The sequence below is a fragment of the Phyllobates terribilis genome, unplaced genomic scaffold, assembly GCF_046119375.1.
Source record: "Phyllobates terribilis strain yellow unplaced genomic scaffold, ASM4611937v1 Scaffold_5__5_contigs__length_657084704, whole genome shotgun sequence".
NCBI lineage: Eukaryota > Metazoa > Chordata > Amphibia > Anura > Dendrobatidae > Phyllobates > Phyllobates terribilis.
The window spans coordinates 554917208-555205565 of NW_027362765.1; the positions used below are offsets into that span (position 1 = coordinate 554917208).

Below are 288358 nucleotides of genomic sequence, written 5' to 3' on the forward strand. Positions count from 1 at the left end.
AGAAAGGCCTCCTCTGCTTCGGGCGACCACTCTTTGGGATTAGTACCCTTACGGGTGAGCGCGGAAATTGGGGCAGTCCGGGAAGAGAAGTGTGGTATGAAGAGGCGGTAGTAGTTGGCGAAGCCCAGGAATCGCTGAATGGCCTTCAACCCCTCCGGTCGAGGCCATTTCTCGATGGCAGACAGTTTCTCTGGATCCATTCGTAGGCCGGTCTGAGAAATAATGTAGCCCAAAAACGGAAGCGAGGTCTGCTCAAAGAGGCACTTCTCGTATTTAGCGAAGAGGTGATTCTGCCTGAGCCTGAGCAGGACCTGACGAACGTCCCTCCGGTGAGTCTGGAGATCCGGAGAGAAGACCAAGATGCCGTCCAGGTACACCACTACGCAGGAGTAGAGAAGGTCCCGGAAGATGTCATTGACCAACTCTTGAAAGACGGCAGGAGCGTTACAGAGACCAAAGGGCATTACCAGATATTCATAGTGGCCGTCCCGGGTGTTGAATGCCGTCTTCCATTCATCCCCCTGACGGATACGAACCAGGTTGTACGCCCCACGGAGGTCCAGTTTGGTGAAGATTCTAGCCCCCCTCAGGCGATCAAATAACTCCGGAATGAGCGGAAGGGGGTACTTATTCTTCACCGTGATCTGGTTAAGGCCTCTATAGTCTATACAGGGACGGAGAGAGCCGTCCTTCTTTTTGACGAAAAAGAAGCCTGCTCCCGCCGGAGAGGTAGATTTCCGGATGAATCCCCTGGCCAGATTCTCCTCAATATATTCGGACATCGACCGGGTCTCAGCAGTGGATAAAGAATAAATACGCCCACGGGGAGGAGTAGTACCAGGTAACAGGTCGATAGGGCAGTCGTATGGTCTATGAGGAGGTAGTGTCTCTGCTTCCTTTTTATTAAAGACATCAGCATAAGACCAATAAGGAATCGGAAGTCCAGGTAGATTAGCTGGGGTAGGAGAAGGACGGACGGGATGGACGGGAACCAGACAGGTCTTATGGCAGTCCTGTCCCCAGCGAAGGACTCCTCCGGTCTGCCAGTCAAGCACGGGTGCATGTCTCTGGAGCCAAGGTAGGCCTAGCAAGAGGGCGTGAGAGAGTCCAGGCAGAACATGAAAGGAGATGCTCTCAGAATGCAGCATTCCCACTTGCAGAGTTACGGATTCGGTGATGAGTTGGATGGGACGTGGTAAGAGGCCCCCATCCACAGCAGCGACAGATATTGGTACAGCCAGAGGTTTGGTGGGAATGCGGTATTTTTCTACCAGGGACTGTGAGATAAGATTCCCGGCCGCTCCAGAGTCAAGTTGGGCTAGTTCGAAATAACGATTCTCCCCGCAGATAATTGAGACTGACAGTAGCAGAGATGGAGAGGATTTATTCTTGTCTAGGTTGACCTCTCTGAGCGAACCTAGACACAGGCGTTTCCCGACCTCTCCGGGCAGGTACGGATCCGTTGCTCCTTACTGCCACAGTAGAAGCAGCTCCCTTCGGCACGGCGTAAGTCCTGACGGGTTTTGACCATCTTGGTCTGGTCGACCTGCATAGGCTCAGGAGAGTGTACCTGAGGAGAGACGGATGGAGTGACGGGTTTCTGAAAAGTAGGAGCTAGACGTGGAAACCTCCTCTCACGGGTGACCTCTTTGGCACGCTCCTGGAACCGTAGGTCAATCCGGGTGGCAAGAGTTATTAGGTCATCGAGAGTGGTAGGAATGTCCCGACCGGCAAGTTCATCTTTAATACGGCCGGACAGACCCTCCCAGAAGACGGATACCAGAGCGTCGTTATCCCAGGCCAGCTCCGAGGCAAGGGTACGGAACCGTATGGCATATTGGCCCACGGTGAGACTTCCCTGACGGAGGCGTAGCAGAGATGATGCGGATGAGGTCTTCCGTCCGGGTTCGTCGAAGACTTTCCGGAAAGCCGTGAGAAAGGCAGGCAAGTCGGACACCAGGGGGTCTCCTCTCTCCCATAGAGGATTTAGCCAGGCCAGGGCCTCCCCGGTGAGATGGGACATGATGAATGCAATTTTGGCCCTGTCGGAGTTAAACTGGTGGGACAATAGTTCAAAGTGCAGGGTGCACTGATTTATGAAGCCCCGAGCCTGGGCGGAGTCGCCTCCGAAGCGAGGAGGTGCAGAAAGCCGGGGTCCGGGGTAGGATACCATGGTATTAGTGGGCAGCGGGGCTGCCGGATTGCGAGATATGGCACTGGCGGAGGTTGCTGGTGGAGCAGTCAGAGTGTCCAGGCGAGTATTGACATTCCGCAGGTGACCCAGGATGGACTCCTGTTGGGACCTTTGACGGGACAGTTCATGACACAGGTCCGAGAGCGAGGGAGCTTGGGTGCCACCGGGTTCCATGGCCCGAGCAAAACTGTAACGGGTCTGGGAGGCGGAACCTCTGAGCTACTATACAAGGGGGCAGTCCTTGTAAGGGAGCGGGTGGCGACCAGGGAAGACGGACACGAGGTCACAGCAGGTGACCGGGACAGTCTCTGAGTGATCGGGCTGGAGGTCACGGCAAGTGACCGGGGCAGTCTCTGGATGAACGGGCTGATGGTCACGGCAAGTGACCGGGGCAGTCTCTGAATGAACGGGCAGATGGTCACGGCAAGTGACCGGGGCAGTCTCTAGATAAAGGGTTGGTACGACCTGTGGCGGCTGATGATAGACGTGAGCTCCCAGGTGAGCAGGCGAGAGTCTCTGGATGAACGGGTGGTCACAGCATGTGACGGTGGAGCCTCCAGGAAGACCAACAGACAGGCGGCAGATGAGCGCTCCCAGGTGAGCGGGCAGAAGTCTCTGGACAGGCGGGTGGTCACAGCACGTGACGGCAGAGCCTCCAGGTAGGCTAGCAGACAGGCAGCAGATGAGCGCTCCCAGGTGAGCGAGCAGGAGTCACTGGACAGGCAGGTGGTCACAGCACGTGACGGCGGAGTCTCCAGGTAGACTAGCAGGCAGGTAGCAGGTGTGTGCTCCCAGGTGAGCGGGCAAGCTGGTCCATAGACAGACTGACAGGAGTTGGAAGGCAGACCGTCGGACCTCGGGCAAGCAGGCAGGTGGCTGATGTGCGCTCCCAGGTGAGCGGGCAGGCTGGTCCTTAGACAGACTGACAGGAGTAGTAAGGCAGACCGTCGGACCTCAGACTAGCAGGCAGGTAGCAGATAATCAGGCAGGAAACTGGCAGGTAACTGGCAGGTAACTGGCAACGGGACCTGAGGGCTGAAGCAGAGTAGTGAACAGTGCAACAACATTGCTCGGGCACCTCCATTTTGGAGGAGGTGCCTTTTAAATGGGAGGTCCTCCGGCAATTGGCCGGGGACACCTTAGGACGGCGCGCGCGGCCCCTTTAAGAGGGAGGGAGAGCGCGCGCGCCCTAAGCACAGTGGCCGGGAAGGAGCGCGCGCTGCCAGCAGAGCGGGAGGAGGACGCCGGGCACGGAGCAGAGAGGTGAGGGGAACAGCGTCCCTGCCTAGCAGAGGGCAGGGACGCCGGCGCTACACAAGCTATTTTACTTCCTTTACAATGGGCAAGGCGCGTGGCAAGGGACGTGGAACTGGACGTTCTGGAGATGGTGCGTGCAGAGGACGGGGCTGTGGCCAAGGTGAAAATGTGCCACAACCAACAGCCACATCCTCTCGCTCCCACTTCTTGACCGAATTACTAGGGAAGCACAGAACAACACCAGTATTGCGAACTGATCAGTGTGAACAGGTTATTAATTGGATAGCAGATAATACTTCCAGTTACCTGGGCACCACCACCTCCGGTCTGTCTTCCACACGGTCAACTCGTAGTAGCCGTGAGTCTCGACCGCATACTCCTCCTCACCCTGATGCTCCTTCCTCCCACCATGCCGAGTGTCGTCAGACAGCAGTTGATCCCACACTTGGACAATCTGAAGAGCTGTTCCCTGGTCCATTTCCATATTTGTGCCCCTCGCCTGCTACGCTTGAAGGGGTGGAAGAGGAGATCCCATGTAGCGATGCCCAAATATTTGAACAGCCACGGCCACAGGAAGTCGACGCTGGCAATTTGTCACAAGAGGTGGACGATGACGAGACACAATTGCCAGGAAGTGAGGAGGAGCATCGTGGTGCGCAAGTGGAAGAGGAGGAGGTGGTGGATGATCTAGTAACTGACCCAACGTGGCAGGAGGACATGCAGAGTGAGGCCAGCAGCACACAAGGGGAGGGAGACAGAGTACCCCAACAGGCAGGAAGAAGCAGTGTGGTGGCCGCAGACAGAAGGCGGGCAACAGTTCCCTGTAACACCAACACGAGGGACGTTGCCAGTACAACCGGTAGGTCTTCCAGAGTCTGGAATTTTTTTAATGACTCTGCTGATAACCCCAAAAAGGCCATTTGTACCACCGGCCATGCCAGCATCAGCAGGGGTGACAAAACTACCAGCCTGACCACCACCAGCATGATCAGGCACATGGCAGCAAAGCACCCGACTTTGTGGGGCGAAACCCAGGGTCGACGACCAGTGTCAGCGGGTGTCACCACTGCTTCTTCCGCTGTTGTGCGTGCAATAGAACCCCCTGTTGTGTGTGCAAGGCAATCCCCTGTCCATACTGCATGTGAAGATGCCCCCTCCTCTCAGTCTTCACTTGTTATGGCAGTTTCTCAAGAAACAGCATCAACGTCCACGTCCCACCGCAGCGTTCAATTGTCCATATCCCAGACCTATGAACGAAAGCGGAAATTCACAGCTAACGCCCCACAGGCCACAGTCCTAAATTCACACATTTCACGACTGCTTGCATTGAAATGCTGCCTTTTAGGCTGGTGGAGACGGAATCCTTCTGCAACTTTATGGCGGTGGCCGTCCCTCGGTACTCGGTCCCCAGCCGACACTATTTTGCCAAGTGTGCCATCTCCGCACTACACAAGCACGTGTCTCAAAACATCTGCAGTGTCCTCAGCAACGCAGTTACTGGGAGAGTCCACCTGACAACGGACACGTGGACAAGTGCTTGTGGCCAGGGACGGTACATCTCCCTGACGGCACACTGGGTAAACATAGTGGAAGCCGGGACCCAGTCGGACATTGGGACATAGTTACATAGTTACATAGTTTATAAGGCCGAAAAAAGACAAGCGTCCATCCAGTTCAGCCTATTTCTTGTGCACTGCAGCTATTCCGCAGCGTTGATCCAGGGGAAGGCAAAAAAAACCCATGCGGTATAGGCCAATTTACATCATTGAGGAAAAATTCACTTCCCGACTCCAATCTGGCAGTCAGATTAAATCCCTGGATTAATTAACTATCACTAAGCATAAGATGTAATTTTATTGTTCTCAAGAAAGGCATCCAGGCCTCTCTTGAACTCATTAAGTGAGTTGGACATCACCACTTCCTCTGCCAGAGAGTTCCAGAGTCTAACGGCTCTGACCATAAAGAATCCCCTTCTATGCTGGTGCAGGAACCTCCATTCCTCCAGACGCATACACACATCCTCCCCACACCGAGGATTGCGGGCCCTATGTTAGTCAGAGTTGCCCCCACAGTGTACAGCTCCTGTGCATCATCATCCTCCTCCTCCTCCTCATGTTCAGCCTCCATCTCAGATATCACCACATCAGTTACAAGCTGGAAGCACTGCAGTACTGCCTCAGCCAAGCGGCAACAGGCTGTGCTGAAACTCATAAGCTTAGGTGATAAACCTCTCACTGCTTGCGAGTTGTGGACAGCTGTGAAAGAGCAGACAGATCTGTGGCTGAGACCGCTGAACCTACATCCAGGCATGGTCGTGTGTGACAATGGCCGTAACCTGGTGGCGGCTCTGAGGCAAGGCGAGATCACACACGTACCATGCCTGGCTCATGTGCTTAACCTCTTGGTTCAGCGGTTTCTTAAATCGTACCCCGAGTTGCCAGATCTGCTCCTGAAAGTACGCCATCTGTCAGCTCATTTTCGCAAGTCGGCTACCGCTTCCGCCGCCCTTGCTGTGTTGCAGCAGCGTTTGCAGCTTCCAGCACACCGACTGGTGTGTGATGTCCCCACATGTTGGAACTCTACCCTCCACATGTTGCAAAGGATTTGTGAGCAGAAGAGAGCAGTTGTGGAGTACCAGCTGCAACAAGGCCGTCGATATTCAGGTTAGACTCCACACATAAGACCTCATGAGTGGACCTGGATGTCTGACATATGTACCATCCTGACAAACTTTGAGGAGGCCACCAAGATGGTGAGTGGCGATGACGCCATCATTAGTGTCAGCATCCCACTTGTCAGTCTTTTGCAATGCTCTCTGCAGAGAATTAAAGAGGAGGCATTGCAGCCAGAGTATGATGAGATGGATCAAGAAGCCGTAGTGGGCGATTACACACAGCCCAGCCTCATCTCATCCCAACGTGCATTGGGGGACAATGAGGGAGAGGAGGAGGAGGAGGAAGAACAGGAGCTGGTATCATGCGCTGTAGACGGTAGTACCTGTACAAGTGTCATACCGTCGGTTCAGCGTGGGTGGCCTGATGACAGGGGGGAGGAGGAGGAGAGCATGGTCAGTCATCATCTTGGTGAGGACACGGAAATCTTGCTCGTTACCAGTCTGGCACGCATGGCTGACTTTATGTTACGCGGCCTTAACCGTGACCCTCGCGTTGTCAAAATGTTGGGTGACAGTCATTACTGGTTGGTGACACTTTAGACCCCCGCTACAAGTAGAACTTTCACTCTCTTATTCCTGAGGTGGAGAGGTCTACAAAAATGGGCCAGTACCAGAAGGCACTTGCTGCAGAACTGTTAAAAAAATTCCTATCTGAACACGCTAGCGGCAGAGGTCACAGTTCGTTGACCAACCAAAGCGTACAAGCGAGAGAGAGGCAACTCCAATCCAGCAGAGGCAGGGGAACACTGTCAACATTCTGGGACAGTCTTCTCAGACCCTCCCTTCGGACAGACCCTGAGGCGCGGGGTACTCTCACAAGGAGTGGAAAGTTTCAAAAGATGGTGAGGGAGTACCTTGCCGACCGTACCAGCGTCCTCCGTGATTCCTCTGTGCCTTTTAATTATTGGGTATCCAAGCTGGACACTTGGAATGAACTCGCTCTGTACGCCTTGGAGAACCTGGCCTGCCCTGCCGCTAGCGTGTTATCGGAGCGTGTTTTTAGTGCCGCTGGGGGAATTATAACTGATAAGCGCACTCGCCTGTCAACTGACAAAGCTGACAAGCTGACCCTTATCAAAATGAACAAGGGCTGGATTGGGCCAGACTTCTCATCACCACCAAATGACAGCAGAGTGACAAAGTCAAATCCACTGTGTTATTTCGGGAGGTGTATTCCCATGCACCGCTTCACACCCACACATGGGTATACGCTTCCTCATTTCGGCTGTTTTATGTTCTTCTCCTTATCCTCAGCCTCCACCACCACTACACCACCAGGGTGACTGTGGTCCGTGTTGCCATTATTGAAAGTACCTCCGTCCTTATTTTTGTCAGCTTTTGCTTGGAAGGCATAAGCAAATACTATGGGAGACCCACTCCCCAATAATGGGAATAATGTTTGTAATATGCTGTACTGCATGGCTCTTGTAAGGGGCATTGCAAGTTCCTCCGTCCTAATTTTTGGCAGCTTTTACTTTGAAGGCATAAGCAAATACTATGGTAGACCCACTCCCCAATAATGGTAATAATATTTTTAAGATGCTGTACTGTATGGCTCTTGTAAGGGGCATTAAAAGCGTCTTGTTATACCACTCTGACCTCCACGTCTCTTGTAAGGGGCATTAAAACCATCTTGTTATACCACTCGGACCTCCACGTCTCTTGTAAGGGGCATTAAAACCATCTTGTTATACCACTCTGACCTCCACGTCTCTTGTAAAGGGCATTAAAACCATCTTGTTAAGCTACTGGGACCTCCACGTCTCTTCTGAGGGGCATTAACACCGTTTTGTTATACCACTCTGACCTCCACGTCTCTTATAAGGGGCATTAAAACCGTCTTGTTATACCACTCTGACCTCCACGTCTCTTGTAAGGGGCATTAAAACCGTCTTATTAAACCACTCTGACCTCCACATCTCTTGTAAGGGGCATTAAAACCGTCTTGTTATACCACTCTGACCTCCACGTCTCTTCTCAGGGGCATTAAAACCATCTTGTTATACCACTCTGACCTCCAAGTCTCTTGTAAGGGGCATTAAAAGCGTCTAGTTATACCACTCTGACCTCCACGTCTCTTCTGATGGGCATTAAAACCGTCTTGTTATACCACTCTGACCTCCACGACTCTTGTAAGGGGCATTAAAATCATCTTATTATACCACTCTGACCTCCCCGTCTCTTCTGAGGGGCATTAAAACCATCTTGTTATACCACTCTGACCTCCATGTCTCTTGTAAGGGGCATTAAAACCTTCTTGTTAAGCTACTGGGACCTCCACGAGTCTTCGAACGGGCATTGCATTTCCTCCTAATTTTTTGAAGCTTTTGCTTGGAAGGCATAAGCAAATACTATGGGAGACCCACTCCCCAATAATGGGACTTATGTTTGTAATATGCTGTACTGCATGGCTCTTGTAAGGGGCATTGCAAGTTCCTCCGTCCTAATTTTTGGCAGCTTTTGCTTGGATGGCATAAGCAAATACTATGAGAGACCCACTCCCCAATAATGGGAATAATATTTTTAAGATGCTGTACTGTATGGCTCTTGTAAGGGGCATTAAAAGCATCTTGTGAAGCTACTGTGACCTCCACGTCTCTTCCAAGGGGCATTCAAACCGTCTTGTTAAGCTACTGGGACCTCCACGTCTTTTTCGAGGGGCATTAAAACCGTCTTGTTAAGCTACTGTGACCTCCACGTCTCTTCAAAGGGGCATTAAAAGCGTCTTCTTAAGCCACTCTGAACTCCACAGCTCTTCCAAGGGGCATTGAAATGTTGTTTTTAATTACCTCTAACCTCCACGACTCTTCCAACGGGCATTGCATTTCCTCCTAATTTTAGTCAGCTTTTGCTTTTCAATGCAAAGGCGAAAACTAAGGGAGACACACTCCCCAATAATGGGTAGAAGGTTTTTAGTACGCTGTAATCCATGTCTGTTTCAAGGGGCATTGCAGTTCCTCATAATTTTTGGAAAGCCTTACATTCACTGCTTAGGCCAACAGTGTACAGGAGACCCAGTTGCTATAAATGGAAAAAAAGGTTTAGTTAAGGCCCTCTGACCTCCATGTCATTTCTAAGGGGCATTGGAGTGCCTCAAAATTTTTGGTAGGCATTGCACTCACTGTATGCCCTATAACTGTGTAGCCGAACCGCTCCTTTTGTTACAGAAACATATCCTACAAGACATATGTGGTTGACTGGCCTGATATTGATGTGAATGGTCCCTGTTCCTCCTGCTCTTTCTCCTTTGCCACTACCTCATCCATCATTTATCACCTGAAGCTTTGTTTTAACGGGAGTAATAGAACTGGAATAGTAGCAGGAAAACATTCAGCAATCCTCGGAGGAGGTAGGATATGCGCCAAAACGCTGACCACCTCAGGCCTAGCCGCTACTACATACATGCGCTTGCATTCCAAGAAAACAAAGCAGATGCTAACTTATATCATCATCATCATGGTCCTCACCTTGGCACTCTCAACTCCCCTGATGGAGAAGCCAGGGCCCACCGGAGGAGTCTGGTTCTCTGGTGGGCTCGTCCAATGCGGGGGATGTTCCAATAGGGCCGCTGGGGATCGTGTGTGGACACCCGGCCGTGGGGCGGCTGGGGACCGAGTATGGACACCCGGCCGCCCCCTGGCGGCTGGAGACCGAGTGTGGACACCCGGCCGCGTGGCGGCTGGGGACCGAGTGTGGACACCCGGCCGCCGGGCGGCTGGGGACTGAGTATGGATTCCAGGCTGCCAACACAGCCATGACATGGTGGCCAGATTCCGCCTCCACATGCCTAAAAGGCCCAATTTCAAGTGCAGGCAAGCAAGCAGTATGGTATTGCAGCCTGGGGGTGGGTGGCACCCTGCACACTTACGCTTGCATTCCAAGAAAACAAAGCAGATGCTAACTTGTATTATCATCATCATGGTCCTCACCTTGGCACTCTCAACTCCCCTGATGGAGAAGCCAGGGCCCACCGGAGGAGTCTGGTTCTCTGGTGGGCTCGTCCAATGCTGCCCTAAAGCAGGCCGGGCAAAGAAAAGTGTGTGGGGGGATGTTTCAAGGAGAAATAGGGGCAGCTGGGGACCAAGTATGGACACCCGGCCGCCCCCTGGTGGTTGGGGACCGAGTGTGGACACTCGGCCGCCGGACGGCTGGGGACTGAGTATGGATTCCAGGCCGCCAACGCAGCCATGACATGGGGCCAGATTCCGCCTCCACATGCCTAAAAGGCCCAATTTCAAGTGCAAGCAAGTTGTATGGTATTGCAGCCTGGGGGTGGGTGGGTGGTTGGATGCATATTTGCACTTGCATTGCAAGGAATGGGGGAGGTACAATTGAACAGTGCCCTGGGACAAGAACTTGCACGTGGATAGTTGCAAGTCTGCATCTACTGATGCGGCAAGGATGACTTCTGATGGGCACACTTTTAGGCAGTGACCTGGGTGTCAGAGATGCTTCCAGGGGTCTTCCCCATGCTGTTCCCATGTCTTTTCAGCACTGTATGCATGTGTCACACAGCACATGGCCAGATAAGGTTGGAAAATGTTAAAATGACATTTCCCGATGAATGCATTTGTCACGGTTGAAAGCAATACAAAAGTGCAAAAACGCATAAAAAATGATACTTGTGAACATAGCCAAAGGTGTGGAGGAGTATTTTTTTTGTGGTTATTTATTTTACCTTATACACAAGTCTTTAACCTGGAAAGGAAGTTCCTTAACATATTTCACAGGAATGCAGTTTCAGTTTCGTTTTTGAACGTTTTATTGTGAGGCCTTAAAAGTGGCTTAATACCTCTGACCACGTTGTTGACAGCACTGACCTGGGCATCAGAAATGCTTCCTGGGGCGATCCCCATGCTGTTACCATGCTGTCCCCATGTCATTTGAGAACTGTCACTATCGTTTTGGGCACTTGTTAGTGACGCACCCCCTGGGCCATATTCTTTAGGGGAATACCCGGAGCCGGATCAGATGGGGGTTGTAGTCTCCGAGTGGCTGTGACCCGGTCCGTGCCCAGGGTGTCAAGCTCAGAGTATGTGGCAGTCCTACAGATGTTATAAAGTTCGTTATGTCGACTACGCCACCCGTTGGATTGCGGTCACTACGGCCGCCGCTGCAGCAGGGTCCGCTGAGGCTGATGGTGTTGGTGCAGCATTAGATAGTATAACCCGCAACGGGAGGGGTATGGCCTCAGGGGGTCAGGTGCAGAGGATGGGGGTTGTGGTGGTGCAGCATAGATGATTAAAGACAGAGTCGGGTTGTGCAGTTCAGGGTGTTTACTTACTGCAGATATTCCGGTCACTCCGGCCTTGAGTGACCACCTGAGCCGTGCTGCGTCCACCAGGTCCTGGATTCAGCCAACCCCCAAGCAAGTCCGGAGCGTGTCCCTGAGCCCTCCTTCTTGTCCTTTCTTCTGGCCGTCCCCACCAGGGATCCACCTAGGTCCAGCTCCCTCGGGCCTTCTGTTGGGAGACCCTTGGCCTTGGGTTCCCTGACCCTACACGTGGTTTGCCTTCAGGGTGGATTTAGTGGGTGGCCGTGGCAGATCCTGCCCACGGCCTCCGGTCTCTGGCTGAGGTGTGCTTTAGCCCCCACCAGTTTGGGATCCGGTACCCTATTGCCAACTCTTCACCCTATGTTTGTATGTGGGTTCTCAAAGTTCCTTCTGTCTCCCTCTCTGGGTCTTTCTTGCTCCACTCTCACTCTCTCTGGGGCTGCTCTGCTCTCTTCCTCTGGCTTCTCACAGACTGACTGACTGTGGCAGACTGACCCTGATCTTAGATGGTGCCCACCTTAAATACTCCCTCTATGTGTGAGCTCAGGTGACCAGCACCCAATGAGCTCCTATCTTTACCCAGGCTGCTCCCCCTATCTGCCCCTACACTACTGGGATGTACCACCCCCCTCCCACTCCAGCCAGGAACAGACTCGGTCGTACCTGCACATTTCTAAGTGGGAGTACCGTTGGTCTGTTCCTCGGAAATGGGATGTGTGTAGTGCATGCAGCTTTCTGAGCTCAGATCCACACTCCATCCTTACCCGGGAGTGGAATATCACACCTCTGGGTTGAGGTGCAATACCCCTGTAGCAGCCGAATCCTCAGGGTGCTACATTCCCCCCTGGTAAATCACAGCACGTCCTCGGGCTGTAAGATATAAAACATCATCCAAACATACAATTTTTTTTCATAAACAACATAATAAAACATATAAAACATATATATTAGCAGCATCATAAAACTTTTCATATTAACATTCTTGTTTCTGGTTCCTCCTCCGGACACTGTGCAACGTGTGCCCGGGAAAAGTGCAACAGTTTCTCTAGAAAAATGGTTTTCCTATAAAACCGGTAGGGGGCGCTTTAGGAAGCGCAACTATATACAAGGGGATATGGCCGCTCTCAGTCCTCGGCCAGGTAATGGGAATAGGGATGACCGCTCTCAGTCCTCGGTCAGTGGGATTAAGGGAAATACGGGTAACAGTTCAATTCTCTGGTCCCAACGGGGACTATATTAGCAACAGTTCACTGTGCCCCGACGGGCAACTATATACAGCTTGTACTCTGCTGTACTTAACGACGGCGTCCTCCTGCTCTTTCTTTGTGGTTACCTTTAGCTTCAGACCCGTCCGGGTCCTCTTGCTCTTCCTCACACCGCAGCTCCTCCTCCGTCAGGCGATGCACATGGAGGGCGTAGGGTCCTTTGGCACACTTGTGCCGGGTGAAGGTGACCTCGTCCCCTATATACAGGTCACGTCCTCTGTGTCCCTCCGGTAGGTGGGACTCAACGTCTCTTCTTGTCACGAAGACGTCGCCTGGGGTGCGGTGATCTCGGATGAAGCCCCACCCGTGCTGCATATTAAACTTGATCACAGTCCCGGTGGAAGGGGGACCATGAGCTGCACGGGGATTCCTCCTGGCCCGGCTCTTCTGCTCCGCGCTCTTTATTTGGGCTTGTTGTTCCCGGACCCGCCTCTCTCTCCGCTCCCTCTCAAAGACCTCGAGCTGCTGGCGGCAGCACTCTGCACGCTCCGCTGCGGCTGCCCGAGTCTCCTGAGTGAACCCCATGAGGTCTTCTCCGGTGGGGTCCCACTCAAACTGCGCTTCTGCTAGCGGGGGCGAGATCCTCTTTACGGGCTTTGGAACTGGAATCAGGGATTCGTCTAGGGGTCTCTCTTTCCGGAGTCGGGGATGGTGAAACTCCGGTGGCCATATAAAGGGCTGCCCATCCGGGCACGTATGTTGGGCGAACAGATCTTCTCCCAGATGCGGCACTCTTGGTTTCATGGGCGCGGTGGTGGTGGCGCCCGGGTTGCCCAGGCCTTGCGGCCAGGCCTGGGGCACCTGGAAAGTGAAGGGCACCGTAAGGACGGCGGCGCCCTGGGCTACTTGGCCCTGCGACCAGGCCGGTGGCTCCGCGGAGGTAGGGGGCGCTGTTGGTATTGCGGCGCCCGGGGGTACTAGGCCTTGCGACCAGGCTGGTGGTACTTCCTGCTTGGTCACGCTCGGGGTCGAGGCGTGTGACGTCACAGGGGTCGCGGCTCCCGTTTGAGGCCTAGTCTGCGGCGGTGACGTTGCAGCGACGGGCACGGCAGGGGATACTTCGGGCTCTGCGACGGGGAGCTGGGGCAGGTACGCGGTTTCCCGGTTTGGGGTAGAGACGTCCCCTTTACCTGCCTCCTTTCGTTCGGCTCCCTTTTCGGCGCCGTCTCCGGCCTTCAGTCCTCCTGCGCCATCCTCAGAGGCGGTCTGTCTCCTCGTCTCGGGTGGCGTGCTCCGCTGACGGGTTCTTGTCTGCTGGGCCATCTCACGGCTCCACTCCGCCAACGTCTCCCGCTGTACCCGGGCCATCCTCCGTGCGAGGCCCTCCAGCGCAGTCTGTGCACACTCCCGATCTCGGGGGAGCTGTGCCAAGACCTCCACTAAGCCTAGTGGGGTCGTTGCTTCTAGCAGGCTCCTGACCAACGGGTCGGTGCTGCTCTGCTCTCCTCTCGTTGTCTCCAGCAGGCTCCTGGCCAGCGGGCCGGTGCTGCTCTGCTCTTCTTCCATCTCCGGGTAAGCTTCTTCTGGACTCAGCTCTAGGCTTCTTGTCTCCGGGTGCGCTCTCTCCAGACTGCTCCAGGCGACACCCATCTTTGCTCTCTTCTTCTCAGTCCTCCCACTTCGAGGGCGGTCCCGGGGCCACTTGGTGATTGTCAGCTCCAGGGGCAGTTCTTTCACGCTGACAGACACCTCTAGCATCACAGTCTCTGTTGGTGGGGGCGGTTTCCACTTTTGGCGCCATTTTCGGTCCTGGCCCACGATGGGAGGTGGCCTCTTGCCACCCTCTGGCACGCCGATAATGGCGTCCGCTCTTCCAAGGCGGGAAACCTTTGGAAATGGCGGGAATCGTCTCCCAGTGGCGGGAAACTCTGCAGATGGCGGGAAAAAGCTGTTAATGGCGGACAACCGGCGGGAAACGACCTGTGATGGGGTCCGATGGCGGGGACCCTCCGGAACCGGCAGGAGACTTCTTTTTGAGGTAAACTTGTTCTTTTCTTCAGGCACGCAGTACCCGGGTGTTGCGGGCACGTAATCCTGCCGACTACGCCAAAGTTGACGCACCCCCTGGGCCATATTCTTTAGGGGAATACCCGGAGCCGGATCAGATGGGGGTTGTAGTCTCCGAGTGGCTGTGACCCGGTCCGTGCCCAGGGTGTCAAGCTCAGAGTATGTGGCAGTCCTACAGATGTTATAAAGTTCGTTATGTCGACTACGCCACCCGTTGGATTGCGGTCACTACGGCCGCCGCTGCAGCAGGGTCCGCTGAGGCTGATGGTGTTGGTGCAGCTTTAGATAGTATAACCCGCAACGGGAGGGGTATGGCCTCAGGGGGTCAGGTGCAGAGGATGGGGGTTGTGGTGGTGCAGCATAGATGATTAAAGACAGAGTCGGGTTGTGCAGTTCAGGGTGTTTACTTACTGCAGATATTCCGGTCACTCCGGCCTTGAGTGACCACCTGAGCCGTGCTGCGTCCACCAGGTCCTGGATTCAGCCAACCCCCAAGCAAGTCCGGAGCGTGTCCCTGAGCCCTCCTTCTTGTCCTTTCTTCTGGCCGTCCCCACCAGGGATCCACCTAGGTCCAGCTCCCTCGGGCCTTCTGTTGGGAGACCCTTGGCCTTGGGTTCCCTGACCCTACACGTGGTTTGCCTTCAGGGTGGATTTAGTGGGTGGCCGTGGCAGATCCTGCCCACGGCCTCCGGTCTCTGGCTGAGGTGTGCTTTAGCCCCCACCAGTTTGGGATCCGGTACCCTATTGCCAACTCTTCACCCTATGTTTGTATGTGGGTTCTCAAAGTTCCTTCTGTCTCCCTCTCTGGGTCTTTCTTGCTCCACTCTCACTCTCTCTGGGGCTGCTCTGCTCTCTTCCTCTGGCTTCTCACAGACTGACTGACTGTGGCAGACTGACCCTGATCTTAGATGGTGCCCACCTTAAATACTCCCTCTATGTGTGAGCTCAGGTGACCAGCACCCAATGAGCTCCTATCTTTACCCAGGCTGCTCCCCCTATCTGCCCCTACACTACTGGGATGTACCACCCCCCTCCCACTCCAGCCAGGAACAGACTCGGTCGTACCTGCACATTTCTAAGTGGGAGTACCGTTGGTCTGTTCCTCGGAAATGGGATGTGTGTAGTGCATGCAGCTTTCTGAGCTCAGATCCACACTCCATCCTTACCCGGGAGTGGAATATCACACCTCTGGGTTGAGGTGCAATACCCCTGTAGCAGCCGAATCCTCAGGGTGCTACATTAGGCTTTTAAAAGACTGCCGGGGGTGCCGCGTCAAAAATGCTCGGGTCTTCCATAGACTAACATTGGGCTCGTTGCTCGGGTCGAGCACCCGAGTATCACGGCGAGCTCGGCCAGAGCTTCGAGCAACCGAACATTTTAGTGCTCGCTCAACACTACCCATCACTACCGATTATACAAACTCAGAGTTTGAGCTAAGTGTCAGTGCACTATGCTCTGATTCTCTCGCATGAGAATCGCAGCACAGGTGCGGAGGAGATGGAGAAAGTAATTTCTTTATCTCTTCCGCTGCCAGCGTCCGCAGTAATCGGACTGCACTCGCATGATATCTGAGTACAGTCCGATGTTTCACATGCATCCATAGACTTATATGGGTGCGTGCGATCCGATTCTCGGATGCACTCGCAGTATGTTGCAATTGTTTTCTCATGACAAATCGCTGATCTGCACTGCCCCATAATATAACATTGGGCCAAGTGCTATCCGATAAAACATCAGGTAGCACTCGGCCGTGTTATACGGCAGTGTCAGAAACTTGCGAATTCTCTCAGCGCACACACTGTGTGCTGCGAGAATTCGCCAGTGTCTGCACTAGGAACAACGGTCAAGTATGTGATATGCAAAATCCCGGACAGAATCCGCCTAGCGGGCGCAGCTTGGTTCAATACACTTGTATTGAGCCAGGCTGCGCCCACTAGATGGACTCTGGCAGGGAGTATACATATCACATACTTGACAGCTGTTCCTAGTGCAAACACTGGCAAATTTCTGCAGCTCACAGTGTGTGTGCTGGGAGAATTCACAAGTCTGCAGTCACACAGAGTGACTGCAGACTTGTCATTCTAGACCGGACAACCCCTTTAACCAGGGGTGGACAATTAATTTTCCTGAGGGGCCACATGAGAGACCGTGACTGTTGTGGAGGGCCGAACCAATAGGCTGAAATTAATTCTACTAAATATTATTACAACATATTAATTATAATTATTTTATATTAATTGTATCACTTAATATTGAGCAAATTAAGTATGTTAATGTCCCTCTATGTACCATATGAGCCCACATACAGCCCCCTTCTATAACGTATGAGCCTACACACAGCCCTCTCTATACAATGAGCCCGCACATCGCCTCCTATACAGTATGAGCCCCCACATAGCCTCCCTATATACAGTAGGAGCCTTACATAGCCTCCCTATATACAGTATGAGCCCCAAATTGCCCCCATATACAGCATAAGACCCACATAGCCTCCCATATACAACATGAGCCCCATATAGCCTCCTATTTACAGCATGACCTCCACATAGCCTCTGTATATACAGTATGATCCCCACCTAGCCTCCTATATACAGTGTGATCCCCCACATAGCCTTCCTATATACAGTATGAGCCTTACATAGCCTCCCTATATACAGTATGAGCCCCACATAGCCTCCTATATACAGTGTGAGCCCCACATAGCCCCCCTTATACAGCATAAGACCCACATAGCCTCCCATATACAACATGATCCCCATATAGCATCCTATTTACATCATGACCTCTAAATAGCCTCTGCACATACAGTATGAGCCCCACCTAGCCTCCTATATACAGTGTGAGCCCCCACATAGCCTCTTATATACAGCATGAGCCCCCACCATAGCCTCCTATGTATATACGAATATCCCAAAAAAAACAACACATACTCACCTCACTCCCACTCTTCCGATGCTCCCTGCTTCCTGTCACCGCAGTACACAGCTGACGCGATGAAATGACATCATTGCTTCAGCTGTCTGACACGATGATTGGTGGAAGAAAGGTCCGGCGGCCCCTTCTCTACCAATGCATTTGTGACACCCCAGGGGTCTGGTTGCCACAGTGATAGAGATATTACGTCTGAGAGCAGGTGGGAGGTCTCTTGGTCAGGAATCCTATGCATGCCACACCTCCTGCCCAGTCCTGGGAGGGGAAGAACTTCCCCTATATAAACCTAGGGCTGAGGCAGGGTTAGTGTGTAGAGAAGAAGTAGAGACAGAGAAAAGAAGCAAATATAGGAACAGAACATCAGGAGCTCTGTGGGAGCAGTGTTACAAGGAGTCAGGGGCTGGCAGCTGCAGAGCTCGCCCTGACTGAGAAGATTTCTTACCAGACCCGGAGTCCGAGGCTGTGGGGACTAACTCCTACCCAGCAGCAGAATCCGTCAGGCAGGGGATTCCAGGTCCTCTGGCCAAGAAACCCGAAGGCCCCGAGTCACCGGCCATACGGGTGAGAACCACACGGTACACTGAGGGACGTGGGCTACTTATACCCGCCTCTAGCAAGGTAGCCAGAAGAGTACAGTTAGTTTGGGAGGCCTACAACTCCGCCTGGCCAGGGGAGATCCCATCTGCTCAAGGACTGACCAGGCCCCAATCGCTAGCCAGTACTCCGAGAGGGTCTATCTTTGTCACCAGTAAAGACCCTGAACTACACCGTACCGTCTCCGAGTGGTTCCTGCTACCCCCATCATCCACGTCGGCTGCCCTGAGGCCATACCCCTCCCGTTGGGGGTTGTACTATCACGCTGCACAATCCTACCACCGGCCTCAGCGGTCTGCCCTGCAGCAGCAGCTCCTTAGCTGTACTCAACGGGTGGCGTAGTCGTCCAACATCTACCGCTGATACATCGCCGCTCAGTTTGACTCCCTGGGCACGGACCGGGTCACCGCCACGAGACTACAACCCTCAACAGATCCGGCTCCGGGTAAGCTCCCGCGTGCGCAACGCAGCGCGACACAGGCCCAGGGGCGCGTCAACTTTTGGCGTAGTCGGCAGGATTTCGTGCCCGCAACCACCGGGTACTGCGTGCCTGAAAAAGACTGTTCAAACTTACCTGTGGTGAAGATTCCCGCCATCCGGCGCCATCTTCAGCCTTCTTCCCGCCATCAGTGAAGATTCCCGCCATCCGGCGCCATTTTCAGCCTTCTTCCCGCCTTCCGTGGAGTTTTCCCGCCGTTGGACGCCATCTTGAAGACGTCGCGCGGGAAGAAGAGGGGCGTGGACTCCGAAAGCGCGCGAGAACTGAAGCCCCGCCTCACGTCCGGACGTTGCGTAAGGTCCTGGAAGGAGCCCAGCAGACGCCGACGTCACAGGAGCGCGACGGAAGGTCCTCAACCCTGACGATCTACTGCGGAGCCGCGGCCTACGGAAGAGGATCATCGCAAGGTAGGCCACGGTCCACTAGGGGGGAGGAGGATGTCGGATACGGAGGAGAGCTTCACTGCCTCAACCCCCGCCAGCGCCACCGCTGCTGCAGTCATGCCTTTCACCATGCCCTATATCCCGGGAGCGGCCTGGCTACCCCAGTACTCAGGGGAGTCACATACCCTGCATGACTTTAGAGAAAAGCTGGATAGCCTCTTCCAGGTGTACCCCCTCACAGAAGAGCAAAAAGTGAGCATCCTGGTGGCCCAATTAACCGGGGCAGCCCAAAGGGAGGTAAAGTCCTGGCCACCTGGGGGGAGGACTGTTGCAGGGATACTAACCCGGCTGAGGGACACCTTTGATACCCGCACCTCAGCCGAGATCAAGCTTAGATTCTACGGGTGCAAGCAGCGAGCACACGAGAGTATAAGGGACTATGCCCTGAACCTACAAGAGGCCCTGAGAGCCATTAAGCAGACCGACCCTGACGGCGTGGGAGACGAGGACAGGCTGTTGACTGAACAATTTATAGAGGGTTTATATTGCAATGCCCACCGAACCCAGTTGCGGGCAATGGCCTTACAGGACCCTCATCTGGGATTTGCACAGTTCAAGGACAGAGCCATCCGGGTGCTCCGAGAACCGGCACCAGGTGGCGTTGTGACCCACAGACGCCCCACTACCACTTACCACCAGGAGGCGGCACCCTTGTCGGCAGGGCCTGTGGGAGCTGATGCGCAGGCTTTGAACAATGACCCGGCTCCAGACCTGCACCATCAGGTCCAAGAGCTAGCTAAAAGCGTTGCTGCGCTAACCCGAACTGTGCAGTCTTTACAGGTTTCTACTCCAGGGAAGATCCAGCTGGCATCCGGACCGGAGGACATCCCGTGGCGTCGACCAAGGAGGACCCCACCGGCCAGAGGGAGACCCAGCGACCGATACAACGAGGACGGACGACCCATCTGCCGCCGCTGCAATCAACCCGGACATATGGCAAGGTACTGTCCTTTAAACTGGCACAACCTAGGGTAGAGGGCCAACCCCTAGGAAAAAGATCATCAGGCCCATCGAACTGGCGCGACAAATATGTGGGAGGACGTCCAGTCTTGCCTGTGGTACTGGATGGCATTCCTATGAGTGCCCTACTGGACACCGTGTCACAGGTCACCACCATCCCGTACGTGCTCTTCAAGCAGTACTGGAATGACTCGGATATTACCCGCTACCCTGACGACGACTTGAGTATCATCGCCAGCAATGGTCAGCCCGTGCCACAGATCGGATTTAAAGAGGTGACCATTAAAATTGGTAGAGTTGAACTGGCAGCACAGGGACTGATCATTGTAGACATTGACAAACACGAGAGTCACCCAAAGATAACTCTAGGAACTAATGTAATTGAAAATTGTCTTGCAGAGGTGATTTTCCTTTTACAGCAGGTTGCCAAGAACGCCAGCTCCGGCGAGCAGCGAGTGCTCCAAAAAGAGATCCGGGCACTGATGCGACGGCAACAGGTGGAACTCTCCGGCGGTGAGATTGGTAGCGTGAGAATGTGTGACCCTTTCCCTATTGCTATGCCCCCAAAAAGTGAAATGATGATTTGGTGCCGGGCAGCTATTGGTCTGAGAGGTAGAGACTACCAGGCAATGGTAGAACCAGTTTACTCAGACAGTAGGCCCACCATCTTGACAGCACGGGGGGTGGTTAATGTACGCCATGGGAGGGTGCCCGTTCGCATAATCAATATCGGGAAGAGGGAAGTGTACCTGCCCCGGTATGCCACGCTAGCCAAATTATATACCATTAACCAAAATGCTATACAATCTGTGGAACCCTTGCTTCCATCTCACCCGGAGGAAGGTAACGGCTCTAAGAAAACAATGGAGGACTGGTGTCAGCAACTACATTTGGGTACTGACTCCACTCCCTCACACCAGAAACAGGGAGTCTATCGGGTGGTTCAAGAGTACGAGAGAGTGTTTAGTAAACACCCGTTAGACTTCGGGCGAGTCAAGGGGGTAGAACACCACATCCCCACGGGAGACCATCCTCCCATAAAAGAGAGGTATCGACCCGTACCCCCTGCACACTACCAACACGCCAAGGGGATGCTTAGAGACATGAAGGAGGCTGGGGTGATCAGGGATAGCTGTAGCCCCTGGGCAGCTCCACTAGTCTTAGTCAAAAAGAAAGACAACACCATGAGGATGTGTGTAGATTACCGGAAAATCAACCGTATCACACACAAGGATGCGTACCCCTTACCAAGGATAGAGGAGTCTTTGGCTGCTTTAAGATCTGCTAACTTCTTCTCTACCTTGGATCTCACTAGTGGGTACTGGCAGGTTCCTGTAGCAGAGGCGGACCGGGAGAAGACCGCATTCACCACCCCGATGGGACTTAGCGAGTTTACCTGTATGCCGTTCGGACTCTGCAACGCACCAGGAACCTTCCAACGATTAATGGAGTGCTGTCTGGGCCACAGAAACTTCGAGACGGTCCTGTTGTACCTGGATGATGTCATCGTATATTCTAAGACTTATGAGGACCACCTGAAACACCTGGCGGAAGTGTTCGAAGCTCTGGCAAGCTACGGCCTAAAGGTGAAACCCTCCAAGTGTCACCTCCTGAAACCAAAGGTGCAGTACCTGGGACACGTGGTGAGCGCTGACGGAGTGGCTCCCGACCCTGATAAGATCACCGCAATTAAGGAATGGCCAAGTCCCTCCAGTGTAAAGGAAGTGCGGCAGTTCCTCGGGTTGGTAGGCTACTACCGCAGGTTCATCCCCGGTTACACCAAAAAGGCAGCTCCTATGCAGGACCTCCTGATAGGCCAGTCCCGGAAGGCCAAGAACCAGAAGCCGCCCTTCAGATGGGAGAAGTTGGAAGAAGAGTCCTTCCGCCAGCTGAAGATGGCCCTCACGGGGGATGAAATCCTGGCGTACCCGGATTACAGCCAGCCCTTTATCCTCTACACCGACGCAAGTAACATCGGGCTAGGAGCCGTGCTGTCCCAGATCCAGCAGGGGAAAGAGCGAGTAATCGCTTACGCCAGCCGAAAACTGCGACCCACCGAAAGAAACCCTGAGAATTACAGCTCATTTAAGCTAGAGTTCCTGGCAGTGGTGTGGGCAGTCACCGAACGCTTTAAGCACTACCTCGCTTCTTCCCGGTTCGTCGTGTACACGGATAACAACCCGTTGACACACCTGGACACGGCAAGACTCGGTGCCCTAGAGCAGAGATGGATGGCCCGCCTGTCCAACTACGAGTTCACCATCAAATACCGGGCAGGACGCTCCAATACCAACGCGGACGCCCTGTCCAGGATGCCAAACCTACCGGACGTAGGAGAAGATCCAGAGGGACTGGAAGAAGTCGAACTCCCCGCGTTTCACCGTCATGGGACTATCCAGTATTCCCATCGGGTAAGGAGTAAGCAAGGCGCTACGCTTAACCCCTTACCTCACTACAACTGGGCGGAAACGCAAGACAGTGACCCTGCCGTCCGGCTGGTGAAGGAGATGCTGACTCGGCCAGATGCTCGCCTTGACCCAGACGCTCCGGAGGAAGCCAAGCAACTGTGGGCTGAGAAGAGTCGACTGTTCCTTTACAAGGGGAAGTTGTGCCGCAGAAAGGTTAACTCCCGGACGCATGAACTAATCTGGCAAGTAGTGGTGCCACGGAGAGACGCAGCCATGGTGATGGAAGCATACCACGACGGGGCTGGACACTTCGGATGGAAGAAGCTGGAGTTCCTGCTGCGTGGGCGGTTCCACTGGGTAGGCATGAGGGGAACCATCGAGAGGTGGTGCAGAGACTGTGGCCCGTGCAACCTAAGAAGGAAGGACCGTGCCAGCCAGAAGACTCCCCTGCAGTCCATCGTCACCCGGCAGCCGTTGGAACTGGTAGCCTTGGATCATGTAAAACTGACCCCAAGCAGAAGTGGCTACGTCTACGCGTTAACTATTGTGGATCATTACTCCCGGTTCTTGGTTGTCATCCCCGTTAAGGACTTAACGGCTCAAACAGCAGCTAGAGCCTTCCAGCAGCACTTCTGCCGTCCACACGGGTACCCGGACCAAGTGCTGACGGACCAGGGACCTGCCTTTGAAGCGGAGGTCTTCCAGGAATTCTGCAATCTGTATGGCTGCCGGAAGATAAGGACGACACCCTATCATCCGCAAACTAATGGACTTTGTGAGAAAATGAACCAGGTGGTAATGGATCTCCTGAAAACGTTGCCCCTGGAAGAACGCAGTCTGTGGCCTGAGAAGCTGCCCGATCTGGTGGACCTATACAACCACATCCCGGTAGGTTCCACCAACTGTACCCCGGCTTACCTAATGAGGGCGAGACCTGGTAAGTTACCTGTTGACCTGGAAATGGGATTCCTGACACCCGAGGACACTTCACCAGAAGCAGACTGGGACACAGAGAGGCAGCAGCAGTACCGGAAAGTACAGGAGAGCGTGGAGCGAAGTCTCTGTCAGGCTAGGGAGAGACAAGAGAAAACTTACAACCAGTATGCTCCCGCTGTTCCCCTGGTGCCCGGAGAGCAGGTCTTGAAGAGGAAAAGACGGCTCCACAAGTTGGACGACCAGTGGGAGAAGGACCCGTACACCGTACTGCCCTCAAGCCACGAGAACCCGAAGGTCTGTACCATCAGTAAAGACGGAGGGGAGACCACAGCCATTGTATCCCGGGATCACCTGAAGAAGTGTCCTGAACAGCTACGGAACCCTGAAGAGGAACAAGAAGACCATCGACCCGTAGAGGAAAGGGAAGATATGGTTAGTACTGTGCTCGGAGACTTCCCTCGGTCTTGGACTCAAGTCAATGGTGCAGTTGTGGTACCCGTACTCACCTTCCTCCAACCAGCATCCCAAGCACCTACGGAGCAACAGGTAGAGCTGGAAGAACAGCCGGTCCAGGAGGCAGAAGACCCCACACCAGCAGATCAGGAGGATCAACCCTCTGCTTGCAGTGAGCCTGCCATATCCCTAGTGAGCCAAAGGGCCCGTAGACAGCTGCCCAATTTACCCTTGACAGCTCCTACACCCTGTAGTTCAGGGCCAGACAGTCAGCTCCGTAGGTCCACTAGGGCCACTAGAGGCCAGTTACCCGCACGTTGGAGGATTTGAAGTGTATAAATTGTTTTATTTGTGGTTACCTGTTTTTCTTGTTGCTTGTGTATAATTATGTGTTTCTAGTTGTTTATAGGAGTCTTTGGTGGATTTACCGGGAATCCTGTGTACATAGTTGGAGCATAACCCAGGACGGACTAAAGACTGTTAAGGACTCGGGGCAGGACAGACCCCTACCTGGTTACGTCTCCCTGTTTTGGTGAAATGGACACCTTGCTTTCTTCAAAGACTGCACCCGGTTACGGACATGCCGTGACCACCTTTATGTGTTTCTTTATTGTATTGTTATTGTTATATCTTGTTATGTTTTTCTAAAATATGTTTAGTCCCGGAGTACTAAATTTCACTAGGGGGGAATGTGACACCCCAGGGGTCTGGTTGCCACAGTGATAGAGATATTACGTCTGAGAGCAGGTGGGAGGTCTCTTGGTCAGGAATCCTATGCATGCCACACCTCCTGCCCAGTCCTGGGAGGGGAAGAACTTCCCCTATATAAACCTAGGGCTGAGGCAGGGTTAGTGTGTAGAGAAGAAGTAGAGACAGAGAAAAGAAGCAAATATAGGAACAGAACATCAGGAGCTCTGTGGGAGCAGTGTTACAAGGAGTCAGGGGCTGGCAGCTGCAGAGCTCGCCCTGACTGAGAAGATTTCTTACCGGACCCGGAGTCCGAGGCTGTGGGGACTAACTCCTACCCAGCAGCAGAATCCGTCAGGCAGGGGATTCCAGGTCCTCTGGCCAAGAAACCCGAAGGCCCCGAGTCACCGGCCATACGGGTGAGCACCACACGGTACACTGAGGGACGTGGGCTACTTATACCCGCCTCTAGCAAGGTAGCCAGAAGAGTACAGTTAGTTTGGGAGGCCTACAACTCCGCCTGGCCAGGGGAGATCCCATCTGCTCAAGGACTGACCAGGCCCCAATCGCTAGCCAGTACTCCGGGAGGGTCTATCTTTGTCACCAGTAAAGACCCTGAACTACACCGTACCGTCTCCGAGTGGTTCCTGCTACCCCCATCATCCACGTCGGCTGCCCTGAGGCCATACCCCTCCCGTTGGGGGTTATACTATCACGCTGCACAATCCTACCACCGGCCTCAGCGGTCTGCCCTGCAGCAGCAGCTCCTTAGCTGTACTCAACGGGTGGCGTAGTCGTCCAACATCTACCGCTGATACATCGCCGCTCAGTTTGACTCCCTGGGCACGGACCGGGTCACCGCCACGAGACTACAACCCTCAACAGATCCGGCTCCGGGTAAGCTCCCGCGTGCGCAACGCAGCGCGACACAGGCCCAGGGGCGCGTCACATTCACCGCTGTCTGCATCCTGAGGATGTGAAGAGCAGTGACAGCGGGCGGTGGAGGGCATGGTGCGGCTTGTGGGCCACTGTTTCAGCCCTTCGGCAGTCTCAGTCTGCAGGCCGGACTAGAATGGCCTGTGGGCCTCACTTTGCTCAGGTCTGCCTTTAACACTGGCAGTATCAACTAAATAGCCCTTTCTTTACACATTGTAAAACACTACCCTCAATGCACCACTACAGCATTTTTTTTTTATTTCACCACTGAAGTTGTATCGCTAATGTAAGTCCCCTGCCCCTAGTATTATATTTACCAGCTGCCCAGGGGTGGACATATCTTTGATGCAACCGCACAGGGGCCCAAGAGTTAAGGGGGCCCATTTCCACCTGTGCATTATAATAAGCTTTTGGACGGCAAAAGGCCCATATTCTGTTCTTGCACAGGGGCCCTATTCTGTCTGTGTCCGCCGATGCAGCTGCCTCCTTGTTCTGTTCTTTGTGCCGCCCTGGTCAGTCTCCATTAGTTAGTGCCCTGCCGGATCTCCAGTATTTGCTGGGTGAGCCGGAGGTCACTTCTCAATGCAAGGGCTCGTGTAGACAACCGTATTTTTGGTACAAGTTCGATCAGACAAAGCATTGTATAGCATTCAAACCAATGTTATTTTATGGGGCCATGCACAATATTTTCCTATGACAGAGTCTGTCCAAGGAAAAAAATCTCAGCATGAACAATTTGCATCCAATATTTAAATCACACTCGGCCAAGCAAGTCAATGACTCTGTGGGAAACATTAGACTGCACTTGGATGACATCTGAGTGTGTTGGGATTTTCACGGACCAATAAAATGGACAATATGATGAAATATTTTTTTCCATCTTCTCCACATCCAAGAAAGTTTGATCACACTGTAAGCAAACTTTGATTCTCTCAGAAGACAATACATTAATGTGACCCTAGCCTACATCTAGGAGAGCCAGGACGAGGCTCTCATTGACTTACATTGAGAGTTTGTGACTGCTAGCTCTGAATTCCATCAATTAGAAGTTATGGTCACAAGATTGATGCATTTATTTTACTTGCTTAGTGCCATTAATTCCACAGCGCTTTACAGACATCATCATCATCACTGTCCCCATTGGGGCTTGCACTTTAAATTCCCTATCACTATGTAATTGGAGTGTGGAAGGAAACCCACGCAAACACGGGGAGAACATACAAACTCCTTGCAGATGTTTTTGGTGGGATTTAAACCCAGGACCCGCCTAGATGGCAGAGTGGGACTGGAGTGGGGAAAGCTAATGACGGCGGCTGGGGAGTATAATACTAGGGGCAGGGAACATGGATTAGTGATACCACTCCAAATAAAATAAAACGCGGGAGTGTTGCTTTAATAAAACAGAAGTACTCACCCTAGCTTAATGTTTGGTAAATGCTAAACCCTGAGAACCGCAGCTTTAGTATCTACTGTGCGGTATACACTGGGACGGCGCGGTATTTATTCAAGAAGAAATGCAAACGAAAAGCCGTGGATTGAACATCTGAGCACTGAAAAGCAGCAGGGAGAAGCCATGGAAATTAGGGAATGAAGTAAAAGGAAGTTGGAGTTTTCTCTGCCTCTTCCTCCCCCAGCTGATGAATGGAGGAGGGGGATGTCAGCAGTCTGGGGAGGAGGCTGGTCACTCATCAGTAAACACTGGTCACAAAGTTTCCAAAGTCTAATTACATCTGAATCCTGTACTGAGATGAAGGAATATTAACATTCACTGCACAGGGGTCGGTGTGTGAACCGCAGGCTGCATCTCCTCATCCTCCCCGGTGTGAGAGCCCATTGGACAGGATGGCTGGGATTTCTGAGAGCCCCCTCCTCCTCATTATAGCCTGCTGCTGCCTTCCACTGGGTAAGCTGGGTACATTGCTTTCAGATATTGTGGACGTAGTTATGACCAGCAATATTCAGCGCTGACACTTTATAATGTGCATTACATGTGTCAGTGCAGCCTATGTCGGGACACGATGTATGTGGTATTCTCATGTGGCTTCTGTGCTGCATCACTTATTATTCATTGATTTCAGGTTCTTTCATTCAGTCCCATTACAAGTATATAACATCCAGCCCCCGGCTATGCCGGCAGCCTTTAGGCCAGGTTCACATGATCAGTTTTGGAAGTCAAAACCAGGAGTGGGGCAATCAGAGGAAAAGTATAATAGAAACAGGTCACCACTTCTGTATTTATCACCCACTCCTGGTTTTGGCTTATAAATACTGATGTAAAATACTGACCAAATACTGAACGTGTGAACATGGCCTTACTACATTTGTGAAAGATTTGCTCGTTGTAAAAAGCTCACTGTGGTTCTATGATAGGAAACATCAGCTCCTGAAATAGCTTTCCTCCTGTATATTCCATGATCACCTGTGAGGGGTGTTATTGTGGAAGCATTTAGGAACAACAGCAAACTATGTAAAGTTACCGAGCGGGGTCACTGAGTGCTAAGGAGGTGCAGTTACAGAGCGGGGTCACCGAGTGCTAAAGAGGAGCAGTTACAGAGCGAGGTCACCGAGTGCTAAAGAGGAGCAGTTACAGAGCGGGGTCACCGAGTGCTAAGGAGGAGCAGTTACAGAGCTGGGTCATCGAGTGCTGAGGAGGAACAGTTACAGAGAGGGCTCACCGAGTGCTAAGGAGTAACAAGTTACAGAGCGGGGTCACCGAGTGCTGAGGAGGAACAGTTACAGAGCGGGGTCACCGAGTGCTGAGGAGTAACAGTTACAGAGCGGGGTCAACGAGTGCTAAGGAGGAGCAGTTACAGAGTGGGGTCACCGAGTGCTAAGGAGGAGCAAGTTAGAGAGCGAGATCCCCGAGTGCTAAGGGGGAGCATTTACAGAGCGGGGTCACCAAGTGCTAAGGAGGATCAATTACAGAGCGGGATCCCTGAGTGCTAAGGAGGAGCAAGTTACAGAGCGGGATCCCTGAGTGCTAAGGAGGAGCAAGTTACAGAGCGAGATCCCCGAGTGCTAAGGAGGAGCAATTACAGAGCGGGGTCACCGAGTGCTAAGGAGGAGCAAGTTACAGAGCGAGATCCCCGAGTGCTAAGGAGGAGCAATTACAGAGCGGGGTCACCGAGTGCTAAGGAGGAGCAAGTTACAGAGCGAGATCCCCGAGTGCTAAGGATGAGCAGTTACAGAGCGCGGTCACCAAGTGCTAAGGAGGAACAGTTACAGAGCTGGGTCACCGAGTGCTAAGGGGGAACAGTTACAGAGCGGGGTCACCGAGTTCTAAGGATGAGCAGTTACAGAGCTGGGTCACCGAGTGCTAAGGATGAGCAGTAACAGAGCGGGGTCACCGAGTGCTAAGGAGGAGCAGTAACAGAGCGGGGTCACCGAGTGCTAAGGAGGAGCAGTTACAGAGCTGGGTGTAACGGGTCTGGGAGGCGGAACCTCTGAGCTACTATACAAGGGGGCGGTCCTTGTAAGGGAGCGGGTGGCGACCAGGCAGGCAGTCACAGCAGGTGACCGGGACAGTCTCTGGAAGAACGGGCAGGAGGTCACGGCAAGTGACCGGGGCAGTCTCTGGATGAACGGGCAGATGGTCACGGCAAGTGACCGGGGCAGTCTCTGGGTAAAGGGTTGGTACGACCTGTGGCGGCTGATGGTAGACGTGAGCTCCCAGGTGAGCAGGCGAGAGTCTCTGGATAAACGGGTGGTCACAGCATGTGACGGCGGAGCCTCCAGGAAGACCAACAGACAGGCGGCAGATGAGTGCTCCCAGGTGAGCGGGCAGAAGTCTCTGGACAGGCGGGTGGTCACAGCACGTGACGGCAGAGCCTCCAGGTAGGCTAGCAGACAGGCAGCAGATGAGCGCTCCCAGGTGAGCGGGCAGGAGTCACTGGACAGGCAGGTGGTCATAGCACGTGACGGCGGAGCCTCCAGGTAGGCTAGCAGGCAGGTAGCAGATGTGCGCTCCCAGGTGAGCGGGCAAGCTGGTCCATAGACAGACTGACAGGAGTTGGAAGGCAGACCGTCGGACCTCAGGCAAGCAGGCAGGTAGCTGATGTGCGCTCCCAGGTGAGCGGGCAAGCTGGTCCTTAGACAGACTGACAGGAGTTGTAAGGCAGACCGTCGGACCTCAGGCTAGCAGGCAGGTAGCAGAATATCGGGCAGGAATAAGACAGCAAGCTGGCAGGAATCTGGCAGGTAACTGGCACCGGGACCTGAGGGCTGAAGCAGAGTAGTGAACAGTGCAACAACATTGCTCGGGCACCTCCATTTTGGAGGAGGTGCCTTATATATGGTGAAGTCCTCCGGCCATTGGCCGGGGACTCCTTAGGACGGTGCGCGCGGCCCCTTTAAGAGGGAGGGAGAGCGCGCCCTAAGCACAGTGGCCGGGAAGGAGCGCGCGCTGCCAGCAGAGCGGGAGGAGGACGCCGGGCACGGAGCAGAGAGGTGAGGGGAACAGCGTCCCTGCCTAGCAGAGGGCAGGGACGCCGGCACTACACTGGGTCACCGAGTGCTAAGGAAGAACAGTTAAAGAGCGGGGTCAGAGAGTGTCAAGGAGGGGCAGTTACAGAGCAGGGTCACCGAGTGTCAAGGAGGAGCAGTTACAGAGCGGGGTCACCGAGTGCTAAGGAAGAACAGTTACAGAGCTGGGTCACCGAGTGCTAAGGAAGAACAGTTACAGAGCGGGGTCACCGAGTGCTAAGGAGGATCAATTACAGAGCGGGGTCACCGAGTGCTAAGGAGGAGCAGTTACAGAGCGGGGTCACCGAGTGCTAAGGAGGAACAGTTACAGAGCGGGAACACTGAGTGCTGAGGAGGAACAGTTACAGAGCGGGATCACCGAGTGCTAAGGAGGAGCAGTTACAGAGCGGGGTCAACGAGTGCTAAGGAGGAGCAGTTACAGAGCGGGATCACCGAGTGCTAAGGAGGAGCAGTTACAGAGCTGGGTCACCTAGTGCTAAGGAAGAACAGTTACAGAGCAGGGTCACCGAGTGTCAAGGAGGAGCAGTTACAGAGTGGGGTCACCGAGTGCTAAGGAAGAACAGTTACAGAGCGGGGTCACCGAGTGCTAAGGAAGAACAGTTACAGAGCGGGGTCACCGAGTGCTAAGGAAGAACAGTTACAGAATGAGATCCCCGAGTGCTAACGGGGGATCAATGACAGAGCGAGATCCCCGAGTGCTAAGGAGGAGCAATTACAGAGCGGGGTCACCGAGTGCTAAGGAGGAACAGTTACAAAGCGAGGTCACCGAGTGCTAAGGAGGAGCAGTTACTGAGCGGGAGCACTGAGTGCTGAGGAGGAGCAGTTACAGAGCGGGATCACCGAGTGCTAAGGGGGAACAGTTACAGAGCGAGGTCACCGTGTGCTAAGGAGGAGCAGTTACAGAGCGAGGTCACCGAGTGCTTAGGAGGAGCAGTTACAGAGCGGGATCACCGAGTGCTAAGGAGGAGCAGTTACAGTGTGGGGTCACCGAGTGCTAAGGAGGAGCAGTTACAGTGTGGGGTCACCGAGTGCTAAGGAGGATCAATTACAGAGCGGGGTCACCGAGTGCTAAGGAGAAGCAGTTACAGAGCGGGGTCACCGAGTGCTAAGGAGGAACAGTTACAGAGCAGGATCACCGAGTGCTAAGGAGGAGCAGTTACAGAGCGGGATCACCGAGTGCTAAGGAGGAACAGTTACAGAGCTGGGTCACCGAGTGCTAAGGAAGAACAGTTACAGAGCAGGGTCACCGAGTGCTAAGGAAAAACTGTTACAGAGAGAGTTCACCAAGCGCTGAGGAGCAGAAGGCAGGAAAGCCGCCAACGCTCTACTGACTCCATAACTGAAGAGTCCAATTCTCCTGTGGTACTAGCATAAGAACAAAAACTGTGTGCCAGCAGCTTCATGGCATGAGTTTCTAAGGAAAAGAAGCTGCATGTAAACCTAACATCACTGAGCACAATGCCAAGCATCAGATTGAGTGGTGTAAAGCCGCCATCACAGGATTCTGGAATAGTTGGAGCGTGTTCTGTGCAGTGACTGATCACACTTCACTATCTGGAAGACAGATGCCAGATGGGTTTAATGAGTGCCAGGAGAGCGTTACCTGACTGCCTTGTGCCAACTGTAAAGTTTTGCAGAGGAGAGATAATGTTGTAGGCTTGTTTTTCAGTGTCTAAGGCTCTAAGTTCCAGTTAAAGGAAATCTTAGCTTATGTTCACACACTGCTTTTTTGCAGCATTTTTTCTGCAACCAAAACCTGCTCTCTTGGAAGTAAAAATGCTGTGTTCAAAACGCAGGTTTTTTGCTTGCGGATTACATTTTCATGTCAGATATTGAGAAAAACATGGATATGTGTCTTTATATATAGTGTATGTAAACTTCTGGTTTCAAACGTGTGTGTATATACTCTATATACACACACACTAACACGCACTCAGTGTGCATCTATGGAAAAAAAATCCACTTTACTACAGAATGTGATGGAACAACATGGCAAATTCCTGATAAGTTAAAATTTGGATAGGACAAAAGCCTCTACCATTGCTCACAGAGAATTTGGCTCTAGTGATGAGCCCAACTGCTCGTTACTCAAGTTTGCCTAGGGTGCTCGAGTGACAAAACATGCGGGGATTGCCTGACAAACATGCTGAACATGTGGCAGCGGGGATTCGAACATGTCACTCGAGCACCGACGATACTCGGTGCATACCGGAGCAGCCTAGGCAAACTTGAGTAACGAGCACTTGCGCTCATCACTAAATAGATCCAAACTACCCATATGATCCTATGGAAGATGACACATCTTTTTCATATAGAATACGTGTGCAAAAACTTCTGTATGCCTCTAAATGAAATGAGATCTATGGAGGTACAGTATAGGCCCATGAAATTCCATGTTTCCATATTTGGGTCTATTCACAGGTGGTGGATTTGTTGGAAAAATGGGGTTTATTTTCTTTTGTGTTTTTGTGAATGACAGGAGCAGATTTTTTGCAATATATCTGATTTGTGTCAATAATGTGGTCTACGAATTCTATTGAATCCGTACTCTGGGCTATTGCATGCTAAGCCAACTGCTGTGTGCTCCTGTCTGCCGAGCTGCGCACTTCTCGGTGGAAGTTTTGAAAGATTGGTGGAGGGTCTCAGGACTCAGACCATCACCAATCCGCTTGTAATTATAAGCACAATTTAATGTGTAAATACATTACAAAAGTTTAGTTACTCATTAAAGGGAACCTCTCACCATGAACATGCAGTCCAATCTGCCGGCACCATGTCATAGAGCAGGTGGAGCTGAGCAGGTTGAGATATACCGTGGGGAAAATACCATATTTTTCGGACTATAAGATGAACCGGACCATGAGATGCACCTAGGTTTTAGAGGAGGAAAATAGAAAACAATTTGAAGCAAAAAATGTGGTCATGATGCACCGTTATAGGGGTAATGTCCCCCAATTCTGTTAATATCCCCCATCCTGGTATGGCCCCCCCCTTCCTGTTATACATGGCACCCCTCATCCCTCATCCTGGCAGGCATGGCACCCCTCATCCCTCATCCTGGCAGGCATGGCACCCCTCATCCTGGTAGGCATGGCTCCCCCCATCCTGGTAGGCATGGCACCCCTCATTCCCTATCCTGGTAGGCATGGCGCCCCTCATCCCCGATCCTGGTATGCATGGCACCCCTCCATTCTCGTATGCATGGCACCCCCATCCCCATCACACTGCACACAAAAAAAATAAAGGATTCTACTCCCCTCCCCTCTGCTCCAGCGCTGCTTCCTGGTCTGCTGCCAGCATCTGGTCTCACCTTCTGAGCCGCGTATGACGTCACTGCCATGTGTCCTCACATGCTGAGATGAGCTGCCAGAACAGTCACTGCTCTCCACACCGGGACTATGGGCGTGTAGATCTATGAATATTCATTCTCCTTAATAGCGGGCGCATGCTGTAGCTGCAGACATCGGCTCCTGCAGCGTCTTGGCGATCGCGTGTACCCGCTATTAAAGAACATGAATATTCACTACTCCCCATGCCCATGAGAGTGGGGAGTAGAGAATATTCATTTTCTTTAGCAGCGGGCACAGTGTTGGCTGCAGAAGGCGGCTGCCGCCTCCTGTGCTACACTCCTCTGCCACTGCTTCCCCCCCCCCACCATCCACAGCAACAGGACAATATAGTACATTCCGACTATAAGACCATACCACACCACATGTGACCGCCGAGCTGCTGCAGGAGCCAGCGGCTGATGCTGACACTATGCGCCCGCTATTAAGGAGAATGAATATTCAGTGCTCCACACGCCCATAGGCATATGATTTTTGGTTCATTGGGTGGTCCTATCAGTGATTGACAGTTATCACTTCATGCACTCTTAGTCTGTTACTAAATATATAGCTGCTGCAGGTGACAACATTTTTTTGGGGGTGAAAAAATTGACTATATTGTCATCCATACAGTTTAACGTGCATTGTGTTCAATTATGGTGGTTTTAAACTAAAAAAAAACACAACGCTTTGCTTTGTCTGCTGCAGGTGGCCAAATTTTTTTTATTATTAAAAAAAAACAAAACTTGGTTTCTAGAGATCTAGCAATTAGAAAATCAGAAAGGTGTGCGGTAAGGAACAGGGAAATGGAAGTGCTGATGATGGTGCACATAGACACTGAGGACGTGGGCAGGTGTGACTGCGCCTGTTGCTGGAGCGCAAAAATAAACAATGGAGGGCACCATCTATTAAAGGGGGTCCTCCTGTGGCATGTCAAAAAGAGAAAGCTAAATAGAAGAAGAAAAGAAACATGCCATGAATTGCAGGGATCACACAAATATATCAATTTTATTAAGACCCAAAACAATTAAAAACCATTTAAAAAGTCATACAATGACATACAAATCCAACAATCCACAATAGAGTTGTGTAAGCCACAGCTAATGTATACAACAATAATATATATTAAGAATCATAAATAAATATATACATATACAGTACAGACCAAAAGTTTGGACACACCTTCTCATTTAAAGATTTTTCTGTATTTTCTTGACTATGAAAATTGTACATTCACACTGAAGGCATCAAAACTATGAATTAACACATGTGGAATTATATACTTAACAAAAAAGTGTGAAACAACTGAAAATATGTCTTATATTTTAGGTTCTTCAAAGTAGCCACCTTTTGCTTTGATGACTGCTTTGCACACTCTTGGCATTCTCTTGATGAGCTTCAAGAGGTAGTCACCGGAAATGGTCTTCCAACAATCTTGAAGGAGTTCCCAGAGATGCTTAGCACTTGTTGACCCTTTTGTCTTCACTCTGCGGTCCAGCTCACACCAAACCATCTCGATTGTGTTCAGGTCTGGTGACTGTGGAGGCCAAGTCATCTGGCATAGCACCCCATCACTCTCCTTCTTGGTCAAATAGCCCTTACACAGGTCCAACTAGACGCAAACCGGATGGAATAGCATGCCGCTGCGAGATGCTGTGGTAGACATGCTGGTTCAGTATGCCTTTAATTTTGAATAAATCCCCAACAGTGTCACCAGCAAAGCACCCCCACACCATCACACCTCCTCCTCCATGCTTCACGGTGGGAACCAGGCATGTAGAGTCCATCCATTCACCTTTCCTGCGTCGCACAAATTTGGAACCAAAGATCTCAAATTTGGACTCATCAGACCAAAGCACAGATTTCCACTGGTCTAATGTCCATTCCTTGTGTTCTTTAGCCCAAACAAGTCTCTTCTGCTTGTTGCCTGTCCTTAGCAGTGGTTTCCTAGCAGCTATTTTACCATGAATGCCTGCTGCACAAAGTCTCCTCTTAACAGTTGTTGAAGAGATGTGTCTGCTGCTAGAACTCTGTGTGGCATTGACCTGGTCTCTAATCTGAGCTGATGTTAACCTGCGATTTCTGAGGCTGGTGACTCGGATAAACTTATCCTCAGAAGCAGAGGTGACTCTTGGTCTTCCTTTCCTGGGGCGGTCCTCATGTGAGCCAGTTCCTTTGTAGCGCTTGATGGTTTTTGCAACTGCACTTGGGGACACTTTCAAAGTTTTCCCAATTTTTCGCACTGACTGACCTTCATTTCTTAAAGTAATGATGGCCACTCGCTTTTCTTTACTTAGCTGCTTTTTTCTTGCCATAATACAAATTCTAACAGTCTATTCAGTAGGACTATCAGCTGTGTATCCACCAGACTTCTGCACAACACAACTGATGGTCCCAACCCCATTTATAAGGCAAGAAATCCCACTTATTAAACCTGACAGGGCACACCTGTGAAGTGAAAACCATTTCCGGTGACTACCTCTTGAAGCTCATCAAGAGAATGCCAAGAGTGTGCAAAGCAGTCATCAAAGCAAAAGGTGGCTACTTTGAAGAACCTAGAATATAAGACATATTTTCAGTTGTTTCACACTTTTTTGTTAAGTATATAATTCCACATGTGTTGATTCATAGTTTTGATGCCTTCAGTGTGAATGTACAATTCTCATAGTCAAGAAAGTACAGAAAAATCTTTAAATGAGAAGGTGTGTCCAAACTTTTGGTCTGTACTATAAATGCAATATCAATGTATAAGTAAAACCTGGGACCTAATAGTACAGCTGAAATATTTATGGTCAGCACCAAAAAACACAATAAATAGATGAATCAGACTGAATACATTCATAGAATATACAGGTATGTGTCAGGACCATAATATCATGAAACCCAGTAAACAGGGAAACAAGAGGTATCATACTACACGAATGACAGGGCAAATAAGCCCATAGCAATATTTAAGAGGGCTCCTATTCCCTAGGTCTCCAAAAGAGAGATAAAGTTGGATCCTTATTGCAAGGTGATGAACTGTGAGCTGGGCTCCATGGTTGCAAGGTAACACCATGTAAAGCCACAGGGTGCAAAGTGCACCACAGGACTCGTAATACTCACAAATACAAATGTCAAAATAATACACCACCTAAAAAGTAGAAAGGAAGGTGCTAAAAGAAGCTAGGTCCAAGGTTCACAAAATAAGTCAAGGGGAGCTTTGGCGCAAAACTGCATGCCGCGTGCCGCCTTTAAACCGTAGCTTCCTCAGGGGCCTATGGCTTGACTGAATATGTCCAAGTATATCTAGTAATGTAATTGGTACTTGTATGAGGCAGGTAACCAAGAGGGACTCCTGCATTCATGATCCATGAAGTAATGCATGCGTACTGAGACACAAAGAATCTGACATTCAGCGAATATTGCACATGTGCAATGAAAGTCTGTACAACGCGCAAGCGTCTCCAGTTGATACAAGTAAAGGCGCATGCGCAATGGAATCTCCATCGGCACGCGTCATACCAAATCTAACACGCTTGTGTTGGAGCTTATTTGAAAGCCATACTACGTACACATGATGTAAGCACAAAAATGAAACAAATGAAAATGCATAAGTTTAACGGCGCATGGGTGCATAACTAAATGTTGATGAGAGTTGTGATATCAAACGGAGACATACAAGTATAGTATAGTACACAGGCGCAACAGTGCTTTCATAGTATAAATAAAGGCTAACGATCAGCATATTGAGATCAAATCACACATGAACTTTATCACAAGGAAGCTATTCCTAAAAAAGAATTACGTAAAGAAGGTTCTTGTATATACTTCTCATTAATGTTACAGGTAAGAACTGGAAAGCGAAAAAAAATCCCTACACGTATAGCACAAATAGTGCAGTGCACACACACAAGCCCAAGTGTTTGCAAAAGATGCGTTTTGTCGTGAGGTGCGTAAATGGAAGTACAAAAGACAGAAGTAAAAAGTATGAGGGTGTAAACAAACAGCCATTGATAAGGAGGTAAGCTGGCAGTCAGACACTGACAACACATATATCCACGATGGTGGGATGAGCCCTATAAAAATGCAGGAGATATAGTGTAGTCTGCACTGATAAACATAGAAAAATTACATAAAACAATAAGTGTAAAAATCATTTATAGTCGTCAATCATATCACAAAATGGTGAAAAAAAAAAGAAGGTGCTTACCACATATACCCAAAATACACGCACGAGTAAGAGAACAATGTCCATAATAGGGAATCCATAAGATTCAAGTGAGAGTGAAGACTGGAAGAAATAAAATCCAGAGAAGTATCCACCGAACCTGTGAATAAAAAGAAAGAAGCAAAAAGTGAGTGCAAACAAACACAAAAATATACACAAAAATTATATAAATAATTACAGCTGCTTGTAGAACCCTGTGAATAGAAGCTCTTCATTTAGCCCATGAGGGGCCAAGCTCCGCACGTTGTGAATTCACATCGCAGAAGACAATTAGTGATGTGTTGCCACCCCCAACATTCAACTGAATGGATTCAAGACCAAGAATCCTTAAACCACTAGTGCAAAACTGGTGCCTGTTGAGAAAATATGAGGCTACAGAAGATGTAGTCTTGATCTTTTGCAGCAGTAGAAATATTAGAGATATGATGCTGAATCCTTCTCCTAAATTCTTTGGTTGTCTGGCCCACATATATCAATTGACACTCACAGATGATGGTGTACCAAATTGCGAGATCTGCAATTAAAATAGCTTTTGGGCTTAATCTTGTGAGGAAAAATGCGGAGGAATCCACCATCCTGACGTATGGTGTATGGACAAATAGTACATCCACCACAAGGATAAGTATCGGACATTTTGGACCCCCTGTTTAACTTCTGTGTTGGCTGTCTAAAATAAATATGGCTTAAATGGTCCTTCAAATTCCTTGCACGTCTAGCAACAATAATAGGTTGCGAGGAAATGTGGGGGGGTCAGTTTGGGTTCACTAAGAAGTATACCCCATTTTTTTGTCATAATATTGCGTATGTCTTTCCACTGATTATTATAAGTGGCGATGAGCTTTACAGATTTTCTGTTGAACCGAGGGCAAGTTTGAAGTAACTTTGCAAGATCATTTTCTTTGGCAAATTGGAAAGCTCTGGAGATGAATTTGTGTAGCTAGTCTTGATTCTTAAACTGGGTGGTTAAATCCTAAAGACATGCTGTTTAGTGATGCACAAAACTTAGAGAAGCCATGGTCACAAGAAGATGACAGTGGGGTATGGCAAATTTTGTTTAAGGATGTAGATGATGATGAGACACAGTGGTTAATAAGTCATGTTATGGTTAAGTCACCAAGTCAGGAGGACCAAGATGCGGCTGTTGAAGGTGAGGTGGTGGATGATGAAGTCACTGACCCAACCTGGGAAATTACCATGCAGAGCAAGGACAGCAGCACTGAGGGGGAGGGATCGGCAGCTCCGAAACAGGCAGGAAGAGGCAGTGGGGTGACCAGAGGAAGAAGGCGGGCAACTGTTCCGCACAGCATCAAAACACCAGGTACAGCAGAGTCAGGGATACACTATCAAAGGCCTGGGCCAATTTCATGACTCCCTCCCAACGTCCAAGCCCTGGTGACCGGGTATTTTTGACAAAAAGGGAAACGTTTTTTAAATATGGTTAATCAAAACCTGGCTGACCAAACCAGCATACTCCCTTATTCCTTGCGACCTTCAACTATCGGGTCTCAAAGCTGGACACCTGGCATGAGCTGTCTCTATGCCTTGGAGGTGTTGTGCTGCCCTACCACTAGCATTTTGTCTGAGTGGGTTTTTAGTGCCGCTGTGGGGGTCATAACAGACAGGCGCTTTCGCCCGTGTCAACAGAAAATGCTGACAGGCTCACTTTGATAAAAATGAACAAAGCCTGGATTAGCCCTGACTTTTCCACACCATCAGATTTGAATGAGGCTCTCCAGTTATTGCCTTCAGCGGTCTATGGATGACCCCGTTTATAATCATTTTCTGGCTTTGCACTGTGTGCAGAGCCTTTATGAGTGTAGAAGTACAACAACTACACTTTCTTAATATTTGAATGAGGCCCTCCTGTTGGTGCCTTCAAGGGTATATGGATGACCCTGCTTGTAATTTTGGGCAGGATTTGCATAGCCTTTATGAGTCTAGGAGTACCACTACATGACAATTGGAACAGAATGTGTATGAGGCCCTCCTTTATGTCTAATACACAGGTCCGCCATCAGGGCATTACTGCCCTTACTGCTGTATGGGGCCCGTTGAGCAGCAGTACAGAGGAGGCGGCCCTCCCTCTTGTGCTTCTGCTCATCGGGCACCATGGTGTAACTAAGTGCCGAAAGCCGGGGTGCCGCCTTTGGTGGCGCACACCTCGGCACTGGGTGCATTCCCGGAGCTCCACAGCCGTGCAGCTCCCTCATACTTCTGGTCATGTGATGGCGCATACGGAGAAGTCCGGAGAAGTATGAGGGAGCAGGAGCTGCATGGCTGAGGAACTCCGGGAAAGCACCCGCATCAGGACACCTGAAGCCGAGCTGTGCCTGCAGGTGATGGTAAGTGTTATGGGTCCGGGTGGTGGAACCTCTGTGCTTCGGTGCAATGAGGGACCAGAGGGGCGTGACTAAGTGCCTACTTGGCCTGACCAAGGTCACACGGTGGCTCATTCGACTCCGTGAACCAGGGAGGGACCTGGCAGGTGGACCAGGTGCCACTCTGGGACCGATCTTGTGTGAAAGCAGGTGACTCCCATGGGTCAGATGGCAGGAACTGACCGGTACAGCGGATGAGCATGGCAGGAAGGCTGACGGGTGGTCTGGGTAGTTAAGCAGGCTGGTTCAGCAGATAGTCAGACGGGTGCTCCGGGTAAGCAGGTTGGTGGGCACGGCAGGTAACAGGCAGGTGCTCCAGGTAGAATGGCTGGTGGGCACAACAGGTAACAGACTGGTGCTTCCAGGTAAGCAGGCTGGTGGGCACAGCAGGTAGCTGGCAGGTGCTTCCAGATAAGCAGGCTGGCGGGCAGAACTAAAGACAGACTGGCGGGCTGGGCTGTAGGCAGACTGGCGGGCAGGACTGACAGGCAGCGGGACCTGAGGGCTGAAGCAAGTGTTAGCACATGGAACAACAACCCTGCTCAGGCACCTCCATTGGAGGAGGTGCCTTATATAGGGGAAGTCCTCCGGCCATTGGCCGGGGACTCCGTAGGACGGCGTGCGCGGCCCCTTTAAGAGGGAGGAAGCGCGCGCGCGCTCTAAACACAGAGCCCGGGAAGCTGCGCATGGTGCGAGCCACAGCAGCAGGGGAGCGGGAGGACGCTGGACCTGGACCGCGGCTGTGATGGGAACGGCATCTCTGCCCGGCAGGAGGCAGAGACGCTGACGCTACAGTACCCCCCCCCTTTACTCCCCCTCTTTAGGCCCGCAAGAAATTTTTTAAGATGAGGGGCATGAATGTTCTTCCTGGGTTCCCAAGATCTCTCCTCAGGACCAAACCCCTTCCAATCCACAAGAAAGAAAGTCTTTCCTCTTACCCTCTTGGTGGTCAAAATGTTTTCTACCTCAAAGACGTCCTCAGCAGAGACTTGGAGCTGGAGCGGTACCTGGATCATCAGAGAAAGAATTAAGGACAACAGGTTTGAGGAGGGATACATGAAAGGAGTTGGGAAAACGTAAGGTGACCAGGAGTTTCGGCTTGTAAGCCACGGGATTGATTTGGTTCGGAACCTCAAACGGACCAATGAACCGCGGACCCAACTTATAGGAAGGTATCTTGAGACGAACATACAGTTATATGAAAAAGTTTGGGCACCCCTATTAATCTTAAGCTTAATGTTTTATAAAAATTGTTGTTTTTGCAACAGCTATTTCAGTTTGATATATGTAATAACTGTTGGACACAGTAATGTTTCTGCCTTGAAATGAGGTTTATTGTACTAACAGAAAATGTGCAATCTGCATTCAAATAAAATTTGACAGGTGCATAAGTATGGGCACCCTTATCATTTTCTTGTTTTAAATACTCCTACCTACTTTTTACTGACTTACTAAAGCACTTTTTTTGGTTTTGTAACCTCATTGAGCTTTGAACTTCATAGCCAGGTGTATGCAATCATGAGAAAAGCTACTTAAAGTGGCCACTTGCAAGTTGTTCTCCTGTTTGAATCTCCTCTGAAGAGTGGCATCATGGGCTCCTCAAAACAACTGTCAAATGATCTGAAAACAAAGATTATTCAACATAGTTGTTCAGAGGAAGGATACAAAAAGCTGTCTCAGAGATTTAACCTGTCAGTTTCCACTGTGAGGAACATAGTAAGGAAATGGAAGAACACAGGGACAGTTCTTGTTAAGGCCAGAAGTGGCAGGCCAAGAAAAACATCAGAAAGGCAGAGAAGAAGAATGGTGAGATCAGTCAAGGACAATCCTCAGACCACCTCCAGAGAGCTGCAGCATCAACTTGCTGCAGATGGTGTCACTGTGCATCGGTCAACTATACAGCGCACTTTGCACAAGGAGAAGCTGTATGGGAGAGTGATGCGAAAGAAGCCGTTTCTGCAAGCACGCCACAAACAGAGTCGGCTGAGGTATGCAAAAGCACATTTGGAGAAGCCAATTTCTTTTTGGAAGAAGGTCCTGTGGACTGATGAAACCAAGATTGAGTTGTTTGGTCATACAAAAAGGCATTATGCATGGCGGCAAAAAAACACAGCATTCCAAGAAAAACACTTGCTACCCACAGTAAAATTTGGTGGAGGCTCCATCATGCTTTGGGGCTGTGTGGCCAATGCCGGCACCGGGAATCTTGTTAAAGTTGAGGGACGCATGGATTCCACTCAGTATCAGCAGATTCTTGACAATAATATTCAAGAATCAGTGACAAAGTTGAAGTTACGCAGGGGATGGATCTTTCAGCAAGACAATGATCCAAAACACCGCTCCAAATCTACTCAGGCATTCATGCAGAGGAACAATTACAATGTTCTGGAATGTCCCCAGACCTGAATATCCTTGAACATCTGTGGGATCATTTGAAGAGGGCTGTCCATGCTTGGCGACCATCAAACTTTACTGAACTGGAATTGTTTTGTAAAGAGGAATGGTCAAAAATACCTTCATCCAGGATCCAGGAAATCATTAACCGCTTCCCGACCGCCCACTGTAGATAAACGTCCGCGCTGCCTGGGCTCTGTGCAGCGCCGACGTTTAAAAACGTTGGGTGGTCTCGCAGTGCTCAGGACCCCCAGGGTCCTGCAAGCGCTGTGAGAGCGGTGCAGAGCGTTAGCTCTGACAGGGAACATCATCGGGACCTGATTAGATCAGGTCCCAGTGATGTTAACCCTTTGCTGTCTTCTATATGCCGCGATCTATAGTGATCGCGGCATATAGAAGACAGCAGGAGGAGAGGGGGTCGTCCACTTACCTCTCCGACGACCCCTTGATTGCTTTCAGGACCTGGCGTTGCTATGGCAGCTGGAGGTCACATGACCGCCTCCAGCTCTGCCATATATGGTGTCCTTCCTGCCTGGCTTCAGCCTGTAGCTGATGCCAGACAGGAGACTGAAACAGTCAGTGAAGATCTCATGTAATGTAATACATGTCTATTACATTACATAAGATCAGGGATCAGAAAAATAAAAATTAATGTCCCATACAGGGACTAAGTAAAAATGTAAAAAAAGTAAAAAAAAATGTTTTGAAACTGTTAAAAAAAAAAAAAAAAATACAAAATAAATAAAAATAAATAAATAAAATATTAAACCGATAAATCCATATATTTATGCAAAAATAAAAAAAGTACACATATTTGGTATTGCCGCGTCCGAAACAACCCGAGCTATAAAACTGTCACACTAATTAACTCCTTATGTGCACACCGTAATAAAAATAAATAAAAAACGGAGCAAAAAACTATGCTTTTTCCTCATATCGCCAAACAAAAAGTGGAAAAAAATGCGATCAAAAAGCAAAATGGAAATAAAAATGGTACCGCTGAAAACGTCATCTTGTTCCGCAAAAATCAAGCTGCTATACAGCTCCATCAGCCAAAAAATAAAAAAGTTATACCTCTCAGAATAAAGCAATGCAAAAAAAATATTTTTTCTATAAAATTGTTTTATTGTGTAAAAGCGCCAAAACATAAAAAAATATACAGTATGTGTAGTATCGCTGTAAACGTACTGACCCGAAGAATAACGCTGCCTGATCACTTTTACCACACGCAGACCGGCATAAAAAAAAACGACAAAAAACAATTTCTGAATTGTTGGTTTTTGTTAATTTTGCCTCCCAAAAAACGGAATAGAAAGCGATCAAAAAATGTCACGTACCCACAAATGGTACCAATAAAAATGTCAACTCGTCCCGCAAAAAACAAGCCATCACATGACTCTGTCGGCCGAAATTGTCAAATGGCAATTGTCAAATAGCACTCCGTCCCCCCCAGATCTCGCCATATGGCTGAGCGGTACGATACAGCCACATATGGGGTATTGCCACTTTTAGAAGAAATTGTGTGACACATTTCGACACCATTTTTACCCATTGCCCTGTGTGAAAATGTAAAATCTGAGGGTAAAACATTTTTTTGTGGTAAAAATATAATTTTGCTTTTTTCACTGCCCAATGGTATAAATTTAAAAATTAAAAAATACTCACTACTTCCCTAGATGAATTCCTTGAGAGGTGTAGTTTACAAAATGGGGTCACTTGTGGGGGTTTCTGCTGTTTCGGCATGTTAGCGACTCTTCAAATGTGACATGGTGTCTGCTGCCTATCCCAGAAAACATAGCGCTCCTTTCTCTTCCGAACCCTGCCGTACACCAAAACAGTGGTTTTCCCCCACATATGGGGTATCGGCGTGTTCAAGAGAAAAAATTGAACAACAAATTTCATGGTGCAATTTATCCTGTTACCCTTATGATAATACAAAATTAGGGAAAGGAAAACATTTTTTGTGGGAAAAATGTGAAAATTTTATTTTTATGGCTCAATATTATAAACTTCTGTGAAGCAGCTGGGGGTGCAAGGTGCTCACCACACATCTAGATAAGTTCCCTAAGGGGTCTAGTTTCCAAAATGGTGTCACTTGTGGGGGGTTTCCACTGTTTAGGAACATCAGGGGCTCTCCAAACGCAACATGGCGTCTGCTAATTATTCAGACAAATTTTACATTCAAAAAGTCAAATGGCGCTCCTTCCCTTCCAAACCCTGCCGTGCGCCCAAACAGTGGTTTTCCCCCACATATGGGGTATCGGCGTGTTCAGGAGAAATTGCACAACAAATTTCATGGTGCAATTTATCCTATTACCATTATGATAATGGAAAATTAAGGGATGAAAAACGTTTTTGTGGGAAAAATGTGAAAATTTTATTTTTACAGCTCAATATTATAAACTTCTGTGAAGCACCTTGGGGTTCAAGGTGCTCACCACACATCTAGATATGTTCCCTAAGGGGTCTAGTTTCCAAAATGGTGTCACTTGTGGGGGGTTTCCACTGTTTAGGCACATCAGGAGCTCTCCAAACGCAACATGGTGTCTGCTAATTATTCAGACAAATTTTACATTCAAAAAGTCTAATGGCGCTCCTTCCCTTCCGAGCCCTGCCGTGCGCCCAAACAGTGGTTTTCCCTCACATATGGGGTATCAGCACCCTCAAGAGAAATTGCACAAAAAATTTTGGGGTCCATTTTTTCCTGTTACCCCTGTGAAAATAAAAAAAATTGGGTCTAAAGTAACATTTTTGTGAAAAAAGTTAAATGTTCATTTTTTTTTTCCACATTCCAAAAATTCCTGTGAAGCACCTGAAGGGTTAATAAAGTTCTTCAATGTGGTTTTGAGCACCTTGAGGGGTGCAGTTTTTAGAACGGTGTCACTTTTGGGTATTTTCTGTCATAAAAACCCCTCAAAGTGACTTCAAATATGATGTGGTCCCTAAAAAAATGTTTTTGTAAATTTTGTTGGAAAAATGAGAAATCGCTGGTCAACTTTTAACCCTTATAGCTCCCTAACAAAAAAAATTTTGGTTCCAAAATTGTGCTGATGTAAAGTAGACATGTGGGAAATGTTATTTATTAACTATTTTGTGTGACATATCTCTCTGATTTAAGGGCATGAAAATTCAAAGTTTGAAAATTGCTAAATTTTCGCCAAATTTCCGATTTTTTCACAAATAAACGCATGTGATATCAAAGAAATTTTACCACTATCATGAAGTACAATATGTCACGAAAAAACTATCTCAGAATCAGGGGGATCCATTGAAGCGTTCGAGAGTAATTGCTTCATAAAGTGACAGTGGTCAGAATTGAAAAAATTGGCCCGGTCACGAAGGCAAAAACAGGCTCTGGTGCAAAGTGGTTAAAAGCTTCAGGAAGCGACTAGAGGCTGTTATTTTTGCAAAAGGAGGATCTACTAAATATTAATGTCACTTTTCTGGTGAGGTGCCCATACTTATGCACCTGTCAAATTTTGTTTGAATGCAGATTGCACATTTTCTGTTAGTACAATAAACCTCATTTCAAGGCAGAAACATTACTGTGTCCAATAGTTATTACATGTATCAAACTGAAATAGCTGTTGCAAAAACACCAATTTTTATAAAACATTAAGCTTAAGATTAATAGGGGTGCCCAAACTTTTTCATATAACTGTATTTGGAGGAAAGCCAGACTTTGTCTCCTGGACAGAATTGAGGCGGATCCAGACGTCTCTTATCAGCATGTTTCTTCATCCACTCAGAGGACTGAAGAAGTGCAGATCTAGTGTCTTCCCAAATAGCTGAAAATTCGCTGACCAGAGACTCCGCGGCAGGATTGTCCACTGAAGACGAGATGGGAAACGGAATCTGGGGGTGTTGATCATAGACCACAAAGAACGGGGATTTGGAAGAAGACTCCCTCTCATGGTTATTACAGGAGAACTCGGCCCAGGGCAGGAGCTCAACCCAATCGTTATGGTGAGCATTGACAAAGTGCCGAAGAAAGCTGGTGAGGACCTGGTTGATACGTTCCACTTGACCATTGGGCTGAGGATGATAAGCAGATGAGAAATCCAAGGAGACATCCAGCAGCTTGCACGTAGCTCTCCAGAAGCGTGAAGTGAACTGAACCCCGCGATCAGACACAATGTGGAGGGGTAGGCCGTGGAGACGAAAAATGTGATGGATGAAGTCCTTAGCCAGCACAGATGCTGACTGAAGACCAGGCAGAGGGATGAAGTGGGCCATTTTAGAAAAGCGGTCAGCGACCACCCAAATGCCAGTACAACCGTCAGAAACAGGGAGATCAGTAATGAAGTCCATTGCAATGTGTTGCCACTGAGCGGAAGGCAAGGGAAGAGGAAGAAGACGGCCGGATGGAAGGTGCCTGGGAACCTTGTTACGGGCACAAGAGGAACAAGCCGCGACAAAGTCCGCAACATCCTTGCGCAGGGAAGGCCACCAGTAATGTCGGGCGAAGAGCTGAAAGGTCTTCCTCTGGCCAGCATGACCGGCTAGTTTGGATGAATGGCCCCAGAGTAGAACCCTCTTATGATCCGGAACTGCTACAAAGGTCTTACCGGGTGGAAGATGAGACAGGTCAAACGGAGCCACAGTCATTACCTTGGAGGGGTCGATGATATGTAGAGGCTCCTCCTCTTGGTCGGAAGACAAGAATGAGTGGGATAGCGCGTCAGCTTTAATGTTCTTCTCCGCTGGGCGGTAATGCAGAGTGAAGCAGAATCGGGCAAAGAATAGAGACCACCTGGCCTGACGCGGATTTAATCTTTGGGCGTTCTGCAAATAAGTGAGGTTTTTGTGGTCAGTGTAGATGACAACCGGGTGCAGAGCCCCTTCCAGCAAGTAGCGCCACTCCTCCAGCACTGATTTGATGGCCAGCAGCTCACGATCTCCTGTGGAGTAGTTGCGCTCGGACGAGGAGAAGAGCTTGGAGAAGAAGCCGCAGGTTACCATTCTCGCGGACAGGAATTTCTGGGTGAGTACCGCTCCGGCTCCAGAGGAGGATGCATCAACCTCCAGGAAGAACTGCTTCTTGCAATCCGGATGGTGTCGCACAGGAGCGGAGGAGAAGGCTTGTTTCAGGGAGACAAAGGCCTCCTCTGCTTCGGAAGTCCATTCTCTGGGATTTGCTCCTTTACGGGTGAGCGCGGAGATAGGAGCAGTTCGGGAAGAGAAATGAGGAATGAAGAAGCGGTAATAATTTGTGAAGACCAGGAATCACAGAATCGCCTTCAACCCCTCCGGTCGGGGCCACTTTAAGACGGTGGAGACCTTCTCGTGATCCATCGGCAGACCAGTCTTGGAGATAATATAGCCCAGGAATGGTAGAGAGGTCTGCTCAAAGAGGCATTTCTCGAATTTAGCGTATAGGCAATTCTGCCGGAGCCTTAGCAAAACCTGACGAACATCCCTCCGGTGTGAGGGTAGATCCGGAGAGAAGACCAAGATATCGTCCAGGTACATCACCACGCAAGAATACAGGAGATCACGGAAGATGTCGTTAACCAGCTCCTGGAAGACGGCTGGAGCATTACAGAGACCAAAGGGCATAACGCGGTATTCGTAGTGACCGTCCCGGGTGTTGAATGCCGTCTTCCACTCGTCTCCCTGGCGGATCCGGACCAAATTGTACGCCCCACGAAGATCGAGCTTGGTGAAGATCTTCGCGCCTTTAAGGCGGTCGAACAGCTCCGAGATGAGAGGCAGGGGGTACTTATTTTTTATGGTAATCTGGTTAAAACCCCTGTAATCGATACAGGGCCATAGAGAGCTGTCTTTCTTCTTGACGAAGAAGATTCCTGCTCCAGCCGGAGAGGTGGACTTCTGGATATATCCCCTAGCAAGATTGTCCTCAATGTACTCAGACATGGCCCGGGTCTCAGCCAGCGACAAGGGGTAGATGCGCCTGCAGAGAGGAGAAGCACCAGTTACCAGGTCGATGGGGCAATCATACAGCCTATGAGGTGGTAGTGTCTCTGCCTCCTTCTTGTCGAAGATGTCCGCATAGGAACAGTAGGGTGCCGGCAGACCAGCTTTGGTTATTATTTGGTGATAGTATGTGATCTGGTCATGGTGTGACGCTATTTCTCACTTGTATGTGATATTATTGGTCATTTTAAGAAATGTACGTGACACATTCCCTCAAAGAAAAATAAATAAAAATATACCTAAAAAGAGCCAGAAAAGTCTCCTTGTCATGGTGGCGGCTTAAAAAATCTTTTGGCCAAAACAAAAGCTGCTGGCTATGTATGATCTGGTGTTCGATGGGAACTGTTAATGTGTGATTGGTGAGGACGGGGTGCAGATTAGCCAGAGTAGATGGAGGTCGAGCTGGACGAACCGGAACCAGGCAGGACTCATGGCATTCCTGACCCCAACGGAGCACTTCACCAGATCTCCAATTCAGAATGGGCTCATGTCTTTGTAACCAGGGTAGACCAAGCAAGAGGGAGTGAGAGAGACCGGACAGCACATCTTCTCTGAGTGCAGCATTCCCACCTGAAGGGTTACAGGCTCTGTGATGAGCAAGATGGTCTCCGGAAGAAGCCTCCCATCCATAGAGGCAACTGCCAACGGTTCAGCCAGACGTACAGTAGGAATCTGATACCGCTCCACAACAGCCTGTTGAATGAGATTCCCAGCGGCTCCGGAATCCAGATGGGCAATGTCGAAGAAGTGGGTCTCTCCACTGGAAATAGAAACAGACAGATTCTGATGGAGTGAGGGGGGACTGCAAATGAGGGAGTGAGTTACTGGGGGCTGTAATTATGGAGTGAGGGGGGCTGTAACTTATGGAGTTGGGGTGCTGCAAGTGATGAAGTGAGGGGGACTGCAAGTGATGGAGTAAGGGGGGACTGCAAATGAGGGAGTGAGGTAAGGAGAGCTGTAATTATGGAGTGAGGGGTCTGCAAGTGATGGAGTGAGGGGGGGCTGTAAATGGAGTGGGGGGCTGACTGAATTGGCGGAAAGGAGTGTGACTGACTGAATTGACTGCAGGAGTGTGACTGACTGAATTGGCGGAAAGAATATGGGTGCTAACTAATTTATATATTAGGTGGGGAAAGTGGCTATTTATAGTTAGTGGGGGCACAGTGGTGGATTACAATTTATATTTGGATTGGTGGGTTACATAATAACTAATGATATAATAATGGTGGGTGCGTGTCTGTATTCAGCTGAGTAGAAGGAGAAAAAGTGGGGAATGGGCTCTGTTAGCTGCTATAGATAACTGTGTTATTTTATGCAGAGACGAGTCCTGGTTGGAAGAAGTGATGGCGGTCTGCGCCGGATAAAAAAGAAAAGCAAAGATAAAGGACTTCAACTAGAGACGTCACTGGTGAGTCAGTGTGTTACATGTACACTTACACTATACACTATATATAGAGTTCCGTATATAATGTCACTGGTGTTCACTGTATTACCTGTACAGTATACACTATATACTATATACAGAGCTCCTGTGTATGATATCACTGGTGTTCACTGGTGTGGCGGTATTTGTTCCTTGTACGTGGTATTATTTAGTTGCTATGTGGTTGTAATATGTGATCTGGTTATGGTGTGGCGGTATTTGTCCCTTGTATGTAGTAGTATTCAGTCACTATGTGGTGGTAATATATGGTCTAGTCATGGTGTGATTGTATTTGTCCCTGTATGTGGTATTATTTGGTTACTATATGGTGGTAGTATGTGATCTGGTCATGGTGTGACGCTATTTCTCACTTGTATGTGATATTATTGGTCATTTTAAGAAATGTACGTGACACATTCCCTTAAAGAAAAATAAATAAAAATATACCTAAAAAGAGCCAGAAAAGTCTCCTTGTCATGGTGGCGGCTTAAAAAATCTTTTGGCCAAAACAAAAGCTGCTGGCTATGTATGATCTGGTGTTCGATGGGAACTGTTAATGTGTGATTGGTGAGGACGGGGTGCAGAAGTGGCGTTTTTCCAAGAGTGAGGGGTGGGACTGTGCAAATTTCTAAGTGTGGAGGCGGAGCTGAGGTGGAGTTGGGGTGGAGCCTGGGTAGAGTCTCAAGGGGGCCTGAAAATTTTGCCAGCATGGGGCCCTGAAATTCCTGGTGGCAGTCCCGCTAATACAGGGTGTATATGAATCCCTCTTCCATCCAATTTTTGGAAGTTCTTGCTTCCTTCATAAATTACACTGAAATTTCCATTTTTTTTTATATAAATGTAAATTTTAGTTTACTTAAATTATTTTTTTTTTAAATCATTTTTAAATTTTGCCTTATATACAAGTCATTATACTGGAAAGAATGTTACTTAACATTTTTTTTCCTGTAAACTCCAATTTATCTTCGATTTTGAATGTTTTATTGTCAGTCCTTAAAGTGGACTAAAAGTGTGTCACTATTGTTCTCAGCAGCGATCTGGGAGTCAGAGATGCTTCCAGGGGTCTTCCCTGTGCTGTTCTCCTTCCATTCAGCACTTTTTTCATCCATTTCAACATTTTCACTGGCCCCCTGACCTCCTTGTAAGGTCTGCCAGAAAAATGCTCAGATTTCCCATTGACTCCCATTATACTTGTTACTTGAAGTGAACATCCAAGCATTAGGATTTGCTCGGTTTGAGTTACAAGCATCCGAGCATTTTAGAATTCGCTCATCACTAACAGTCATGTATAACATATGAATTTTGAAAAATATAATTATACAATATAATAGAGGCTGTACTTTAGTAGTTCAATGACACAACAATAAAAAGTGGCCGTGTCCAAATAAGCCTTTCTCAAGTTATGGGTGAATAAAGTAGTGTATGGGTGAGTAAAGATTAGTATTCACTGTTGTAATGAAGGTTGAGAATGGGTAAATATGACAAACATGCAAAAAGCTAGTTGAAATTCAAAAAATCAAACTTTCTGAATGAACTACTACAGTATATGGAGCACCTAATGTGTTCTTGATAATTTGAGGCAAAATCTAAAAAAGAGATAGATACATAATATATATTGTAAAATGGCCGCTGGACAGGTCCTTGAGGGGAGATATGTGTCATCGAGGTTAGTAGCTTCGGTGATGTAAAACCGGGCAGCATGCTCCAGCACACATGGTGCTGAGAGGGTTAATAGGGCATATCAGGGCTGGTTTTACGAGCAGTCATAAGAGTTGGGAGGGATTGGCTGCTCAGATATTCCTACTGCAGGGCCTGAAAATAAAATGGAGACTGAGTGTCTCATTCAATGTCTGTGGCTGGAGGTCATAACAGTGGGGTGGGATTGGCTGCTCACATATCCCTACCCCAGGGCCTGTAAATAAAATGGAGACTGAGTGTCTCATTCAGTGACTGTGGCTGGAGGTGTGGCGACCTCCAGCGTGTCTGTGCTAAATGACACTGAATGTGAGCGGGCGAACCCGCAGTACTATAATGGACTGTTTATTTTCCTGTTTTGTTACTTTGTGCCAGACAAGGCTGTGTTTTGTTTACTTTGAAAGTGCGGTTTATGAAGCCTGAAAAAACCTGCCTTGGACATTTTAAAGAGACATTATCCTGTGCCTACCTGTAACGCAGCTGAGTGAGTACAAAACCCTACAATTGGTGCTAGAAGGACACGCACGAATTCCAAGGGGCAGTGTGACTGCTACAAGAGGGACTGTATATCCTGGGTGTAGTCTGCCACAAGCCAGCAAATGACGCCAGACAAAATGGAGGACCTGCTGAAACATTCAGTGCAGGCGCAGCAGGCACAACACCAGCAGCACCAGCAATTATTGCAACAGCAACAAATGGCGCAACAAGAGACCACTAAGCTGCTAATGCAGAAGATCCAGCTCCAGAAGCCGCATCGTCAACAGCAGCAGATCGAGTTACTTGCAGAGGCGATCCGTGGCACGGCAACGACTCCGACAAGTCCAGTTGTCATAGACAGGTTCATATACTCCCTCCCGAGGTCGGTGCAATCCTGGGTTGCCCAGGGAGATCCCCGTAATGCCGATGACTTGGTGGGGTTGGTGGAAAGATACCAGGCGGTTGAGCGTTCCTTGGGGAAACAAGGGGTTGTAGCGTCTCCATACTGGGGTTCCCAAAAGGGGGTGGATACCCAAAAGAATGGAACTAGAGCCACATCTGGGGGGCATCCTAGAGCCCAGGAGGGGTCTGAGTTTCTGCCAAAGGTCCCGCCCAATAACATAGTATGTTGGCGATGTCACACCCCAGGTCACATAGCCGCCCGTTGCCCCATGACAAATGAGCCAATGGACTGCTGCACAGGATGGAGCTGTTCGTGCTTTGCATATCCTGCCTGCAGTGCTGTCCCTCAGCCAGTCGAGGGACCACAGGCATGCCTCGTGTCAGTGAATGGAGTGCACATGACTGCTCTATTAGTCTTGGGGAGTTTGGTAACCCTAGTGAGGGCCACAATTCCTCATCGGCTGGTTCCGGGGAAAAAGGTCGGCGTCCGTTGTATCCATGGGACGCTAAGGACTACCCTGTGGCCCGAGTGGTCATAGACATAAACTGTGGCGCCGAGTCCCATGAGGTGGGCGTAATCAAGGACCTGTTGCATCCTGTTATAATAGGGCGGGACTTTGCCTTGTTGGAGAAAGGGAGGAAGCCAGGTTGTCCGGACAACAACTAGGTCTCTCCTGAAGAAACCTCATCGCAGGCCGCCGTGGCTGGGTTTCCTTTTTGGGGATGAGGATGAGGCAGCATCCCCGGAAGCCAACATCCCTGAACTGGAGGTGTCCTGAGTAAACTTTGGAACCGCCCAGCTCAGGGACTTAACTCTAAAAGGGGCGTTTGATAATGTAACTGTTCTTAATGGTGTTTCTCAAGAGCCGGGGGTTGACACCCGATATCCTCACTTTGTCGTAAATGGGGAGTTATTATATCGGGTCACCAAACTCAGAGGTGAGGTAATCGAGCAGTTACTAGTACCAGGGCTGTACAGACCCAGGGTGTTAGATATGGCCCATGCACATGTCTTAGATGGTCATCTGGGGGTAGAAAATACCCAAGAGAGGATCCTCCAGAGGTTCTACTGGCCCGGGTGTCACCGAGAGATAGTGAATTATTGTAGATCCTGTCCCACCTGTTAGCTGCTTTCCCCGGTAGCTCACTTCCGTAACCCTTTTAGTGCCTCTGCCTATCATTGAGGTTCCGTTCAATAGCATCTCCATGGATCTAGTGAGACCGGGAGTTGGTCCATATCTTTTCCAGGACGGGGTTGCCTAAAGAGATCCTAACAGACCAAGGGACTCCATTTATGTCAAAGGTAATGAGGAAGATGTGCAGGATCCTGCAGATCAAACAAATCAGGACCTCAGTCTACCACCCACAGACAGTTGGCTTGCTGGAGAGGTTTAATAAAACCCTGAAGGCCATGTTGAAGAAGGTTGTAGAGAAAGACGACCAGGACTGGGACTGTCTACTGCCATACCTTCTATTCTCCATCAGAGATGTCCCACAGGCCTCTACTGGATTCTCCCCTTTTGAGCTGTTGTATGGTCGACACCCCTGTGGACTCCTGAACGTGGCAAAGGAGACCTGAGAGGCGGAATCTACACCCTACAGGAGTGTAATCAAAATGTGGCCCAGATGCAAGAGAGGATTGCAGAGATTATGCCAACTGTGAAAGAACTCCTCAAAGCACAAGAGGCACAGTCGAGGGTGTACAGTAGGTCAGCGAGGGTGAGACACTTCAGCCCTGGGGATCGAGTACTAGTGCTGGTATCTACGGTGGAGAGCAAATTCCTGGCTAAGTGGCAGGGCCCCTATGAAGTAGTGGAAAAGATTGGCAATGTCATCTATAAAAGCCACAAACTAGGGAAAAGGAAGCCCTTCCAGGTGTACCATGTCAACCTGATAAAGCCATGGCGAGATAGGGAGCCCGTGAAAGCTCTGTGTTTGGTGGCGAAGTCAGAAGCCGTCGTGGGAGAGATCAAGGTGGCAGAATCGCTGTCACATGCCCAGAAGCAACAATGCCTTGAGTTGCAGCAGTGGAACAAGGACCTGTTCTCTGATCTACTGGGGTGTACTCAGATCATAGAACATGAGGTGCTTACGGAGCCTCATGTCCGTGTGAACATGAAGCCATATCAGATCCCTGAAGCCCGCCAAGAGGTAATCTCGAAGCAGGTGAAGCGCACGCGGAGTCTAGGGGTCATTGAAGAGTCCAAGAGTTGCTGGTCCAGTCCCACAGTCTTGGTGCTGAAACTAGATGGAGGTCTCTAGGTTTGATTCGTACCCAATGCCCAGGGTAGATGAACTAATTGAAAGGCTAGGGCTGGCCAGGTACATTACCACCCTTGACCTTACAAAAGGGTATTGGCAAATTCCTATGTCCCAAGAGGCCAAGGAGAAGACGGCCTTTGAAACTCCTGATGGGTGTTTCCAATACACCAGGATGCCGTTTGGGTTGCAAGGAGCTCCAGTTACCTTCCAGAGAGCCATAGACCGGATCCTAGCTCCCCACAAGAAGTATGCAGCGGCCTACCTGGATGATATTGTAATCTACAGCCGGGACTGGGCAAGCCATCTGAGCAAAGTCCAGGTGATATTCGATGCCCTACAGAAGGCGGCGTTTTCCATCAACCCGAAGAAATGTGCCATGGGCATGGAGGAAGCCAGATATTTGAGCTATGTCATAGACAGAGGCGTGATAAAGCCTCAAATAAATAAAATTTATGCGATCCAGGGTTGGCCACAACCTCTCTTAAAAAATCAGGTCAGAGCGTTCCTGGGCATCGTGGGCTACTACCGTTGGTTCATCCCTAACTTCGCCATGATAGCCGCCCCTTTGACAGAACCCTTAAAGGGACAAAGTCGGCTATGGCTAAGTGGTCTCCAGAAGCTGAGACCGCTTTCCAGGAACTAAAGCAGGCTCTGGATAAACATACAGTGCTGATGGCACCAGATTTCTCAAAGGAGTTTGTGGTCCAGATGGATGCTTAAGATGTCGAACAGGGTGCTGTACTATCACAAGAGGCGAACGGGGAAGAGCACCCCATAATGTATTTAAGCCGGAACCTGACATCTGTGAGAAAAATTACTCCATAGTGGAGAAGGAATGTTTGGCCATCAAGTGGGCGTTGGACACTCTAACATACTACCTCTTAGGCAGCAAGTTCAGGCTGGTATCAGACCATGCCCCACTAAGGTGGATGAGCGAGAAGAAGGGAAACAATGCTCGAGTGACCAGGTGGTTCCTAGCCCTTCAGGATTTTAGCTTCCATATAGAGCATAGGCCTGGGAAACTGCATGGCAATGCTGACACATTGTCGAGGGTCCATTGTTTGTTAGCGGAAGGTGCCAAGCCCCCCGGAATTGGGCAGGGGGGGTATGTAAGATGGCCGCCGGACTGGTCCTTGAGGGGAGATATGTGTCATCGAGGTTAGTAGCTTCGGTGATGTAAAACCGAGCAGCATGCTCCAGCACACATGGTGCTGAGAGGGTTAATAGGGCATATCAGGGCTGGTTTTAAGAGCAGTCATAAGAGTTGGGAGGGATTGGCTGCTCAGATATCCCTACTGCAGGGCCTGAAAATAAAATGGAGACTGAGTGTCTCATTCAATGTCTGTGGCTGGAGGTGTGGCGACCTCAAGCGTGTCTGTGCTAAAAGACACTGACTGTGAGTGGGTGAACCCACAGTACTATATGGACTGTTTATTTTCCTGTTTTGTTACTTTGTGCCAGACAAGGCTGTGTTTTTTGTTTACTTTGTAAGTGCGGTTTACGAAGCCTGAATAAACCTGCCTTGGACATTTTAAAGAGACAGTATCCTGTGCCTACCTGTAACGCGGCTGAGTGAGTACAAAACCTTACGATATATACATATTGTAGGGATTTTACTAACTTGGGTGTGACGGGGTTGCAAACAGGAGGCGTGTTCCTTTAATTCTTCATGTCGGTTTATTACCTCTTAAACCCCAAAAAAGCAAAAAGGAATACAAACATTCTTTAGTTCAGGCAAAACAAAGCTAAGTTTCCTTTAAGCAAGACTCTGCTTAGCCAGTCCTGTGGGCACACAGCCTGGGTAGTGTTCAGCTCACTCGCTCAGTCCAGAGACCTTCTCCCTCCAAACACAGACCACATGCCAAACAAACGGCCTCCATTTTAAAGGCTGGTCACCACACCCTGAGGTGGGTAGTATGTGGGTATCTGGACCCGCCCAACTCTCCAAACTACCCGTAACCCGGTCCCAGGTGCACCAATCAGTCCTCTTAGTGTTTACATGCACTAGAACAACACCTCGAGTTACATCACAGAGGACAGCCATCTCTGTGATACATACCTCCCATCAACAATGTGACCATTAGCCACCTTACATACCTCCCCCCTCTGCCTAAAGCCGTGGGGATTGGCACCTTCTACTACCAGACAGGGGATTCTCGAGAGGGCATCAGCATTACCATGTAGCTTCCCTGCTCTATGTTCTACATGGTAGTTGAAATCCTGTAGGGCTAAGAACCAGAGGGTGACCCTAGCATTTTTCCCCTTTGTTTCCCTCATCCACCTGAGTGGGGCATGGTGGGATACTAATCTAAACTTCTGTATTAACAGATAGTACCGTAACGTGTCCACCGCCCACTTTATGGCCAAGCACTCCTTCTCTATGACCGAATAATTCTTCTCGCATGAGAACAGCTTCCTACTCGGGTAGAGAACAGGGTGCTCCTCCCCGTGTATCTCCTGGGAAAGGACTGCTCCAAACCGACATCTGAGGCATCCATTTGAAGTATAAATTCTTGCTTAAAGTCGGGGACAACTAGAATCGGTTGCCTACACAGAGCCACTTTCATTTCTTGAAAGGCCATCTCCACCTCTGCAGTCCACTTGGCCATCACTGATTTTGTCCCCTTAAGGAGGTCAGTCAGGGGTGCGGTCATCATGGCAAAGTTTGGGATGAACCTCCTGTAGTATACCACGATCCCTAGGAAGGATCTAACTTGCTTCTTGGACAGCGGTCTTGGCCAGGTTTGGATTGCCTCCACTTTACTTATTTGGGTTTTGATCTCTCCTCTACCCACTCCAGGTATTTGGCTTCTTCTTTCCCCATTTCACATTTCTTTGGGTTTATTGAAAACCCCGCCTTCCTTAGAGCATCAAACACTTACTAGACCTTTTCCAGATTACTTTCCCAGTCTGAAGATAACAATATTGCCCAGGTATGCTGCGGCGTATTTCTTATGGGGTGCAAGGATTCAATCCATGGCTCTCTGGAAGGTGGCAGGAACCCCCTGCAGTCCAAAAGGCATCCAGACATACTGGAAGCATCCGTCTGGCGTAGAAAACGCGGTCTTCTCCTTGGCTCCCTGTGCCATGGGGATCTGCCAATATCCCTTCATCAAATCCAAGGTGGTTATGTACCTTGCTGGTCCAAGTCTCTCGTTCAGCTCATCGACATGTGGCATGGGATATGCGTCGAATTTGGAGACCTCATTCAACTTCCAATAGTCATTACAGAATCTCCATTCACCATAGGGCTTTGGGACCACGACAATTGGACTCGACCAACCGCTCTTTGATTCTTCAATGACCCAGAGTTTCAGCATATGAGCCACCTCTTTGGAGATCAACTCTCGACGGGTCTCAGGTATCCGATAGGGCTTCAAGTTCACCCCCACATGTGGCTCCATCAGAACCTCGTGTTCTATGATCCTTGTGCAGCATGCAATTCCGAGAACAGATCCCTGTTGTTCTGAAGCAACTCCCGACACTGCTGTTTTTGGGCCTTCGTTAGCGTTTCTGCTATTGCGACTCCTCCAATGTCACCTTCTGGTTTGACCAGAAGCATTGAGCTTCAACAGCCTCTCTGTCTTGCCACGGCTTGATGAGGTTAACGTGGTATATCTGGTATGGCTTACGTCGTCCTGGTTGATGACTCTTGTAATTCACCACACCAACCTTTTCCACCACTTCATATGGCCCTTGCCACTTGGCCAAGAACTTACTTTCCACTGTAGGAATCAACACAAGGACTCTGTCACTAGGATTGAACTGCCTCACTCTGGCTGACCGGTTGTAGACCCTGGCCTGTGTCTCCTGTGCCTGGAGGAGATGTTCTTTTACTATGGGCATCACCTTTACAATCCTCTCCTGCATCAAGGCGACGTGCTTGATGATGCTCCTGTGAGGCGTGACCTCGGCTTCCCAGATTTCCTTTGCTACGTCCAGGAGACCTCGTGGATGTCTGCCATACAGGAATTCAAATGGCAAGAGCCCAGTAGAGGTCTGTGGAACCTCTCGGATAGAGAACAACAGATACAGCAGGAGACAGTCCCAGTCTCTCCCATCCATTTCTATGGCCTTCCTCAGCATACTCTTCAGAGTTTTGTTGAACCTCTCCATGAGGCCATCTGTCAGAGGATTGTATACTGATGTTCTCAGTTGGGAGATTTGCAGGACCTTGCACAATTCCCTCATCACCTTAATCATAAAGGGTGCTCCCTGGTCGGTCAGGACCTCTTTTGGCAACCCTGTCCAGGAGAAAATATGGACCAAACCAAGGACCAGCTTTCAAACACCATCAGGAAGGCCTCAACGTCATCCCCGGGGTCATTTTCTGCAAGGCCAGTCTTACCGCCTTCCGGACATGGGCGTTATCAGCCGGAGTTGGGGTTGAGACGCTCGTCCTACCCTGGATAGCGGTTACCAGAAGCTGCATCTGCTGCCTCTGTTCCTGATGGTGCTGTTGGATATGCTGTAATAACAGCCTGTTGGTCTCCTGCTGGTGCTGCTGCGACTGGACAAGGTGTTTTCAGCAGGTCCTCCATTTTTTCTGGCGATGCTTGCTGCCTTTCGGCAGACAATACCCGGGACATGCAGTCCTTCTTGTATCAGTCACACGTATCTGCTGAGAACGCTGCCCGCATTCTTCACCAATTGTAGGGATTTTACTCACTTGGGTGTTACAGGAGGCATGTTCCTTTAAATCTTCGTGTCGGTTTATGATTGATATTGTTAGGCCTCAACAGCATTATGAGTAGTGTTGCAAATGGTATTGGGTTTTGACTTCATTAGTGTGAGGGGGTATTAGAACTGTCATAACCCCTCCCCTGAAAACATCAATGAGTTTAATGTAAATGAGTGAAATATGTTTTTTTTGTGGCAACAAGTGTTAATTTCCCTGTGGGCTGCAGTATTTACCAACGTTCACAAGATGTCACTGTCTTCCTTTTGCTTTTCTACAGAACTGGATAAAAGGTTAAGTCTGCCCAGCAATAAAGAGCAGGGACAGTGTAAGAGTTAACTGCAAGGTCGGCCTATACTGGGGAGGAGGAATGGAAATCTCTGGGTAGTGAGAGATTGAGGAAGTTAGTGTTGAAAGAGAGGAGAGTGTGGAGAGATCTGGATAGGACGAGTACTAGTGTGGAGCTGGAAGGCACTAGGCTGCAAAAATCCTGAAGGAACTTTAGAGGCGACTGAGATCCAGTTCAGCGCTCAAGTGGGTGAAATCTATTGGTGCGAGAAATTAAAGGAAGAAATGAGTTCAGTGTAAGCCAGATGTGGGAGGCCCTGTAGAGAAGGGTCTTGCCTAGCTGAGGACACGGCAGATGGATCGGCTCCATGAGAGGCCCTCATTAATGGATCACAGACTGCTGTTTGGGTGCAGGGTTAACAGTGTAACATGTTGACCCATGTGTCCCTGCGTCGGGAAGATAGGTTTATCTGATCTGCTCTGCTTGTTTACTGTCCACATGGAAAGTGCCGTCACCCGAAACCGATAAGCATGCATGTCTGCATGAGACAGAAGAAGTTGTAAAGTATACTGCCTGCAACCTTGTGTACTTAAGTGTGTTGCCAAGTAAAGAGTAGCCTTGTTTTAAAGAACATGCCTGGTGTCCTTATCTTGAAGTCTAATTGACATGGTGAGGAGTGGAACGGGATTGGCCTGGAGGTGAAAGTACCAATAGCATCATTGCCAGCATACACACACACAGAACTCTAGTTTTTTCTGTAACGTACCGGGGTGTCGGACTCATAACACTCGCCCATGGCTACCACCCCGGCACTGTTACAAGTGTAACGTACCACTCGTGGTCACATTGGGCACAACCAGTTAATTAACATCAATGGTTTTGTGGTCACATGGGTCACAACGCATGGAGATGGATGATGTGAGTCTCGCCCCACATGATTGTGTAGGGCGTAGTGAAGAATCGGAGCACTGGTGGCCTAGAAGATAGAAAACTAGAGATACAGGAGAGGTATGGAAAAGGCAGGGAAAGGCAAGTAGAAGTTGTGTGTTTTTTTTTTTTTGTTGTTTTTTAAATCCATCCTGGTTCTTGGAATTCCAGCTACCATTTTGATAGAATCTGTACAAAACATGAGAAAATCAGATTCTTGCAAATCTCAATTTTTGGAGAAATGTGTAATGAATTTGACTAACCATGAATTGATTGGCTCTTCTCCAGTAGCCAAGTAGCCATAAACAGGTGATAATGGCCCTTTCTAACAGGCCTGAACCCTTGTCCATTAAGGCCTCAAAACTGAATTCAGGAATAGGTGTAGTGGTCAGTCCCCATCTCCTTGGTCAAAGTGAACGATGAGTTGGGTAGCAGAGGTTCTTGGGTTCTAGGCCGCAAGTTTTTGTGTTTTTTATTCTTAAAAACTTGTTTTGCATGCAAAAACAAGTGCTTTACCCAAAGTTAATACCAGCTTTTCTATGGCTATCAATATAATTACTCTATTTGTTTCCTTCCAAAACCAAACCCTTTTCATGGTTGGCTATATTTATAGTGGATAATCAGGTTTTAGCATGTTGTTGGTGGTTACAGCCCCTTCGCTGTCAGCGTTCTATTCAGACACATGAATCACAATGTAATAAAAGAATCCTATAGCCTATGTAGCATATTTGAATAACAATAAATTGCTTGCTTTTTTTAATAGGTTTCTCGGAAGTACCATGTTTTCAACCAGAAATCTCCTATCAATACCACTACACAGTAGATCTCTTTGTAGCACATTCTGCCCAATCAGCAATGCCAGCCACCAGGTTACAGATTCAAGCCACCATAGACGCCTCCCTTCTGTGGAGAAACAAGGCCCAATCACACGAGCAGCTTGTCAATGTGCAGGTATGTGCTGTTTATTAAATAGTTTTGCAGGCGGCGGAACTATATTAGCAATTGCCTTTATAAATCATTATTTTTGTTACTGTGTTATTGCGCCAATACTGCTTAATTGATTAAAACCTTCTTGGTATGTCACAATTATACACCATACGTATACATATTCCATTTTTTTCTGTATAATCATATATAAACTATGATAGATATGTAGGGTCTGCACTCAGACCTCATATTATTTCCTAAAAAATCTCTATTTCTCTTCTAGCTACTTTGATTCCTGAACATGAAGGTAAATTATTGATCCATGGAATAAAATGAAAAATAGAGATTTCCCTTTATTTCAATTCATGTATATCTAGAAGGTCTATATATTAGGGAGTTGGTGTTTGAAGGAGGGTTGCTGTATTGATCCTTTTTTTGCTCACTCTCTTCCATTTATAGACTCTATCCTTAAACTTGGTCTCCATACTTCAGAGTAGACTTCAAGTTTTATATGTTCTTTTACATTTATACAGAGATGGTCTCTCAGCTATGTTCCTAGCAATAATCATTCTAGCTCAGAGACTTGCCTCTTTTTATGGGTGCCATTTTTTGTTTTTTACTTTATAACATTAAAAGTTATGTTTTAGATTCTCCCACAAATTTGGGGTTAGCACAACTTTTTAGTGGAAGAAACATAATTTTGTTTTCACGGCCCTGTGTTTATGAAATTCTTTGAAGCCGCTGTGTGTTCAGAATTTTCACCACAATCCTAGATGAATTCCTTGAGTTATCAAGGTGTTCAGAATAAATTGCGCAACAGATTGTGTGGTCCATTTTCTCCTATTACTTCTTGTAAAAATGAATTTTTTGGCTAAAATAATATTTTTGCTGGAAAAAAATATTTTGTTTTCATTGACCAATTTTATAAAATTCTTCAAAATGCTCACAACACCCAAAGAAGAATTCTTTAGGGGTTTAGTTTTTAAATTGGGGTCACTTTTGGGGGAATTTCTGCTGTATTTGCATCTCAGGATCTTAGTTAGCAAGTTAGTTAGATCATGTGCAGTGCATGATCTAACTTGTGTCTGCAGGGTTGACAGGTTATAAAGCATAGCAATGCTCGTGCATTGCAATGTTTTAGAACTGCGATCAGACTGCAACAAGTAAAAGTCCCATAGTGGGACTAATTAGTAAAAGCTGTAAAAATATTTTTTTAAAAAGTCACACAATAATAATAAAAGAAAAATACAGTGTATGGTACCTATAAATAAATATATTATTTTTACAAAGTGCACGTTTGGTATCACCGTGTCTGGAAAGAACCAGCCTATAAAACTGTCCCACTAGTTAACCCCTTCAGTGACTACCGTTTAAAAAAAAAAAAAGAAAAAATGTGGCAAAAAACAATGCTTTAATCATCATACCCCCGAACAAAAAGTGGAATAAAACGCGATCAAAAAGACAAATGTAAATAACAATGGTATCTCCGAAAACGTTATCTTGTCTTGCAAAAAACAAGCCGCCATACAGCTCCATCAGCTGAAAAATAAGTTACATCTCTCAGAATAAAGTGATGCAAAAAATAATTGTTTTCTATAAAAAAGCCAAGTGCCAAAACATAAAAAATTATATAAATATGGTATCTCTGTAATTGTACTGACCCGAAGAATAAGGTTGTCTTATCAATTTTACCACAACCAAAACGGCATAAAAAAAAAAAAAAAAAACCTTCCTGAATTGCCGGTTTTTGTTCATTCTGGCTCCCAAAAATCACAATAGAAAGCGATCAAAAAATGTCATGTGCTCGAAAATGGTACCAATAAAAAATGAAGCTGTCACATGACTGTCAGTCGAAATATGGAAAAATTATAGCTATCAAAACTATGACAATACAAAAGCATTTTTTTAGTGTGTGACAGCAGCCAAACATCAAAAAACGCAATAAATCTGGTAGCACTGTAATCGCACCCATCTCTTTAAAACCCAGCAATTCATCAGCCGCGTACAGTATAAACATAGCGGTACCTAACAAGTTAGAATCGAAAGAATAGATCTACACACGTACGGGTCAAGCTCTTGGCGCGACCCTCCAGCCTGCCATCCTGCAGAGACACTGAGGAGCGCATGCTTGCGCTCGTCAGTTACTCGCTGTGATGGCATCAAGATGAGCTGAGTTCATCCCATTGACCTCAACGCAAGCGTGGGAAAATTCTCACGCTCGCGGTGCCGACAAATGATGTCAGCGCATACGCGGTGAGAATTTTCCCACGCTTGCGCAGACGTCAATGAGGTGAACTGATGAGCATTCCAAAATGTTCCAAAATGTCACCCCTTCCGTTCTGAGCCTAGCCGTGCACCCAAACAGTAGTTTTCACCCATATATGGGGTATCAGCATACTCAGGAGAAATTGCACAACAAATTTTAGGTTCCATTTTCTCCTCTTACCCTTGTGAAAATAAAAAAAATGGGGCTGCAAAAAAACATTTTTGTGGGAAAAATTTGATTTTTTTTTTTTTTTTAATTTAATTTTTTTTATTTTCACGGCTCTTTCTAATAAACTTCTGTGAAGCACCTGGGGCTTCAAGGTACTCAGCACACATCTAGATAAATTCCTTGAGGGGTCAGATTTCCAAAATGGGGTCACTTGTTTAGGCACATCAGGGGCTCTCCAGACTAATGTCTGTCCACTAATGATTCCAGACAATTTTGTGCTCCAAAAGTCAAATGGCACTTGTAGAGATCTGAGATTGTCGGTTGTAAGTAATCACCTAGGCAGGTTAATGATGCAACTATATTTTATTGATCACAGCCATGGTAATAAAGCAATTCCAGGTAAATGGTCAAAATACAGTTCTCTCGGTCCTCAAATTCCCAATCTGGGTTCAGTAGTTCCACTGGCTTTGTATAAGGCCATACTCACTGTCTCCTAACTTTTGGTTGGTCCACAGATTTCGTATCTCCAGCCAGTATAGTCTGTAGCCACAGTCCATGATCCTCTAGACTACAGATAAAACAATGAAAGCACAGGTATCCAGTAGCAGCAGTCCTTTTAAGAAAGTGTAAATCCAAACGACATAATCCATAATGGTAACATGTTTATCCATTCATCCTTCCAAGTCCACGGTCTCCATCCTCTTCCTTCAATCCTTCCACACCACCCTCTAAAACATGTCTCCACTTTATTCCACTGGGATCAATCCCCTCCCAGCTCAGAAGTGATCACACCCTCCCCCTTAAACATTCACTGTTCCCTAAAACAATGAAGAATATTCTAGAAGCCTTCATCTGAGACTGCATGTAAACGGCTCCACTGTGTCCATAATCCACACACACACAATGAGACCATTGGCTGTTGGAACAATGGACTCCTGAGATAAAGATGAGATTAGTGGAATGCTGGACATTCTACAAGTGAATCTTACATACTGACAAGTAAGCAGAACTATATAAAACATAACAAGTAAATCACTAATAAAACACAATAATAATATTGACAAAAATGGTGGTCTGTTGCTGGAAAAGTATCATAGTCTTTAGTGGGCAGCTCCTCACAGCACTCCTTCCCTTCCGAGCCCTGCCGTGCACCCAAACAGTAGTTCTCCCCCACACGTGGGGTATCGGCGTACTTGGGAGAAATTGCACAATAAATTTTATGGTGCATTTTCCCTTAGTACGTTTGTAAAAATGCAAAATTTGTGGCTAAAAAAAAAACATTTTTGCGGGGAAAAATGTGTTTTATTTTGTTTTGTTTTTTTAATTTTTTACGACTCTACGTTATAAACTTCTGTGAAGCACCTGGGGGTTCAAGCTGCTCTCACCATACCTCTAGGTAAATTCCTTGAGGGGTGTAGTTTTCAAAATGGGGTGACTTGTCGAGGAGTTTCCACTGTTTAGGCACATTAAGGTGCCTGGTAATGATTCTAGACAATTTTGGGTTCAAAAAGCTTCTTCCATTCTGAGCACTGCTGTGTGCCCAAACAGTAGTTTTCCTCCACATATGGAGTCCATTTTCTCCTGTTACCCTTGTGAAAATAAAAATTTGGGTCTAAAGTACAATTTTTGTAAAAAAGAGTTAAATGTTAATTTATTCCTTCCACTTTCCATTTAATTTCCTGTGAAGCACATGAAGGGTTAATAAACTTCTTGAATATGGTTTTGAGCACCTTGAGGGGTGCAGTTTAGAATGGTGTCACTTTTCGGTATTTTCTGTCATATAGGCCCCTCAAAGTCACTTCAAATGTGATGTGGTCCCTAAAGAAAGAAATGGTTTTGTGAATTTTGTTGAAAAAATGAGAAATTGCTGGTTAACTTTTAACCATTATAATTTACCTACAAAAAAAAGTTTCAAAAATTGTGCTGTGATGGCATCAAGATGAGCTGAGTTCATCCCATTGACCTCAACGCGAGTGTGGGAAAATTATCATGCTCGCGGTACCGACAAATGACATCAGCGCATATGCGGTGAGAATTTTCCCACGCTCGCGCAGACGTTAATGAGGTGAACTGATGAGCATTCCAAAATGTTCCAAAACGTCACTCCTTCCTTTCTGAGCCTAGCCGTGCAGTAGTTTTCACCCATATATGGGGAATCACCATACTCGGACTCAAAGTCACTTCAAATGTGATGTGGTCCCTAAAGAAAGAAATGGTTTTGTAAATTTTGTTGAAAAAATGAGAAATCGCTGGTCAACTTTTAACCATTATAATTTACTAACAAAAAAAATGTTTCAAAAATTGTGCTGATGTAAAGTAGACATGTGGGAAATGTTATTTATTAACTATTTTGTGTGACATAACTCTCTGGTTTAAAGGCATAACAATGAAAAGTTTGAAAACTGCCAAATTTTGAAAATTTTAGCCAAATCTCCGATTTTTTCACAAACGCAGTTATCACCACATAAGTGACACTGGTCAGAATTATAGAATTTGGCCTGGTCATGAAGGTGAAAACAGGCTTGGGGGGTGAAGGGGTTAAAACTGTATCACTCTTAGTGCTTTTCCAATATATGGGCCCCTCAAAGTTGCTTCAAAATGGAATGTGTCCCTAAAAGAAATAGATTTTGTAAATTTCTATGAAAAAAAAAGAAAAAAATTGCTGCCAACCTTTTAGGCTAAGTTACCACGATGAGTATTTGATGCTGGGTATTTTTGCAGCTGAAAATCTGTATTAAAATCCTCTGCATGCAATCTTATACAAAGAAAGCTGTTATTCACTGATAAGACCACCCACTGAACTAAAATACCAGAAAGAGCAGAGGTTTGAAGGATGAAAACACTGATAGGCTATGTGCCCACAATGCAGAAATGCTCAGGAGTTTTTCCTGAGCGTTTCTGCATCTCCCTGGCAGATTGTACATGCGGATTGTACATGCGGATTGTACATGCGTTTTCCTGCCAGGGACATGCGGAAATGGAGCGTTATTCACTGACATTTCCGCATGTGGATTGACCAGCGCTTTCCAAGCGATTAGCATCACTAGGAAAGTGCTTGTGACAACTAGGTCACACTATATAAATCCATTTTAACTGCATGGATTTATATAGTGTGACCTGAGAGAGTGGTAAAAATAAAAAAAATAAATATATGCTTGTTTCGTTCGGTCCCGACTGCCGGCAGCAGTGAATTGAAAGACCTGCCGACGTCAGCGTCGCGTGACCCGTCACATGACTCTGATGTCAGCGCAGGTCCTTCAATTCACTGCAAAGTGCCGGGAAGCAAGCAGGAGTGCAGCGTGGGCCGACAGAAGGTAAGTATACATTTATTTTTTATTTTATTATTTTTTTACAGATTTTTAAATGGTACCTGGGTGTGGATGAAACTCTCCTCTCCTCCACACCCAGGTACCATCCGCACATTAGAACGCTTGGATTACGCATCTACATATACAGTGATACGTAATCCATGCGGTCTAATGCAAGTCAATGGCGACGAAGACGCAGCACTGCCGCAAAATAATTGGTAGTGCTGCGTTTTTTTCTGCAATGATAATTTCCGCAGCATGTGCACAGCACATGCGTATTATCATTGGGGAACATTGCTGCCCTTCTATCATGCGTTTTTAATGCATTTTTAATGCGTTTCCACAGCTGCAAAACGCTGCGGAAACGCATTAAAAATGCATCGTGGGCACACAGCCGTACTGAATCTTTTCTCACAAAGCTCCAGTGAAGGAAATAATTATTTGATTCCTTTCTGTTTTTGTAAGTTTGCCCACTGACAAAGACATGAACAGTCTATAATTTTAAGGGTAGGTTAATTTTAACATTGAGAGATAGGATATCCCCCCCAAAAAATCCAGGAAATCACATTGTGTAGATCAGATACATTTATTTGCATTTTGCAGTGAGAAATAAGTATTTGATCCCTCTAGCAAACAACACTTAATACTTGGTGGCAAAACACTTGTTGGCAAGCACAGCAGTCAGATGTTTTTTGTAGTTGATGATGAGGGTTGCGCACATGTCAGGAGGAATTTTGGTCCACTCCTCTTTGCAGATCATCTCTAAATCATTTCGATTTTGAGGCTGTCGCTTGGCAACTCAGAGCTTCAACTCCCTCCATAAGTTTTCTATGGGATTAAGGTCTGGAGACTAGCTAGGCCATTCCATGACCTTACTGTGCTTCTTTTTGAGCCACTCCTTTGTTGTCTTGGCTGTATGTTTTAGTTTATTGTCTTGCTGGAAAACGCAGCCAAGACCCATTTTTAATGTCCTGGCGGAGGGAAGGAGGTTGTCACTCAGGATTTTACGGTACATGGCTCCATCCATTCTCCCATTGATGCGGTGAAGTAGTCCTGTGCCCTTAGCAGAGAAACTCCTCCAAAACATAATGTTTCCACCACCATGTTTGACAGTGGGGATGGTGTTCTTTGGGTCATAGGCAGCGTCTCTCTTTCTCCAAACACGGCGAGTTGAGTTAATGCCAAAGAGCTCAATTTTTGTCTCATCTGACTACGGCACCTTCTCCCAATAACTCACAGAATCATCCAGGTGTTCACTGGCAAACTTTAGATGGGCCTGCACATATGCCTTCTTGAGCAGGGGGACCTTGCGGGCACTGCAGGATTTTAAACCTTTTTAGACATAATGTGTTACCAATGTTTTTTTTGGTGACTGTAGTCCCAGCTGCCTTGAGATCATTAACAAGTTCCCCCCATGTAGTTTTAGGATGATCTCTCACCTTTCTCATGATCAAGGATACCCCACGAGGTGAGATTTTGCATGGTGCCAAAGATCGATGTCGATTGACAGTCATTTTGTATTTTTTCCATTTTCTTACTATTGCACCCACAGTTGTCTCCTTCTCACCCAGCGTCTTACTTATGGTCTTGTAGCCCATTCCAGCTTTGTGCAGGTCTATGATCTTATCCCTGACAGCCTTAGAAAGCTCTTTGGTCTTGCCCATGTTGTAGAGGTTAGAGTCTGACTGATTAATTGAGTCTGTGGACAGGAGTCTTTTATACAGGTGACTATATAACACATCTGTCTTTGATGCAGGTAACGAGTTGATTAGGAGCATCTAACTGGTGTGTAGGAGCCAGAACTCATAATGGTTTGTAGGTGATCAAATACTTATTTCTCACTGTAAAATGCAAATAAATGTATCTATTTTATACAATGTGATTTTCTTGATTTTTTGGGGGATATTCTATCTCTCAATGTTAAAATTAACGTACCCTTAAAATTATAGACTGTGTATGTCTTTGTCAGTTGGCAAAGTTACAAAAACACTAAGGGAACAAATAATTATTTCCTTCACTGTATATATCAATCTGCTCTATAACATGGTGCCTGCAGATTGGACTGACTTTTCGTAATGACAGGTTCTCTTTAACATATCTGCACTGATATTTAACTATTATATACATTCCCATACTGTATGGCTAAAGAAAATGTTTTGTTTATGGCAACTTACTCTTACACTTATGCTACAAAATGTACGTTGTTCTCACTTTTAGGTTACAGATTTTACTGTTCAAAATAAGTCATCTCCTGGAACAAAAGAATATATAGCCATCAGCGCTGAGAGGAGAAGCTGCCTGGATGCCCCCATTGTTTTCCATTGGAGCTCGGGAAAGGTAAGTTTATGTATTAGTAGGAACATTTACAGTCACTATCTCAGGAGTTGAAGATGTTTTATATGAGAATGATACTGGTGCATTTTTTGCTTATATTATGGAAGAATGTCTCAAAATGATCATGTAATTAAAGAATCTGTGAGCAGGTTTTTGCTATTTAATCTGAGAGGGCTGCATGATGTAGGGGCAGAGAATCTGATTCTATCATTGTATCACTTACTGGGCTGTTTAGTGCAGTTTTGATAGAATCCTTGTTTTCTCTGCTGTGGATGTAGCAGTGCTCGGAATGTTGAGCTGTGTATAACCCCGCCCACAACCCCTGATTGGCAGCTTCCTGTGTACACTGTGCATTATCAGCAAGCTGCCAATCATTGGTGGGGGCGGGGTTACACATCAGCTGGTCTGGCACACAACACCTGGTCCTGTAGTGATAACCTCTTAATGATAAAACACTGATTGTATTGAAACTGCAGCACACAGCCTAGTAAGTGACACATCCCTGGAATCAGGCTCTCTTGCCCTATATTATGCTGCTCTCAGATTACACCACAAAAACCTGCTGACAGATTCCCTTTAAAGACTCAGACTAAAAGCATCTTAGCTTCCTGTAATGCCGGTGTAAAAAGTAGCCCATATTATGCACATGTTACACTAGCTTTATACCTGGTCCAGAATGCGGTATTGGAAACTGGGCCACATGGGCCAAGAATACACTTGTCTGAGCAAGGCCAGGTTCAGACTACTATTTGAAAACTGGCCATTCATGTCTGCAATCTGCAGGTGTGCCTGTGAATGGGGTTCTGTTCTTCCTGCTTCCAAGATGGCTGCCTCGGTGGCATGTGGAGTGGAGTGGTAAGTCTAAACCACACTTCCCCCGACACTGCCATGCTGTGGTACACACTTATTATTTCACTCCTCATACCCCTGTAGTCGCTGTCTCAAAAGCAGGAGGAATGGAACACCGATTGGAGGGAAGGAGGCAGCGGGAGGAAAATGGAGGGCGCCAGGTAGGGTGACGATGCATGAGAAATGTATTGTCACTTTTTACGGTTCACCTCTAGGCCTAGTTGTTGAGCGGAGCACATTTTTAGTCTTTCCCAGGTGTTGACTAACTTGGACCGACCAGTTCTGCAAAACCTGTAACCCATTAACCATGCACCATTTAAAGGGATTTTCTAAGACTATAATATTGATGTCCTCAGCAATATCAGCTCAGTTAGAGCCCACTGATCGCACCCTCACTGATTAGCTTTGCAGGAGTTTCAGTGCGGGGCTCCCTTTATTGTTTACTAGGCCCAGCTCCTTAAGCCCCCGTCTCACATAGCGATATCGCTAGCGATATCGCTGCTGAGTCACGGTTTTGGTGACTCACCAGCGACCTCACCAGCGATGTCGCTGTGTGTGACACTTTGCAACGATCAGGCCCCTGCTGTGAGGTCGCTTGATCGTTGCAAAGTGTCCTGGACCATTTTTTGGTCGTTGGCCTCCCGCTGGCCAGCACACATCGCTGTGTGTGACCAGCGGGACCAACGATCTGGCTGGTAACTATGGTAAACATCGGGTTACTAGGGGCACGCGCGCACTTAGTAACCCGCTGTTTACCATGGATACCACTCTGCTACGGTGCACGGAGGCTCCCGCGCACCGTAGCAGAGTGGTATCCATGGTAAACAGCGGGTTACTAGGGGCACACGCGCACTTAGTAACCCGATGTTTACCATAGTTACCAGCCTGCTCCTGCTTGCAGCAGGCTGGTAACGGGAGCAGGACATCGTGTAACGATTCTTTCCACGATATCGCTGCTCCCCTGATCGCTGGTGAGCCTGCCTGTTTGACAGCTCACCAGCGATGTATTAGCGATGCAGCAACGATCCCTGACAGGTCGTATCGTTGTCGGGATCGCTGCTGCATCGCTTAGTGTGACGGGGCCCTTACTGCTAGTAGTGGCTGTGTCTGGTATTGCATTCACTGAAATAGGGCAGAGCTGCAGCCAGCTTCTTTACTAGACATGGGTACTACTGGTAAACAATGGTGGGGGTGCAGTTTTCACTTCTGTGAGCGCCAAGGCTCCTTCAGTCAGCTGAATGGCATGGGTGACGGGGATCAGACCCCCGCATCTGACATTGCTGGCCTATCCATACTTTAGTCTTTATAAACCCTCTAAATACTGATGACTTTTTATATGCAGGGGTTGAATTTGAATGAGATAATATTAATGACGCCAAACTCAATCCTTTTGATAAGCAGGACAATTTATTATATTCTGCAGGGGATATTTAAGACATTTTTTGAGGCCATAGTCATAAGAATATGATTGATTACATTATATTACATTGGGTCAATAAAAATGTGATAATTATACATATTAATACACAGGAGCTCCATCAAACAGTTTAGATACCTCTGTGAAATCATATATAAACTGGATGTCTGAACAGTGGTGATTTGACCACTAGATGGCAGTTCTATCATGAACAGAAGACAAGACACTAAACCAGAGCCTGTTCTCTTAGCTGAAAGCCGCTATTTCTCATTTCTTAAAGGGATTCTGTCAGCACAGAATGACTGTTCAAGCCAAATACAGGCGCTCGATGCATCATGGTGGGGTCAATTATTTATATACACCAGTTGTCTCTGCATAAAGTAATATACAGATGTCTATAAGAGATCACTTCTACAGCATGCTCCACACTTTTTCCCCCACTTCTACACTGCGCCAGATGAAGAAGAAAATTTGAATGAAATTTTTTGTGGAAGAAACAGTATGCGCAAAAATTAAATACATTACAGTAGTGATGTCTCTTTATGACCCCCTTTGGAGTAGAAATGTCCTCCTCTGTTGTACGCATACAATATTAATGCACGTGGCCTGTGTGCTTTGCAATATTAACATTCCTCTTAGTGCCCCTGTAACGATTGTAACGCCAGTCGTATGTGGGTGTGAATGAGATACGGTGCTCCTATGAATGAATCGGACCCCGATATGATACCAAACAAACTTATTTTTTATAACTTACAATAAATGATAGTATTACACTTCTAAATATTGTGGCAAGACGACTCGCTCGGCTCTCCCGGAGGCAGACTCAGGACACACGTTCTCAGGTTACCTTTCTGCTGGTTTATTATCTGGCATAAACTCATGCAGGTTTTACAGGAAAAACAAACATGACCCCTCTGGGTTAAACGAAAGAAAAAAAACAATGTATAGCTCAGTCCATAGGTGAGCGGGTTCCGCCCTCTCTCGGTATCACAACTGCACTGGCAAAGTCCTTGTAAAAAACTCTGCAGCTTCTGACTCGCCCCCTTGGCCGTGGGGCACGCGGATCCGGGCGATAGGGGAACGATGGGGGTAGTAGTAGTGGCGGCCCGGTCCCGCGGCTCAGGGTGGTCAGGCCAATGGTAGTCTGCTACGTGCTTCAGATAATGTCCGACTACGCCACCCGTGGATTGCGGTTATTAGGAACCGCCGCTGCATGCAGACCGCTGGGGCTGATGAGGTGTGCAGCTAGCGTAGTGTGACTCCCCACGGGAAGAGTGCGGCCCCAGGGCAGTGTAGTGGATGGTGGGAGTGATGGTGGTGAAGGTCCCAGTACCGGTAGTGCCGGAGGAGCGAAGGAGCACACTGACAACAAGTTACAGTCCAGGGTCTTTACTCACAGTTCGTTTGTCCCGGGCCCCGTCCTCCGCTGTCCTATATGGTGCCTTCCTAGCAGGTTTGATGAGGTGTCGCACCAATAGATGATCACGACGACCGGTCTTTGGCTGAGGGTTGTTTCTCCTCCACCAACTTGGGATCCGGTACCCTTAATCTGCCTGACCCTGCACCCTGGATTCTCGTGGGTTCTTAGGGTCCCTTCCACCTTCTTGTTCCCGAGCCCTTCTGTTTCTCTGTCTCTCCTTCTCTTTCTCTGTTCCTTTCTGTTCCTATCTGTTCCGTTCTCTTGGAGCTGAGATGAGCCAAAATCCCAGCTCCCCTTCTCCTCCTCCTCGGCCTATCACTAGGCCCTCCTTGAGTAGAGCTCCTACAGAGCCTCTACTCCCTGTCTTCTCCTCTGGCTGAACTGACCCAGAACTAAGATGGTGCCCACCTTTTATACCTCCCTCTGACCATGAGCCCAGGTGACCAGCAACCAATGGGGTCCTACCTACGCTCAGGAACCAACCCCTATCTGCCCCTACAGCACTGGGTGTTCGACCCCCCCCTCCCCACTCCAGGTAGGGACATAGTCGGTCGTGCCTGCACTTATGCCTAGTGGGAGCACCGTTGCGCTGTCCCTCGGAAATGGGGTGTGTGTGCTGTATGCAGCTAACTGAGCCCTGGTCCATACTCCATCCTTACCTGGGAGTGGAATATCACACCTCTGGTCTGAGGTGCAATACCCCTGTAGCGGCCGAACCCTCGGGGCGCTACACTTCCACAACACTGTCTGGAGACTTCCCTCTCCAGACCACACTCCAGAGAAAAAAAAAGGGACTGAGCTTTTACACATTGCTCAGCCACACCCTGAGGGGAGGTAGGGGGAATGGCGTCCCGCCCTCTTTGCAATTCCCATAAAACCGCACACCCTTTAACAGAGTAAACCCACCAGCATATAACATGCTGGCAGAAATAAAGTAGGTCTTAGTTCACACAGGAGAGCATCCTGAGTGACACAAACCTCCCCTCACATATAAAACCAGTGACACTGTCACAATATATATATGTTTACATGACCAATCACTTGAACCAACACAAAATGTACACAGTGCACTGTCCACACATTTGCAGTGTGTCTTCAGCAAAATGGCGCCTTACAGCACGGTGCTCCGGCCTCCTGCAGAACAGGACACCGCAGTGCTGGAGCACAGGGAAGAAAGGTGAGTATAAGTGTTTATTTTTTTGTATGTCTGTACAGCGTGAAAGGGATCAGGGGGCCACACATACCAGGATTGGGGGGTGAGGGGACCATGCATACCAGGATTGGGGGGTGAGGGGACCATGCATATCAGGATTTGGGGGATGAGGGGACCATGCATACCAGGATCGGGGGGTGAGGGGACCATGCATACCAGGATGGGGGGTGAGGGGACCATGCATACCGGGATTGGGGATGAGGGGGATCATGCATACAAGGATTGGGGGTGAGGGGACCATGCATACCAGGATTGGGGGGTGAGGAGACCATGCATACCAGGATTGGGGGGTGAGGAGACCATGCATACCAGGATTGAGGGGTGAGGGGACCATGCATACCAGGATTGGGGGTGAGGAGACCATGCATACCAGGATGAGGGGTACCATGCATACCAGGATTGGGGGGTGAGGTGTGCCATGCATACCAGGATAGGAATGCGGGGCACCATGCATACCAGGATGAGGGGTACCATGCATACCAGGATAAGGATGAGGGGTGCCATGCATACCGGGATTGGGGATGAAGGGTGCCATGCATACTGGGATTGGGGATGAGGGGTGCCATGCATACCGGGATTGGGGATTAGGGGTGCCATGCATACCAGGATTGAGGGGTGAGGGGACCATGCATACCAGGATTGGGGGGTGAGGGGTACCACGCATACCAGGATTGGGGGGCGATGGGACCATGCATACCAGGATGAAGGGGACCATGCATACCAGGATTGGGGGGTGAGGGGTGCCATGCATACCAGGATAGGAATGTGGGGCACCATGCATACCATGATGAGGGGTACCATGAATACCAGGATTGGGGATGAGGGGTGACATGCATATTGGGGGTGAGAGGTGCCATGCATACCGGGATTGGGGGTGAGGGGTGCCACGCATACCAGGATTGGGGGTGAGGGGTGCCACGCATACCGGGATTGGGGGTGAGGGGTGCCACGCATACAGGGATTGGGGATGAGGGGTGCCACGCATACAGGGATTTGGGATGAGGGGTGCCACGCATTCCAGGATTGGGGATGAGGGGTGCCATGCATACCAGGATTAGGGGATGAGGGGTGCCATGCATTCAAGGATTGGGGGTGAGGGGTGCCATGCATTCCAGGATTGGAAATGAGGGGTGTCATGCATACCAGGATTGGAAATGAGGGGTGCCATGCATACCAGGATTGGGGGTGAGGGGTGCCATGCATACCAGGATAGGATGGTGGAGACAGGATGGGGACAGCGCAAATACCAGGAGGGGGGAAGCACATACCAGCATGGGAGACCATATACCAATAAAAATGCTCGCCACCCGGGCTTAGAACGGGTTCAATAGCTAGTATCTTATAACAGAAAACATTAACATACTACATCCCCATAAAATAGTAATGTCTATGTTTTTGCTCAAATACAACAGTAGTGCCCACTCCTCAATGAAAACAATACAGTAGTAACGTATAACATTTCTGCCCCCAAACAGTAATAGCATTTACCTATTTGCCACTATATAGTTGGAACATCCAATATTGTGCCTACATAAATTAATAATAATGTATAGGCCACAATGGGAGATATTGTAAATGTCCCAATTCTGAAGCAATAGTGTCCCCCAATTCTGACCCTAATACAGTAACATTGTCCCCAAATTGGCCTCCTACAGTAATTACATGCCCCACTTGCTACCATAAACTAATAATGTATGTTCCTTATTCTGGTTACCATACAGTAATCATGTCACCCATCCTGCAATAATGTCTCACATTCTGACCCCCACCCTGTAATAATTCTGTGCTCTTTCTTTAATAATGTCCCCAAACCTCCTCCATTCCTTTAATAATGTCCAGCATCCCAGCCTCTTTCTTTAATAATGTTCACCATCCTGGCCCATTACTTCAATAATATCCACTGGACAATCCCCTATCCTGTAATAATATTCCCCGTCCTGGCCCCTTTCTTTAATAATGTCATCCATCTAGGCCCCCATCCTGTAATAATGTCCCGCATCCTGACCCCTATCATTTAATAATGTCTCGTCCTGGTCCCTTTCTTTAATAATGTCTCTTGTCTTGGCCCATTCTTTAATAATGTCCCCCAGCCTGGTCCATTCCTTTAATATTGTCTACCATACTAGCTATTTACTTTAATACTATTCACCATCCTGGCCTCTTCCTTTAATAATGTCCCTTGTACTGACTCGCATTCAGTAATAATTTTCGCCCTCTTGGCCCCTTTCTTTAATAATGTCTCCCATCCTGGCCCCTTTCTTTAATAATGTCTCCCATCCCAGCCCCTTTCTTTAATAATGTCTCCCATCCTGGCCCCTTTCTTTAATAATGTCTCCCATCCCAGCCCCTTTCTTTAATAATGTCTGCTGTACTAGCTCCATACTTTAATACTATTCACTGTTCTGGCCTCTTTCTTTAATAATGTCCCCTGTACTGGCTCACATCCAGTAATAATATCTGCCATCCTGGCCCCTTTCTTTAATAATGTCTCCCATCCTGGCCCTTTTCTTCAATAATGTCTCCCATCCTGGCCCCTTTCTTTAATAATGTATTCAATAAGATGGAGAGGGGGCGCCAATAGCGCTGTTACCCAGACAAGTAGTGGAAAAAAGGAAAAAGGATGCTCACCTTGGTGAGTTGTGAAATGCACAACTCATATGATGGTATAATGGAGTGTTGCAGTAGCCACCAAACCTCAAGGGTCCGAGTACCATAAGTTGTGGATGCAAGAAAGTGCCAATGATTCCGCGCTCCTCCTGGTCAAACGAAGTGATGCAATACCCAGTGCTTGGTTAAGAATCCATTTATTTAGAAGCTAAAATAAGACACGTTTCGTGGACGTCCTGTCCACTTCATCAGTGCATAGCTTGTGTCAGGTATAGCAAGGAGTGGACATATATATACAAAAAAATGTGAAAAAAACTGGCGCCAAAACAATGTGGCCGTTAAGGAAGAAAAATACAATCAATAAAAAGGCATAAATTTGAGTATCCATCAATGTATATATGCATCGGGAATAAAATATTGCTAGCATGATTAAAAATTAATTAAAAACAGATATAGTTCAATGCAAAAAAAACAAAACATTATAAATAATTTAAAAAATATATATATGTATAATTCCTGAAGCGGGAATTGAACCTGTTGTATTGCGATCATGTTTAGGATCATGTTTAGATCCTAATCATGGTACAACCCTCTAAGCCACGGGTGCTCATGTATATTGTGATTGCTCTTGTTCTGATAGGAAGTAATAAACGGATATTAGATGATATATCTAACTTATATGTACATACTAAACAAAATAATTTTAATTCTTCTTATAATGGAATATGTGATCGTATCTGCAACATGAATAATTTCTTTATGCCTTTTTATTGATTGTATTTTTCTGCCTTAATGGCCACATTGTTTTGGCGCCAGTTTTTTTCACATTTTTTGTATATATATGTCTACTCCTTGCTATACCTGACACAAGCTATTTAATAATGTATGCTATACTAGCTCCTTACTTTAATACTATTCGCCGTCCTGGCCTCTTTCTTTGATAATGTCTCCCATCCTGGCATCTTTCTTTGATAATGTCTGCTATACTAGCTCCTTACTTTAATACTATTCACCATCCTGGCCTCTTTCTTTAATAATGTCCCCTGTACTGGCCTGCGTCCAGTAATAATATCCGCCATCCTGGCCCCTTTCTTTAGTAATGTCCCTCTCCAAAAGATAAAAAAAAACAAAACGAAACAAGACATAATAATTATTTTTATCTGTCCCCATTCCCACAACAAGCAGTGTCCTCTTCCATGTGCCGGCAGTAACGGGCACGATGGGCATGCAGACATCAACTGCCAACCTCCGATAGATTGGCGGCGTGTATAGTTATTTTGGTGCAGGGAGCTGGTGGCATTTTAACCAAATAGGCATCTAAGGATGTAAATCCAGCTGAAAAAGGCTCCCCTTCTTCCACAGGCTTGGTCACGATCGCATCCCCTGCGACTGCGATTCTTAGGCCCCTGCACAATCCTTATTTTCTGTAATATCACAACATTTCATAAACTGTAGAGATTTCAACATTACATGGCCAGTCACCAGACATACTGTACTATTTTATATTAACCCCTTGAACATCTTCAGTGTGAAGGTATCTGGTACACCACTGTGAACAGCCTCCTTATTCATATCACAAAAACTGACCATTGTAAACCTATTGCTCATTGATTGCTTCCGTGTGCTATCCATTTTTTTTCTCAATCCCATAAACTTGAATGGCTAAGTCTAATAAGCAAAAATTGATCAAAATAGGACATGTCACATATGAAAAAGGCCTAAGAAAAGCAGAAGTCTACATAGACATCATGTGACCCCATTGCAAAAGTCCTACTTGGACACCCACCCCTCCACCTCAAAGTAAATATATATATTGTAGGGTTTGGTACTCACTCAGCCACGTTAGAGGTAGGCACAGGATACTGTTTCTTTAAAAACGTCTAAGGCAGGTTTATTATACCTTCATAAACTTCACTTTTAGAAGTAAACAAACAACAGCCTTGTCCGGCACAGTGTAACAAAAGAGAAAAAAAACAGTCCATACTATATGGCGGGTTCGCTCGCTCACGGTCAGTGTTCTTTAGCCCAAACACTCTGGAGGTTTCCACACCTCCAGCCACAGACATTGAATGAGACACTCGGTCTCCATTTTATACACACGCCCTGGAGTGGGGATATGTGAGCAGCTAATCCCCCCCATCTCTTATGACTGCTCATAAAAAAACAGCCCTGATACGCCCTATTAACCCTCTCAGCACTTTGTGTGCTGGAGCATGCTTTCGTTTACATCACTGAAGCTACCAACCTCATCTTACAATATGTATATAGTATATTTGTCAGAGTAGGCAGGGACACAGCGCATGGCTGTGTCACATTGGGCATATCTCCCAAATTTTAACGGTGGTGAGAATGACATGTATTGTGACACTTACGAGGTAAATGTACCCCTATTGAAGCCCCTTAGTTTTCTCACGCACTATGATACCCGTTTCATGACATCCATCTCACTGCACTTCTCTCTGTGTTCATAGGGAGAAACCTGTGAATTACCAGGAGTGATGCGGGGATAAGACAATCGCGGGTAGCACCAGACTAGTATCGTCTCTCATTATGGTCCGCTGCTGGATCTTTAAACTATGTATTTTTTTGAAACACTGAAGCTTTTTAGAAAATAACATACCTAGCTGCAATTGTGCACCGAGACTCTGACTCCTACTGCTGTGGTTTGGAAATTATGAACTGAATGACCAGTTCCCTTAAAGTTTCTGCATCAGTGTATCACCACACATTGTCTTAAGGGGTAACTAAATTAACTATATATTCAAGCAAGCTAATTTTCAGAATAAGCTGTCCGGTGTGTACATGAGAAATAACACTATTTTGGGCCACTAAATAACTAATATTTTCTCCAGTTTTCCCTACCACAGGCTCCATCTCTTAATTTGCAATTGATTCTGAGCTGGTGAGAGTAGACTAGCTGCTATGATGTCTCCAATACACAGCACACAGAGAGGTATGCCTTCTCCTCATCTATTAGCTAGCACACAGACAGAAGTTACGGAACCATGGAAGAAATTATACAGTAGTACAGAGCAGTGAAAAAGTGAACACAACAATTGTGTGAGGTAAAAGACTTGCTAGAAAGCTCAACTGGATCTTTGTGTCTTCATCTACCTTATTTCTCCTCCCACCTAACCTGTCCTTAGGGTATATTAGAAGGTGTAAACTGACACCTTACCATGGTAAGTTTAGAGATGGAAGGAGATGAAGTGGCTCACAAGTGGAGAAAGAAAATGATTAGATATATTACAGTTTCTTATAGTCTCTTGTATTATTGATATCTGGAAAGAACAGCAACCTTTAAGTTAACATATCTGTAAATAAAACACTTTAGTCTACATTGACATAAATGTATTTTCAGCCAGTGTGCAGGCACAACGGACACCACCCCGACCAATCAATGTGCTGGGGCACATGAGCATGCATTAGTCTCATCAGTTTGAATGTGGTAAGGATGCAGTCACGGAGCTGTACATGGACCCAGTCACATCCATAGATTGTGGAGGAGTCTGGCCAGAGAATAGGAGTGCTCGCATGTTTGCAGTCTTACTAAGGTCATTTATCATCAGGCATTACATTTATGCTCGTTCAATGCTTACTTTCCAGGTTATAGGTTTGTACAGTAAATGTGAAAATGACAGTCAAGTGCTTGATATAAAGAGGGGACTTATCAGTCTGTTTCAATTTCAACCACTTTCTGGGACTCATTTAGAGGTAAGTGAAAAGCCTTCAGCTAATAATAAGGGGTGATTCATTTGTCTCTATACCTGAAGGGAATGTTTTGGGGATCTTTCCCCTTATTCACAAAACATTCTGTCATGACTTTTATTGCCTTAAATGCAAATATGGATCTGCCTCTCCCATTATCGGTATTAACCCATTAACACATCTGGTGTTCTGCTTGTACAGTATGACATTGTATTCTGTTGTTTTCACTTCTTTTATACCACTCTTCAGTTTTTCAACCATAGCCTGAAGCACATACCCTTATATGCCGGGGAGGATATATCACCGGTGCAACCTGTGCAGCCGTACAGGGGCCGAAGGGGTAAGGAGGCCATTACCTCCTCCAAAGAAGGTGGAATTGTGCATTATGAGGAGCTGTTGGACTGCAAAGGGCCCATACATTGTTCATGCACAGGAGACTCTTCTGTCTGTGTCTTCCAGTGCTTATATGTCTTCTTCTTGTTGGATTCATTTCTGCCATTTTCTCAAAAAATGCTGTAAATCTAGTGACATTTCCCCAAATATTCTGTCTGTGAAACCACTCTTCGGGTGATTTACGTAATGTATTTTTGTCCTTATGTGCTTTATATACACCACAAGAAAAAATATATGGGCTGAGATCTGCAGACTCCAGCAATTAGTATATAACTGGGAACTGTAATGTCTGCGGTTACATATACACTGTATTAAAACTTTTGAGTCACTCTGTAAAATATATAAAGATAAGTAAATGTTTAACCACTTCCTGACATGTGGCGTTCATGTGCAAAACATGTCTAGTGAATGTGTATGTAACCATCCATGGCGGATGCAGACTGTGTAATACAGACTGCAACTGGTTGTAACATCAGCAATCAGAGCCAGCATCGATTGCTACTGTTTAACCACTTAAATGGCACTTTAAATTTCTGACAGTGGCATTTAAGTATTGCGGTCTCTCTTGAGCTCTCTTTCTGGCTCCGATTGGCCCCCCACAACACCATTGTGTCATGCTGATGAGTTGTACCAACAGCCAGGGGTCTGCTGAAGCCCATTTTTCTACTCCTATGAAACCTAGTCTCAGGCTGGGCTTCATAGGAGATCAGTACAGTAGTGCAGTATATAGTAAAAGTGATCAATTGATTGTAGGTTCATGTCCCCCAGGGGGACTAAAATAAAAGTTTAAAAATAAAATGAAAATAGCATTTAAAATATTAAAAAAAGAATAAAGGATTGAAAGAAATAAAGCGCAGGTCCTTCAGTCCACCGCGATCTGCCGGCATGGGAGGACGAGCGCAGCGGGGGCCGCCAGAAGGTAAATATAACATATATTTTTTATTTTATTCTTTTTTTTACAGGTTCTATGCTACCCGGGTCCGGAGGAGAGTCTCCTGTCCTCCACACCCGGGTACCATCCGCACATTGGAACGCATGGAATGCGCATCTACATATACAGTGCTGCGGAATCCATGTGTTCCAATGCAAGTCAATGGCGGCGAAAACGCAGCGCTTCCGCAAAATAATTGGTAATGCTGCGTTTTTTTCCGCAATGATAATCCGCAGCATGTGCACAGATTATCATTGGGGAACATGGCAGGCCTTCTACCAAGCGTTTTTTAAGCATTTCTGCAGCATTTTTGCCGCTGTGGAAACGCTTAAAAAACGCATCGTGGGCACACAGCCTAAAATCCACCGGCAACAAAACTTCATGGGAGAATAATCAGACAGGCGGGTCCACAGCAGCTTTTTCTCACCTGCTCTCCTTGAGTTACAGGTCTCTTCCCACGTATCTCTATAGGGAGAGACTAGAAGAGCAGGTGGGGAGAAGCCACTGGGGACTCACCTGTCTGATTAGTTACCCGTGCGGCTCGGTCCCCAGCGTCTTTTACACTATATTTTTCTCTCAAGTCAAACATACATGACTGAAGTCATGCAACCAGTGTCTGATAAATGTTTCTCGTAGATCGGGCAGCATATATCAGCTGAAAGTTTCCCATTAACACTTTAACATTCTAGCAGATACAGTGGTTTGCAAAAGTATTCACCCCCTTGGCTTTTTACCTATTTTGTTACATTACAACCTGTGTGTAAATATTTTGGTAATCTAATTTGTGTGTGATGCTTCAGAACTAAACAGTCTAAGTTGGTAAAGTGAAGTGAGAAAAATATAGGCAAAAATAACATTTCTGGGATCAAATAACAAAAAATTGGCATGTGCATATGTATTCACCCCAAGGGGGGGAGGGTGTGAATACTTTCACAAGCCACTGTAAGACATTTTTGTGCATGCTTCTGCTGGCTCTTTTTACAAATGCACATATGAATAGAAATGTATTCCTCTTTAATCTCCGTTTAGGCACAAGAGGCAGTAATTGATGTAATATTTCTGTATATTTTAGGAAGATGTTTCAGGGAGATGTCAAGTAACTTACAACATATCCAAAGATTTAATCAGCAAGACAAAAGATTTCGAGAGCTGCATTAACTCACAATTTGGCCATGAATCAGATTATAAGGTGAGAACATGTTATTTGTTATACAAGCTACAGCAGTTAAATGGGTAAAAATAAAAAAAAAATCTGCCATTCTTGACCATAGGCAGTATTGGTGCCCATTGTTATTTAAAGGGAACCTGTCACCATGAAAACGCAGTATAATCTGCAGGCATCATGTTATAAAGCAGGGGGAGCTCAGCAGATTGATGTATAGTGTAGTAAGAAAAGATAAGGTATAACCTGTATTTTCATCATTTAATCCTCTGCTCTTTCTGGCATTTTTGGTCCAGTGGGCGGGACTATCAATAACTGACAGCTATCTTTATATAAGTGTGCATATAGAGATAGCTGTCAGTCACTGATCGGAAATCCCAGAAAGAGCAGAGGTATAAATGAATAAATCACAGGTTATACTGAATGTTTTCTCACAAAATCACATATCATTTTGCTCACCTCCTCCTTCTCTATAACTTGTTGCCCGCAGATCGCATTGCATTTTTTTGGTGACAGGTTCTCTTTAAGTAAATATGGTTGATATGCCCTATCAGATTCAGCCCATGCACAAAAGTAGTAATATTTATGTGAAAAAAAGTCAATCTTTCCTGGACAGTCACACATTAAGAAACACATGTTGTTACCTTTATTGTTAAAGATTAGAATAATATAGCTGCTTCCTTCCAATAAAAGTGCCTCTCCTTTACAAGAGTTGTGTGTGGTGTTGCAGCTCATTCACTTCATAGTATTGAAACTTGCCTCAACTCACTGAAACATTTTGTGGTACTTTTTCTACAAGAAATCAGCCATTTTTATTATCTTTTTCAATGCTTGAAATAGTGTTCTTATATTTTTGTTAAGCCCAAGGCCATGTTTCTCCCAAAAATTCTATGCACACCAAACTGTTAAAGGCTCATCCGGTAAAGTGGATTCTCTAAGACGTAGGTGAGGGTGAGCAGTACAGTCTGGAGGGGATGTGCAGAGCAGCTTGGTGGATCTCTGAGGACCAGGGAAGCAAAATATGCAGGACTGCAGACTAACAGAGTAAGTAGCACCACATGAAGCTGAGCCAGGTGTGCAGATACATACGAGAACAGTAACTGTATAAGAAACTGGTATCTTCCAGCAAGCATGCAGTTAATCCCAAGAATACAGAAATGTATGTGCAATCTTTTATTTTTCACCAGGGCAATCGTTAATAGCAGCAATTCATACAAACTGCGACTTTTAGCAAGTAAGTAGTTAACCACAGTATTACATGGAAGTATAGGCAAACTTGAAGACTTGTTTGAAGAGATATATTTATTTATTTTACTTATATAGCGCCATTAATTCCACAGCGCTTTACAGACATTATCGGCATTGTCCCCGATTTGGGCTCACAATCTGATTTCCCTATGAGTATGTCTTTGGAATGTGGGAGGAAACTGGAGTATCAGGATGAAACCCACGCAAACATGGGGAAAACATGCAAACTCCTTTCAGATGTTGTCCTTGGTGGGATTTGAAGCCAGGAGCTCAGCGCTGCAAGGTTGCAGTGCTAAACACTGAGCCACATATATTTCCTTGATTGCAGAAGCTAACAGCACCGAGAACAGTTGTGATAAGTTGGTAACTTGCTGAGTGGTAGTGGACAACACTTGCTAAGCTGGACTGAGCTTGGAAATAACACTGCTCTAGTGGAGTAAAGGCAAACTCCTGACAAACTTGAGGAAACTGTGGACAATGCTACTTGATACCCAAGCACCTGGCCTCTGCATGAGATGGCCTTAAAAGGTCAAGGTTGATGATGTCTGAGGAGTTCACCAGGTTACCTGATAAATTCAACATGAACTATGGCAAAAAACGTAAAAGGAGAGCGTAAACCCTGGTGCTGGCACCAGGACAGGTGTATAACACAAATCTTTAGTAAATGAATTACTGACCATTAATGGGAATCTGTCCCCTAAAAGCTGATGACATTTCTAAATAGCTGATGGGTAAAGCATTTCAAATAGCATGATCCTCAACGTAGGACTATTTACATGTCTGGTAAAAACAAGTTTTATTTCCATGCTACGATTACATGTGTCATATGGGCAGTTTTTTGATGTGGGGAGTGATTAGAGTGTACTCACGGTGTAATGAGTTGTGACTTTATCAACCTGCATCACCCCGAAGACTGGAAGCAAGCAGCTGCAGGGAGAATACAACTTTATTTTCTCCCTGTAGTCACTGCAACAGTAAGTCAAATACACAGAACGTAAACACATTTTTGTATTGATTTCTCTGTGATTTTTGACAATTTTTGAAACCATTTTAGACAAAAAAAGCACTAGTAAAAAAAATACATTACTGCAAAAGCATTATGGATAAACATATTCCTAATATATCTTCAATAGTGATGAGCAAGCATGCTCGCTACTGCTTGGTGCTCGCCTGTACACCTCACTGCTCCGAGATCCTCGGCGCTCGCCGAGTATTTCCGGGGTTGCTCGGCGGGAGCTCAGATCCCTTCCCTGCATGGTTGGCGCTCTTTGAATCGCCAATCAACATGCAGGGATTATCTTCCACACACTGTAATGTCGCAGCCATGTTGGTTGTGGCATTATAGTGATTGGCTGGCCGCACAGCATCATCAGGTCTATATCAGACCTGGCGCCGCCGTGCTCATCACAGTTTACTACGCAATCAGGCAGTGTAGGGAGAGGTGCTGCTAAGCTAGGGAGAGATTTGGTTGTTTATTAGTTAGTGTAGGTATTCTACAAGATTCTCTACATATCCATCTCAACTAAGAGTCCTTCTGAGGACTAATCCGGCTGCAGAGATATCAGTACTAGGCAGGCAGGCAGGGTATATCATAGCAAAAGTGTCCATTACAGTTCTGTCTGCTGGTGCTTTTACAGATATTTGTAGAAATAGCCCCAGGTATCAGGGGCCAGGATTTTTTTTTTTTTATTTTAATCTTGATTTACTTAAAAAGCAATCCAGAGAACACCGTTTTTCTGCACCATTTACTTGTTGGCACTGCAGAATTCAGCCAGGTCCTTTCTACATTACAGCGCTAAAAATCCAGCTATTTAAAACTGTGGTTTATCCGTCACACGGATCACATATAATTGCGCTGAAAATATTGCCATTTCTGGCCTCCATTGAAATTTTGTTGGAGTGTGTCAGTGAACTTATTGACATGAGGTCGACGCTGTTAAAAATAGTTACCTACAGGCCAGCTATTTAAAACTGTGGTTTGTCCGACACATGGATCACATATAAGTTCGCTCCAAGTTCAGCCATTTGTAGTGAGCGTGGAAGATATTGTCCTCCATTTAAAATTGGCAAGGCACGTGGCAAGGGACGGGGAACTGGACATGATGGTGTTGGTGCATGCAGAGGCCGAGGCCGTGGGCAAGTTGAAATTGTGCCACAACAAACACCCACATCTTCTCACTCGACCTTACTGTCCAAATTAATAGGGGACCGCAGAACACCACTATTGAACACAGAGCAGTGTGAAAAGATTATTGGTTGGATAGCAGATAATGCTTCCAGTCACTTAGCTACCACCACCACCCTGTTTTCCACACAGTCAAGTCTCAGTAGCCGTGAGTCTGGACTGCATATTCCTCACCCTGATCCTCCTTCCACCCACCATGCCGAGTGCCCAGAGACAACTGATCCCACACTTGGACACTCCGAAGAGCTGTTCACTTTTGTATTTATAGATTCGGGCCTCTCGCCTGATCCACTTGAAGCGGGGCAAGAGGAGATCGCATGCAGCGATGCCCAAATATTTGAGCAGCCACGGTCATACGAAGGCGACGGTGGGAAAGTGTCACAAGAGGTGGACAATGATGAGACACAATTGCCAGAAAGTCAGGAGGAGGACCAGGGTGCGGAAGTGGAAGACGAGGTGGTGGATGATATAGTAACTGATCCAACCTGGCAGGAGGACATGCAGAGTGAGGACAGCAGCACACAGGGGAAGGGAGGCAGAGCACCCCAACAGGTAGGAAGAAGCAATATGGTGGTCGCAGACAAGGCGGGCAACCGTTCCCCGTAACACCAAGACGACGGAAGTTGCCAGTACAACTGTTAGATCTTCCCGAGTCTGGTTGTTTTTTAAAGACCCCAAAAAGGCCATTTGCACCACCTGCCAGGCCAGCATCAGCAGAGGTAGCAAAACTACCAGCCTGACCACCACCAGCATGATCAGACACATGGCAGCAAAGCACCCGACTTTGTGGGCCGAACCTCAGGGTCCAGGAACAGTGTCTGCAGGTGACACCACTGCTTCTTCCGCTGTTGTGTGTGCAAGCCAATCCCCTGTCCATAGTGCATGCAAAGATGCCTCTTGCCCTTGCACTTATTGTTGCACTCTCTCAACTAGCACCATCAGCAAGCATGTCTTTGTCCCAGCGCAGCGTTCGGTTTTCCATACCCCAGTCCTTGGAACGCAAGCGCAAATACGCAGCCAACACCCCACAGGCCACACTACTAAATTCCCACATTTCGCGACTACTTGCGCTCGAAATGTTGCCTTTTAGGCTCGTGGAGAGGGAAGCTTTCTGCAAACTGATGTCGGCGGCCTTCCCTCAGTACTCGGTCCCCAGCCGCCACTATTTTTCCCGGTGTGCAGTCCCCGCATTACACAAGCACGTGTCCCACAACATTAGCCGTGCCCTCAACAATGCAGTTACTGGGAAAGTCCACCTAACCACGGACACGTGGACAAGTGCTTGTGGGCAGGGATGGTACATCTCGCTGATGGCACACTGGGTTAACATAGTGGAAGCCGGGACCCAGACGGACCTTGGGATGGAACACATCCTCCCGACGCCAAGGATTGCGGGCCCTAGGTCAATCAGGGTTGCCCCCACAGTCTACAGCTCCTGCACCTCATCCACCTCAGCCGCCTCCTCCTCTTCAGCCACCATCTCCTAAATGACCACATTAGTCACAAGCTGGAAGCACTGCAGAACTGCCTCAGCCAAGCAGCAATGGGCTGTGCTGAAGCTAATATGCTTAGGTGACAAACTGCACAATGCTGAAGAGTTGTGGACCGCTCTGAAAGAGCTGGCAAATCTGTGGCTGACACCGCTGAACCTACAGCCAGGCATGGTCATGTGTGACAATGGCCGGAACCTGGTGGCGGCTGAGGCGAGCTCAAACATGTACCATGCCTGGCCCATGTGCTTAACCTCGTGGTTCAGCAGTTTCTCAAAGCCTACATGGATCTGCCGGATCTGCTTGTCAAAGTACTCCGCCTGTGTGCCCATTTTAGAAAGTCAGCTACAGCTTCTGCCACCCTTGCTGTGCTTCAGCAGCGTTTGCAGCTTCCGGCTCACCCACTGGTGTGTGATGTCCCACATGTTGGAACTCTACATTGCAGATGTTGGGAAGGATTTGTGAGCAGAAAAGGGCAGTTGTTTACTACCAGAATCAACAAGGCCGTCGGTGTTCAGTTCAGACTCCACACATTAGACCTCAGGAGTGGACATGGATGTCAGACATCTGTACCATCCTCCAAAACTTTGAGGACTCCACCAAGGTGGTGAGCGGCGATGATACAATAATTAGCGTCACCATCCCGCTTCTCTGCCTTCTGAAACGCTCTCTGCTCACAGTCAAAAGGATGCATTGCAGGCGGAGCACGATGAGATGGAGCAAGGAACCATACAGGGTGATTACACACAGCCCAGCCTCATCTCATCCCAACTTGGAGGAGGAGTAGGAAGAACAGGAGCTAATTTCATGCGCTATAGATGGTACTACCTGCACAACTGTCATACTATCTGTTCAGCGTGGATGGCCTGAGGACAGGGAAGAGAAAGAGGAGAGCATGGTCAGTCGTCCTCTTGGTGAGGACACGGAAGTCTTGCCTGTTAGTAGTCTGGCACACATGGCTGAGTTTATGTTATGCTGCCTTTCCCGTGACCCTCGTGTTCTCAAAATTTTGGATGACAGTCATTACTGGTTTGTGACACTTCTAGACCCACGCTACAAGCAGAATTTTATATCTCTTGTTCCTGAGGCGGACAGGTCTACAAAAATGGGGCAGCACCAGAAGGCCCTTGTTGCGGAACTATTAAAAAAAATTCCCATCTGAAAACGCTGGCTGCAGAGGTCACAATATGTTTGACAACCAAGGAGTACAAGCGAGAGAGACACAACTGCAATCCAGCAGAGACAGGGGAACACTCTCAAAGTTCTGGGAGAGTTTTCTCAGCCCCTCCCATCGCACAGGCCCTGAGGTGCGAGGTACTCTCACAAGGAGAGCAAAGTTTGGGAAGAAGCTGAAGGAGTACCTTTCCGACCGTACCAATGTCCTCCGTGATTCCTCTGTGCCTTATAACTATTGGGTATCCAAGATGGACACGTGGCATGAACTGGCTCTCTATGCCTTGGAGGTCCTGGCCTGCCCTGCCGCTAGTGTTTCATCAGAGCGGGTTTTTAGTGCCACTGGTGGAATTATAACTGATAAGCGCATCCGCCTGTCAACTGAAAATGCTGACATGCTGACTCTTATAAAAATGAACAAGGACTGGATTGGGCCAGACTTCTCAACACCACCGAATGATAGCAGCGTAACATAAACTCAAATACAGTGTCTTTTTTTGGGAGGTGTATTCCCATGCACCTTTTCACACCCAGACATGGGTATACGCTTCCTGATTTTGTCTATTTGCTCTTGTCCTTTTCCTTCTCCTCATCCTCATCCTCCACCACCATATCACCAGGGTGACCATGGTCCGTGATGCAACACCCACATAATTTTTTTAAAGGGTGTTTGATGCCCATAAAAAAATATATAATATATACAGTATGTTCATTTATAGCCCCTAGGGGTAAATGTTTGTCAGCCCATACACTTAGTGCATGGGCATTACAAGTATAGAAGATCCGCTCCTTTCTAATGGGAGCATTTTTTTTATGAGGCTCTCCTCCACGTCTTTTCCAAGGGGCACTGGAGTGCCTCCCAATATTTGGTAGCCCTTGCATTCTCTGCATAGGCTAACACTATGGGAGACCCACTTCCTAATAATGGGAACATTTTTTTCAGGAGGCCCTCCTCTACGTCTCTTCCAAGGGGCATTGGAGTAGGTCCAAATTTTTGGCAGCCCTTGCATTCACTGCATAGGCAAACAGTATGGGAGACCCACTTCCTAATAATGGGAACATTGTTTTCAGGAGGTCCTCCTCTAAGTCTCTTCAAAGGGGTATTAGAGTGTGTCCAAATTTTCAAAGGGGTTTTGGGGTGTGTAAAAATTTTGGGCACTCACTGCATACGCAATAACCGTATAGGAGACCCACTCTTTAGTAACGGGAACAGCAAAGCATAGCAGGCTGATGGCTCTCTAAGAATAGCGAGGGCCGACTGCTGGCCCTTTAAGAATAACAAAGGCCTCCTGATGGCCCTATAAAAATAGGCTTTGTGACTTTTAGAGTCCCTCCATCATAAATGAAACAGGATGTGTCTGATCATGTCTCACACACCACATGGCCAGATAAGATTGTAAAATGTTAAAACGACATTTCCCGGTAAATGCATTTGTCACAGTATTTTTGAATTTGGTTATTTATTTTGCCTTATATACAAGTCATTACCCTGGAAAGAATGTTCCTTAACCTATTTCCCAGGAAAATCCATTTTGGTTTCGTTTTTGTATTTTTTATTGTCAGAGGTATTAGGTCTCTTTTACGGACTCACAACGTTATTGAAAGAAGTGACCTGGGAGTCAGAAATGCTTCCAGGGGTCTTCCCCATGCTGTTCCCATGTCATTTGAGCACTGATCCCAAAGATTTGGGCAATTTTTAGGCCCTCTGCAGACCGCTGGGGGGAGCCGTCTGAAAAATGCTCGAGTTTCCCATAGACTTACATTGGGCTCGTTGCTCGGGTTGAGCACCTGAGCATTCCAATTTGCTCGACCCGAGCATCGAGCACCCGAGCATTTTAGTGCTCGCTCATCATTAATTTGAAAAGGCCCTGACATTTACTATATATTGTTTTATACACTGCTCAAAAAATAAAAAAATAACGGGAACGCTTAAACAAAAGAATATAACTCCAAGTAAATCAAACTGTCCACTTAGGAAGCAACACTGATTGACAATCAATTTCACATGCTGTTGTGCAAATGGAATAGACAATAGATGGAAATTATTGGCAATTATCAAGACACACTCAATAAAGGAGTGGTTCTGCAGGTGGGGACCACAGACCACATCTCAGTACCAATGCTTTCTGGCTGATGTTTTGGTCCCTTTTGAATGTTGGTCGTGCTTTCACACTCGTGGTAGCATGAGACGGACTCTACAACCCACAGAAGTTGCTCAGGTAGTGCAGCTCATCCAGGATGGCATATCAATGCGAGCTGTGGCAAAAAGGTTTGCTGTGTCTGTCAGTGTCGTGTCCAGAGGCTGGAGGCGCTACCAGGAGACAGGCCAGTACACCAGGAGACATGGAGGGGGCCATAGGAGGGCAACAACCCAGCAGCAGGACCGCTACCTCTACTTTTGTGCAAGGAGGAACAGGAGAAGAACTGCCATAGCCCTGCAAAATGACCTCCAGCTAGCCACAAATGTTCATGTGTCTGCACAAACGGTTAGAAACCGACTCCATGAGGGTGGTATGAGGGCCCGACGACCACAGATGGGGGTTGTGCACAGAGCCCAACACCGTGCAGGATGCTTGGCACTTGCCACAGAACACCAGGATTGGCAAAGTTGCCACTGACGCCCTGTGCCCTTGACAGATGAAAGCCGGTTCACACTGAGCACATGCGACAGACATGACCGAGTCTGGAGACAACGTGGAGAGTGATCTGCTGCCTCCGACATCCTTCAGCATGACCGGTTTGGCAGTGGGCTAGTAATGGTGTGGGGTGGCATTTCTTTGGAGGGCCGCACAACCTTCCATGTGCTCGCCAGAGATAGCCTGACTGCCATTAGGTACCGAGATAACATCCTCAGACCCCTTGTGAGACCATATGCTGATGCGATTGGCCCTGGGTTCCTCCTAATGCAGGACAATGCCAGACCTCATGTGGCTGGATTGTGTCAGCAATTCCTGCAAGATGAAGGCATTGAAGCTATGGACTGGCCCGCCCGTTCCCCAGACCTGTATCCGATTGAGCACATCAGGGACATCATGCTTCGCTCCATCCACCAACGTCATGTTGCACCACAGACTGTCCAGGAGTTGGCGGATGCTTTAGTCCAGGTCTGGGAGGAGATCCCACAGGAGACCATCCGCAAGCTCATCAGGAGCATGCCCAGGCGCTGTAGGGAGGTCATACAGGCACGTGGAGGCCGCACACAATACTGAGCCTCATTTTGACTTGTTTTAAGGACATTACATCAAAGTTGGATCAGCCTGTAGTGTGTTTTTCCACTTTAATTTTGGGGGTGACTCCAAATCCAGACCTCCATTGGTTAATAAATTTGATTTCCATTGATAATTGTTGAGTGATTTTGTTGTCAGCGCATTCAACTTTGTACAGAACAAAGTATTCAATGAGAATATCTCATTCATTCAGATCTAGGATGTGTTATTTGAGTGTTCCCTTTATTTTTTGAGCAGTGCATATATGCATATATATATATGACTTTTAGAAAAGTTAGATACGCTCAAACTGAAGATTAACAGATCTCTTTATAATTAAAGTAAAAGTTGGTGGTCTCATTCCATATTCTTATCTATGCCTCACCTTTGGAACTGTCTGTGGTCTAGCTGCAAGGGTCAGGGCAAGCTGACAGGTGAAGTCCAGTACTTGCGTAAGCAGTTTCATAATTCCTACATTCTAGGCAGTCATCCAATGTGTTCCTCTGGCTCGAGAGTCTTATCTCTTTTTTTGAAATGTTTTATGGGAACAATCTCTGTTCATTGACTTTAGACACTGGTTGAAATTCAAATAAACCACAGCTATCAGTTATATTCTCTTATTTAGCGCAATATTGTCTTATATACCTCCTTTTCCACTTTTTACATCCATTTATGCAAAAATTAATAGGACATCTGAGAAGAAAAAAATGGCAATATATCAGCACAAACAATCATAATTTGGCCATTATCTGATACAGTTAGGTCCATATATATTTGGACAGAGACAACCTTTTTCTAATTTTGGTTCTAGACATTACCACAATGAATTTTAAACAAAACAATTCAGATGCAGTTGAAGTTCAGACTTTCAGCTTTCATTTGAGGGTATCCACATTAAAATTGGATGAAGGGTTTAGGAGTTTCAGCTCCTTAACATGTGCCACCCTGTTTTTAAAGGGACCAAAAGTAATTGGACAATTGACTCCAAGGCTATTTCATGGACAGGTGTGGGCAATCCCTTCGTTATGTCATTCTCAATTAAGCAGATAAAAGGCCTGGAGTTGATTTGAGGTGTGGTGCTTGCATTTGGAAGGTTTTGCTGTGAAGTAAACATGCGGTCAAAGGAGCTCTCCATGAAGGTGAAATAAGCCACTCTTAAGCTTCAAAAACAGAAAAACCCATCCGAGAAATTGCTACAATATTAGGAGTGGCAAAATCTACAGTTTGGCACATCCTGAGAAAGAAAGAAAGCACTGGTGAACTTATCAATGCAAAAAGACCTGGGCACCCACGGAAGACACAGTGGTGGATGATCGCAGAATAATCTCCATGGTGAATAGAAACCCCTTCACAACAGCCAACCAAGTGAACAACACTCTCCAGGAGGTAGGCGTATCAATATCCAAATCTACCATAAAGAGAAGACTGCATGAAAGTAAATACAGAGGGTTCACTGCACGATGCAAGCCACTCATAAGCATCAAAAATAAAAAGGCTAGACTGGACTTTGCTAAAAAACATCTAAAAAAGCCAGCACAGTTCTGGAAGAACATTCTTTGGACAGATGAAATCAAGATCAACCTCTACCAGAATGATGGAAAGAGAAAAGTATGGCGAAGGCGTGGTACAGCTCATGATCCAAAGCATACCACATCATCTGTAAAACACGGCGGAGGCAGTGTGATGGCTTGGGCATGCATGGCTGCCAGTGGCACTGGGTCACTAGTGTTTATTGATGATGTGACACAGGACAGAAGCAGCCGAATGAATTCTGACGTATTCAGAGCCATACTGTGTGCTCAGATCCAGCCAAATGCAGCCAAACTGATTGGTCGTTGTTTCATAGTACAGATGGACAATGACCCAAAACATAAAGCCAAAGCAACCCAGGAGTTTATTAAAGCAAAGAAGTGGAATATTCTTGAATGGCCAAGTCAGTCACCTCATCTCAACCCAATTGAGCATGCATTTCACTTGTTAAAGACTAAACTTCAGACAGAAAGGCCCACAAACAAACAGCAACTGAAAACCACCGCAGTGAAGGCCTGGCAGAGCATCAAAAAGGAGGAAACACAGCGTCTGGTGATGTCCATGAGTTCAAGCCTTCAGGCAGTCATTGCCAACAAAGGGTTTTCAACCAAGTACTAGAAATGAACATTTTATTTACAATTATTTAATCTGTCCAATTACTTTTGGTCCCTTTAAAAACAGGGTGGCACATGTTAAGGAGCTGAAACTCCTAAACCCTTCATCCAATTTTAATGTGGATACCCTCAAATGAAAGCTGAAAGTCTGAACTTCAACTGCATCTGAATTGTTTTGTTTAAAATTCATTGTGGTAATGTCTAGAACCAAAATTAGAAAAATGTTGTCTCTGTCCAAATATATATGGACCTAACTGTATGTTCAAGCAGCTCCTTCTTTTGAGCCTTTTCGGGGATTGCCTTTCCTTTTTAGTGAAGATGCAGAATGTTATCATACTAATGTAAATGGCAGTAATAGTGTGGTAATATTCCTTCATCATGTATATCTTGTATACATGATGAAGAAATATTACAAGGGTAAGAGAGGTAATCCTACGTAAAGTATAATTGTTATCTGCTTTTTCTCTAAATTTTTAAAGCATGTTTTCATGAACCATTTTGCTTAGAGAGTAGCGAGAATAAGTGATAGAATACACTCAACTGAATGACACAAAACTATAGAGGATAAAAAAATAAAAGTTTATATTGTTATCAGAGCTGTTTGACATCGAGATTAATAATCTGAGTGCAGAGTTTGGTGCTTTGAAGGCCTATTCAACAGTGTGAATTATTTTACATAAGTACTCAACATGCCATAATTACAATAAAATATGATTTTGGTATACCCCATGTACTTTTTTAATATATTTTAAAGAATTTGTTCATTTCAAAAATATTACCTTCAGATATTGTCCTTATTTGAGATATTGTCCTTATTTGACTAAATGCATGGATCAGGTAAATAAAAATGCCCAACGCCATTTCACACAATGCTAAAGAGTCATAGACCCATCCAATGACGTCAAGTACGGTCAAGTTGGCTTCGTCTTAATGCCCTGCAGCTGTCGCATCACGTGGCCTAGCCAGTAAAAAAAAAAAGATGAGGACCAGCAAAGTAGTACTACTTTAGGGTTTTACAGGGTATGGATAGGAGCTCAGAGCTCACAGCTCATTCCACATCGGGAAGGAATAGGCCAAAATTGAATTGTGTTGTACTAATGGGAGTTTCAGTCAGTCTGAACAATAATCCATTCAGATGAGATATGGAAGTGCTGTACATCCATAGCACCTTAGTAATCCTTTTTTTTAAATCTTCATATACTGCAATTGCAAAGCTGGAGGGAAGTTAAATACCCTATGTCCTAATTTTGCTAGAAATCAAGAATCCTGAAACCTAGGCTTGTGTGTCACATATTTATACATGTATACTGTATACATATATTTCAAATTTCCAAAAATTTTAAATCTGCCATCTTCACAAACTGTGCACGTTGTCAAAAATGTTTTTTTGCACACTTGCATGCCACCCAAATACAGCGACATGTTTCAAGTGCTTGCTTCTGGGCCACAAAACTAACAAGATTTTTGTGCCCTGTTCATTTTTGAGGAATACTGGGGGTGCACATTTTTTAAAAATCTTAATGTAATGGACACATTTACATTTTTTGAATATCTGTTTTAATAGTTCAATTTATCATCCGTAGAACCCGTGACCATAATGTAAGCTGGTGCTGTATTTTTGTGTCCAGGCGTGAACCTACATGTGTCTGCTTTGCATCATAGCATTTTGGCTTCCACCACATTTTGGTTTTAAGGAGGAAAATGAAAAAGATTAAGGTTATACAACTGTTTTAATAGTTAATCATCCATATGCACCAGAACATTATTGGTTGCCACAAATTACTTTCTGTGCTTGTACTTACCTAGTAATGTAGTAATTTAGTTTTAGGGTTATATAGACTGCATTTTTTGCAGAGATAAAGGGAAATTGAAAAAAAATGTTACGCAAAGAAAAGCAAAACAAGGCTAATGTTTTAGTAGTTGAATTTAATAACCTTATGCGCCACATGAAAACTGCTGTCTGTTGCCACAAATCACTTACCATACAAAGTATTTTATGGTTACGTAGATTGCATTTTCTGGGTGATGGATTTAAAAACAAACAAACACTAGTGTAAAGAGCTGGTCACTTACTAAAGACTATTGGACCAATGCACGTAGAGCAGAGTCCACGGCTCTATGGGATGCAGACTTTTTCCAGCACGGAGCACCAGTTCCGTCGATCTTATTATTGTATTTTATTAGAGATTTGCTTGCTGTATCTTTTATTAGTGATTTGTTTGCTCATCAGTTCAGCTTCAGGAATTAATGTTTCCATTCAGTGACAGTAAACAGAGGAAGATGTGAGGGCTGGATCTTATGCATACATAAGGCCAGACCCAAGATTGGTAATCAATGAAAGCAATCATTCCATTGTCTCCCAGCCATTAGTCCCATTGTGTGGATGGGGATTGTAGACCCAGAGGAGCCGTCACCACAGGGGGTCTCACATGCAGTTCCAGATGATGGGCTTCTGGAATATTCTTCATCCTTTGAGCTAAAAGCAAATATTTAAGGGGGAGGGTGTGAACACTTCTGCCCATCCAGGGGGCTGATCCCAGGAGAGGGAGGCCAATTCAGATATGTATTTTAGTGGCTGTTGGGAGAGACGTCGAAGAGAGAGGATCTAGGCTGAGGTCCTGGAGCCATGGATGCATGGCCTATGGAATGTAGAGATCAGTTGCCGGCTGGGCTGGACAGATTTGCTACAATTGTGGGATCTGTCGTCTGGATTTGATGAACTTCCTTAAGGACTATGGCTGCTCGATACATGTGCTTCGGTCATGTTATCTGTCGTCTGAATGAGCATGATCTGTGGCTACAGACTATACTGGCATGAGATTCAAAATCTGTGGACCAATCAAAAGTTGGGAGACAGTGAGTATCGCCTGGTACAGGGACAGTAGAACTACCGATCCCGGGTTGGGAACTTGTGGACTGAGAGCATTGTATTTTGGCCATTTTACCTGGAATTGTTGTAAAAGCATGGATGTAAGGAATAAAATATGGCTGAATCATTAACCTGCCTAGGTGATTATTATGACTTCACATCTTCACGACTGGTTACCATCTGTTTCCCCTAGCCAGATAGGTTGAGGTCACTCTAACATTAGTAAGGCTGTATTTGGGCTAAAGAGCTCGAAAGGGGTTCAATCCAGTCCAAGGAGACCACAGAGTGTTCTGTACCCATTTACAAGGAAATTAGAGGCTTAGTTGTATTGAGATTCAAGTTTTTGCAGAAAATTTGGCAAAAACAGTGAAATAATTACATTTCTTTTATATGTAATGGGCAAGTTTTTTAAGTTGACAACCCATTTAACTAGTATTCGAATTCACATCATGATTGCATGGACTTCTAATTAATATTAATAAATTTATGTCGCTGTTACTAGTTTTATGAAAATACTATTGGCCTCTTTACTCTTTTTTTTACTATTTGGCCCCATGATGAACCCTTACAAAATGTTTTCAAAATAATGATACATCCTAGAAATGTGATGCTATAAAATTAGCTGGGAACCAACATTAATGAACTGGGGGGGTGGCTTGCCCGGAGATTGGCTTTAAGCCTAGCTATGAACCAGGCCAAGTTTAGAACTTAAAGGTGTATTCCCATCTCCATGATCCTATCACTATATGTAGTAGATGTAATCATGGATACCTAAGGTCCTGCAATGCCTGGACATGAGGAAAGAGACATAGCGAATCAGAAAAAATATACTACATTTCTAATTGGAGGTATTTGCTAATATTATAATTATTGCATCTACTACATATTGTGATAGGATCTCGGAGATGGGAATTCCCCTTTAAGTTTTAAATTTGGCCTGTTTCATAGCTAGGCTTAATGCCAATCTCCAGGCAAGCCCCCTGAAGATAGCTACCAAACCACATAACTCAGTGGCTAGTCTGTGTAAGTGGGTTATGGTGAGAATTTATAGTGATCAGTTAATTTGAACAAAGAAAAGTGCAGAAGCCCCTTTTACTTATTGAACTGTTATATACAGTAAATGTAATAGTCTATCGGAAACATATGGTGTGGCATATTTATGGCTAGTCATAGGATCTCATCTGACACTGGTTAATAATAAAGAAATGGTATAGAACTACCTTGTGTTGGAATGACATGTAATAGTAAGTGACTGGTTTATTGGATGTGATTCTTAAAGAAAATACAATATAAGCATTTATCTCATGCAAACATAAAAAAAAGTCAGTCTAATGAAATGTCTGTTTCAAGGTACTGGGTGTATTGTGGAACTCCACCAGCAGCGGATATATGTCACTTAACGGCTCCACATTCCAAAAAGCAGTTTCCGAAGAAAGTCATAACTTGTCTGCAAGTTTGAGATCTCAGCTTGGTGTTCATATCACATCCAGGTAAATCAGAATGAATACAAAAATATGTAAATTTTACTGTGACAAACTACTGTACTAATATACCAGTTACTATAATTTTACTAAGGATATGGAGACTTTTACTGTGAACATTTCAGTCTTGCAAATATTCCAGTATTCATATCCATATTCTTTAAATAGATGGGAATGAAAAATTTTGCAGATTTACTAAACAAAGTGATAAATTCTGTCACAAATTGAGTAAATAGTGCTACATAGCATGTACCCATTTTACAGAATTTTTTTAAATTATGTACACTTATCTGAAAATTTTGCAAGTGTCTTAAAGTGGCTTTGAATTTATTAAAGACGTGCTATTTTTTCCATAAAATATTAGAGTATACAGTGCCTACAAGTAGTATTCAACCCCCTGCAGATTTAGCTGGTTTGATAAGATGCAAATAAGTTAGAGCCTTCAAACTGCAAACGAGAGTAGGTTTTATGAACAGAAGCATAAATCTTACAAACCAAAAAGTTATGTTGCTCAGTTGAATTTTATTAAATTTTAAACATAAAAGTGTGGGTCAATTATTATACAACCCCTATGTTTAATATTTTGTGGAATAACCCTTGTTTGCAATTACAGCTAATAATCGTCTTTTATAAGACTTGATCAGGCCGGCACAGGTTTGTGGAGTTATCTTGGCCCACTCCTCCATGCAGATCTTCTCCAAGTTATCTAGGTTCTTTGGGTGTCTCATGTGGACTTTATTCTTGAGCTCCTTCCACAAGTTTTCAATTGGGTTAAGGTCAGGAGACTGACTAGGCCACTCCAACACCTTGACTTTTTCCCTCTTGAACCAGGCCTTGGTTTTCTTGGCTGTGTGCTTTGGGTCGTTGTCTTGTTGGAAGATGAAATTACGACCCATCTTAAGATCCTTGATGGAGGAGCGGAGGTTCTTGGCCAAAATCTCCAGGTAGGCCGTGCTATCCATCTTCCCATGGATGCGGACCAGATGGCCAGGCCCCTTGGCTGAGAAACAGCCCCACCGCATGATGCTGCCACCACCATGCTTGACTGTAGGGATGGTATTCTTGGGGTCGTATGCAGTGCCATCCAGTCTCCAAACGTCACGTGCGTGGTTGGCACCAAAGATCTCGATCTTGGTCTCATCAGACCATAGAACCTTGAACCAGTCTGTCTCAGAGTCCTCCAAGTGATCATGAGCAAACTGTAGACGAGCCTTGACATGACGCTTTGAAAGTAAAGGTACCATACAGGCTCGTCTGGAACGGAGACCATTGCGGTGGAGTACGTTACTTATGGTATTGACTGAAACCAATGTCCCCACTGCCATGAGATCTTCCCGGAGCTCCTTCCTTGTTGTCCTTGGGTTAGCCTTGACTCTTCGGACAAGCCTGGCCTCGGCACGGGAGGACACTTTCAAAGGCTGTCCAGGCCGTGGAAGGCTAACAGTAGTTTCATAAGGCTTCCACTTACGGATGATGCTCCCAACAGTGGAGACAGGTAGGCCCAACTCCTTGGAAAGGGTTTTGTACCCCTTGCTAGCCTTGTGACCCTCCACGATCTTGTCTCTGATGGCCTTGGAATGCTCCTTTGTCTTTCCCATGTTGACCATGTCTGAGTGCTGTTCACAAGTTTGGGGAGGGTCTTAAATAGTCAGAAAAGGCTGGCAAAAGAGATCTTTAATCCACACATGTGAAGCTCATTATTCTTGGTGCCTGAACTACTTCTTAATACTTTAGGGGGACCAAACAGAATTCTTGTGGTTTGAGGGGTTGAATAATAAATGACACTCTGAATTAACTTTTAACGTTTTAAAAAAAAAAAAAAAAAAAAATTTGCTGCAGTGCATTTCCCACTTCCAGGCTGATCTACAGTACAAATGTCACAATGGCAAGTTAATTCCGCATGTGTCAACCAGCTAAATCTGCAGGGGGTTGAATACTACTTGTAGGCACTGTATGTACACCATCCATTAAGTGCATAAAATAGCTAGTTAGTTGTGCCAAACACACAATTTTGATACATTTTCTTAAAAAATTTCAGAGACTCAAGTTTATGCCCCTGGGCTCCAATACAAAATCTTTAACAGAGTCCCTTACTTACTATATACCATTTATTAAAGTGATTTCTTCTTTTATGGGGGACCCTTCAGATAAGAGGGACCACATAAGACTATTAAATAAAGAGTAAAAATAATTCAGCTCACCTGGTTTTCACATGCTCCTGGTGCAGGGGAGCCCGGTAACGTGTGGTCTCACGTAAAAGGAACAATATAAATGGAAACAAAAAACTGCTTCCGGAAAATAGAAGTTTACAAAATGATTATTTATTCTTAGAAAAATGGTTCAAAAACAGTACAGGCAATGAAATAACATTTGATGGGAAAATCACATCATAAGAACCAGCTACGCGTTTCGAGCATGTTGCTATGCTCTTTGTCAAAGCTGAGACGTAAGACTATTACATCTGCACTTGCTCTAGTCACTCCCCTAAATGCACAAATCTTATGACATCTAACTTGGCAAAATTCTGAGTTGTACAAAAAAATTCAATTTTAATTCACCAGAACCCCTTATATCTACACAATGTTATTTTATTTTTATCTAGACAGGAGCTAGAGCTCATATCCTCCAAGCCTGGTGTTCCAGAAATTCACGGAGAGAGTATTGACAAGGTGCTTGAACAATGGAAAGAGAAATTCTACAAGATAGAACTTATGAGCCACCCTCGGGACCGGCCTGCAGGAAATCACACCCTGGTGAGATAGTAATATGCATAAAATGAATGTTTACTTTATTATAGTTGTACAGTACATACCGGGAAATTAGGGAAGATCTGTATATATATATATATATATATATATATATATATATATATATATATATATATATATATATATATATATATATATATATATATATATATATAAATGTGTGTGTATATATGTATGTGTATGTATGTATGTGTATATATATATATATATATATATATATATATATATATAATATATCATAAAGGGGTTTCCACTACTATGATATTGATGACCCATTTATAGCATAAATCAATAATATCAGATCGGTGGGGGTCCAGCACCTATCACCCCGACTGATCAATTGTTACCATCTCAAGCAGCAGCTGTATGTAAACAGTATACAGAGCAAAAAAACACAACTCCAAATTAAAACAGATGCTATAGCCACAGAATGGGTTCTGAGGGTGTAATCCCTGGATATGCTTTCATTTTGGGACAACAGATTTAAGTTTTAAAGTACACTGACTAATATATTAAAGCATATTCAGCTCAATATATTCTCTTACTTGCCAAAGCACTTCTGCAAACAAACAACCAACTGCTTAGAAATTACAGCATTACTTTTAGAAAACTATTGTATAAATTATCAAGTTAGTGGACTACATTCATACATGTGCAGTTAGGCGAACAAATAAACTCACACAGTAACATACACGTATTGGTTTCTCCTCTAAACGGAATCAAAAGTAGTGTCCCGTTTAGAAAATTATCTTGATATAGCCTATTAGGAGATATTAGGAGTCTTTCATAGTGAGATGTTACTAGGAGAGTCTCTTTTGATAACTTGAACCTTCATGCATTAAAGGTGTTTTCCTCTTCCAAAAAACGTTTGGGTATTGGCTTCGGGAGTTATAAAGAAACAGACTTTTACTTTCTGTCCCTAGGTCCAGTGCCTGCTCTCCTACCCTGCCCTGGTCTCTGTTGTTTGTCTAAAGTGCTAACGTCACATAGACCGTGCTGCAGTCAATCAGTGAGCTCAGTGGCTAGTTCCATATACATGGAGAGAGGTGCTGAGCTCATTGATTGGCTGCAGTGCTGACGATGTTTTGTCAGCACTGCAGACAAACAATAGAGACTGAGGCAATGGCGAACCCATGGAAGATAATTAATACTGCATATTTTTTTTTATAACTATCAAAGCTTATACCCAGAAATATTCTGAAAGAAGACGACACTTTAAATATACCACTCATTGATTTATGGCATCATGAAGTCCCTGTTTCTCTTGTGTTGACCCTTCCATGAGGCAACCCATGAATTTTCCTTCTTCAGAGAACTTTTCTGTCAGAAAGGACTATAAAAAGTGCATCGAACAGTCCACATTTTCAAATTATCATTATCAATTTGCTTTGTGTATTGGAAAAAAACCTAAACATGTTTTATAAGGTTTCGGAAAACGCTTCACATTTCAGTTCCTTGCGAATCTCAGTATTTCTGCAGGCAAGAATCTAAAACTCAAGTGTCTGTTAACTTTGTACCCAGTTTAGTCAATTCTATGTGAGTTAAACCTATCACCAAGACAGAACTTTTCTGCAATCTATAAGTGTTGTTGGTAAACTGCATCAATCTGGATTCCAAGCTGTCTAGTTTGCAAAGGATTGTCAACTAGACTGGATTGTCTAGACTGGATTCAGTTGTAACACACTCTCCATGTATATGTAACACACTCTCAGATGTGAGTGTTATGGGCTCACCTGGTGAAGTGGATTCTCTTCGTTTTTGAGTGAGCAGTAAGGGCCGGAAGCACTGATCCAGCGAAACTGGACTAGCTGGACGACATATGAAGAGGATTAGTGTGCAAGTCAAGTGTGTGAACAGCAGTTAGGATCAGTAGAGACGAGTAGGCAGGCAAGCACTTTGGTTTTGCAAAGTCGAGTGTGCGGACATCATAATGGAAAAATGTCAGAATATGGCACATCTATGTCTCTTAAAATTGTTTATTGGTTATCCATAGAAACTAAACAAACAATTAAAACCCACATGACGTGATCGCAGACGTCACTGATGCATTTCTGGTGTCTCCACACCCTTATTTGTAATGACAGCACCATGAACAAGCAGAACCAAGCAGGCACCCTAATGTATCACCATTGAGAGTGCTGAGGAAAAGTACTGTTGAGTAGGCATTCAGGCACCCAGTTGTAAAAAGAGCTGGATGTGCAGTTAGTATTCAGGAGCAATAAAGTCGACAACCGGTGACTTGGCTCTAAAACCAGTTTTCAAATGTAGCTCAACTAGCGGAAAGCACAGAGTAGCAGTGTGTACTACTACGTGAATACTCAGACCAGTCACAGGGACCTGAGCTGGCCTTAAAAGAACCTGGATGGTGATACCATATGTTATGCACACGCCTGGACTGACTGGCGTGTGCGGGTGTTGTGGTTCCACTGGACCATGGACCGGAGAGTGCCTGGAGGGGCGTGACTAAGTATCTGCCCGATCCGACCAAGGTGGCACGACGGCATACGACGCCAGTGCACCAGGGAGAAACCGGGCAGAGGGACCAGGTGCTACTCCAGGTCAAACTCCGGACACGGGGGTTGACCCACACTGGGATTACTGGAACAGGCAGGTTAGGCTGGCACAGACTGGTGGATGTAAGCAAACACGGCAGGTATGCAGATGGGTGGATACAGGCGAGTATGCAGGCAGGGAGGTACTGGCCGAAAGGACGGGCTGGAGCACAGAGAGGTTAAGACCCAGTACAGACTGGGTCACAGAACTGCAGATGCGGTAGACAACCACAGCAGAGAGGGAACGCCCGAAGCGGTGGGCAAGAATAGAGCAGGACGGGGCTGCAGGAGCAGCGAGCACAAGCAGGGCAGGACAGGACTGCCGGAGCAGCGGGCAGAAGCAGGGCAGGGCGGAAACCGCAGAAGCAGTAAGCAAGATAAGAGCAGAGCAGAAACCGCAGGAGCGGCAAGCAAGGCAAGAGCAGAGTGAAAACCGCAAGAGCGGCAAGCTAAGCAGGAGCAGAGCGGACACCGCAGAGCGGTAAACAAGGCAGGAGCAGAGCAGAAACCGCAAGAGCGGCAAGCTAAGCAGGAGCAGAGCGGACACCGCAAGAGCGGTAAACAAGGCAGGGACAGAGCAGAAACCGCAAGAGCGGCAAGCTAAGCAGGAGCAGAGCGGACACCGCAGAGCGGTAAACAAGGCATTAGCAGAGCAGAAACCGCAAGAGCGGCAAGCTAAGCAGGAGCAGAGCGGACACCGCAGAGCGGTAAACAAGGCGGGAGCAGAGCAGAAACCGCAAGAGCGGCAAGCTAAGCAGGAACAGAGCGGACACCGCAGAGCGGTAAACAAGGCAGGAGCAGAGCAGAAACCGCAAGAGCGGCAAGCTAAGCAGGAGCAGAGCGGACACCGCAGAGCGGTAAACAAGGCAAGGGGATAGGACTCTGTTCACAAAGAACAGACAGAGAAGGAAAGGCAGAACCAGAAGCACGCACAGTACTTACATAGAAGTAGCGAGCGTACACTAAATTCACAACAGAGGTACAGAGACGACGAGAAGGAATTTAGGAGCGGGTTCAGACTCTGCAGAAAGACGCAGAAAACAGACAGAGGGAAAAGGGAGACAAGGTTAAAGTAGAAACGAGGCACAGACAACAGGGAACAGAGGAATGGGAACAGAGACAGCAAGGCAGGAACACAAACAGGACTCTGTTCAGACAGGAACAGATACCGCAAGGTAGGGACACAAACAGGACTCTGTTCAGACGGGAACAGATACCGCAAGGCAGAGACACAAACAGGACTCTGTTCAGACGGGAACAGATACCGCAAGGCAGGGACACAAACAGGACTCTGTTCAAACGGGAACAGATACCGCAAGGCAGAGACACAAACAGGACTCTGTTCAGACAGGAACAGATACCGCAAGGCACAGACAGGCAGATCTAGGAATACGGCCCCTAGAAGGCGAAAGAACAGGCAAGAAGCGTGTTCACAAGAACAGACCACAGTTCAGACACAGAACTGGAAAACAGGCAGGAAAACAGGATAGGACCTGGCATGTCAGAGACAAAAAGCCAACTGACAAGAAACAATGCTCAGGCGCCATCTTGAGGAAGAAGGTGGTATAAATACCCAAAGATGGACAGCAATAGGCTGAAGGTGCAACAGGGGCGTGTCCGCAGCAGGTACAAGAAACAGGAAGTTCAGCGGGCGTCGCCCTATGCAGCCAAAGTGGAGCAGAGCACAAGGAAAGAAGCCAGACCAGGAAGCTGGGCGGGAGATGAAGTTTGCGATCTTGCATGATGAGAGATGGAACACCATGCAAGAACGCCGCCAGGTATGCTACACCATAGCTGCACACTAAGTTATTATAGAAGGCCAATGTGGACAAGCACAGAGGGAGTTGGCCATGGCAAACAAGCAAAGCCTGGTAATATAATTGGGACACATGAGTAACAGTGAGAGAGTACAGCTGAGAGAGTGAAGGTGAACCTGCACTGGTAAACCATACCCACCAGCAATGGCTAATGGCAGCTTAATTTACTGGCAAAATTGTGCGACCTTTTTGCTATAGCGGCTAGGCCTGAGTTAGCAGTGCACATTCAACCACATTTTCCAGTCTCCTCTTAGGACTAGATCAGTTTCATTCACTTTGTGCAAATAATAATAATAATTAATAATAATAATACTCTATTCCATTTTAACAAAGAACACAGCAGACAGAAATTGAACTTCATTACTAAAGTCCTCCAGAACATGTGGTCTTTTTCAAACTACAGCAAAGTCCCTGAAGAAAATACTGTACTTCACACTGACAGCTCACAGTTGCTGCTTAATCTGATCTGGAAAAAGAACTTAGTGCAATGTTTCCATTGGCTGAGCCAATTTTAACATTATTGATCAAGCCAAATTTTTTAAATCTGACCAGTGTCACTTCATGTGGTAAAAACTCTGAAACGCTTCAATGTATCCCAGTGATTGAGATTGTTTGTTTGTTTTTTCATGATACATTGTACTTTGTTAGTGGTAAATTTAGGTTGATAAATGTTGTGTTATTTGTGAAAATATCGGAATTTTGGTGAAAATTTTTAAAAATGTAAAATTTTCAAACTTTCAATTTTATTTCCTTAAATCAGTTAGTCATGCTGTACAAAATAATTAATAAATAACATTTCCCGTATGACTACTTTTACATCTGCATTATTTTTCAAACATCATTTTATTTTGTTAGGATGTTAAAAGGGTTAAAAGTTTAGCAGCAATTTCTAATCTTTTCAAGAAATTTACAAAAACTGTTTATTTAGGGACCTATTCAGATTTAAATGGACTTTGCGGGGCCTATATATTAGAAACTCCCCAAAGGTGATTCTATTTTAACCGGTTCCCGACCGCCCACTGTACATAAACGTCGGCGCTTGCTGGGCTCTGTGCAGCGCCGACGTTTAAAAACGGTGGGTGGTCCCGCAGCGCTCAGGATCCCCAGGGTCCTGCTAGCGCTGCGGTACCGGTTTAGAGCGATAGCTCTGACATGTGGCATCATGGGGACCTGATTGGATCAGGTCCCCATGATGTTAACCTGTTCCTATCTTCTAGATGCCGCGATCCATAGCGATCGCGGCATTTAAAAGATAGTGACAGCCGGTGGTCGGCGATCGGGACCCCCCACATACCTCAGCAGCGGCGGGGATCCCGGTGCTGTGACCTCTGACATCATCGAGACCTGATTGGCTCAGGTCTCGATGATGTCAGTGTCACACCAGCCAATCAGAGAGATCACCAGGGAAGTTTGTTTTAGCAACAAACTTTCCCGGGCGATCAGGCTGATAAATACACTGTTTCTCCTCCGATCTCAGTGAGAGAGCAGAGGAGAAACATTGTGACAAGAGCTGTCAGCCTTGCCACAGTAAAAGTGAAAAAAATAAAATAAAAAAGAAAGTAAGAGTTAGGGTTAGTCAGTCAGTCAGTCCTGTCAGATCAGTCAGTCAGTCCTGTCAGATCAGTCAGTCAGTCCTGTCAGATCAGTCAGTCAGTCCTGTCAGATCAGTCAGTCAGTCCTGTCAGATCAGTCAGTCCTGTCAGATCAGTCAGTCAGTCCTGTCAGATCAGTCAGTCCTGTCAGATCATTCAGTCCTGTCAGATCATTCAGTTCTGTCAGATCATTCAGTCCTGTCAGATCAGTCTGTCCTGTCAGATCAGTCTGTCCGATCATTCAGTCCTGTCAGATCAGTCAGCCCTGTCAGATCAGTCAGTCCTGTCAGTCAGTCAGTCCGGTCCCGTCCGTTCAGTCCGGTCCGTTCAGTCCAGTCAAAAAATATAAAAATAAAATGGCCCGTCAGACTTATACTGCAGAAGAGGTGTATGCCCTGCTATGTTCTGATAGTGATGACAGTGCAATCTCAGATGGAGATATGGATTTTGAGGGCTTTAGTAGCGGTGACACTGAGAGCTCAGAAATGAGCAGTGATTCTGGTCCATCCTCAAGCCCAAGGACCAGTACAGCAATAGGGGCAAATAGTGCTACTGGAGAAACGTCTCCAAATCAGGGAACACTGCCCAGTACAAGCGCTGTCCCTGCTACTAGTGAATTGGCGCACGCCAGTGTACAAGGGGTTTTGCCACATGATCTAGCATTTCCCAGATGGGAGGCTTCGGATTCGGCTGCTCCATTCAGCCCTGATTTCAATGTCATTCCTGGTATAAATGTGGAGGTGGAAGATTTTGGACCAATTTCATTTTTTTAATTTGTTTTTACAGACCGCTTGCTAGAGCATATTGTCGTGCAAACAAATTTATATGCATCCCAATTCATAAGCCAGAATCCCCGATCTTACTATGCTAGGGCAAATTTATGGACACCAACTAATGTCCCGGAAATAAAAATTTTTTTTAGGACTTACATTTGCCATGGGGCTTGTTAAAAAACCGAGCATTCGATCCTACTGGTCCAACCACCCTGTTCAAGCCACCCCTATGTTTTCAGTCGTTCTGCCTAGGACCTGTTATGAAATGCTCATGCGGTTTTGGCATTTTAGCGACAATAGTCAATGCCTGCCCAGAAATGCCCCAGAACATGACAGGTTATATAAAATTAGACCATCATTGAAAATTTGTCAGAAAAATTCTTAAGGCTCTACACCCCAACACAAAATATTTCTATAGATGAGTCCCTTGTAAAAGTCAAAGGAAGACTGCACCTCAAGCAATTTATCCCATCTAAAAGGGCAAGGTTTGGAATAAAGATCTATAAAATGTGCGAAAGTTCAACCGGATACACATCCGCTTTTCGCATATACGAGGGGAAAGATAGCCAACTAAACCCACCAGGATGCCCTACTCATCTGGAAAAATTGTTTGGGAGCTGATAAGTCCATTTTTTCAAAAAGGCTACAATCTATATGTGGACAATAATTACACCAGCATACCCCTATTTAAAAGTCTGGTTGAACACAACATCGGGGCTTGTGGGACCATTCGTTAAAACCGTCAGGGGTTTCCACAGCCATTGGTCAACCAAAAGTTCCAAAAGGGGCAGTCAGGGGCTGTACGCAACGGAGAGCTGCTTGCCCTGAAATATAGGGATAAGAGGGATATTTTTGTCCTCAGCTCGATCCACACAGATGCCACAAGGGCCATTGTAGAACTAGGATCCACCACTCCGAAGCAAAAACCTGTGTCAGTCATTGACTACAACAAACACATGGGGGTGTGGACCTTGCAGACCAGGTTCTACAGCCATACCAGGTATCAAGAAAGTCCTATACCTAGTATAAAAAGTTGGTTATTTATTAGTTTCAGGTGGCCACATACAATTCTTTTGTGTTGTACAAAAAAGCAGGAAATTCAGATCCTTTTCTTAATGATCAAGAACAGGTAATTGAAAATCTTGTCTTTCAAAGTGTTAGCCCCGCTCATCCATTAGAATCTGAGGATGTGAAAAGACTCACTGAGCGACATTTTATTGCACTTATTCCAGCAACGGAAACAAGAAGGAACCCCCAGAAAAGATGTCGTGTTTGTACTAAGAGAGGAATGAGGCGTGATACCCGCTACTATTGCCCACAATGTCCATCATTGCCAGCCTTATGCGTCACTGACTGCTTTAAAATCTTCCACACAGAACCACGTTTTTAAACTGTAAAAATGTATCCCAATTTGTCATTCAAACATTTGGTTCATTTAGTGAATGACACATTCGAGTAGAGCTCACTTAATTTCCAGGGGGGGTTCTCCAGAATCTAAACCTTCCATTGCGTGCTTGTTTCTGGAAATCATCCATTGAGTTAAAATGGTCACTAAACCCATGAATTCCCAGAGGGGTGTCATTTCCAAAATGGGGTCACTTGTTGGGGGTTTCCTCTGTTTAGGCACCTCAGGGGCTCTCCAAATGCAGCATGGCGTCCGCTATCGATTCCAGCCAAATTTCCATTCCAAAAGTCGAATGGCGCTCCTTACCTTCCGAGCCATGCCGTGCGCCCAAACAGTGGTTTTGCACCACATATGGGGTATCAGCGTGCTCAGGAGAAATTGCACAACACATTTTGGGGTCCATTTTTTCTGGCTGCCCTTGTGAAAATTAAAAATTTTAGGCTAAAGTAGCAGTTTTGTAAAAAAAAGTTAAATGTTCATTGTTTTCTTCCACATTCCAAAAATTTGCACCTGAAGGGTTAATAAACTTCTTGAATGTGGTTTTGAGCACCTTGTGGGGTGAAGTTTTTAGAATGGTGTCACTTTTGGGTATTTTCTGTCATAAAGGCCCATCAAAGTCACTTCAAATAAGATGTGGTCCCTAAAAAAATGTTTTTGTAAATTTTGTTGTAAAAATGAGAAATCGCTGGTCAACTTTTAACCCTTATAGCTTCCTAACAAAAAAAAATTTTGGTTCCAAAATTGTGCTGATGTGAAGTAGACATGTGGGAAATGTTATTTATTAACTATTTTGTGTGACATATCTCTCTGATTTAAGGGCATGAAAATTCAAAGTTTGAAAATTGCAAAATTTTCAAAATTTGCCAAATTTCCGATTTTTTCACAAATAAACGCAAGTGATATCGAAGAAATTTTACCACTATCATGAAGTACAATATGTCATGAAAAAAACATTCTCAGAATCAGGGGAATCCGTTGAAGCGTTCCAGAGTAATTACCTTATAAAGTGACAGTGGTCAGAATTGAAAAAATTGGCCCGGTCACGAAGGCAAAAACAGGCTCTGCTGCGAAGTGGTTAAAAAACGTAACCCTCAAATACTTCAAAACTGCTGGCAGGAAATTTTGTACCCCTTCAAGTGCTACACAGGAATTAATGCGAAGTGGAATTACAAAAGAAAAAAATGTAATTTTTAATCGAAAATGTTGCTTTAGCCCCAAATTTTTAACTTTTGCAATAGGTTATATGAAAAAGTGGACCACAAAGTTTGTTACTCACTTTCTTCGGAGTGTGGCAGTACCCCACATGAAGCACAAATTTGGCTGAAATACATTACGAGCACCATGCTGCATTTGCATGGCCCTTGAGGCATCCAAACAACAGAAAACCCACACAAGTAACCCCATTTTGGAAACTACACCCCTCAAGGATTTTATACAGAGGTATAGGGACCATATTGAACTCACAGCTGCTACACAGAATTTGATAACATTAGGTCGTCATATTGAAAATTTTAATTTTTTTCACGAAAATGTTGCTTTAGCCCTAATTTTTTCACTTTTTGCAAGAGATAACATGAAAAAGTGGACCACAAGGTTTCTTACACACTTTCTTATGAGCTTGGAAATACCCCACATGTAGTCAAAAATTTCTGCTTGGACATACAGCATGGTTCGGATGGCAAAGAAGCGACATTTGGTATTTTCAAATGTAAATTTAGCTGGAATAGATTGCAGATATCTCATTTGCGGAGACCATAAGGGACCAAAACAGCAGAAACCCCCACAAATGACCCCCTTTTGGAAACTAAACCCATCAAGGAATTTATCTAGTTAAGTGTTGAGCTTTTTGAACCCATCGGTACTTCACAGAACTTTTTAAAATGTGAATGTGAAAATGAGAAACTATTTTTTTTCTGCAAAAATGTTGTTTTAGCCACAAATTTGTAATTTTCTCAATGAATAAAAGGAAAAGTTGGACATTATAATTTGTTATACAATTTCTTCCGACACGAAGATACCGCAGATGTGATCAAAAATTGCTCTTTGGGCACGTGGCAGGATTCAGTAAGGAAAGAGCTCTATTTGATTTTTGGCATGCAAACTTGTCTGGAATAGATTGTGAATGCCATGTCACATTTACAGAGCCCCTGACATGCCAAAACTGCAGAAAACTCCCACAAGTGACCCCATATTGGAAACTAGACCCCTCAATGATTCATCTAGTGGTGTACTGAGCATTTTAACCTACAGGTGAGTCACAAAACTTTATAACATTTAGATGTGAAAACATAAAATATTTTTTTTTCCACTAAAAAACAGTTTTAGCACCAAATTTATAATTTCCATGAGGGGTAATAGGAGAAAATGGACCCCATAATTTGTTATGCAATAATTACCGAATGTAACAGTACCCCATATGTGGTTGTACACTACTGTTTGAGCACATGGTAGGGATTGGATGAGAAGGAGCGCTACTTGGCTTTTAGAACTCAGATGTGTGAATAGATTGTTGGCTCCATTAGCCGAGCCTCTGAGTGTGACCCCATATTGGAAACTTCACTGCTTAATGATTGTAGTGAGTATTTTAACCATTGGTGCCTCACAGAATTGTATAACATTGGTATGTGGAAATATAACATTTTAGTGGTAAAAATAAAATTTTTGTATTTGGTGCAAATTTGTCAGTTACACAAGGATTAAAGGGTAAAACTGGACCCCACAATTTATTGTGCAATTTCTCTTGATTGCAGTGATGCTGCATATGTCCTCAGAAACTACTGTTAGGCCACACGTCAGAGCTGAGAAGGAAGAAGCACTATTTGACTTTTGGAGCATAGATTTTGCTACGATAGTTTGCGGGCCTCATTGTAGAAATTGCCCCTCTCAATGAATTAATCTACAACTGCAGTGACTATTTTGTAACGTCCTCGCCATCCTTTTTTCTGGAGAATTGCAAATCTACCAGTTTAGGGCCATACATTGTGCCCCCATACAGTGTAGTGCCCCATACATTGTGCCCAGCTTGTGCTTCTGGCGACACACACCCTGTAAATTGTTAAGTGCACTCTCTCCACTACAATAATGCCAAACGTGACTGCTTACTGTGGTTTAGGCACTGTAGGGCTCAGAAGGAGGCGGGCTTTTGGATTTGGGAGCACAGATTTAACTGAATATTATTTGAGGAGGTGGAAGCCATGTCATTACTTGTTCTACCAGTAACATGGGAACCCCCTTTTTGCAGTGTCAAATGATGGTTTTTATTGTTAACATTTTGGGGAACATAACATTTTTTGATCGCTTCCAGTATAACACTGGATCACAATCTTGTGCTCTCTGCTGAGCACTTACGTCAGGGTCATATGGGGTTTGTAAATTCCACAAAAATGTGGTTCATATGAAACCCACAACAGAACACCCACTATAATGAGGCAGATGGAGACACTTTGACTCTGTTTGGGGTCTGCTCCTGTGGTGTACATTTTTTTAGGCGTTCACAGAACTGTGGTCACGCACACTTGTGCACTAAAAAAGCACTTAAAATGATGGGACCCCGCCGGAACAGAGACCTGAAGGAGTCCAAAGGGACTCCATCTCTCTCATAAGTGAGCAGTTCCATCGGGGTTTTGTCTAGTTTACGAGATTTACACAGAAACCCTGACATAAGCGCTCAGCGGAGAGCGCAGAATAAATGTGAGCTGAGTCTTGTTCTGCATTTTTGGGCTTTTTTGAACATATAGACAGCAGGACAAGAATATCTCTTATTATTATTTTTGTGCAGTTCACTGTGTGGTATAAGTGATTAAGTGGCTTTTTCTTAGTTTTTTTATGTTTTGCTGCTGTCACACAGTAAAAAAAAAAATAAAAAATAAAAAAAAAAAAAAAAACATATCTCGTCTCAATATTTTGTGAGCTGGAAATTTTTTATTGTTTAACAAACACAGCTGTATGAGGACTTATTTTTTATGTGGCGAGTTAGAGATTTTTTGGTACCATTTTAGGGTACATAACATTTTTTCATTGCTTTTAATTCAGATTTTTCAGACACAGAATGAACAAAAACCAGCAGTTCAGTAATTTTGTTTTTATCTATTTTTTTGCGCCGTTCACCTCGCGGTAAAAGTAATAAGACCAATTTATTCATTGGATCAATACTATTATAGCGATTTATGCTTTGATACTTTTACAAACTAAAAACAATATTTTACAAAAATGAGTTTGTTTTTGCATCGTCATTATCTGAGAGCTGATTTTTTTGCCAAATGAGTCATATTAGGGCTTGTTTTTTGCAGGATGGTTTGTCGTTTTTATTTGTATCATTGTTTTTTACATATGACTTTTAGATCGCTTTATTATTACATTTTTTTGTCAGTATGATGAAAAAAAGATGTTTTTAGTGTGTTTTTTTACATTTTTTTACATTATTCGCCGTACGGAATAAATAACATTCCAGTTTTATAGATTCGGTCGTTTCAGACACAGGAATACCTATTATGTGTACTCCTTTTTTTTTTTGTTTTTTTGTTTTATCGCAAAGCTGAGCTTTCAGTGGCGAAACGGCTTTTTTTTATTTTTGTGCGCTTGTTCTGTTTTTTTTTTTTTTTGTTGTTTTTTTTTACTGTTTTACACATTTATATTCTACTTTTTTCACTTTTTCACGAAGCCCCACTGTGACATGTATAATTTTTACTCTGATCGTTGGTCTCATGCACTGCAGTACTTGTGTACTGCAGTGCCTGAGACCTGTCTGTGGGTCAATGATTCAGCCTGTAAGACACTAGTTATTCGTAGCTGGATCTCACAGGCCACCGTACCCTGGGGCCATCAGATGACCTCATGGTACCATGGCAATGATTGGCTCCCTCGATTACGATCGCAAGGGGTCGATCCTGCCAAAGGCAGTCTTTTAACCCCCTTTTAACCACTTAGATACCGCTGTTGTGATTGACAGCAGTATTTAAGGGGTTAATTGGCCCCAATCAACTCCAAAACAATCCAAGGCTGATACTGCAGGGTGTCTGCTGTCGTGTACAGCTGTCACCTGTGGGAATTTTGGCCACGGAGCCGCACTATTCTCATATTCACGATTTCAATTTTAAAACGGCAATGAGGGAATAAGGCCCCTTAACAGCCGCCATTTTTATGTGTATCGACAGTCGATAAGGGGTTAACTCTTGCCTCTGCAGCCAATTTTCATTTCCACGTTAACTTATTCTAAAAGCCTTAACTTTTTGATTTTTTTCCATCAATCTAGAATTATGAGGGCTTACTATTGAATGATTACATCCATTTTACCATATAATCTACTGAAAAAAGGGGAAAATGTCCAAGCGGGATACAACAGTGAAAACAAATGCAATTCTGCCATTGTTTCGGGGAGAAATCTGCTTCTTTCACCTCCTGGACTGATCTTTCACTCTCAATTCATGGGTAAAATCTGTCTTCGGTGAAGACAGATTTTCACATTACTGAGATAGGAGATGACCGTTAATACTTTTAAAATTTTATGGAGGTAGGAGGTAAAGTCAGACACAGACATTCTGCTGCGAGTTCTCCTGAAATGACAGTTAAATTTCCCCATAGAACTGTATGAGCACCAACTGTCATCTTGTATTTCAGTAATGGGGAAATTGGTAATCTCTAAAGATATATATTTTACTTGTGAATTGAGAATATTGAGAGGGAAAGATCAGTCCAGGAGGAGAAAGAAGCTTATTTCTGTAATATGATATACAGTATTTCGCCAGTTGTATTATTGATTTTCGGGAAAAAATAAATAAATAAAATGATGGTTACTCTTTAAAGGGAGTCTGTAAGTAGGATCAATTCTCCTATCAGTGCCCGGCCCATAGATCTGAACAGCTCATTTACATATAGGAAAAACGTGGATTTCTCTATAATAAGACATCAGATCACAGATATCAAGGTATCACTTTGTTCAGCGTCCTATAACATACATGCCCATATAGATGGCTTAGGAAGGTAGATCCTACTGATAGATTCCTTTAATAGGTGAAAAAAAAGTAATACTAGAACGTTGGTGGCTATAGCTCACTCCATCCAATATACTGTATGTATGTTGTTCTATCTAGTTCCTGGGCAATCCACGCCACCGTGCACCGATAAGGCTTGTGTGATATCAAGCCGCTTTGTTTGAAGTGACAAAAAAGGTTTCTCAATCCAGTAATGCAAGTTGAAAACCAAAAAAAAAAATCTTTATTTTGACTTCATTAAAATAGTAGCATGGAAGTAGAAAAATATCTGACTTTGATTAGGAGTCAGATGTTTGATAAAAAAAGAAAAAATGTTTTTATTTTTCCATCAATGCAGCTGGATGGGAAATTGTTTTTGTGCTGTAAGCTGACTAGTTCACCCATACTAATTTGGGGTATATTTTTTGAGGTGTGGTGATAAAAAAAAACAAAGACAAAAACATAATTCTGGTATTTTGATATTTTTCTCTTTACAGCAGGGGTGGGGAACCTTTTTTCTGACTAAGGCCTTTTAGATATTTATACCATCTTTTGGGGGCCTTATAAAATGATTAACTTGAAAATTACCCTACTATATTTGGTCAAACATTTAATTAGCTTGCCCGTAATGTGATGTCTGGAGCTGCTTCTTTTTGGTGCGGCTGTAATGTTAGGTGGTATGGATGATGTTGCTACTCCTAACTGCTTTTCCAGGTTTGCATCAGTCTGGAGCACAGGAGACTCTTTGCGCTGAGGAGTTTTGTTAAGAACTCCCAGCAGTAAGTCATACCGAGCATAGATACATATTACACTGCAGGTCTCCTCACTGTGAGAACATCATCGCTGCTCACATAGTGTCTATAGAACTCAAGTAGTGGTAGGTCTGCACTATATACATCACATAGGATACACTGGGACTATGCTCTGTATACATCATGTAGGAGACACTGAGACTGCTGTATATACATCACAGGAAATATGGGGCTGTGGCAAATACATTACAGGAGACATGGGACTGCGGCATAGACATCACAGCAGACACTTTGGGGCTGCAGTATAGAAATCAGGGGAGATTATCATTATTCATCAGTATTATTATTTATTATTATTGCGCCATTTATTCCATGGCGCTTAACATGTGAGAAAGGGGTATACATAGCGAAAACAATTACAATAATCTTAAACAAAACGTGATGGCGACTGATACAGGAGGAGCGAGGATCCTGTCCGTGAGGGCTCACAGTCTACAAGGAATGGGTGAGGATACAGTAGGTGAGGGTAGGGCTGGTCGTGCAGCTGTATGGTGGAGCGGTGGTTACTGAAGTTGTACGCTTGTCAGAAGAGGTAGGTCTTCAGGTTCCTTTTTGAAGGTTTCCACGGTAGGAGAGAGTCTGATATGTTGGGGTGGAGCGTTCCAGAGTAGTGGGGATGCACGGGAGAAATCTTGTATCCGATTGTGGGAAGAGGAGATGAGGGGAGTAGAGAAGGAGCTCTTGTGAGGATTGGAGGTTGCATACGGGTATGTACCGGGAGACTAGGTCAGAGATATATGGAGGAAACAGGTTGTGGAGTTGTGGATGGCTTTTTATGCCATGGTTAGGGTTTTGAACTGGAGTCTCTGGGTGATGGGGAGCCAGTGAAGAGATTGACAGAGTAGAGGCCGGGTAATAGAGGGGGGACAGGTGGATTAGTCGGGCAGCGAAGTTTAGGATAGATTGGAGGGGTGCGAGAGTGTTGGAAGGGAGGCCACAGAGCAGGAGGTTGCAGTAGTCGAGTTGGGAGATGATGAAGGCATGCACTAGTGTTTTTGCAGATTTATGGTTGAGGAATGTGCGGATCCGGGAGATATTTTTAAGTTGGAGTCGGCAGGAAGTGGAAATGGCTTGGATATGTAGTTTGAAGGAGAGGTTAGAGTCCAGGGTTGCCCAAAGGCAGTGAGCTTGCGGGACTGGGGAGTGTGGACAGCCTTTGACGTTGATAGATAGGTCAGTTGGGGGGGTTGAGTGAGATGGCGGAAAGATGATGAATTCTGTTTTATCCATGTTAAGTTTTCAAAATCTAGCAGAGAAGATGAATGAAATAGCGGACAGACATAGTGGGATTTTTGTCAGTAGGGAGGAGATATCGGGTCCAGAGAGGTAGATCTGTGTGTCATCGGCATAGAGATGCTGCCACGGTCATTGAGGGTCGTAAACGGCGCACGGGCCTGAGGTTCCAAGCCCGTGCTTTACAGCATTTACTATATGGGTTAATTAATGTTATACTTTGACTTTTACAGACGTAGTAATACCCAAAATGTTTGGCTTGTTTTTCTTTTTTTATTTCTTATTTTTAATGAGTGAAAAGAGAGGTGAATTTTTAGATTTTCTTTTTTTTCAATTTATTTTCCAATTTTTTTCAATTTACTTTACTCTTTAGTCACCTTAGGGGAACTTAAACCTGCTACAATACTCAAAGCAAGGAGAAAGCCCCAAGAAAATTGGAATCAAGTTTTTATTGCAACCATTTGACGCGCCCCCTGGGCCGTGGGGTACTCGGTGCCGGGCCGGTCCGTGCGGGGGATGTCACAGCGGCAGTGACCCAGGGCGGTCAATAAAAGGGGATTCATAGTTTTTATAGTTTAATGTTCATGACGCCACCTGTGGTATGCGGATATATGGAGCCGCCGCTGCGGAGCAGGTCCTCTGGAGCTGTTGGTAATGCAGCAGAGTTGGTTCAGCTCTCCACAGGTAGAGCTAACCTCCAGGGTGGTGCCGTGATGGTTAATGTTGAGGTAGCTGTTGTTGTGCAGTGTAGTGCAGGGCTGGTGATGGCGCAGCCATAATTCACAGAGACAGTGGGGTGCAGTCTTCAAGGTTTACTCACGATTATCACGTTGCTCCTGGTTACAACGGCCAACTTATCACCACCCGTGTCGTTCTGCGTTCACCGAGGCAGGGGTTCAGCAATCCCTCAGATATTTCAGGAGTACTTAAACGGGATCCTGTTCTGTGTGCCTTTCTCGGTCGTCTTCCTGCACTGGCTCTCACCCTCCTGCCCTGCGCCTCGCAACCAGTGTCCCAAGCCGGTAACCTCGGATCTTGGCGGGCAACCTGGAGTTCCCTGGATCCTGTGCGGCTACCTTTTCGGTGATTAATTGCGGCTGTGGGCAACTGCACCCTGAAAATGTATAAGCCTCCGGTTTCTAGCTGAATGTTGTAATTCCCACTAGTTAGGGGTCGGTCCCCTTTGCGGCCTGATCCCTCCACGTCCTGGTAGATTTGGGCGTACGGGTGGCCTTCTGCACTTCCCTTACCCCTAGGATCCCCTCTTTATTTCTGGAGCCTTTCTCCCTGCTCCTCTCTTCTCTTCAGTCTCACCTCCTGGGACTCTCTCAATCAGGCCCACTCTTCCCGAGCAGAGCTGCTGCAGACCTCCTGCTCCTTTCATTGTCCTCCTCTGACTGTGCTACTCCGAAGATGGCTCCCCTTTTTATAATACTGCTGAAGTGCTCCCCTGTCTTTCTTCCTTCACCCATACCCACTACATGGTTCCGCCCTCCAGCCAGGGACCAGGGACTGTGCTCTCCCTTAGGAGCAATCTCGCCCTGCCCTCTGAAGTGGAGTGTTACCTGAGAGTGAGATACCACACCTCTGGGTGAGATGCAGTACCTCTGTGGCGACTGAACCCGCAGGGGCGCCACACATTCACCAGTCAATCAATCAATATTATAGACTTGTGCTAAGATACCTCAGGAGACTGTTAGGGTATGTGCACACCGTCAGGAATGGTAGCGCTTTGAACGCAGCATACTTGATGCTGCATTCAAAGCGCTGCATGCTGGTGAAGCTGCATGTACTTATTGAATACATGCGGCTTCATTGCATCCTATCCATTTGCACTGGTAGAATTTTTCTTGCGGAGATCAGCGTCTCTGCAAGAGAAATAGACATGCTGCGGTCTGTGAAGATGCGCTGCATGTCCATCTCCGCAAGGGGAGCCGCAGGACCATGGGAATGCATAGTGGGCATGGGATTTGTGCAAATCCCATCCACTATGCTGTAACATCTGGCTGTTTCGGATTGCACATAGCGCAAGTGTGCTTCGTCCAATCCGCAGCGTTTACTGTTCATCTGCACATACCCTTACATATCCAAGCATAGCTCCTACATACCAACTTTTCTTTCTATCATCTGAATAGTAATTTCTTGTGCAAAACTGCGATCTGTATCAGAGACCATTAATTGTTATTTCTTGCTGATCAAGCATGTGCAGTGATGGAATTAAAGTTAACATGTCATCTACAGAAATGCTATTTAGCTGACAGCCAGCACTGCACCATATCTGCATAGTGTTTTGTAGATGACCGGTTCCCTTTAAAGGTATGTTCACACATGGCATTTTTGCAGCGGTTTTTGGTGCGGTTTTGGACATGGACGGAAAATGCATGAAGAGCATTTTTTTTCTGACTGAAATTGACCAATGCAGAGGTTTTAAAATCTGTAGCATGTCAATACTTTCAGTTTTTGCATCAATATATGCCCATTGAAAATAATTAGAAACTGAAACAACGATGCATATAATTCGTGCTGTTTTTGGGCAGCATTTTTGGTGAATAAAACTAACTTTATTAATATGAACTGTAGGAAAATTACACATGTAATCCACCTGAAAAACGCTGTGCATAAAGACAGAAGAAAACTCTCCAAAAACTGACAAAATTGCTGTACATTTGGAGAGTACAAGTGCAGATGCATCCTTCCTTAAAGGGGTTGTCTGGTCTAAAATAAGTCTGCAGTCACTCTGTGTGGCTGAAGATTTGTGAATCCTCCCAGCCCACGAATTGTGCATTGTGAGGATTCGCCAGGTATGCATGCTCTTGGGCAGAACCAGTCTATCTAGTCTTGTATTGAGCGAGGCCGCGCCCAGTAGACAGCCGCACTATCTAGAGGGGGTGCGGTCTTGCTGTATGCACTTGTATTGAGCGAGGCCGCGCTCAGTAGACAGCCGCGCCATCTAGAGGGGGTGCAGCCTTTCTGTATGCACTTGTATTGAGCGAGGCTGTGTCCAGTAGACAGCTGCGCCATGTAGAGGGGGTGCGGTCTTCCTGTATGCACTTGTATTGAGCGAGGCCGCGCCCAGTAGACAGCCGCGCCATCTAGAGGGGGTGCAGCCTTTCTGTATGCACTTGTATTGAGCGAGGCCGCGCTCAGTAGACAGCCGCGCCATCTAGAGGGGGTGCCGCCTTTCTGTATGCACTTGTATTGAGCGAGGCTGTGTCCAGTAGACAGCTGCGCCATCTAGAGGGGGTGCAGCCTTTCTGTATGCACTTGTATTGAGCGAGGCTGTGTCCAGTAGACAGCTGCGCCATGTAGAGGGGGTGCGGTCTTCCTGTATGCACTTGTATTGAGCGAGGCCGCGCCCAGTAGACAGCCGCGCCATCTAGAGGGGGTGCAGCCTTTCTGTATGCACTTGTATTGAGCGAGGCTGTGTCCAGTAGACAGCTGCGCCATCTAGAGGGGGTGCGGCCTTGATGAATGCATGTGTATTGAGCGAGGCCGCACCCCCTAGACTGGTTCTGCCTGGGAGTATGCATATCACATAGCTGACCACCATTCCCGTGTCAGAGAATTGTGAATCCTCGTAGTGCACATTGCGTGCGCTAGTAGGATTCAAAAGTTTGCAGTCACACAGAGTGACTGCAGACTTTTCATTTTAGACCCGACAATCCCTTTAAATGGGTTGTCCAATATAGAAACAAAAAATTTCACACATGGATGCGTTTAAAATAAAAAATAATGGCTTACTCACCTACCAATGCCTATAAGAAGCTGCAATGGTCCTTTGATTTCATAATGGAGCAGACATCACTTCCCAAGCCAGCGCAGACCTCCAGAGTGGCCTGTAATGGATCCGCTGGGGCACTGGAAAGTCAGAATGCCACCACTATTTTATTTTAAGTGCATCCAAGCTTGAAATATACAAAAGCAACAGCATAAAAAAGGCTATTAAAATGCATGTAAGAAAAACATACTAAAAACGCAATAAAAAAATTAAAGTAACATATTTTACCTAATAGATGATCCCTATCATTCCCGACAGTCATCTGTTTGGGGACCCTATAAACGTTACTGTTGGCTGAACCCATTGATATCGTCTATTAGTCTAATGTGTATGGGTCGGTAAGTTTCTGTAAGTTTGAACAAATGACCTTCTTGGGAAGCAGTACCACTGCAGCGCTGACTTTTACTGAAGCCATTAGCGACCTGCATTCAGCCTCTTTGGAAGTGATAGATGAGAATTTTAATTTGTGCACTTGAGAATAAATATGTTTAAAATTCTGTGGTTTGACCTGACACGCTCTGTAAATTACAGTAAGTGAAACTAACTAGCAATTGTAAAAGACTAATAAAATATGGTGCATGAAGATTTCAGAATTGACTTTACAATTAGGCTAAAAATGGGAATTGGAAATGTGATAATTGCTGCCTGCAGAAAATAAAGAGAGATAAATGGCAACTTGACACCTGGGCAGTTTACTCAGCAATACTTTTTCTCATTTCCATTTTTAACCTGTGCTAGATCCTTAATAAAATAGAAAGATGCATTAATGAAAATGACAATGCCCCAGGAATGTAGAGGGGCCACGTTCCCGGGGTGCCTATCTGCCCTGACTAGAGTATTTAGATAAAGAGCAAACTTCCCAAAGTCCATCTATGAGTTTGCCCCTAACCTCATGCCAACTCTTGCATTTACTGCTTCTCTGACTGTTTTCAGTCTTCATACCAGTGCAGATATTCTAGTTATGTTGAAGCAACACTATTGCAAAAGTGTCACAAAATTCCACTGGGGACATAAAGCAGCAGATCTTTTGTATAGTGCAGTATTTATAGATGCAGAAAAACATATGGTTTTAAACACTGTCGTTAGCTGGAAGTAGGGAATCACACATTCACAGTCGCAATCAAAATGACTCAATTCTCATTGCAAATTAGGTTTATTTTTTTATACATTTTCTGCTGCTGCAGTAAACTGATCAGACTAGAACAATTTAAATAGGTCGACAGAATTAATATAACGAGTGGTTTCTCCAAATTTACCACAAAATGGCACTTTTAAAGAAGCCGTCCCATGAATACTTTTTTTTTATTAAATGTCTGTATACAGTATGTATATGGTGTGTAGTGTGAGTGTATTAATATACTCCCATACCGCCGCTCTCTCTGATGCCCAGCACCATGCCACTCCTCATCTTAGTGAAGTCACTGTAATTGCCACTAGCTGGTTCACTCTTTGTGCTATACGTGACGTTTATAATGTAAGCCTATGGAACCTCGTACTGATGCTTAAATTGTAAAAGCCACTTCGGGGTCTAGCAGAGCTCAATGTGACCCGGAGAGCGGTGACGTCACTGAGAAGCGGATGCAGAGTGGCGCTGGTCACCGGAGAGAGCCGCAGTAGGTAAGTGTATTAATAAGCTCACGCTAAATTACATGCACACATTTAATTAAAAAAATTATTAAACGGTTGTCTGGTTTAAAATGAAAAGTCTGCAGTCACTCTAAGTCACTCTAAGTGACTGCAGACTTTTGAATCCTCCCAGTGCACGCACTGTGTGCTGTGAGGATTCACCGCTCTCTGCCCCGGGAACGGTGGTCAGGTATGTGATATGCATACTTCCGGCTTCACCCGTCTAGTGACCGCGGCCTCACGCAATACTTTTGTATAGGGCAAGTCCGCGCCCACTAGACAGTTCTGCCCAGGAGTATGCATATCACATACTGTGTGACTGCAGACTTTTGAATCCTCCCAGCCCACACAGGTGACTGCCCATGCTTCATTTTAGACCGGACAACCCCTTTAATGGAAGTACTTCTTTAATAACTACTGCAGTCTTAGAATTTTTCAGCCCCTTCTTGGCGTTTTCTGATATTTGGTTGAATCCATCTTGCTCTCTACACACTGCAAGTTTCCAGTGCCAAACTGAGTAAAGTCGCCCCAGAGCATCACTGAGTCACCACCATGCTTCACCCCACATTTAATTCACATGGATGATGGTCCCATACAATCTGTAGGAGATGTCAGTGAAAAGTGGAGAAGTGGTGATTGGGCAGAGAGGTGGTGCTGAGCGCGGTCAGGAGAGGCCTGCTGGACCGCTTGGTACAGAATTAAAAAGCAGGGTGGGAGTTTTATAAAACTATATTTCCTATGTGTGCCATGCTACTGTGGGGAAATAAAGGGGATGTGGAGACGTGCATTAAGATGCATATGAGGTGGTGGCAGCAGTTTATAAATAAAAAACAGCTGATAGGTTTCATTTAATTGTGGCCACATCACAGCCACCTGAATGCAGCCATAATTATTAATCATGTAATATATGCATGTATCTGAACAGTGAGCCCTGTAAGGTGGGTCCTTGCCACACCAGTCCGACACTGCACACATATCGTCATGTCTTGGCGTCATACAACCTCCGAGTTAAACAGATATCTAATATGACTTTCATTGAAGTTTACTATTAGAGATGAGCTAATACATTTAAATGTCATTGAATTTTACTCACATTTTTAAAAAATCTGCATTTGCTAAAATGCAGATCTTTTTGTAATTCACTTCTGTGCAGTGAGAAAAAAAGATTAAAAAACAAATCCTTATACTCACTTAACTGCTCGCCTATCCAGCCCCTCCACTCCTGACCACCACCTGTTCAGGCCTATTGTGATCTATTGCTGCTCCTGCTGGAATCCTGGGCTCTTCACACTGAGCAAGGATTCCAGCTTTCATGCGGTTCGGGAGGGGTGTGTGCATATGCGCCCATGGTCACGCCGCATGTTGTGACGTCATGACGCTGTGAACGGAAAAAACACGCGATCAGACAAATTTGATTTATGCCTGAACCATTCACCTCTATCTACTATAGTCTACTATAGTCCAGATGAACCTCCAGCTTGTCTCTGATTTTATATGGAAGCAAGCAGAGGATTATTATGGTGGAAATAAATTGTGCCATGTTCTCATTGATGCTATATTACGGCACTATTCTCTGTTGTTATGAGGTATTAAGACACCACTTTATCTTTTAGACAAGAATGTCTCTATAATACAGCGCCTTATGGAGGTTATATGCCACGGAAAATAAGCTGGCTGACTCCATTGTGCACAGGTACAGGGACGTTATCTGGTTTGGTAAAGGATATATGTAGTGTTGAGCGAGCATGCTCGACACTGCTCGTTACTCGCCCGAGCATCTCACTACTCGGGATGTTTGGCGAGCACCAAGCATTTCCGGGTTACTCGGGCGGGAGCTCGGGTCTCCGCCGTGCATGTTTGGCGCTCTTTACAGAGCCAATGAACATGCAGGGATTGCCAGCAAGTCACTGGAATGCCGCAGCCATGTTGTTTGTGGGCATTATAGTGATTGGCTGGCCGTACAGCGTCACCTCGAGTATTTAAAACCGGGCGCCGCCATCTTGGACACAGTCGCTCCGGATCAGACAGTGTAGAGAGGGTGCTGCTGAGTTAGGGAGAGATATATAGTGCGAAATAGGTAGTGTAGGGTCTCTAAAGCCTGCCAAATCAAACAAACAGTCCTTCTCAGGACTAATATCCATCCCAGATATCAGGCAGGCAGGCTGTATAGGAGACGCAGTGGTTATACCAGCAAACGCTGCGTTACAGTCCTGTGTGCTCCTGTTGGTCAAATTGCTAAACTTATCACCCCGGTCTCAGGGGCCAGGAAATTTTTTATTTTTTTTCTCCTCAGTCAGACTGTACAAATACGCGTCTTATTATCCTTTTGGTATCCCCCCCCCCCCCCCCCAAAAAAAAAAAAAAAATTGAGTGTGTCTGTGACTGTTCAGACACCAATATATCTGTTTAAAAGAGTCTGGTGTAGGCCAGAAAAATAGAACTGTGGTTTTGCAGTTCCACGGGTCAAATCTCTGTATTATTCTGCTTTTAGCATTTTTTTGCCGTAAAAAAAACTGTAATAGTGTCTCCCTGACTGGGTCAGACCCCAATATATCTGTTTAAAAGAGTCTGGTGTAGGCCAGAGAAATAGAACTGTGGTTTTCCTCTTCCACTTTTATAATCTCCTTTTTATTACCCTTTTTCCATTGATAGTGCGAGTGTAAGCTATTTTACTTAATTTACAATGGGCAAGGCGCGTGGCAAGGGACGTGGAACTGGACATTCTGGTGATGGTGCGTGTAGAGGACGGGGCCATGGCCAAGGTGAAAATGTGGGACAACCAACAGCCACATCTTCTCGCTCTCCCACTTCTTGACCGAATTACTAGGGAAGCACACTACAACACCAGTATTGCGAACTGATCAGTGTGAACAGGTTATTAATTGGACAGCAGATAATACTTCCAGTTACCTGGGCACCACCACCTCCGGTCTGTCTTCCACACAGTCAAGGTTTAGTAGCCGTGAGTCTCGACCGCATACTCCTCCTCACCCTGATGCTCCTTCCTCCCACAATGCCGAGTGTCGTCAGACAGCAACTGATCCCACACTTGGACACTCTGAAGAGCTGTTCACTGGTCTATTTCCATATTTGTGCCCCTCGCCTGCTCCGCTTGAAGTAGTGGAAGAGGAGATCCTATGTAGCGATGCCCAAATATTTGAACAGCCACAGCCACAGGAAGTCGACGCTGGAAATTTGTCACAAGAGGTGGACGATGACGAGACACAATTGTCACGAAGTGAGGAGGAGGATCGTGGTGCGCAAGTGGAAGAGGAGGAGGTGGTGGATGATCTAGTAACTGACCCAATGTGGCAGGAGGACATGCAGCGTGAGGCCAGCAGCACACAAGGGGAGGGAGGCAGAGTACCCCAACTGGCAGGAAGAAGCAGTGTGGTGGCCGCACACAGAAGGCGGGCAACAGTTCCCCGTAACACCAACACGAGGGATGTTGCCAGTACAACCGGTAGGTCTTTCAGAGTCTGGAATTTTTTTAAAGACTCTGCTGATAACCCCAAAAAGGCCATTTGTACCACCTGCCATACCAGCATCAGCAGGGGTGACAAAACTACCAGCTTGACCACCACCAGCATGATCAGACACATTGCAGTAAAGCACCCGACTTTATGGGGCGAACCCCAGGGTCCACGACCAGTGTCAGCGGGTGTCACCACTGCTTCTTCCGCTGTTGTGCGTGTAAGAGAACCCCCTGTTGTGCGTGCAAGGCAATCCCCTGTCCATACTGCATGCAAAGATGCCCTCTCCTCTCAGTCTTCACTTGTTATGGCAATTTCTCAAGAAACAGCATCAATGTCCACGTCCACGTCCCACCGCAGCGTTCAATTGTCCATATCCCAGAGCTTTGAACGAAAGCGCAAATTCGCAGCCAACGCCCCACAGGCCACAGTCCTAAATTCGCACATTTCACGACTGCTTGCGTTGGAAATGCTGCCTTTTAGGCTGGTGGAGAGGGAATCCTTCCGCAACCTTATGGCGGTGGCCGTCCCTCGGTACTCAGTCCCCAGCCGACACTATTTTTCCCAGTGTGCCATCCCCGCTCTACAGAAGCACGTGCCCTCAAATATCTGCCGTGCCCTCAACAACGCAGTTACTGGGAGAGTCCACCTGACAACAGACACGTGGACAAGTGCTTGTGGCCAGGGACGGTACATCTCCCTGACGGCACACTGGGTAAACATAGTGGAAGCCAGGACCCAGTCGGACCTTGGGACGGAACACATCCTCCCCACACCGAGGATTGCGGGTCCTATGTCAGTCAGAGTTGCCCCCACAGTGTACAGCTCCTGCGCATCATCCTCCTCCTCATGTTCGGCCTCCATCTCAGATATCACCACATCAGTTACAAGCTGGAAGCACTGCAGTACTGCCTCAGCCAAGCGGCAACAGGCTGTGTTGAAACTCATAAGCTTAGATGATAAACCTCACACTGCTTGTGAGTTGTGGACAGCTGTGAAAGAGCAGGCAGATCTGTGGCTGAGACCGCTGAACCTACATCCAGGCATGGTCGTGTGTGACAATGGCCTTAACCTGGTGACGGCTCTGAGGCAAGATCACACCCGTACCATGCCTGGATCATGTGCTTAACCTCGTGGTTCAGCGGTTTCTTAAATCGTACCCCGAGTTGCCAGATCTGCTTGTCAAAGTACACCGCCTGTCGGATCATTTTCGGAAGTCGGCTACAGCTTCCGCTGCCCTTGCTGTGCTGCAGCAGCGTTTGCAGCTTCCGGCACACCGACTGGTGTGTGATGTCCCCACACGTTGGAACTCTACCCTCCACATGTTGCAAAGGATTTGTGAGCAGAAGAGGTCAGTTGTGGAGTACCAGCTGCAACAAGGCCGTCGATATTCAGGTCAGATTCCACACATAAGATCTCAGTAGTGGACCTGGATGTCTGACATATGTACCATCCTGACAAACTTTGAGGAGTCCACGAAGATGGTGACTGGCGATGACGCCATCATTAGCGTTAGCATCCCACTTGTCTGCCTTTTGCAACGCTCTCTGCAGAGAATTAAAGAGGAGGCATTGCAGACAGAGTATGATGAGATGGATCAAGAACCCGTAATGAGCGATTACACACAGCCCAGCCTCATCTCATCCCAACGTGCATTGGGGGTCAATGAGGGAGAGGAGGAGGAGGAGGAGGAGGAAGAACAGGAGCTGGTATCATGCGCTGTTGACGGTAGTACCTGTACAACTGTCATACAGTCGGTTCAGTGTGGGTGGACTGAGGACAGGGGGGAGGAGGAGGAGAGCGCGGTCAGTCGTCATCTTAATGAGGACACGGATGTCTTGCCCGTTACCAGTCTGGCACGCATGGCTGACTTTGTTACGCTGCCTTAACCGTGACCCTCGCGTTGTCAAAATGTTGGGTGACAGTCATTACTGGTTGGTGACACTTTTAGACCCCCGCTACAAGGAGAACTTTCACTCTCTTATTCCTGAGGTGGAGAGGTCTTCAAAAATGGGGCAGTACCAGAAGGCCCTTGCTGCAGAACTCTTAAAAAAATTCCCTTCTGGACACGCTAGCGGCAGAGGTCACAGTTCGTTGACCAACCAAGACGTACAGGCGAGAGAGACACAACTCCAATCCAGCAGAGGCAGGGGAACACTGTCAGCATTCTGGGACAGTTTTCTGAGACCCGCCCAGCCTACTGGCCCTGAGGCGCGGGGTACTCTCACAAGGAATGGAAAGTTTCAAAAGATGGTGAGGGAGTACCTTGCCGACCATACCAGTATCCTTCGTGATTCCTCTGTGCCTTTTAATTATTGGGAATCCAAGCTGGACACTTGGAATGAACTCGCTCTGTACGCCTTGGAGGTCCTGGCCTGCCCTGCCACTAGCGTGTTATCGGAGCGTGTTTTTAGTGCCGCTGGGGGAATTATAACTGATAAGCGCACTCGCCTGTCAACTGACAATGCTGACAAGCTGACCCTTATCAAAATGAACAAAGGCTGGATTGGGCCAGACTTCTCATCACCACCAAATGACAGCAGAGTGACAAAGTCAAATCCACTGTGTTTTTTCAGGAGGTGTATTCCCATGCACCGCTTCACACACAAACATGGGTATACGCTTCCTAATTTCGGCTGTTTTTTGCTCTTCTCCTTGGTCCGTGTTGCCAGCATTGCAAGTTCTTCCGTCCTAATTTTTGGCAGCTTTTGCTTGGAAGGCATAGGCAAAGACTATGGGAGACCCACTCCCCAATAATGGGAATAATGTTTTTAATATGCTGTACTGCATGGCTCTTGTAAGGGGCATGAAAACCATCTTGTTAAGCTACTGCGACCTCCACCACTTTTCCCAGGGGCATTAAAACCGTCTTGTTAAGCTACTGCGACCTCCACGTCTCTTCCAAGGGGCATTAAAACCGTCTTGTTAAGCTACTGCGACCCCCCTCCACTTTTCCCAGGAGCACTAAAACCATCTTGTTAAGCTACTGCGACCTCCACGTCTCTTCCAAGAGGCATTAAAACCGTTTTCTTAAGCTTCTGCGACTTCCATCACTTTTCCCAGGGGCATTGATAATGTCTTTTTATTCCACTGCGACTTCCACGTCTCTTCCAAGGAGCATTAAAACTGTCTTGTTAAGCTACTGCGACCTCCACCCCTTTTCCCAGGGGCATTAAAACAGTCTTGTTAAGCTACTGCGACCTCAACGTCTCTTCCAAGGGGCATTCAAACCGTCTTGTTAAGTTACTGCGACCCCCACCACTTTTCCCAGGGGCATTAAAACCATCTTGTTAAGCTACTGCGACCTCCACGTCTCTTCCAAGGGGCATTAAAACCGTCTTGTTAAGCTACTGCAACCTCCACCACTTCTTCCAGGGGCATTAAAACCGTCTTGTTAAGCTACTGCGACCTCCACCTCTCTTCCAAGGGGCATTTAAACCGTCTTGTTAAGCTACTGCGACCTCCACCACTTTTCCTAGGGACATTAAAACCGTGTTGTTAAGCTACTGCGACCTCCATCACTTTTCCCAGGGGTATTAAAACCGTCTTGTTAAGCTACTGCGACCTCCACGTCTCTTCCAAGGGGCATTAAAACCGTCTTGTTAAGCTACTGCGACTTCCACCACTTTTCCCAGGGGCATTCATATTGTCTTTTTATTCCACTGCGAACTCCACCATTCTTCCAACGGGCATTGCATTTCCTCCTAATTTTAGTCAGCTTTTCCTTTTCAATGCATAGGCGACCACTAAGGGAGACCCACTCCCCAATAATGGGTAGAAGGTTTTTAGTATGCTGTAATCCCCGTCTGTTTCAAGGGGCATTGCAGTTCCTCATAATTTTTGGAAAGCCTTCCATTCACTGCTTAGGCCAACAGTGCACAGGAGACCCTGTTGCTATAAATGGAAAAAACGGTTTAGTTAAGGCCCTCTGACCTCCATGTCACTTGCAAGGGGCAATGGAGTGCCTCGAAATTTTTGCTAGGCATTGCACTCATTGCATGCCTTATAACTGTGTAGCCGAACTGCTCCTTTTGGTACAGAAACATATCCTACAAGACATGTGTGGTTGACTGGCCTGATATTGATGTGAATGGTCCCTGTTCCGCCTGCTCTTTCTCCTTTGCTACCACCTCATCCATCATTCATCACCTGAAGCTTTGTTTTAACGGGAGTCATAGAACTGGGATAGTAGCAGGAAAACATCCAGCAATCCTCGGAGGAGGTAGGATATGCACCAAAACGCTGACCACCTCAGGTCTAGCCGCTACTACATACATGTGCTTGCATTCCAAGAAAACAAAGCAGATGCTAACTTCTATCATCATCATCATGCTCCTCACCTTGTCACTTTCAACTCCCCTGATGGAGAAGCCAGTGCCCACCGGAGGAGTCTGGTTCTCTGGTGGGCTCATCCAATGCTGCCCTAAAGCTGGCCGGGCTAAGAAAAGTGTGGGGGGAACTTCCCAGGAGAAATAGAGGCGGCTGGGGACCATTCATGGACACCTGGCCGCCCCCAGGCGGCTGGGGACCGTGTGTGGACACCCGGCCGCGGGGCCGCTGGGGACCGAATATGGACACCCGGCCGCCCCCTGGCGGCTGGGGACCGAGCGTGGACACCCGGCCGCCGGGCGGCTGGGGACTGAGTATGGATACCAGGCCGCCGACGCAGCCATGACATGGTGGCCGGTGTCTGCCTCCACATGCCTAAAAGGCCCAATTTGAAGTTCAAGCTAGCTAGCAGTATGGTATTGCAGCCTGGGTGTGGGTGGGTGGTGGTTTGCACACTTACGCTTGCATTCCAAGAAAACAAAGCAGATGCTAACTTCTATCATCATCATCATGCTCCTCACCTTGGCACTCTCAACTCCCCTGATGGAGAAGCCAGGGCCCACCGGAGGAGTCTGGTTCTCTGGTGGGCTCGTCCAATGCTGCCCTAAAGCAGGCCGGGCTAAGAAAAGTGTTGGGGGGAAGTTCCAAGGAGAAATAGGGGCGGCTGGGAACCGTTTATGGACCCCTGGCCGCCCCCAGGTGCACACCTGGCCGCGGGCGGCTGGGGACCGAGTATGGACACCCGTCCTGGTGGCTGGGGACCGAACGTGGACTCCCGGCTGCCGGGCGGCTGGGCACTGAGTATGGATACCTCGCTGCCAAAGCAGCCATGAGGTAATGGCCAGCTTCGGCCTCCTCCAAACTAAAAGGCCCCATTTCAAGTGCAAGCTAGCAGTATGGTATTGCAGCCTGGGGGTGGGTGGGTGGCAGGCTGCATACTTGCGCTTGCATTGCAAGGAATGGGGGAGGTACAATTGAACATGGGGATAGTTGCAAGTCTGCATCTTCTAATGCGGCAAGGATCACTTCTGATGGGCACACTTTTAGGCAGTGACCTGGATGTCAGAGATGCTTCTAGGGGTCTTCCCCATGCTATTCCCATGTCTTTTCAGCACTGTATGCATGTGTCACACAGCACATGGCCAGATAAGATTGTAAAATGTTAAAATGACATTTCCCGGTGAATGCATTTGTCACGGTTGAAAGCAATGCTAAAGTGCAAAAACGCATAAAAAATGCTACTTGTGAACATAGCCCAAGGTGTGGAGGAGTATTTTTGTTTTTGGTTATTTATTTTACCTTATACACAAGTCTTTACCCTGGAAAGGATGTTCCTTAACATATTTCACAGGAAAACCGTTTCAGTTTCGTTTTTGAACGTTTTATTGTGAGCCCGTAAAAGTGGCTTAATACCTCTGACCACGTTGTTGACAGCAGTGGCCTGAGGGTCAGAAATGCTTCCTGGGGCGATGCCCATGCTATCCCCATGTTATTTGAGCACTGTCACTATCGTTTTGGGCTCTTTTTAGGCTTTCTACAGACTGCCGGGGGTGCCGCCGCAAAAATGCTCGGGTCTCCCATAGACTAACATTGGGCTCGTTGCTCGGGTCGAGCACCCGAGTATCACGGTGAGCTCGGCCCGAGCTTCGAGCACCCGAGCATTTTAGTGCTCACTCAACACTAGATATATGTCTAAGGCATTAAATAGTTAATTTTTGAACATGCATATATAAAATAAAGCTGCTACACAATTAGGGGTTTTCATGTCTGTACATGATATGTAATTGCTTTTTTCTTTATATTTTTTTCTGAATTAATTTTGCTTCTGTTAGTGCATTTTCTGTCTATTACCATATTCTATGGACTTGAAAGGACATAGCAGAGGCTTCGTTTGTCAGGTGGTGACCTCAATATCTTACAAGAAGGTCATCTGTTTCTGGTAATTGAAGGTTAGGCAGCGCTCTCAAGGCTTGTGATACATTAAGTCCAAAGAGATAGGCCACTTCTAGGACAAACTAAAATCCAGCAATTTTTTATCCGCATCCATTGCTGACATTTACAGCTGGTAAATTGGCTCCTGAATATAATGTATTGGGGGATTTCAAATGATTCGCTGTAACAATTCTGCCTTTTTCCACATCAAGGATTGATCATTGGCTTTTAATGACTTCTATATCTTTATTTCTACCTTGATGCATCTCATTGAAGGTCCTTTAAACATTAACCACTAACGATGGGCAAGCGTACTCGGCACTGCTAGGTACTTGATCGTGCATCTTGGTGCTTGATACGCTTGGTACTAGATTGAGTATCCGGGTACTCGGCGCCATGCTCATTGCCCCGTCCGTCATTTTTCTAACTTAATTTTTTTAACCACTAAACATGAGGAGATTGACTGGCTATCACTGTAATGCCATAGCCATGTTGGCTACTGGCATTACTGTGACTGGCTGCATCACGTCATTGGTTCTATATAAGATCCATGACAGAGTAGGGAGAGTCGCTGCAGAAGGGAAAATGAGCATCATAGGCCTTGCTACTACCTAGCCAAGCCTCATGTCTTCTCAGCGTGGATTGGGTGATAATGAGGAGAAGGAGGCTGAGAAGGAGGAACAGGAGATGGTTGTCTGCACTACAGAGGGTGCTACTCATACTAGCTTCATCTGTTCAGCATGGATGGCCTGAAGCGGAGGAATAGGAGGAGGCGAGGGAGAAGGAGATGGAGAGTCCTCCTCCTGGTGGAGACAGGGATGTCTTGCCTGTTGGGAGTCTGGCACACATGGCTAACTTTATGTCATGCTGCCTTTCATGTGTTATACGCATTTTGGCCACCATTGATTTCTGGTTGTTTACCCTTCTTGACCCACACTACAAGGAGAACTTTCCATCTCTCCTTCATGTGGCGGAGAGGACCCCACTGGTCAGGGTGAGTGTGTAGGCCTACCGTTCTCTCTATGCTCTTTCTGACTATCCCCCTCTTCGTGGTGTAATAGCCCACGTCCCTGAGCTGGCCATGTACTTCTCGCCTGTATGACTTGCGACTCGGGCCTTGGGTACCTTTTGCTTTCTCCTTGCTGTACTGGTCCCTCTGTGTGGCGGAGCCTCCAGGCTTCTTAGGCCAAGGGACCTGAAATCCCTCGCGTGTTGGTTCTCTGCTGCTGGGCTTGATAACCCGGGGCAGCCTCAGACCCCAATGTCCGGTTAGATTGGTTCTCTGCCAGGCCCGGCTCCCGTCGCCTCTGTCCCTGGCTTGCAGTTTCTCCTCTGCCTCACGGACTCCTCAGCTGCTGCTGACCTGTCCCTCTTCTCTAAGAACCCTTCTGGACACTTCATAAGTGGGTTCTGGTCTCTCTAACACTGCCCCAGTTCCAGCATTTATAGGGGCAGTCAGTTCCCCCTACTGGCCTGGGACAGGAGGTGCTGCATGCTAATGGTCCCTAACCAGGGAACCTCCCTCCTGCTCTCAGACACAGATTATTGTTTGTGACATCCAGGCCTGGGGTGACACAACAGCAGCGGAACATAAAGCCAAATCAAATGTTCCTTTTTTTCTCGTGTATTCGTCTGCTCCCCTTCCCACTCAAACAAGGGTAAATCTCTTATGGTCTATTCTTTTTCATGTCCTCCTCCCTCTCCTCCTCTTCATCCACCACACAGGGTTTGTATGATGCCTTCCTTCATCATTGTTAGAGGCCTATCACTAAAAATCTCATATAGACTTATATGTATATATATATAACAGGGGTAAATGTTTTTCAGCCCTTGCACTTAGTGCATCAGCTGTAACAATCTAGGAGTCCCACTTCCAAATCATGATAAAAAAAAAATGTTTTCTGAGGCCCTTCTCTAAGACTCTTCCAGAATGTACTGCAATCCCTCCTTTAGCCGCGTAAGAGTCCCACTGGTTTTAAAATTCTCTCTCTGGAAATGAGTCTCTGAGAAAATGGCCACAGACAGTGATTCACCATGCACTTCCTGATGTGCTCATTTTAACTGAACTGATCTGACCTCTGCTCTTCACTAGTTACAGTAAGTATGACATTTTCCATCCCATCATTGTTTTGTGTTGTGTTTTTGCAATTTTTAATGCAGCAATGGTGAGAAGAGCTTTACTATCCACATAGTCTTCACTAGCCACGTCAACAGCGTTAGTTTCATTCAAGTCACTTTTTCATATGAGTATCATCTGATGGAAATGAGTGTTTTTATGGTCACATACATCTCTTCCACAGTCCACAATATATGTTCTTTCCATGCATTCATTGACAGATTTTGTCTCTTCTGTCTGTTTTTAAAATGTAAAACTCTGAGTTTAGGAGTCCTACATTCGGTTAATGAGGCTCTGCTTTATGTCTAATACAGGGTGTATCAGAGTCGCTCTTCCTTCTAATTTTTGGCAATTCTTGCATTGTCCGCATAGGATTTGTGAGTTCCGGGAATCTGTCCTCCATAAATTAAACAGGATGTGTCTGAGCATGTCACTCACACCACATGCTCAAATAAGTTAGCAAAATGTTAAAGTTACATTTACTGGTGAATGTTTTTTTTCACCATTGAAAGCAATGCTCGCTTATCGTTAAATCCATTTTAATTTTTTGATAAATCAGTAGTATACAGTAAAATAAGAAACTTTGTAATAGATATTATGAGAGAAATGTGCTTCTTTCTCATCTTGGACTGATCCTTCATTCCCAATTCTCGGATAAAATCTGTCTTCAGTGAATACAGACTTTCCCATTACTGAGATGACTGTTGGTGTTCATAATGTTCTATGGAGAATTGTAAGTTCCAGACATTCAGCTGCAAGTTCTCCTGGATTGTCTGTCTCTAGCTCCTCCCCATTCCCTATAAAATTTTAAAAGCACCAACTGCCATCTCCTATCTCAGTTATGTAAAAATCTGTGCTCACTGAATACAAATTTAACCTGTGAATTGAGAGAGAAAGATCAGTCCTGGAGGAGAAAGAAGCAGATTTCTGATAAGATATATTTCAAAGTTGCTTATTTTCATATGTACTGTTGATTTATGAAGTAAAAATTAAAAAGGCAATCTCTTTACATATATATCTAATATATATTATTGTCTTATCCCATCTGTCTGTCTGTCTGTCCAGGAAATTCCACGTCGCTGATTGGCCGCAGCCTGACCAATCAGCGACGCGGGATTTCAGAAAAAGATGGCGGCCGTTAGCGGCTCACCCTCAGACGCTCACCCTCAGACGCTCACCCTCAGACGCTCACCCTCAGACGCTCACCCTCAGACGCTCACCCTCAGACGCTCACCCTCAGACGCTCACCCTCAGACGCTCACCCTCAGACGCTCACCCTCACACCCTCAGACGCTCACCCTCACACCCTCAGACGCTCACCCTCACACCCTCAGACGCTCACCCTCACACCCTCAGACGCTCACCCTCACCCGCTCACCCTCGGACGCTCAGACGCACGCTGACGCTCACCCTCGGACGCTCACCCTCGGACGCTCACCCTCGGACGCTCACCCTCGGACGCTCACCCTCGGACGCTCAGACGCACGCTGACGCTCACCCTCGGACGCTCACCCTCGGACGCTCACCCTCGGACGCTCACCCTCGGACGCTCACCCTCGGACGCTCACCCTCGGACGCTCACCCTCGGACGCTCACCCTCGGACGCTCACCCTCGGACGCACGCTGACGCTCACCCTCGGATGCTCACGCTCTGACGCTCACACTCGGATGCTCACGCTCTGACGCTCACACTCGGATGCTCACGCTCTGACGCTCACACTCGGATGCTCACGCTCTGACGCTCACACTCGGATGCTCACGCTCGGACGCTCAGACGCACGCTGACGCTCACCCTCGGACGCTCACCCTCGGACGCTCACCCTCGGACGCTCACCCTCGGACGCTCACCCTCGGACGCTCACCCTCGGACGCACGCTGACGCTCACCCTCGGATGCTCACGCTCTGACGCTCACCCTCGGATGCTCACGCTCTGACGCTCACGCTCGGATGCTCACGCTCTGACGCTCACGCTCGGATGCTCACGCTCTGACGCTCACGCTCGGATGCTCACGCTCTGACGCTCACGCTCGGATGCTCACGCTCTGACGCTCACGCTCGGATGCTCACGCTCTGACGCTCACGCTCGGATGCTCACGCTCTGACGCTCACGCTCGGATGCTCACGCTCTGACGCTCACGCTCGGATGCTCACGCTCTGACGCTCACGCTCGGATGCTCACGCTCTGACGCTCACGCTCGGATGCTCACGCTCTGACGCTCACGCTCGGATGCTCACGCTCTGACGCTCACGCTCAGACGCACACTGACACTCACGCTCGGATGCTCACGCTCGGATGCTCACGCTCAGACGCTCACCCTCAGATCCTCACGCTCAGACGCTTGGACGCTCACCCTCACACTCTCACCCGCTCCCACGCTCACCCGCTCACCCGCTCCCACGCTCACACTCTCACCCTCACACTCTCACCCGCTCCCACGCTCACACTCTCACCCTCACCCGCTCACCCGCTCCCACGCTCACACTCTCACCCTCACACGCTCACCCGCTCCCACGCTCACACGCTCACCCGCTCACCCTCACACGCTCACCCTCACACGCTCACCCGCTCCCACGCTCACACTCTCACCCTCACACGCTCACCCGCTCCCACGCTCACACTCTCACCCTCACACGCTCACCCGCTCCCATGCTCACACGCTCACCCGCTCCCACTCTCACACGCTCCCATGCTCACACGCTCCCACGCTCACCCGCTCCCACACTCACCCGCTCCCACGCTCACACTCTCACACTCTCACCCGCTCCCACGCTCACACTCTCACCCTCACCCGCTCACCCGCTCCCACTCTCACACGCTCACCCTCACCCGCTCACCCGCTCCCACTCTCACACGCTCACCCTCACACGCTCACCCGCTCCCACGCTCACACGCTCACCCGCTCCCACTCTCACACTCTCACCCTCACGCTCACCCGCTCCCACTCTCACACGCTCACCCTCACACGCTCACCCACTCCCACGCTCACACTCTCACCCTCACACGCTCACCCGCTCCCACGCTCACACTCTCACACGCTCACACTCTCACCCTCACACGCTCACCCGCTCCCATGCTCACACGCTCACACTCTCACCCTCACACGCTCACCCGCTCCCATGCTCACACGCTCACACGCTCACCCTCACACGCTCACCCTCACACGCTCACCCGCTCCCACGCTCACACTCTCACCCTCACACGCTCACCCGCTCCCACGCTCACACTCTCACCCTCACACGCTCACCCGCTCCCATGCTCACACGCTCACCCGCTCCCACTCTCACACGCTCCCATGCTCCCACGCTCCCACGCTCACCCGCTCCCACGCTCACCCGCTCCCACGCTCACACTCTCACACTCTCACCCGCTCCCACGCTCACACTCTCACCCTCACCCGCTCACCCGCTCCCACTCTCACACGCTCACCCTCACCCGCTCACCCGCTCCCACTCTCACACGCTCACCCTCACACGCTCACCCGCTCCCATGCTCACACGCTCCCACGCTCACCCGCTCCCACGCTCACCCGCTCCCACGCTCACACTCTCACCCTCACCCGCTCACCCGCTCCCACTCTCACACGCTCACACTCTCACCCGCTCCCACACTCTCACCCTCACACGCTCACCCGCTCCCACGCTCACACTCTCACTCTCACACGCTCACCCGCTCCCACTCTCACACGCTCACCCTCACACGCTCACACGCTCACCCACTCCCACGCTCACCCGCTCCCACGCTCACACTCTCACCCTCACCCGCTCACCCGCTCCCACTCTCACACGCTCACACTCACCCGCTCCCACGCTCACACTCTCACGCTCACACTCTCACCCTCACACGCTCACCCGCTCCCACTCTCACACGCTCACCCTCACACGCTCACACGCTCACCCGCTCCCACGCTCACACTCTCACACGCTCACACTCTCGCCCTCACACGCTCACCCGCTCCCATGCTCACACGCTCACCCTCACACGCTCACCCGCTCCCACTCTCACACGCTCACCCGCTCCCACGCTCACACTCTCACCCTCACACGCTCACCTGCTCCCACGCTCACACTCTCACCCTCACACGCTCACCCGCTCCCATGCTCACACGCTCACCCGCTCCCACTCTCACACTCTCACCCTCACACGCTCACCCGCTCCCATGCTCACACGCTCACCCGCTCCCACTCTCACACTCTCACCCTCACACGCTCACCCGCTCCCACGCTCACACTCTCACCCTCACACGCTCACCCGCTCCCACTCTCACACGCTCCCATGCTCACCCGCTCCCACGCTCACACTCTCACCCTCACACGCTCACCCACTCCCACTCTCACACGCTCCCATGCTCACCCGCTCACACTCTCACCCTCACACGCTCACCCGCTCCCACGCTCACACTCTCACCCTCACACGCTCCCACCCTCACACGCTCACCCGCTCCCACGCTCACACTCTCACCCTCACACGCTCACCCGCTCCCACTCTCACCCTCACACACTCACCCGCTCCCACGCTCACACTCTCACCCTCACACGCTCCCACGCTCACACTCTCACCCTCACACGCTCACCCACTCCCACGCTCACACTCTCACCCTCACATGCTCACCCTCACACGCTCCCACTCTCACCCTGTGCTAGCCGGTCATCTCCCGGCTGCTCGCAGCAGAAGTACCCCGACCGTCGGCCTCGCTCCCCGGTCATCCAAAATTCATTAGGGGCCCTGGGGGGATTCATTGGGGGGTTAATTTAAAGTAGTGCACAACCCATTTAAACACTGCTTCGCTGATTAGTCACACCCGGTCAGATGCATACATATTCTAGAATACCCGATGCATTAGAATCAGGCCACCATCTAGTATATATATAAATATATATATATATATATATATATATATATATATATATATATATATATATATATATATATATATATATATATATATATATGGCTCAAGCAAGTGAAATTACATTATCAAATTTGTAATGCCATAATTCTAAATTCTGCTTCACTTGACAAAATGACGTAGCCGACGAACCCTTTTCCATGTTACCGTAGATGCTCCATTGTAAAGAAACCAATTTCCATGTATTTTTTAATTTAGTTTATTATTCTAAACCAACCATAATGTTGCAATTTTCACACTACTGTTTACAGTATATGTCAGAGATACAGATCAGTGGATCGATCCGTGGAGGATCAAGTTGAATATTTCACAATTTCACACAAATTAGAACATTTTGAGATTCGATACACAGTTTGCAAAAAATAAAATAGAAATCTGATGATCCTCTCATACCTAGTCAAAGGTATACATCATTGGCATTTTCCGACACATACCATCGATGAATGCATTTGACATACTCAACATACCACATGGTTTACAGTTTTTTTGGAAAGCCTCTGTATGGTCTGCTATATTACACTTCGCCATTGCATTAGAAGTTGTGCTACCGTATTATTATTATTATTATTTATTATTATAGCGCCATTTATTCCATGGCGCTTTACATGTGAAAAAGGGGGTATAATACAAGAACAATTTCAATAATCTTGAACACAATGTGACAGCGACTGGTACAGGCGGAGCGAGGACCCTGCCCGCGAGGGCTCACAATCTACGAGGGATGGGTGAGGATACAGTAGGTGAGGGTAGAGCTGGTCGTGCAGCGGTATGGTGGAGCGGTGGTTACTGCAGGTTGTAGGCTTGTCGGAAGAGGTGGGTCTTCAGGTTCCTTTTGAAGGTTTCCACGGTAGGCGAGAGTCTGATACGTTGGGGTAGAGAGTTCCAGAGTAGGGCGGAAGCACGGGAGAAATCTTGTATACGGTTGTGGGAGGAGGAGATAAGAGGGGAGTAGAGCAGGAGATCTTGTGAGGATCGGAGGTTGCGTGCAGGTATGTAACGGGAGACTAGGTCGGAGATATATGGAGGAGACAGGTTGTGGATGGCTTTGTATGCCATGGTTAGGGTTTTGAACTGGAGTCTCTGGGCAATGGGGAGCCAGTGAAGAGATTGACAGAGAGGAGAGGCCGGGGAATAGTCGAGCAGCAGAGTTTATGATAGATTGGAGGGGTGCGAGAGTGTTAGAGGGGAGGCCACAGAGCAGGAGGTTGCAGTAGTCAAGGCGGGAGATGATGAGGGCGTGCACTAGTGTTTTTGCAGATTCATGGTTTAGGAATGTGCGGATCCGGGAGATATTTTTAAGTTGGAGTCGGCAGGAAGTGGAAAGGGCTTGGATATGTGGTTTGAAGGAGAGTTCCGAGTCCAGGGTTACCCCGAGGCAGCGAGCTTGAGGGACTGGGGAGAGTGGGCAGCCATTGACTATGATGGATAGGTCAGTTGGGAGGGTTGAATGAGATGGCGGAAAGATGATGAATTCTGTTTTGTCCATGTTAAGTTTTAGAAATCTAGCAGAGAAGAAGGATGAAATAGCAGACAGACATTGTGGGATTTTGGTTAATACGGAGGTGATATCGGGTCCAGAGAGGTAGATCTGTGTGTCATCAGATATACCGTATATCAGCCTGGATGACAGGTGCCAAAAGGACATGTATTTTGCAAACATCGAGTGAATGAGGGACACTGGAGACAATTGACATATGCCCAGGTACATACACCAATTGGATACTGCAGGCCAGTGGTGTAATTGGAGTCTGACGGGCCCCGGTGCAAGATTTGGACTAGGGTTCCTCCATCATGATATGTGTGCCCTCCATCCTGGTATATATGTCCCTCATCCTGGCTCCATTCTGGTATATACAGGTGCTTCTCACAAAATTAGAATATCTTCAAAAAGTTAATTTATTTCAGTTCTTCAATACAAAAAGTGAAACTCCTATATTATATAGAGTCATTACAAACAGAGAGATCTATTTCAAGTGTTTATTTCTGTTAATCTTGATGTTTATGGCTTACAGACAATGAAAACACAAAAGTCATTATCTCAGTAAATTAGAATAATTAACAAAAAACACCTGCAAAGGCTTCCGATGCATTTAAAAAAGGTCTCTTAGTCTGTTTCAGTAGGCTCCACATTTATGGGGAAGACTGCTGACTTGACAGATGTCCAGAAAGCTCTCATTGACACACTCCACAAGGAGGGTAAGCCACAAAAGGTCATTGCTAAAGAAGCTGGGTGTTCACAGAGTGCTGTATCCAAGCATATTAATGGAAAGTTGAGTGGAACGAAAAAGTGTGGTGAGATGCACCTGTATATGGAGGACTATGGGGGATGCATTATACTTCTGATATGGGGCCCCATGGCTTCTATGTATGCCCCTGGTGAGTATAATGGTTTATTTTTTTCTATACATTAAAGAACAGCGGCAGAACAGGGGACATATACCAGGATGAGGGACATATATACCAGGATGGGAGATATATACAGGTGCTTCTCACAAATTAGAATATCATCAAAAAGTTAATTTATTTCAGTTCTTCAATACAAAAAGTAAATCTGATATATTATATAGAGTCATTACAGAGTGATCTATTTCAAGTGTTTATTTCTGTTAATGTTGATGATTATGGATTACAGCCAATGAAAACACAAAAGTCATTATCTCAGTAAATTAGAATACTTTCTCACAACAGCTTGAAAAATGTTTTTAAAATCCGACATGTTGGCCTACTGAAATGTATGTTCAGTAAATGCACTCAATACTTGGTCGGGGCTCCTTCTGCATCAATTACTGCATCAATGTGGCGTGGCATGGAGGCGATCAGCCTGTGGCACTGCTGAGGTGTTATGGAAGCCCAGGTAGCGTTGATAGCAGCCTTCAGCATTCGTCGCCACGAGGTGTCCTCTTTTGAAGCCGGCAGCTGACTTTAGCGAGCGTGCAAGTGATGGGAAATCATGACTTGACTGCCATGCGCTCCCTGGTCACGTGCACGCTAATGTCAGCTGCTGGCCTCGGAGGACGCACATCTAGCTGAAGTATTTGCTGGAATCGGCCGGCCCCTCACCTGACGGGTCCGGTCTCGGGGGCAATCGATGTGACCTATGTAGTTACTCCCCTGCTGCAGTATTAAAAGCAAACCATTTGCATGTGAACAGAACACTAGGATGACTATTTCTAGTTCCAGCTCAATAGCTACATTAATATACTAATTACTACTACAAGCTACATCCCTATGGCTTCATCAGGATACTAATGAGTGTTGCTAGCTCCAGGCCTATAACTTTACTGTTGACCCCTCCCCTCAAAAAAATAATAGTAATAATAATAATAATAATTTTTAACTTAAAATTAAAAATATTATACTAATAATATTTCCCAATGGCTTTGCATTGTCTAATCTAATAATTCATAGTATTTGTTTACTTTAAATCTAGTTTTATAGCAACACTCCAGCATTTTTTAAATTTCACTGCTGGTATGGTGTCACTAATCTAATTTCTCTGCCCCTAGTAATAATCTTATAAAGCCGTTGTCTTCTACTGCTCTCAGTGCCGCTCCGGTCGGTCTCCAGTAGTTTGTGACTTGCAGTGTTTGCTGGGCGATCCGGAGGTCACTTCTCAATGTAAGTTTATGAGAGGCAGAACGAGGCCAGAACAAGGCTCTCATAGACTTACACTGAGAGCTTGTGACTGTTACCTCTGACTTCTGGGCAGTCAGCAGTCTCAAGATGGTGGATTGTCACCGTAATGGCGCTGAGAACAGATGAAGACAGCTGCTGGGGTCAGGGAAATTAGATTAGTAGCACCACTCCAGCACTGAAATAAAATAAAAATGCTGGGGTGGTGCTTTACCTAGGACTAGTGTGCATTATGATTAGTTTTGGGGTCATCTTTGTCTACATTGTTTGTACAGATAGACATACAAGGAGGCATTGATAAATGGTCGGCCTTGAATATTTCTAGCAGACAAAAATAAATTCTGTTGCTATGGGAACAAGTATTAACTCTGACAAGTGCACATGTTAAGTTTTAGCAGAAATGGTTATGTCATTTGGAAATGGTGATTAAGAAAAGTTACCATGTCAGGTAAAGATTGGAACTTCAGCAAAAACTTTCGAAAGCTGTCTAGTTTTTACAGATTAATGCGCCCGACCGCAAGTCTCATATTACCGTGTAAAAACTCAGGGAAATCGGCATTGAAATTGTTGATCACCTGCCATATTTTCCTGACTTTGCTCCATCTGATTATTATCTCTTTGTGAAACTCAAAATATCATTGAATGGAGGTACATTTATGACAAACGAGATGGTAATTGATGTTGTGGAGTCTTGGTTTGAAGAACAGGCCTATCTATTCCATTCAGCCCGTGCCTGGATGTGTCTGCTTTGCCTTTTTGAATATACGTCAGGGTCCTTGGATATGCCACAACTGAGGAGAACCTTTTAACTACATATATAGCTTACATGTATACTGTATGTGTACAGTGCCTTGAAAAAGTATTCACCCCCTTGGTATTTTTGCGTGGTTTGCCATCTTACAACCTGGAATTTCACTTCTTTTTTTTCGATGGTTTGCATCAGTTAATGTAAAGAACATGCAACTGTGAGCATTTGGTGTTATTTGTATTGTGAAGCAAACAACAAATAGGACAATGTAACTGAAAACTTCAGTGTGCATAACTATTCACCTCCCTAAAGTCAGTACTTTGTAGAGCCTCCTTTTGTGGCAATTACAGCTGCAAGTTGCTTTGGATAAGTCTCTAAGAGCTTTTCACATATTGCTATTGGGATTTTTGCCCATTCCTCAAGGCAAAACTGCTCCAGCTCCTTCAAGTTAGATAGTTTCTCTGGTGAACAGCAGTCTTCAAGTCTGATCACAGATTCTCAATTGGATTAAGGTCTGAGCTTTGACTAGATAACTCCAAAACATTTACACATTTCCTCTTAAATCACTTAAGTGTTGCTTTAACAGTAGGCTTTGGGTCATTGTTTTGTTGGAAGGTGAACCTCTGTCCCAGCCTCAAATCACTGACAGACTGAAACAAATTTTGCTCAAGAATATCCCTGTATTTCGCACCATCCATCTTCCCCTCAACCATTTTGCCTGTCCCTGTTGCCAAAAAACATCCCCACAGCATGAAGCTGCCAACACCATGTTTCACTGTGTGGATGTTGTTTTTGAGGTGATGAGCTATGTTGGCTTGGCGCCAGACATAGTGTTTACATTGGTGGCCAAAAGTTCAATTTTAGTCTCATTTGACCACAGAACCTTCCTCCATACATTTGGGGAGCCTCAGACATGTTTTTTGGCAAACTCAAAATGAGCCTTACAATTTTTGTGTGTAAGTAAAGGCTTTTTCTGACCACTCTTCCATAAAGGCCATAAAGGACCACTCTTCCATAAAGGAGTGTATGGCTTATCGTGGTCATATGTACAGATACTCCAGTCTCTACTTGGGAACTCTGCAGCTACTTAAGTGTTACCATTGGTTTCTGTGTTTCCTCTCTGATTAATGCCCTCCTTGCCTGGGCTGAGAGTTTTGGTGGGTGGCCATCTATTTGCAGGTTTTTTTTGGTACCATGTTCTTTCCATTTGATGATAATGGATTTGATCCGGGTGATCATCAGAGATTGGGATATTTTTTTATAACCCAACCCTGACTTGTACCTCTGAACAACTTTGTCCCTGACTTGTTTGGAGATCTCCTTGGTCTTCATGGTGGTGTTTGGTTAGTGATGCCTCTTACTTAATGGTGTTGCAGCCTCTGTGGCCTTTCAGAAAAGGTGTGTATATACTGACAGACCATGTGACACTTAAGGCCCTGTCACACATAACGAGATCGCTAGCGAGATCGCTAGCGAGATCGTTATTGCGTCATGGTTTTGGGATCGCTGGGGAGATGTCAAACATGCAGAACTTTCTAACGATCTCGGCCGCCCCAGCGATCTAACCAACGATCTCGGCGGTCGTTGGGACGCTTTCACACAGCAGCTATTTCAACGATCCACACCTTGATAGGAACTGTACTGTGTCAGAAAGGCGTGCATAAAATTACTTCTCCGCGTCCCCCTCATCTCCAATTGGTGGGCGCTACTACGTTCTGATTGGGTGGCCTTGGTCTAACATTGCGCCTCCGGTCAGATGGGATCTCTACATTAAAAATGGAAACTCATTTGAGACCCTAAACAATACCTATCTCGCTAAAGATGCCTGATTTCTTCAAAGTGGAGTCACAGCCGGAGAACGCTGATGGGATCTGAAAAAACAAGGACGCAGTAGCGACCACCAATCGGGGACGAGGAGCACAGAAAAGTCCAATTTATGCACGCCTACGTGTCCCAGTTCTGAATCGCTAACGAGGTCGTTGATAAGGTGTCAAATACAGCGATGCACACTGCCCAGCGGGAGAGCAACGACCCAGGAATGGTCCAGGAAGCTTTGTAACGATCAGCGATCTCACAGCAGGGGCCTGATCGTTGCTGCCTGTCAGACATAACGAGATCGCTAGCGAGATCGCTATTGCGTCACCAAAAACCGTGACTCATTAGCGATCTCGCTAGCGATCTCGTTATGTGTGACGGGGCCTTTAGATTGCACACAGGTGGACTTCCTTTCACTAACCGTGGGACTTATGAGACTAATTGCTTGCACATGAAATGTTTAGGGTCTTTATAGGAACAGGGGTGAATACATATGCACATGACAATTTTTAGCTATTTGATCTCATAATTGTAATTAATTTATGCCTATATTTTTCCCATTTCACTTCACCAACTTAGACTATTTAGCGCTGATGAATCACACACAAATTGGATTACAAAAATATTTAAACACAGGTTGTGCTGTAACAAAAATAGGTAAAAAGCCAATGGGGGTGAATACTTTTGCAAGCCACTCTATGTATATATGCCAATTTTAAAGTGACCCAAGGTTTTAAACTGTAAAGCAAAGCCAGGATGAAGGCAAAATTAGCAAGGTTTTAAAGATGAGTACAGAAATGTATGGGATTTAAAATAAAATAAAAAAAACGTTAGCAGTTTGAGCCCAGGAACAGAAGTGACATCAGCGGCTGAACTCTTAGTCTTATGTGGAATATATACAACGGCAGAGATATTTCATATTTTGGCATTTAATGGCACAGATAATTTTGTCAATTTTTTTTCTTTGTGCAATGTCCAGTACTGGTATCGCCATCTGAATGTCTATGTTATATGGTTTTAGCTTAAGAGTTACTTGAAGACCTCCATGAGAAAAATGAAAAAGCTGACCTTTTCCAAGATCTCAACAATCCGATACTTTAGGAATGCTGTTAATACGTTACGATCTGCGAAGAAGATTGAGGTGCTGCAGCTCTTGCAAACTGCTTCTTCTGATCTAGTGTGAGTTACTTGTAATATGTTACTTAGTACAGTATATATGCTTATAGTTAGCAGATACATGCACCACCGTTTTCTGGTGTTATGGAAATATTGCTTAATCGTATAGTGAAAAACCAAGCTGAGGTCGTCTACAGGTGTAATATTTGTCCAAGCTACCTACCATTCAGAATGGAGCTTTATGTGAGCTAAGCAGCACAAATCTTTCTCTTATGCTGGAAGTTTGTTATGGAGTGTCAGCGTGGAGACCATGCTGTTTAATGTACTTGGGATTGCCTAAATGATAAAATTGTTGCATAAAGTCAGTTTGAAAAAGTATTAATGGGAATTTGTCACCGGGGTTTGCTATCCCATCTGAAAGCAGTATGATGTAGGGGCAGAGACAGTGAATACAACAATCTACCACTTACTACGCTGCTTGCTGCAGTTCTCATAAAATCACTGTTTTCTGTGCTGCAGATCTAGCAGTGCTCTGAATGCTGAGCTCTGTATAACTCCACCCACACCACTGATTGGCAACCTACTTTGTACACTATGCATAGGCAGAAAGCTGCCAATTGGTGGTAGGGGCGTAGTTACAGAGTCCATGAATATAGAGGACTACATGACAGCAGGTTTACTAGTCCTCTAGTGATAATCTCCTGCTGATAAAACACTGATTTTATCAAAACTACACAAAGTGGCCGAGTGATACATTGCTGGAATCAGGGTCTCTGTCTCTACATTATGCTGCTCTCACATTAAGTAGCAAATACATGGTGACAGATTTACTTTACATCTGTGCTGTTTTCAGCTTCTAGATGTTTATACCCAGAAGCTGTAAAATGTAGACCATGTTTCATTTCCTTCCTTTGAGAGCTGTTTAGTGTTACTTTTCATTTTTTGTTGAAATCCCTTTAAATCATGCATCCATTTATAAACCGGACAGGACTCTCCCAAGCTTATAATTCTTATGATATCAATAATTAATGTCAGATCTGTCTGGGTCCAACAGCCCACCAGTGGCTGGATGTAAAGTAAACAGTAAAATAGAGCTCAATTCCTATTAAAGTGAATAGAAGCCGAGCTGCAGTTGTCTGCAATGTCCACAACACAGTGTACAGAATTATGCCGTTCTGGCTCTATTCACTGTTTTCATCTCCTCTTCTGGCCTTATGTAAACAGCTGAATGGTGGCGGTACAGGGTGTCAGACACCCACAGATCTAATATTGATGCTCTATCATAAGGATGGGGTCATCTATATCATAAGCCTGGACATTCCTTTTAAATCTGACAGTAGGGGACATGAAATAGGTGGTAAGGAGAGGTGCCAAAGTCTGAAAAATTGCAGTACAGGCTTTTGGTGACCAACAGTTATTTTAGAAGCCATAATGCCACTTCTCCTCTGCAGCAATATCACTGTAAGTTTTCTCCAAGAATGTCGTAAAATGGTACCCCTGCCACTTAATTAAAATAGTGGCACTTCCTAATCACGTGTTAGGATTGGCTGCGGTCTAAAGAAACAGTTGTGTATCCACTAACAATAACAAGAGCTGTATCATAAGTACACGTACTGGTGAGCTGTTGGAGAAGAGCTATGACAGGAGAAGAAATACTTTCTTCTGGGCTGACTGCACAAGGAGGATTGAGGCTGGAGAAAAAAATCCTTTGTGATCCATCAGCCGAACAGAAGATATATTTCCTCACCTGTCACACAATTCTCTGCCCCAGCTTCAGTGTGACAATTCCATCACTCACATTGTCCTAACGACGCTGTAAGTGACTGCTCAGCCACCCTATTGGATAAGGGGTGTGCTGAGCTGTCAGGATTGTGAATGACAGCTCAGCCGCCCACTCTGAGGCAGGGTCATTGTAACGGGGCCGGGTGGTGGAACCTCTGTGCCTTGGAACAAGGAGGGACCCCGAGGGCAGGTGTTATTCAGGGGATGACCTTGTAATAGAGCAGGTGGCTCCCATGGGTCAGATAGCTGGGACTGACCGGAGTAGGCGGTGGACACAACAGGTAGGTAGCAGTCTCTGGGTGAGTAGGCGGGTGGTCACGGGAAGTGACGGAAGAGCAGGTAAGAGTCTCTTGGCTGGCAGGCAGGTGGTCACGGGAAGTGACGGCAGGGCAGGTAAGAGTCTCTTGGCAGGCAGGCAGGTGGTCACAGGAAGTGACGGCAGAGCAGGTAAGAGTCTCTTGGCTGGCAGGCAGGTGGTCACGGCAAGTGATGGTGGAGCCTCCAGGTAGGCTAGCAGGCGGGTAGCAGGTGAGCGCTCCCAGGAGAGCGGGCTAGCAGGTACGGCAGGTAGCAGGCAAGTAACTGGCAGGTGCCTCCTGGTCCGCAGGTGGACTTGCCCATAGACAGACTGGCGGATGCAGGAGACAGACTGTCGGGCTGAAGAGAAGACAAGCAGGCAGACAGGACTGGTAGTCAGGCTGGCAATGGAACCTGAGGGCTGAAGCAGAGGTGAGTATGCTTTGCAACAACTTTGCTCGGGCACCTCCATTTTGGAGGAGGTGCCTTAAATATGGGAGGTCCTCCGGCAATTGGCCGGGGACTCCTTAGGACGACGCACGTGGTCCCTTTAAGAGAGGGGGAGCGCGCGCGCGCCTTAAGCACAGTGCCCGGGAAGGAGCGCGCGCCGGCAGCAGCGAGGGAAGGAGCGCTGGAGGATGCCGCGCCCGGAGCAGGAAGGTGAGAGGGACGGCGTCTCTGCCTAGCAGGGGGCAGAGACGCCGATGCTACAGTCATGATGAGCTGTCAGTATTGTGAATGACAGCTCAACTGTCCAATCTGGCCGGGCCTGTGGGGTTTCCCCTGTTCTGGGTGATTACCTGGCTATTTAGCTGGCTGGAAATGATTAGAACATTGTAGCTTATCACAAGTGGTGTGTATTTGCTCTGTGCTCTGAGTTCTTATATTCTGATCTTTGTTACCCCACCTTGGATTTGCATTTGGCCATCTGTTTGCCTAGTCCCTTTTTCTTTATCCTCTACCTTCTTGGAATTCTGACCCCAAACTGTGACCTTACAACACCTTTGTCTCATCCCTCTGTTTATGACGTACTCTTATGGTTTATGACTTCGGATTCCTTGACTTCACCGACTCACGGCTTGCCCATGAGAAGTCAGTGTCACATCTGGTATGTGTACTTTTGACACAGCTCCTCTGTCAATGAGACACATGTCTCAGGACCTATGTTTCTTCATATTGCTGCCCATCCAGAAACATGACTAGGATGGGTTGCCTTTTGAAGTATATGATGGGGACCATTTTATTACATTTTTAGAGAACCTTTTTAAGGCAAGACTCTGGTCATCTATCATAAGCCGATCTACAGGTAAATAGAGCATTAAAGTTTAACAAATAAAAGATTTTCTATGATAGATAAAATGATAGAATTATCCAAAGTACTTTCTGATTCACTTTTTGGTGATGTTTTTCTAACAATCATTCCATAGGAAGTTTGGTGGTCATGTGATGGATACACAAGTACTCGGCTCATTGCAGTTATCATATACAGTATGCTTATTTTCATGTACTTTTTTTCAAAAACGCATGAATCATCATGTGTCTATTGCATTGTCTCAGAAATTCTGAACTTCTGCTGGGTTTTGGGGTTCCAACACAGGCAAGAAGCTTCCTCCACCTTTCCTTACCTGCAATGTGTATGAAGAAGTCAACTGTCAGACTAAGTTTATTAGACGAACTAGCCCTCTTTCCATCATGGCTACATGGAGCTGAGACAGAGAAGGCAGGAGGCAGAATTAGAGAAGTGAGCCAGGCAGGCAGCGCTTACAGGAGTCTCTTTGCCTGCATCTGAATGTTACAATTTAGATAAAGCTTAGAACTTCTAGAACCATGTATTGGACACTGATTAAATAGGACGATCAATGCAGTTTTGAATACTAAAATACATGATCAAATATATTCATTTTAGATTTGAAAAATAATGACTAGCTCTTCTGTTATCTGACAACTTTTCATTTGCTGACACCCCATATAATTCTTTACAAGTAAAGATGTGATGATATTAATACTTATTCTTTTGCAGGCCTTTCTTCATTGATGCTGCAGTAGCGGCCCAATCTCATACCACGTTAGCCGCCTTATCTGACTTCTTAAATTTTTCTAAAAAGAAACAGACTGACCTACATGAGAAGTTTCTGTATGCTGCAGCCTTTACACCGCACCCTACGGTTGATCTGCTTAACCTTGTTCTGGTACGGGATCTATCTAGTCTGGACTAGTTTTTATTACTTTTTTGCTTCTATACATTTTAGCAAACAGTAAGTTATGATAATGTACATAGAGGCATGAATTATCCCTTTTACTCAGAGTTTCAAACTGGAGAATTTTTCAACTTTTTTACGGTTCAAATCATTATGATCCATGGACTTTTTATGGAGCAAATGGCATACCAAGTAATATGGAAGTAGAACACTTAAGGGTATTAACACCCTGAACACTAGATAGTAACAGGGAAGCTTTAGATGAAGGACTTTTGGAGAAATGTGGACAAACCACAATAGGTCGGTCCTATCCTTTTTGGTATTGGGTGGAGATAACCCAAAGGCATTGTATAGGGCTACAGAGGTAGCAGTTGTAACTGGGTTTTGGTGCCTCGGGATAACAATACACAAGTATATAAATGGTGCATGATAGTGCAATTTATATACTAGTGTAAAAACCTAAATTAAATGAGGTTTTTGGTTTTAATTAAACTACGGAGAACATAAGTCTGTTTTAGTTCATTTTTATTCATGTGATTTTTCAATTTAGATACATCAAGACAATTAAAGTTTGTTGGAAGAGAGTATGTGGCCTTGTTATATAGTCTATATGTGAAAGAATAGCGTGCCGAGACTGAATTAATTCATTTATAAGATTTATGAAATTCCTTACAGTATATTTTTAAGCATGGTTTATTATCGCTTTTAATGCATCGTTTTCTTCATTTCTCAGGGAAAATTAAAAGGGAAGATTTCTGAACCTGCCATAATGGAGACAGGAATTATTATAACTGGAGCAATAGTTGGCAAATTGTGCAGGATGAATCTTTGTGAAGATGAGGTACAGTGTCACAATCACTATGTATTTATTAATCTAATTGTATTTTCTAATATTCCATTGGGCAAACATCACACTGACTCTGTAGAAAAAAGTCATAGAAAACGATATTGGTAATCATGATCGCACCGAGAATGAAGTTTAACACGTGGACATATATTTTACATACAAGAATGTCTGCTTTATTAGAGGTACTGATCTAGTGGGGCATTGGACTTTCTTCAGCAGCAATTTGTTGTAATATTGATCTAAGTATAGAGATCGTTCTGGAGGACTTCTCACCCGTGAGGACAGGATTGATTCTGGCGCTTGTCACAACTTGATGGAGCTACTGACCTGCTCTGAACAGCCCCAACCAGCATCTCTTATCCAAAAGATGTTTTACAGGATTAAGATTTGGGGACTGAAATCCAGGGAAGAAAGAAAAATGCCGTGTCATGTTCCATACCATAACTGTATGACCCTTGTAGCATGATCCATTGTCCTGCTGAAAATGTCCATCTGCCACAGAATAAACAGCTGCTATGAAGGGGTTAGAGATAAGCAGACTGTTTAAAATTCAAACTTGTCTTCACCAAACTTTCAATTCTCAATATCAGAAAAGTATGTCGGAGGAGAAAAAGATGGGGGGAGTAATAAAATTAATTTACATATGATCTGTCTACTCCGCTTACCCAGTGGATCCATACATGGAATCCAGTTCTGTTGTACATATCAGCAGTCCTGTGCCCGAATGCTCCACTGCAGCCGCTGAACTCTGATGACCTAGTGGTGCACTGATCACCATTGTACTCGGCATGACAATATGCTTGATAAACTAGACTGTGAGTCTAGGCAGGGCATTATAGGGAAGCCCACTTGGCCACACAAAACGCCATTAGCCCACTCACTGATGTAGTAAATGGTGCTAGGCAAGTTATTTTTTTGCACATGTTGTACTGCAAATTTCAGGAAATTCGTCTCAAACTTCGATCCTCCATGGATCGATCTGCTCATGTCTAGAAGGGATGAATCTGGTTGGCCACAATACTTTGTGTAAGGCAGCACTAGTCATCATAATGGGGAATACTCGCTTTGCTGCGACAATCAATGCACACGTGCAATGTCTTTCCGTTTATAAACAATGTTCAGCAGTTTATTACTTCATAAACCACAAGTCCACTCAGTTCATCTTAGTCCGCCACCGGCATGTTTACACACATAAACACAATGTTCATGAGCCAAGTGGCACACCGGCCCACTTGCTCCAGGTTACAGCTTACGGCAAGGTAAAAATAGCAATGTTCATATCACAATGTCCATATAGCACAGGGTATTACCTTTGCCGGGTTTAGCTGATGCAGTCCATTACGCTTGCCACCACTGTGGCTTGGTGGCTTCCCAGGTAGGGGTCTATAGCTGTCGTCCCCTCTTAGGCTACTGGTATGTCTTCCACACTTGACATCCAGCCTGCGCCTTTCAGGGTTCCTCAACAAGCCGGCTCTCCCTCAAAGGCCACTGGCATCCACGCACAGGATCTGGGCTCGGCCTTTCAGGCTGCCAAGCTTCACTCTCGGCCTCACTAGGCCTCTCACAAACGGTGTCCCACACACACGGAGCACAGGCCTCACGCCTCACACCGAACACACCTGTCTCAAATTAAGCAGGGTTTATATATGCTGTGCACAGACAGCCACATACTGACAGGACCTTGCTGATGTCACAGTCATGTGATCAGTCAGCTGTGTGTATAGGTCCTGTGTGCTGTCCCAGTCATGTGTACAGAGCTTTACTCTGCATACAGGACCTGTGTGATGTCACAGTCATGTGACCAGTCAGTTAAAGGGGAAGGTACATGGTCCGGTAAACACATCCTGGACCATTTACAGTAATGCTAGCAAGCTGCTGCATTACATTTGGTAAACCTGAATGTCAAAACATCCAACTGAAGCATTCCATGGACCTAGCGACGTGTGCCAAGAAAACATCCTCCACACCATTATTCCACCTCCACCGCTTAGAATGCTGACACCTGACCGATAAAGTTCATTGATTCATGCTACTTGTATCACATGCTGACCATGCATCCACCTGGTGTAACAGAAATCTGACCAGGTAATGTGTCCCACCACTCAGTAGTCACATTCTTTTGCCCATTAAAGTCTTGACTTTCTGTTTTCGTTGGACTGAAAACTATCCAATTGCACTTAAACTGGTTCTCTGCTGGTAAAGCACATCCATGCTAAGGAGCTGTGCATTTGGATAGGTTAGTTGGAGCACTAGCATGCTTTTCTGCAAACGTTTCACGTCATGTAACATATCAAAATCAGATAGTACTCACTCTCCACCAATGTGATATCTTCACTACAGCCAAAACACTGAGACCGGAGCAGTGGGGGAGAGCAAGGGCTGGACCCAGGGAGGGTGATTACTATCTAATTTTGTTATGCTACATCACAGGAAACATTTAGAGTCCACTTTTCTGAAAGTGGAAAGCCCCTTCGATCCTGTCTTGCTTTTACGCTATATATATACTTGCCATTGGCAGACACTTGTAAGGGGGTCTAATCATAGGTAACTTACATTTGCCCCCTTAAATACGGTGAACCATAGGTGCCTTTTAAAGGGAATCTGTCAGCTGGCTTTTGCCACCTAACCTGAGCACAGCATAATGTAGAGACAGAAACTCTGATTCTTACAGAGCTGCTTGCTGTAGTTTTGATAAAATCAATATTTTAACAGCAGGAGGTTATCAGTACAGGAATAGTAAACCTGTTGCCATGTAGTTCTCCATATTCATGAGCTCTATATGACCCCCCCCCACACACACACACTGATTGGCAGCTTTCTGCCTATGCACATATGCACAGTGTACAGAGAAAGCTGCCAATCAGTGGTGTGGGTGGAGTTACACAGAGCTCAGCATTCCAAGAACTGCTAGATCTGCAGCAGAGAAAACTGATTTTTATAAAAACTACAACAAGCAGCCCAGTAAGTGACACATCGCTGGAACCAGGGTCTCTGTCTCTACATCTTGCTGCTCTCAGATGAGATGGCAAAAATCTGGTGACAGATTTCCTTTTAAGAAATATTAATTTACTTTTTCTTGTGCTGTTATGTTGTATTGTGAGAATAAGTAATGTTTGCATGACACCAGCTCGGAGGAAGACCAGGTACCAGTCAGCAAGGGAAACCGGCATGAGTAGAGGACAGTTTCGAGTCCAACAACCAAAGAATAAGTCAGGGAGCTGATAGATGAGAGACTACAAGAAGCTTTGCATAGTTGGAGTCTGGAAAAGCTGCAATGAGAAAGACCGTGCCAACCATTACAGGGACCTGTGGATCTAGTAAGAACATATTGGGCTTGTGTGTCTGAAGATAAATTATTCTCTGTTTTAGCCAGGAGTCTGCTTTGCATTCTTTTGGCCGATTGCAACTCCCCCGTATACGTGAACACTCGACCAACTTGGACTCGCACAATCTTCACCATCTCGTACATCTGGTAATTAGTCTGCACTTACCAATTTAGCAGGGGATGGTCAGAAAGTAATTCCATGAAGGTTAGTGGATTAGCTGTTGCAGGTATTATGGGGGCGTTGGGGCCATCTTAGACAAGTGGTTTGTGCTGCCCGACAAGTAGCGTAAAGACGGATTAGAGCAGGGGGTAAATTCCTAGAGACTCACACTGAATGCTTGACAAGCGCTGTCAGCCATCTTGGGTGCAACCTTACCATTTGAGTCATTTGTGCTTTTCACAGTCCAAAATACAGATAATGGTTTTCAAAATTTTATTTGATTTCCCACCAAAAATACATGTAACCACCAAGCACGGTATGCCTCTCAAAGTGACGGTAATCATAAAGGTTATTGTGCTTCTAGGTGCTTACAAATATAAAGCCCTTTGTTAAAGGGAATCTGTCAGCAGGTTTTTGCTATATAATCTGACAGCAGTATGATGTAGGGACAGAGACCCTGATTCCAGCAATGTACCACTCAGCTTAATAGGTGCAACAGTTTTCTCTGTTGTAGATTTAGCAGAGCTGTGTATAAGGATGCTTTCCCACTGCATTCAGGCACCTGTTCAGTGGTCCCACCGGGGCTTTCATCTGAACCCCCTGCAAAACAGGATTCGGGTGTATGTGACGCACCCCCTGGGCCATGTGCAAGGGATACCCGGAGCCGGATCTGGATAGGGGTAGTAGTCCTTGTGGCGGTGACCCGGTCCGTGCCCAGGGTGTCAAACTAAGTGGCAGTCTATGGCAGTAGATGTTAACTTGATTGTCGACTACGCCACCCGTTGAGTGCGGCTTTGACGCCGCCGCTGCAGAGCAGTCCGCTGAGGCCGGTGGTATATGTGCAGCAGTGATGGTATAACCCCCAACGGGAGGGGTATGGCCTCAGGGCAGCAGGTGTGGATGATGGGGGTTGTGATGATGCAGAAAGAAGACTCAGAGTCAGGAGATGCAGTTCAGGGTTTTTACTTACTGGTGTTCTTTTGGTCACTCTGGCCTTGAGTGACCACCCGAGCCGTGCTGCGTCCACCAGGTCCTGGACTCGGCTAACCCCCAGGCGATTCCGGAGCGTGGTCCTGAGCTCCCTTCTGACTCTCTCTCTCTCTCTGGCCGTTCCCACCAGGGATCCACCTGTGTCCGGCTCCCTCGGGTCTCTTGTTGGTTGAACCTTCCCTGGCTTCCCTGACCCTATGCTCGGTGTGCCATTCTGGTGGATTTGGTGAGGGTCGTGGCAGATCCTGCCCACGACCTCCGGTTCCTGGCTAAGGTTTGTTTTGGCCTCTGCCAGCTTGGGATCCGGTACCCTTGTCCGCCAACCCTTCACCCTTTTGTCTTTATTCTGGGGTCTTGGGGTTCCCTTCTTGTCTTTCTCTCTGGGTCCTTCTTTTCTCCTCTCTCCCTCTGCAGGCTTGGCTCTGGAGCTGGGCCCAGCCGGAGCCACAGCTCCCTGTCAGCCCTCCTGGCTGAGCTCCTCTGCTCTGCTCCTCAGGCTAAAAAGACCCTGTCCTAAGATGGTGCCCACCATATATACTCCCTCTATGTGTGAGCCCAGGTGACTAGCACCCAATGAGCTCCTAGCTTTACCCAGACTACTCCCCCTATCTGCCCCTACACTACTGGGATGTTCCACCCCCCTCCCACTCCAGCCAGGGACAGACGCTGTCGTACCTGCACATATACTGGTGGGAGTACCGTAGTTCTGTCCCCCGGAAATGGGATGTATGTAGTGCATGCAGCCTACTGAGCTCAGTCCCACACTCCATCCTTACCCGGGAGTGGAATACCACACCTCTGGAGTGAGGTGCAATACCCCTGTAGCAGCCGAATCCTCAGGGTGCTACATATGCGCTGATGGGGCCATAGAATGTAATGGTGCTGACAAAGCGAATATGTGCTCTGTCGTGCATCATTTTTGGGAGTGTACGTCTACTGGAGGCAGACACTCAGACGCAGTAGACTCCACTCCTGAAAGAAATGTAAGACAGAGCACACGTTTGCTCCCGCGGCACCATTACAGTCTATGACCCCGTCGGAGCCTATGCCTGAATGTCAGGGGGTTTGGACGGAAAACAGGTATGAAAGTACCCAAACTCAGTCCACAGCCCAGCTTTCTGTGTACATTGTATAGTGACAGAGATCTGCCAATCAGTTCTGCGGGTGTGGTTGTACTAGGAGGCAGGAGGTCAGTTGTCCTGTAGTGATAATCTTCTGCTGATAAGACACTGATTGTATTGAAATGGCAAAAGACAGCCTAGTAAGTGACACATCGCTGTAATCAGGCTTTCTTCCATTACATCATGGTGCTCTCAGATTACAACGAAACAAACTGGAGACGTATTCCCTTTAAAGGAAAGATCTGCTACCTCCTTAGACACTACTCTGTATACATGCATGACAAGAGACTGAGTCCCTTCATTTTGCATTACTTAAATGTAAAAAGAAAAGAATATTTATAAATGTAATCAGTAATATTTTCCTCGGACAGATCCATATTGTTATTTCATCTCTTTACTTTTGCAGGATGTTGAACTTGCAAAGGCCACACTTCTGGAAGGACTGAATAATGCAGAAGATGAAACGGAGATGAAAATATACCTTCTGTCTTTGAAGAATGCTCAGCTCCCTGAAACCATCCCCATTCTACTTCAGTATGCAGCCGAGCACACAGGAGTCGTGTGCAGCACAGCACTATCCTCTCTGCAAGGCTTCCCAGCAGAGATCCTATCTACACAGGTATACGGTTGATGTTTTTTTAACTGTATTAGTTTAGATTGTTCTGGTTTGTATTAAGAATTATCTTTTCTTGTTATTTCTTGCCATGCTGGCTCTACTGCAGAGAATAGCTATTGAGAACTTTGAACCCCTCAAGGTAGATTTAGAGTGAATCTGTCAATCAAGGGCATAAATCTGTCTAGCAGAACTTATAGTACAATTGATAATATCAAGAAAGTGGAATATTTTTCTTCTGACATCTTTAAAATTATGTAATGTTCAAGGATTGTTTGTCAGTGGATTGGAGAAACAGGAGGCCGACAACCCATAAAGACCTAACACTTTTTACTCTTCATAGTTCGTGTACAATCAGCAGCGTGAAATCTATTTTATGTTGTGGAAAACTCTCACGACAAAAGAGAGTTCTGTTCTTGTTTTGATTTGTAGTTTTCCTTGTGAAGTTTTAGGTTTGTATAGTTTTCAGCTGCAGGGAGTAAACAGTTATGTTCCCCTTTATTAGCCGGAAATGGAGAACTTTAAAAAACGTACAGATAATAAAAAGGTTCTCCAAGACCAATTTATTTATTTTTTTACTATGAGTCTAAAAACAACCATGCCTGATCATTTTTAGACCCATAGTAAAAAAAAATAAGCAGAGGCAACTACCTGCCTGTTGTACCCGGCACAGGCTCAGAGCGGTCACTGACTGCTACTGACGGCGATTCAGCTGCTCCACATTAACAGAGCAGCGCTCCTTCTTCCAGGGGCTTGACCGCTGACGTCATTCTGATTGACAGCTGGCTCCCCCAGTTATACTGCAAAAACACTTGGCACTCGTTTGGTGCCAATATTCAACAGGAATATTTATTAATTGTAGAAAAATCCAGAAAAATAAATAGACGTTTCGGTCAATACAAGACCTTCTGTACAACAGTAGAAAAACAGAAAATATACACTATACATATATGTTATTAAATACAATTCAATCAAAAAGCATATAGATACATCTATATAGTACTGTCAGTACCTAGCAGAAAGAGGAATTCCCAATACAGCATCATGTGGTATTATTGTAATCAATCTCTTAGGGCAAGAAAGAGAAAAACCAAAAAATCAAGGAAACACATGTAGGAGAACAAGGTGAATCGATGTAAGTAGAGTCATAGTAACGGTGCGGTAATGCTAAACTCTCCCAATATCTTATGCATAGAATCACCGTGCAAATGGGTGTCACTTGTCCACGGATGGTGCTCACATTCAACCACAGAAAGACCAGGGACATCATGGGTTAAGATTCTAAAAAAGAGAAAATCATATTAGATACTGTCTAGCAATGATTAACAGTACAAGATACACATACCCAGCCCCAAAGGGAACATGAGTTAACAGATTCGGAACGTAACCTGTCACTCGTACTCACAAACTCATTGGATGGTCTCATCCATCCCGATTACAGCAAAATGGCTCAAAAGTTCAAACTGTTGTAACAGGCTAAATGTCTCCTGTCATTGGTAGCATAAAAGAAACATAATAATAGATTCATAGCACAAAAACATGGAAGTTCTTCCATAGTACACAGAGGGGACTAAAAGAAAAGGAAAAAAGGAAAACCCATAGGGGAGCATCACAAGACACCATGTTTGCATAGTGGTAATATAAGGAGGATATGCTTAAAAGAATTAATCACAGAAACGCTTGTAGATCATAGTCCCTATTCAGACCCCTTGGTGTTAGTGCTTGGAGTTCATGTATTCAATAAGCCTCCCGTTTGTTTAAAGTCAAATGGACGTCACCTCTCTGTCTCGGCTGGTTAATCTGCTCAATGACCTGATATTTTAATTGGGCGACTGTGTGACCCGCATTATGAAGATGTTGTGGGACTGGCATCATCAGGTTCTTACACCGAATTGTGGACTTGTGCTTGGAGATACGGTCTCTTATATGCTGGGTGGTCTCCCCAGCGTACAAGAGATTGCATGGGCATTTGATAAGGTCGATAACATTGGTAGAGTCACAGGTGAAGAAGCGCCTTAACTGGATAACGTTTGTCCGAATATGGATGATGGATGATGTCTCCCTTGAGAATGTTATTGCACTGAGAACAGTGAAGACATGGGAAGGTGCCATATTTAGGTATGGCAAGAAATCTTTGCCGCGGAATATTAGGGGATTGGCCAATGTCAGCTTTAACCAGTTTGTCCTTGTGATTTGGAGGACGTCTAAACAGGACAAAAACAGCATGTGGAACTCTCTAATGTTTGGATAGACAGTCTTAATAATGTGCCAGTGTTTGCGGATTGATCTGTCGATTCTATAGGCACTGGGGTGAAGGGTATGCACGAAGGGAATGCGTTCTGAGTTTTGTCTGGTTGAAACTGATATGGTATCTTGTGCTTGATGCAGGACTCCAGGGGGATTCCCCCTCACTTTGAATTAGGAGCTCATCTCATGGAGTTGTGAGTGACAGGTAGATTCATCGGACACAATCCTCCTTACTCGCTGATATTGTGACACAGGCAGGGACCTTTTCATAGGTGAGGGATGAAAACTGTCATATCTCAAAAGGTTGTTCCAATCCGTGTTTTTCACATATAAGTCAGTAGTGAGTGTGCTAGACCTGTATTCAGGAAATTGAATTTGTGTTGGTCCATGTGCATAGTAAAACCCAGTCCAGGCCAAGCTAAGTTGAGCGAATCTAAGAATTGTAGGAGAGACTCAAATGGGCCCCCTAAATGCAAAACACATCATCAATATAGCGTTTCCAAAAAAGTGAATGTTGTAAAAATGACTGTTAGCATTCTAAGAACAAATAGTGTATTCTAAAAGTCTTTTTCAACAACATTCACTTTTTTGGAAATGCTATATTGATTCTTGAAACATCCACAACTGGGCTATGTTCAATACACAAGGGATGTCTTACAAAACCATGGCTCATTCATTTGCTGATTTCATAATACAATTTTAGGCCTCACAAAACCCGTAAAATTAGAGAGTCACATGTTATACCTTCATGTATCCTCAAAGTATGGTTTCTGACGCATTCTCCTCTAAGGGCTTGTTCACACTCTGTGTTTTTACTGTATTTTTTCTGAACTCTCATATGTGTGCTGCTTTTTTTTTGCTTGTGGATTTGAACGTTCAAAACATTTTTTAAAATCTGCAGCCTGTCAATTCTTTCAGCATTTTTGTAGCGTTTTTCATTTATTCAAATGAATGGGAAAAAAATACAAATAAAAATGCATCAACGTGTGCAAATTCCCTAAAAAATGGCTTCTGTAAAAGAATTAGATGGCTTGTAGAGATGCCATTTAGTGATGAGCGAGCGTGCTCGTTTAACCCTTTCGCCGTGCACGCTCAGATGCTTACCAAGTATCTTCGGCGTGCTCGTATATTAAGTTCGAGACCCTGCGTCTACATGATTTATGAATGTTAGTCAGCCTCAACACATGTGAGGATTTCCTAACAAACAAGCAGTCTCTGCATGTGTTGAGGCTGACTAACAGCCATAAATCATGCAGACGCAGGGACTTATACTTAATATACGAGCACGCCGAAGATACTTGGGAAGCACCCGAGCGTGCTTGGCGAAAGGGTTAAACGAGTACTTTCACTTATCACTAATGCCATTATACAGCACAGAAAACCTCAATAGGCCTGTAATATGAAACAGGGGCAACAGGGAATCTGAAAACAACACTGCCATATATATGAGCACTTAAGAAAAATAATTGTCCAAAATTAATCACGTGCAACGAGACTACTAAATGTAGAAAACTATTTTGTTCCATAGTTCACAAAAGTATAAAAAAATAAAATAAAAAACATATGTATGGTTTAGGTCTATAGTCCCACTATGTTAATAATGGTACAAGGCACAAGCTTTGGTAGAAAAAAAGACTACTTTAAAGGAAAATGTAAAACAATGAAAGTGATCACCAATCCACAGGATAGATGCTCTTTTTCTGATTGGTGAGGATCCACCCACATGCACTTCAACACTCCAGTCATTCTATATAGGACTTGGTGTTTATAACTTGCGAATTGTAACTTTCAATTTTTGTAGCAACACATTAGGTGGTGTCTTATTTATTACCTTCTGTTGATGGTATTCCCCATTTGTGTACAGTTATGCCGTGTAAAAATAATCATTCTGTGCCAAATTCTAAGCGCCATATACGCTGTTGCCACAATTAAAGAATTTATCCGGGATAGTTTTCCTAACTATTTGCCTATTGTGCTCGACGCCAATCTCTGCCAACTCCGAGTAGTCACAAACTGCTCCTGCTGGAGATTTTGTGACAGAGCGGTGGCTTATCTTCCGATCTGTTCTGTTGACCGGGCGAGACTGCCTATGTCATGATGATTGACAGCCGGCTCCCTGCTAGCTAACTGCGGGGAGCCAGTTGTCAATCAGAATAACTTCGGTAGCCACACCCCATCAACCAAGCAGAGTGGAAGAGAAGCAGCTGCTCTGTTGATGTGACACTGCAGGAGTGGTTTATGATTGCTCTAAGCCAGTGCCAGGCAGAACAAGCAGGCAGTTGGCAACTCCCTGTCTGTCAATTCTTAGACTCCAGATAATCCCTTTAAGTAACATATAGTATATTGTCCCAACTACAGTGCTATAGATGGTCAAATAATCCTTACATATAATTACCTAAATAATGATACTACATTGCTTCCATCATCACACAAAGCGAAGAATACAGCACTTCACATATCCTAGGTATCAATCTCACACATAGTCAATAACAATACCACCATACATAATATGGAAATGAAGGCTCAGAAGACAGACAAAGCTATATACAGTATATATAATGAGCGTAGTTTAAAGTTATGAATACATTTACATTAGAAAAGCAAATCATAAAATAAATGCCTGGCTCTAAGCCTCAACTGCCTGTTGCATATTTATACAAAAGAATATTAAATTATTATGTAAAATTCCTTGCTCGTTCAGCCGTGCATTGTGAAGGACACTTTGCTGGCAGTATAGTACATGATGTTTTTATGCATGCCATAATGAATCTTTTGATTATAGGAAGTGAAGGACACCTTAAGACAAATCCTCCATCAAACGCATCAAGAGTATGATAAGAAAAGCCGGCTTTTGGCGGCGGAGACTCTCCTGTCTGTAGATATTTCTATGGAGGACCTAAGCAGCATCTTAAAGGCTCTGGAATTTATGGACAACGAATCTTCTAAGCTTCTCCTCTCCAAACTTCACCACAAGCTCAGACTCCATCATCAGTTAATGTAAATCTCACCTTACTATGGACTATAATGTAGGCTGAGAATAGTCAGGATTGTTCAGGAACTGTTATGTAGTTGTAATTTTGGACTAGAAAGATCAGAAATAAGTGAAAATAGTGATAAAGATCTAGAGCTGAAGCGCAGAACATGTTGTAGGCTGCTATCACTTAGCATCATTTATGTAACACATCCAATGGATATTCTCATTTGTTATCTAGGAAGACTATGAAGATCCCTTTTAAAGATAGATATCTGAATGGCTACTGGAGCATGTTACGAGCCGGCAGATCCACTGTGTTTTCTGGACATTTATCTGGTAAGTATTTTGTTGCACAACAATTGGAGACAAGTTTGGCATTTGGTACGAATCACCCATTTATCATGTGTAGTTCTGAATTGGATTTCTAGAAAAGCTGCGCTAGGCATAGTGGCAATGCATCCATGCTCATCGGGGATTGTTACCTCTGTATGGTAAAGTCATCTTTGGTGTATTGTAAATCTCTGCTCATCTTCTGGCAATGTACCAGAGAAAGGCAAGGTAGTTAAAGTCCCTTCTTCAGTCCTCTCTGAATTCTAAGCCCCTATTTCACCATCATAATTCATGATTGCAGTAGGAATGTTTCTCACTTCACGGGTAGCTTTACATAATGAAAATACCATCATAACAGAGGATCTAGAATAGTAATGATAAATGCCAGTGTAAGGGTATGTCAGGACGAGGTGGAATGGCTCTCATTCAGCAATTTGCCTTGTATCGCACGAGGATGGCATTTTCAAAATCCTGTCCAGATATAGCAAAAAAAAATCCACATGGATATATACGCATGGTGAAGATTTCAAAAGTAGCAGCTAGTTACAGCATATAAGGTACAATTCACACCAAAATGCTGGTTTAATGATAGATTCTGTAAAGGCCAAACATCCATAGTCTGATATCTGTCTATTTATTTATTCCTGTATTATTCCTTTATTTTTCTTTCCTTGTTCTCTAGCATTCATTTATTTTCCTTTTATATTATTTTTTTCCAGCCACAAATGAAACCATGTCCACCTATGGTCTGGATCTTTTGTTCTCAGAGGCCGGGTTATTGAGGAAGAGTACATCCGATATCACCCTGTATAATCACAACCACCAGCTAAAAGCCATGCAGGTCAGCTACGATTTTGTTTGCTGATAGAGCTCAGTAGCCTCATTGTATCTCTTATTCTACTACATTGCATAGAACAGGACAGATTAGAATCACCACATATTTTTGGTTATATAATCATCTACACAGCAGTCACTATAAGTTTTAATTACCAGTAGATACATATAGCCTGAAATATCAATCACTTAGGTCAGATTGCTCAATCTCAGGAGTGGCCGGCTACCTGCCTAGTTGAACCACTGTATTTGTGAGCTATCTATTGCCTTGATCAGACTTTTCAGCAAATTTTTCAGATATTATGACAGTTGTACTATATATAAGGTATTTTGGAACAATGCCAAGTATCATCACCCTTACTCTATGTTCCCATAATGAACTTTTGGTGTGTTTTTGACGCTGCGCCTTACAGTTTCAGCAAAGTGGATGGGATCTCTAGAAAGTTTTTTTCTTGCTCAGCGTAGACGGATTTGTGATGCTCGTTTCCAATCCACAGCATGTCAATTTCTCTTGTGAGTACGCTGAGTTTTCGGTGCGGATTTTTCCCCTAGACTTGCATTAGATGTGGAAAATGCACAGGTAAAAGCACACATTCTTTTTTAGTGCTTTTCCATGTCTGATAAGGTTTTGTCAAAGTCAAGTATCAATAACGAAGCGGCTTTATTTAAAACATGACACAGCAAAAATATTAAAAATACGCGATAAAACGCATGTTAAAAAAACACATAAACGCAATAGTAAAATGCAAGTAACCTAATTTAAATTAAATTCCACATATTTTCAAAAGTTGTCCGGTTCAGTTATGAACTGAGACATTTCTTAAGGATTTTGACCTCTTGAATTCAAATTTGACAATGAAGATTTTTAGTTGGCTCTTGTTTCTATTATTTCAAAGATTTTTTTTCCTTTTACTGCTACATATAATTCATACATAAAAGTTTCAGTACTTTGAAACATTATTATTTTTGCAAATATAAAGATGCAGAATATTTTGTTATGCCAATTTTCTGAAATTTACTTAGAGGAAACTTGGCAACAATTCAAATAACTAAAACATGTCTAATGTCTAAACGCTATTGCGAATTATAAACAGTTACAGAAATTGCTCTGCAAAATTAGGTCCTCATTCAGTGTCAACTCTTTTTTGCTTGTCTCTTGAATTCCTGCATTGGATTATCTCTTACAATTCTCCAACAGTAATCTACAAGCATTGATGAATTCCATTTTCCTTGATATATTTTCTCCATAGCCGCAATATCTGGGTGAAATCTCTCACCGTGCCCGTCACTCACTACTCCGAAGTTTGGTGGAAAAAAGACGATGCGAATTTAAGAAATGAATCTTTAAGGACATGTTACAGCCAATATCCTTGTATGTTTTGAGCAGATTTTCCACCAACTAGTCATAGTTATCTGCTCTTGAGTTTCCCGCAAAATTAGTTACCACTAATGCGAATGCTACCCATGCAGCCTTTTCTTTGAAGGAGATTACAAATCTGAGGTCCAATAAAGGCTCATTCCTTTATTTTTGCTTCACTCAACCTTGGAAATGTATCAATGAGATACTTGAATGCTTTTGTATTTTTATCCATTGCCTTTACAAAGTTCTTCATTAGGCCAAACTTGATATGCAATGGTAATAAAAAAATCTTATGTGGGTCAACAAGTTAAGGACATTTTTACTCCCTGGCTGAAGTGAATGTCGGAGAGGCTAGTCTTTTTTATTGTAGTGATATTCTCCTGCACAACCATCCCACTCACAAAGAAAGCAGCAGTACTTTGTGTATTCACCCTGGACACCAAATAATAGGACAGTCACCTTTAATTCACCACAGAGGGGCCACAAATGTTGATCATAGTTCAGACACCTCAACAACTGTTTCATGTTGTCATAGGTTTCTTTCATGTGAACTGCATAACCAACTGAAATTGGAGGTAGCACATTGCCATTATGCATCAGGACTTCTTTTAGGCTTGTTTTGGACAAATCGATGAAGAGCCTCCATTCCTCTGGATTATGACTTATCTTCAGCGCTTCCATTAAACTGTTGATGCTGTTGCATGCCACAAGTTAGCCCTCCATAAAGAAGCATTGGACAAGATCTTCACCACAGTTGCGGAACAAAGAAATCCGAACATCGCCCGCTAGGAGATTCCACTGCTGTAGCCTGGAACCTAGCCTGTCAGTTCAGCCTTACTCTTGGTCAGATCCAAATCTCTAAGAAGTTCGTTCAGTTCATTTTGTGTTATAATGTATGGTTCAGTTGAGGTTGCTGACAGAAAGTCTGGATCTTAAGAGGAAGATGCTTTATGACACCAAGCGCCCTCTTCTTCCTCACTGGACTCGACTGAAAATCTTTCTGGTGCTTTTGGAACAGGCAGTTCTTCTGTATGTGGAACTGGGCGAATTGCAGATAGAATGTTTGGATACTGTAAAGTTCACTTCTTCTTCCTTGAAACTCTTTTCCTAAAGGGAGCCCCATGCAGAAATAGCAATTGGTAGTGTGATCAGTTGGCTCTCTTTAGATCATTGGAACTCCAAAAGGCATAGATGGACTCTTCCCATGCAACCACTGGGTAAGATGTGATGCACATCTATTGCAGCATATGTGTGGAGCCCAATTCTTGTCCTGAACTCCTAATCCACAGCTAAAATACAGGTTGTAGGCTTTCCTTATCATGGTAGTCAAGTTTCACCTTTGTGATGCAAAAGTGACTTCTCCGCATATGTAGCAAAAGCTATCCACTTAGTTAATGCAAGAACGAGGCATATTTGAAAAAACATATAGAAACATGTGAATATGCTAAGAAACTAAGCTAAGAAATTCTAAAACTGCATACCTTACACAGAGAGCATTTATAAAAGTAGGTGAGGCAACTGTAATTAAGATTTAAGTCATCAGAGCAAAATTGGCATTTTTTGATTGGTCAACCTATGATGATAGATTACTGAAGGCTCAATAGACAAAATAGATGATGTAATAGACGAGCTACTAATAATGCAATAATGATGATGAAATAATAAAGGCACGATTTTTCTATAAGCCTGCATGAATAGTGTCATAAATAATTACAATCTCATCTGGATCTTGAAAATTCGAGTGAAACAGCTAATTTAAGCATCATATTCATTTTCAGCACCACAAAATTAGTTGAGTTCAACTGTTTTCGTCTCCAGTTTGGCTGTAGAACAGTGTGATAGGTGAAATGGTGCAGAAATTCTGCAGCTTCAAAAACTCACCAGCTCATTGTGGGAACATAGCTTAAGGCCAACTTTGGGATTCCGGCTGACCACGTTCCCCTTCAACCTGAAGAAGCTACCTGTTTCTTTCCCAACAATATGCTTACAAACGATAATGACATCCAACTTTGGGATTCCGGCTGACCACGTTCCCCTTCAACCTGAAGAAGCTACCTGTTTCTTTCATAACAATATGCTTACAAACGATAATGACATCCAACTTCCTCTTAATTAACACACTGTATTTAAATTACCCAGAGACATGTTGACCAGGTGTTATCACCCCCTAATGGTGGTAATACAATGGTGGTATTCTTGTGGTCTCAGGCACCTTTGTACTTGAAAGGGAATCTGTCAGTAGTTTTTTGCTATGTAATCTGAATACAGCATGAGGTAGGAGTTAAAAAAACAGATTTCAGCAATGCTTCTCTTTTCAAGCTCCATGGTTTTGTTTGCTTGCAATGATTGTTTTAGGAGCTCATTATTGCTAGGACATAGCAACGCGTGCATGCTAGTCCGACACACCCCATCCTGTGATATTAACTTTCTATGGACATTGTGTATACAGAGCCTGGTGTGGGCGTAGTTAGCTTCCTCAGCTCTGCTTCATTGCTAAATCTAAAAACTCTGTGTCAGAACAGCTGCACCCAGTGAATTAAGTGATACATCATTGGATTCAGCTACTCTTTGCCTACATTACGCTGCTCTCACTCAGATGAGGTAGCAATAACCTGCTGACAGATTCCCTTTAAGCTACTGTAAACAATGATATGAATATCCTGATTACCATGTCAAAAGACCTTTTTACAAAATGAGCAAAGGTCTAACTTTTAGCTTCAGAATACACCCATATTTCAATATAATATCTGCATATCTTACAAGCCCTTATGCTGAATTCTGGATACGTATCTGTTGTATGATTGAAGAGTTAAAAGCCCCAATAGCCACATGTGGCTCCTGGGTTGCATCGGTATATATATGGTTCTGAGTTTACATAAAGAAGTAAATCTAGATTATTTTTTATACTGTTTTGTTCTGGAAGTGGAGCTTTCCTTGGTAGTATTTTGTTATTTTATTTAATGTCTTATCTCCGCAAGGTGTCCATTGAAGCTCAAGGCCTGGAATCATTCTTGGGAGATGGAGAAGCGGACAGTGAAGGAGAGGACATAATGCTTAGCTTGTCATCTGTCTTGTTAGGCATTCAGTTGCGTCCAGTTACATTGTTTAATGGGTACATGGATATAGTGACTAAAGTATTTTCAAGCACTGAAGAACCAAATCATGTAGTCAAAGGGAACATCCTGCTGGTGGATTATCTTCAGGTATGTTCAAATCCCAATGTAATTTTACTCAAGAAAGGAAAATCAAGTAAAATGTTTACTTAAAGGGGTTGTACAAGTTTAGAAAAGTATCGCGGCTTCTATAAACAGCTCCACAGTAATCCACAGCTGGTATGTAGTTTTGCATATCTGAGCTGTAATAACAGACACAAACTGCAGACTGGTGGGGCATTTGGAAGATCGCAGCTGTTTTTTTTTTTCCTGGGCAACCCCGATAAAAGAAATATTCACTTTTGCAACCTTTTTTATACCTCCAATACATGTTTGACAAAAGATAAAGTAATTTTGCAAAAAAAGCCTGATGTCCTAACATTTTTGGATTATTTATCACACTCTTATACTAGTTTTCTGATGTCAAAATGTCATACAATTTTGAAAATGATTATTTGTTTAACAATTGAGACCTTTGCTCTTGCTCAGATACTTTTCTATGCAGTAGGCAGGGCTTCACAAAATTGTCATGTCAACTACCAAGCGCAACCAATTTCCTATATCTCCAGCCCTTGTGGCAAAGGGTGAACATACAGTACAGACCAAAAGTTTGGACACACCTTCTCATTTAAAGATTTTTCTGTATTTTCATGACTATGAAAATTGTACATTCACACTGAAAGCATCAAAACTATGAGTAACACGTGGAATTATATACTTAAAAAAAAAAGTGTGAAACAACTGAAAATATGTCTTATATTCTAGGTTCTTCAAAGTAGCCACCTTTTGCTTTGATGACTGCTTTGCACACTCTTGGCATTCTCTTGATGAGCTTCAAGAGGTAGTCACCGGAAATGGTTTTCACTTCACAGGTGTGCCCTGTCAGGTTTAATAAGTGGGATTTCTTGCCTTATAAATGGGGTTGGGACCATCAGTTGTGTTGTGCAGAAGTCTGGTGGATACACAGCTGCTAGTCCTACTGAATAGACTGTTAGAATTGGTATTATGGCAAGAAAAAAGCAGCTAAGTAAATAAAAATGAGTGGCCATCATTACATTAAGAAATGAAGGTCAGTCAGTGCGAAAAATTGGGAAAACTTTGAAAGTGTCCCAAAGTGCAGTTACAAAAATCATCAAGTGCTACAAAGAAACTGGCTCACATGAGGACCGCCCCAGGAAAGGAAGACCAAGAGTCACCTCTGCTTCTGAGGATAAGTTTATCCGAGTCACCAGCCTCAGAAATCGCAGGTTAACAGCAGCTCAGATTAGAGACCAGGTCAATGCCACACAGAGTTCTAGCAGCAGACACATCTCTTCAACAACTGTTAAGAGGAGACTTTGTGCAGCAGGCCTTCATGGTAAAATAGCTGGTAGGAAACCACTGCTAAGGACAGGCAACAAGCCGAAGAGACAAGTTTGGGCTAAAGAACACAAGGAATGGACATTAGACCAGTGGAAATCTGTGCTTTGGTCTGATGAGTCCAAATTTGAGATCTTTGGTTCCAACCACCGTGTCTTTGTGCGACGCAGAAAAGGTGAACCAATGGACTCTACATGCCTGGTTCCCACCGTGAAGCATGGAGGAGTAGGTGTGATGGTGTGGGGGTACTTTGCTGGTGACACTGTTGGGGATTTATTCAAAATTGAAGGTATACTGAACCAGCATGGTTACCACATCATCTTGCAGCGGCAAGCTATTCCATCCGGTTTGCGTTTAGTTGGACCATCATTTATTTTTCAACAGGACAATGACCCCAAACACATCTCCACGTTCTATAAGGGCTATTTGACCAAGAGGGAGAGTGATGGGGTGCTACACCAGATGACCTGGCCTCCACAGTCACCAGACCTGAACCCAATCGAGATGGTTTGGGGTGAGCTGGACCGCAGAGTGAAGGCAAAAGGGCCAACAAGTGCTAAGCACCTCTGGGAACTCCTTCAAGATTGTTGGAAGACCATTTCCAGTGACTAGCTCTTGAAGCTCATCAAGAGAATGCCAAGAGTGTGCAAAGCAGTCATCAAAGCAAAAAGTGGGCACTTTGAAGAACCTAGAATATAAGACATATTTTCAGTTGTTTCACAGTTTTTTGTTAAGTATATAATTCCACATGTGTTAATTCATAGTTTTGATGCCTTCAGTGTGAATGTACAATTTTCATAGTCATGAAAATACAGAAAAATCTTTAAATGAGAAGGTGTGTCCAAACTTTTGGTCTGTACTGTAGTCAATTACCGAAGTCCAAATGGTCCACATTGGTCTCAGTTCTAAGATTACTCAATGTTAGTCTAAGCAGTCAAACTTTACCCTGATTCTGCAAATTGTAGGATGTCATTGTTTTTGCTTTTCTGCTTTGTGTTCGTATTGGGAGTTTCTTTGTCATCTTTTTGTCCTTTTATATTTGTAACAGCTTAGACTGATTTATCTGTGCAGGCTTCTTTTCTCTACCAATACTTTGCACTCTCACAGGACAGTCTCATGGGGTAGTACTGCTTTCAAGGCCAATTAAAATTCTAGGATCGGTTGGTGACTATGTGCCAGGGACTTGACTTTCATCGTCACGTACCTTCTTTGTTTGTGGGTCATGTTACTGAGAACCAACAGTGATCTAAAGTACTGGGAGAAAACCTGACGAGCCTAAGTAGACGGTTTTATTTAGTTCTGGCTTCTGTGCGCTCTTGGTGCTATTTGACCTTGTATGATTTTTGCTTCCAGTCACATAACCATTTTCAAACCAGTTGATGCTTAATCTAGAGTACATTTGTGAAGAATCCTCCAACTTTTGTCTCCTACCCCTGGATTCCTCTACTATTATGTGTGGGACAGGATTGCAGGTGTAATGCCATCATACACTGATATATGCCCATATTCTACCAATATATGCCCTAAATTTCATAGAGAGAAATATGTAATCTGGCATGTGTGGGAAAAATGTTTTCCATAGAGGCATTGATTTTACAAGTGAATACAGTTCTTTTGTGCGATGTGATGGCACGTGAGTGTCACTTACTGTTTATTCTCCTAATTATCTATTACCAGATTGGACTATCTTTAGATAATGTTTTCTGTTCAACAGCTCCATCAACTTAGTTGCATTTGCATTTTGGTGGAATGATTTTCTTAAAATTTATGAGGTCTTACCCTTTAGGAGTTCTTTTGGCCTTCTTCAGAAGAGGCCGAAATATAGTGAACTCAATTGTGCCCAATGGGGCAGCATTATTTGGAGATCATAAAGATTAATTGAATGTATCCTGTTGAGTTATCGTTTAGGGGTTTTCCAGGCTTAGGATATTGATGACGCATCCTTATTTATTTTACTCTCTTATATAGCATCATTAATTCCCCAGCGCTTTACAGATGTCATCACTATCTCCATTGGGGTTTACAATCTAGATTCCCTATCAGTATATCTTTGGAGTGTGGGAGGAAACTGGAGAACCTGGAGGAAACCCACGCAAACACGGAAAGAACATACTTCTTACAGATGTCGACCTTGGTGGGATTTGAACCCAGGACTGCAGCGCTGCAAGGTTACAGTACCACTGGCACGCCCAATGTTCAGCTGTTTTCAGCTTTTACGAGGGTTGAATATAAACAGTGAACATAGCCGAATATTTCAGCTCAACTCCTATAAAAGTGAACCCACTGATATCTTAAGCCTGGAAACAGCCTATAATTACTAAGGCTGCTTTAGAAAGCTGTTAACCCGCAGATTAACCCCATATATGCAGATTATTAGCGTTTGAGGACATGATAGTTTTCCTTTAAAATAAGCAAGTTTCTTGTGACTTGAAGCTGAATATGATATATACTGTGTATATCTCTGGTTCTGAGGTTCTGCTTCTGCCCAATGTTTATAAAAGTGGATGTTTGTTGGTTTATAATAAATATCTTGATTCTATCTGATTAGAGGATGTATAGTGTGCGTGTGTAAAAAAAAAAAAAAAAAATATATATATATATATATATATACATACACACAGTGAAGGAAATAATTGATCCCTTGCTGTTTTTGTAAGTTTGCCCACTGACAAAGACATGAACAGTCTATAATTTTAAGGGTACGTTAATTTTAACATTGAGAGATAGAATATCCCCCCAAAAATTCAAGAAGATCACATTGTATAAATTAGATAATTTTTTGCATTTTGCAGTGAGAAATAAGTATTTGATCCCCTACAAACCATTATGAGTTCTGGCTCCTACAGATCAGTTAGACGCTCCTAATCAACTCGTTACCTGCATTAAAGACAGCTGTCTTACATAGTCACCTGTATAAAAGACTCCTGTCTATAGACTCAATTAATCAGTCAGACTCTAACCTGTACAACATGGGCAAGACCAAAGAGCTTTCTAAGGATGTCAGGGACAAGATCACAGACCTGCACAAAGCTGGAATAGTCTACAAAACCATAAGTAAGATGCTGGGTGAGAAGGAGACAACTGTTGGTGCAATAGTAAGAAAATGGAAGAAATACAAAATGACTGTCAATTGACATCGATCTTTGGCACCATGCAAAATCTCACCTTGTGGGGTATCATTGATAATGAGGAAGGTGAGAGATCAGCCTAAAACTACACGGGGGGGGGGGACTTGTTAATGATCTCAAGGCAGCTGGGACCACAGTCACCAAGAAAACCATTGGTAACATACTACGCCTTAAGGTTTAAAATCCTGCAGTGCCTGCAAGGTCCCCCTGCTCAAGAAGGCACATGTGCAGGCCAGTCTGAAGCTTGCCATTGAACACCTGGATGATTCTGTGAGTTATTGGGAGAAGGTGCTGTGGTCAGATGAGACAAAAATTGAGCTCTTTGGCATTAAGTCAACTCGCCGTGTTTGGAGGAAGAAGGATGAGTACAACCCTAAGAACATTGTCCCAACCGTGAAGCATGGTGGGGGAAACATTATACTTTGGGGGTGCTTTTCTGCAAAGGGACATGATGACTGCACAGTACTGAAGGGAAGATGGATGGGGTCATGTATCGCGAGATTTTGGCCAACAACTTCCTTCCCTCAGTAAGAGCATTGAAGATGGGTCGTGGCTGGGTGTTCCAGCAAGACAATAACCCAAAACATACAGCCAAGGAACAAAGGAGTGGCTCAAAAAGAAGCACAGTAAGGTCATGGCGTGGCGGTCATGGAGTGGCCTAGCCAGTCTCCAGACCTTAATCCCATAGAAAACTTATGGAGGGAGTTGAAGCTCCGAGTTGCCAAGTTACAGCCTCAAAATCTTAATGATTTAGAGATGATCTGCAAAGAGGAGTGGACCAAAATTCCTCCTGACGTGTGCGCAAACCACATCATCAACTACAAAAAACGTCTGACTCCTGTGCTTGTCAACAAGGGTTTTACCACCAAGTATTAAGTGTTGTTTGCCAGAGAAATCAAATACTTATTTCTCACTGCAAAATGCAAAAAAAATTATCTAATTTATACAATGTGATCTTAGTGATTTTTTTTCTGGATATTCTATCTCTCAATGTTAAAATTAACCGACCCTTAAAATTATAGACTGTTCATGTCTTTGTCAGTGGGCAAACTTACAAAAACAGCAAGAGATCAAATACTTATTTCCTTCACTGTATATATATATATATATACACATCTGTTTTTTTTTTCATTCTGTTTTCCAGTGGTTACCTCTGCAGTCTGGGCTCCAGGCCATTGTCCAGTATCAGGGTGCTCTTGGATTAGATATCTCGTACAACACTGATATCAGCATATGGGAGCAAGAGTCAAAAAACAACATCAATACAAAGTATGGTTCATGTTATCAGTGTTTCTCTATGTTTTATAGATTTTTTTATGATGGTAACAGATAGAAGAGACACTGGCTACTTAGTGTAGGTCTCATTCTATAGGACCGAGTACATTCTTACATTACACATGCTGTATTATAATTTTTCTTGTGGTGGAGTTGCAGAGAATTAAACATCTTGCTGCCCGGTTTTTCCACATATTTCATCTGATCTCTGGGGTTTGTGATCTTCTGAGTTTCAAGAACAGTATGATTGTCCATACCCTTTTACATTCATTGAAAAGTCAGATTGCGATTTCTACACAGGTGGAACATTTGACAAAGCAGTTGCTAAATGGCCCAAAGTCTGGAAGATGAGAAACTTGATTGAACAAACCTTATTCCTTTCTGTAAGGAAACATTAGTGGCTTTCCTATTTTGCAGCTGAAGGGGACTCAACAAGCTTCTTTGCCTTAGCCCGGGTATTAAAATATAGGGTTAGGACAGAGACTTGAGTCCATCCCAAGTGAAGGACTACCTAAAGGCTATTCTAATTGCAAGGGCAAGAATGAGAAACCAGCATAAGAAAAATCCATAAAGGTAGAAAACTGGTTTACTTATTGAAGATAAGATTCTACCAAGGCATTTCTGTTTTCTTTTTTCCACAAGGGGGCACCATTGCTACATCCGTGGAACTTTTCCGGTTAACGCTCGGAATTAAATTGATGGGAGCTGTAAATTAACATGCTGTTTTAGATGATCTTGGTGAGATTTAAACTTGAAAGTGAACCCATTAACTCACCAGTCGCTGCGTGATGTTTTATCTTATTAAATAATGTGTCAAATCTTTGTAATATATATATCATTGTAAAAAGCAAGAATAGGATAATGTTGACAGGCTGATAGAAACTAAAGATGAGTGCTAGAACTAAAGGCAGGGGATCAGATGAAATTTTCTCAGCTTGGCACTTTGTGACCAACAAAAAGTTATTAAAAATAAGACTGATCTGAATTTACCAGTACCACTCTATACCTGACACCATGCACTCATGTATTTACATACGCATATGTAATAGAAGTGGGGTTTAATGCACAAAACAGAGCATTTTTAGCCCTTAAAGGGAATTTGTTGGAAGGATTTCACCCCTGAAATTATTAATATGTGCATGTAGCACTTTCAAAGACAAGTCCAGCAATACCTTATAACTATACACCAATATCTGACTCTGGGCTCCTTTGCCTGCAGTCACACAGAATAGAGGCAGTTAGTCAACCAGGAGGAGGCGGCGCTGGGATGGGAATAGAGCTGGAGTGACAGAGGCTTCAGACCTACAACCACATTTGCCAATCAATACAAATATTTCTAAGTATGTAGGAATGGACTGACCATATAAAGCTATTGCTGGACTTGTCTTTGAGAGGGATAAATGCATATCTAAATGATCTGGGGTGTGAAATCCGGCAGACAGATTCCCTTTCAGTGTGATAGAAGGAATTGCACAAGGTAGAAAAGACATGGCTGCTTGCTTTCTTACAGCATCATAGCTTAAAGCAGGTTTCTCAATGTGTGAGATGTAAGGACACAGCTCTGATCTCCTGCTCTAACCTCCTGCATGCCAGCTAAACTCAGCTGCACTGCCCCTCCCCCATACTAACTCATGCAGGAGGTTAGACCAGGAGATCAGAGCTGTATCCTTACATCTCACACACTGAGAAAGCTATGGTGGGGGCGTGTTCTTCTTTCCTTTGAGTGTTTTTGCCTGTTTATAATTGGTCAGTATCATACAGGTAGATGAAGTACACGCCCCCAGAGATACATCTCTAATAACACCCACTTGGATTTAAAAAAATAACTCATTAGGTGTCAAATATTTTAATTGCTAATATCTCCGCAACAGAGAGGTGAAATAAAAAAAAATATAAAAAGAAAAAGTTTTATTCGGCACACCTCAACTCTCTACTTCCAGGGGTACAAACAGACTAGGTCATGTGATGGACGGATATTGGCAGGGCTCGTTACAAGTGAGAGCTTATGTAACAGAACTGCACTGAGCCATGCACCATAGAAACTTGCACTTAGCCTTCATCTGGGCTTCACACTTCGAAAGTTTCTTTTCCTATAAACAAAATCAGTTGTGATAAATTTTAATCCTTCTCTTTGTTCAATCCTAGAGCCGGTCTTGTTCTAGACTTTATGACCGAAATTGATACCTCTTTCTTCCATGTATGTGTGAAAGCCGAGGCTGAAGCAGAAACCTCTGTAAATTTTGACTCAATAATACAATTTACAGGCTCTCCGATGCAGATGTGCCTCGAGCTAGGACAGGATAACATGCCATACAGGTAATGCATGCACCACCACCGGCACCATTTTATTGAAGACTGTTGGGAGACCAATTTGTGCACACACCACCTACGGTGAAGATGGTGTCCATGTAAACTTTCAAACACGAGGTAGCTCCACCTCCTCTTCAACTCCTCGCCCTACTGTACTGCTCCTCTCTTCCCCCTGCCAGGGACTGTGCAGTGATGTAGCATTGTAGTTCTAATGATGACTCATGCAGGGAAAAGAGACTTCCTGTTGCTACATAGAGCTTAGAAGGATTCAGTCAGTCAGTTTTTAATCAAGTGATGTCATAGACCTCATGGAAAAGAGAAGAATTAACTGGGTAGAATGAGCAATTGTAAGTACACAGTGATGACTGCAATATATAGGAGGATAGCAACTTTCATGAGAGGAGTGCTTCTTTAATGTACTTCAGTAATTCAGTAGTACATATTTCTAGGCAGTGTGACTCCTGTTTACACAGGACAGGGCCATGCGGCACCGAGAGAGATGATCTTTTGTGCTGTACAAAAGATCATTTTACCCAATAAAGGTTTCTTTTTCCTCAGGTGATCGGCAGCCTGATTACACTGAAAGATTATTGTGAAATAAGTGTTGTTGCATCTTTCAGTGTAAATGCAGCTTTTGGGCTCGTGCACACGACTAATTATATCGGATGAGTGCTATCCGTGTTTTTTTATGACTACCACTCGTACCCATGTTATGCCATGGGGCTGTGCAAAATGAATGTTAGATCAAAATCAGCAATGCAAATCTATGGGTTCAGTGGAAAACATCAGACCGCACTCGGATGACATCCGAGTGCAGTCCGATTACCACGAACTGACATAATGGAGAAGATGAAGAATTTTTTTTTTTCTCTCCACCTCCGAGATAACCTGATTCCACTCTGATCAGAGTGTGATCTGCATAGTCTGACCACTTTTTCTTTGATGGAGAGAAAACAGTTGTGTGCACCTACCCTAAGTGTAAGCTATGTTTTTTGGTTTTTTTTGTACTAAGGTTTGAGCTTTTGATGCCGCACACAAAAACATTTCTCTGAACCACAGTTTAATGGGATTTGTTCCTTTTAAGACTTGCAACCGCTTTATAGATAGCGGTTATTAAATAATAATATTTTTAATAAATGCCTTGAATCATAGCAAAAAAGATCACTTTTATCTTTTGCATTATTTACCAATCTGTTGTAATAGCCACCAAGAGTTATAGCTCCCCAGACAAAATATGACTCCTGCTCCTATTAGACTGCTGATAACACACAGATGAGAGAACTGGGCTTTACCAATAGTCTGCTTTATCACCGCAGACTGCACTCCATATCTCTCCCTCCTATAGCACAGGATGAAACAGTAACATGGGGAATTTATAAAACATAAACCCAACTGCTGTATAATGGGGGTGTCAGATCTCTGCTCGATGTTTGCTATTGGGATAGAAAATATCAGATTTTCATGAGCAATTCTATTTTTTTCCATATGGGATAAGCTAGGTCCAAAGTATTAGAGATTTTTATGTCTGTTTCTCAAGGATAATAAATGCAGCAATTTACAGCACCAGCAAAGTGAACACGATTTCTGAAATCTTATGCACGCGCTGCTCATTTTTTCCTTGTGGATTTGAACCTACAAAACATTTTTAAAATGAATGGGGAAAAAAATGCACGTGTTATCCGCAGCGTTTTTTTTTTGCCAACACTCTTGTTTTTGCTGCAGAAAAAGCTGCTGCAAATGCTCAGCATGCACATTGAGGCATACTGTAAATTGCTTTCCAAAAATTGTACAATTTTGCCACAATTCAGACTTGCACAAAAAATTTAGGATAGGGTATTGCAGTCCCTGACTGCAGCAAGATGTCTGGCATGGCGCACACCACTTGGCGGTGCTCCAGATTCATGAAGGGGTATGTACTTCTTCATGAATCAGGAGATTCTCACTTCACCATGCCCCCTCATCAAGAACGGCAAGAAAACCACCGGTCTTCATGAATTGGGGCCTTAAGCCCCATCTCACAGACCGCCAGTGTTTTAATATTGTTGCAATACAGCAGAACTCAAGAGCTGCAAAAATGTGTTTACAAGAAAACCAGGTATACTAGTATTCTGTGTTAGTTACATGTTTCACACTGGTAGCTCCCCCTTTTATGTAAAATAAGCCCTGGAGGCAGATTCTCAGGGAGATCTATGTCCGGCTCATAGATCTTAACAGCTCATTTACATATAAAGAAAAATATGGATTTCTCTGGACTAAGACATCAGATCACATATATCAAGGTATCATTTTATTCAGCTTCCTATGACCTAAATTAAAATATAGATGACTTAGGAGCAGGCCTGGCGTCAGCACCCGGCGCACCCAGGCAAGTGCCGGGGCCCTGTTCGTCGGGTACCCCTGCGCGCTATGGTACCCTTGAGCGGAGGAGAGCGGTGCCAGCGCCCGCCCTCCTCCCTGCTTGCTCAGGGCCCCGGCACAATGCTTACTTCTGCCCATGCCTCCGCAGCAGGTCCTGCATCTTCCGCGGCTGCTGCACTGTGACGTATCAGGTCAGAGGGCGCAATGACGTCTTTCCGCCGCGCCCTCTACTGAGCAGTCACAGCGCAGAGTGGGAAGACGGCGGTGCTGAGGAGTCCGGAGCAGAGCAGCGATAGCGATGAGAGCAGCGGCAGCTGGTGAGATGAGTATTACATTTTTTTTTATGTATGGAGGCATGGGGCACCTGCATGGAGCATTATATGGGGCATTATATGGGGCACCAGGCATGGGGCATTATATGGGGGCCTAGCCTGCATGAGGCATTATATGGGGGCACAGCCTGCATGGGGCATTATATGGGGGCACAGCCAGCATGGGGCATTATATGGGGGCCAGTATTCTGTATGGAGCATTATATGGGGGCCAGTATTCTGTATGGGGCATTATATGGGGGCCAGTATTCTGTATGGAGCATTATATGGGGGCCAGTATTCTGTATGGAACATTATATGAGGGCCATTATTCTGTATGGAGCATTATAAGAGGGCCAGTATTCTGTATGGAACATTATATGGAGTCCATTATTCTTTATGGAGCAATATATGGGGCCCATAATACTGTTTGGAGGACTTAGTGGTGCCCATAATACTGTATGGAGGACTATATTGTCCGGTCTGCACTGTGCGCTGCGAGGATTCGCCGGTTTCTAAGCTATTGTAGAATTTACTATAGATATCACTCATGTAATGTAAGAAGTGAAATCTTTGCAATGTACTATACCTATTTTCCTCTGCGGTATCTGTGCATCATGAATCGTGATACGTGTTAAAGATGCCCACTGAGACTCTTTCACCCAGGGCCCACAAAAACCTGGAGCCGGCCTTGCTTAGGAGGGTGGTTGATCCTTCTGACAGATTCCCTTTCAGTCACTTGCCATTTTTGTCTGGTGGTATTAGTTGCTGTTTTTTGGCACAAAATTCACCAAATTTTCGTACACGTTTAATGAATTTGGCACAAAGTCAAAAATGGGATTCTTTTCTGTCTTGAACTGTTTTTCTGACTTTTGATGCCAAAAGTTGCACGTTCATGCCAAGTCACAGAAATTGCACCAAAATGCTGACGTACTAAAAAATACACCAGGTGTGGGTACTAGAGCGAAACTACACAATTTTTTACGAATCTTTAAAAAGTCGCAATTGATGTATCCAGCAAAAACATCTGGAATTGTAAGACGTCGCACTTAAAGCGGAAAACAAAACAAAAAAAAGGTGCAAAAAGAATAATAAAAAAAAAGGTACAAAACTAGACAAAAAACTGGTGCAAAGGCAATGATGAATTGAGGCCTTTAGTGTTTTGTGGTCCATGTTGTGATTTGTTTTTTCTATAGTACTATGCCAGGGTCAGCCTCATCTTTGTTTCTGCTTTCTGCAGTACTGTCTATTGGCTTTTCCCCTTATAGTGTATTATATAGTGCCCAAATTAGACTATCATACCGTGTACAAATAACACTGCTGTAATGTACCAAAAAACAGTGACAATGCATTGACTTAAAATCAATGTCCAATTAATAAACGTTGTGTATCCTGATCAGGGTACTATCAGAGGTGCAGGTTCTGGATGCACAGGTCATCAAGGCCAGCAGCTGCATATTATGACAACCCTAAAGTCACATGTCTTTTTTTTTTTTTCTGTCCAGCAAGTCACAATGTTGGTACATGTTACTTGAGACCACACTTATCTTTTCTATAAAACGTTACTCAACAAGAGAATATTTCATTAATTGCATTACATTTAATAAACAATACTTCTTTTTTATTCTGTTATCCGCCCAATAATGATTGTCCTTTATTATTAACAGAATGGTAATGGTTAATGCAGTGATGTCGTACCATCTAGACAGTATACCACCGTGGTTAGGCTGAATCGGCTGAGATGTCATAATACAGGTCTACAATGAAGAACACTTATAATGGGATATGAAGATTAAAGATCATTTGATTAAATTATCACGTTATATTAAAGGGGTTGTCAGGACTTAGGTTACAAGTCTGCAGTCATTCTATATACACTGCGAGGATTCTGCAGAGTTAGGACCGGCATATATGCGGCCACGTGCCAACTAGACGTGTGCGACCTTGTTCAATGCCAGCGTATTGATTATTGAGCGAGGTCGGACACGTCTAGTTGGAATGAGACCGTAAGTATGCAAATAAGCAAACTAGCGGTCTCATGACCAAACATTGCCAGCGCCGGAACCAAAGAATACTCATAGCGTGCAGTGCGTGCCATGTGAGGATTCACAAGTCTGCAGTCACATAGAGTGACGCAGACCTAAATCCCAAGGCCAGACAACCCCTAAGCAGTGTGTGTTCAGACATGTCCTGATAGATGAACCAGAATCGTACTATTACCGAAAATTAATTAGCGAGACTCAAATGAACTGACTTTTTTCTTTTCTTTGCAGAGAAACCTATGTGCGTACAGAAACATTTCCAGCGAGCAACACAACACATACTGTAAGGAAAAGAAGAACGTCTACTCTGTGGGGGCGAGATTTTCCCTTTCATAATGCAAACTCTGAAATGTGTAAGAAATTGAAGGATACTGAGGATATAAGTGCTGTTTTCTGACAGCAGCAGGCATCTATTACAGCTTTATTCCCAGAAACGGTACTAATTACCCGAGCTGTGGACTCAACTTGTCACACAACAGCAGGATGACTGTGTAATTAGAGGAGGTCAATAAAATCAATTTAGAAAGGAAATCAGTGTGTGCTTGTGTTCTTCATGCAGATCCTCATAGTGCATGTCTGCTGCCACAGCAATGTGTAATGTTCCAGGCCGCAGAAAGTGAAGGTGGATTGTCCACAAGAATCCAAGCAGTGAGCTGTTCTGGCATGCCAATGGTGACTTCATCCCCTATCTTGTCTCATGCAAGTACAAACCATGGTTTTGTGGCACATATACAGGTGCTTCTCACAAAATTAGAATACCATCAAAAAGTTAATTTAATTTTAGTTCTTCAATACAAAAAGTGAAACCGATATGTTATATAGAGTCATTACAAACAGAGTGACCTATTTCAAGTGTTTATTTCTGTTAATGTTGATGATTACAGCCAATGAAAACACAAAAGTCATTATCTCATTAAATTAGAATAATTAACAAAAAACATCTGCAAAGGCTTCCTAAGCGTTTAAATAGAGCCCTTAGTCTGTTTCAGTAGGCTCCACAGTCATGGGGAAGACTGCTGACTTGACATATCTCCAGAAGGCAGTCATTGACACACTCCACAAGGAGGGTAAGCCATTGACTAGTCCAGGGGATGGGGATGACTCGGTACCCGGGCCTTTGCCTGGCCTTGGGGATGTCGCGGTGGTCGGCTCCCGGGCCCGTACCCTGGGGTCACTCTTTAAAAGGGAGCTAATAGATTTCTTAGTTTTATGAAAGTTCGTGACGCCACCTGTGGCTTCTGGTGAGAATCACCAGCTCTGCGCAGTCCACTGAGGCCGATGATAAGGCAGCTCGATGGTGGAGCTTGACCTCAGGGCAGCATACGGAGAGGGGAATGCAGGACAGGTGAGACCCAGCCGGGTCTGAGCAAGAACAGGGACAGACACGATAGTCACTTCAGTACCTTTTCCTGATGGAAATTCAGGCACGTCCCAGAGCACTGTAGGGTGAAGGGTGCATGTCAGGATCCTCCCCAATGAGCGAGTGTAGGGCCTCCTGTTACTTGCCTCTGCGTAGTAAGTTTCTGACCTGCCTGGAGCTAGGCCTAACTTTGTCTCTGTCCTGCGCTGGCTGACCTTGTGGTACGGCCTTTCCTTGGAGTACACGCTACTCAGCTTGCGGGGCCTATGTGTCTCCCGGCTCTGTTACGTATCAGCACTTTAGCGATCCTGGGACTTGTAGTTCTCCAGGGATTCCGGCTATGCCTTACTGGGTTGTAGAGATCCCGGTAAGCTTCGGACCCGGTGTCCGGTAACTGCTTCGGGGTGAGCTGGTTAAGCTCCTCTGCCCCCTATGTACTAACTCTCCACTTGCCTTCGGCCTACTCGGGCCCTCACTAGGCTACTCACACTAAAGGCAGCTTGCCGCGTTTCACCGATCTTATGGCGCCGGCACACCTTAAGCTCCCTATTCCGAGCTTCAACTGAGTCTAGACTGGGCTTACCTCTGCAGACAGATTTCTGCAGGAACCGAACTGAGAAATCTGTCCCTCTCTGACTGTGAGCAGTAACACTGTTCTGGCTAGACTAAACTGCCTGGCTCCACTTTCCCTATTTATATCCCTAACTGGCTCCCTCTGCTTGTCTGAGGTGGAAGGTGGAGATGTGTGAATGTTTATGGGGGCCTCTTGTGGAGGAATCCATCAATGCACTCTTCCAGGATCTGGAATACCAAGCGCAGCTGGGCGTCACACCACAAAAGGTCATTGCTAAAGAAGCTGGGTGTTCACAGAGTGCTGTATCCAAGCATATTAGTTGAGTGGAAGGAAAATGTGTGGTAGAAAAAGGTGCACAAGCAACCGGGATAACCGCAGCCTTGAAAGGATTGTTAAGAGAAGGCCATTCAAAAATTTGGGGGAGATTCACAAGGAGTAGACTGCTGCTGGAGTCATTGCTTCAAGAGCCACCACACACAGACATATCCAGGACATGGGCTACCTTCCTTGAGTCAAGCCACTCATGACCAATAGCCAACGCCAGAAGCATCTTACCTGGGCCAAAGGGAAAAAGACCTGGACTGTTGCTCAGTGGTCCAAGGCGTTGTTTTCAGATGAAAGAAAATGTAGCATTTCAAAGTTTTCACAGACTAATCCAATTGGAGTAATATAAAAATTTACTTTTATTTATAGCGTTTAAAATCTTATGTTTCTAAAATCTCAATTCTAAATGTCTCAGTTTTGGACTGCAATCCACAGTGTTTTGTTTATACTGTTCACACTGCATTGTTCTCCCACAGTGCGGTTTGGGTTAACTCAGATTAATATTCATTATGCCTTAGCCATTAGAGATCGTCAATGCCTGCGGCTATAAGTGAAATCTCTATTTCACTAGAGTCATCCTACAGCACTCAGGAGCGGGAAAAAAGCCCTGTAAAGGAAACCTCTAGGGAACCATGGCTGAAGGATTGCCCTTCCCTTGGGCTTAGAAGGTTTGAGCAGGGGGTTGGACCAGATGACCCAGGAGGTCCCTTCCAACTCTACCATTCTATGATTCTATGATTCTAAGGTTAATGTTAACTCTTTATAGCCATGATAAAATAGGACATGGTACAAGATATACAATGGCTAATTTAACAAATACAATAAAGCATTCCTCAATATAAAAGTAATGGTTGAATAAAGCGTTGTAGGACAGTGATTATCACAGAGTGGGAGGGCAGGTGATGTTTCCTCCAATTCATCCAGTGAGAGAGAGAAAGAGAGAAAGATAAGTCAGAGTTACCTCCTCTATGTAAGCCCCACCCTCCTTACAGTAAGACAACAGACAATAGTGTGATCCTTCCTCTTAAAGCAGAATCACTCTTGCTTAAAGTCTGCACAGCTATATAAACAAAACTGCAGGAGTTAAAGGTCCACAGCTCACAAAGTCATGTCCCCCTCTGTTTAGTGCTCCGGGGGTTTCTTTCCTGCTGGTGATATTCTCATTTGGAATGTCAGTGAAAGACAAGCTAGGGTTTATCTCTCTGCTAATTATGCTTTTCACCCTGTACCTATCTTCTGTTTCTTTTTTAGGAAGTAGGCGGCATACTATCCAGCAGTATGTACCTTATCTTTTCATTTTGTATTTCATGTTTTTTTTTTAACTCACTCAGTGGCCTCTTTCTATCTCAGCACACCTTTCCTTTTGTAGGTAAATTGCACTCTGCTCTGCCCTCTATTTCCTTAGGAAGAACGTGAAGTGAAACACTCGACGGCCTTTCAGGTTGCATAGATCCGAGCTGCCATTGTTTAGTCTGTTGTTAGGGCTATTCCAGCCCACATAGGATCCACTAGAAACTGCAGGGTGAGAATATCTAGTCTGTACAGGAAACGGCTTGGTCAGGTTCAGTTTCTAGTGTTAGACCTATTTTCCTATGTGAGTTGTCACACATTATTAAAGGTCCATAAAAAATAGAATTGGTAAATTTCCTTAAAAAAAATAATGTTCCTTATGTCGACTTGGCACGCTCGACAAGGATAAATTTTATGCCTTAGAGCCAGAGGACTCTCACACAGCCAAATCAGATCTCCTGCTTTGCATTGAGGAGGGGCAAACAACCCAAAACAAGTGTCTGCAAATAGAGTATCTGGTTTGACTTATTTTCCCAAATCATGTGGCAAAACCCTTTCAAAAGTCAATGTTAACTTTTATGCTTGTTACTTTCAATAGATGGTACTAGAGTTCCAGTCCTCTCCCTCTCTGAAGAAGCTATTTGCATATGTAAATTCCCAGGGAAGCATTTAATGGCCCTTATGTCTCCTTCTCTGCTAGGAGAAACTTTACCACTTAGATCCTCTGTCAGAGGCCACCCACCCAGCCAAATCCATTCTCGTGCTTTGCACTGATGAGGAAGAGTCAAACACTACAAAATATGTCTGAAAATGGATTTTCTGTTTTGGATTCAATTTCTAAGTCATGTGGCAATGCCCTGTATAAGTTCAATACTAACATTTAGGATTAATACTTCCAATAGGTGGCACTAGAGTATCAGATCTCTTCCTCTCAATTTGGATAATTTAATATGTAGGGCAGCATTGCATAGCTAGAATATGTCCCTATACCGACTTCTCGCTCTCCATAAAGAGATACTTTCCACTTTTACCCACTTGAAAAAATGAAAGATTGCTTCTTAAGGTTATGTTCACAAGTTGCGTTTTTGCTGCATTTGTTTTTGCAGCCAAAACATGCACTATTGGCAGTAAAAAAAGCTGCTTATAAAGAGCAGGTTTTGCTGCATTTTTTTGCTGCATTTTTGGTACAGAATATATGTCCTCTGTCAACAGTACATGTTTAATAAAGATAGTTTCATTTACCAAAAATGGTTGCCTTTTTGCAGCATTTTTACACTTTCTCATTGCTTTCAATGGTGGAAAAGTGCTGAAAGAATTGACATGCTGCAATTTTAAAAAGAAAGAAAAAAGCAGCAGCAGTTTTCCAATTCAGTCAGGAAAAAAAAGCAATCATGTTAATGAGATTTCTGAATCTCATAGCTTTTGCTGGTACTGTGAAAAGCATCAAGCAAATTCTGCAAAAATGCAACATGTGAACATATCCTTATTTTAATCCTTTTAAAAGCCTAACAAAATGAAAGGATGTTTTAAAATGGATGCCGACATAATGTAGATATATGGAAAATTATATATATATATTAACTATATGGTATTAATTTCTGATAAAGTTGTAAAGTGTATTCAACGCTTGAAAATTGCAAATGTTTCAAAATTTTTATCAAAATTAATTTAATTTAGTAAAAAAAACATAAAACATATCAATGTGAATTTACCATTAACATAAAGTACAATAGGGCTAATTCATCAAGGATTTCAGGCCTCAAAGGTGGTGTAAAAGCTTTGAAAAGTCACATTTTTTTTGAGTTGCACACAAAGTATGACTGTTGGTATTTTCATGCCACTTTGGCCCATTACCTGGGCCCTTATCCAATGTAGGGTGGAGGTGGGGAGCACAGGTGTGGTCCGAGCTCTGGTCACATCCGCCCATCCGATTAATGAAAAATGGTTGCGTTATTTACACCAGAAATGCTATTCCAGTTCCCAACTAGAAAAGTCTCTCTGGCGTGGCACACGAAGGCGCACACCACTGAGAAGAGGTGCCTAATTCATTATGTGGTTTGCGCTTCTTAATTAATTCGGCACCTCTTCTGCTACATCAAGACTAGCATAGCGAAAGTGTGCGCTATTCCAGTCTCAATGATTTGGTCACAATGTGTCTCGAAAAAACAATCTCAAAATCCCTGGGATATGCTGAAGCATTCTAGCAGTACCACATAAAGTGACTCTTTAGATTTGAAAAATGGTGGATGTTTTCACATTTCCCCAGAAAAGCTGATTAAAAATTTAATACCCAGACAATGGGGCACAGTACCTCCACAGGTAGAGTTGCAGAGTACATACAGCGGCTTAAAGGCACAGTACTTCTAAAAAAAAAAACAGTAACGGGTATATACGTGTACCTGTGTGGCATACGTGTGCCACATCAGGATCACATGTACTGGTGCCTGGGAATCAGCAGTACAGTTTGCGCTGTTCCCAGGCGCTGGGTGCAAAAGTCATCTGTCATCATTGTCCTCTGCTTCAGCACCGGCATGGGACAAGGTTGACAGGTGTATTCTGCCCCCGCTGTGTCCAGCAAGTGTAAAAATAAAAATAAAATAAAAAACAATCATAATACTTACTTGCCCGATATACTGTCCCATGCCGCAATCCATTTGACTGACAATTCTGCATCAGCGTCTATGGTGGCTTGAGGCGACCGCAAACGCTGAGGAGCAGAGGAAAATAACTCGCTCCTGACCTGCCCCTTACCTGTGCTGCCCCTGACCTGCCTCTGAATGGGCCTCAGACCTGCGCTGAGCTGAGCCAGCAGTGTCCAGTCACTCGGTGATCTCAGCGCAGTTCAGGGGCCCGCTCGCTGGAGCGAGTCATTCTCCTCTGTTCCTTGTGGCATGGGACAGGTAAGTATTTTATGGCTGTTTTTTATGTTGTTTATTTACAGGGGACAATGGCTTCAGGGACTTAGGTGTGAAGGTGAGTGTTATGGGTCTGGATGGTGGAACCACTGTGCCGTGGTACAAGGAGGGACCGGAGGGGTGTAACTAGGGACCTCACCCTGGACTGACCTTGGCTATATGGCAGCTTAGTCGACTCCGTGAACCAAGGAAGGACCGGGAAGGTGGACCAGGTGCTATTCCGGGACCAACCTCATGTGAGAGCAGGTGACTCTCACGGGACTGATGGCGGGAGCTGACTGGCACAGTAAAAGGGCAGGCAGGCACGGCTGGCAGGCAGGCTGGCAGACACCACTGGCAGGCTGGCAAACGCGGCTGGCAGGCATGTTGGCACGGCTAATAGACAGGCTGGCGGGCACAGCTGATAGACAGGCTGGCGGGCAGCACTGGGACCTGAGAACTAACAAAGAGAGTTAAGCAACAAACTTACAACGTTGCTCAGGCACCTCCATGTTGGGGGCAGTGCCTTATATAATAGATGCCGTCCGGCCATTAGCTGGGGACATCTTAGGACGGCGTGCGTGCAGCCCCTTTAAGAGACAGGGAGCGCGCGCGCACTATAAGCACAGTGCCCAGGGGTCTGCACGCCGTGTGCTCGCCCCGGGCAGAGTCGGCGAGGGAAGCAGCTGGAGGAGCGGTGAGCAGAGGACCGAGGTCGTGGCGCTACAGTGAGTATAATATGTTTTTCATTTTATTCTTATTTATGCACTTGTTGGACAAAGGGGAGCCACAATACACAGTCAACATTGTCCCCTGCTGGCACTGATCACAGCGCAAGCAGGGGACAATGATGACAGATGCCTTCAGCACCCGGCGCTTGAGAACAGTGCAAACTGTACCGCTGATTCCCAGGCGCTGGTATGTGTCGCACTGATGACACACGGATGTCATCCATGTGTCATCAGTGTAGATGTTTTGCAGCCCCTGCAGCGTGAAAATAACACAGGTCCCTGGAAACACACTTGACAGGTGGGCAGACCCATTCATCTGAATGGGTCTACTTGTGTAAGTGTCTCCGGTACGTGTGAAAACTTTCTCCACATGTGCCTGAGACACTGATATGTGAAAGAGGCCTTAGATGGTGTTGACAGATGTTGTGGTGTACTGAGAAAGTTTTGCCACATTTCGGCTATGCTAACCCTCCCGAGGTGCTGGTTATGCCCCAGCTGCGTTGTCAAACTCCACCTCCGCATCTGCTTTGTTGCTCCACTGAGCCCCAGCTGTGTTAGTGAACTCCTCCTCTGCCTCTGCCTTGTTGCTCCACTGAGCCCTCACTGTCAGGTGGGAAAACCAGCAGTAGTTTCTCTACCAGCGTGTTTTTGCAGTCACGCATTTTGCTATTGACTCGCCCCCTGGGCCTAGTGTGGACGTGTGTGGGATACCCGGAGCCAGGTCTATGGGGGTTGTAGAATCCGTGGCGGTGACCCGGTCCCGTGGCTCAGGGTGGTCAGGCTGATGGTGGTATTTTGTGGGGGTTTTAAGTTAATTGTCCGACTACGCCACCTGTGGATTGCGGTCAGTGTGGACCGCCGGGGCTGATGCTGTATGCAGCTGAGGTAGTGTGACTCCCCACGGGAAGAGTGCAGCCCCAGGGCAGTAAGAGTGGATGATGGGAGTGATGGTGCACGGGCGTCCCAGCACTAGTAGTGCTGGTGCGGCGATGAATCACAGAGACGTGGGGTTGCAATTCAAGTTCTTTACTCACAGTTCTTTATATTCCAAGTCACTCCGCCGACAATGACTGCCCGAGCCGTGCTGCGTCCACCAGATGTGGGGCTCGGTCAACCCCCAGGCAATTCCAGAGTGTGTCACAGGACTCCCTTCTATTCCTTTCTCTGGCCGTGCCCACCAGTGACACTATGTCTGTCCAGCTCCCGCGGGCCTTCTCTTGGGAGGGCTTCGTGCTCACCTCCCTGACCCTATGTGGTGTGCCTTTCTAGTAGGTGTAGCGAGGGGTCGCACCAAGATATGATCACGACCGCCGGTCCTTGACTGAGGATTAGTCACCTCCACCAACTTGGGATCCGGTACCCTGTTCTGCCAACCCGTCACCCGCAATCTCCTGGGTCCTTAGGGTTCCTTCTGCCTTCGTGTCTCTGGGCCTCTCTTGGTGTTCTGTTCCTTTCTGTTTCTGTTCTTTTCTGCTGGTTCTGGCCTCCACTCCAGGCCTGCCTCGTGGAGCTGGGCCCAGACTGAGACACAGCTCCCTGTCAGCCCTCTCTGGCTGAACTCCTTCTCTCTCTGAACTGAACTCTGAACTAAGATGGTGCCCACCTCTTATACCTCCCTCTCTGTGTATGAGCCCAGGTGACTTGCAACCAATGGGCTCCTACCTATGCCCAGAAACCGTCCCCTCCTGCTCCTACATCACTGGGTTTTCCTACCCCCCTCCCCACTCCAGCCAGGGACAGATTCTGTCGTGCCTGCATTACTGTCTAATGGGAGCACCGTTGAGCTGTCCCCCGGAAATGGGGTGTGTGTGATGCATGCAGCTAAACGAGCCCTGGTCCACACTCCATCCTTACCCGGGAGTGGAATATCACACCTCTGGCAGAGGTGCAATACCCCTGTAGCAGCCGAACCCTCGGGGCGCTACACTATCATACTCCACTGACATAAGTAATGATGGTACATTGTCCTTGTAGTGGGGATCCAGCAGGGTAGCCACTCAGTAATCCGCACTGGTAACAATACAGACAATTCGTCAGTCGTTAAGCAGGCACAGCAACATGTATTGGCCCATGTGTGCCAGGCTGCCCAGAGACAACGTAGAGCTGTCCTGGTTGGGAGGCACATGGTCTGGGTCCACTGTATTCCGACAGCCACACTCCAATGATGCCCCTGAGCACATTTGAGTGCCACCCTGTTGTGAACATGGTTGTTTATCCTCCTCCTCCTCCCAAACTGTCCCCTGGCTGTACAGTTGGGTATGTGGCCGCTGCTGGGACAGTAACCAACCCTCCAAGCCATGTGTGGATGATGTGATGTTGGCTGTTATCCTTGTTTCAGTTTCTGCCTAGTAACGATGATGTAATGGGGAGGAGGGGACAAGGCGGAAGGAGGGTAGCGCGCGGGTAACGGAGGGAGAGGGGAACGGAAGCAGGAGAATAAAAGTACGGCTGTTTAAACCTACCATCCAGCATCTCTGTGTGGCCTTCTGGAGTTCCTTTCGTCTGCATAACAACACCACAACTGGCGACGAGGAAGCGTTCATCATCAACTAAAGGTATTTCAGCTCTACAACAATGGCCTGTTTACCTGCCTTCCCTGCTTTTGATGTACATCAGTCCCCAGCTAACCTAGGAGCATGTTGGGAGAAATGGCTGAAGCGTTTTGATATATTCCTACAAGCCATGAACATATCAGATGATACCAGGAAGAAAGCCATGCTATTACATTATGCAGGGGAACAAGTCTATGATATCTTCACTACTCTGCCTAATACTGGAGAAGACAAAGACTATGAGCTCAGCAAGGCAGCATTAAGCAAATACTTCTCCCCACACAGAAATGCGGCATTTGAAATCTTCAAGTTTAGACAATTAAAGCAGTCAGCAACAGAAAATATTGATGAATATCATGTCCGACTACGGCACCTTGCAGCTTACTGTGAATTTGCAGATGTCGACAAAGAGATCCAAATGCAGATTTTACAAGGCTGCATCTCCTCTAAATTACGGAGACAAGCACTCAGAGATCCCACCATGACTTTAGCAAAATTGCTTGAAACAGCACGTGTAAATGATACCGCCGAAAAACAAGCTAAACTCATAGAGAACATTGAGTGCGAGGCGGAAGCACCATCTTGTATAGCAAAGCTAACACAGAGACCGCCTGTGCCTCGTACGCAGGGGGCAACTTGCTACAACTGCGGAGGGTCGTATCCTTACCAGAATGTCTGCCCAGTAAAAGGGGGGACCTGCCATAATTGTGGAAAACAAAACCATTTTGCAAAAGTGTGTAGATCCAAACCACAATCCCCTCATCCCACAGTACAACCCAGGTCACAAAAAGTCCAAACGCTGCAGCTTACTGACGAGCCTCACAGTACTTATCTATTCTCAGTAACTGCAGAGGGATCTCAAACACTGCACACACTTACCAGTCCAAGGCGACTTATCCTGATAAATGGCAGTCCGGTGGAAGCCCTAGTAGACACGGGGGCGTCAGTAAACGTCATCAGCCGTGCAGTCTATAGCCGACTCCCGAACAGACCTGCTCTACAAAGCACTAGCCTAAAGATTTTTCCTTATGGTTCAGCATCGGCACTACCCCTGTGCGGCAAATTTCAGTCAGAACTTGCAGCTGACGGGAAGTCCATCACCGACACTGTATATGTAGTAGAGTGCTCCACAGAAACGCTTCTCAGCTGCAGTACTGCTATATCTCTGGGTCTGGTCAACCTGGTCAATAGCGTCACGGGTCCTTCGGCCCAACACATCATGCAGAGGTACCCCAATCTCTTTAAAGGTCTCGGTAAGCTAAAAGACGTTCAGATAAAATTGCATATTGACCAGTCAATACAGCCGTCTGTTCAACCTCACAGGCGCATCCCATTTCATGTCCGCAAACTTGTGGAGCAAGAACTGCAAGATCTGGAAGCGTCTGATGTTGTTGAACGAGTTGAAGGCCTGACCCCTTGGGTATCGCCCATTGTTGCTGCACCAAAACCAAAGCAGCCTGGTAAAATCCGGCTATGTGTGGATATGCGGCATGCCAATCTGGCTATTCAAAGAGAAAGGCACATCACGCCCACTATTGATGACATTCTCGCAGACCTGAATGGTGCAAAAGTATTCTCTAAAATTGATTTAAAATCAGGTTATCATCAACTTGAGTTGCATCCAGATTCCAGATACATTACAACTTTTAGTACCCACGTGGGTTTACGACGATTCAAGAGGTTGAACTTTGGTATCTCATCTGCGGCAGAAATATTTCAGAATGTTATCAGTCAGGTTCTATCTGGAATAGCAGGAGTCCTAAACGTCAGTGATGACATTCTTATATATGGTACAACCCAAGAGGAGCATGACAGTCACTTAGAGCAAGTGTTTCAGAGACTGCAAGCCTGCAATCTAACTGTCAATCCGTCAAAATGTGAGTTTAACCAAAAGTCATTAAGCTTCTTTGGATATATCTTTTCTGAGCAATGAGTTTCAGTAGATCCTCAGAAAATTTCTGCCATAAAGTCAGCTAGCCAGCCTTAAAATGTGTCAGAGGTTCGCAGTTTTCTAGGACTAGTCACGTACTATGGACGATTTATACCTGATCTGGCCACGGTCTCCGAACCCCTGCGACTACTCACGAAAAAAGACACTCCTTGGACATGGACTACTGAACACCAAGCAGCATTCGACTCCATGAAGTCCAGTCTAACTGGCGACACCGTCATGGCCTATTTTGACCCTCTAAAGTCCACCGAGCTTATCGTGGACGCAAGTCCGGTGGGCCTGGGTGCAATTCTCACACAAGTGTCCAAAGCAGGCAACGTCTCTACCATTTCCTATGCAAGCAAAGCCTTAACAGAGACAGAACAACGCTATTCACAAACTGAAAGGGAAGCTCTTGCGGTTGTATGGGGATGCCTTCATTTTCATCTGTACCTTATGGGACATAAATTCACAGTGATAAGTGACCACAAACCGCTCATTCCGCTTTTCAACAAACATTCTTCAAAGCCTCCCCCACGACTTGAACGCTGGTTGCTCCGCCTACAGAACTACCAGTTTCTGTTGAGATATGAGGCAGGAGCTGGTAATCCGGCAGACTACTTCTCGAGACACCCAACACCACAAACTACAAAGGACGACATCCCAGCAACTATCCTTGCAGAGGAACATATCAATTTTATCGTTGCACATTCTGTGCCAAAAGCCATGACTATGGAGGAAATACAACAAATGGTGGATTCCGATCACCAACTTCAGTTAGTTATAGAGACTGTTCGATCTAAAAATTGGAGCAATTTTCTTGCTGAAGCCCGCCTCCAAACACCAGATCAAATAACCTACTTGACAGCTTTCTTTAATGCACGACATGCTCTCTCCGTGTCTGATTCAAATCTACTGTTGCGTAACAATCGGCTGGTGATACCCCAGAAGCTTCAAAGCAGAGTACTGGATCTGGCCCACGAGGCTCATCAAGGGGTGGTGAAAACAAAGCAATTACTAAGAGAGAAAGTCTGGTTTCCAGGACTAGACAAAAAAGTAGAGGCACTTATTGAAACTTGCATACCTTGCCAAGCAACTACAATTGACCATAGACGCGCACCCTTACAAATAACACCCCTCCCAGAGGGCCCGTGGACTGCTGTTAGTGTTGACTTCTGTGTTTTACCGGATCACTCCTATCTGCTGGTTGTCATGGATGACTATTCGAGGTTCCCAGTCATTGAACATGTTTCGACAACCTCTGCCAGGGCTGTTATACCAAAATTAGACAAGATCTTCTCGGCATATGGCATACCGGAAACAGTGAAATCCGACAATGGACCACCTTTTAATAGCACAGACTTTCGATCATTCGCAACCTATCTGGGTTTCACTCACAGGAAAATAACTCCTTACTGGCCTCAGGCCAATGGTGAAGTGAAACGGTTCATGCAATCAATCAACAAAACTTTGAGGATCGCTACCATGGAGCACAAGGATTTACAGCAAGAGCTACACAGATTTCTTAGACAGTACAGAGCTACACCCCATTCTACTACCGGGGTACCACCCGCCACTGCGCTGTTCAACAGGCGAATGCGTGTCAAACTCCCGAGCGTTCCGCTGAGTCCTGTTCAAACACCAATTGCTACTAAGGATGCCATATCCAAACAGAAGATGAAGAGGTATGCAGATAAGAGCAGTCATCGTTGCAAGCCGCCGGAAGTTTTGGTGGGAGATTGGGTCCTTGTAAAAAGACTAAGACCTAGTGACAAGTTTGCATCACGATACTATCCTGAACCCTTTCAGGTCACACAAGTCAAAGGCACCATGGTCACTGCTCAAGATCACGGTCGCCAGGTCACAAGGAACGTGTCACATTTTAAAAAACTTTGTGACTATATCCCAGAAACAGACGAGGCAGATGGCGATGACGTCCTGCCGGATCCCCAGAGCTCAGCAGTTCCAAGGGAGGATACCTCAGAGGACTCGGAAAGTTCATCTGGGACTGAGATGTCTCACCGCTATCCAGCGAGGGCAAATCGAAGACCGCCAGCCCACCTCTTGGACTATGTTCTGCAGTAAAAAGAAAAAAAAAAAGGAAAAAAAAAACCAAACCTTTGTACTAATGTGAATTTTTGAACTGTTATCCAGTTCTATTGTTGTTTTGTTTTGTGAGAAGAGGAGAGATGTGATGTTGTTACTACATCTGTGATTGGTTGGCTGTTATCCTTGTTTCAGTTTCTGCCTAGTAACGATGATGTAATGGGGAGGAGGGGACAAGGCGGAAGGAGGGTAGCGCGCGGGTAGCAGAGGGAGAAGGGAACGGAAGCAGGAGAATAAAAGTACGGCTGTTTAAACCTACCATCCAGCATCTCTGTGTGGCCTTCTGGAGTTCCTTTCGTCTGCATAACAACACCACAGATGACAGGCCTGATAACTGTGTAAATTGGCCCTGCTCCTCTTCCGTCTGTGCCACCACTTCAACCATCATTGTCTGAATTGTTTTTCCCAGCAGGCATATACAGTGGGGAAAATAGGTATTTAATACACTGCCAATTTTGCAAGTTTTCCCACCTACAAAGAATGGAGAGGTCTGTAATTTTTATTGTAGGTACACTTCAACTGTGAGAGTCAGAATCTAAAAATAAAAAACAGAAAATCACATTGTATGATTTTTAAATAATTAAATTGAATTTTATTGCAAGAAATAAGTATTTGATCGCCTACCAACCAGCAATAATTCTGACTCTCACAGGTCTGTCAGTTTTTCTTTAAGAAGCCCTCCTCCTCTGAACTCATTAATGTATTAATCGCACATCTTTGAACTCGTTACTGGTATAAAAGACACCTGTCCACACACTCTCTGTCTAAGGACACCAGAAACATGCTGTCTAAGTACACCAGGGACATAATTATAGACCTGCACAAGGCTGGGATGGGCTATAGGAAAATAGGCAATCAGCTTGTGAGAAGGCAACAACTGTTGGTGCAATTATTAGAAAATGGAAGACACACAAGATGACTTTCGTAGTCTGGGGCTCCATAGAAGATCTCGCCTCGTGGGGTAAGGATGATTCTGAGAAAGATCAGGAATCAGCCCAGAACTACATAGGAGGACGTAGTCAATGACCTTGAGAAATCTGGGACCACAGTCTCAAACATTACCGTTAGTAACACACTATGCCGTCATGGATTAAAATCCTGCAGGGCACGCAAGGTCCCCCTGGTCATGCCAGCACATGTCCAGGCCCGTTTGAAGTTTGCTAATGACCATCTGGATAATCCAGAGGAGGCATGGGAGAAGGTCATGTGGTCAGATGAGACCAAAATAGAATTTTTTGGTTTCAACTCCACTCGCCGAGTTGGGAAGAAGAACAGGGATGAGTACAACCCCAAGAATGCCGTCCCAACCGTGAAGCTTGGGGGAAATCTCTTACTTTGGGGGTGCTTTTCTGCAAAGGGGACAGGACGACTGCACCATATTGAAGGGAGAACGGATGAGGTCATGTATCTCGAGATTTTGGCCAACAACCTCCTTCCAAGAACATTGAAGATGGGTCGTGGCTGGGTCTTCCAGCATGACAATCAACCAAAACACACAGCCAGGGCAACTAAGGAGTGGCTCTGTAAGAACCATTTCAAGATCCTGCAGTGGTCTAGCCAGTCTTCAGACCTGAACCTATTAGAAAATCTTTGAAGGGAGCTGAAACTCAATTTGCCCAGCAACAGCCCGAAAGCCTGAAGATCTGTATGGAGGACTGGGCAAAAATCCCTGCGCAGTGTGGTCAAGAACTACAAGAAACGTCTGTCCTCTGTAATGGAAAACCAAGGTTTCTGTACCAAATTTTAAGTTCGTTTTTTCTATTGTATAAAATACTTATTTCATGCAATAAAATGCAAATTAATTATATAAAAATCATACAATGTGATTTTCTGGATTTTTTTTTTCTCACAGTTGAAATGTACCTCTAATAAAAATTACAGACTTCTCCATTCTTTGTAGGTGGGAAAACTTGCAAAATCGTCAGTGTATCAAATACTTATATTCCCCACTGTAAGTGGTATAGGAACGCTGATGATGGCGTCATCAGTGCTGGCCATATTGGTTGAATATTCAAAGCAGCGCAACATGGCACACTAGTCCCGCATGGAGGCCCACTCATTGGTGGTGAAGTGGTGGTGTTCTGCAGAGTGACTCAGCCGTATGTGCTGGAGCTGAAACTCCACTATTGCCTGCTGCTGCTCGCACAGTCTCTCCAGCAAATGCAAGGTAGAGTTCCATCTTGTTGGTGCGTCGCATATGAGGTGGTGAGCAGAAAGGCAGAAGTGACGCTGCAGCACAGACAGGCGAGCAGCAGCAGGGTGAGAACGCAAAAAGTGCGCACTCACTGCCCACACTTTCAGCAGCAACTGCTCTGGTAGTTTTTCAGGAAGCTCTGCACCACCAAGTTAAGCCAGGCTAGGTCCAGAGCTGCTGCAAGATTTTGCCTAGGGCAACCCTAAATGTCCAGCAATGGTAGGACATGAGCTAGAACGCCTTCTACCTTTGTCGCAGCCCCCACTACTGGCCGTGCTTCCAGGTCCACATGTCCGTGGTTATTTAGATCTTGCCACTGATGGCGTTGTGCAGTGCACACCTGATTTTGTCTGCAACGTGTGTGTAGGGCAGGGATGGCACGTCTGGAAAAGTAGTTGCAGCTGGGAACAACATACTGCGGGACAGCTACCTCCGTCAGTTTTTTTTAACTATCCAACTCCACCAGTTGGAATGGCAGCATTTTAAAAGCCAATAATTTGGAAATGCTGTCATTCAGGTCCATGGCTCGTGGGTGGCTAGAGGGATTATCTCCTCTTTCTCTAGAGGGTTTGGGGGATGCAAAGCTGAACACTTCCATGAGATGGGGTGGAGATGCTAGGTGACACTGGTGGTGGTGATTCTGTTACATCCTCTCTTTGTGGGGAGGCAGGTGGCCCTGTTGATCGTGAGCAGAAGGAAGAGGCCAACACCGTAGCAGAAGAGGGAGTAGGAGGAGGCTCAGATCTGTCTTGGTTATTAAGGTGTGCACTCCTTGTGCTTTGAATTCAGATGCCTCGTCATACATGTGGTGCTCAGGTTCAGAAGATTTATGCCTCGCTTCAGGGACTGACGGTACAGAGTGCAAACCACCCGTCGCTTGTTGTCAGCACATTCCCTGAATAGATGCCACACCAGGGAGCTCTTTGAAGCGGTCTTTGGTGTGCTGATTTCAGCAATGTGGTGGATAGTAGCAGCAAACGTATTGGCAAGGAGCTGCCCGCTGTGCCTTTGCACATTACTCTCTCTTTTGCTGTGCTTCTGGGGCAGTGTGGCTACCTCTTCTTCCTTAGAACTGCTCACGTCACTAGAATGGCCTCCGCTCTATGTGAGGTCTAGGACCTCATCATTCCCCGTATCATCTTCCACTGACTTCTCAACCTTACCCTCCTTGCCGGTCTGCAGACAGTTGGCAACTGAGGTTCGTCATCATCTGACATGTGCTGTGGTGGTCCACTGATCATGTGCACTAGCCCTCCCACGTACTCATCCTCCAACAGAACAAGTAGTTTGGCATCAGTGCACTCAGCCTCTTCCACTTCTGGGACAGGGCCCGGTGGATGGGCCATGGAACCCAAGCCAGCGGACTGCTGCATGAATTGGGGCTCAGACTGCTTGGCTGATTTGCAAGGGGGTGAGGTGGAAGCCGGGTTATCATGGTCCTCAGGTGCCAACTGTGCACTTTCTGCAGTTGGCCAGGTGGAAGATAATACAAAGGAACTGGAGCCATTCTCAGTCATCAAATCTAACAGTCTCAACATCTTATGGCCTCATCATTTGTGCAGCAGTATTCAGGCCTACAAAAGGACGCATACCATCCTGTCGCTTGGATGTACCATAGGAAGGTATTGTGTTAGGGCATATAGCGGGTACAGAACAACCATGCCCTCTCTCGGCATAAGCTACTCCACCACCATCAGTAGCTACAGCACCACTACTACATCCTTGTCCCCTATTTGGTGCTCTCCTCATTTTTGGAAGTGTTTTTTATGCACATTACTCGCAAAGAGATAGCAGAAGAATAGATGTATTTATTTTCAAAAATACCAGAAAACACACACTGGTCCAGAAATTTTTTTTATTTGGCTTGCTAATGGAAACTAGATGGCTGATGCCAATTATTTATTTCCTAGGTTACTAGATAACACACACTGGTCCAGAAAAAATATTTTTTTGACATAAAAATGGCAACGAGATGGCTGATGTCAAATATTTATTTTCAAAAGTACTATAAAACACACACCAGTTCAGAAAAAATATTTCATTAGGTTAGAAATGGCAATGAAATGGCTGATGCCAATTACTTATTTTCAAACCTACTAGAAAATACACACCGTTCCAGAAAAGTTATTTCTTTGGCCTAGAAATGGCAACGAGATGGCTGATACCAATTATTTTTTTCCCAGACTACTAGAAAACGCACACTGATCCAGAAAAATTATTTATTTGGCCTAGAAATGTCAACGAGACAGCTGATGCTAATTCTTTTTTTAAAAAAGTTCTAGAAAACACACACCGGTCCAGAAAAAAATATTTCTTTGACATACAAATGGCAATGAGATGGTTGATGCCAATTGTTTATTTTCAAAAGTACTATAAAACACACACCGGTTCAAAAACATAATTTTTTTAGCCTAGAAATGGCAACAAGACGGCTGAGGCAAATTATTTTTTTAAAAGAATTCTAGAAAACACACTGGTCCAGAAAATGTATTTCTTTGGCCTAGAAATGGCAACGAGATGACTGATGTCTATTATTTAATTCTCAGACTACTAGAAAACGCACACCGGTCTAGAAAAATTATTTCTTTGGTCTAGAAATGGCAACTTCACATGGCTGTGATGGCTCCGGAAGTGCCCACAGTCTAAAAACTTGTTGATCGGCTGCGTTGCAGCCATTCAACATGCTTTCTTAGACTTGCGAACCCGAACAGGAAACCGGACATACATTAAAAAGCCTGTGCTTGGAGTTCGGTACTGGACACGATACGGACTCCAAACTTTACCATTCGGGTTCGCTCATCCCTACCTGGGAGTAAAAAAGCTAAAGATAACTGTGCAAAGTGAAGGACTACTTTTAACTGAACTTGCAAACTTTGGTGCTAAACCCCGATTTACGTGCAAGTCTGATATTAATTCCATTTACCTTATCTTTTTCTGCTGAAGTAAGATTGATTCAATTACTGTTACTTTTGGATGTATGCAATGAATCCTGGAATGTGTGTGTTTGTGAGTGTGCACATGGCAGCAGCAATAATAGCATGTGTATACATGATCTAGCAATAATGTGGAAGTAATCACAGTATAGGAACTACTGTACTGTCCTGCTCCATATAACCAGTTCTCGTGCATAATATGAATGTGTACACATTGATATTAATGTGTACACATTCATATTACATGTAAGTATTTTCCATCATCATCAGAGATTTTCATGTATGAAAATAAAACTGCTTTTCTTATCCATTACAATGTTAATCATGGACTGCAGACTGATGGCATGCGTGTGCTATTCAGGATTTTCATCGACCCATAGACTTGTAATGGCATTTTTGATCCATGACACGGATAAAAAAATTGACATTTCTGTGATTTTTTTTGCGGACATGAGAGCAGCTCTACAGATTATAATGCATAAAAACCATGGCTAGAACATGTACGTGAAAAATGGACATCTGAATGAGGCTTAAGCTACATGCTATAAGCACTAAGGGCCCAATGCGTCAAAGCTTTTATGCCAGAATTCTGGTGTAAAAGTTGTGAAAAGTTACAAAATTTAGGTGCAACTTGGCACTGCGCGTAAATTTTGCGACTTCTGGCATCTTCAAGCCAGTTTTTCTCAGCTCTGCCGAAATGCGAAATGAGTAGAGCTGAGCAGGGAAAAGGGAGTGGTGATTGCCCCTTGTCAAATTCATGACGAGTGGAGACGTTTGCTATGTCACAATTTTTACTCAGGATTTTATGGTGAGGCACACACAGAAGTGCACGGCACTTGTCCAACGCTTCTGATTCATGAAGAGGAACATGCCTTTTCATGAATCAGGAGCATCTAACTCCAGCACACCCCCTCATCAAGATCGGCATTGTTCACTCGGGCCCTAAGAGTGTATATATTTGATATTTAATATAGATAAGTGCAAGTATATCTATATATTTAGCTACATAGTAGCAGCAATAATAGTATGTTTCTGGAGTGGATCATGCCACTTGTCAGACGCTACCAGATTCATGTAGAGGCGTGCACCTCTTCATTAGTGTTGAGCCACCCTCGTAGTGTTCGGGTTCGGTTCGGTTCGTCGAACACCGGGATGTTCGTGGAACTGTTCGTCGAACACCTTAGAACACCATCGAACACCGTCGAACACCGTTAAAACCAATGCCAGGCAAACAAAAACACATAGAAAACACCTTCAAAGGTGTCCAAAAGCTGACAAACTGCTCAGAAGACACTCTCTTTAAAAAGCCGGCCGGCAGTTCAGCAGCGGCATAAACCGGTACCCGACAATTTAGAACAGTTTAGTGTTAAAGGATTTATTAAAAAAAATAATAGTGTTTTCATGCACCGTCTCTTTAAAAAAGCTGGCCGACAAATCAGCATCGGTACCCGACAATTTATAACAGAAAGAATAGAGCATCACACATAGATTAGATACATAGAAACATGTCAGTCACATATACAGTATAAGAAGTACAGTGATAGTGTTGATTACTGTACTTGTCATTTAGTGTTAAAATAAAGGATTTATTTAAAAAAAAAATTGGCGTGGCATTCCCTGTAATTTTAGTCTCTAGCGGAGGTTAAGAAGACGGCTGGGTCGATGTTTGAAGCCTGAGAAGGGGGTAATACCCATGGAGCTTCCCAGGCTACTAATATCAGCCCCCAGCTGAATACCTAGCCTTTACTAGCTATTAAAATGGAGGACCCCCAAAAAATGAGGTGGGGTCCCCCCTATTTTAATAGCTAGCAAAGGCTAGGCAGACAGCTGGGGGCTGATATTAATAGCCCAGGAAGGGTGCCATGAATATTGGCCCCCTCCCAGGCTAGAAACGCAAGCCGTCAGCCGCCCCAGAAATGGCACATCCATAGGAGGCGCCAATTCTGGCACTTAGCCTCGCTCTTCCCACTGCCCTGTAGTGGTGGCAGTCGGGTAATAGGGCTGGAGTTGATGTCAGCTTATAATGCCAGCTGACATCAAGCCCAGGTTAGTAATGGAGAGGCGTCTATAAGACACCCCCATTAATAACCCCATAGTCAAAGTTAAAAAAAACCACAAACACCCAGAATAAAGTCCTTTAATTGAAATAAACACACAATTCTTTATTGTTCTAAATTAAACCATACTTACCATCACGTCCATTCCAGCTGAAGCCAATGTCTTCTGCAATAAAAGTAAAATAATAAAGCAACATCCTTACCTTTCCATGGTTCCCACGACAGCTTCAGCTCTGCTACATTCACATGACAGGCTTGATCGCAGCCGAAAACTGCCATCCAGCTTGCCATGCCGCAGACACTGAGAAGCGCCGGCATGCATGTGCTCCTCAGTGTCTCGCTGTGACGGCATAAAGATGAGCCGAGGTCATGTCCAATGAACTCAGCTCACCTCATGCACGTCACTGACAGCCTGGGAGAATTCTCCTGCGCTTTCAGTCAGCGTGAGAGAATTCTCCTGCTGAAGCGCTGAGCGCAGGAGAATTTTCCCACGCTGTCAGTGACGTGCATGAGGTGAGCTCATGTCCAATGAACTCAGCTCACCTCATGCACGTCACTGACAGCGTGGGAGAATTGCCTGCGCTCTGCAGTGTCTATGAAGGATGGCATGATGGATGGCAGCGCTCAGCTGCCATCCAGCCTGTCATCTCAATGCCATCCCAGCGTGGGAGAATTCTCCTGCTCAAGCGCTGAGCGAAGGAGAATTTTCCCACGCTGTCAGTGACGTGCATGAGGTGAGCCGAGTTCATTGGACATGACCTCGGCTCATCTGGATGCCGTCACAGACAGACACTGCAGAGCACAAGCATGCCTGCGCTTCTCAGTGTCTGTGGCGTGGCAAGCTGGATGGCAGCTTTCGGCTGCGATCCAGCCTGTCATGTGAATGTAGCAGAGCTGATGCTGTCGTGGGAACCATGGAATGGTAAGGATGAGGTTGGTTTATTATTTTACTTTTATTGCAGGAGATCGTTGGCTTCAACTGGAATGGGCGTGATGGTAAGTATGGTTTAATTTAGAACATTAAAAAATTAAGTGTTTATTTCAATTAAAGGACTTTATTCTGGGTGTTGTGTTTTTTTAAATACTTTACTAGAAATTCATGGTGGTCATGTCTAATATTGGCGTGACCCCATGAATTTCGGGCTTTGGGCCAGCTGATAATGCCAAGCTGGCCCTAACCCCTTTATTACCCAGTGAGCCACCGCACCAGGGCCCTGGATGAGTTGGGTACAGTGCCAGAAGATGGCGCTTCAATGAACGCGCCATTTTCTGTGGTGGCTGCGGACTGCAATTTGCTGCGGAGGGGGCCTAGAAAGCTTGGGCCTCCCTGCGCTGCGGATTCCAGCCCCCAGCTGCCTAGATGTACCTGGCTGGACACAAAAATAGGGTGAAGCCCCACGGCAATTTTTTTTAAATAATTTCATGAAATTCATGAAATAATTAAAAAAAGGGCTTCCCTGTATTTTTGTTTCCAGCCAGGTACAAATAGGCATCTGGGGGTTGGGGGCAGCCCGTTCCTGCCTGCTGTACCTGGCTGGACACAAAAATATGGCAAAGGCCACGTCAAATTTTTGGTGAAAAATTCAATAAAAAAAAAAAAAAAAAAAAAAAACACATTTAGGGACTGCATCTTTATTAACCCCTCCATGTGAGGGGTTAATAAAGATGCAGTCCCTAAATTATTATTTTTTTTAAATTATTTTTTAATTAATTTTTCCCAAAAATGTTGACGTGGGCTTCGCCATATTTTTGTATGCCAGCCAGATACAGCATCCAGGAACGGGCTGCCCCCAGCCACCAGATGCCTAATTGTACCTGGCCGGACACAACAATATAGGTAACCCTTTTTTTTAAATTATTTCATGAATTTCATGAAATAATTAAAAAAAAAAATACGTGGGGCTTCGCCCTATTTTTGTGTCCAGCCAGGTACAACTAGGCAGCTGGGGTCTGGAATCCGAAGCGCAGGGAAGCCCAAGCTTTCTGGGCCCCTCCCGTGCAAATTGCAGTCCGCAGCCACCACAGAAAATGGCGCATTCATAGAAGCGCCATCTTCTGGTGCTGTACCCAACTCATCCAGGGCCCTGGTGCGGTGGCTCACTGGGTAATAAAGGGGTTAAGGCCAGCTAGGCATTACCAGCTGGCCCTAAGCCTGAAATTCATGGGGTCACGCCAATATTAGACATGACCGCCATGAATTTCTAGTAAAGTATTTAAAAACAACACCCAGAATAAAGTCCTTTAATTGAAATAAACATACAATTTTTTAATGTTCTAAATTAAACCATACTTACCAACACGCCCATTCCAGCTGAAGCCAACGATCTCCTGCAATAAAAGTAAAATAATAAAACAACCTCACCCTTACCATTCCATGGTTCCCACGACAGTTTCAGCTCTGCTACATTCACATGACAGGCTGGATCGCAGCCGAAAGCTGCCATCCAGCTTGCCACGCCACAGACACTGAGAAGCGCAGTCATGCTTGCGCTCTGCAGTGTCTGTCTGTGACGGCATCCAGATGAGCCGAGGTCATGTCCAATGAACTCGGCTCACCTCATGCACGTCACTGACAGCGTGGGAAAATTATCCTTCGCTCAGCGCTTGAGCAGGAGAATTCTCCCACGCTGGGATGGCATTGAGATGACAGGCTGGATTGCAGCTGAGTGCTGCCATCCAGCATGCCATCCTTCATAGACACTGCAGAGCGCATGCAATTCTCCCACGCTGTCAGTGACGTGCATGAGGTGAGCTGAGTTCATTGGACATGAGCTCACCTCATGCACGTCACTGACAGCGTGGGAAAATTCTCCTGTGCTCAGCGCTTCAGCAGGAGAATTCTCCCACGCTGGGATGGCATTGAGATGACAGACTGGATCACAGCTGAGCGCTGCCATCCAGCATGCCATCCTTCATAGACACTGCAGAGCGCAGGCATGCTTGCGCTCTGCAGTGTCTCTGAAGGATGACAAGCTGGATGGCAGCGCTCAGCTGTGATCTAGCCTGTCATCTCAATGCCATCCCAGCGTGGGAGAATTCTCCTGCTGAAGCGCTGAGCGCAGGAGAATTCTCCCACGCTGTCAGTGACGTGCATGAGGTGAGCTGAGTTCATTGGACATGAGCTCACCTCATGCACGTCACTGACAGCGTGGGAAAATTCTCCTGTGCTCAGCGCTTCAGCAGGAGAATTCTCTCACGCTGACTGCAAGCGCAGGAGAATTCTCCCATGCTGTCAGTGACGTGCATGAGGTGAGCTGAGTTCATTGGACATGACCTCGGCTCATCTTTATGCCGTCACAGCGAGACACTGAGGAGCACAAGCATGCCTGCGCTTCTCAGTGTCTGCGGCATGGCAAGCTGGATGGCAGCTTTCGGCTGCGATCCAGCCTGTCATGTGAATGTAGTAGAGCTGAAGCTGTCGTGGGAACCATGGAAAGATAAGGATGTTGTTGCTTTATTATTTTACTTTTATTGCAGAAGACATTGGCTTCAGCTGGAATGGGCGTGATGGTAAGTATGGTTTAATTTAGAACAATAAAGAATTGTGTGTTTATTTCAATTAAAGGACTTTATTCTGGGTGTTTGTGTTTTTTTTTAACTTTGACTATGGGGTTAGTAATGGGGGTGTCTTACAGACGCCTCTCCATTACTAACCTGGGCTTGATGTCAGCTGGCATTATAAGCTGACATCAACCCCAGCCCTATTACCCCACTGCCACCGCTACAGGGCAGTGGGAAGAGCGAGGCTAAGTGCCAGAATTGGCGCATCCCATGGATGCGCCATTTCTGGGGCGGCTGATGGCTGGTGTTTCTAGCTTGGGAGGGGGCCAATATTCATGGCACCCTTCCTGGGCTATTAATATCAGCCCCCAGCTGTCTGCCTAGCCTTTGCTAGCTATTAAAATAGGGGGGAGCCCACCTCATTTTTTTGGGGGTCCTCCATTTTAATAGCTAGTAAAGGCTAGGTATTCAGCTGGGCACTGATATTAGTAGCCTGGGAAGCTCCGTGGGTATTGCCCCCTTCCCAGGCTTCAAACATCTGCCCCAGCCGTCTGCTTAACCTCCGCTAGAGACTAAAATTACGGGGAACCCCACGCCAATTTTTTTTTAATAAATCCTTTATTTTAACACTAAATGACAAGTACAGTAATCAACACTATCACTATACTTCTTATATATGTGACTGACATGTTTCTATCTATCTAATCTATGTGTGATACTCTATTCTTTCTGTTATAAATTGTCAGGTACCGATGCTGAATTGCGGGCCGGCTTTTTTAAAGAGACGGTGCATGAAAACACTGTTTTTTTAAATAAATCCTTTAACACTAAATGACAAGTACAGTAACCAACACTGTCACTGTACTTCTTATATATGTGACTGACATGTTTCTATCTATCTAATCTATGTGTGATACTCTATTCTTTCTGTTCTAAATTGTCGGGTACCGGTGTATGCCGCTGCTGAATTGCCGGCTTTTCATGTTTCACTGTGAGCACTGTTCCCATCGATTTGGGCAACCACTGTAATGCCACAACCACCATGGCTGTGGCATTACAGTGAGTGGCAGACAATCCCTGCATGATTGGTGCTCTAAATAGCGCCAGACATGCAGGACACGCTTTTGGTGCACGAACAGTTATCGAACATAACCTCGAACAGCCGAATTTTTTGCAAATCGTTCGCGTTCGTCGAACGACTCGAACACCGCCCAAAACAGCTCAAATTTGAGATTGGCGAACAGTTCTAGTCGAACACCGCTCATCTCTACTCTTCATCAATCAAGAGCGTCTACTCCAGCATACCACCTCATCCAGGCTGGCATGAGCAAGGCTGATCTTGAGTCTTGATGAATCTGGCCTATTGTGTTCATATACAACACACAACTGGTGCACATTGCATAGTAAATATTACTAATCTTAATAGTAGGGGTGAACAAATTTATTGAGGGGAACAGAATTCTACTCGAATATACTAAATATCAAGATGGGTTGGAGCTCATCAAGTTAAGCAGAGGCCCATATGGCTGGGATTGGCTGGAAGTAAAATGAGGTGGGATAGGTGGTTCGTGGAAGAAGGGGGAGCTAGTTGTGGGGGTATTTAAGGGAAAAGTGCGAAAAGTTGGCCATTTTGAGGTGTTACTGAAAGTGAATAGTCCCACCTTCCCTCCCCGTTTGTTTAAAAGAAAAAAAAAGGGGAAGGAGAACAATGTGTTTTGGGTATGTTAAAAGTTTATTTCTGTCAAGTCATGGTCGCTGGAGCGGTGGGTGGGGGGGTCCTTGGAGTTGGTAAAAATTGGTGGTGAGGGGGAATTAGTGGACGGTTCCCTTCCGGTTGGAATTAAAAATGGCTGATCTGGCACTTAGTGGGGCTCTGGATGGAGGTGGACTCTGGGAGCCTGTGGTTTGGTTAATTCACCATTAACAGTGGTGTGCTGCCCTTGAGCTGGTGGCTATGGCTGGGGGTAAAATATTCGTGTTTAACCATTTGGTTTAGGTGGGTGCAAGATCTTGTAGCTTCAAGGACCTACCCCTCATTACGGGACTTTATATTTTGCTATTGTTAATATTTGTTAATAAATGGCCGCTGTGACCAATTAAATCCAAACAAAAAGTATCTTGTGTGTTATTTCAGCTAGTGGGAATGGAAGGATACGGTTATCAATGGGGGAAAAAGGTTTGGAATGGAATGAATTGACCATACCCTGTCATGCATTTTTGAGAATCCAGATTTTTGTAAATTGGCTTTCTGCGGATTCAACAAAGTGATAGCTGGCAAAAGTTTTTTAAAAAAACTTATACTCACCTGTCCAGTCCCTCTGATGCTCACTGCTTGCCTTCTGATCCTCAGTACCTTTGAGGCCTAGTCACGGCCAGAAGTCCCGGCCTACAGTAAACAGGTCGAAGATGCAACAGTGAAAAGAATAGGACCGGACCACGATCAGTTCTGCTACTTGCATACCATCTCATGCATAACACCTGTTCGTTTTGCTGTTGTACCTCTGGCCTGTTCACTCTAGGCTTCGGACTTCTGGGCACGATTAAGTCTTGGAGGTCATTGTGTCGTATGTCCGTGATATCACGGCGTGCGACTCACAGCGACTTCTAAGGCCTTGTCATGGCTCTGCATAGTAAGGGACATTCAATTGTGGAGAATAACTACACTGCAAAACAAATGTCATCAGAATCTCTGCTTGATTTGGCAAATTTTAATTGTTAGATCCACTACCTTGAATCACTTAGGCTGCCAGTACCCTTACTACTAGCAGCACCGCCAACACACCTAGACGTTTAAGCCGTGTCCTCCACCTCCGCTCCCATTTCATCAATATCCAAATAACGACTGTTCATGTTACTCAACATATCTATTGAAAGAAGTTGTGGTGAAAAATCTCCCTTAGCACCTGGAGTGTTGTAGCTTAGGTTACTAAGGGCTCCTACAGGCGTCTCTGAACCTCATTCTGCTGTGACTGAGATGGTGTGATGAGTGATATGCCACATATAATCCATAACATTCTTTAATCCCTCTCAATTAATACCCTGCCGACTACAAAATTGTAACCTGTATTTCATAGTATTTTTGCCCGGATGGCTGCTCATGGTGCTGCTGTTTGCATCTCCCACATTCCTATAGCCATATGCCATTGCCACTTTTTGCAACTTATTGTTGTCTTGTGCTCATTGCAGCCAATTTCTCATCACGCTCCTAATACAGCAGCGCCAACATTGCTGGAACGGAGCAGCTGTGAGAGGTGGGAATCTGTTGTTTTATTTTACTTGGGGTCTTGAATTTATTAAGCAGGGTTTGTCCACAACTCCATCAGCATAAATCAGGATAGCTTTTAGTTATTTTTGTAATGTGGCAGGAGATGAGGTAACATTTTTGTTTTAATGCATTAGACCCATCTATAGTGGTGAAAGTGCAGTGTAAGTCAAATTCCCATTTTTTACAAAAGGATGGCAAGTGGGATATGGGAGGGTATGTTTACACTGGATCTTTTTTGGTTGGGAAATGCCAAAAAATTGGTGGCTTTTGAGCATTTTTAAATGCTTCAGGCTTTCAATGGGTCCAGAAAGCCAACACATCAAAGCCATAAAACTGGCGTGAAACACTATGTAAAGTCTCAAAATTTGGTTATGCGCTGTGACCTTACACACGCATCTACAGAATTGTCCTGGGTCAAAACCAGATGTCCCGGCATAGTGTGAAGAAGCCCAGCATTTTAGTGCAAGCGATGGTGACGAGAAGAAGATGAAACGAGGACCGGAAAGGGGACAGTGAGGAGCAGAGGAGACAGAGAGGTGAGGGTAAAGTAAGTATAAGTATTATTTTTTTCTTATGTTTTTTTTTACATATCCTTATTTTGCTCTTGGGTCTGGACAGACCCCAAACAAAAGTAAGTGGCATTCAATTCGCAGAGAATAATTTGCCTGCATGTTGAATTTCCTAGAAAAATCGACGTAATCTGGCAAATGTAGAATTTTGTCAGATCCATTCATTTCTACTTTTCATTATAATTTTGTGTGAGAAAAGATGAATGAAAAAGGAGCTTATCTGTCATTGTTACAGCTTTTTTTATGGCGTTCAATGGGTGAGATAAGTAAAGAGCAAATTTTATAGCTTAGGTCACTGCAGTTGAGCCAAACCAAATATGTATAGTTTGTTTTTCTTTTTTGTTTAGTTCCACTATCGTTGGTGCATGAACATAGTTTTATGATCACTGTTACTATACACTGCAATACTTTTGTTTTGTAATGTATGACACCTGTCAGTCTCCAAAACAAAATAAAGTGTATAGAGCAATAGGATAAAAAAAATATATCCTAGATTTTATTTAGATCATCAAAAACATAAAAAAGTTTTAACCCCTTCACGACATATGACGTAGACTTATGTCATATGTTGTGTCCCTGCTTTTGATGTGGGCTCACAAGCTGAGCCTGAATCTTTCCCCCACATGGCAGCTGATTTAAACAGCCATCATCTGCCTCTAACAGCAGCGGGTGGAGTGGAGCTCTGCCCACGGCTGTTAACCTGGTAAATCTGGCTGACAGCGGGATTTAACAAGGGCTGACAGGGTTGTGCGCTATTCCACTCTCTCATCGGTGAACCTGATTCCAGGTGTCACTTACTGGTCTGCTTGTTGCAGTCTTGATACTGTCCTGCTGATAAAAGTGATTTGTTTTTTCTAGAGGACTAGTAAACCTGCTGCCATGTAGTCCTCCATATTCATGAACGCTGTATAACCCCGCCCTCTGCAGCTTTCTGCCTATGCACAGTGTACACAGAAAGCTGCCAATCATTGATGTAGGAGGGGTTATACAGCGCTCAGCATTCAGAGAACTAGTAGATCTGCAGCAGATAAAGCAGTGTTTTTATCAAAACTTTAATACTTTAAAATCGGGGGCTTTGCCCCTACATCATGCTGCTCTCAGATGGGGTAGCCAATACCTTGTGACAGATTCCTTTAAGTTGCATTGAACAAGCAATTTGAATACCGAATAACAGAGCCGATTCAATGATATAAACTGCCTGGCAGGGCAAAACTTCCGCTAGAGCCGGATGCAACAAAGTGGGGGATGTAAGGATGGAGAATCCCCATGTGTATCACTACCATGCTATGCCTTAGTCAGGAGTACACCGGTCAGTGTATGGGTTCGCTCACACGAGCGTAAAAATCGGGCGAGTGCAATCTGATAAATAAGGGATTTCACTCGGACCAATGTTATTCAATGAGGCAGTGCAGATCTGTGTATTTTCTCTCAGCTGTATTCGGCATGAGAAAAAAATCGCAGCATGCTGTGATTTGATTCCGAAATCGGACAGTGTGAGAAAAAATCAGATGCCATGTGGACCATCAGTATGACATCCAATTTTTACAGATACATTATAATTCTGAAGCATAGAAAACTGTAAATGGTCCTAGAAAAGATTAATAGCTGGTGAATAAAAAAAATGGATTGCAGACGGACAAGCACACGGATGACAAGTGAGAAATAATCTTCCCACTCTCCTGAATACGAATGGGGCTGATTTTTTTATACACTAGTGTGAGCGAGCCCTTACACTGACATGCAGCCTATTTATTATATGCTGCTTCTTACCCTTCTAATATGCTTTCATAGCTGATAGACCCATGGGCCATTGTTAGACCTAAAGATGACATTGCAACCATCAGCAACTGCTCTCATTGCTGTAGACCAGTGTTCCCCAACTCCAGTCCTCAAGAGCCACCAACAGGTCATGTTTTCAGGATTTCCTTAGCATTGGCCAGGTGATGCAATTACTGCCTGTGCAGGTACTGCAGTTATCAACTGCACAATACTAAGGAAATCCTGAAAACATGACCTGTTGGTGGCTCTTGAGGACTGGAGTTGGGGAAAACTGCTGTAGACTGTGGCAACTAAGCGATTGAACGGTTGGGCCCAGGACTAGCTCAGACCCTGGCCATTGCAGCAATGTGTCTGCGATATATTATAAACACCAGCTGTTTATGGCTTAGGCTCAGCTCCTGAGCCCGTGCCATCACCAGCCCATAATAATATGGCATTTTCTGTATATACAGTACATCAAGTCATGATATTCTCCTATTGCAATATGAACAATAATTGTGGGTAAATAACCCAATATTCAGCAATATCTATTTAACATCTTTTAACCTTTCCATTTTCCTACTCTTACAAGAAAAAATAACCACAAAAATATAAATATACACGGTATATTTTTTATCAGACATGAGTAATAGCATTTAGTTCAGAAATACAATATGCAATATAATGTAATTATACAATATACAGTAGTTTCAATGACTTCAAATACATCTCGCAGAGGTTTTATGGTCAGAGTTCAATCCTGGCAAAAGTATCCCACGAGTCTGAGTCTACGATTTAGGCTGGAATCGAACCAATTCTGTAGACTTACATACACAACCATTTCCCTCATCTCACACCATGTGTCCCTGGCTTGTTTGAGCTGGGTAGACATAACACACTACTTCCACTGACGTAACCTCACACATTAATATTTGAAATGTGGATATGATACATTGGAGTATATTCACTGGAGATGGAAAAAAATCTGGCTGTCAGGTCAGGAGTGATCTTTAATCTTTTATTCTTTTTTCTACCTTACTTTACTGTTTTTCTGCTATTTGTTTTCATAAAATGTTTTTTCGTAAGAAAAAGAAGCATATTAAAAATAAGTCACTTGTCAAGATGTATAAGATCATTTAGCACTATTTAGTGTTGATGCCAGTGCATTATTTTTCTAAATATGTTTTTATTTTAATTTATCATAAGAAAAATACAAGACACAAAATTAATGTATATTTTCAATTTAACCTTTAAAGGTTCCATGAAAAGTAAAGTGAGGGGTAAAGGCACTCCCGATTGTAATATTGTGATTAGGAAGAATAAAATAAATACAGAAGATGTCTTCTTGCCTGGTTGAGTTGCACTAAGAGTACAACACCATTGAAGATCTTTCCCAAGCATAAAAGTACATTTGTATGGTTCTAAATATATAATAATCACAGACATGTGTTTCAGAGTGTTTGCCCCAAAAAGTTCAATGTGATTCAGCATGTACAAAAAGAACAGAAACTCCTCAGCTTACCTCATTCTCGTGAATACCTAAAATGAAAGAATTGGAGGAAAACACTTGCAGTCACCTCTCCGATACATAAATTCAGGGGTGGAATTAATGTTTTTAACAACATGTTCCCTACTTAATGGGGAACACAAGACATTTGCCGCCAGCACACACATGCTGCTCACACTCCATGCTGTAAATACAGATACAGTATATGCTACACACATATACATGTACACAATATATAAATTGCACACACACAGTAGTGTTCTAAATAATAGCAGTGTGTTCCAAAACATAAGTTAAGCACAAAATCTTTATACTAGTATTTATTTCCAGCATTGGGAACTTTGCACACAGCTTTCTAATTCAAAGCATGAAGAGAAATGTATATAATGTTTAACTACTTCACAGAAAATACCAAAACATGAACATTGGGCTGTTCTAAAAAATAGCAGTGTCTGCTAGAGATGAGCGGTGTTCAACGCGAACTGTTCGCCAATCTCAAATTCGAGCTGTTTTGGGTGGTGTTCGAGCCGTTCGGCGAACACGAACGATTTGAAAAAAATCCGGCTGTTCAAGGTTATGTTCGATAACTGTTCGTGCACCAAAATCATAACTGGATTTTTTCACAGTAATGCAGATAATCAATGTTAATACGCAGTTTGAGTGTACAGCGGGGCGGGGGGAGGGGCAGGGGATGGATCTCTGCAGGAATAATGAAGATCTCCATTTTTTTTTCTCTTTCCCGCATTTACAGTGGAGAGGTGCAATCTGTCAGCCTATCAGCAGCGCACACACGGAGCGAACTGCTTTTTTTCACACAAGCAAGGGCATGTGTCATTGGCAGTGAATGTCACATGTCCTTGCCCTATAAGACCAAGCCATTTTCCCCGTCTCCACCATTTTCTCACTGCTGCAGCTGCGCGTTAGACGGCACCGCTGTTGCTGTATGCGCTATACTTTCAGTGTTAATTTCAAGCCAATTTTCTCAGAGATATACAGATAGCTTGGGAGTAGGGAATAGTTGTGATTGCAGTCCTTTTGAGGACTAGGTTACAGCATTTTCTAGGACTTTTTGCCAGGCAGGTCTGTGCCAGTGCTGTGCAAGTGTTTTTCACAGCATTTGGCTAAATCTAGCTAAGCAAATCCTTTTTGGCCTATTGCAGAGTGTGTTAGTCAGTGGAGTAGCGTATCTGTGCTGCAAGCTACACCACCTGTGTATAGAATACAATTTTTTTACTGCACCTAGCCAAGTAAAACCTTTTGGGCATAGCATCATTCTATTAGGCCATCTATACTAAGCTCCACCAGCTTGCAAATTGCAAATAATTTTTATCTGCATGTAGCTCGGAAAATAATTTTGGGCTTGTAGCAGTGTGTGGGACTTATTCTTAGTCCATCTATACTAAGCTCCACCACCTGTGTATGTAATAAAATTGTTTTACTGCATCTAACCCAGCCAATCCTTTAGGGCTAATACCACAGTTTGGCCACTCAGCCCTGCTCGGTTCCCATCCATCGTTTTTTGTGCAAACAACTCCAGAGTTGTGAATTAGTTAACCACCAAAATGAGTGGAAAAAGGCCTGCTGCTGGTGGAAAGGGGAATAGGCGTGTTGGGAAGGGAAAAAAAGGTTGTGTCCATGGGGTAGGTGTTAAAGCAACAGTAACATCTGCAGAAGAAAGACCATCTTCCAGCCAAACTAAGATGTCTACTTCTTTTAGCGGACAATGTGATACGATCCCTTTCTTACGGCCACGCCAATCGCTACAAATTCCAGATGAGGCACAAAAACAGCAGGTGCTTCAACGGATATCAAGTGCTCCTTTAAGTGGGCTCTCCTCCACCTCAACTTCAACATCACAAATACTCCAGTCCTCAGAGGTGTCACCCCAATCGCACTTGCTTCCTCACAGCTCCCAAGTCTCCAGCTGCCTGTCTGAGTATGGGGTAGAACAGATGGTTGAGTCTGCAGAGCTGTTTACTCATACTATAGCCTGGGAATCAGAGGTCGGCTCCAGAGCTTCTGTGAATCCAGATGAGGAAATGATCTGCACTGATGCGCAGAATCTTTGAGTCGGATCCAGGACCAGACGCAGAAGGTTCTGACCATAATGTAGACCCTCGTTCCCAAACTGTAACTCCTGTTGGTGGAGACAATGAGGAAGACGATGATGAGACTCAAATACCTGATTGGAGCGACAACTTGAGTTTTTTGTCAGGGCAGGAAGATGTTGGCTCTGAGGACGACGGGTGTGAGAATACACAGGGTGATGATGATGAGGTTGCAGATCCCACTTACTGTCAATGCACAGTCAGCCAGTCGATGAGGTCAGCAGAGGAGGTGGAGGAGGATGTTAGTGATGACGAGGTCAGGTTGCGCCTTCCTGGACAGAGACGTAGTACTGGAAGCACGTCAACAACTGCATCCTCAAACACAACTCCGCCTCTGACCACAAGTCGTGGTGGCTCTTCAGGTCGCATGGGTGCTAAGCCTTGCATAGCCTGAGCATTTTTTCAGATCGATAAGGATGACCCAATTCGTGTTATCTGTAACATTTGTCACCAAAAGCTAAGTAGAGGCCAAAAAATCCATAGTTTGAGTACTTCATGCATGAACTGTCACATGGATATGAAGCATAAGTTGCAGTGGGAAGCTCACTGTGCTACAATGCGGCCTAGTGGGCCGGGCCAACCACCGTCTGCCCCATCTTGTGCATCCGCGGCCTCTTCATCCTCTGTGACTGGGGGGACAGCAGTCACACCTGTTTTGGGATGCAGACCTGCCACCTCTTTACCCGCAACAGCCAGTGTGATTGGCAGGTCATCATTTTCTTTGGAGGTGGAAACACCAGCTGGTGTTGAGCGCTCTCCGACATCGAGAGCACCACCTTTGGATCAAGGCAACCTAACATGTCCGCCTGCATCTTCCTCACAGACCGGCACCCTTATCAACCCCGTCTAAGCACAACAGCCAGCCCTCGGTCCCTGAGATGTGGACAAGTAAAAGACCATTTCTTCCTAGCCATGAGAAAGCTAAGAGGTTGAATTTTACCATCTGCAAGCTCTTGGCTACAGAAATGCTGCCTTTCAGCCTGGTGGACACAGAGGATTTTTGAGACCTTATGTCCGTTGCAGTGCCCCAGTACCAGATGCCCAGTCGGCACTACTTCTCAAAGAAAGGTGTGCCTGCGCTCCACCAGCATGTCGCACACAACATCACCGCTTCTTTGAGAAACTCTGTGTGTGACAGGGTGCATTTCACCACAGACACTTGGATGAGTAGGCATGGACAGGGGCGTTACATGTCGCTGACTGGGCACTGGGTAACTATGGTGACAGCAGGACAAGGGGCTGCTGTCCAAGTCTTGCCGTCCCCATGAGTTGTGCGTCAATCCTCTTTATATCGAAGTTCCTCCACTGCTTCTGCCTCCTCAACCTCCTCTTGGTCCTCCACCTGCACCCAAAGCCTGTCTGGTCATGCCACACGCTTTCTAACTGCACAGAAGGGATCCTGCACACCTCCTTACTATGCTGGCAGCAGGGCTCAACGTCATCAGGTGGTTTTTACTTTGAAATGTCTGGGAAATGTGAGTCACACAGCTGAGGAGTTGTGGTCAGCTCTGGAGAACCAGTTTCATGAATGGTTGTCTCCACTGGACCTGAAACCAGGGAAGGCCGTGTGCGACAATGCTGCAAACCTGGGTGCGGCCCTTCGCCGAGGCAATGTCACACACGTGCCTTGTATGGCTCACGTGTTGAACCTGGCTGTCCAGCAATTTTTAGGCCACTATCCCGGACTAGATGGCCTTCTGCAGAGGGCACGGTCGCTGTGTGCTCACTTCCGCCGTTCGCATCCCGCAGCTCAGCGACTTACATCTCTACAGAAGTCGTTGGGCCTGCCACTTCACCGGCTAAAATGCGATGTGCCTACCCAGTGGAATTCAACTCTGCACATGTTGCAGCGACTGTGGCAGCACCGACAAGCCCTGGTGCAATACGTTCTGATGTATAGCCTGGGCCAACGGGATCCAGAGGTGGGGCAAATCACGCTGGAGGAGTGTTCTCAGATCAGGGACCTATGCACCCTTCTGCACAGTTTTGAAATGGCGACAAAGATGTTTAGTGCTGACAATGCCATTATCAGCATGACTATTCTGGTGATTTACATGCTGGAGCACATGTTAAACAGAATACGGAGTCAGGTGGTGCGACAAGAGGAGGTGGAGGAAGTAGAGGAGGAGGAGTTGTATGCGGAAGGGCTAACATCTGCAAGGTCCCGACGGTTGGCAGCACCAAGGCATAAGGCATGTGAGGGTGGGGGAGATGGATTTACCAGGGCGCATGGTAGCAGCCAAACTAGTGAGGAAGGTGCAGGAGCCCAGGAACAAGTGGAAGACTCATCAGATGAGGGAGAGCTTGATCACATTTCTGTTGTGCGAGGTTGGGGGGAGAGGGCAGAGGAAGGAAGCATGATTGTTACCTCGCCACCAACACAACAGGGACTTGGTGCTCCTGGATGCGCAAGACACATGAGTGCCTTCTTGCTGCACTACCTGCAACATGACCCTCGAATTGTCAGAATTCAAAATAATCCTGACTACTGGGTTGCCACACTCTTAGATCCCAGTACAAAAGTAAATTTGCCGAAATAATTCCTGCCATAGAAAGGGATTCACGCATGCAGGAGTATCAGCAGAGACTGTTGCAGAATCTTACATGTGCTTTACCACAAAACACCAGTGGTGCACGTAGTGAATCTCACAGTTCTAACTTGCCAACCGTGGGACTGTCGAGTGTTCAGCACTCAAACCGTAACAGAAACACAGCATCTGCTGGTAACAGCAATTTTGCGGAATCATTTCACAGCTTTTTTAGCCCATCCTTTGCAAGACCACAGGAGACAAGAAGTCTGACACATAGTCAACGCCTAGAGACGATGGTACAGGAGTATCTCCAAGTAAACATCGAAGCCATGACTGTGTCACTGGACCCTTGCTCTTTTTGGGCTTCCAATCTGCATAAATGGCCGGAGCTCGCCACTTATGCCTTGGAGATCTTGTCATGCCCCGCAGCCAGCGTTCTCTCTGAACGTGTGTTCAGTGCTGCTAGTGGTGTGCTGACAGATAGGCGCACGCGACTGTCCACTGAGAATGTAGACAGACTCACGTTCATAAAGATGAACAAATCATGGATCCGCAAGGACTTTTCTACCTCTGTGTCATCCGTGGGAGAGTAAAAGCTTGAGGATTTCTTAAAATCACCTCACCAACCGTTTTAAGCTTTCAAATTACTAATAATTTTTAGCTGCATCTTGTCTGGAAAATAATTTTGGGCCTGTAGCAGTGTGCGGTACTCATTCTATTATGCCATCTATACTAAGCTCCACCAGCTTGCAAATTACTAATAATTTTTAGCTGCATCTTGTCTGGAAAATAATTTTGGGCATAGTAGCAGTGTGTGGTACTCATTCTAACCAACCGTTTTAAGCAACTCTGGGGCAATTGACGCCACTTAAGTGGTGTCTGTGCCACAAATTTTTGGAAAAAATGGAGACTCTTTTTGGAGTCCCCTTGCTTTGTTTTACGTGACATTGCCATCATCAATTAGAGGTGGGTTGGGTCTCCCCCCCCCCCCCTTTTAACCGTAAGAAAATACATACACTATGGCTTGGGGTAACACAGATGGTTGAGTCTGAAGAGCTGTTTACTCAGAGGTCTGCTCCAAAGCTTCTGTGTCTGCTAGTCAGCGTAGTAACCCAGCTGCAAAGCAAGCTGCACTGCCTGTGTATCTAATAGTGATTTTTAAATGCATCTATCCTAGGCAGACTGTGGGGACCCCTAACCAAACCCAGACGCTCAGCCCCCTAACGCCCCCCTTTCATTGACAATACAATCATGTAACTCTTACAACTGGATGGGTGAGGATCGGTCACAGCTTTATTAACTGTTTATACTCATTCCATTAGAAATGCATTTTATTTCTAAAATAATTCAGCTTGTTGCTGCATGCCCTGTGTCTCCAGTCTCCACAACGGCAAGTTGGCCAACAAGTGTAACTCTCCAACATGTCCTTTCTATTTCCAGGCCACGGAGGATCCTGCTTACTCGTATGCAGGACTCCGACCCCAATCCATCACTCTTAACGCTTGTTCCACTCCGTCCTGGAGTCCTGACAGTAATAAGTCCAGTCCAATATTCATTAAGTGAACACCGTCGGGCCGTATGAGGCTTGATTTATCTCCTTCCAGTTGTCGGTGTCGTATCACTACACAGCCTCTGTCTCTTATAAATTTTGCCATCCGAATATTTATTACCTGCCTTGTCCGTTCGATGGCCGTGATGTCTCATGCACCTTGCCATACTGTTCTCGGCACAATCTCTGACCATACTATAGTTAGTTTTGTGAAAAATTCTCTGAAGCGCTCAGTGTCTAGTTTCATTATTGCCATTAGTTATGCGCTCTTGTGATAAGCTATGTCGTTTCCCCTGGCCTGTATAACTAAGATGACCGGACCTCTTGCCTCTCTCCCTACCTTGATTACCTCCATTAGTACCTGTGGCCATTGCAGGCCTCTAATACCTCTCCAGTTCAAATATGTGTTATGAAACTCCAATTTCCTCCCGCCTGGGCGGACTTTCACCCTTCTTTCTGCACAATATATATACGAGTTCTTAATCATTGCATAGCAAAAAAACAGCAAGGAAGTGGTATGTATATGTCATGTCCTACTATGCACCTGTTCAAGGCTGAGTTAATCAGAAATTTAAACACACATAACATGTTAAAATCGTATAGCATAGAAACAATGCATATAAATGTAAATGATCAAAAAGAAAAAGAAAAGAAGAAAAAAGGAACATATATATAATAATAATCTATAAATGATCACTCATAATGATACATCAAATCATGTCTGATGTTTAAACCCGCTGGTACACGTGTATTTAAAGTATAAACCCACCAACTTTCTCTATTAAGGAGCTTTCTCCTATAATCATCCACCAAATCTCCACCAATCGCCACGGCCCACGGAGGGGACACCACAGTCAGTGAATCCTTCCTTATTTAGTATAGAGTCTACCAATTGTTTGGGCATATTAGCCCAGCTGCGAAGCAAGCTGCACCGCCTGTGTATCTAATGAGAATTTTTTACTGCATCTAGCCTAGGTAGACTGTGGGGACACCCAACCAAACCCAGACACTCTGCATCTAACCCAGCCAATCATTTGATAGTATTGCTAGTAGCAGAGTCACATGAGCTCTAAATCTTGCATAGCCTGTGCATTTTTTCAGATCGCTAAGGATGACCCAACTCGTGTTATCTGTAACATTTGTCACCAAAAGCTAAGTAGAGGCCAAAAAAATCCATAGTTTGATTACTTCATGCATGAACTGTCACATGGATATGAAGCATAAGTTGCAGTGCGAAGCTCACTGTGCTACAATGCGGCCTAGCGGGCCGGGACAACCACCATCTGCCCCACCTGTGTCATCCTGGGGAGACTAAAAGCTACTGCGTAGTCTTTTCCAAAAATTTGAGGGAATTACTGTGGGAATGGTTTGAAAGAGGTATAAGAGTTTAGGTAGGACGTTCATTTTTAGTATACTTATTCTGCCGAACCAGGAAAAATCCTTCACCGTCCAAGAAGTAAGATCTTTATGGAGTTGTTCAATAAAGGGCCCAAAATTAAGATAAAATAGACGGGAGAGGTCTCTATGAATACGAATTCCTAAGTATTTGATACCCTGTGAGGGCCAGGCAAAGGGAAAGTTGGACTTGATGGAATCCTGTATGGATTTGGGGAGGGAGACATCGAGGGCCTCAGACTTCGCTGCATTGATTTTAAAATTTGACCATGTAACAAAGTGATCTATTTCAGCCATAACAGCAGGGATGGATATATGTGATAGAGTGATATATACTAGGACATCATCAGCAAATGCAGAGCTCTTGTACACGGTGCCTCCCACCTCAATCCACCTAATATTGTGGTTATCGCGAATTGATGAGAGCAGGTGCTCCATCACTAGGATGTATAAGAAAGGGGACAGAGGACATCCCTGCCTTGTCCCATTGGTGATTATGAAAGGTGATGAAAATGTTCCATTTATCTTCAGCCTAGCTGACGGATTGCGATACAGGGCCATGATTTTGGCTATAAAAGGGTCCGCTAGACCCCTACCCCAAGCTTTTTAAGAGAATAATATATGGCGTGCCAGGAGACTCTATGGAATGCTTTCTCAGCATCCAACGAGAGTATCTAATTACAAATTTTTAACTGCATCTAGCCCAGGCAATACTTTGTGCCTAGTAGCAGTGTCTGCTAGTCAGCGGAGTAGCCACCGCCTGTAGATCTAATTACAAATTTTTAACTGCATCTAGACCAGGAAATACTTTGGACCTAGTAGCAGTGTCTGCTAGTCAGCGAATTATCCCACCTGTTAACCCTAGAACGCATGACCATAAAAATCTACATTTTCACATAAATGGGGCCTTTTAGGCCCGTGTGCAAATAATAAATAAATGACCAACTGGAAATGACAAACAACTATATACCTGAGGAATACCTAGAGTTTCAAAATTCTAACTAAAGAAATCTTGCAGAAAATAGAAAACAATTAACAGGGCGGGCCTGCGAGGCCCCAGGTATGCATTCTAGGGTTAAGCAAGCTACACCACCTGTAGTTTGGACACTTAATTTTTTCAAAGGAAATGCTTCGGGCCCCCGGGACACTCAGTGAAGAGCATCGGGGAGGCACCCCAAGGCACAGGGGCTGGGACTGGCAGTAGGACGCCTTGCGGTGCACCGCCAAGCTCGATCCTTATAAAAGCTTTTTGACTGCAGCAGCTTTAGTGGACGCTACTGGAGCTGGAATTCCTGCGGCTGCTGGCATCAGACTTGCCCTCCAATAGATCCTTGTAAAAGGATTTAAAGTGTACTCATTCAAATTACAGAGACAATTTAAATTAAAAAGCTTAGACCTGCCTCCACCGCAGGGGGGCTCGCTCGACCTAACAGCGGACAGGCGCCAGTATTGGGAGAGGGGGGCTGGCCGTCAGGGTCCACCGCAGCACTGGCACAAACCTGGCGACATGGAGGTGGCATGGGCAGGAACGGACTGGCCGTGTCAGCCTTTGGTTTTAGAAGGGCATGACATGCCTATATCTGTGTCTCCCCCTCCTTTTACTCCTCCACCTCTTTTCTTTTCGCATGACTATATGTACTTGTCACTTTTCCATGTGTTAGTTGTGTCTTCTGAGCAGTTTGTCAGCTTTTGGACACCTTTGAAGGTGTTTCCTATGTGTTTCTATGTGTTTTTGTTTGCCTGCCATTGGTTTTAACGGTGTTCGAAGGTGTTCGATGAACAGTTCGACGAACAGTTCGAAGAACATACGGGTGTTTGACGAACCGAACCGAACTCGAACACTACGGGGGTGGCTCAACTCTAGTGTCTGCATTTGTCTTTACAAACTCACAATATGTACACTTTTTTTTGAGGATTTAGCATTCCTGTGAATCACTAACCTAATATTTAGTTGTATAACCACAGTTTTTTAGAACTGCTTCACATCTATGTTGCATAGAGTCAACGAACTTCTGGCACCTGTCAACTGTTATTCCAGCCCACGATGCTTTGACTATATCCCATAACTTTTTTCCATTTGTTGGTTTTGCCTCAGAAATGGCATTTTTGATGTCACCCCACAAGTGTTCTGTCGGGTTAAGGTCCGGGGATTGGGCTGGCCACTCCATAACCTCAATTTTGTTGGACTGGAGCCAAGATTTTGCTGGTTTACTGGTGTGTTTAGGGTCATTGTCTTGTTGAAACACCCATTTCAAGGGAATATCTTCCTCAGCGTAAGGCAACATGACCTCTTCAAGTATTTTAATATATGCAAACTGGTCCATGATTCCTGGTATGCGGTAAATAGATCCGGCACCATAGTAAGAGAAACATGCCCATATCATGATGCTTGCACCACCATGCTTCACAGTCTTCAGAGTGTTTTGTGGCTTGAATGCAGAGTTTGGGGGTCGTCGGGTGAACTGGCTGCAGCCCTTGGACCCAAAAAGAGCAAATTTATCAGTCCACAAAATGTCTCTCCATTTCTCTTTAGGCCAGTTGATGTGTTCCTTTGCAAATTGTATCTGCTTCAGTACATGTCTTTTTTTCTTTAGAGGGACTTTGCGGGGACTTCATGCTAAGAGATTAGCTTCACACAGGTGTCTTCTAACTATCACAGTACTCACAGGTAACCTGAGACTGTCTTTGATCATCTTGGAGCTGATCACTGGCTGAGCCTTAGCCATTCTGGCTATTCTTCGATCCATACAAATGGTAGTCTTCCGTTTTCTTCCACGTCTCTCTGGTTTTACTTTCCATTTTAAAGCACTGGAGATCATTTTTGCTGAACTGCCTATCATTGGCTGCAGTTTATAAGTTTTACCCTCTCCAATCAACTTTTTAATCAAAGTAGGATGTTCTTCTGAACAATGTCTCGAATGACCCATATTTCTCAGGCTTTCAAAGAGAAATGCAAGAATTATGGCTCTCACAGACCTGATGGTTTTTCTTTAAGAAGCCCTCTACTCTGCACTCATTACCTGTATTAATTGCACCTATTTGATCTCATTACCTGTATAAAAGACACCTGTCCACACACTCCAACCTGTCCACACACTCCAACCTCTCCACCATGGCCAAGACCAAAGAGCTGTCTAAAGTCATCAGGGACAAAATTGTAGACCTTATATTATAATAGTATTAAAATAAGAGAAATTTATCACAATGTCAGACAATATTTGATCAATTTAAAGGGAATTTGTCACCTCATTGGACCTATCTAAGCTATTAATATTGGCATACAGGTTATAGAATGCTGAAAAAAGTCTTACCTGTATGCCTCATATCAGATGTCTTGTTGAGAAATCATCTTTTATCATTTTATGTAAATGACCTCTTCCAGGCTATGGGGGGATGTTGCCTGGAAGATGACACTGGCTCCAAAGCTTATTTTACATCAAGGGAAAGTTACCAGTGTAATGTGTAATGGCCACGCTCTGCTCTCCTGATCTCACTGCAGAGCTGTGTGTGATTATACCTGACACATCTGCAGGTTCCTCTCAGCTTCAGCTTACATCTCACAGGCATACAGGGTTGCAATATTGTTACAATACAGCAGAGCTCAGAGAGAAGCAAAAAATGTGTTTGCAAGAAGACAAATTTCATTTCTCCTGTTCTGTGTTAGTTACTTGTCTCACACTGGTAACTCCCTCTTTTATTTAAAATAAGATCTGGAGGCGGAGTTATCTTCCAGGCAATATCTTCCCCCATAGCCCTGAACAGCTCATAAGAAAAACGTGGATTTCTCTGGAATAAGTCATCAGATCGTAAATATCAAGTAGTGATGGGCGAACCTGAACAGTAAAGTTTGGGGTCCGTACCGAACACCTACTGTTTGGGCACGGACAATGAACACGGACTTCCTCAGGAAGTCCGTGTTAATGTTTGGGTTTGTGTTCGGGTGTTTCCCTCACTGTCACTTGCGTGACAGCGCAGGAAACAGAGGCTCTGATCGCGCAGTAATAGCATTACCGTAGTCAAAGAGCTGTGGCACCATGCTGACAGATGTCAGCATGATGCCACAGCTGTGACAGTAACCCACTGTAAAAAGCTTACCGCGGGTCATAGGCGCCGGCTGATGGTACTACTACCACCATCAGCCGGCGCCTACTGCCATAGGAAACAGGGAGCGCAGGCACCGCTGGATGGGAGCAGTAGTCTCCCATCCGCTGGCACCTGTGCTCTGCTGAAAGTAAAAAAAAAAAGATAAAATTAATAAAAAAATGTTAAAATAAAACACATTATACTCACCTACACCTTTTCCCCGATGTTCTCCGCCCCTGCAAAAAATAAAAAATAAAAAAACACCATATACTCACCTTACAGCTAATCCCCAAAGCCCATGATCACCTGTAATAAAGGTAAAATAATAAAGCAACCTCATCCTCACCTATCCAACGCAGTCCAAATATTGAGGGTGCCACAATGATCCCATGAACAGAACGAGCACGTTGTAAAATATGACCTCTATGTTCATTTCCTGGAAATACACAGACGCTGACGTCAATGAGTTAAACTGAGTTCAACTCATCAACACAAGTGTGGAAAAATGCTCACCGCGCATGCGCTGACCTCATTTGCCGGCAATACACTGACTATCAGTGTATTGCCGGCAAATGAACAGAGTGGTCACATTTTACAATGTGCCGTTCTTTTCATGGTATCATAGGTTTATTATTTTACCTTTATTATTTACCTTTACAGGGGACATTGGCTTCAGCTGGAATAGGCGTGACGGTAAGTATGGTTTAATTTAGAACATTAAAGGTGTCTGTGTTTATTTCAAATAAAATATTTTATTCACAGTGTGGGTGTTTTTATTTTACATTTTACTTCCACTATGGGTTTAGTAATGGGGCGTCTTATAGATGCCTCTTCATTACTAACCTGGGCTAGATGTCAGCTGGCTTTATAAGCTGACATCAGCCCCAACCCTATAACCCCACTGCCACCACTACAGGGCAATGGGCAGAGCGAGGTTAATTGCCAGAATTGGCACATCCCAATGGATGCGCCATTTCTGGGGTGGCTGAGGGCTCCTGTTTCTAGCTTCGGAGGAGGCCAATATCCATGGCCCCTTCTTAGGCTATTGATATCAGCCCTCAGCTGTCTGCATAGCCTTTGCTAGCTGTTAAAATAGGGGGACCCCGCTTCATTTTTTTGGGGGGTCCCCCATTTTAATATAATATAATATGAGTATATAGCTCTGGGCTGATATTAGTAGCCTGAGCAGCTCCATGGGTATTACCCCATCCCAGGCTAAAAACATCCACCCCAGCTGTCCGCTTTCCCTCTGCTAGATAATAAAATTATGGGGGACCCCACGCCATTTTTTCCCCAGAAATTTACTCATTTATTAATAAATTACATGAACAGTAAGGTACACACGCAAAGCACAAATTATATATATCACATATTTATATCTATCTGTATATATATCTATTATATATCTATTATCTATCTATTATCTATCTATCCATATATCTATGTATCCATATATCTATTATCTATCTATCAATATATCTATATATTCCTATATCTAACTATTATCTATCTATCTATAAATCTATTTATCTATCCATATATCTATTATTTATCTATCCATATATCTATTATTTATCTATCCATATATCTATCCATATATCTATCTATCAATCAATCTATTTTCTTTTTATCTATCTATTATCTATCAATATATCTATCTATATAGATAGATATATAGATAATAGATCAATAAATATATATATAGATAGATATATGGATAGATAGATATTTAATAAATATATGGATAGATATATGGAAATAGATAAATATATTGATAGATATACAGTGGTGGCCAAAAGTATTGGCACCCCTGCAATTCTGTCAGATAATACTCAGTTTCTTCCTGAAAATGATTGCAATCACAAATTCTTTGGTATTATTATCTTCGTTTAATTTGTCTTCAATGAAAAAACACAAAAAGAATTGTCCTAAAGCCAAATTGGATATAATTCCACACCAAACCTAAAAACGGGGGTGGACAAAAGTATTGGCATTGTTTGAAAAATCATGTGATGCTTCTCTAATTCGTGTAAATAACAGCACCTGTAACTTACCTGTGGCACCTAACAGGTGTTGGCAATAACTAAATCACACTTGCAGCCAGTTAACATGGATTAAAGCTGACTCAACCTCTGTCCTGTGTCCTTGTGTGTACCACATTGAGCATGGAGAAAAGAAAGAAGACCAAAGAACTGTCTGAGGACTTGAGAAACCAAATTGTGAGAAAGCATGAGCAATTTCAAGGCTACAAGTCCATCTCCAAAGATCTGAATGTTCCTGTGTCTTCCGTGCGCAGTGTCATCAAGAACTTTAAAGCCCATGGCACTGTGGCTAACCTCCCTAGATGTGGACGGAAAAGAAAAATTGACGAGAGATTTCAACGCAAGATTGTGCAGATGGTGGATAAAGAACCTCGACTAACATCCAAACAAGTTCAAGCTGCCCTGCAGTCCGAGGGTACAGCAGGGTCAACCCTTACTATCCGTCGGCGTCTGAATGAAAAGGGACAGTATGGTAGGATACCCAGGAAGACCGCACTTCTTCCCCCGAGACATAAAAAAGCCAGGCTGGAGTTTGCCAAAACTTACCTGAGAAAGCCTAAAACGTTTTGGAAGAATGTTCTCTGGTCAGATGAGACAAAAGTAGAGCTTTTTGGGAAAAAGCATCAACATAGAGTGTACAGGAAAAAAAAAGAGGCATTCAAAGAAAAGAACACGGTCCCTACAGTGAAAAATGGCGGAGGTTCCCTGATGTTTTGGGCTTGCTGTGCTGCCTCTGGCACTGGACTGCTTGACCGTGTGCATGGCATTCTGAAGTCTGAAAACTACCAACAAATTTTGCAGCATAATGTAGGGCCCAGTGTGAGAAAGCTGGGTCTCCCTCAGAGGTCATGGGTCTTCCAGCAGGACAATAACCCCAAACACACTTCCAAAAGCACTATAAAATGGTTTGAGAGAAAGCACTGGAGACTTCTAAGGTGGCCAGCAATGAGTCCAGACCTGAATCCCATAGAACACCTGTGGAGAGATCTCAAAATGGCAGTTTGGAGAAGGCACCCTTCAAATATCAGGGACCTGGAGCAGTTTGCCAAAGAAAAATAGTCTACAATTCCAGCAGAGCATTGTAAGAAACTCATTGATGGTTACCGGAAGCGGTTGTTCGCAGTTATTTTGGCTAAAGGTTGTACAACCAAGTATTAGGCTGAGGGTGCCAATACTTTTGTCTGGCCCATTTTTGGAGTTTTGTGTGAAATGATCCATGATTTGATTTTTGCTTCATTCTCTTTTGCGTTTTTTCCTTGCAAGCAAATTAAATTATGATAATAATACCAAAGAATTTGTGATTGCAATCATTTTCAGGAAGAAACTGAGTATTATCTGACAGAATTGCAGGGGTGCCAATACTTTTGGCCACCACTGTATAGATAATAGATATTTGTATAGATATATAGATAGATAATAGATATATTGATAGATAGATAATAGATCGATAGATAGATGTATTGATAGATAATAGATATATGGATAGAGATAGGTAGATAGATGATAATAGATATATGGATAGATAATACACTGCTCAAAAAAATAAAGGGAACACTCAAATAACACATCCTAGATCTGAATGAATGAAATATTCACATTGAATACTTTGTTCTGTACAAAGTTGAATGTGCTGACAACAAAATCACACAAAAATCATCAATGGAAATCAAATTTATTAACCAATGAAGGCCTGGATTTGGAGTCACCCCCAAAATTAAAGTGGAAAAACACACTACAGGCTGATCTAACTTTGATATAATGTCCTTAAAACAAGTCAAAATGAGGCTCAGTATTGTGTGTGGCCTCCACGTGCCTGTATGACCTCCCTACAACGCCTGGGCATGCTCCTGATGAGGTTGCGGATGGTCTCCTGTTGGATCTCCTCCCAGACCTGTACTAAAGCATCCGCCAACTCCTGGACAGTCTGTGGTGCAACGTGACGTTGGTGGATGGAGCGAGACATGATGTCCCAGATGTGCTCAATCGGATTCAGGTCTGGGGAATGGGCGGGCCAGTCCATAGCTTCAATGTCTTCATCTTGCAGGAACTGCTGACACACTTCAGCCACAAGAGGTCTGGCATTGTCGTGCATTAGGAGGAACCAAGGGCCAACCACACCAGCATATAGTCTCACAAGGGGTCTGAGGATCTCATCTCGGTACCTAATGGCTACCTCTGGCGAGAACATGGAGGGCTATGCGGCCCTCCAAAGAAATGCCACCCCACACCATTACTGACCCACTGCCAAACCGGTCATGCTGAAGGATGTTGCAGGCAGAAGATCGCTCTCCACGGCGTCTCCAGACTCTGTCACGTCTGTCACATGTGCTCAGTGTGAACCTGCTTTCATCTGTGAAGAGCACAGGGTGCTAGTGGTGACTTTGCCAATCCTGGTGTTCTGTGGCAAAAGCCAAGCGTCCTGCACGGTGTTGGACTGTGAGCACAACCCCCATCCATGGATGTTGGGCCCCCATACCACCCTCATAGAGTCAGTTTTTAACCATTTGTGCAGACACATGCACATTTGTGGCCTGCTGGAGGTCATTTTGCAGGGCTCTGGCAGTGCTCCTCCTGTTCCTCCTTGCACAAAGGTGGAGGTAGCGGTCCAGCTGCTGGGTTGTTGCACTCCTACGGCCCCCTCCACATCTCCTGGTGTACTGGCCTGTCTCCTGGTAGCGCCTCCAGCCTCTGAACACTACGCTGGCAGACGCAGCAAACCTTCTTGCCACAACTCGCATTGATGTGACATCCTGGATGAGCTGCACTACCTGAGCAACTTCTGTGGGTTGTAGAGTCCGTCTCATGCTACCATGAGTGTGAAAGCACAACCAACACTCAAAAGTGACCAAAACATCAGCCAGAAAGCATTGGTACTGAGATGTGGTCTGTGGTCTCCACCTGCAGAACCACTCCTTTATTGAGTGTGTCTTAATAATTGCCAATAATTTCCATCTATTGTCAATTCCATTTGCACAACAGCATGTGAAATTGATTGTCAATCAGTGTTGCTTCCAAAGTGGACAGTTTGGTTTCACAGATGTTTGATCTACTTGGAGTTATATTCTGTTGTTTAAGTGTTCCCTTTATTTTTTTGAGCAGTGTAGATATATGGATAGATAGATATATGGATAGATAAATAGATAATAGATCGATAGATATATGGATAGATAAATAGATTTATTGATAGATAGATAATAGATAGATTGCTGAATAGATTAATAGATATATGGATGGATAGATAGATAATAGATATATGGATAGATATATAATAGATATATGGATAGATAGATAGATATATAGATAATAGAATAATAGATGGATAGATAGATAAATGGATAGATTTATAGATAATAGATAACAGATAGATATACAGATAGATATAAATATGTGATATATATAATCCGTGCTTTGCGTGTGTACCTTACTGTTCATGTCACTGTCACAGCTGTGGCATCATGCTGACACCTGGGAATCAGAGCCTGTGTTTCCTGCGCTATCACGCAAATGAACGCTCAGGAAACCAGGTAAATTCGGCTCCCCCATTCACATGAATGGGGTCCGTGTTCGGGTTAGGGGTTCGGGTACTGTCACTTCTCCCAGGAAGTCCTCTAATGCAGTTGTTGCAGAGGCAATGGCAGCCCGTCCAACATCAATTCGCACTTGTCGGTGGTGCTTTGACACACACACATCTTTCTTTGTGCATTTAATTTCATGAATACAGAGTTGGACAATGGCCTGATCTGTAATGCGGTTTAAGAAATGACATGCATAAGCATGGCCGATTCACATTAAAAAAGCAGCCATAGAGTGTCCGGGAACCTTCCGCCACACTTTTCTTAGCCAGGGCTGCTTCTCGGCAGGGTTGGACGGGCCCACCAGAGAACCGGAGACTCCTCCGGTGGGTCCTGGCTAGTGTTGAGCCACCCCCGTAGTGTTCGAGTTCGGTTCGGTTCGTCGAACACCCGTGTGTTCGCCGAACTGTTCGTCGAACTGTTCGTCGAACACCTTCGAACACCGTTAAAACCAATGGCAGGCAAACAAAAACACATAGAAACACATAGAAAACACCTTCAAAGGTGTCCAAAAGCTGACAAACTGCTCAGAAGACACAACTAACACATGGAAAAGTGACAAGTACATATAGTCATGCGAAAAGAAAAGAGGTGGAGGAGTAAAAGGAGAGGGAGACACAAATATAGGCATGTCATGCCCTTCTAAAATCCAAAAAGTGAGAAGCCGACACGTTCAGTCCGCTCCTGCCCGTGCCACCTCCGTGTCGCCGGGTTTGTGCCAGAGCCGCGGTGAACCCTGACGGCCAGCCCCCCTCTCCCAATACTGGTGCCTGTCCGCTGGTGGGTCGAGCGAGCCACCCTGTGGTGGAGGCAGCTCTAAGCTTTTTAATTTAAATTGTCTCTCTAATTTGAATGAATACACTTTAAATCCATTTACAAGGATCTATTGGAGGGCAAGTCTCATGCCAGCAGCCGCGGTAATTCCAGCTCCAGTAGCGTCCACTAAAGCTGCTGCAGTTAAAAAGCTTTTATAAGGATCGAGCTCGGCTGTCCACCGCAAGGCATCCTACTGCCAGTCCCAGCCCCTATGCCTTGGGGTGCCTCCTGATGCTCTTCACTAAGTATCCCATTGTCCCGAAGCATTTCCTTTGAAAAAATTAAGTGTCTAAACTACAGGTGGTGTAGCTTGCTTAACAGCCGGGATAATCCGCTGACTAGCAGACACTGCTACTAGGCACAAAGTATTTCCTGGGCTAGATGCAGTTAAAAATTTGTAATTAGATACTCTCGTTGGATGCTGAGAAAGCATTCCATAGAGTCTCCTGGCACGCCATATATGATTCTCTTAAAAAGCTTGGGGTAGGGGTCTAGGGGACCCTTTTATAGCCAAAATCACGGCCCTGTATCGCAATACGTCACCTAGGCTGAAGATAAATGGAACTGTAGCACCCTGAGGGCTCGGTTGCTACAGACGTATTGCACCTCACCCAGAGGTGTGATATCTCACTCTCAGGTAAGGATGGAGTGTGGATCAGGACCCGACACCTGCATGCATTACACCACATTGCCGTGGGGCAGGGCGACCAATATGCCCCTGAGATGGGCACGACAGTCCCTGTCCCTGGCTGGAGTGGGGGGAGGGAACACTGAGGAAGGGGAACCCTGTAGTGCAGGAGCAGGGAGGATGCAGTTCCTGGGTGCATTGAGAAGGGAGTATAAAAGGTGGGCACCATCTTAGTTCAGTGCAGAGAAGTCTGAGCAGAAGTGGCAGGGAGCAGGGGCTCTGCATGAGCTCTGCTCCGGAGGCGGGCCTAGTAACAGAGGCCCAGGCCTGGAAGAGGGAGAAGGAAGGAAGAGGAGCGGAGAAGGCTCCAGGAACGAGGAATGAAGGGATCCCAGGGGTGCGGACGGGCGAGTCGCCACCGCACGCCCGAATCCACCTGCGTGGAGGGGTCAGGCCAAAGGGGGAGACCGGTCCCCGAACTAGTGGAGGCAGGAAACGACCCTCAGCTAGAAACTGGAGGCTCTGACATTTTATGTGGCGCAGCCCCTCGCTACACCCGCTAGGAAGGCACCACATAGGGTCAGGGAAACTGGTGCCAAGTTTACCAAGAGGAGGCCCGAGGCAGCCGGACAGAAGTGTTGGTAAGAAAGGCCAGACAAAGGACACACAAAGGGGGTCCTGTGAAGTGCTCCAAAGTTATCTGGGAGTTGTCTGAGCCCCTCACCTGGTGAGCACAGTACGACGTGGGCAGCCGTTACCTGCAGACGTGGTCTGGATAATAAGAACTGTGAGTAAAGGCCCTGGACTGCATCACTGACTCCGTGTCGTTACTGCTGCTGCCCTGCACCATCACCCCCATCCTCTGCATACACTGCCCTGAGGCTATACTCCTCCCGTGGGGAGTTATGCTACGCTCTGCTGCACCCACAACACCAGCCTCAGCGGTCTGCCCTGTAGCGGCGGTTCACTCTGACCGCAATCCACGGGTGGCGTAGTCGGACATTTAAACATCAAAACCACATAAATAGTTCCGCCACTGGTTTGACCGCCCTGAGCCACGGAACCGGGTCGCCGCCACGAAGACTACAACCACCAGCATCCACCAAAAAGGGTCCGGCTCCGGGTGTCCCAAGGCCCAGGGGGTGCGTCAGAACATTTTCATCACCTTTCACAATCACCAATGGGACAAGGCAGGGATGTCCTCTGTCCCCTCTCTTATACATCCTAGTGACGGAGCACCTGCTCTCATCAATTCGCCATAACCCCAATATTAGGTGGATTGAGGTGGGAGGCACCGAGTACAAGTGCTCTCTATTTGCTGATGATGTCCTAGTATATATCACTCAATCACATATATCCATCCCTGCTGTTATGGCTGAAATAGATCACTTTGTTACATGGTAAAATTTTAAAATCAATGCAGCGAAGTCTGAGGCCCTCGATGTCTCCCTCCCCAAATCCATATAGGATTCCATCCAGTCCAACTTTCCCTTTGCCTGGCCCTCACAGGGTATCAAATACTTAGGAATTCCTATTCATAGAGACCTCTCCCATCTATGTTATCTTAATTTTGGGCCCTTTATTGAACAATTCCATACAGACCACGGTTGGCAAGTTAGAACTGTAAGATTCACTACGTGAACCACTGGTGTTTTGTGGAAAAGCACATGTACACTGCGTTCCAAATTATTATGCAAAAAGTGTTTAGGAGTGATAAGGGAAGAATTTGTTTGTTTGTCAGTTAAACTCATTGATGGTGATGTGTGTCAGGGCTCTTTATATCACTGTAAGCAATTGCAGACACCTGTGCTAATTAGTTTGGCAGGTGTGTCCAATGAAAGGCAAGACTACTTAAGAAGGCTCTCTCACATTATTAAGCAGCCTACATTTTCTGCCAAAATGGGAAAGAAAAAGGATGTGTCGGCTGCTGAGAAGCAACAAATTGTGGAGTGTTTAGGTCAAGGCATGACTACAATCAACATTGTGCGATGATCAGGATGAAGTGTCTTGGCAATCAAGAAGTATGTAGCTGATTCACAGTACACACGTGTGCGTGCTGATAAGGGCAAATTGAGGACTCTTTCCTACAGGCAATTACGTCAGGTTGAAAGAGCAGCGGCAAAAAAGCCTTGTCATAGCAGCAGACAAGTTTTTGAAGCTGCTTGTGCCTCCAACGTCCCCCGAACAACAAGATGCAGGGTCCTTCAGAGGTTTGCAGCTGTGCATACGCCATCCTGTCGACCTCCTCTATCCACTTCACACAAGCAGAAACGGTTCCAGTGGGCCAAACATTACATGAAGACTGATTTCAAAACTGTTTTGTTCACGGATGAGTGCCGTGCAGCGCTCGATGGTCCAGATGGATGGAGTGGAGGATGGCTGGTTGATGGACACCCCACGCAAACACGGCTACAGCGCCAACAAGGAGGAGGTGGAGTAATGTTTTGGGCTGGAATCATGGGGAGAGAGATTGTCGGCCCCTTTAGGATCCCTGAAGGCGCTAAAGATGAACTCCATAATGTATGTGGATTTTCTCAAACAGCACTTCCTGCTATGGTTCAAGAAGAAGAACCGTGTATTTCACAGCAAGATCATTTTTCTGCATGATAATGCACCATCTCATGCTGCACATAAAACATCTGCATCTCTGGCTGATATGGGCATAAAAGGGGACAAACTTATGGTGTGACCCCCATGCTCCCCTGACCTCTACCCCATTCAGAACCTTTGGAGCATCATTAAAAGGAGTGTCTATGATGGCGGGAGGCAGTTCACATCTAAGCAACAGCTCTGGGAGGGTATTCTGTCCTCATGCAGAACAATTGAAGCAGAAACCATCCAAAACCTGACAAATTCAATGGACGAGAGAGTTCAGAAGCTCCTTTCGAACAAGGGGTCCTATGTGAAAATGTAACATCACCTAGAATAAAGTTTTGAGTTGAAAACTGTTTGATTTCAGTTTCTAACAACCTGCTAATGCTTATAATTTCAAAAATGACCATTTTTTTGGTCTTTATTAAAATGAAAAGGTTGATCGAAAAGTTTGGGGGATCTAAGAGTGTGGCAACCCAGTAGTCATGATTACTTCGAATTCTGACAATATGAGGGTCATGCTGCAGGTAGTGCAGCAAGAAGGCACTTATGTGTCTCGCGCATCTCGGAGCCCCAAAATTATTTTCCGGGCTAGATGCAGCTAAAAATTATTTTTAATTTTAAATCTGGTGGAGCTTATTATAGATGGCCTAAAAGGATCAGTGCTGCACACTGCTACAAAGCCCAAATTATTTTCCAGTCAAGATACAGATAAACATGATTAGTAATTTGAAAGCTTAAAACGGTTGGTAGGGTGATTTTAACCAATCATCAAGCTTTTACTCTACCCAGGATGACACAGGGGTAGAAAAGTCGTTTCGGATCCATGATTTGTTCATCTTTATGAACGTGAGTCTGTCTACATTATCAGTGGAGAGCCGCGTGCGCTTATCTGTCAGCACACCACCAGCAGCGCTGAACACACGTTCAGACAGAACGCTGGCTGCGGGGCATGACAAGATCTCCAAGGCGTAAGTGGCTAGCTCCGGCCATTTATCCAGATTGGAAGCCCAAAAAGAGCAAGGGTCCAGTGACACAGTCGTGGCTTCAATGTTTACTTGGAGATACTCCTGTACCATCGTCTCTAGGCGTTGACTATGTGTCAGACTTCTTGTCTCCTGTGGCCTTGCAAAGGATGGGCTAAAAAAGTGGTGAAAAGATTCCGAAAAATTGATGTTACCAGCAGATACTGTGGTTCTGTTACGGTTTGAGTGCTGAACACTTGACGGTCCCACGGTTGGCAAGTTGGAACTGTGAGATTCACTACGTGCACCACTGGTGTTTTGTGGAAACGCACATGTAAGATTCTGCAACAGTCTCTGCTGATACTCCTGCATGCGTGCATCCCTTTCTATGGCAGGAATAATTTCGGCAAATTTACTTTTGTACCGGGGATCTAACAGTGTGGCAACCCAGTAGTCAGGATTATTTCTAATTCTCACAATTCGAGGGTCATGTTGCAGGTAGTGCAGCAAGAAGGCACTCATGTGTGTTGCGCATCCAGGAGCACCAAGTCACTGTTGTGTTGGTGGCGAGGTAACAATCATGCTTCCTTCCTCTGTCCTCTCCCCCCAACCTCGCACAACAGAAATGTGATCAAGGTCTCCCTCATCTGATGAGTCTTCCATCAGTTCGTCCTCCACTTCTTCCTGGGCTCTTGCACCTTCCTCACTAGTTTGGCTGCTACCATGCGCCCTGGTAAAACCATCTCCCCCACCCTCACATGCCTGCCGCCTTGGTGCTGCCGACCGTCTGGACCTTGCAGATGTTAGCCCTTCCGCATACAATTCCTCCTCCTCTACTTCCTCCACCTCCTCTTGTGCCACCACCTGACTCCGAATTCTGTTTAACATGTGCTCCAGCATGTAAATCACCGGAATAGTCATGCTGATAATGGCATCATCAGCACTAAACATCTTCGTCGCCATTTCAAAACTGTGCAGAAGGGTGCATAGGTCCCTGATCTGAGACCACTCCTCCAGCGTGATTTGCCCCACCTCTGGATCTCGTTGGCCCAGGCTATACATCAGAACGTATTGCACCAGGGCTTGTCGGTGCTGCCACAGTCGCTGCAACATGTGCAGAGTTGAATTCCACCGGGTAGGCACATCGCATTTTAGCCGGTGAAGTGGCAGGCCCAACGACTTCTGTAGAGATGTAAGTCGCTGAGCTGCGGGATGCGAACGGCGGAAGTGAGCACACAGCGACCGTGCCCTCTGCAGAAGGCCATCTAGTCTGGGATAGTGGGCTAAAAATTGCTGGACAACCAGGTTCAACACGTGAGCCATACAAGGCACGTGTGTGACATTGCCCCGGCGAAGGGCCGCACCCAGGTTTGCAGCATTGTCGCACACGGCCTTCCCTGGTTTCAGGTCCAGTGGAGACAGCCATTCATGAAATTGGTTCTCCAGAGCTGACCACAACTCCTCAGCTGTGTGACTCACATTTCCCAGACATTTCAAAGTAAAAACCGCCTGATGACGTTGAGCCCTACTGCCAGCATAGTAAGGAGGTGTGCAGGATCCCTTCTGCGCAGTTAGAAAGCTTGTGGCATGATCAGACAGGCTTTGGGTGCAGGTGGAAGACCAAGAGGAGGTTGAGGAGGCAGAAGCAGTGGAGGAACTTTGACATAAAGAGGATTGACGCACAACTCGTGGGGACGGCAAGACTTGGACAGCAGCCCCTTGTCCTGCTGTCACCATAGTTACCCAGTGCCCAGTCAGCGACATGTAACGCCCCTGTCCATGCCTACTCGTCCAAGTGTCTGTGGTGAAATGCACGCTGTCACACACAGAGTTTCTCAAAGAAGCGGTGATATGGTGTGCGACATGCTGGTGGAGCGCAGGCACACCTTTCTTTGAGAAGTAGTGCCGACTGGGCATCTGGTACTGGGGCACTGCGACGGACATAAGGTCTCGAAAATCCTCTGTGTCCACCAGGCGGAAAGGCAGCATTTCTGTAGCCAAGAGCTTGCAGATGGTGAAATTCAACCTCTTAGCTTTCTCATGGCTAGGAGGAAATGGTCTTTTACTAGTCCACATCTGAGGGACCGAGGGCTGGCTATTGTGCTTAGACGGGGTTGATAAGGGTGTCCCCGGCAAACTGCCGGTCTGTGAGGAAGATGCAGGCGGACATGTTAGGTTGCCTTGATCCAAAGGTGGTGCTATCGATGTCGGACAGCGCTCAACACCAGCTGGTGTTACCACCTCCAAAGAAAATGATGACCTGCCAATCACGCTGGCTGTTGCGGGTAAAGAGGTGGCAGGTCTGCGCCCCAAAACAGGTGTGACTGCTGTCCCCCCAGTCACAGAGGATGAAGAGGCCGCGGATGCACAAGATATGGCAGACGGTGGTTGGCCCGGCCGGCTAGGCCGCATTGTAGCACACTGAGCTTCCCAATGCAACTTATGCTTCATGTCCATGTGCCGGTTCATGCATGAAGTACTCAAACTATGTATTTTTTGGCCTCTACTTAGCTTTTGCTGACAAATGTTACAGATAACACGAGTTGGGTCATCTTTATCGATCTGAAAAAATGCCCAGGCTATGCAAGGCTTAGCACCCATGCGACCTGAAGAGCCACCACGACTTGTGGTGAGAGGCAGAGTTGTGTTTGAGGATGCAGTTGTTGACGTGCTTCCAGTACTACGTCTCTGTCCAGGAAGGCGCAACCTGACCTCGTCGTCACTAGCATCTTCCTCCACCTCCTCTGCTGACCTCATCTCTTGGCTGACTGTGGGTTGACAGTAAGTGGGATCTCCAACCTCATCATCATCACCCTGTGTGTTATCACACCCGTCGTCCTCAGAGCCAACCTGTTCCTGCCCTGACAAAAAACTCAAGTTGTCGCTCCAATCAGGTATTTGAGTCTTATCATCGTCTTCCTCATTGTCTCCACCAACAGGAGTTACAGTTTGGGAATGAGGGTCTACATTATGGTCAGAACCTTCTGCGTCTGGTCCTGGATCCGACTCATAAAGATTCTGGGCATCAGTGCAGATCATTTCCTCGTCTGGATTCACAGAAGCGCTGGAGTCGACCTCTGATTCCCAGGCTATAGTATGAGTAAACAGCTCTGCAGACTCAACCATCTGTTCTACCTCATACTCAGACGGGCAGCTGGAGATTTGGGAGCTGTGAGGAAGCAAGTGCGATTTGGGTGACACCTTTGAGGACTGGAGTATTTGTGATGTTGAAGTTGATGTGGAGGAGAGCCCACTTAAAGGAGCACTTGATATCCGTTGAAGCACCTGCTGTTTTTGTGCCTCATCTGGAATTTGTAGCGATTGGCGTGGCCGTAAGAAAGGGATCTTATCACATTGTCCGCTAAAAGAAGTAGACATTTTAGTTTGGCTGGAAGATGGTCTTTCTTCTGCAGATGTTACTGTTGCTTTAACACCTACCCCACGGGCACAACCTTTTTTCCCCTCCCCAACACGCCTATTCCCCTTTCCACCAGCAGCAGGCCTTTTTCCACTCATTTTGGTGGTTAACTAATTCACAACTCTGGAGTTGTTTGCACAAAAAAACAATGGATGGTAACCGAGCAGAGCTGAGTGGCCAAACTGTGGTATTAGGCCAGAACTATTGGCTTGGTTAGATGCAGAAAAAAATTATATTCAATTTGCAACCTGATGGAGGTCAGTATAGATGGACTAATACAACAAGTCCCACACACAGCTAGAAGCCCAATATTTTTTCAGAGGTAGATGCAGAAAAAAATATATTCAGTTTGCAACCTGATGGAGATCAGTATAGATGGACTAATACAACAAGTCCCACACACAGCTAGAAGCCCAATATTTTTTCAGAGGTAGATGCAGAAAAAAATATATTCAGTTTGCAACCTGATGGAGGTCTGTATAGATGGATTAATAGAACAAGTCCCACACACAGCTAGAAGCCCAATATTTTTTCAGAGGTAGATGCAGAAAAAAATATATTCAGTTTGCAACCTGATGTAGGTCAGTATAGATGGACTAATACAACAAGTCCCACACACAGCTAGAAGCCCAAATATTTTTTCAGAGGTACTGTAGATGCAGATAAAAATTATTTTTAATTTGCAACCTGATGGAGGTCAGTATAGATCGACTAATAGAGAAAGTCCGACACACTGCTAGAAGGCCAAATATTTTTTCAGAGCTAGATGCAGAAAAAAATTAGATTCAGTTTGCAACCTGATGGAGGTCAGTATAGATGGACTAACAGAGAAAGTCCCACACACTGCTAGAAGGCCAAATATTTTTTCAGAGCTAGATGCATACAAAAAATTATTTTGAATTTGCAACCTGATGGAGGTCAGTATAGGTGGACTAATAGAACAAGTCCCACACACTGCTAGAAGGCCAAATATTTTTTCAGAGCTAGATGCAGAAAAAAATTATATTCAGTTTGCAACCTGATGGAGGTCTGTATAGATGGATTAATAGAACAAGACCCACACACAGCTAGAAGCCCAATATTTTTTCAGAGGTAGATGCAGAAAAAAATATATTCAGTTTGCAACCTGATGGAGGTCAGTATAGATGGACTAACAGAGAAAGTCCCACACACTACTAGAAGGCCAAATATTTTTTCAGAGCTAGATGCAGAAAAAAATTATATTCAGTTTGCAACCTGATGGAGGTCTGTATAGATAGATTAATAGAACAAGACCCACACACAGCTAGAAGCCCAATATTTTTTCAGAGGTAGATGCAGAAAAAATATATTCAGTTTGCAACCTGATGGAGGTCAGTATAGATGGACTAATACAACAAGTCCCACACACAGCTAGAAGCCCAATATTTTTTCAGAGGTAGATGCAGAAAAAAATATATTCAGTTTGCAACCTGATGGAGGTCAGTATAGACGGACTAATACAACAAGTCCCACACACAGCTAGAAGCCCAAATATTTTTTCAGAGGTACTGTAGATGCAGATAAAAATTATTTTCAATTTGCAACCTGATGGAGGTCAGTATAGATGGACTAATAGAGAAAGTCCGACACACTACTAGAAGGCCAAATATTTTTTCAGAGCTAGATGCAGAAAAAAATTATATTCAGTTTGCAACCTGATGGAGGTCAGTATAGATGGATTAATAGAACAAGACCCACACACAGCTAGAAGCCCAATATTTTTTCAGAGGTAGATGCAGAAAAAAATATATTCAGTTTGCAACCTGATGGAGGTCAGTATAGATGGACTAATACAACAAGTCCCACACACAGCTAGAAGCCCAAATATTTTTTCAGAGGTACTGTAGATGCAGATAAAAATTATTTTTAATTTGCAACCTGATGGAGGTCAGTATGGATGGACTAATAGAGAAAGTCCGACACACTACTAGAAGGCCAAATATTTTTTCAGAGCTAGATGCAGAAAAAAATTATATTCAGTTTGCAACCTGATGGAGGTCAGTATAGATGGATTAATAGAACAAGACCCACACACAGCTAGAAGCCAAATATTTTTTCAGAGCTAGATGCAGAAAAAAATTAGATTCAGTTTGCAACCTGATGGAGGTCAGTATAGATGGATAAATAGAACAAGACCCACACACAGCTAGAAGCCAAATATTTTTTGGGAGCTAGATGCAGAAAAAAATTAGATTCAGTTTGCAACCTGATGGAGGTCAGTATAGATGGACTAATAGAATGATGCTATGCCCAAAAGATTTTACTTCACTAGGTGCAGTAAAAAAATTGGTATTCTATACACAGGTGGTATATCTTGCAACACAGATAGGCTACTCCACTGACTAACACACTCTGCAATAGGCCAAAAAGGATTAGCTTTGCTAGATTCAGCCAAATGCTGTGAAAAAAACTTGCACAGCACTGGCACAGACCTGCCTGGCAAAAACTGATAGGAACTGATGTAACCTAGTCCTGAAAAGGACTCCAATTACAATTAGTCTTTACTCCCACAACCTATCTATTTAAGAGCACAGACCTGCCTGATAAAAGTCATAGGAAATGCTGTAACCTAGTCCTTAAAAGGACTGCAATCACAACTATTCCCTACTCCCAAGCTATCTGTATATTTGTGCGAAAATTGGCTTGAAATTAACAAGGTATAGCGCACACAGCAACAGCGGTGCCGTCTAACACGCAGCTGCAGCAGTGAGAAAATGGTGGCGACGGGGAAAATGGCTTGGTCTTATAGGGCAAGGACATGTGACATACACTGCCAATGACACATGCCCTTGCTTGTGTGAAAAAAAGCACTTCGCTCCGTGTGTGCGCTGCTGATAGGCTGACAGATTGCACCTCCCCACTGTAAATGCGGGAAAGAGAAAAAAAAATGGAGATCTTCATTGTTCCTGCAGAGATCCATCCCCTGCCCCTCCCCCCACCCCGCTGTACACTCAAACTGCGTATTAACATTAATTTTCATCATTACTGAGAAAAAATCCAGTTATGATTTTGGTGCACGAACAGTTATCGAACATAACCTCGAACAGCCGAATTTTTCTCAAATTGTTCGTGTTCGCCGAACGGCTCGAACACCGCCCAAAACAGCTCGAATTTGAGATTGGCGAACAGTTCGAGTAGAACAACGCTCATCTCTAGTCCTGGCTTCTCCTTCAGGAGTGCCGCGGTGAGGCCATCATGATGATAGAGGCCACCATCTGCTTAGTTTTCTGTTACTTGGAATGCTAGTGCAAGTATGCAGCCAGAATTTAAAAACACATAGTGCAGGGCCACAGTAACAAGGTACGACATGTTCCCATTAGAAAGGAGAGGGTCTGCTATACAGTTATAGAGTATGTAGTGAGTCCAATGGCTGACCAATTTTAGGAAAAAACCCACTAAAAATTTAAAGACACATAGAGCAGGGCCAAAGTAACAAGGTACGACATGATCCCATTAGAAAGGAGAGGGACTGCTATACAGTTATAAGGTATGCAGTGAGTCCAACGGCTGACCAATTTTAGGAAAAACCCCACTAGAACAGGGCCACAGGGCTGACAAACATTTACCCGGGGGGGGGGGTATACATGAACATACTGTACAAAAAATTTTTTTGCGGGCATCGTAAACAGCCTTTAAAAAAATTATGTGGGTGTTGCATCACGTACCACAGTCACCTTGGTGATATGGTGGTGGAGGATGAGGAGAAGGAGGAAGACAAGAGCAAATAGCCAAAATCAGGAAGTGTATACCCATGTGTGGGTGTGAAGCGGTGTATGGGAATACACCTTCCAAGAAAAGACACTGGATTTGAGTTTATGTTACACTGCTATCATTCGGTGGTGTTGAGAAGTCTGGCCCAATCCAGCCCTTGTTCATTTTTTATAAGAGTCAGCCTGTCAGCATTTTCAGTTGACAGGAGGATGCGCTTATCAGTTATAATTCCACCAGTGGCACTAAAAACCCGCTCTGATAAAACGCTGGTGACAGGGCAGGCCAGGACCTCCAAGGCATAGAGAGCCAGTTCATTCCACATATCCAGCTTGGATACCCAATAATTATAAGGCACAGCGGAATCACGGAGGACGTTGGTATGGTCGGCAAGGTACTCCCTCAGCATCTTCCCAAACTTTGCACTCCTTGTGAGAGTACCCATCTCCTCAGGGCCTGTGCGATAGGAAATTCTCCCAGAACTTTGACAGTGTTCCCCTGCCTCTGCTGGATTGAAGTTGTGTCTCTCTCGCCTGTACTCCTTGATTGTCCAACAAAGTGTGCCCTCTGCCGCCAGCGTTTTCAGATGGGAATTTTTTTAATAGTTCCGCAGCAAGAGCCTTCTGGTACAGCCCCATTTTTGTAGACCTGTCCGCCTCAGGAATAAGAGATATAAAGTTCTCCTTCTAGCGTGGGTCTAGAAGTGTCATTAACCAGTAATGACTGTTAACCAAAATTTTGAGAACACGAGGGCCATGGGAAAGGCAGCGTAACATAAACTCAGCAATGCGTGCCAGACTGCTAACAGGCAAGACTTCCGTGTCCTCACCAAGAGGATGACTGATCATGCTCTCCTCCTCCTCCTCCTCTCAGTCCTTTGGCCATCCACGCTGTACAGACGGTATGACAGCTGTGCAGGTAGTACCATCTATAGTGCATGAAACTAGCTCCTGTGCTTCCTCCTCCTCCTCTTCCTCATTGTCACCCAATCCACGTTGGGATGATATGAGGCTTGGCGGTGTGTAATCACTCTGTATGGTTCCTTGCTCCATCTCATCATGCTCTGCCTGCAATGCATCCTCTTTGATTGTGAGCAGAGAGCGTTTCAGAAGACAGTGAAGCGGGATGGTGATGCAAATTATGGCGTCATCGCCGCTCACCATCTTGGTGGAGTCCTCAAAGTTTTGGAGGATGGTACATATGTCTGACATCCATGTCCACTCCTGAGGTCTTATATATGGAGTCTGAACTGAATACAGATGGCCTTGTTGATGCTGGTGCTCAACAACTGCCCTCTTCTACTCACAAATCCTTCCCAACATCTGCAATTTAGAGTTCCAACACGTGGGGACATCACACACCAGTCTGTGAGCGGGAAGCTGCAAATGCAACTGAAACATTACAAGGGCGGCGGAAGCTGTAGTTGACTTTCTAAAATGGGCACACAGGCTGCGTACTTTAACAAGCAGATCCGGCAGCTCCAGGTAGGATTTGAGAAACCGCTGAACCACGAGGTTAAGCACATGGGCCAGGCATGGTACGTGTGTGAGCTCGCCTTGCCTCAGAGCCGCCACCAGGTTCCCGCCATTGTCACACACGACCATGCCTGGCTGTAGGTTCAGCGGTGTGAGCCACAGATCTTCCTGCTCTTTCTGAGCTGTCCACAACTCTTCAGCATTGTGCAGTTTTTCACCTAAGCATATTAGCTTCAGCACAGCCTCTTGCCGCTTGGCCGAGGCAGTGCTGCAGTGCTTCCAGCTTGTGACTGATGTGGTCATTTCGGAGATGGAGGCTGAAGAGGAGGAGGAGGCTGAGGAGGATGAGGTGCAGGATCTGTAGACCATGGGGGCAACCCTGATTGACCTAGGGCCCGCAATCCTTGGCATCGGGAGGACGTGTTCCATCCCAAGGTCCGACTGAGTCCCAGCTTCCACTATGTTAACCCAGTGTGCCAACAGCGAGATGTACCGTCCCTGCCCACAAACACTTGTCCACGTGTCCGTGGTTAGGTGGACTTTACCGGTAACTGCGTTGTTGAGGGCACGGCTAATATTTTGGGACACGTGCTTGTGTAATGTGAGGATGGCACACCGGGAGAAATAGTGGCGGCTGGGGACCGAGTACCGAGAGACAGCTGCCGCCATCAGGTTGTGGAATGCTTCGGTCTCCACGAGCCTAAAAGGCAACATTTCTAGCGCAAGCAGTCGTGAAATGTGAGAATTTAGTAGTGTGGGCTGTGGGGCGTTGGCTGCATATTTGCGCTTGTGTTTCAAGGACAGGGGTATGGACAACTGAACTCTGCGCTGGGACAAGGACATGGACGTGCTTCCTGATGCTGCTACTTGAGAGTGTGCAACGGCAGGTGCAGGGCAGGAGGCATCCTCGCATGCACCATGGACAGGGGATTGGCTTGCATGCACAACAGCGGAAGAAGCAATGGTGCCACCCACAGACACTGTTCATGAACCCTGGGGTTCGACCCACAAAGTCGAGTGCTTTGCTGCCATGTGCCTGATCATGCTGGTGGTGGTCAGGCTGGTCATTTTGTCACCCCTGCTGATGCTGGCCTGGCAGGTGGTGCAAATGGCCTTTTTGGTGTTATCGGCAGAGTCTTTAAAAAACAACCAGACTCGGGAAGACCTAACAGTTGTACTGGCAACTTCCTTCATGTTGGTGTTACGGGGAACGGTTGCCTGACTTCTGTCTGCGGCCACCACACTGTTTTTTCCTTCCTGTTGGGTTGCTCTGCCTCTCTCCCCCTGTGTGCTGCTGTCCTCGCTCTTCATGTCCTCCTGCCAGGTTGGGTCAGTTACTATATCATCCACCACCTCATCTTCCACTTCCGCACCCTGGTCCTCCTCCTGACTTTCCGGCAATTGTGTCTCATCATCGTCCACCTCTTGTGACACTTTCCCACCGTCACCTTCATGTGACCGTGGCTGCTCAAATATTTGGGCATCGCTACATGCGATCTCCTCTTGCCCCGCTTCAAGTGGACCGGGCGAGAGGCCTGAAGCTATAAATGGAATAGTGAACAGCTCTTCAGAGTGTCCAAGTGTGGGATAAGTTGTCTCTGGGTACTCGGCATGGTGGGAGGAAGGAGGATCAGGGTGAGGAATATGCGGTCCAGACTCACGGCTACTGAGACTTGACCGTGTGGAAGACAGGGTGGTGGTGGTGGTAGCTAAGTGACTGGAAGCATTATCTGCTGTCCAACCAACAACCTTTTGACACTGCTCTGGGTTCAATAGTGGTGTGCTGCAGTCCCCTAGAAATTGGGACAGGAAGGTCAGGCGAGAAGATGTGGGTGTTTGTTGTGGCACAATTTCAGCTTGCCCACGGCCTTGTCTTCGGCCTCTGCATGCACCATTACCATCACGTCCAGTTCCCCGTCCCTTGCCACATGCCTTGCCCATTTTAAATAGAGGACAGTATCTTCCACGCTCACTACAAATGACTGAGTTTGGAGCGAACTTATATGTGATCCGTTTGACGGAGAAAACAGAGTTTTAAATACCTGGCCTGTAGGTAAGTAGTTTGAACAGAAAACTGCTGTGAATTGCTTCACTGACACACTGAAAGAAATTTTTAATGGAGGCCAGAAATGGCAGTATTTTCTGACAACGTGTACATGATCTGTAGTGCCCCGAGGGCTCGGTTGCTACAGAGGTATCGCATCTCAGTTAGAGGTGTGGTATCTCACTTCCAGGTAAGGATGGAGTGTGGATCAGGACCCTGACAGCTGCATGCATTACACCACATTTCCGGGGGACAGATCGACGGTGCTCCCAGCAGCGAGCACGACAGACCATGTCCCTGGCTGGAGTGGGAGGGAGGGAACACCCAGAACAGGGGGAACCCAGTAGTGGGAGGGAGGGAACACCCAGAACAAGGTCCGAGGCAGCCGGACAGAACTGAGGTCACTTGTGGGGTATGAGAGGCCAGAGAAAGGACACATAAAGGGGGTCCTGTGAAGCGCTTCTAAATTACCTGGAGGTTGATGGAGCCCCTCACCTGGTGAGCGCAGCACGGCTCGGGCAGTCCTTGCTGACAGAAGTGACCTGGATAACAACTGTGAGTAAAAGACCCTGGACTGCATCATTCGACTCTGTGTGATTACTGCTGCACCTGTACCATCTCTCCCATCCTCCCTACACGCTGCCCTGAGGCTACGCTCCTCCCGTGGGGAGTTATCCTACCCCTGTGCTGCACACCAACACCAGTCTCAGCGGTCTGCCTTGCAGCGGCGGTTATCCCTGACCGCAATCCACGGGTGGCGCTGTCGGACATTCAAAACACTGATAAATAGACTGCCACAATTAGGTCTGACCACCCTGAGCCACGGGATCGGGTTGCCACTACTACCCCCAGCATCGTACAGAAGCCCGGTTCCGGGTACCCCACGGCCCAGGGGGCGAGTCAGCTTTGGCGTAGTCGGCAGGATCGTGACCAACCCGCCACCAGCGGGTATTGCGTGCCTGAAGAAAGACTGTAATACTTACCTTGTGGAGTTTCCCGCCATCCGCAGCCATTTCCCGCCATCCGCGGCCATTTTCCCGCCATCGGGTGCCATCTTTGGGACGCCGCGCGGGAAGAAGAGGGACATGGACGACGAAAGCGCACGAGAACCGAAGACCCGCCTTATGCACTGACGGCGTGCAGGGTCCTGGAAGGAGCTCCAGCAGACGCCGACGTCACCAGCACGCGACGCAAGGTCCTCGCCCAGAGCATCGCCAGCGGAGCCGCGGCCTAAAGAAGAGGATCACCGGAAGGTAGGCCACGGTTAACCAGGGGGGAGGAAGACATCAGGAATGGAGGGCAAGATGGCGGACCGGCAGCAGACTACGCTGCCCAGCATCGGCAGTGCCCCAGCCGTCGCGGGTCCCGACCAGCGCCAGGAGAAGACGCGTGACACAGGAGCGGTCGCGGGAGCAGGTAAGAGGAGTCTCCCTGTCCCAGACGCTGCCAGCGTCAGCGTGCTCCCGGGCCCCCTTGTGGAGCTGCCGATCCCGGGCATCATCAACAGCGGCCCTCTCCAGGCCCCACCGCAAGGCCTACTGCAGCACGGCGCAAGGGTCTGGTATGCCCTCAACATCCACCGGGTGGGCGCAGAGAGTCACTCTGCTGAGGACCCAGACGGGTCTGAAGATGATTACCAGCAGGAACCACCAGGAGGACACCGCTACTAGGAAAGAGCACCACAGACTGTACATACTTACCCGTAACGGTATGAGAAAAGTTTAAAGTTTCCAGTTATGCCCCGTTGGGAATTGTGCAAGTTTTGAGAAAGTTTACCCCGGATGGGTACTGTTGCCTGACTGTTGCCTGTATGTTGTTTGAATAGCCGGCTGAGGACTGGGAGCAGCCAACTTTTTGTTTATATCCAGCTGAGGACTGGGAGCAGCCACTTTTTATGAACTATCCGGCCGAGGACTGGGAGCTGTCAACTTTGTAAATAGTTGCACTTCTTAAAGTGCCCTCTACTGGTTTTATATACACCTACCTCAAGAGATGCCTAAAGGTGTTTGTTGCACTTATAATTGCACTCTGTTACGGTGACATGGATGCCTGGTCGCAACGGGAGCCGTAACCTACTGGAGGACTCCGTCGTGAAAGTTGCTACTGAAATTTGTTTCATGTTGTATATCTGAATAACTGTTTTCCATTGACGTACCAAGAGTTATATTTAAAATGAAAATTATATGCATATAGTGAAAGTAAGGCTGATGATGTTGAGATAAGAAGGTTGTTTCCCATAAAGGGAAAGAAAAGTTGAATTGATTTTACATGTTTTGCATTTAAAAAGTTTTTGCATGTCTTGAGGAAAAATGCTTTTTACTTTATTCCAGCCCGCGGACGTACTGTGATTTACCAGGGGGGAATGTAGCGCCCCGAGGGCTCAGTTACTACAGAGGTATCGCATCTCAGTTAGAAGTGTGGTATCTCACTTCCAGGTAAGGATGGAGTGTGGATCAGGACCCTGACACCTGCATGCATTACTCCACATTTCCGGGGGACAGCTCGACGGTGCTCCCAGCAGCGAGCACGACAGACCATGTCCCTGGATGGAGTGGGAGGGAGGGAACACCCAGAACAGGGGGAACCCAGTAGTGCAGGAGCATAGAGGAAGCAGTTCCTGGATGCGCAGAGAGAGGAGTATAAAAAGGTGGGGGCCATCTTAGGAGGGAGTTCTGTGAGAGGAGAAGGCGGGGAGCAGAGCTTCTGCATGGGCTCTGCTCCCTGGGCAGGCCTAGCACAGAGGCCAGAGCCTGAGGGAAGAAAGAAGGGGAGCAGGGAGGCTCCAGGAACACCGAGGAAGGAGGGACCCCAGGGGTGCAGAACGGTCAGTAGCCACTGCACGCCCGAATTCACCTGAGTGGAGGGGTCAGGCCGCAGAAGGGAAACCGGATCCCTAAATTGGTGGAGGAGAAACTACACTCAGCCAAGAACCGGAGGTTGCGACCATTCATTGGTGCAGCCCCCTGCACCACATAGGGCCCAGGGAAAACGGCCGGCACGTTATCCCGACAAGGTCCGAGGCAGCCGGACAGAAGTGATGTCACTGGTGGGGTATGAGAGGCCAGAGAAAGGACACATAAAGGGGGTCCTGTGAAGCGCTTCTAAATTACCTGGAGGTTGATCGAGCCCCTCACCTGGTGAGCGCAGCACGGCTCGGACAGTCCTTGCTGACAGAAGTGACCTTGATATCAACTGTGAGTAAAAGACCCTGGACTGCATCATTCGACTCTGTGTGATTACTGCTGCGCCTGTACCATCACTCCCATCCTCCCTACACGCTGCCCTGAGGCTATGCTCCTCCCGTGGGGAGTTATCCTACCCCTGTGCTGCACACCAACACCAGTCTCAGCGGTCTGCCTTGCAGCGGCGGTTATCCCTGACCGCAATCCACGGGTGGCGTAGTCGGACATTCAAAACACTGATAAATAGACTGCCACAATTTGGTCTGACCACCCTGAGCCACGGGATCGGGTTGCCACTACTACCCCCAGCATGGTACAGAAGCCCGGTTCCGGGTACCCCACGGCCCAGGGTGCGAGTCAGATCCGTGTGACAGAGAAAACAGAGTTTTAAATGCCTGACCTGTAGGTAAGTAGTTTGAACGGCAAACTGCTGTGAATTGCTTCACTGACACAGTGAAAGAAATTTTTAATAGAGGCCAGAAATGGCAGCATTTTCTGACAACGTATATGTGATCCATGTGACTGAGAATACACAGTTTTAAATAGCTGGATTTCTAGCGCTGTAATATGGAAAGGACCTGGCTGTATTCTGCAGTGGCAACGGTGTTCTCTGGATTGCTTTTGAAGCAAATAGTGAGGATTAATAATGAGACCTGGGCCTTTGTATAGAAATATCTAACAGCAGCAGAAGGCAGAATTGGAATGGAGCCTCTTGTGCTATATGCACTGCAGTCTGCTATATACACTGCCTACCTGCCTATATACATTGCCTGCCTGATATCTCTGCAGATGGATTAGTTAGTCCTCAAAAGTAGTGTTGAGCCACCCCCGTAGTGTTCGAGTTCGGTTCGGTTCGTCGAACACCCGTGTGTTCGCCGAACTGTTCGTCGAACTGTTCGTCGAACACCTTCGAACACCGTTAAAACCAATGGCAGGCAAACAAAAACACATAGAAACACATAGAAAACACCTTCAAAGGTGTCCAAAAGCTGACAAACTGCTCAGAAGACATAACTAACACATGGAAAAGTGACAAGTACATATAGTCATGCGAAAATAAAAGAGGTGGAGGAGTAAAAGGAGGGGGAGACACAGATATAGGCATGTCATGCACTTCTAAAATCCAAAAAGTGAGAAGCCGACACGGCCAGTCCGTTCCTGCCCGTGCCACCTCCGTGTCGCCGGGTTTGTGCCAGAGCCGCGGTGGACCCTGACGGCCAGCCCCCCTCTCCTAATACTGGTGCCTGTCCGCTGGTGGGTCGAGCCCCCCGCGGTGGGGGGGGAGTAACATCTGCAGAAGAAAGACCATCTTCCAGCCAAACTAACATGTCGACTTCTTTTCGTGGACAATGTGATACGATCCCTTTGTTACGGACACGCCTATCGCTACAAATTCCAGATGAGGCACAAAAACAGCAGGTGCTTCAGCGGATATCAAGTGCTCCTTCAAGTGGGCTCTCCTCCACCTCAACTTCAACATCACAAATACTCCAGTCCTCAGAGGTGTCACCCCAATCGCACTTGCTTCCTCACAGCTCTCAAGTCTCCAGCTGCCCGTCTGAGTATGGGGTAACACAGATGGTTGAGTCTGCACAGCTGTTTACTCATACTATAGCCTGGGAAACGGAGGTCTGCTCCAGAGCTTCTGTTAATCCAGACGAGGAAATGATCTGCACTGATGCCCAGAATCTTTATAAGTCGGATCCAGGACCAGATGAAGAAGGTTCTGAGCATAATGTAGACCCTCGTTCCCAAACTGTAACTCCTGTTGGTGGAGACAATGATGAAGACGATGATGAGACTCAAATACCTGATTGGAGCGACAACTTGACTTTTCGGTCAGGGCAGGAAGAGGTTGGCTTTGAGGACGACGGGTGTGATAACACACAGGGTGATGATGACAAGGTTGGAGATCCCACTTACTGTCAACCCACAGTCAGCCAGTCGATGAGGTCACCTGGGCCTTTGCCTGGCCTTTGGGATGTCGCGGTGGTCGGCTCCCTGGCCCGTACCCTGGGGTCACTCTTTAAAAGGGTGGATAATTGTTAATTTTATAAGAGTTTGTGACACCACCTGTGGTATCTGGTGAAAAGCACCAGCGCTGCAGCAGTCCACTGAGGCCCGTGATAAGACAGCTCGATGGTATAGCTCCCCACAGGTGGAGCTAGGTCTCAGGGCAGCGTATGCAGGGGGAATGCAGGACAGGCGAGACCCAGCTGGGTCAGAGCAAGAACGGAAACGGACACGGTAGTCACTTCAGCACCTTTTACTGGAGGAAATTCAGGCACATCCTGGAGCACTGTAGGGTGAAGGGTGCATATCAGGATCCTCCCCAATGAGCGGGTGTAGGGCCTCCTGTTTCTTGCCTCTGCGCAGTAAGTTTCTGACCTGCCTGGAGCTAGGCCTAACTTTGTCTCTGTCCTGCGCTGGCTGACCTTGTGGTAGGGCCTTCTCTTGAAGTTCACACTCCCAGTATGCGGGGCCTAAGCGTCTCCTGGCTCTGTTACGTATCAGCACCTTAGCGATCCTGGGACTTGTAGTTCTCCAGGGATTCCGGTTATGCCTTACTGGGTCATAGAGATCCCGGTAAGCTCGGATCCGGTGTCCGGTAAATGCTTCAGGGTGAGCTGGTTAAGCTCCTCTGCCCCTTATGTACTAACTCGCCACTCACCTTCGGCCTACTCGGGCCCTCAATAGGCTATACACACTAACGGCAGCTTGCCGCGCTTCACCGATCTTATGACGCCGGCACACCTTAAGCTCTATCTTGGCTCCCTGAATCTAGCTAGCAGGAGCCTCGTGCTCCACTGCTGAACTATTAACTGAGTTCTCTAGACTAGACTGAGCTCCACTGCAGACTGACCTCTCTTAGGCTTCTCTACTGCAGGAACTCTTCAGAGGAACTGAACTGCGTAGCTCCACCTTCCCTATTTATATCCCTAACGGGCTCCCTCTGCTGGTCTGAGGTGGAAGGTGGAGATGTGTGAATGTTTATGAGGGCCTCTTGTGGAGGATTCCATCAATGCACTCTTGTAGGATCTGTGATACCAAGCGCAGCGGGGCGTCACAGATGCTATTGACGACGAGGTTAGGTTGCGCCTTCCTGGACAGAGACGGAGTACTGGAAGCACGTCAACAACTGCATCCTCAACCACAACTCCGCCTCTGACCACAAGTCGTAGTGGCTCTTCAGGTCGCATGGGCTCTAAGCCTTGCATAGCCTGGGCATTTATTCAGATCGATAAGGATGACCCAACTCGTGTTATCTGTAATATTTGTCACCAAAAGCTAAGTAGAGGCCAAAAAATCCATAGTTTGAGTACTTCATGCATGTACCGTCACATGGATATGAAGCATAAGTTGCAGTGGGAAGCTCACTGTGCTACAATGCGGCCTAGCAGGCTGGGCCAACCACCGTCTGCCCCATCTTGTGCATCCGCGGCCTCTTCATCCTCTGTGACTGGGGGGACAGCAGTCACACATGTTTTTGGACGCAGACCTGCCACCTCTTTACCTGCAACAGCCAGTGTGATTGGCAGGTCGTCAGTTCATTGGGAAGTGGAAACACCTGCTGGTGTTGAGAGCTCTCTGACATCGAGAGCACCACCTTTGGATCAAGGCAACCTAACATGTCCGCCTGCATCTTCCTCACAGACCGGCAGTTTGCCAGGGACACCCTACTCAACCCCGTCAAAGCACAACAGCCAGCCCTCGGTCCCTCAGATGTGGACAAGTAAAAGACCATTTCCTCCTAGCCATGAGAAAGCTAAGAGGTTGAATTTCACCATCTGCAAGCTGTTGGCTACAGAAATGCTGCCTTTCCGCCTGGAGGACACAGTGGATTTTTGAGACCTTATGTCCGTCGCAGTGCCCCAGTACCAGATGCCCAGTCGGCACTACATCTCAAAGAAAGGTGTGCCTGCGCTTCACCAGCATGTCGCACACAACATCACCGCTTCTTTGAGAAACTCTGTGTGTGACAGGGTGCATTTCACCACAGACACTTGGACGAGTAGGCATGGACAGGGGCGTTACATGTCGCTGACAGGGCACTGGGTAACTATGATGACAGCAGGACAAGGGGCTGCTGTCCAAGTCTTGCCGTCCCCGCGAGTTGTACGTCAATCCTCTTTATCTAGAAGTTCCTCCACTGCTTCTGCCTCCTCAACCTCCTCTCGGTCCTCCACCTGCACCCAAAGCCTGTCTGGTAATGCCACCTGCTTTCTAACTGCGCACCTCCTTACTATGCTGGCAGCAGGGCTCAACGGCATCAGTGTTTACTTTGAAATGTCTGGGAAATGTGAGTCACACAGCTGAGGACTTGTGGTCAGCTCTGGAGACCCAGTTTCATGAATGGTTGTCTCCACTGGACCTGCAACCAGGGAAGGCCGTGTGCGACAATGCTGCAAACCTGGGTGCGGCCCTTCGCCGGGGCAATGTTACACACGTGCCTTGTATGGCTCACGTGTTGAACCTGGTTGTCCATAAATTTTTAGCCCACTATCCCGGACTAGATGGCCTTCTGCAGAGGGCATGGTCGCTGTGTGCTCACTTCCGCCGTTCGCATCCCGCAGCTCAACGACTTACATCTCTACAGAAGTCGTTGGGCCTGCCAGTTCACTGGCTGAAATGCGATGTGCCGACACGGTGGAATTCAACTCTGCACATGTTGCAGCGACTGTGGCAGCACCGACAAGCCCTGGTGCAATAGTTTCTGACGTATAGCCTGGGCCAACGAGATCCAGAGGTGGGACAAATCACACAGCAGGAGTGGTCTCAGATCAGGGACCTATGAAGTTGACGCGCCCCCTGGGCCGTGGGGTACCCGGAGCCGGGCCGGTAGACGCTGGGGGTTGTAGTCACTGTGGCGGTGACCCGGTCCGTGACCCAGGGCGGTCAATCCAACGGTAATTTGTATATATGGATTTTATAATGTCCGACTACGCCACCTGTGGAGTGCGGCCAAAGGGGCCGCCGCTGCGGAACAGTCCTCTGAAGCTGGTGGTTTTGCTGCAATGGTATTATTACTCACCACAGGAAGAGTGTAGCTTCAGGGCAGTGTGGGTGGATGATGGTGGTTGTAGTGCAGGGAGTCAGTAATGAACACAGAGTCCGTGTGATGTAGTCCCAAGATCTTTACTCACAGTTGTTGCAGTCCAGATTACAGGTACCAGAGCTATCTCACCCGCCGTGCTGTGCGTACTCAGTGAGGGGCTCAGTCCACCCCCAGATAGCTTCGGAGTACTTAGCAGGACCCCCTTCTGTGTGTCCTTTCTCTGGCCTTCTCCCTGCACCTCACACCCAGTGACACTTCTATCCGGTATCCTCGGGCCTTGGCGGGCGACTTGTGTTCCGTCCCCTGGGTCCTATGTGGCTACCTTCTTAGTGAGACTGGTGTGGACTTTTGCCTGCAGTACATGAAATGCTGCATCCTCCGGTTTCTAGTTGAGCCTTGCTGTTTCTCCTCTAGTTGAGGGACCGGTTCCCCTTATCTGGCCTGACCCCTCTACCTCCTGGTAGCAGCGGGAGTACAGGTGGCCTTCTGCACGGCCCGTAGCCCTAGGGTCCCTTCGGTTCCTGGAGCCTTCCTGCTCCCACTCCTCTCTTCTCTCCTTCAGTCCTGGGCCTCCCAGGCTAGGCCCGCCTCCGGAGCAGAGCTCATGCCGAGCCTCTGCTCCTGTCACTTTTCCTCCTCTGACTGGCTTGCTCTTTCTAAGATGGCTTCCTATTTATACTCTCCCTGTCATGTGCTCCCCTAAGCTGCTCCCCTAAGCACCCACTACATAGGATCCTCCCACCAGCTAGGGACCTGGGACTGTGCTCTCCCTTAGGAGCAATCTCGCCCTAACCCCACTGCGGGTATGTGTTGGATGCAGGTGTTAGGGTCCCGAGCCATACGCCTTCCTTACCTGAGGGTGAGATACCACACCTCTGGGTGAGATGCAGTAACTCTGTGGTGACTGCACCCTCAGGGGCGCCACACACCTTTCTGCACAGTTTTGAAATGGCGACGAAGATGTTTAGTGCTGACGACGATGCCATTATCAGCATAACTATTCCGGTGATTTACATGCTGGAGCACACATTAAACAAAATTCAGAGTCAGGTGGTCAGACTAGAGGAGGTGGAGGAAGTAGAGGAGGAGTCGTATGCGGAAGGGATAACATCTCCAAGGTCCAGACGGTTGGCAGCACCAAGGAGGCAGGCATGGGAGGGTGGGGGAGAGGGATTAAACAGGGCGCATGGTAGCAGCCAAACTGTTGAGGAAGGTGCAGGAGCCGAGGAAGAAGTGGAGGATGAACTGGCGATGGGCATGGAAGACTCATCAGATGAGGGAGACCTTGATCACATTTCTGTTGTGCGAGGTTGGGGGGAGAGGGCAGAGGAAAGAAGCATGATTCTTACCTCGCTACCAACACAACAAGGACTTGGTCCTCCTGGATGCGCAAGACACATGAGTGCCTTCTTGCTGCACTACCTGCAACATGACCCTCAGATTGCAGAATTCGAAGTAATCTCGACTACTGGGTTGCCACACTCTTAGATCCCCGGTACAAAAGTAAATTTGCCGAAATAATTCCTGCCATAAAAAGGGATTGACGTATGCAGGAGTATCTGCAGACGCTGTTGCAGAATTTTACATGTGCTTTTCCACAAAACACCAGTGGTGCACGAAGTGAATCTCACAGTTCTAACTTGCCAACCGCGTGACTGTCGAGTCTTCATCACTCAAACCGTAACAGTAACACAGTATCTGCTGGTAACAGCAATTTTGTGAAATCGTTTCACCACTTTTTTAGACCATCCTTTGCAAGGCCACAGGAGACAAGAAGTCTGACACATAGTCAATGCCTAGAGAGGATGGTGCAGGAGTATCTCCAAGTGAACATCGAAGCCATGACTGTGTCACTGGACCCTTGCTCATTTTGGTATTCCAATCTGGAAAAATGGCCGGAGCTCGCCACTCACGCCTTGGAGATCTTGTCATGCCCTGCAGCCAGTGTTCTCTCTGAACGTGTGTTCAGCGCTGCTGATGGTGTGCTGACAGATAAGCGCACGCGGCTGTCCACTGAGAATGTAGACAGACTCACGTTCATAAAGATGAACAAATCATGGATTCGCAAGGACTTTTCTAATCCTGTGTTATCCTTGGGAGGCTAAAAGCTTGAGGATTTGGTAATATCACCTCACCAACCGTTTTAAGCAACTGTGGGGCAATTGATGCCACTTAACCCTAGAACGCATGACCATAAAAATCTACACTTTCATATACCTGGGGCCTTTTAGGCCCGTGTGCAAATAACATTGAATAACTCAAACTCAAATGACAAACAACTATATACATGAAGAATATCTAGAGTTTCAAAATTCTAACTAAAGTAATCTTGCAGAAAATAGAAAACAATTAACAGGGCGGGACTGCGAGGCCCCAGGTATGCGTTCTAGGGTTAAGTGGTGTCTGTGCCACAATTTTGGGAAAAAATGGAAACTCTTTTTGGAGTCCCCTTGCTGCGTCTTACGTGACGTTGGCATCATCAATTCCAGGTGGGTTGGGTCGCTCCCCCCCCCCCCCTTTTAACTGTAAGAAACTACATACACTATGGCTTGGGGTAACACAGATGATTGAGTCTGAAGAGCTGTTTACTCAGAGGTCTGCTCCAAATCTTCAGTGTCTGCTAGTCAGCGTAGAATTTTTAACTGCATCTAGCCTAGGCAATACTTTGGGCGTAGTAGCCCAGCTGCGAAGCAAGCTGCACCGCCTGTGTATCTAATAAGAATTTTTAAATGCATCTAGCCTAGGCAGACTGTGGGGACCCCCAACCAAACCCAGACGCTCAGCCCCCCTACTGCCCCCCTTTCCTTGACAATACAATAATGTAACTCTTACAACTGGATGGGTGAGGATCGGTCACAGCTTTATTAACTCTTTATACTCATTCCATTAGAAAGACATTTTATTTCTAAAATAATTCAGCTTGTTGCAGCATGCCCTGGGTCTCCACTCCGGCAACTTGGCCAACAAGTGTAACTCTCCAACATGTCCTTTCTATTTCCAGGCCACGGAGGATCCTGCGTACTCGTATGCAGGACTCTGACCCCCACCCATCACTCTTAACGCTTGTTCCACTCCGTCCTGGAGTCCTGACAGGAATATGTCCAGTCCAATATCCATTAAGTGAACACCGTCGGGCCGTATGAGGCCTGCTTTATCTCCTTCCAGTTGTCGGTGTCGTACCACTACACCGCCTCTGTCTCTTCTAAATTTTGCCATCCGAATATTTATTACCCGCCTTGTCTGTTCGATGGCCGTGATGTCTCGCGCACCTTGCCATACCGCTATCGGCACAACCTCTGACCATACTATAGCTAGTTTTGTGAAAAATTCTCTGAAGCGCTCAGTGTCTAGTTTCATTATTGCCATTAGTTATGCGCTCTTGTGATGACCTAGGTTGTTTCCCCCGGCCTGTATAACTAAGATGACCAGACATCTTGTCTCTCTCCCTACCTTGATTACCTCCATTAGTACCTGTGGCCATAGCAGGCCTCTAATACCTCTCCAGTTGAAATATGTGTTATGAAACTCTAATTTCCTCCCGCCTGGGCGGATTTTCGCCCTTTAATCTGCCCAATATATATACGAGTCGCCTATCACCCACACTGTTGGCTTAGCGTCACCTGTAAAAGAAACAAACCACGTTAGGATAACAAGTCCGGTCTTATGTATCTTGCCAAACAAGTGGATCACCATCTCTCTATCCTCTGAACTTCTGTTTCTGACAGTCCTGCTCTTGCTGCTTCTGTGGCCGCGCCTATGCGGAATGAGTGTGTCCCGTAATCTTTGGGGTGGTTCCCTGCCGATGTTATGCATTTATTAAATATAGCTTGGAACTGGTATCTTGATAATGGCGTCCCATCAATGTGTGATAGGAACAAATTACTTTGTGATCTGATGGTTAGATATGGTTTTACTATTGTTACCCGACTCAGTGTACCGTTTGTGGGTTGTAGAAGTACCCAAGTGCCGCTGGAACCATTTTCGATTTGTGTATGCGTAGACGTATTGCATTATTGCCTATGACTACGTCCTGGTGTAATAAGCCTCCACTGGTGCTAATTTTGGATTGAGGGACTAATTCGCTTATGCGTAGCGCCCCGAAGAAGGCGATCACAAATGCAGTAGACAGTAGTGTTGCTTCAAATTGTGAGTGTCATGTTAATGGTGTTAGGGATATGATGTGAGAAATCAGTTTTAGTGACACGGGACGGGACGTCTACACTCCTGACTTGGCTGACCCCTTTTCCACCCTTTTATGGATTGTCTGATGATGAATCTTTGTCACATCTCCCCAATTCAGTGGTTGGAAGTGAAATGCTACTCCGGTCAGACACCGCTGCGCTGACGCCCCTGATATGCCCCTCATCATTAGCTGGTGGAGAAATTCTATGGTGACTTGTGATCTGGCTTGTTCACATTGGTCAACCCGTCTGCCTGCTACTAGTCATGTCCACTCTTCCCATGCCTTACCGTATGCTTGCCACGTCGACGGGGCAACTGACGCTCTGATTAATGGCATCAACTATTCGCCACTAGATCCCATAGGGAAGGTGGGCAACTGTTGTCCCGATGGGTGGGCATTGTGGAAGAGCTCTGTGAAAATCTGCCAATTGAATTGTTATAAAGCGTTAGCAGCAGCTTTAGACCCCTCAGCATAGTGGCTAGCGCGGACCCATACATTGTGTTTTAGGCACAGGAATGCTAGCCTGGGTAGTAGGCCTAGCACTGGGAGAGACGACGATGCCATCTTATTAATGCAGTGCGCTAAGCTGGTGTTTTTTGTTATGAAGCGTATATTTTTGTAAGCCATATTTCTATTGCTACCACTATTGGGAAGAAAAATTATTTTCAGGGCTAGATGCAGCGAAAAATTATTATTAATTGAAAAGCTGGTGGAGCTTGGTATAGATGGCCTAATACAATGAGACCCACACACTGCTAGAAGGCCAAATATTTTTTCAGAGTTAGATGCAGAAAAAAATTATATTCAGTTTGCAACCTGATGGAGGTCAGTATAGATGGACTAATAGAACAAGTCCCACACACTGCTAGAAGACCAAATATTTTTTCAGAGGTAGATGCAGACAAAAAATTATTTTGAATTTGCAACCTGATGGAGGTCAGTATAGATGACTAATAGAACAAGTCCCACACACTGCTAGAAGGCCAAATATTTTTTCAGTGCTAGATGCAGAAAAAAATTATATTCAGTTTGCAACCTTATGGAGGTCAGTATAGATGGACTAATAGAACAAGTCCCACACACAGCTAGAAACCCAAATATTTTTTCACAGGTAGATGCAGAAAACAATTATATTCAGTTTGCAACCTGATGGAGGTCTGTATAGATGGATTAATAGAACAAGTCCCCCACACAGCTAGAAGCCCAATATTTTTTCAGAGGTAGATGCAGAAAAAAATATATTCAGTTTGCAACCTGATGGAGGTCTGTATAGATGGATTAATAGAACAAGTCCCACACACAGCTAGAAGCCCAAATATTTTTTCAGAGGTAGATGCAGAAAAAAATATATTCAGTTTGCAACCTGATGGAGGTCTGTATAGATGGATTAATAGAACAAGTCCCACACACAGCTAGAAGCCCAATATTTTTTCAGAGGTAGATGCAGAAAAAAATATATTCAGTTTGCAACCTGATGGAGGTCAGTATAGATGGACTAATAGAACAAGTCCCACACACTGCTAGAAGGCCAAACATTTTTTCAGAGCTAGATGCAGAAAAATATTATATTCAATTTGCAACCTGATGGAGGTCAGTATAGATGGACTAATAGAACAAGTCCCACACACAGCTAGAAGGCCAAATATTTTTTCAGAGGTAGATGCAGAAAAAAATTATATTCAGTCTGCAACCTTATGGAGGTCAGTATAGATGGACTAATAGAACAAGTCCCACACACAGCTAGAAGCCCAAATATTTTTTCAGAGGTAGATGCAGAAAAAAGTTATATTCAGTTTGCAACCTGATGGAGGTCTGTATAGATGGATTAATAGAACAAGTCCCACACACAGCTAGAAGCCCAATATTTTTTCAGAGGTAGATGCAGAAAAAAATATATTCAGTTTGCAACCTGATGGAGGTCTGTATAGATGGATTAATAGAACAAGTCCCACACACAGCTAGAAGCCCAATATTTTTTCAGAGGTAGATGCAGAAAAAAATATATTCAGTTTGCAACCTGATGGAGGTCTGTATAGATGGATTAATAGAACAAGTCCCACACACAGCTAGAAGCCCAATATTTTTTCAGAGGTAGATGCAGAAAAAAATATATTCAGTTTGCAACCTGATGGAGGTCAGTATAGATGGACTAATACAACAAGTCCCACACACAGCTAGAAGCCCAATATTTTTTCAGAGCTAGATGCAGAAAAAAATTATATTCAATTTGCAACCTGATGGAGGTCAGTATAGATGGACTAATAGAATGATGCTATGCCCAAAAGATTTTACTTCACTAGGTGCAGTAAAAAAATTGGTATTCTATACACAGGTGGTATATCTTGCAACACAGATAGGCTACTCCACTGACTAACACACTCTGCAATAGGCCAAAAAGGATTAGCTTTGCTAGATTCAGCCAAATGCTGTGAAAAAAACTTGCACAGCACTGGCACAGACCTGCCTGGCAAAAACTGATAGGAACTGATGTAACCTAGTCCTGAAAAGGACTCCAATTACAATTAGTCTTTACTCCCACAATCTATCTATTTAAGAGCACAGACCTGCCTGATAAAAGTCGTAGGAAATGCTGTAACCTAGTCCTTAAAAGGACTGCAATCACAACTATTCCCTACTCCCAAGCTATCTGTAGATTTGTGCGAAAATTGGCTTGAAATTAACAAGGTATAGCGCACACAGCAACAGCGGTGCCGTCTAACACGCAGCTGCAGCAGTGAGAAAATGGTGGCGACGGGGAAAATGGCTTGGTCTTATAGGGCAAGGACATGTGACATACACTGCCAATGACACATGCCCTTGCTTGTGTGAATAAAAGCACTTCGCTCCGTGTGTGCGCTGCTGATAGGCTGACAGATTGCACCTCCCCACTGCAAATGCGGGAAAGAGAAAAAAAAATGGAGATCTTCATTGTTCCTGCAGAGATCCATCCACTGCCCCTCCCCCCACCCCGCTGTACACTCAAACTGCGTATTAACATTAATTTTCATTATTACTGAGAAAAAATCCAGTTATGATTTTGGTGCACGAACAGTTATCGAACATAACCTCGAACAGCCGAATTTTTCTCAAATTGTTCGTGTTCGCCGAACGGCTCGAACACCACCCAAAACTGCTCGAATTTGAGATTGGCGAACAGTTCGAGTAGAACAACGCTCATCTCTACTCAAAAGGACTGTTTGTTAAGATGGATATGTGTAATGTACGGTTTTTCTCCCTACACTACCTAATACACAAGCAAATCTCTCCCTGACGCAGCAGCACCTCTCCCTACACTGTCTGATTCCGGAGTGACTGTGACGAACATGGCGGCACCAGGTCTGATATAGACCTGATGACGCTGTGCCGCCAGCCAATCACTGTAATGCCACAACCAACATGGCTATGGCATTACAGTGAGTGGAAGGCAATCCCTGCATGTTGATTGGCGCTCAAAAGAGCGCCAAACATGCAGGGAGGGGACCCGAGCTGCCGCCGAGCAGCCCCGGAAATGCTCTGCGAGCGCCGAGCATCTCGAGCAGTGAGATGCTCGGGTGAGCACCGAGCAGTAGCGAGCATGCTCACTCATCACTAGTCCCCAAGTGTTGGAACTCTACACTGCAGATGTTGGGAAGGATTTGTGAGCAGAAGAGGGCAGTTGTTGCGTACCAGCATCAACAAGGCCATCGGTATTCAGTTCAAACTCCACACATAAGACCCCAGGAGTGGACAAGGATGTCAGACATATGTACCATCCTCCAAAACTTTGAGGACTCCACCAAGATGGTGAGCGGCGATGACGCCATAATTAGCATCATCCTCTCGCTTCTCTGTCTTCTGAAATGCTCTCTGCTCGCAATTAAAGAGGATGCATTGCAGGCGGAGCATGTTGAGATGGAGCAAGGAACCATACAGGGTGATTACACACAACCAAGCCTCATCTCATCCCAACGTGGATTGGGTAGCAATGAGGAAGAGGAGGAGGAAGAACAGGAGCTAGTTTAATGTGCTATAGAAGGTACTACCTGCACAGCTGTCATACTGCCTGTTCAGCGTGGATGGCAAGAGGGCAGAGAGTCATCCTCAGTCAATTTATCCTATTGGTGAGGACACGGAAGTCTTGCCTGTTAGCAGTCTGGCACGCATTGCTGAGTTTATGTTACGCTGCCTTTCCCATGACCCTCGCGTTCTCAAATTTTTGGGTGACAGTCATTACTGGTTAGTGACACTTCCAGACCCACGCTACAAGGAGAACTTTGTATTTCTTATTCCTGAGGTGGACAGGTCTACAAAAATGGGGCAGTACCAGAAGGCCCTTGTTGTGAAACTATTAAAAAAAATCCCATCTGAAAACACTGGCGGCAGAGGTCACAGTTCGTTGGACAACCAATGAGTACAGGCAAGAGAAACACAACTTCAATCCAGCAGAGGCAGGGGAACACTGTCAAAGTTCTGGGAGAGTTTTCTCAGCCCCTCTCATCGCACAGGGCCTGAGGCGTGGGGTACTCTCACATGGAGTTCAAAGTTTGGAAAGATGCTGAGGGAGTACCTTGCCGACCATACCAACATCCTCCCTGATTTTTCTGTGCCTTATAATTATTGGGTATCCAAGCTGGATATGTGGAATGAACGCCAGCGTTTTGTCAAAGCGGTTTTTAGTGCCGCTGGTGGAATTATAACTGATAAGTGCATCCGCCTGTCAACTGAAAATGCTGACAGCCTGGCTCTTATAAAAATGAACAAGGGCTGGATTGGGCCAGACTTTTCAACACCACCAAATGATAGCAGCGTAACATAAACTCTAATCCAGTGTCTTTTTTTGGGAGGTGTATTCCCATGCACCTCTTCACACCCACACATAGGTATACGCTTCCTGATTTTGGCTATTTGCTCTTGTCTTCCTCCTTCTCCTCATCCTCATCCTCTACCACCATATCACCAGGGTGACTGTGGTCCGTGATGCAACACCCACATAACTTTTTTAAAGGGTGTTTATGATGTCCGTAAAAAAAAATTTTATACAGTATGTTCATGTATACCCCCCAGGGGTAAATGTTTGTCAGCCCATACACTTAGTGCATGGGCATTACAAGTATAGGAGACTTGCTCCTTTCTAATGGGAACATTTTTTTTATGAGGCCCTCCTCCACGTCTATTCCAAGCGACATTAAAGTGCCGTCCAATTTTTGGCAGCCCTTGCATTCACTGCATAAGTAAACACAATGGGAGACCCACTTCCTAATAATGGGAACATTGTTTTAAGGAGGCTCTCTGACCTCCACGTCTCTTCCAAGGGGCATTGGAGTGCCTCCAAATTTTTGGATACCCTTGTATTCACTGCAAAAGCAAACAAAATGGGAGACCCATTTCCTAATAATGGGAACATTGTTTTCAGGAGGCCCTCTGACCTCCCTGTCTCTTCCAAGGGGCATTGTAGTGCCTCCAAATTTTTGGCAACCCTTCCATTCAATGCATAGGCAAACACAATGGGAGACCTACTTCCTAATAATGGGAACATTGTTTTCAGGAGGCCCTCCTCTAAGTCTCTTCAAAGTGGTATTGGGGTGCGTCCAAATTTTGGGCAGCCCTGCCCCTCACTGCATACACAATAACAGTATAGGAGACCCACTCTTTAGCAATGGGAACAATAAAACATAGCCAGCTAATGGCTCTCTAAGAATAGTGAGGGCCGACTGCTGGCCCTTTAAGAATAATAAAGGCTAAAAATAGGCTTTCTTACTTTTAGAGTCCCTTCTTAATAAATGAAACACGATGTGTCTGATGATATCTCACACTCCACATGGCCAGATAAGGTTGTAAAATATTAAAATGACATTTCCTGGTGAATGCATTTGTCACGGTTGAAAACAATGCAAAAGTGCAAAAACGCATCAAAAACGCTAAGTGTGAACACAACCCAAGGTGTGGAGGAGTATTTTTGTTTTTGGTTATTTATTTTGCTTTATATACAAGTCATTACCCTGGAAAGGATGTTCCTTAACATATTTCCCAGGAAAATCCATTTTGGTTTTGTTTTTGTATGTTTTATTGTGAGTCCGTAAAAGTGGCGTAATACCTCTGACAACGCTGTTGACAGAGTTACCTGGGAGTCAGAAATGCTTCCAGGGGTCTTCCCCATGCTCGAGTGCTCGGTCCGAGTAACGAGCCCAGTTTAAGTCTATGAGAAACTCGAGCATTTTTCAGGCGGCTCTTTCCGGCGGTCGGCAGAGGGCCTAAAAATTGCCCAAATCGATGAGAACAGTGCCCAAATGACATGGGAACAGCATTGGGAAGACCCCTGGAAGCATTTATGACTCCCAGGTCACTTCTATCAACAATTACATATTACGGCACTTTTACACCACTCTTACGCCACTTTTATGTACTCACAAAAAAACATGCAAAAACGAATCCAAAATGGATTTTTCTGGGAGATATGTTAAAGAAAATCCTTTCCAGGGTAATGACTTGTATATAAGGCAAAATAAATAACACACCTTGGGCTATGTTCACACATAGCGTTTTTGCACTTTTGCATAGCTTTCAACTAAGACAAATGCATTCACTGGGAAATGTAATTTTAACATTTTACAACCTTATCTGGCCATGTGGTGTGCGACACATCATCAGACACATGGATACAGTGCTGAAAAGACATGGGAACAGCATGGGGAAGACCCCTGGAAGCATCTCTGACTCCCAGGTCACTGCCTAAAAGTGTGCCCATCATAAGTGATCCTTGGCGCATGCGAAGATGCCTCCCGCCATGCACCTGTCATTGCAGACTTGCAACAATCACCGTCCACATCCTTGTCCCAGTGCAGCGTTCAGTTGTCCCTACCCCATTCCTTGGAATGCAAGCTCAAGTATGTGGCCAGCCACCCACCCACCCACAGGCTGCAATACTATACTGCCAAATTGTTGACAGCTGCTTGCACTTGAAATGTGGCCTTTTAGGCTCGTGGAGGCAGAAGCTGTCCACAACCTCATGGCGGCGGTGGCCGGGTGTCCATACTCGGTCCCCAGCCGCCATTATTTCTCCCAGTGTCGTCTCCGCCTTCCACAAGCACGGGTCTCACAACATTACCCGTGCCATCTCCAGTGCACTTAGGTGGGAAGTACCACCTAACCACAATCATGTGGACAGGTGAATGTGGCCAGAGACGGTACAGAGCCAGTCCACATTAAAAATTCAGCCATAGAGTGTCCGGGAACCTTCCCAAACACATTTCTTAGCCAAAGCTGCTTCTCGGCAGGGTTGGACGGTCCACCAGAGAATCCTCGAGTGGGTCCTGGCTTCTCCATCAGGAGAGTTCTTGTTAGGCGCAAACTTTGCAGTTGCTATGGGGCTCTTGAGCGGGGGAGAAAGGTGGGCCCTCAGAATAAAATCCTCTGGTGGGCCCTGGCTTCTCCATCAGGAGAGTTCATGATAGCGCAAACTTTGCAGCTGCTATGGGGCTCTTGAGCGAGGGAGAAAGTTGAGCCCTCAGAATTAAATCTTCTGGTGGGCCTAATGTTTTTCAGTTTGAAACTGCTTCTCAGTGGGAGTCGTATTTCACCACAGCCATATTCTTTAGCTCGGTGAAAGGACTGGCATAGAGGGAAACCATATCTACTCCGGCTGCCATTTCTCCGTCACCAGGTTCCGCCCATTGTTACACACGACCATGCCTGGCTGTATGTTCAGTGGTGAGAGCCACAGATCAGGCTGCTGTGTTACAGCTTTCAACAACTCTGCAGCGGTGGGTGGTTTGTCACCTAAGCATTAAGCATGTTCTCTTCAGCATAGCCTGTTACCGCTTGGCCAAGGCAGTGCTGCAGTGCTTTCAGCTTATGACTGATGTGGTCATTTCGGAGATGGAGGCCGAACTGGAGGAGGAGGTGCAGGAGCTGAACAATGTGATTGCATTGAGGTTACATTGGCGAGTCTGTTTTTTATACTAAACAAAAATCCTTCTGTGTTATTATTTTTTTTTTTATTTTTGTTACGTTATTTTTTTAAGACAGCGTTTTTGATGCATTTTTTCACTTTTGCATTGCTTTCAACAGTGACAAAAGCATTCACCAGGAAATGTCATTTTAACATTTTACAACCTTATATGGCCATGTGGTGGGTGTCACATCATCAGACATATCCTGCTTCATTTATAATGGAGGAACTCTGAAAATCACAAAGCCTATTTTTATAGGGTCATCAGGTGGCCCTTACTATTCTTAAAGGGCTAGCAGTCAGCCCTTCACTATTGTTAGCGAGCCATCAGCCAGCTATGCTTTGTTGTTCCCATTATTAACGAGTGGGTCTCCTTTACTGTTATTGCGTATGCAGTGACTTGAAGGGCTGACAAAAATTTGGACGCAACCCAATACCCCTTTGAAGAGACATAGAGGAAGGTCTCAGTAAAAAAAATGTTCCCATTATAAAGGAGCGGGTCTCCTATAATGGTAATGCCCATGCTGTGACTGCAAGGGCTGCCAAAATTTTGGAAAAACCCCACTAACAATTTAAAGACACATAGAGCTGGGCCACAGTAACGACATGTTCCCATTAGAAAGGAGAGGGTCTGCTATACAGTTAAAGGGTATGCAGTGAATGCAATGGTTGCCAAAAATTTGGAGGAACTCCGATGCCCTTTGCAAGAGACGTAGAGGTCGGAGGGCCTCCTGAAAACAATGTTCCCATTATTAGGAAGTGTGTCTCCCATACTGTTTGCCAAACAGTGAAGCAACGGCTGCCAAAAATTTGGAGGAACTCAAATGCCCCTTGCAAGAGACGTAGATATGTTGATATGGTACATATGGTAGAAATGGTGGTGGAGGATGAGGATGCGGAGAAGGAGGAGAACAAGAGCAAATATAAAAAATCAGGAAGGGTATAACCATGTCCGGGTGTGAAGACAGAGATGCATGGGAATAGAGTTAGACCATACAAAAAAACCCACTGTATTTGAGTTTGTTACCCTGCTATCATTCGGTGGTGTTGAGAAGTCTGGCCCAATCCAGCCCTTGTTCATTTTTATAATAGTCAGCCTGTCAGCATTTTCAGTTGACAGGCGAATGTGCCTATCGGTTATAATTTCACTGGCGGCACTAAAAACTCGCTGTGAAAAAACGCTAGCAGCAGGGCAGGCCAGAACCTCCAAGGCGTAGAGAGCCAGTTCATGCCACGTGTCCAGCTTGAATAACCAATAAGTATAAGGCACAGAGGAATCACGAAGGATGTTGGCATGGTCGGCAAGGTGCTCCCTCACCATCTTCCAAAACTTTGCACTCCTTGGGAGAGTACCCCGCGCCTCAGGGCCTGTGCGATGGGATTGTCTGAGAAACCTGTCCCAGAACTTTGACAGTTTTCCCCTGCCTCTACTGGATTGCATTTGTGGCTCTCTTGCCTGTGCTCCTTGGTTGTCCAACAAACTGTGACCTCTGCCGTCAGCGTTTTCAGATGGGAATTTTTTTAATAATTCCGCAACAAGGGCCTTCTCATACTGCACCATTTATTAGGCCTGTCCTGCAAGAGAATAAGAGACAGAAATTTCTCCCTGTAGCATGGGTCTAGAAGTATCACCAACCAGTAATGACTGTCACCCAAAATTTGGACAACGCGAGGCAGCTTAACATAGACTCAGCTATGTGTGCTAGACTGCAAAAAGGCAAGACTTCCATTTCCTCATCAAGAGGACAACTGACCATGCTCTCTTCCTCATCCTCCTACTCTTCCTACTCCTCCCTGTCGTCAGGCCATCCACGCTTAACAGACGGTATGACAGTTGTGCAGGTAGTACCATCTATAGCACAGGAAACTAGCTCCTGTTCTTCCTCCTCCTCCTCTTCCTCATTGTCACCCAATCCATATAGGGATGAGATTAGGCTGGGCTGTGTGAAATCACCCTGTATGGTTCCTTGCTCCCTCTCATCGTGCTCTGCTTGCAATGCATCCTCTTTAATTGCGAACAGAGAGCGTTTCAGAAGACAGAGAAGTGGGATGGGGATGATAATTATGGCATCATCACCTCTCACCATCTTGATGGAGTCCTCAAAGTTTTGGAGGATGGTACATATGTCTGACATCCATGTCCACTCCTGAGCTTTTATGTGTGGAGTCTGACCTGAATATCGATGGCCTTGTTGATGCTGGTAGTCAAAAACTGCCCTTTTCTGCTCACAAATCCTTACCAACATCTGCAATGTAGAGTTCCAACGCGTGGGGACATCACAGATCAGTTGGTGAGATGGAAGGTGCAAACACTGATGAAGCACAGCAAGGGCGGCGGAAGCTGTAGCTGACTTTCTAAAATGGTGACACAGGCAACGTATTTTGACAAGCGGATCCGACAGATCCAGCTAGGTTTTCAGAAACCGCTTGAACCACGAGGTTAAGCACGTGGGCCAGGCATGGCACATGTGTGAGCTCGCCTCGCCTCAGTGTCGCCACCAGATTCCGGCCATTGTCACACACGACCATGCCTGGCTGTAGGGTCAGTTGTGTCAGCCACAGATCAACCTGCTCTTTCAGAGCTGTCCACAACTCTTCAGCATTATGTAATTTGTCACCTCAGCATATTAGCTTCAGCACATTCTGTTGCGGCTTGGCCGATGCAGTGTTGCAGTGCTTCCCGCTTGTGACTGATGTGGTCATTTTGGAGATGGATGCTGAAGAGGAGGATGAGGTGCAGGAGCTTTAGAATGTGGGGGCAACCCTGATTGACCCAGGGCCCGCAATCCTCGGCGTCAGGAGGACTTGTTCCCTCGCAAGGTCCGACTGGGTCCCGGCTTCCACTATATTAACCCATTGTGCCGTCAGCAAGATATACCATCCCTGCCCACAAGCACTTGTCCATGTGTCCGTGGTTAGGTGGATTTTCCCAGTAACTGTGTTGTTGAGGGAACAACGTCTAATATTGTGGGACACATGCTCGTATAATGCGGGGATGGCACACCAGAAGAAATAGTGGCAGCTGGGGACCGAGTACCGAGGGACAGCCGCAGCCATCAGGTTGTGGAAAGCTTCCATCTCCACGATCCTAAAAGGCAACATTTTGAGCAAAGCATTCGCGAAATGTGGAATTTAGTAGTGTGGCCTGTGAGGCGTTAGCTGTGTCTGTCCATCTGCGTACAGATGGACAGATTTAATAAATCAGTTCCATGGTGGTGCTCCGTTTTTCTATCACCTGATAGCAATTATTTCCTGTGTTTTCTTCTAGCAATTTGATTTGCATTATCTACATTAATGTCCATTGGGGACAACCCCAACTCTTCATTCTAGTATAGACATAGTCATTTTCCTGCAATTAAAACATATTGGGAGAATAATTTATAGTGATGAGCGAGCACTAAAATGCTCAGGTACTTGTTGCTCGGGTCGAGCAAATTGGAATACTCGGGTGCTCGACCCGAGCAACGAGCCCAATGTAAGTCTATGGGAAACTCGAGTATTTTTCAGATGGCTCCCCCGGGCGGTCTGCAGAGGGCCTAAAAATTGCCCAAATCGATGGGAACAGTGCTCAAATGACATGGCGACAGCATGGGGAAGACCCCTGGAAGCATTTCTGACTCCCAGGTCACTTCTGTCAACAGCGTTGTCAGAGATATTACGTCACTTTTACGGACTCACAATAAAACATATAAAAACAAAATCAAAATGGATTTTCCTGGGAAATATGTTAAGGAACATCCTTTCCAAGGTAATGACTTATATATAAAGCAAAATAAATAACCAAAAACAAAAATGCTCCTCCACACCTTGGGCTATGTTCACACATAGCGTTTTTGATGCGTTTTTTCACTTTTGCATTGCTTTCAACCGTGACAAAAGCATTCACCAGGAAATGTCATTTTAACATTTTACATCCTTATATTGCCATGTGGTGTGTGAGATATCATCAGACACATTGTGTTTCATTTATGAAGGAGGGACTCTAAAAGTCAGAAAGCCTATTTTTATAGGGCCATCAGGCCACCTTTACTGTTCTTAAAGGGCCAGCAGTCAGCCCTCACTATTCTTAGAGAGCCATCAGCCAGCTATTTTTTATTGTTCCCATTACTAAAGAGTGGGTCTCCTATACTGTTATTGCATATGCAGTGAGGGGCAGGGCTGCCCAAAATTTGGACGCACCAATACCACTTTGAAAATTTGGATGCACCCCAATATCCCTTTGAAGAGACTTAGAGGAGGGCCTCCTAAAAACAATGTTCCCATTATTAGGAAGTAGGTCTCGCATTGTGTTTGCCTATGCAGTGAATGCAATAGTTGCCAAAAATTTAGAGGCACTCCAATGCCCCTTGGAAGAGATGTGGAGGTCAGAGGACCTCCTGAAAGCAATGTTCCCATTATTAGGAAGTGGGTCTCCCATTGTGTTTGCCTATGCAGTGAATGCAAGGGTTGCCAAAAATTTGGAGGCACTCCAATGCCCCTTGGAAGAGACGTGGAGGTCAGAGGGCCTCCTGAAAACAATGTTCCCATTATTAGGAAGTAGGTCTCCCATTGTGTTTGCGTATGCAGAGAATACAAGGGTTGCCAAAAATTTGGAGGCACTCCAATGCCCCTTGGAAGAGACATGGAGGTCAGAGGGCCTTGTTAAAGCAATGTTCCCATTATTAGGAAGTGAGTCTCCCATTGTGTTTGCCTATGCAGTGAATGCAAGGGCTGCCAAAAATTGGAAGGCACTCCAATGTCCCTTAGAATAGACGTGGAGGAGGTGTTATGATCTGCTACAAGCACTAAGGAAAGACAGGAGATCTGTCCCTACAATAGAACTAAACTGGATCCCTACGATGTAACGGGAAACCTGATCCTGCGATCAGACCCGCTAAAGTCCTCAGCTAGTCTGTACGAAGACCTATAGATGCAAGGGAGGAATCCCTACAAGAACTAGGGACTGGGATAAAGTTGGACACCTCCTAGCAGAAATTGTAGCAGTAAAAGACAAACACACAACATAGAACATAGAGGTCAGAAGACCTAGCAAAACTAACAGAGAAAGGTAACAGAGCACCAAGCTAGCTCAAGAGTAGTAATTACAATGAAGTCCAGCAAGGCCAGGAGGGCGGAGCCGGATTAAATAGGCAAAAAAGGTCATGTGACCAGCAAACAAGAAAAAAACCAACAGGAGAGTTCTAACAGTACCCCCTCTTCTAAGAGGATCCTCCGGATCCCCTAGGCCCGGGCTTATCAGGAAACCTCCTGTGAAACGCTCTGACAAGTCTGGAAGCAGAAACATCATCCGCCCTCACCCATGAGTTATCCTCGGGTCCGAAACCCTTCCAAGCGACGAGATACTGCAAACTCCCTCTATACCGTCTAGAATTTAGGATGCACCACCGGAGGAACAGTGGCAGAGGCGTCACCAACCGACACATCAGCTCTTTTCAACAGAGAAACATGAAACACCGGATTAATCTTCCAGGAGGTAGGAACCTCCAACCTAACAGCAGATTGGTTAACTATCTGAAGCACCTTAAAGGGCCCTACAAACTTGGGACCCAATTTTTTAGAAGGAATCCTCAATCGCAGATTCTTAGAGGACAACCAAACCATGTCACCAATAGCAAACAAAACCTCTTGCCGTTTCCTATCAAAGTACCTCTTAGATTTTTGTTAGCCTCCTGAAGATTATCACGCACATCCGTCCAAACTCTCTCCAAATCACCGGAAAAACGCTCCTCCTCAGGCACAGCCGATACCAATTTGGAGAATGACCCAAAAGACGGATGTCTCCCAGAACAACAAAAAAAGGCGAACACCCAGCAGAAGAGGATGTATGGTTGTTAAGAGCAAATTCAGCAAGTGGCAGAAACTCAGACCACCCCTCTTGATTGTCTGCCACAAAGCAACGCAAGAACTGCTCAACATCCTGGTTCTTTCTTTCTGTCTGGCCATTAGACTCAGGATGATATCCGGATGAAAACGACAAATGAACTCCCAACCTGTCACAAAAGGCACGCCAAAAACGAGCCACGAACTGAGGTCCCCTATCAGAAACAATGTCAGTAGGAACGCCATGTAGTCTGACAATTTCCTTGACAAAGGCCTTAGCGAGTGTCTTAGCGCAAGGCAGTTTGATGAAGGGAACCAAGTGACACATCTTGCTAAAACGGTCCACGACCACCCAGATGACCGTGAAACCTTCAAAGGGGGGAAGGTCAGTAATAAAGTCCATAGCCAGATGTGTCCAAGGTGCACTAGGAACCTCCAGAGGGCAAAGCAACCCCGCAGCAGGAGCATGCGAAGACTTAGATCTAGCACACACAGTACATTGACGCACCCACTTAATGACTTCCTTCTGCCATCCAGGCCACCAAAAACTGCGACCCACAAGTCTCTTGGTCTCAGAAATTCCTGGATGACCTGCCAACCGAGACTCATGACACTCAACAAACAAATCTCTCCTAAAGGTCCTAGGCACAAACAACCTCCCATGGGGAGTGTTAGATGGGGCATTATCCTGAGCTTTAAGAATCTCATCCTCCAAAACGGAGTCCAAAGCAGCAATCACAACACCTTCTTGTAAAATGCTCTCCTCCTCCTCCTCAGCACCGACCATGGGAGAAAAGCTGCGAGACAAAGCATCCGCTTCAACATTCTTGGTACCCGGGATGTAAGTAACGGAAAAATTAAACCGCGAGAAAAAAAGTGCCCACCTAGCCTGACGGGCATTCAAGCGCTTGGCAGCATCAAGATAGATCAGATTTTTATGATCAGTGAAAACCTGAATGGGAAATTCAGCACCTTCCAAGAGATGACGCCAGTGTTCAAATGTGAGTTTAATAGCCAGCAATTCCCGATTACCAATATCGTAATTAAGTTCAGTCTCAGAAAATTTTTTTGAAAAAAAGGCACAGGGATGTACTCCATCCTTGCTTTCCTGAGACAACACCGCACCGACCCCCACAGAAGAAGCATCAACCTCAACCAATAACGGCTTAGTCACATCAGGCTGCATAAGGATGGGAGCAGAGGTGAACCTCTCCTTTAGAAACACAAAAGCTTCAATGGCCTCAGTAGTCCACTGAACCGCATTAGCACCTTTCCTGGTGAGATCGGTCAGCGGTTTGACAATAATAGAAGCATTTTTTATGAATTTTCTGTAATAATTGGTGAAACCCAAAAACCTCTGTATCGATTTCAAACCAATAGGCCTAGGCCATTCCTGCACAGCTTGAACTTTAACCGGGTCCATCTCAAAACCTTCACTGGAGATAATGTAACCCAAAAAACTAATTCTCTGTACAGCGAACTCACATTTCTCTAGTTTAGCAAAAAGCGAATTGTCAATCAATAACTGCAATACCTCACGTACGCTCCGCCAATGAGACTCCAGATCCGGTGAATAAATCAAAATGTCATCCAAATACACAACCACATTTTTGCCGATCAAAGGTCTAAGGATGTCATTAATAAGACTCTGAAAAAATGCTGGAGCATTGGTAAGACCAAAAGGCATAACCAGATTCTCAAAATGACCCACAGGAGTGTTAAAAGCAGTCTTCCATTCATCACCCTCCTTCATGTGCAACAAATTGTATGCCCCCCGGAGATCAATTTTAGAGAACCACTTGGCCCCCACTAACTGGTTAAACAAATCAGGAATCAATGGCAGTGGGTAAGGATTGCGTACAGTAATTTTATTAATCTCACGAAAGTCCAGACAAGGACGTAACCCGCCATCTTTTTTTTTTACAAAAAAAAATCCAACAGCCACAGGAGACTTGGAAGGCCTAATGTGACTGGCGGCCAAGCTTGTCTGTATGTATTCCTCCAAAGCCTTTCTCTCAGGAATAGTAAGATTAAATAAACGACTTTTAGGGGAGGCAAAATTTGTGACTCCTCCTCAGAAAAAACTTTCCAAAAATCCTGAATAGGTACAGGTAATTCCCCTTTTTCCACCGCAGCAATACGTCCGTAACAACACATTTAGGGCTCCAGGACTTAATTTCATTGGTAGACCAATCCAGTACAGGATTGTGCAATTTTAACCAGGGCAACCCCAAAATTATTGGAGAAGGCAAATTATTTAATACTACCAAATCCAAATTCTCTTGATGAATACCATTAATAGTGAGGGGAAATTCACAGACCTTGTGAGTAACACTCTTCAAGGGAGAGCCATCAACAGAAACCACAGCAATAGGGGATGACAAAGGTTTAGGTTTTAATGTAAGTTTTTCCAAGAATCCCCCATCAATCACATTCAGAGTAGAACCACAATCCACAAATACCCGAAATTCAATTAATTCTTCCTGAGCAGCGGTAGTAGCAGATAGGAATACTCCCTTAGTATTTAAACAGGCTATACGTGCATGACTGACCATTTTTTTTTCTTTGTTCATAGGAAGCACACAGTTCTTAACGAAATGACCAGAATTTCCGCAATAGAAGCACAAACCTCCAGAAAGCCTGCGGTCTTTTTCCTGAGAGCGGGGTGCCATCGCCCCAATCTCCATCGGCTCTCCTTTGTCAGCACAGACCCTCTCAAGACTCGGAGCTGACATGGCAGAGGATTTACTCTCATTAACCCTTGCACGCAGTCTCCTGTCCACCCGTACAGCTAATTGCATTGTCTCCTGCAAGTTTCCAGGTGTGGGATAAGCAATCAGCAAATCCTTAACCCTTTCACCTAGCCCTGCAAGAAACAAACTTTTCAAAGCTGAATCGTTCCACCCCACCTGGGCAGACCACAGACGGAAGTGAGAACAATATTTTTCCACATTACCTGATCCCTGCCTCAGATGTCTCAATTCAGACTCAGCAGATGAGACACGATCAGGATCATCGTACAACAAACCCAAAGCAGAAAAAAAACTATCCACTGATCTAAAGCATGGATCACTAGGTTGGAGAGAAAAGGCCCATCTCTGAGGATCTTTGCGCAAAAGTGACATTATGAACCCTATGCGCTGTGATTCATCACCAGAGGATCTGCGTCTTAAACGAAAATACAATAAACAAGCATTTTTAAAAGAAAAAAAATCTTGTTGTTCACCAAAAAATAGATCAGGCAGACGTACCTTTGGCTCCACAAAATGTGCTCCAGAACAGCTACTCACGTGTTGTTGGAGCTCGGCCACCTCCAGAGAGAGTCCCTGAAAGTGTTGAGCCAAATCTTGAACCGAGACCATGATGGAAACTGGAGGTCTTTCCTTAGAGAAATTTTTTTTTTTTTTTTTTGGGCTGGACTTACTGTTATGATCTGCTACAAGCACTAAGGAAAGACAGGAGATCTGTCCCTACAATAGAACTAAACTGGATCCCTACGATGTAACGGGGAACCTGATCCTGCGATCAGACCCGCTAAAGTCCTCAGCTAGTCTGTACGAAGACCTATAGCTGCAAGGGAGGAATCCCTACAAGAACTAGGGACTGGGATAAAGTTGGACACCTCCTAGCAGAAATTGTAGCAGTAAAAGACAAACACACAACATAGAACATAGAGGTCAGAAGACCTAGCAAAACTAACAGAGAAAGGTAACAGAGCACCAAGCTAGCTCAAGAGTAGTAATTACAATGAAGTCCAGCAAGGCCAGGAGGGCGGAGCCGGATTAAATAGGCAAAAAAGGTCATGTGACCAGCAAACAAGAAAAAAACCAACAGGAGAGTTCTAACAGGAGGGCCTCATAATAAAAATGTTGCCATTAGAAAGGAGCGCGTCTCCTATACTTATAATGCATATGCACTAAGTGTATTGGCTGACAAACATTTACCGCTGGAGGATTTACATGAACATACTGTATAAAAAAATTTTTTACGGGCATCATAAACGCCCTTTAAAAAAAATTATGTGGGTGTTGCATCACGGACCACGGTCACCCTGGTGATATGGTGGTGGAGGATGAGGAGAAGGAGGAGGACAAGAGCAAATAGACAAAATCAGGAAGCGTATACCCATGTGTGGGTGTGAAGAGGTGCATGGGAATACACCTCCCAAAAAAAAGACACTGGATTTGAGTTTATGTTACGCTGCTATCATTCAGTGGTGTTGAGAAGTCTGGCCCAATCCAGCCCTTGTTCATTTTTATAAGAGTCAGCCTGTCAGCATTTTCAGTTGACAGGCAGATGCGCTTATCAGTTATAATTCCACCAGTGGCACTAAAACCCGCTCTGATAAAACGCTGGCGGCAGGGCAGGCCAGGACCTCCAAGGCATAGAGAGCCAGTTCATTCCACATATCCAGCTTGGATACCCAATAATTATAAGGCACAGAGGAATCACGGAGGACATTGGTATGGTCGGCAAGGTACTCCCTCAGCATCTTCCCAAACTTTGCACTCCTTGGGAGATTACCCTGCGCCTCAGGGCTTGTGCGATGGGAGGGGCTGAGAAAATTCTCCCAGAACTTTGACAGTGTTCCCCTGCCTCTGCTGGATTGAAGTTGTGTCTTTCTCGCCTGTACTCCTTGGTTGTCCAACGAAGTGTGACCTCTGCCGCCAGCGTTTTCAGATGGGAATTTTTTTAATAGATGCGCAACAAGGACCTTCTGGTACAACCCCATTTTTGTAGTCCTGTCCGCCTCAGGAATAAGAGATATAAAGTTCTCCTTGTAGCGTGGGTCTAGAAGTGTCACCAACCAGTAATGACTGTCACCCAAAATTTTGACAACACGAGGGCCATGGGAAAGGTAGCGTAACATAAACTCAGCCATGTTGCCAGACTACTAACAGGCAAGACTTCCGTGTCCTCACCAAGAGGATGACTGACCATGCTCTCCTCCTCCTCCTCTCTGTCCTCTGGCCATCCAGGCTGAACAGACGGTATGACAGCTGTGCAGGTAGTACCATCTATAGCGCATGAAACTAGCTCCTGTTCTTCCTCCTCCTCTTCCTCATTGTCACCCAATCCATGTTGGGATGAGATGAGGCTGGGCTGTGTGCAATCACCCTGTATGGTTCCTTGCTCCATCTCATCGTGCTCCGCCTGCAATGCATCCTCTTTGATTGTGAGCAGAGAGCATTTCAGAAGACAGAGAAGCGGGATGGTGATGCTAATTATGGCATCATCGCCGCTCACCATCTTGATGGAGTCCTCAATGTTTTGGTGGATGGTACATATGTCTTACATCCATGTCCACTCCTGAGGTCTTATGTGTGGAGTTTGAACTGAATACTGATGGCCTTGTTAATGCTGGTACTCATCAACTGCCCTCTTCTGCTCACAAATCCTTCCCAACATCTGCAGTGTAGAGTTCCAACGTGTGGGGACATCACACAACAGTCTGTGAGCCGGAAGCTGCAAACGCTGCTGAAACACTGCAAGGGCGGCAGAAGCTGTAGCTGACTTTCTAACATGAACACACAGGCGGCATACTTAAATAAGCAGATCTGGCTGCTCTGGGTAGGATTTGAGAAACCGCTGAACCACGAGGTTAAGCACATGGGCCAGGCATAGTACGTTTGTTAGCTCGCCTCGCCTCAGAGCCGCCACCAGGTTTCGGCCATTGTCACACATGACCATGCCTGGCTGTAGGTTCAGCGGTGTGAGCCACAGATCTGCCTGCTCTTTCAGAGCTGTTCACAACTCTTCAGCATTGTGCAGATTGTCACCTAAGCATATTAGCTTAAGCACAGCCTATTGCCGCTTGGCCGAGGCAGTGCTTCAGTGCTTCCGGCTTGTGACTTATGTGGTCATTTCGGAGATGGAGGCTGAAGAGGAGGAGGTGGCTGAGGAGGATGAGGTGCAGGAGCTGTAGACTGTGGGGGCAACCCTGATTGACCTAGGGCCTGCGATCCTTGGCTTCGGGAGAACGTGTTCCGTCCCAAGGTCCGACTGGGTCCCGGCTTCCACTATGTTAACCCAGTGTGCCGTCAGCGAGATGTACCGTCCCTGCCCACAAGAACTTGTCCACGTGTCCGTGGTTAGGTGTACTTTCCTGGTAACTGCGTTGTTGAGGGCACTGCTAATGTTTTGGGACACGTGCTTGTGTAATGCGGGGACGGCACACCCGGAGAAATAGTGGCGGCTGGGGACCGAGTACCAAGGGACAGCCGCCGCCATCAGGTTGCGGAATTCTTCCGTCCCCACGAGCCTAAAAGGAAACATTTTGAGTGCAAGCAGTCGTGAAATGTGGGAATTTAGTAGCGTGGCCTGTTAGGCGTTGGCTGCGTATTTGCACTTGCGTTCCAAGGACTGGGGTATGGACAACTGAACACTGCGTTGGGACAAGGACGTGGACATGCTTCCTGATGCTGCTACTTGAGAGTGTGCACCGACAGGTGCAGGGCAGGAGGCAGCTTCGCATACACCATGGACAGGGGATTGGCTTGCATGCACAACAGCGGAAGAAGCAGTGGTGCTACCCGCAGACACTGTTCCTGGACCCTGGGGTTCGTCCCACAAAGTCAGGTGCTTTGCTGCCATGTGCCTGATCATGCTGGTGGTGGTCAGGCTGGTAGTTTTGCCACCCCTGCTGATGCTGGCCTGGCATGTGGTGCAAATGGCCTTTTTGGGGTTATCGGCAGAGTATTTAAAAAACAACCAGACTCGGGAAGACCTAACAGTTGTACTGGCAACTTCCTTCGTGTTGGTGTTACTGGGAATGGTTGCCTGCCTTTTGTCTGCAGTCACCACACTGCTTCTTCCTGCCTGTTGGGGTGCTCTGCCTCCCTCACCCTGTGTGCTGCTGTCCTCGCTTTGCATGTCCTCCTGCCAGGTTGGGTCAGTTACTATATCATCCACCACCTCGTCTTCCATTTCCGCACCCTGGTCCTCCTCCTGACTTTCTGGCAATTGTGTCTCATCATCATCCACCTCTTGTGACACTTTCCCGCCGTCACCTTCATGTGACCGTGGCTGCTAAAATATTTGGGCATCGCTACATGCGATCTCCTCTTGCCCCGCTTCAAGTGGACTGGGCGAGAGGCCCGAATCTATAAATGGAAAAGTGAACAGCTCTTCTGAGTGTCCAAGTTTGGGATCAGTTGTCTCCGGGCACTCGGCATGGTGGGAGGAAGGAGGATCAGGGTGAAGAATATGCGGTCCAGAATCACCGCTACTGAGACTTGGCCGTGTGGAAGACAGGGTGGTGGTGGTGGCTAAGTGACTGGAAGCATTATCTGCTATCCAACCAACAACCTTTTGACACTGCTCTGGGTTCAATAGTGGTGTGCTGCGGTCCCCTAGGAATTGGGACAGGAATGTCTGGCGAGAAGATGTGGGTTTTTGATGTGGCACAATTTCAGGTTGCCCACGGCCTCGGCCTCTGCATGCACCATCACCATTACTTCCAGTTCTCCGTCCCTTGCCATGCGCCTTGCCTATTTTAAATGGAGGACAATATCTTCTACGGTCACTACAAATGGCTGAATTTGGAGCGAAGTTATATGTAATCCGTGTGATGGAGAAACCACAGTTTTAACTATTTTGAACAGCAAACCGGTGCCAAAACTTTGCTGACACACTGAAAAAAATTTTGAATGGAGGCTAAAAATGGCAGTATTTTCAGCGCAATTATATGTGATCTGTGGCACCCCTGAGGGTTCAGTCGCCACAGAGGTACTGCATCTCACCCAGAGGTGTGGTATCTCACTCTCAGGTAAGGATGGAGTACTGCCCGGGACCCAACCACTTGCATACATTACACTCCACTTCAGAGGGCAGTGCGATATTGCTCCTAAGGGAGAGCACAGTCCCTGGTCCCTAGCTGGAGGGTGGAACCATGTAGTGGGTGTGGGTGGAGGAAGAGGGACAGGGGAGCACTTGAGAAGGAGAATATAAAAGGGGGAACCATCTTGAAAAGAAAGATCAGTCTGAGAGGAGAAGTAGTGGGAGCAGGAGCTCTGCAGGAGCTCTGCTCAGGAGGAGCGGGCTTGAGTGAGAGAGGCCCAGGAGGTGAGACTGAAGAAAGGAGAGGAGCAGAGAGGAAGGCTCCAGAAGGAAAGAGGGGATCCTAGGGGTATGGGAAGTGCTGGAAGCCACCCGTACGCCCAAATCTACCAGGACGTGGAGGGATCAGGCCGCAAAGGGGACCGGCCCCTAACTAGTGGGAATTACAATATTCAGCTACAAACCGGAGGCTTCTACATTTTCAGGGTGTAGTTGCCACAGCCACAATTAATCACCAAAAAGGTAGCCACACAGGATCCAGGGAACTCCAGGTTGCCCGCCAAGATCTGAGGTTACCGGCTTGGGACACTGTTTGCGAGGCTCAGGGCAGGAGGATGAGAGCCTGCGCAGGAAGACAACTGAGAAAGGCACACAGAAAGGGGTCCCGTTAAGTGCTCTTGAATTACCTGAGGGATTGCTGAACCCCTGCCTCGGTGAACGCAGAACGACATGGGTGGTGATAATTGGCCGTTGTAATCAGGAGCAAAGTGATAATCGTGAGTAAACCTTGAAGACTGCACCCCACTGTCTCTGTGAATTATTGTTGCACCATCACCAGCCCCGCACTACACTGCACAACAACAGCTACCTCATCATTAACCATCACAGCACCGCCCTGGAGCTTAGCTCTACATGTGGAGAGCTGAACCAACTCTGCTGCATTAACAACAGCTCCAGAGGACCAGCTCCGCAGCGGTGGCTCCATATAGCCGCATACCACAGGTGGCGTCACGAACATTAAATATAAAAAAACTATAAAATCCCCCTTTATTGACCGCCCTGGGTCACGGACCAGGTCACCGCCACTGTGACATCTCCCCTAGCAATGACCGGCCCGGCTACTGAGTACCCCACGGCCCAGGGAGCGCATCAGATCCGTATGACGGACAAACCACAGTTTTAAATAGCTGTATTTTTAGCACTGTAATATGGAAAGGACCTGGCTGTATTCTGCAGTGCCAACAAGCAAATGGCGCAGAAAAACGGTGTTCTCTGGATTGCTTTTAAGCAAATAATGAAGATTAAGATCCAAAAAAATATTCCTGGCCCCTGACACCTGGGCCTTTGTCTAGAAATATCTAACAGCAGCAGAAGGCAGAACTGGAATGGAGCCTCTTGTGCCATATGCACTGCAGTCTGCTATATACACTGCCTGCCTGCCTATATACACTGCCTACCTGATATCTCTGCAGATGGATTAGTCCTCAGAAGAACTGTTTGTTGAGATGGATAAGTGTAATGTACTTGTTTTCTCCCTACACTACCTAATACACAACCAAATCTCTCCCTAGCTCAGCAGCACCTCTCCCTACACTGCCTGATTGTGGAGTAGACTGCCGAGCACAGTGGTGCCAGGTCTGATATAGACCTGATGACGCTGTGCGGCCAGCCAATCACTGTTATGCCACAACCACCATGGCTGCGGCATTACAATGAGTGGCAGGCAATGTTGATTGGCACTCTAAAGCGTGCCAAACATGCAGGGAGGGGACCCGAGCATCCGCCCGAGCATCTCGCAAGTACCCAGCGAGCTCCGAGCATCTCGAGTACTGAGATGCTCGGGCGAGTACCGAGTATTTGCGATTATGCTCGCTCATCACTAATAATTTATAATAATCAACTCCACTAGCTGAATTGTTTTTACGGTATGTTAGGGATGGCATAATTTCATATATAACCCTGTCTCTCTTACCTATCGACCTCAAATCCAGAAACTGGAAACCCAACAAATTATACTTACTTTGGTGTTTGAAGGTTTTTGAATCCTTCATAATTATCCTTATTTCTGCATACATTTGACTTAAAAACTACTTCAGATTTTTAGAAAGTCCTAAAAATAGATAAAGAAACCACATCAAACAAATGACTAAAAAATGTTAGACTTTGTCATTTGTTTAAATGCTGAAAACAATTCAATATAACATGTCCGTGAGTGACAAAATTATGGTAGGTTTTCTCCTATGCATGGTTTTCTTTAGGTCTTTCCACAGAAATTCAATTTGATTATGGTCTGGACTTTGACTTTTAGGATTGCTACTTCCTATAAGTAGCACTAGAGTTCTAGTTCTCTTCCTGTCTGAAGAGACGATTTGCATATTTCCCAGAGGAGCATTGCGGCTTAAAAGTCTCCTCACCTTGGCATGCTTAACATGTCACTGTCAGTAAGGAGAAAAGTTACTCCTTGGATACCGGTCAGATGCCTCTCACCCAGCCAAACCATAGCTCACACTTTGCACTGACGAGGGGCAGTACCCCGAAATACATTGTCTGCAAATTGAGATTTTGGTTTTGGCTATTATCCTAAGTCATGTGACAAGGCTTATTGAAGGATCAATATTGACTTTTAGGATTGCCACTTCCTATAGGTGGCACTAGAGTTCTAGTTCTCTTCTTCTCTAAAGAGACAATTTGCATATTTCCCAGAGGAGCATTGCGGCTTAAAAGTCTCCTCACCTTGACATGTCACTCTCTGCAAGGAGAAACCTTACCCCTTGGATACTTGGCCATTCCAAAACTTTAACTTTAATGTTCTTTAACCATTCTTGCTGCATTATCCACGTTCTCTTGAGATTCAGCTCATTGACAGATGTCTTAAAAATTTCCTTTAGAGTTTGCTAGTATCAATGACTGCAAGCCAGCATAGCCCAGATGTAGCAACCCAGGCCCAACCAGGATACTACTGCCATGTTTCACAGACAGTATGAGGTTTTTATGCTGTAATGCAATGTTTCTCTTTCTCCAAACATAAAGCTAACAAACCACAGCAATTTTTTCTTTTTGGATAGCAGTTGCTTTCTCTTTGCAATCCTGCTATATACCCATTGCTGTTCAGTGCCCTCCTGGTACACTCATTAACATTAGATAATGTGATAGAGGCCATTAGTTCCTTAGACGTTACTGTGGGTTTCTTTGTGATCTCATGGACTATTTTATGTCTTGCTCTTGAAATGATCTTTGCTGGGTGATCATTGCTAGGGAGGATAAAAATGGTCTTGAATTTCCTCTATTTGCACACAATCTGTCTGATTATGGATTGATGGAGTCCAAACTCTTTAGACATGGCTTTGTAGCCTTTTTCAATCTGATGAGCATTAAAGGGAATTATCAGACCTCTACTACGGGCATACAAGGTATAGAAAAGTAAATCTATACATATGTGTGGCCCATGGTAGAGGTCTGAATGCAGAGAAATGTAGTTTTATCTCCTTGGTTTTTCACAGGCTTGGTGTCCCCCGGACGCCAAGCTATCCCCACCCAACTGCTTATTATTCCACCAATTCCCCGCCTATGTCCACGTTTACCATATTTCCCCCCCTCCCCGCACGTCACAGGTCCGTATGACGTGTGTTTTTTTCCCCTCACCTCCCTGCGTATGTGCAAAGCGCGGCTCACAGGGAACGCGCTTTGTTTCCTCCCGGGCCCGTTTGGCTGAGCACAGTGCCATAGTTCTCTATTGCGCAGGCACTGGGGAGTCACTGTGACTCCCCGACGCCTGCGCAATAGAGCCCTATGGCACCTGTGAGCACTCTCTGTGCAATAGAGCACTGTGGGACCTGTGACGTTGCGGGGAGGGGGGGAAATAAGGTAAACGTGGACATAGGCGGGGAATTGGTAGAATAAGAAGAAGATGGGCGGGGATAGCTTGGCGTCCGGGGGATGCCAAGCCTGTGAAAAACTAAGGAGATAAAACTACATTTTTCTGTATTCAGACCTCTACCATGGGCCATACAGGTGTGCATAGATTTACTTTTCTATACCCTGTATGCCCATAGTAGATAACTCCAAAGTGGTGACAGATTCCCTTTAACTTTGATAAATCTCTGTTCTTTAAATAAAACAGGTCATCCACTCACCTGATTGTCATCCCATTAATTGAAAACACCAGACTGTAATTTCACTTTCAAATTATCTGCTAATCACAAATTTTTGCCACACACTCGTGATATGATACTGAATCATTTATCTCTTTAAAAAAATTTCTTTTGTCATACTTTAGCCTCATTTGTTTGATTTGGTTCTGAGGTTCTTTATCTACTTTTAGTACATGTGTGAACATTTTATGTAGTTTTATGTCAAATGAATGGAGAAATATGGAAAATTCTAAAGGGTTCAAAAACTTTAAAGTTCCACTTCATTTGTCAAAATGTAGTATTCAAGTCATTGGGTATGATAATACAATAGTGACGTCACCTGTGTATCAGCCATACTTCACCAAATTATGTGCAATTAGATTCCAATCCATAAAAAATATATATTTTTCTCACCATGGGACAGAGATATTGGCTATATAGAAAATTAAGCACTTACTTGATGTTTAGAGCTTTGATAATTAATTGTGGAATAACAGTCAATATGTAAAATTGCAAAACTTTACTGTAATTTAAGTACTTTCAAAGATTGAACAAGACCACAGTGAGAGAAAAATTAAGGAGAATAGATGAATACAGTGATTCTTAAGTCCATGGGGTATTGTAGTGTAGTTACTGTAGTGTAGATTTATTTGGTGTCCTTAAGGCATCTCCCGAACTGCGTGCAGCCAGCAGTTATAGCTGTGAGTCATCATTATAATCATGAATCCTTGGCTTCTTCCTTCCTGATTTTTGACCTCTACCTCTTTTTCTCCAACAGGCATTTCAGCTGTAGCAATGTGGTAGCACTTTCCAGTACTGACACGAGAGCATATTGAGTTTTTTACAAGCTTTATATCTTGTACTTTCGGGCTCTTAAATCTCTGACTGTGAAAGTAAATGACTAAGCACAAAGAGAAGCGTCTTCAGAACTAACAATTATTCTCGCTAATAATTTCTGTGTCAGGATGTCATTGTTTCCTTTTCATACATTGAATACTGAACCTTTACCCTTAACAGGTTTTACAAATTTTTCAAGGTCATAACATTTTGGAAATTAAAGGGATTTTCTAGGCCACAAAGAAAGCCAGCAATGTAATGTAACATCAAGATTCCTAACAGTTTGTAATATACACACTGTTAGGATTCTGCTTTGTTCCACAGTCCCAATGGTCATCACCAGAATACCATATTTTTCGGACTATAAGACTCACCCCAATTTTTTTATAAGATGGTAGTCCGTCTTATAGTCCGAAAAGGTATCTTACCTGGGGGGTTATGGAGCGGGGTCACAGGAGACATGGTCCCTTAGGATGCCGGCAGAAGTGGAGGAATGCTGCGGACCCTGGTTGGGAGAAAGGGGTGCCCCAGCAGCGGAGAGTTGCAGTGGTGGTCGAGCGGGATCGCAGGAAGCAGGGTCCCTTCCTCCCCCAGGAACCCGGCGGCGGCAGCAGAAGCGGTGAGATACTGTGGGGCCGGTGTCTGGCAGTTGGAGGTCAGGCAGAGTGGCGTGCGCTGCCTTTCCAGCGGCCGCCGCCATCTTCTTGAAACCGTGATCTACAGGAAAATGGCCGCCCGAGCCGGTGCATGCTCAGACTGGGATCTTGGTAGCCATCTTCCTGAAGCTGTGGGTCTCAGGAAAATGGCGGCCAAGTTCCCAGCCTGCACATGCGATGGCTAGGGCAGACACTTCCCTGTAGATCATGGCCTTAGGAAGATGGCTGCGGCCGCCAGAAAATCAGTGCACGCCGCTCTGCCTCATCACCGATACCGGCCCCATAGCATCTTACCGCTTCTGCTGCCACCGCCAGGTTCCTAAGCAATCCCGCTCCACCACCACTGCATCTCCTGGTGAGCTATGTTCAACAAATACGGTATATGCGATTGCATATTTGAAGCAATGTTCTCAGTGCTTTCTTTTTGGCTTTTTTTTCAAGTATGCAAAACGCATATGAGTGGTCATGGGAAGACTGCAAGGACTGTGGGAAAAAAGCACCATCCTAACAGTGTTTATAAAACATACTCTAAGGATTCCCAATGTTACACTACATTGCTAGTTTTCTTAGTTGCCAAGAAGACTTCTTGCTTACATGGTGCTGCCCCATATGACTGCTGACATTCAAAAACATAAATTGCTTGCAGAACATTGCAAGAATTAATACGTCCACAGTAATTCTTTCCACTTAGTTTTTTCCTTCACAATTTTGTTGAAGCTTTCAATATATAATTTGATATCATATGTTGGCATACTTGGCAAAGTAGTATCTTGGCAGGATGAATTAGGTGTGTATACTTCTTTGATTATGTCAGGGTGACTAAATATTTATAAAAAAAAAAAAAATCTAATGGGTTGCAAAGCTCAAGTAGACTCAAGATGTCGTCACTACTGATTTTTTTTTCTTTTTGTAGCTCAAATTTTGAATGTATTTTAGATCAAAAAGTAGATTTAGTAAAACCAGGTGATGCATGCTGGATGGCATTTTTCCCATCTTCTATCCTAAGAAACTTTAGTCAAGCTTCGTAGCAGTAAAGTTAGCAAATTTTGGCACCTGCTGTTGTCTTTAGGCTATGCCTCTTTCTGTAAACCACAAACCCTTCCCTTTATGCAATGCTTTTTTGTCAAGTGAGGTACAAAATTGTCCCAGAGTTCTGGAGCATATAGCTTAGTAAATCTGCCCCACTTTTTTCATTACAGGACTGATGGGTTGCTTTAAAAGATTCTGAAGGGCTGATAGTCCTTTTACTTATTCATCATCAAGATAGTGAATGGCAACACGGTGGCTCAGTGCTTATGTGGCACCCTGCTACAACAGGTACCACAGGACCCAAAAGCGTGCATGGACGGACTTCTCCACAAGAGGCCCTCATTACATACAAACACCTCCACCCTTCCACCTGATACCACCAGAGGGAGGCCTGTTAAGGATATATATATGGAGGGTGGAGCCAGGCAGTTCAGTTAGTCTCTCAGTCTGAGAGAGAGCGTGCTGACGCTGAGAGCAGAGAAGACGCAGCGCGTCTGCTGCAGTATTGAGGGCCCCGAGTGTGGCCGAAGGCAACGAGGAGAGGCGAGAGGAGTTGAGGGGGCAGAGGAGCATCATAGGCGAATATACAAACCGGACACCGGGTCCGTGCCTACAGGGTCCCTTTATACCCAGTAGGGATCACTGGCATACCAGGAGGACTACAAGTCCCTGGCCGACCTGAAGCTAAACCCATTGCAGGACCAGGAACCACGAAGGCCCTGGCGCCCAGGGATAGTGGTTGCCAGCGGAAGGTCCTACTACCAAGCGACAGGTGAAGAGAGCAACACGTCACAGAAGCTAGGCCCAGTTGCAGGCTGGCTTAGAGAGAGGGAGACACGGACCAGGAGGCCCTATACCCGCTCACTGGGGAGAAGTCCTGAAGTACACCCTTCCTACTGAGTACCCTGGACCGTACCTGACATCCGCACCAGTAAAGGTATTGAAGCGAATCCCCTGTCTC

At 45.8% G+C, this 288358-nt stretch overlaps 1 protein-coding gene across 3 annotated transcripts; it reads left to right on the plus strand.

Annotated features, from left to right (window-relative positions):
• The first annotated feature begins 27122 nt into the window (after window positions 1–27122).
• Window positions 27123–182825, plus strand: LOC141271335 (microsomal triglyceride transfer protein-like). Of its 3 annotated transcripts, XM_073681448.1 has the most exons (19): window positions 27124–27422; window positions 49565–49654; window positions 61163–61350; window positions 69286–69405; window positions 80515–80622; window positions 83013–83129; window positions 98768–98907; window positions 101501–101651; window positions 147199–147356; window positions 151393–151561; window positions 152304–152411; window positions 158420–158632; window positions 163656–163870; window positions 164086–164183; window positions 164897–165018; window positions 169350–169574; window positions 175155–175279; window positions 177431–177601; window positions 182538–182825. In XM_073681448.1, exons 3-19 carry the CDS (start codon window positions 61255–61257, stop codon window positions 182701–182703), a joined length of 2502 nt encoding a protein of 833 aa, XP_073537549.1. In that variant the 5' UTR covers window positions 27124–27422; window positions 49565–49654; window positions 61163–61254; the 3' UTR covers window positions 182704–182825. The 3 variants fall into 3 exon arrangements, with proteins under 3 accessions (XP_073537550.1, XP_073537549.1, XP_073537548.1); XM_073681447.1 differs by lacking the exon at window positions 49565–49654; XM_073681449.1 differs by lacking the exons at window positions 49565–49654; window positions 175155–175279; window positions 177431–177601 and having other exon boundaries at window positions 27123–27422; window positions 182538–182791.
• Window positions 182826–288358: the final 105533 nt, after the last annotated feature.

Bases quoted from the DNA above. Each gene is read 5' to 3' on its own strand.
- LOC141271335 (XM_073681447.1), top strand. From the start codon at position 27,362: ATGGCTGGGATTTCTGAGAGCCCCCTCCTCCTCATTATAGCCTGCTGC. The intron at 61,351-69,285 runs GTATGTGCTGTT...TCTCACTTTTAG, and splicing joins AGCAGCTTGTCAATGTGCAG to GTTACAGATTTTACTGTTCA. The intron at 147,357-151,392 runs GTGAGTTACTTG...ATTCTTTTGCAG, and splicing joins ACTGCTTCTTCTGATCTAGT to GCCTTTCTTCATTGATGCTG.